Source organism: Amphibalanus amphitrite, unplaced genomic scaffold (genome assembly GCF_019059575.1).
Source record: "Amphibalanus amphitrite isolate SeventyFive unplaced genomic scaffold, NRLGWU_Aamphi_draft 000728F_arrow, whole genome shotgun sequence".
NCBI classification, from domain to species: domain Eukaryota; kingdom Metazoa; phylum Arthropoda; class Thecostraca; order Balanomorpha; family Balanidae; genus Amphibalanus; species Amphibalanus amphitrite.
Window position 1 is genome coordinate 57,569 of NW_024882222.1, and position 288,358 is coordinate 345,926.

The 288,358-nt window shown below is 50.0% G+C and overlaps 8 protein-coding genes across 21 annotated transcripts; 5 read left to right on the forward strand and 3 right to left on the reverse strand.

Annotated features, from left to right (window-relative positions):
* The first annotated feature begins 64,661 nt into the window (after positions 1-64,661).
* On the forward strand, positions 64,662-78,224 carry LOC122365285 (tubulin alpha-3 chain). The gene is made up of 4 exons (XM_043336380.1): positions 64,662-64,889; positions 65,057-65,279; positions 76,553-76,717; positions 77,074-78,224. The coding sequence occupies exons 1-4, from the start codon at positions 64,887-64,889 to the stop codon at positions 78,033-78,035; spliced, it is 1,353 nt and encodes a 450-aa protein (XP_043192315.1). The 5' UTR covers positions 64,662-64,886; the 3' UTR covers positions 78,036-78,224.
* Positions 78,211-107,709, reverse strand: LOC122365284. The gene is made up of 10 exons (XM_043336379.1): positions 107,564-107,709; positions 98,581-99,779; positions 94,360-94,584; positions 91,883-91,971; positions 91,403-91,488; positions 90,808-90,966; positions 90,339-90,454; positions 88,104-88,261; positions 87,581-87,680; positions 78,211-78,910 (listed from the first exon to the last, which is right to left on the reverse strand). Exons 2-10 carry the CDS (start codon positions 99,758-99,760, stop codon positions 78,852-78,854), a joined length of 2,172 nt encoding a protein of 723 aa, XP_043192314.1. The 5' UTR covers positions 99,761-99,779; positions 107,564-107,709; the 3' UTR covers positions 78,211-78,851.
* Positions 107,710-128,555: 20,846 nt separating this feature from the next.
* LOC122365286 (very-long-chain (3R)-3-hydroxyacyl-CoA dehydratase-like) lies at positions 128,556-140,981 on the forward strand. Of its 2 annotated transcripts, XM_043336382.1 has the most exons (11): positions 128,556-128,602; positions 128,715-128,832; positions 135,191-135,307; positions 135,621-135,731; positions 136,761-136,884; positions 137,580-137,687; positions 137,932-138,059; positions 138,440-138,552; positions 138,754-138,876; positions 139,197-139,315; positions 139,589-140,981. In XM_043336382.1, exons 2-11 carry the CDS (start codon positions 128,749-128,751, stop codon positions 139,663-139,665), a joined length of 1,104 nt encoding a protein of 367 aa, XP_043192317.1. In that variant the 5' UTR covers positions 128,556-128,602; positions 128,715-128,748; the 3' UTR covers positions 139,666-140,981. The 2 variants fall into 2 exon arrangements, with proteins under 2 accessions (XP_043192317.1, XP_043192316.1); XM_043336381.1 differs by having other exon boundaries at positions 128,573-128,832.
* A 1,718-nt stretch (positions 140,982-142,699) lies between these two features.
* On the forward strand, positions 142,700-154,230 carry LOC122365289. The gene is made up of 4 exons (XM_043336393.1): positions 142,700-142,874; positions 144,125-144,245; positions 147,845-148,040; positions 153,273-154,230. Coding segments are annotated over exons 1-4 (483 nt in total). The 5' UTR covers positions 142,700-142,872; the 3' UTR covers positions 153,437-154,230.
* Positions 154,231-154,942: 712 nt separating this feature from the next.
* Positions 154,943-163,586, reverse strand: LOC122365288 (putative acyl-CoA-binding protein). Of its 9 annotated transcripts, none has more exons than XM_043336383.1 (6): positions 163,464-163,586; positions 162,802-162,893; positions 162,464-162,549; positions 162,006-162,202; positions 161,166-161,364; positions 154,943-155,218 (listed from the first exon to the last, which is right to left on the reverse strand). In XM_043336383.1, exons 2-6 carry the CDS (start codon positions 162,888-162,890, stop codon positions 155,031-155,033), a joined length of 759 nt encoding a protein of 252 aa, XP_043192318.1. In that variant the 5' UTR covers positions 162,891-162,893; positions 163,464-163,586; the 3' UTR covers positions 154,943-155,030. The 9 variants fall into 9 exon arrangements, with proteins under 9 accessions (XP_043192318.1, XP_043192321.1, XP_043192320.1 ...); XM_043336386.1 differs by having other exon boundaries at positions 163,543-163,568; XM_043336385.1 differs by having other exon boundaries at positions 163,452-163,530.
* Positions 163,587-163,856: 270 nt separating this feature from the next.
* On the forward strand, positions 163,857-174,401 carry LOC122365290 (5'-AMP-activated protein kinase subunit beta-1-like). 3 transcript variants are annotated; one of them, XM_043336394.1, is made up of 3 exons: positions 163,857-163,909; positions 166,365-166,509; positions 172,282-174,401. In XM_043336394.1, exons 2-3 carry the CDS (start codon positions 166,421-166,423, stop codon positions 173,093-173,095), a joined length of 903 nt encoding a protein of 300 aa, XP_043192329.1. In that variant the 5' UTR covers positions 163,857-163,909; positions 166,365-166,420; the 3' UTR covers positions 173,096-174,401. The 3 variants fall into 3 exon arrangements, with proteins under 3 accessions (XP_043192329.1, XP_043192331.1, XP_043192330.1); XM_043336396.1 differs by having other exon boundaries at positions 163,907-163,943; XM_043336395.1 differs by lacking the exon at positions 163,857-163,909 and adding an exon at positions 164,045-164,061.
* Positions 174,402-175,822: 1,421 nt separating this feature from the next.
* On the reverse strand, positions 175,823-193,434 carry LOC122365283 (clavesin-2-like). Its single transcript, XM_043336378.1, has 6 exons — positions 193,308-193,434; positions 189,676-189,915; positions 188,663-188,918; positions 185,155-185,329; positions 184,778-184,888; positions 175,823-179,229 (listed from the first exon to the last, which is right to left on the reverse strand). Exons 2-6 carry the CDS (start codon positions 189,818-189,820, stop codon positions 179,092-179,094), a joined length of 825 nt encoding a protein of 274 aa, XP_043192313.1. The 5' UTR covers positions 189,821-189,915; positions 193,308-193,434; the 3' UTR covers positions 175,823-179,091.
* A 55,211-nt stretch (positions 193,435-248,645) lies between these two features.
* Positions 248,646-259,928, forward strand: LOC122365291 (protein drumstick-like). 3 transcript variants are annotated; one of them, XR_006253716.1, is made up of 6 exons: positions 248,862-248,934; positions 251,799-251,841; positions 252,786-252,903; positions 254,406-254,516; positions 256,605-256,655; positions 258,580-259,928. XR_006253716.1 is itself a non-coding variant. In XM_043336398.1 (5 exons), exons 3-5 carry the CDS (start codon positions 252,794-252,796, stop codon positions 258,638-258,640), a joined length of 282 nt encoding a protein of 93 aa, XP_043192333.1. In that variant the 5' UTR covers positions 248,876-248,934; positions 251,799-251,841; positions 252,786-252,793; the 3' UTR covers positions 258,641-259,928. The 3 variants fall into 3 exon arrangements, 2 of the variants coding, with proteins under 2 accessions (XP_043192334.1, XP_043192333.1); XM_043336398.1 differs by lacking the exon at positions 256,605-256,655 and having other exon boundaries at positions 248,876-248,934; XM_043336399.1 differs by lacking the exons at positions 251,799-251,841; positions 256,605-256,655 and having other exon boundaries at positions 248,646-248,934.
* Positions 259,929-288,358: the final 28,430 nt, after the last annotated feature.

Genomic DNA, 288,358 nt, shown 5'->3' on the forward strand with positions numbered 1-288,358 from the left:
GATAAGTTGATGAAACACCTGACGACGACTCTCTGGTAGCCTGCTCAGGGTCAATGGTCATCCATGGCCGAAGCGATTCCGAAGGTTAGGGGCCCAGATGGAAGCCAATCGGAAGTTTTGCGTTATTTAACGGTCCGCCCGATCGAGAATGGATTAGCGGTGATCACAGATCGGGACCGAACCCTGACACACCGGACCCGAGGCTATTAAAACTTTGAAATTGTTAAATCACCACGTAAGGCAAATTCGCCATTATTTACATAGCACACTAAAGACCTACTGAACACCGCTTAAAGCCATCGCGCTCAGCGAAATTGTTATAGTTAGCAAATTTACATCCCATCGAGATGGGCTTATTCAAACAAAGTACATTTCCAAGGCAAGTGCATATTTCCCAACTTGTTCGGATGCATTATAATCAATGCAAATGACTAGCTGCTACGACGTTTTTGTTAGTCGAATCCTGCGCTGATATGCATCAGATTCATGCCAACCGGATGAATCGCTCGACAGTGGACAGACGCATCCGCGCCGAGTGCCCCGCTAGGCGCACACGCTGCACCAACTGTGCCGTGTTAGTAGATGCTCATTTTGTTTCTGATTTTCGTTTTCTTCATAAGAAAAACATCGCCGTAGCAGCTAACCAAGCATTTCCCAAGTATGTTGGTTTGGTATCACTCATTAGCTTCCCAGCATTGTTCAGTATTGTTACAATGCTGAACAAATCCAAAAAGATTTAGATTTTATTTTAATTTTGGTTTACAACTCTTGGTCATCAGATTTCGTAAATTCCCAGCATTATTATTATTACTATCATTTTCTATTTTAACCTTTTTCAACTTTATTACTCAGATTTGTTGTTGTGGAAGGATTGGCTAATCTTCACATACGGCCGTGGAGCTGGAGCCCTCACATCCACTCCAATAATGTCCCCCATCGGCCATATTAGGCCTCTTGCCAGGTGAGCCCCAAGGAGTTTTCGATGGGCCTCAGCCGAGGGATTTTCAGTGATGTTACTATGGACGCCTCTACCCCAGGAAGCTAATTCGCTTTGGCTTGGGCGCATTGCTAGTCGCGCCCAAGTGCCCTCCCCCCCCCCCCCCGACGCTGACAGGCCCAGCAGCGCCGAACTCTGCACGTGGCACGTCGTGGGCCAGCGCCCATCAGTCGAGGCCGAGACCGAGCCCGTGGAGCAACAAAAACGCTGACCATCGCGGAAACGCACATTCAATTTAAGCTGTTCGCCTCCGGTCTGAAATTGGAGGACGACCTTGACCACTGAACGATGCTCACTCATCGGAAACCATTTGGCCAAACGACTGTGGCCAGCAGAAAACAGAGCTGCAAATGGCGCATGCCAAGTTTTTCGACTGACAGTTCATCAGGCCCACCTTAGGAGCGTAGAACTAAACATACAAGGTGGAGCAGCCGGCATGATCCGCTATGATCCGCGAGGGAGCTCGCGCCAGCCAAATCCAACAAACAGCGAGCCTCCCAGAGAGCGTGTCTCCCTCCTCCTCGTCCAGAAGCCCCTTCCATTACCCCGCCACGCGCTGTGAGGTGGTAAAAACACCGCAGCGTGTAACAGTCGCCGGCTCCAGTTCCATTTCAACCCTCATCCCCGGCGCCGTCCCCGGCTACAGTCCCAGCAGACTGCGTCTCCGTCTCCGTGCCCGTCTCGTCTCTGTCCCCGTCTTCATCCCCGGCACCCGTCTCAGTCCCAGCAGCCTTCTCCAGGTCAGCGGCGGTGGCAGCGGTCTCCGTCTCCGTCTGTGCGTCGGTCTCCCTCCCCGTCTCCGTCTCCGTCTGTACGTCAGTCTCCGTCTCCGTCTCCGTCTGTGCGTCAGTCTCCGTCTCCGTCTGTGAGTCAGTCTCCGTCTCCGTCTGTGCGTCAGTCTCCGTCTCCGTCTCGGCGTCGGTCTTCGGACGCCCGGCGGCTGACCGTGGCCGTGCCGCGCGGCGCGCCGGGAGACCGGTCGGGGCCGGCCGGGGCCCAGCCGACCGCCTGGTATCGACCGGCCGCCCGGCCAGCCGACCTGGGCCGGCGGCCGAGCCGCGTCGCGCGCAGCCGCCGCGCCGCTCCGCGCCGCACCGGCAGGCCAGGTCACACGGCGCCACCGGCGGCCGCACAGCCAGACCAGAGGCCGGCGGCGACAATACAGTGAAACGGGGGAGAGCCGATCACAACAGTATGTGGATACAGCGGCGGTAACAGCCGATATCAGCAATATGTGGGTGCCGGTAACAACAGTATGTGGAGACGATTAGAGCCCCGGGGATAACAGCCGGCTACGGCTGTGTATGGAGGGGTCGGTAACTACAGTATGTGGAGACTCCCGTAACAGTCGCGCGGCAAAACACGTAGAACCGGTAACGGACGCATGCGGCAAGGTGGGGAGAGCCGGAGAACAAAAATGTGTGAAGACGGAGAGAGCCGGCCATAGTCCACCATACAGAGACTGATGCACTGTGCAGAGACAGATAGGTCGGCTAAAGGTCGGGTATCAGCAGAGCGTAATGACGGCCGCCCCGGGCCGCGGACGGCCGGCGCAGTAACGGACTACGGTGACAAATGGAGCGGGGCGGCGACGGATAGAAACATATCATCACGAGAGCGGATGGACGAGTGCGGGCGGCAATAGTACGCCAGCATCTGGGCGGGATCATCAGACGGTGAGAGATGGCCGCCGAGGGTCGCACATCACCGCCAGAGCACGGCGCCAATGGACACTACATCAGCAAACGAATGTTGTTTACGACATAGCAGGGCTGGAACCAGAGGAGCTGAGGAATTTTCTTCCGTAACCAGAAAAAAATCGTGAATCACCCCAAAGGGGTCTGTGGAAATACCTACGTAATGTCGAGATCTTCAGAAAGCACCTATGAACATAGAACAAAGTAGTTCACGGAAAATCGCAATCCAAAAATGGCCACTAGACTGTGCCGACTCCGCCAGCTGACATGGCGGTTCAGCGTCGGTACGAGCCGGCACGGACCGCCCGGCACCGGTACGGAGCGCCGGGTAGGTACGGACCGCCGGGTAGGTACGGACCGCCCGGCACCGGTACGGACCGCCCGACACCGGTACGGACCGCCGGGTAGGTACAGACCGCCCGGCACCGGTGCGAACCGCCGGGTACGGACCGCCCGGCTCCGGTGCAGACCACGGGGTACAGACCACACCGCACCGGTGCAGACCACGGGGTACAGACCAAACCGCACCGGTGCACACCACGGGGTACAGACCACACCGGCGCGGTGCAGACCGCCGGGTTCGGACCACACCGCGCCGGACGTGTCCTGTGGAGCCCAGCTGCCTCCGGTCAGCCATACACCTCCCAGAACCGCCGTCGGGTCAGGTCCCACCGGCTCCGAGCGAGACCGACAATACGGCTCCGCCGCGGCCCGGCAGGTCAGCGACTTCACCCAGAAGCTCTCATAAGAGCCCCAGGAATGAGTGCATCAATGGTCCGAAATTCACAGACGGCAGCAGGAAAATTACAGAGGAATTCACAGCTAAATGTTCGCGGAGAGATAAAGGCGCATGCAGAATTAATGAAATAGCGCAGTGGAACAGAATTCAGAGCGTCTCCGGGCTGTTTGAAGACATTTAAGACAAAGGCAGAGCAGCGCGGGGGTGGGGAAAGGCCACGGCCAAATATTTGGGAACAAAGCATTAGGAAGACGACGTTTTGCATAATACATTTCATTGGGGAGGATCCCGCGGCGCATTCTAGATCACAAGACACTGAACACTTCGGGTCGTATTATAAGACGACGTGGATCTGCACGGAGTTTTCATTGGTGAGTTAGAGTTGTTCGAGGTTGTCAGGTGCAGCTTCGTACGTTGACAGCGGAACCGTTTCTCACGCCTTTGATGAGTCCCGCTAGATATCCTGTCTCAGCCAAATGATGCACTCCACCTCTGCCAGGGCCGATTCGAGGCGGTTGAGACCAGCGGTACAGTCTAGCTTCCAGGCGCCGGCAACTAGTGCCATCTATGGGCAGGAATTGGTACAACAGACCGTCGAGCCGCGGTGCGCGAGCCGAGCGGTACAGTCTAGATTTCAGGCGCCCAACACTAGTGCCATCTATGGGCAGGGATCGAAACAGCAGCCGGTTGGACGGCGGCGTGCGAGCCCAGCGGTACAGCCTACTTTTCAGGCGCCGACCACTAACGTCATCTATTGGCGGTAGCGAGAGCTACGGAGCTCCGCCGCCGCGCTACTCCAGCCTCGGCTGCTGTTACTGACACTCGCGGGAGCTAGGCCTGGCCCATCCCGACAATCCGCTACCGACCAAGATGGTTCGGCGACCACTATCACGGGTCACAAACCAGTGGCAGCGGTCGCCGAACGAACGGATGTCATTGGTGACAACGGCGGCCTGTGTGGACAATGGCGGCCCCTTGAAGAGTCCTGGTGACTGGCTATGGTGGGGACGGGGTGCACACTGCACAAATTATGCACCGATCCATAAATTTCCGATCGGGCGGTAGGCTACAGAAACTGGGCAACAAACTCGATCGGACTTGGATTCAATATCTAGTGATAGCTACACCAACCCTGACTTTGGTCAAGCAAAACCACAGAGAATCACAAACATTGCAGTTACTTTTAATTTTGATGACTCAGTGTTTTGTGGGTAACATGAAGGCAAGCGGCAAGCGGTAGAAACCAGCATGAAATAGCAGGACAAACGTCTGGAACATACTGACTCGGTGCCAGGTGGGCTGGTCTTGAGACGCTGAGGTGGGCTTTGGGCTGTGATGGACCGAGGCTGGAATGAGCTGAGGCCCTTTCAACTCTAGGGCGATGGCGGTTACTGAAATGAGCCAGCTATCGTGTTCAGTCCCACCACACCAGAGCAGAAATTACGACCAAAACAACAACCCCAACCAGAGCGATGCGGTCATCAATTTTCCCACCATCTTCGAGCTAACTGCTCCTTCGAACAAATTCTAGACGAACAGTTGAAGACAATTTTTCAAACTTTGGTAGAAACTTTGACAATTTTCTGAAAATTGCAGCACCCGTCTCGGCCCTGATCACCATTAAAAATGGCCGATAGTTGTGTTATATCTTTATGTGTCAAAACTAACGCGGACCTCGCGTTAGCCCCTAATAATTAAATCTGACGCCATACGGGATGGCCAAGATTATCTAAATCATCAAGCGAAGCCATTCTTTAACTGGGGGTCTAAAAGTCAGGCATGTCTTCACCACTTTTCCATTACCCATTACCGCGTCGCCCCTTTGCCAAGTACCTATCTCGCGCCACCGCACCATCAGACTCTCGTAGCTCTCCCAGTCCCCACCGCACCATGAGGCTCTCGCAGCTCTCCTAGTCGCTACCGCACCATCAGGCTTTCCTATCTCTCTCCCCGCCGCACCCACCAGGCGCCCTGCACCCAGCAAGGCGCCGCCTGAATCACGGCCGGGGCGCGGGCGGATTCGACTCGGCCCTTGCGCCGAGCGCGGCCGGTCGATGCAGTTTACAGTTGACACGACCGGAACTAATCGGGCGGCATAACGGCGCGCCGCTAACGGGCTCTAATTCCGCCGGCCGGCCGGCCGGGCGGGCGGAGAGGTGGGCCGTGTTTGCTCGGTCCGACGGCCCACTGCCCGACTGAACTGCGCCGCTCGCACCGGACGCCGCCGCGTCGTCTGAACGCACAACAGGTGCAGAACGCCTACCAAACGAACCACTCACTGCGAGGAAAGGTGCATGGCGCTGCATCAACTTGGTATCCCAACAAATCGTTAAGAAGATTTGATAAAATGTCACGAAGACTGGTCTTAAAGTGCAAAACTATCAGCCGTACACAATGTACACCGCTTCCAAGCGAACTCCTGCGCCTCAGCATGTGACCAGGGTAGTATGTAGAAACTACAGTACAGCTAGCGTCACCGATGGGTGTGACGTCACTGTCATTCCAGTCCCAGCCGCCCTGGGTGTGACGTCACCGTCGGTACAGTCCATCCATCTGTCGTGACTGCCGTAACAGTCCGACCCTCTGACGTCACGCCAGTACAGTCTGTCCCGCTGGCGTCACGCCGGTACAGCCCGTCCCTCTGCGGCCGACTCTGCCGCCTGCGGTGGACAACTGACCCGCACAGCAGCCCCTGACAGCAGCGCAACCCCGAACGCAGCGCAGCCCTAGTCACCGGGCCCGAACAGCTTTTTTGTCATCTTGACAACAATTCTTCCTACCAGCCTTTTTTTGCCTGGCAGGTGACATTTCATTCTAAAAGTCTCAGCTTAGCATCCACAGCTTTTGCTAGAATATAGACAAGCATTATATTGAGAGCACATAAATATCCACGATTAAAAACCCAAATTTAAAACCCAACAATGCCACTGATTTAATTTTTACTCGTAGATGGACATGTACGCTCAACATCCGCAACAATAGGGAGGGCATTTGAATGGCTGAACAGGATCCTTTTTTATCATCTCTTGCATTAATATCCATGCATGAATTGTGGAGAAAATGTTCATCATGCCAGCGTGCTTGATATCTGGATATTTTGTTAAGATATGCAGATTGGTACGAAACTGAACTTCTTTTCTTTGGGGTTTGTTCCATTTTGCGAAGATGCTTTTGGAAGTGAAGCTAGCTTGTCTAGTGTTTGACAGCCTAATTTTCCACCGGCCCTGGCTTGAATTCCCAATTGTACACTCCCTGGCCGAGTCCCAGACTAATTAGATGGCCAAATTAATTACTAGCTAAGATGTCTGGAACGGAGCCGCCTCCAGACAGAACGGCACCGATACGGAGAGACAACACAACTTTGATAACAAAACCACGTGAAGCGAAGACTGGAATACAGGAGTGATCAGCGGCACCCGCTACCGGAGGCTCGGTCCAATGGCCTCAGTAAAAGCCAGCGCCGCCAGCAGAACTTAGAGGCGCTCTGGAACCACAAGCCAGCGGAGCCCGGCGCCCGGGAGCCCCGGCAGGGTGACAGAGGAGCCCCGGGAGCCCCGGCAGGGTAACAGCGGAACCCCTGGAGCCTCTGCCGGTGACAGCGGCGCTGCGGAGCCCCGGCCCGCTGACAGCGGCGCTCCAGCCGGCCGGCCGGTGACAGCGGTGACGAGGTAGCAGTGCCGCGCACGTGCAGCCCGGCCATTGCGATCAATGTGGCGACCCGGCTCCCGGGCCCCAGGACTGAGGACTCGACTCGGACGGCTCGCAGCGACACGGAGGGGGGGGGGGAGCGGAGACAGATGGAGCGCAGCAATATGGTACAAGGGAGGAAGAAAGAGTGAATGGAAGATAAAGAGTGAGAAAAGAGATAGCAAGAAGAGAGAGAGAGAGAGAGAGAGAGAGAGAGAGAGAGAGAGAGAGAGAGAGAGAGAGAGAGAGAGAGAGAGAGAGAGAGAGAGAGAGAGAGAGAGAGAGAGAGAGGAAATAAGCGGAGAGATGAAAAGATGTGATGACGGAAAGAAGACAACACGAATTGGGACCCATTGTGGAGGGATATGGAGATATTGAGAGAGACAGAAAGTTTGAGCAGACGGCGATAGAGCAGCACGGTGTGACAGCCATATCATCCAGTGGGTAGGAAGCGGATGGGGAGAGGATATGGCAAAAAGCGACGTCAAAGTATGGAGAAGACCTGGCCTGAGACCGTGACGTAATATGACGTGCATCCCTAACATTGGTTCCAAAACCACATAGTGAAGTGCTGGTCAAATAGGCGTCAAGCCGCAGCTGAGTGCTGCGCCCCTCACAGCGGGTGATGACCAGTGAGCCCAACACCGGGAGCTGGTTAGAGCTGCGGCGCCGCGGTATGGGTGAGCTGAGGCGAGGTGACGCGAGCTGTGGCGAGACGAGACAGGGCTGGAGTGGACTGGCGTGCGCCGCCACCGGTTTGAACTGACCCCAGTGCCGCCGCTGGTTTAAACCAGTGCCGCCGCTTGTCGCTGTTCTACCAGTGCCTTCGTTCCGACAGTAGGTACTACAGTCCGGTATACTGCCCCAGGCAGCTACCGGCGGTACTGCGGTACTGCGGTACTGCGCCGGAAAGCTGCCAGTCCGGTACCACAACGAACAGCTACCGGCGGTACTGCGGTACTGCGACAAACTTGTACAATTCTCTTGATTCCGGCCTCGACTTTACTGCAGTTTACTTAGACATTTCAAAATGTTTCGATAAAATCTGGCACAAAGGACTATTGTTTAAATGTCAACATGAATTTGGAATCTCTGGTAAACTTCTTCAATTGTTGACCTCTTACCTGAACAGCAGAACGCAACAAGTAAAAATTCAAAATGCCGCTTCTCATTCTCGCAAAATCAACGCAGGCTGTCCTCAGGGATCAGTTATAGGACCTTTACTTGCGCTTATTTACCTGAACGACCTTTCTGACCGCACTGACAATGACATACTATTTTTGCGGACGACACATCACTATAATCACTATACGCATCTCACTCAGCAGCAACATAACAACAAACACAACTCTCGTTACAACGCGACCTGGACAAAATCTACAAATACGGAGAAACATGGGCAATCACGTCGAAACTTAAACCATACAACAGACATTTTCCCGCAGCAACAAAAGTAAACCACCTAAGCTATCCTTCGGTGCCCATCCAATTCCCACCAACGAGTCGCACAAACACCTTGGCATGACCTTTTCGAAAGATCTACGATTTCACGAACACGTGGACGAAATTTTAACAAAATCAACAAGACGCTCAGCCCTCTATATTCCATTGCAAAATATCTACCTCGACATACTTTAGACCAGATCCACAAAACGTACCTTCTCCCTCATTTTGACCATTGTGACACGATATTTGATGGACATATCACTGCAAGAGACGCAACACGACTAGAGACACTGCAAAACAGAGTTGCCAGACTGATCACCGGGACGCTTTTTAGAGCACCATCTGATAAACTGCGGAAAGAGCTCGGCTGGGATAGACTATCCAAAAGAAGACACCTACACCGTCTAAAGCTTTATCACAAATTATATATATATATATATATCAGAAAATCAAACTACAACTACATAATATCAAAGCTCTCATACCACATACACGAGCACACGACACGGGTATGACACTCAGAAACGCCACCCACCACACACTTGTCAAAACACGAACAACCACACACCAACGCTCCTTTTTCACACTTACCAGCAAACAATGGAATCAATTACCCGAAACAGCAAGACATCTACCTTACGTAGACTTCAAGAAATGGCTCAACCGCCTCAAGCAACACTTCAGGACATCAAAACCTCCGTCATACTACTCCTATGGTACCAAATCACTCAACACACTCCACACCAGGCTGAGAACCGACATGTCACAACTAAACTCACACATGTTCCTAACACAAAAGACAACATCCCCTGCATGCCCTTGTGGATACACACAAGAAAACACGGCCCACTTTATACTCGATTGTCCAAAGCACATACAAATCAGGGACATACTTTTCCGAGACGTGTCACTCCTTTTAACCCTATTCCTAGCGGGCTCCGCCGGGACAAGAAACTGGCGGGGGGGCCGATTCGGCCCCCCCTGAGATCTCGAGAACGAAGCAAGATAGCGACAAACGGTAAACGGCATCGGATACGCACGGCCAAGATCTACAATTTTTAATAAGGTCATTTTCAGGTCAGGTCAAAGATGACGTCACAGGGGTCGAAAAAGTCAAAATGGCGGCGCTAGATATGGAGAGAGTTTTTCTCGAATAACTTTCGAATTAGTCAAGATAGGAACAAACTAAGGGCATCATCGTGATCCTCTCGTCAATCCGCATCGAATGATATATATGTTGACCTCGCAAGGTCAAGGTCAAAGGTTGACCTCAGGTCACGTGACCTCGAGGTCATCATGTATATCATTCGATGCGTCTTGACGAGCTGAACACAATGAGACCATCTATGCGTCTGTATCTTGTTCCTGTACGGAGTTATTGGCCAAAAACCTTTGGTGACCTTTGATGACGTCACATGACCTCACAGCTGCCCAACAGCAAAACAGACCTCAAGGTAGTGAAGGTTGATCGTATATGAAGTCATGTATGGTATATGGGGCCATTCCGACCCGTTTTAGTGGTAAAAACAGGGAGTTGATTTTTCCCCCATTCTGCCGTCCAAAGGCAAAAACGCATATGTCGGTTCATGACCTGACCCGACATATGCGTTTTTGCCTTTGGACGGCAGCATTGACTTATAATGGGGAGGTCGCGAAACTGACCTGACCTTAGGTCACCCAGTGGCGCGGGAACTTCTTCCAGCCTGGGGGGGCTGAATCATAATAGAAATCAACCTAGGGTACCCCCAAATCTAGTTTTCTCACCGGTTTTAGACCACTTATTTTTCAGACCTTGGCCTTTTCAACATAAAAAAAAAAACAAAACACGAAAATATTTTCAAAAAGTGAGGTATTCCGTCTCAGCTGAGTGAAGAAACTACCGTTTTGGCAGCCTGGGGCCGTATTCACGTCGATCATTTTCGTAAGAATTTTCTTAAGTTTGACCTACTTCTTAAGTAACTTTTTTTAACCACGTGAACTCCATCGATAAAAACTTAAGTGTCGACGTGAATACCAAATTATACTTACGAAAGAAAATCGACTTACGAAGTGGACGTGAATACGGCCCCTGGAGTAAAGGTTTTAATCTGCCAAATGAGTTGCCGAGCCAGTGAAATAGGTGGATTTTTCACTTACATGCTTTCTTCCTTTGCGACCCACAACCCCTAATTTGGGGAGGACAAGCTGCCCAACGGTTCCTGGCCTCATGAAACGTTGTGGGGCACCGCCCCCACGGCCGCAGAGTTGTAGGGGCAAGCTTCCCCCACTGCCCCCTCCCCCAGTTCCCGCGTCATGTATGAATCTATGAAATTATGTTGGTAGATTTCCGATTTCGATTCCTCCAGCTGGGGGGGGGGCTCAAATACATTACGAGCCCCCCAGCCGAAAAGCTGGGGGGGCTCAGCCCCCACTAGCCCCCCCGGTACCCGCGCCACTGAGGTCACCGATATCAAAATTCCGAGATATACAAATTGCACATACTGGTACCCTAACTAAAGCCTGAAGAGAAGAAATTGATCGGTCAAAAACTCTAGCTCTGGCGTGATTGCAAACTTTTCTGAGGTAGGGTCACCAAACCGCCTCTGGTGACCTGACCTGAGGTCAGATCAACTCAAAATTTTCAGACATGTTGCGTAGAAGCCTTTTAGGAAAAGTCAGAAAATTTGAGCTTCCTAGCTCAACGCGTTTGGGAGAAATAACCAAAAAACCTCAGGGGGGGCTCCTGAGGCCCCCCCCCCCCCCCCGCCAGGAATAGGGTTAAAGCGCAGCTTCACCACAGAACCCAGATCCAATCAGCTCCAAATCCTCTTGCATGGCAGTGGTCTCAGCGGTGGCGTTGGTCGAGAGGTGGCCCGCTGCTTCCAAAATTTCTTGCATAACTCTCACAGGTTTCCTACCAACCGTTAAGCTCAGCTCTCGGGCGGACCTGGTCGGACCTGGTCCGTCAGTATAGGCATTTGTTGGCGAGGTGGGCGGGGGTGGGTGGCTGCGGGAGGTGACCAGCGACGTGGCGGCGGTTGAACCCAGCTGAGGTGACGCGATTGTGCGAAGTGTGTGTGTATGGGGGGGGTGTAGTGTAGGTGTGTGTGTGTTTGTGCGCGCGCACGCGCGCGCGCGTGTGTGTGTGCTTGCATGTTGTGAGAGTTGGCACCTTGAACTAAGCAGTAAGCTTTTGTGCCAACTCTCCACCAAATTTGCTTGATTTAATCCGAGTTTGTGCCAATAAACATGATGATGATGATGATGACAGCTGCTAGACCGGTACCACAACGAACAGCTACCGACGGTACTGCGGTACTGCGCCGGACAGCTGCTAGACCGGTAGTACCACAACGGACAGTTACCGGCGGTACTGCGGTACTGCGCCGGACAACTGCCAGTCCGGTACCAGAACGGACAGTTACCGGCGGTACTGCGGTACTGCGCCGGACAGCTGCCAGTCCGGTACCACAACGGACAGCTGCCGGCGGTACTGCGCCGGACCGGCCGGACAGCTGCTGCCGGGCCTACAGCTGCTGACAGGCCGACAGGTCAGCCGGAATGGCCGCCCACAGGTGCAGAGGAAACGGCTCCGAATAATCGCCCGGCATAGCACAGCCCGCACAGAGAAACTTATCAACAATCGCCAGGACAAACTGCAGATGTGACTAACAAGACTGTGAACAATGGAGGACAGCATATCTGTCAAGTAGGTGGAACAAAATCAAGCAAACTATATCTGCGTGGAGACACCTTTCACGAAGGTACCGAAGCCAGTGGTAGCCGCTTCGACTCCCAGCACGGTCTTGAAGGACAAACCAATCAATGCTTAGGAAAATCTGCGTAGACCCTTCAGTAGGTAATCAGAATATTATCAGAAACTAGTCAGAGCCGCTATCCCAAAACTGACTTGAAAATCGACCAACGCAAAAAAAAAAAATACAATGACCTGCGCCGGAAGAGGCACATCTCATCCATTGAGTTTCGTAACACACGGTGTATTTCAGCGAGGAACACGGGTGGAAAACAGCCGAAAACAGTGCCACCTACATACGTCGGCGTACGACCGGCATCCGTCGGCTACCGACAATGCAGGTGGCGCCACTTACAAAGGTGGGCTCCGGAACGAGGCCGATCATCTGCGCACCGGCAGCTATATCGGCGGAAAATGCACCTGTGCCACGCAGCCCACATGGGCCGGAGCCGCTTCCCAGTAATGGGACGCCCACCGCGGGGTGCTCGCAAACACCCGACTGACGTGCAGCCTGCAGACTTGACAGGGGAGCTTCAGCACGAACCACTGAACAGACTAGGGGCGACAGCGCCGACAGCGCGGACCAGGGAAGTGCACTACAAAACCACCTAGTGCAGATTATTATTCAGAGCTGGTTCACTTAATATTATGTGAATCTGGAGCTGAACATCTTCAGAAAGCTAATTCTTCCCACATTAGCATATGAATTAACCAGCGCGGGCGGGCGGCACTGGCTAATCTGAACCTCTTCTGGTTTTCGTTCTCGAATTCGGCGACCTTTTCAGCGCCGGTACGGTAGTTCGGAGCGACACAGCGCCGCATGAGAATGAGAGTGGCCGGCCAGAGTTGGCAGCACGGCGGCCAGTGGCGGCCTCCCGCGGGACCGAGCGGTCCGAACTCGAGCCGGCGGGCGGGGCCGCGGGGAGCCCCTCCCCACACGGCGGCGGGGAGCCCCTCCCCACCCTGCCAGCAGTCCCAGCCGGATCTAGGGAAAGCACCGAATTGATGGTCGAGTGCTCATTTCTGGCCATGAGCTACCATAGGCCCAAAGTTAAGAAACGGCTTCAAAGGAGGCCTGGCCTCCACAATGCACCGCTATCCCTGCAGCCGCCAGTGCCTCACTCACAGCTAAAATTCCAGGTACGTATGTACACATAGCTCACAGTCATCATCTCACCCCTCAGCCGTTAGCCCGCAGCCCACATCCTGCAGCCTCACGAATAGATCAGCGGATCCAGAGCTCCATTGCGGTTTGTTTTAGACGCCAAGTCCTAAACGTCGCCAGCGCGTACTTAATCTCATCGACTCAGGAGTTGTCGGTCATCCACAACAAATGAATTTATAAATAAAAATTTCATGTTTCATTAAACGCTAGTTAAAACTATTGTGCTTACAATTTCAACTAACCAGCGACATTTTCAATGGTTTATTATAAAAAGTATATAGTGAGATTTGTCAATGGGCCCCATAGGATAAGGAGGCGTTTGGAGAGAAGTGAGGGTCGTCACTAGTGATGTCAATTACGGAAAATTTTGATAGCGATACCAAATCAAATACCAACAATAACCACGGAAGAATACCGAAACCGAACCAACTTGGTAAACTCAGGAAAATACCAACTTTTTACCAAATTCACAGCCTCTTTTACATTACGGATGATTCACAATACCAACAAAATACCAAATGCATTAGCCTTGAAATACCAAATACCAAGTTGGTATCGGTTTGGTATCGGTATACCAAAAACTTGGTATCTGATTGACATCTCTAGTCGTCACTCGTCTGCTTTCATTCGGTAGCTAATCATGGCGGTATCATTATCGCCAACACGCCGCTGTCCCACCAGGCCCGGAGTGAGGCCCGCCGGTGTGAGTGTCGGTGCCAGCTGTGAGTCGTCAGCCGGTCACGAGGTCGTCCGTGACACACTCACACGGAGAGCGGGAGGTCGGGTCGGGTGCACAGGCGGCCGGGTACCCGACCGGTGCGTCACAGCGCGCAGCTGCTCCGGCCGACACATACACACACAGACAGACAGAGCCGGGGGCCAGTGGGCTGCACAGTGCGCAGCCGGCGACAGCCGACACGGACAGACAGACATATACCTACACACATAGCGACGCAGCCACATGCAGCACACAGACACACAGACGGACGGGCACAGCCACAGCGATACGCAACACATAACAGGCATAGGGACGTATCAGCCGAATGGGCAGCACGACCGTGCCGACAGGTCAGCAGGAATGGCCGCCGGCCGGGCATACTTCAACTGGCCTCAGTGATGTTCAAATGTTTACTTCAACTGGCCTCAGTGATGTTCAACTGTTTACTTCAACTGGCCTCAGTGATGTCGGTCTCAGTAAATGGTTGCGAAAATGTCAGTCCAACAATTATTACATGTGGCAGCCTATCGATAACGCTATTCTGTTATTATTACAGTCAAGCCATTGGAAAAGCAAGTGATTGCGTTTGATCTATTACGTGAAAATCGGCACAGCCCAGGCGATACATTTGGTGACCTACGTTTGGCCATTAGTGACCTTAAAGATCGGGTCAAATGTCAGTTTGTGCCGATCTCAGTTGTAAGCATCCCACAGAAAAACCGAGAGATTTATCAGCGCGAAACTTTCACAGATGCTTTTCTCGTTCATTTCTTGAAAACGCTGCGCTGATGCCGTTCAGCGGACGAGTTATTCTCTTTATGGAACGTTATCCCCTAACAGGCCGGGATCAGCGTACTCCTCAGTCGCGCGACAGCAAAAACTGTTTTATCGCTCGTACTGGTACATCATAAACGGTGTTTGCACTAGAGGATTCGTCATACCAACAACGAATTCTTTATCGGATGGTAAATAAACCCCCATAAACATATATCGCATCCAGGGCTGCGGAGTCCGAGTCTGAGTCGGAGTCGGTCGGAGTCGGCAGTTTTGCCCGGAGTCGGAGTAATGGCAAATAAACCTCAACTAGAAAGAAAGGAAGTAACTGGACGGGTAGGCGAGCCTGGCTCACCTGCCCGTCAGACATTTTTATGACATGTTTATTAAGACATGTTTGTTAAGACATGTTTATTACTGTGAGATAACCAGTTGGAATTAGTTACTAAAAAATTTATTGTTTCGAATCTGCATCACATGTATTTCGAACATTTACAAACATCTATATATCATTAACCTTCCAGGCGGTGGGGGGCATTTTTTGCCCCCTTTAGTTTTTTCGATATATCTCGAGAACCGCTGCGCCGATCGTCACCAAACTTTCAGTACCCTTCCGTGAGTAGCTAACGCACATGGTGACCAAAAATTTTTCCAAAGGCTATGATAGGTTGGCCGCTAATGACGTTAGAGTGACGTCATTTTTGCCATTTTCGACCCAAAAAAAGGTTTCGCGGGAAGAGCTGTCAGGCCTACAGCTTTAGAGATACAGAAAAATGTTCCAGACATAAAAGGTGTAGAATCAAGAGGGCTACAAAACTGCTATTTCGGTTTTTCGATTTTTTTTTTGGATTTTGACCCCAAAAAATCAAAAAATACATTTTTTGAAAATAATAGCCGAAAAATCCAAAAAGTTTTTTGAATTTCGAAAAAACGGAATATATGTGATAGTCCCTACCGCCTTCTATCTACATACCAAATTTGAGATCAATACCTCTTTTTTTGGCCAAGTTATAGCGAAAAAACTGTTCAAAATTGATGACGTCAAATTTTCAAACTCAAATTTTAGCAATTCTAGACCTCGTAGCGCAAAACAAAGACCATCATTAGACTCCCCGTGACGAGCAGCATCGAATCGATACCCATTTTATGCAAAAATATCAACTTTGAAATTTGACCTTTTTTGACCTGACCTTGACCTGACCTCCACCAGAAAGTGACCTAAACCGTACCTGATGGTCTTATAACCAATACCATTGAGCTGGAAATGAAAAACTGGCCATAAAACATGCATCGCACAACCTTAGAAAAGTTGGGTTCATGTGGTGACCCTTTGTGACCTTTGGTGACCTGACCTGTGACCTGACCTGGTATGACCAGTGACCTCTAATAGCAACATATGTACTAGACAACTGACGCCTTATCGCTGATTTTCGACAAAATGCGTTTTACTCGGTGTTATAGCGCTTTCCCTAGAAGCCCCGTGAACGGTGAAACATTTTATCTTTGACCTGACCTGTGACGTCATCGGTGACCCCGAGGTCAATGAAATTTGGTTTCTCTCGACAAATTTGACAGGGCTATCGAACGCCGTTTGAATTTTCCGGATCCGTCCACTAGTTTCGGAGATACGAGGGGGGGCAAAAAAATGCCCCCCCCCCCCCACCGCCTGCCGGGTTAACACTTAAAATATTTTAAATTCAGAGCAGTCTGGACCATTACGACAGCTCGAGTGTTGACCCCAGCTCTTAGGTTCCGCTCCCGCTATCGTGCTAAGTCGACCTCGGCTCTAATCCACGGTCGCCTGAACTGGGTATCACGGCCGTGATACCGTCCTGCAGGACTCACAGATGATAGCAATCGGATGTCTGATATATAATCACAGGCCTCCGTACGGAGCAGCCTACGAGTGGACACGTTCATTACTGTGAAATAACCAGTTGGGACTACTTACTACAAAAGTTATTGTTTCGAATCTGCATCACATGTATTTCGAACATTGTTCAAGTCATGCCTAGTCACAACTACATCGGACATTTCAATTTCTTACTATTTGAGTTATGGTTTGAAAAAGACATTTATAAGAAATACAGGGCCCCGCAGTGGCCTTGACCACGGTCTGCAGGCAGGACGGGGGGGGGGGGGGTGCAGGCAGACTGCGACATACAACGGATCGGGCGCGCAATGCGGTAAACGTGTAGTGGCTCCTATTGCACAGCGTGAGTCGATGGATTTGGGTACGAGACTGAGCTCGTTAGTGCAGTATGTAAGGCATGTCATGCGATAGGCCGCGTTCGGAAAAATGAGACCGCGGTCGGGTCTGTTGGTAACTCATACCACGGATCAATGTCATTCTCGTAATACGTAGGCATGATCGTGTTTTAGTTACGTCAGTGTTTCTCTCAGAAAGACAAGAAAAGTGAATCAGCAATTAGCAATAATAAATACCTACGGGAAAGATGACCTCAAAAGTCAACTTGGAAACATCATGTACATGTACAGTAAATAGCACTACTTAGAGACCCTCGGTTAACACTAAGTTGCGTAAAAAGAAAGCTGGGGTAATGCCTCTAAGTCAATATAAGGGCCGGTACAAATAAGGCACACCTACATTTAATTGCATTTGACTAATTAGGGAATAATGAAGACAGATGGCCTCTAATCGGGACATCACAAAATTGACCTGGATATCGATAACAGCTGGGTCACCGATATCGAAACTCTGGTTGTTCATCCTGTCATCACTGAAACTTTCTTGGGAATAAATCATGCTTGTTTTCGGTGTTTGGGGGTGTTTAGAATGACGTTCGTCCAAAAGAGGCTTGTCGCTATCTTGCTTTGTTCTCGAGATCTCGCTGTCGCTCCCGCTCGTAATACCCAGCCAGCAATTCGTCCGGGATGCGGTTGGGGACGGTCGGGATAGGCTCCGGATGTCCCGACTTGTCCCTACCGGGTTGGGTAGGCTTGGGTTGTCCCAATCGATACCGGACCTCGATGGCCGGCGGTAGGGGCGACTCGGGATTTCCGGACCGCATGCTTAATCGGTTGGGACGCGGTACGGATAGCCCAATCGAATCCCATGTTTAGACAGGCTTGTGATTTACGTTGTTATCCCAACCGATCGGAGAGGGCGCTTCGGGCACCATATCCGGTGGCCCAGAAAGCCTGGAAAAGCAATCAGATGGGCCGCGTGCAGGCAGACGCGTCCTCTGAGCGCAGCGGCCAGTCTAGCTGCCGCGTTGGTCAAGTGTCGATCCCTCCTTTGAGCTGCTGCCTTAGGATATTGCTTTTGAACTGGCTCTAGCAAGCGGTCGGTTCAACTGTTGTCGTTGCAGGGAAATCAGTCCGTCTTTGAGAACAGGGTGAGTATAGTGCACACTTCATCCGTGATGTAGGGAGCGGGAAAGCTATAGGTAATATAAATTTTTATGTTCGTTGTGGTTGTACGGCATGTGAATTACACTCGTGCTGTCGCATGTTTGATCAGTTATCATGGACAAAAGATGTTTGGTCTCATTGTCAAGTGTCGTTGGTTGCATTGTAGGCTATAAACCTGAATTACCAGGCATACCATGTGAAATGTCAGATGTGGGTTATTTCTTAGTGATTTTTAGTGTGTCCCAGACTTTGATTAATTACCTCTTGGTCATTTTCAGATGCTCTCTTCGCACAGTGGTGAGCCGCCCGACCAGATGCCAGCCGTCTACATAGTTTCGCGGTGGCTCTCTGAAGCCCGTGACGGCACACGGACACACTGTCCGCAGAGGAGCCGACACGAACAAGGCGCAGGCCTGCTATAATGACTGTGAACACCGGAAGTGAGTCCGCTGTGCCAGCGCCTTGCAGCGGCGCTAAGATGTTGGCCGACGCCACGAATGTGCTGGCCAGGCTGTGAATTTGTAAAAAATTGACCTGTGTGCAACCAGTAAATTTGTGAATATATTTCAGTGTCCAATGTAATTAATTTTGTCGTGCAGGCATTATAAAGGTTGAATTGGAGAATAATGAAGAGGCGAGGGGGTTGCGGTGGCGCAAGCAAAGTGGTCGCATCTGCATAACAGCAATCTGCGGTTATAAGACTGCGGTTAATATGTCAGATACCTGCGGTATTCCCGAACCGGCCGTGCGGGCCGAGTTGGGACATCCCGATCGGGATCGGAGTTCATCGCTTGTTAAAATGCCATAAGGCGGTTCGGATGCGTGCGGGATTTCCGAACCGGTTGTGCGGGGATATTTGGGGAATCCGGATCGGGATCGGAGTTAAGCGCTTGTTAAAATGTCATAAGGCGGTCCGGATACGTGCGGGATCTCCCAACCGACCGTGCGGGGTAGGTTGGGATATCCGGACCGTTCCAGCCCGTACAAAGTGTCTCATTTCCCAATCCTGTCCCACTCCGGTCCCGATCGGGGTGGTGCGGGCTGAGTCCGAAAATCCCGATCGGGAACGGAGTGGGATTGCTGGCTGGGTAATGGGAAGGTCATTAAAATGATCTGACCTGAGGTCAACGCAGGCCGAAAGCCACTTTTTTATTATCGCATATCAATGACAATTGATAAGGCTTTAATCGTCATCAGACAAAATTGCGACTTTCAGTTGGGATAATATCAAGGTCACTCTTCGAAAAAAAGGTCAAGATGTCACGTGATCAAAATTTCAAAAATCGAAAATCCGAGATAGCCAAAACGTTTGTTGGTTGATTGCGAGTTGAACCATATAAAGTTTTTACCATAGAAAACCAATAATTTCTGAGTTATAAGCCGCCAAACATAGGGTTGCAGTGTGACCTCCAGGAACTGCCCGAGGCTATATCTCGGAAACCGTTGTTCGAAGAAAAAAATCCTTGCCACAGCTGGGTTCCCCGCCCATCACAACCCATTAGACCAATTTTAAGCAAAAAATAAAATATGAGGGTGTAAATTTTATTTATTTTTGGTCGATCTATCGTGGAATGCCCCAGGCGCTTTTTAATCCTCTCACACTGACCTTTAAAGGAAAAGGGCCACCTTCGTGAAATATGAAGATATCGTTGTTTTTCATTTTGACATTATGATTTTTCATTTTCATTTTAAAACTGGTGCCAGAAGTGCACAATTCGCGAAAAAGTATTTAAAACTATTTAACATATTGGTACTATGTTGATACTACCTACGGCACCTACTGTATGATGACATAGCGATGACGTCACACTCAAGCCAATCAGCGTTCAGAAGACAGACTCGTCGGATTGTGTCAGATAAGCTGATTGGTTAAAGCTGAGCTGGTTGGAGCTGATTGGTAAAAAACCAAAGCCTCGCCGCGGGTGGCTGTATTGTCGGATAAGAACGCATTCCTGGGATAAAGACGCATTCCTGGCGTATTTTCTTTTAAAATTGCGGATAACTACGAATGGAGGCCGAAATCGGCCATAAGGAGGTAGACAGCCAGGTTTTCGGACACGGGCTACAAGATGGCTATCTCAGTTTCAATCCCCATGTTAAAGGTGGCCCTTTTCCTTTAATGGAGAGGTCGCAAAATTGAACCGAACTTAGGTCACCGATATCAGAATTCCGAGATACATATTTTGTACAAACTGTTTCTCTTATCATTCGCTGAAAGTTTCACAGCGATCGATCCCCGGTGTAGCTATGGCACACATTGAAACTTTTTATTAACCCGCGCCGGGCCGGGGGGGGGGGTGTTTGACCCCCCCCCCCCCGCCCCCCCCCCCCTACGAATTTTCGAAGATATCTCAAAAACGCGCCGCCGTTTTTGGCACATTTGTTCATGCATCTTTTCCACACATGTTGTGAAAATTTCAGACCCAGGGCTCTCAAGGTCAGGTCACCAGGTCAGGTCAAGTGACCTCACCTCAGAAAAAGTTTCAATCCTCGTCATAGCTACACCGACTGAACGATCACCTTGAAACTTTCATCGATTAATAAGAGTAACAGTATGTACAAAATGTTTACCTGGGAATTTTGATATCGGTGACCTAAGGTCAGGCCAATTTTGCGACCTATCCATTATATATGTCAAGGGCAGAAAATTGAAATGCGCCTCTTTTGGACGAATGATGTTCAAAACCCTCACAAACATCAGTTCATAGGTAAACATGACACACTGAATCGTAAAATGCACCTGTGACCCCTCTGTGTGCCCCTGAGGTCATCTCAGGTCATGAACGGTGACGGTCACAACAGTTTTTTGGCTGTAACTTTTGATAAAGACGTGCTAGAGCGATGAAAACACGTCAATGTATTCAGCTCGACGATACGGATCAACTGATATGATATGCAACATGACCCGTTCTGGTCAGGTCATGACGTTGACCTGAGGTCAAATTTTCAAAATGACCTTTCAAGGTCAACAAATAGTTCATTCGACGCGTCTCGACAAGATGAACACGACGCTGTCAAAAGCAATGTCATGGCTCTCTTGAGTCAAAAGTTATTGGCGAAATTCCATTTTCGTGAAAACTGCTATTTTTACAGTTTTTGTTCTCTGGAGGCTAAACCGTTGACCTGAGGTCAAATCTGAGAACATTACTTACTTAGAAAGGTCTGTAAAAGGGCTATCGAATGAGCTTTTCCGCGGCGCTGTAGCGCTATTGGTTCCCGAGTTAGCCGTTGGCAGTTTCCAAAATTGTTGAGATGGACTACATTTGACCTTTGATGACCTCTGGCGACCTGACCTTTGACCTGACCTGGAAAATGACCGAAGTGTTTTCGTCCTTATTTTTGACGCACTTTCGAATGCCGCTTACTGCGTGTCGCTGCGTGGCCCAGGAGCCGAGTTAGATGGGGGGAGTGTTCAGACCCCCCCCCCCCCGGCGCGGAAGTCGCGGAGCACCGGCCCGGCGCGGGTTAAGTGAGGTCATTTGTTTGTTTATTTGTTTATTTATTTCATAACAACCACAGGCCGAGGCCCACATTAAGGCTGCAGTCGCAATAAAATTTCCCATCCCACCCCCTCAGGCATTCAACCCGCTCTGCCCTCCCCCTACACACATACAATCCCCTCCCAGCATACATACACATACATACACCAGACGCGATCACAGAAAGTAAGTAGCAGAGTGCTGGCTGACAGTCGACATCACTCATTAAAAGTGCCCTGACTACTCGCAAAGCGGAGCAGTAGTGCTCTCCAATGACATGACGGCTGGAAGAAGTCGGCCTCCGAATGCTCGTGTAAGAATTTGTTTAGTTGGTTGGGTAGTCGAATAAACAAGCCACACTTCACAGCATTAACTCTACCAAATGGGACATGAAAAAGGCCTGTGTGCCGAGAACGCCTAACCTGAGTGACAAGGCTGAATTTCGCCACCAGCTCGTGGCAGTCAATCCGGCCGCTAAAGATAGAACGCATAAAAGTTATATCAGCCTGTGTCATGCGTGCCTTAATTGACTGACATCTAAAGTGATTTAAAAGGGATTGGTAGTCCAGAGAAGGACACCTACCCTGTGTTTTTGCAGCTAGCCACATAAGAAAGCGGTGATTGAGACGCTCTAGGCGAGCCATGTGGGTTACAGCAGCCCCTGACCATATGACGCTGGCATACTCAATCACCGACCGGACGTGGGCGATATAGGCAGTCATCACGGGGCGATGGTCGAACCTAGTTCCGCGCATACATGGCGCGGTCTGCATGCTCCGAATGAGCAAGCCAAGCATGCGGTTCGCCTTCCTGGTCACCTCGTCAACGTGCTGGGCAAAGGTGAGCTTACTGTCTAAAATCACTCCAAGGTCACGGATATGCTCACAACGCTCAAGTTGGTGACTGTCCAGAGTATACGAGTGTATGAATGGAGACTTTCGTAGAGTAAACGTGATGACCTTGCATTTGGATGGATTGAGTTTCAAGCGCCAGAATTTTGACCACTCGCAAAGGCGGTCCAAATCAGCCTGAAGAGAATCAATGTCTTTGTGATTTTTGACGCGGTGAAAAATCTTGACGTCATCAGCGTAGGCAAGACAACCTTGACGTGACCTGGCGACCCGACCTTGAGTGACCTTAGTCTGAAAATTTCACGACATGTGCGGAAAAGATGTATGATGAGGTGTACAAAAACGGCGATGGGGAGTTCACCCCCTCCCCCCTCCTCCAGGGCGCGGTTAAAAAGTTCTAGCAAGTCCCGCTTTTCCGACTTTTGGGTCATTGACCTGACCTGGAAGGTCAACAAATGACCTAGGAACTTAACACTGGGTATTTTTTTTTATAAATTTAGTCCGAACCTTTTGATGGGAAGGATTCACAAGGACAGAGCCACCGCTAAGCGAAGCTTGTTGCGATGTCCCTGCCCTCTACCCTCCGATCGCGCAATTCCAGTTCTATGGCAGAATTTAGAGTCCAAAGTTTAACGTGCGCACAAAGCCGCGCACGGCCGGTCCCCTCGCTGACTTCGCCTGGCTACGGCCTGCCACCAACCGCAACCATACCTGTCAGGAGGCCCATAAATGTCGAGCGCCCGTCGCGCTTCGAACCCGGACTGTCATAACCGGGAACGCGTGCTCTCACCACGCGGAGTCCAACGCTCTAACCAACTGAGCTACGGGACCGGTATCATGGACTTCCTCTCGTCACGGGCAGCACGCACGCTTTCTGCACGAAGCTCTACCTCGATCAGGGCCAAACAGTTGGGTGGGGTGGGGACTGTGGGGGACTCTTGGTGGGGACTTTAGGGAGTCCAACAGACCCTCCCCCATGCGTTCCCAGCTGGCTAAATGTCAATAGGCGAGGGTTAAGATAGGTATGCGAGACTAAAAAAGGAGGTAAGGTGTCAGCAGGAGCGAGTTAGCCCGGCAAACACAGCCAGAACGGAGCGAGGAGCAGGCTACCAGTGACCCATAGAGTTCCTAGATACTGACCATTGCCTGTTGTAAAAAGGGAGGGGTAATTCAGCCCTCATCTTCCAGAACTCTGAGCACTAGGTACTCGCTGATTTTCCAGATAGAAATGACATTTGAAAGCTGTGTAGGTACATGAACTTGACAGCAGAACCCTAAATGAACTATTAATTCTGGTTCACTAGTGTGTGATCCCATCACTGCAGAGATGACACGATAAAAATAGAGCCCTTGATTATTTTAGTCATGTGAAGTACCTATGCAGCTGAAAGCTGAAGAAACAACCATGATCCAATATTCCTGTGCACCAAACAATCATAAAATGCACTGCATAAGTAACCATTAGTTCAATGATTAAACCATATCAACTTGATGATGTCTGCCACACATTCTTCAATGTTGATTATTGAAAGAATTATTAAGAATTATTATTGAAATATTGTAGCGCACCTAACTGTGGGGCTAAAAGCTCTATGTTAGTAAAAGGCCTGCCATTGTGCATTAACCCTCGCCGGCCGAGGGGGGGGGCGGGTGCCACCCCCCCCCCCATAGGGTTTTTTCGCGATAGCTCCGAGCACGCTGGCGATAGAGAGCTGAAACTTGGCATACCTGACCTTTAATCCAAGCCGGATCTTTTGACACCAACCGCATTTTTGGGTCAGGTCAGGTCACTGACCTATGACGTCATAAGTGAACCTCTGCACGGTCTTCAGATGTCGCAACTTCGCAACGCCCTCACTGCCAGAGGAGATGTCACAGGGAAATGAAACTTGCAGGATCTAGTATCCATTATGAGTCCCACAACTTGTATATCTCGGATTTTTCCTAAAGGTCATATGAGGTCAGGTCATTTTCGTGACCTCACCATTATAAGTCAATGGGGAAAAATGAAAACTGCTATTCTGGCGCCGGGAACGATCTCCAACTATCTCAAGCACACAGAATCGTGATTTGATGCACTTCTTGCAAGGTTAGATGCGTCACTTTTGCAATGTTGACCTTGCGTGACGTCATTTATGACGTCATCAAGGTCATATTAGTTTTTCGTCAATAACTCTTGATCAAATTGAGCTAGCGAGTCGGGAAAGCCACCAATGGACTCAGAAAGACCTGCCGAATCGAATGATATGCGACATGACCTCTTTTGACCAACTTCGCAACCTGGGGGTGCTGACCTGACCTTGACCTGAGGTCAACACCTCAAGTTGACCTGACCCGGACAAAAAGTATATCATTCGACGCGCCTGAGCGAGACGAACACGATGCTGCCAAAATCGGCGCTCTGCGGCCGTTTTTTGCGAAGTTATTCACCAAAAATTGAACCGTACCTTGGGGCACTTGACCTGACCTCAGAGGTCACCGGTTGACCTAGGACCTTAAAATCGGGTACCAATCTCTGCGTCTCGTAACGGCGCACAGGCTCGTTTTTTCCGCGACGCGCTAGCTCCACCAGGGGCGAAACGGCGAGGGGGGGTCGTACCCCCCCCCCCCTCGGCCGGCGCGTATGTAGAAAACCAATAGGTCCGGCGAGGGTTAACACCATCCAAGTTGGGTCATTGGAACTCTAATTTTGATTTTTTTCTTATCTAATCACTTACTATTTGTGATCAACAAAATCTGAAATGTGCCCAAAAAAGTTAAAGGAAAATAAAGTGGTTTTTAGCGCTATTATCATATAATTAGACTAATAAATTGCTTTCTATAGCAATAACAAATATGAACACTTTTTGCTCATTTGGTTGCAAGCAAGGCAATCATGATGAATAACAACAGCAATACAAACATAGAATGTATGATTTTACTTGGCTCAGCACCAATCACACCCATTCCTTGTTAAAGACACTGGAGCAATTCACGATGACTTGTCTGACCACTTCCCAATTTATGCTACCCTAAAAACATATAAACAAAGAAACGTGAGACCGAAAAAGCAAATCACATCATTCAATTATAACAAAATCACTGATTTGCGAATACATTTGCAAACTGATTTACAGGGCCTCACAGATGTAATTGATCCTAACATAGCTTGTGAAAAAATAATTCGGTCTTACTCTGATGGTATACAAAAATTCAGCGCTACTTTTGTACCATCGCGGAAAAACACACCAATTAAACCCTGGATCACGCCTGGCATACTGGCGTCAATAGGCAGAAAAAATGAACTGTTTTTATCAAAAAATAAAGATCCGGTGCATGAAAATGCAGCAAAGTATCGCAGATATCGCAATGTACTTGTGATGATAATAAGAGAAGCAAAGAAATCATATATCCAAGCAAAACTTAAAACATCAGATTCTAAGAATACTTGGAAAATCATCAAGGAAATGTCCACAGGCTCCTCCGAAAACACAAAACTGCCTGATGCGTTCAAAACCAACAGCGGCTTATTGCATGACACTAAGGACATAGTTAATGAATTTAACACATTCTTCACCAACATTGGAAAAGAGCTTAAAAGTAAGATCAGAGACACTGAAAGCAATCCAACTGATTATCTTCCTAACTTTGTAGGAACACCACTTCAACAATTATCTGCCACAAATGAAAATGAAGTGAAAAATATTGTGGATAGTATGCGCAATGTTGGAAGTGGTCATGACAAAATAAATACAAAGATATTTAAATCAACATACACATCAATAATTACTGTGATTGTTCATCTCATGAATCTCTGTCTTCTCCAAGGTGTGTTTCCCACCTCATTAAAAAGAGCTGTTATAAAGCCAATTTATAAGACTGGGGATAAACAGTTATTCAATAACTATCGCCCAATATCTTTACTCCCGGTCATTTCGAAATTACTAGAAAAACTTATTTATGCTCGATTAAGTGAACACTTAACTCAAAATAACATAATTTGCGATCATCAATTTGGTTTTAGACAAGGTATGAGTACCTACATGCCTATCGTAATTCTCCAAGAAAAAATCTTAAGTGCTCTGGAAAACAACCTAAGCACATGTGGAATTTACCTTGACCTCCGCAAGGCATTCGATACAGTTGATATCGAGATACTGCTCTGCAAACTGCATAAATATGGCATATGTGATGAAGCATACTTGATGCTAAAATCATACTTGAATGAACGCACTCAATGCGTTCAAATCGATGATACGCAATCATCTATTCTTCCGGTAAACATAGGAGTACCTCAGGGGTCTATTCTGGGTCCACTCCTTTTTATATTATACATAAATGATTTTATATCCATATGTGATGAACACATATCTGTACTTTTATATGCTGATGATACTGCCATTTTCATAGAAGGTGAAAACAGAAATGCACTTCAAGCCAGACTAAATACATTAATGCCTAAAATTGCTGAATGGTTTGCTTCTAACCAGTTGTCCCTCAATGCTGATAAAACGTACTATCAGCTATATGGTAATCAACCAACAAACTGTGAACTAACAATTCAAATTGATGGTGCTAAAATTACTCGTGCAAACACTGTTAAGTACCTTGGTGTATTTATTGATGATGACCTTAAGTGGAAAACACACATAGCCAAACTCCAAATAATATTATCGAGAAATATCGGAATAATGAATAGGCTCAAATACCTTTTGGGCACAAAACACCTTTTGCTACTGTATCATTCTCTTTTCCTTAGTTATATTAACTACTGCTGCTTCATTTACACAAATACATACCCAACTAGTTTAAATGAATTAGACAAACTTCAGAAACGTGCTATAAGAATAATTGATGGACAGCCAAGACTGGCACATACTGCACCAATATTCAAGAAGTTCAAACTTCTTAAACTTAGGGATATTGGGCAACAGCAAATGTTGCTATTACTGCACAGAAAACTTAGTGGAAACCTACCAATGGCTATTGCAGAGCTTTTTGTAACATCTGAACCTACTAGAATAAATCGTTCCATTAAACATTTCTATGAATCATTTACATACAAAGTATACAAAACGCATACTTTATCGTGGGCTGGGCCCAGAGTCTGGAACAAAATTATGGTGCCTTTATTTCCCAGACTTTCTACAGTACCAGCTTCGAAATCAGTTATTAAAAAGCTCTCCAAAAGTTTCTTTCTTAAAGGGACCCTCCCACCTTCAAAAAGTTAATGAATTGGCATGAAAGTGATGTCGCTCGGTTCAGAAAGAGCAAAAACGAATATCTACCTAATTTCATCGAAAAATATTCACCGGTTTTCAAGATATTAGACTTTTACTTTTGTTTACTTTTTGGGATCTCCGCTGTTCCTAGCGACTTTATTTGAAAGTGCGGCATTTGTTGCGCGCAAAGCAGCATATACCACCGCGTGCTACAAAACGTTATAGTCAAACATTTGACGGACGTTCGAAAGCCTGATGACGTCATCAGATTCCCGTAATGGTTAAGAGATAGGGACCACGCTGGTCCCACCCTGCAAGTAAAGGGAAGGAATTTCTTGAACACCATAAAGCTGCGGGGGTTGCGACCAGGATAAATGGTGGTTTCTGAGCCTGGCCGCAAACTTGGCTATCTCAACTCAAAACTAATGTTAAGGTGGGAGGGTCCCTTTAACCAGTATCATTGATTCATTCAATTCAGTTTGCATGATGATATGCCTCGTGTGATAATGTAATTAAAAATCATCTTGGTTATTGGGTAGTTCTATTACCCGTTACCTCCTATTTCTGATTTCTTTCTTTCTTTCCTTCTTTCTTTCTTTCTTTTTGATTTGATTTAAACTTAATTTGATTTTGATTAAATTTATCTTATTTTTATTTTTATTTTACATTTTGTCTTTCGTTCTTGGCGTTTCTTGACATTACCTCCCGATTGTGTTCTGTTGACTTATTTATTACTTATTTATTTTAATTAAATTTTATTTCTACACTTGTCACCTCGGAACTGGCCTCTGTGGGCTGTCTGACAACAAGCCTTGCTTAGTTGGACGGCCCTGCAGGGGTTCAGTAACTGATCCTGCTCGAATTTGACCAGAAAGATCACCTTCAACCATCCACTTTATTTGTATGACTGCTCCCCCTCTATCACCTTCCTCCCACTAACATTACCCTGTATGAGTGTATATCTGTGGGCGTTTCAGGGGTGTAGGAGGGCAGTCATTAACTGTTTGCAGTTGTGACCACTTTGCTTCTCTTATGTTAACATACCAGCATCTGCGATGCTGGGCTCCGCATCGCGGGACCGCAGGTCGTTTGAGCAAGCACCTCTGTAAACCCAGCAAAAACGCCCGCCGCCAAACGAGAGGATGAGCCTTGCACGTGCAGACTGGAGTCGGTGTGCTACGGACTGACGTGCACGGCACCCTATTCGCCGGTCTATAGCGGTGTGCCAAATTTGAGTGCAATCGACCCGGCCGTTTTCGAGATCTGGGAGCGACACCCTGCACGTGCGCACGTGCAACCTGGGTCCCAGTTGACTTGTGCACGGCACTCTATTCGCCGGTCTCTAGCGGTGTACCGAATTTAATCTAAACGGCCCAGCCGTTTCCAAGATCTGGAAGCGACCCCTGCACGTGCGCACGTGCAGCTGCACCCCAACCGCGGCACATGAAAATACATACTTACTGACTTGTGCACGGCACACTACTAACTAGTCTCTAGTGTTATGCCAAATTTGAGCACACTCGGTCCAGCCGTTCTTGAGATATGGAAGCGTCAGCCTGCACGTGCGCACGTGCAAACTGGGTCCCATCTGACTTGTGCACGGCACCCTACTCGCCGAGCCCTAACGGTGTGCCAACTTTGATCACAATCGGCCCAGCCGTTCTCGAGATCTGGAAGCGTCACCCTGCCCGTGCGCACGTGCAGCGGCACCCCAACCGTGACACATGGAAATGCATTGCGGGGCGGGTGCCTACATCCATGCCAAGGATCAGCGCAATCGGCAAAATAACTACAGAGTTATTACACTTGCTGCCGAACTGACACCTCTTCGTTTTGCACGTGGCACGTGCATTAGGGGTCACCCATACGCATCGAGAGTAGCACACTACGTGTGAGAAAGGAAGAAGCTATCTCACTCAAAAGACCGCGAGTGAATCGGTCTAGTGGTTGCAGAGATATAAGGTTTGTAAAGGCGCCCCCACGGCGGCCGACTGCTAATATTTAGCAATCAGTGTCGCATCCGCACACGGGAGGTATTACCGTCACCTGTTCGTATAGTCTAATGTGGTTGGGTTCAAATCACAGTCGAGCCCTGCTTTTTTACAAGTTTTCTGGAAAACGGCACACCGTGCAGTAACGTTCTATACATCAATGGAAAGAGCATCAAAAGTTGTATATTATATTAACTTTTCACCTATATATATTACTAACGATAAAAGTTATAGAGGAATAAAGACGCTCTCATTGACTTTCCATGTTAAAAATTTCCATTTTCAAACGAACTTTATTAGAAAAAACGATTTTGCACAGCTTAACGAAGCAAAACAGCATATACTATGTTCCTTTCTCAACATCTCTCGAAAGTTTGAACGAAATCGTGACACATAATTTTGTACCATGCGCGAATGAAAATATCGCTGCAAAACTGTCCATTGACTTTACATGGGACACAGCAAAATTCCAACTTTGACCTTGCGCATAGAGGTGTTCCGAGATTCTGGCGGGTGTACGGCGCACACTGGTGTGTACCGGAACGTGTTTTCCATTAAATGCCTGGAAGAAAACCACCCCTTTCTTGGCTCGTTTTTCCACCATTCGCGATGGCGCAAAAAGTGCCCCAAACCCCCATTGACTTAACATGGGGAAAATGAAAACGCACGTGCCACGCGCAAAAGATTTCTGAGCGAGTAGCGACCGGTGCCATCAGGTAGATCTCCTTTGAAAGTCTATACCCTGAAATTTTTACGAACATCGATGGATTAGTCTAGGCTGGAATCAATGTGCCCCAATTCGCGGCCAGACATGCAAAACATAGCCCGGTGAACGACTGCTCCGGTTGTTTTTCAATAGAAAAACACAATTCTAACGAATAGTGTTTGTCTTTTCAAACAACCTGCGGTTAACTGCTCCGGTTGTTTTTCAATAGAAAAACACAATTCTAACGAATAGTGTTTGTCTTTTCAAACAACCTGCGGTTACCAGCATCTGCGATGCTGGGCTCCGCATCGCGGGACCGCAGGTTGTTTGAGCAAGCACCTCTGTAACGCCGCTAAAGGTGTGCCGAATTTGAATGCAATCAGCCCAGCCGTTTCTGAGATCTGAAAGCCTCACCCTGCACGTGCGCACGTGCAAGCTGGGTCCCAAATGACTTGTGGACGGCACCCTAGTTGCCGGTCTCTAGCGGTGTACCGAATTTAAGCTCAATCGGCCCAGCCGTTTTCAAGATCTGGAAGCGACCCCTACACGTGCGCACGTGCAGTTGCACCCCAACCGAGACACATGAGTATACATACTAACTGACTTGTGCACAGCACCCTACTAACCGGTCTCTAAAGGTGTGCCGAATTTGAATGCAATCGGCCCAGCCGTTCCTGAGATCTGGAAGCGTCACCCTGCACGTGCGCACGTGCAACCTGGGGCCCAGCAGACCTGTGCAAGACATCCTACTACGCGATCTCTAGCGGTGTGCCAAATCTGAGCACAATTGGCCCGGCCGTTCTCGAGATCTGGAAGCGTCACCCTGCACGTGCGCACGTGCAGTTGCACCCCAATCGTGGCACATGGAAATGCATACTAAATGACTGCAACCTACTGATCGGTATCAAGCGTTATGCCAAATTTGAACACAATCGGTCCAGCCGTTCTCGAGATCTGGAAGCGTCACCCTGCACGTGCGCACGTGCAGTTGCACCCCTACCAAGACACATGGAAATGCATCGCCTGGAAAGTGTCTACCTCCATGCCAAGTTTTAGCGCAATCGGCCCAGTAATTACCGCGAGCTATTGCGCTTATTACAAAACAGGCACCTCTTGGCTTTGCACGTGGAACGTGCGTTAGGGGTCACCCATATGCATCGAGAGTAGCACACTATGTGAAAGAAGGGAAAAAGCTACCCCACACAAAAAACCGCATGTGTATCAGCCCAGTGGTTGCCGAGATATAAGTCGTACAAAAACGTCCCCACGGCGGCCGGCCGCTATTTAGCAGTAAAATCGTGTCGCATCCTTCTATGGGAGGTATCCCCGTCACCTGTTCGTATACTGTCTGAGCAAAGGCCATACGTTACGGTCCAAACTCCATAGTGAGGCGGACATACGAATTTACGAGAGTTTAGCGACGAAATGATTCACTTAATTGTTAAGTAATGGGTACCATTAGGTAGACCATAAATTTTATCTAGCATCTCACCGTAGATGCAGTAAAAAGTGCTTTACTTTTCAATGTATATAAAGACTTGCTCAGCTCAATCAGTTCACTCTGTATTGGCTCAAGCCGTATCATGCGAACGCAATACAAACTAGAGCACCGACAGCGCAGCGCTCCCCAACTCACTGCTTGCCCAGTCCACCCGGGCCGCCGCCACGACGGCCCCCCGCAAGTAGGCATCCCGCACTGCACCGACAGCCGCGGGCGACCAGCTGACCGGCCAGCTGACCGGCCAGCAGCCGGCGGGCGGCAAGCCGCGGATGGCCGACCCGCCGGCGCGGCGAGGGAGGGGAGGGACGCAGCTGAAAGACCCGACTACATATATATCAAAATTAACATTATATGTAATCATCGATGACGCGACATAAATCTGCTTTATTGGGGTTAGCGGTGTAGTCTGTGATGCCATCACAATGAAAATAGCCTAGTTTTGTAGAGCATCAAATTCTGATTCCATAACGACTCTCGCTAGTCCATTTTCAATTGTAAATAAGCCTTTTATTGCGATACAAAGTCCCGAAATGGTGCCGACGGCGGCCGGTCCCCCGATGGTACCATACCATAGATGGTAAACAGGTTAGTTCACATTCCCGCCGCTATGCGGGCGGCGGCGGCGCCACCTGTCCTCGTGTCCGCCTGACACCGTAACGACATAGGTCTGAGCTCAAATCTCGGTAATGTCGTGCTTTTTTACTATATTTCTCAAAAACGGTACAACGTGCAATAACGTTCTATATATCATTGGAAAGAGCATCAAAAGTTATATAACCTATCAACTTTTCACTTAAATATATCTATAACGTAAAAAGTTATAAAGCAGCAAAGACGCTCCCATTGACTTTCCATGTTAAAATTTTTCATTTTTAAACGAGCTTCAAAAGAGCAAACGAATTCTGACAGCTTAACGAAGCATAACAACATGTTCTATGGTCTTTTCTCAACAAGTCCTGAAAGTTTAAACAAAATCGTATCATATAATTTTGTACAATGAGCGAATGAAAATGCCTCTGCAAAAACGCCCATTGACTTAACATGGGGAGCGAAAAAAGTTCAACTTCAAACTCGTGCAACTCAAGTTAACGAATTCTGACGGGTATACGGCGCACACTGGCGTGTACCAGAACGTGTTTGCCATAAAATGCTGGGAAGAAAACCACCTCCTTCTTGGCTCGTTTTCCCGCCATTGGCGATCGCGCAAAAAGTGTCCAAAACCCCGTTGACTTAACATGGGGAAAATGCAATTGCACGTGGCACGCGCAATGATTTTTGTTGCGAGTAGCGACCGGTACCATCAGGTAGATCACCTGCAAAAGTCTATACCCTGAAATTTTTACGATCCTAAACGCAAAACTCTAGGCTGCGACCAAGTTGCCCCAATTCGCTGCCAGACTTGCAAAACATAGCCCGGAGAAGGACCGCTCCGGTTGTTTTTCAATAGAAAAACACAATTCTAACGAATAGTGTTTGTCTTTTCAAACAACCTGCGGTTACGCAGCAAAAACGCCCGCCGCCAAACGAGAGGATGAGCCTTGCACGTGCAGACCGGAGTCGGTGTGCTACGGACTGACGTGCACGGCACCCTATTCGCCGGTCTATAGCGGTGTGCCAAATTTGAGTGCAATCGACCCGGCTGTTTTCGAGATCTGGAAGCGACACCCTGCACGTGCGCACGTGCAGCCTGGGCCCCAAGTGACTTGTGCACGGCACTCTATTCGCCGGTTTCTAGCGATGTACCAAATTTAATCTGAATCGGCCAAGCCGTTTCCAAGATCGGGAAACGACCCCTACACGTGCGCACGTGCAGCTGCACCCCAACCGTGGCACATGAAAATACATACTTACTGACTTGTGCACGGCACCCTACTAACCAGTCTCTAGGGGTATGCCAAATTTGAGCACAGTCGGCCCAGCCGTTCTTGAGATCTGGAAGCGTCAGCCTGCACGTGCGCACGTGCCAAATGGGTCCCATCTGAGTTGTGCACGGCACCCTACTCGCCGATCCCTAACGGTGTGCCAACTTTGATTGCAATCGGCCCGGCCGTTCTCGAGATCTGGAAGCGTCACCCTGCCCGTGCGCACGTGCAGCGGCACCCCAACCGTGACACATGGAAATGCATTGCGGGGTGGGTGCCTACACCCATGCCAAGGATCAGCGCAATCGGCAAAATAACTAGAGTTATTACACTTGCTACCGAAATGACACCTCTTCGTTTTGCACGTGGCACGTGCATTAGGGGTCACCCATACGCATCGAGAACAGCACACTACGTGTAAGAAAGGAAGAAGCTATCCCACACAAAAGACCGCGAGTGAATCGGTCAAGCGGTTGTGGAGATATAACCTTTGCAAAGGCGCCCCCACAACGGCCGACTGCTAATATTCAGCAATAATCAGTGTCGCGTCCGCACATGGGAGGTGTCCCCTTCACCTGTTCGTATATTCTAATATGGTTGGGTTCAAATCACAGTCGAGCCCTGCTTTTTTACAACTTTTCTTGAAAACGGCACACCGTGCAGTGACGTTCTATACATCAATGGAAAGAGCATCGAAAGTCGTATATTATATCAACTTTTCACCTATATATATTACTAACGATAAAAGTTATAGAGGAATAAAGACGCACCCATTGACTTTCCATGTTAAAAATTTTCATTTTCAAACGAACTTTATTAGAAAAAACGATTTCTGCCAGCTTAACGAAGCATACCAGCATGTACTATGCTCCTTTCTCTACAAGATATAAGAGTTTGGGCGAAATCTATCTCTAAAATTTTGTACAAAGATCGAATGAAAATGTCTCTGCAAAGTCTCGACATCGCCGTCCATTGACTTAACATGGGACACAGCAAAATTCCAACTTTGATCTCGTGCAAAGACACGTTCCGAGATTCTGAGGGGTATACAGCGCACACTGGCGTGTACCCAAACGTGTTTGCCATAAAATGCTGGGAAGAAAACCACCTCCTTCTTGGCTCGTTTTCCCGCCATTGGCGATCGCGCAAAAAGTGTCCAAAACCCCGTTGACTTAACATGGGGAAAATGGAATCGCACGTGCCACGTGCCACGAGGTTTTAAGCGAGTAGCGACCGGTGCCATAAGGTAGATCGCCTCCGGGAGCCCAAACACTGAACTTTTTACGAAGATTGTACATTTCGTCTAGGCCCCAATCAAGATGTCTCGATTCGCTGCCAGACTTGCAAAACATAGCCCGGAGAACGACCGCTCCGGTTGTTTTTCAATAGAAAAACACAATTCTAACGAATAGTGTTTGTCTTTTCAAACAACCTGCGGTTACCAGCATCTGCGATGCTGGGCTCCGCATCGCGGGACCGCAGGTTGTTTGAGCAAGCACCTCTGTAACGCCGCTAAAGGTGTGCCGAATTTGAATGCAATCAGCCCAGCCGTTTCTGAGATCTGAAAGCCTCACCCTGCACGTGCGCACGTGCAAGCTGGGTCCCAAATGACTTGTGGACGGCACCCTAGTTGCCGGTCTCTAGCGGTGTACCGAATTTAAGCTCAATCGGCCCAGCCGTTTTCAAGATCTGGAAGCGACCCCTACACGTGCGCACGTGCAGTTGCACCCCAACCGAGACACATGAGTATACATACTAACTGACTTGTGCACAGCACCCTACTAACCGGTCTCTAAAGGTGTGCCGAATTTGAATGCAATCGGCCCAGCCGTTCCTGAGATCTGGAAGCGTCACCCTGCACGTGCGCACGTGCAACCTGGGGCCCAGCAGACCTGTGCAAGACATCCTACTACGCGATCTCTAGCGGTGTGCCAAATCTGAGCACAATTGGCCCGGCCGTTCTCGAGATCTGGAAGCGTCACCCTGCACGTGCGCACGTGCAGTTGCACCCCAATCGTGGCACATGGAAATGCATACTAAATGACTGCAACCTACTGATCGGTATCAAGCGTTATGCCAAATTTGAACACAATCGGTCCAGCCGTTCTCGAGATCTGGAAGCGTCACCCTGCACGTGCGCACGTGCAGTTGCACCCCTACCAAGACACATGGAAATGCATCGCCTGGAAAGTGTCTACCTCCATGCCAAGTTTTAGCGCAATCGGCCCAGTAATTACCGCGAGCTATTGCGCTTATTACAAAACAGGCACCTCTTGGCTTTGCACGTGGAACGTGCGTTAGGGGTCACCCATATGCATCGAGAGTAGCACACTATGTGAAAGAAGGGAAAAAGCTACCCCACACAAAAAACCGCATGTGTATCAGCCCAGTGGTTGCCGAGATATAAGTCGTACAAAAACGTCCCCACGGCGGCCGGCCGCTATTTAGCAGTAAAATCGTGTCGCATCCTTCTATGGGAGGTATCCCCGTCACCTGTTCGTATACTGTCTGAGCAAAGGCCATACGTTACGGTCCAAACTCCATAGTGAGGCGGACATACGAATTTACGAGAGTTTAGCGACGAAATGATTCACTTAATTGTTAAGTAATGGGTACCATTAGGTAGACCATAAATTTTATCTAGCATCTCACCGTAGATGCAGTAAAAAGTGCTTTACTTTTCAATGTATATAAAGACTTGCTCAGCTCAATCAGTTCACTCTGTATTGGCTCAAGCCGTATCATGCGAACGCAATACAAACTAGAGCACCGACAGCGCAGCGCTCCCCAACTCACTGCTTGCCCAGTCCACCCGGGCCGCCGCCACGACGGCCCCCCGCAAGTAGGCATCCCGCACTGCACCGACAGCCGCGGGCGACCAGCTGACCGGCCAGCTGACCGGCCAGCAGCCGGCGGGCGGCAAGCCGCGGATGGCCGACCCGCCGGCGCGGCGAGGGAGGGGAGGGACGCAGCTGAAAGACCCGACTACATATATATCAAAATTAACATTATATGTAATCATCGATGACGCGACATAAATCTGCTTTATTGGGGTTAGCGGTGTAGTCTGTGATGCCATCACAATGAAAATAGCCTAGTTTTGTAGAGCATCAAATTCTGATTCCATAACGACTCTCGCTAGTCCATTTTCAATTGTAAATAAGCCTTTTATTGCGATACAAAGTCCCGAAATGGTGCCGACGGCGGCCGGTCCCCCGATGGTACCATACCATAGATGGTAAACAGGTTAGTTCACATTCCCGCCGCTATGCGGGCGGCGGCGGCGCCACCTGTCCTCGTGTCCGCCTGACACCGTAACGACATAGGTCTGAGCTCAAATCTCGGTAATGTCGTGCTTTTTTACTATATTTCTCAAAAACGGTACAACGTGCAATAACGTTCTATATATCATTGGAAAGAGCATCAAAAGTTATATAACCTATCAACTTTTCACTTAAATATATCTATAACGTAAAAAGTTATAAAGCAGCAAAGACGCTCCCATTGACTTTCCATGTTAAAATTTTTCATTTTTAAACGAGCTTCAAAAGAGCAAACGAATTCTGACAGCTTAACGAAGCATAACAACATGTTCTATGGTCTTTTCTCAACAAGTCCTGAAAGTTTAAACAAAATCGTATCATATAATTTTGTACAATGAGCGAATGAAAATGCCTCTGCAAAAACGCCCATTGACTTAACATGGGGAGCGAAAAAAGTTCAACTTCAAACTCGTGCAACTCAAGTTAACGAATTCTGACGGGTATACGGCGCACACTGGCGTGTACCAGAACGTGTTTGCCATAAAATGCTGGGAAGAAAACCACCTCCTTCTTGGCTCGTTTTCCCGCCATTGGCGATCGCGCAAAAAGTGTCCAAAACCCCGTTGACTTAACATGGGGAAAATGCAATTGCACGTGGCACGCGCAATGATTTTTGTTGCGAGTAGCGACCGGTACCATCAGGTAGATCACCTGCAAAAGTCTATACCCTGAAATTTTTACGATCCTAAACGCAAAACTCTAGGCTGCGACCAAGTTGCCCCAATTCGCTGCCAGACTTGCAAAACATAGCCCGGAGAAGGACCGCTCCGGTTGTTTTTCAATAGAAAAACACAATTCTAACGAATAGTGTTTGTCTTTTCAAACAACCTGCGGTTACGCAGCAAAAACGCCCGCCGCCAAACGAGAGGATGAGCCTTGCACGTGCAGACCGGAGTCGGTGTGCTACGGACTGACGTGCACGGCACCCTATTCGCCGGTCTATAGCGGTGTGCCAAATTTGAGTGCAATCGACCCGGCTGTTTTCGAGATCTGGAAGCGACACCCTGCACGTGCGCACGTGCAGCCTGGGCCCCAAGTGACTTGTGCACGGCACTCTATTCGCCGGTTTCTAGCGATGTACCAAATTTAATCTGAATCGGCCAAGCCGTTTCCAAGATCGGGAAACGACCCCTACACGTGCGCACGTGCAGCTGCACCCCAACCGTGGCACATGAAAATACATACTTACTGACTTGTGCACGGCACCCTACTAACCAGTCTCTAGGGGTATGCCAAATTTGAGCACAGTCGGCCCAGCCGTTCTTGAGATCTGGAAGCGTCAGCCTGCACGTGCGCACGTGCCAAATGGGTCCCATCTGAGTTGTGCACGGCACCCTACTCGCCGATCCCTAACGGTGTGCCAACTTTGATTGCAATCGGCCCGGCCGTTCTCGAGATCTGGAAGCGTCACCCTGCCCGTGCGCACGTGCAGCGGCACCCCAACCGTGACACATGGAAATGCATTGCGGGGTGGGTGCCTACACCCATGCCAAGGATCAGCGCAATCGGCAAAATAACTAGAGTTATTACACTTGCTACCGAAATGACACCTCTTCGTTTTGCACGTGGCACGTGCATTAGGGGTCACCCATACGCATCGAGAACAGCACACTACGTGTAAGAAAGGAAGAAGCTATCCCACACAAAAGACCGCGAGTGAATCGGTCAAGCGGTTGTGGAGATATAACCTTTGCAAAGGCGCCCCCACAACGGCCGACTGCTAATATTCAGCAATAATCAGTGTCGCGTCCGCACATGGGAGGTGTCCCCTTCACCTGTTCGTATATTCTAATATGGTTGGGTTCAAATCACAGTCGAGCCCTGCTTTTTTACAACTTTTCTTGAAAACGGCACACCGTGCAGTGACGTTCTATACATCAATGGAAAGAGCATCGAAAGTCGTATATTATATCAACTTTTCACCTATATATATTACTAACGATAAAAGTTATAGAGGAATAAAGACGCACCCATTGACTTTCCATGTTAAAAATTTTCATTTTCAAACGAACTTTATTAGAAAAAACGATTTCTGCCAGCTTAACGAAGCATACCAGCATGTACTATGCTCCTTTCTCTACAAGATATAAGAGTTTGGGCGAAATCTATCTCTAAAATTTTGTACAAAGATCGAATGAAAATGTCTCTGCAAAGTCTCGACATCGCCGTCCATTGACTTAACATGGGACACAGCAAAATTCCAACTTTGATCTCGTGCAAAGACACGTTCCGAGATTCTGAGGGGTATACAGCGCACACTGGCGTGTACCCAAACGTGTTTGCCATAAAATGCTGGGAAGAAAACCACCTCCTTCTTGGCTCGTTTTCCCGCCATTGGCGATCGCGCAAAAAGTGTCCAAAACCCCGTTGACTTAACATGGGGAAAATGGAATCGCACGTGCCACGTGCCACGAGGTTTTAAGCGAGTAGCGACCGGTGCCATAAGGTAGATCGCCTCCGGGAGCCCAAACACTGAACTTTTTACGAAGATTGTACATTTCGTCTAGGCCCCAATCAAGATGTCTCGATTCGCTGCCAGACTTGCAAAACATAGCCCGGAGAACGACCGCTCCGGTTGTTTTTCAATAGAAAAACACAATTCTAACGAATAGTGTTTGTCTTTTCAAACAACCTGCGGTTACCCAGCATCTGCGATGCTGGGCTCCGCATCGCGGGACCGCAGGTTGTTTGAGCAAGCACCTTTGTAAACGCAGCAAAAACGCCCGCCGCCAAACGAGAGGATGAGCCTTGCACGTGCAGACCGGAGTCGGTGTGCTACGGACTGACGTGCACGGCACCCTATTCGCCGGTCTATAGCGGTGTGCCAAATTTGAGTGCAATCGACCCGGCCGTTTTCGAGATCTGGAAGCGACACCCTGCACGTGCGCACGTGCAGCCTGGGCCCCAATTGACTTGTGCACGGCACCCTATTCGCCGGTTTCTAGCGATGTACCAAATATAATATGAATCGGCCCAGCCGTTTCCAAGATCGGGAAACGACCCCTACACGTGCGAACGTGCAGCTGCACCCCAACCGCGGCACATGAAAATACATACTTACTGACTTGTGCACGGCACCCTACTAACCAGTCTCTAGTGGTATGCCAAATTTGAGCACAGTCTGTCCAGCCGTTCTTGAGATCTGGAAGCGTCAGCCTGCACGTGCGCACGTGCATAACGGGTCCCATCTGACTTGTGCACGGCACCCTACTAACCAGCCTCTAGCGGTGTGCCAAGTTTGATCACAATCGGCCCAGCCGTTCTCGAGATCTGGAAGCGTCACCCTGCCCGTGCGCACGTGCAGCGGCACCCCAACCGTGGCACATGGAAATGCATTGCGGGGCGGGTGCCTACATCCATGCCAAGGATCAGCGCAATCGGCAAAATAACTACAGAGTTATTAGACTTGTTACCGAACTGACTTCTCTTCGTTTTGCACGTGGCACGTGCATTAGGGGGTCACCCATACGCATCGAGAGTAGCACACTACGTTTGGGAAAGGAAGAAGCTATCCCACACAAAAGACCGCGAGTGAATCGGTCCAGTGGTTGCAGAGATATAAGGTTTGTAAAGGCGCCCCCACGGCGGCCGAATGCTAATATTTAGCAATAATTAGTGTCGCATCCGCACACGGGAGGTATCCCCGTCACCTGTTCGTATACTCTAATGTGGTTGGGTTCAAGTCACAGTCGAGCCCTGATTTTTTACAGCTTTTCTTAAAAACGGCACATCGTGCAGTGACGTCCTATGCATCAGTGGAAAGAGCATCAAAAGTTGTATATTATATTAACTTTTCACCTATATATCTTACTAAAGCTAAAAGTTATAGAGGAATAAAGACGCTCCCATTGACTTTCCATGTTAAAAAGTTTAAATTTCAAATTAACTTTAAAAGAAAAAATGAGTTTTGCCACCTTAACGAAGCATACCAGCAAGTACTATGCTCTTTCCTCTACAAGATATAAGAGTTTGGGCGAAATCTATCTCTAAAATTTTGTACAATGAACGAATGAAAATGTCTCTGCAAAGTCTCGACATCGCCGTCCATTGACTTAACATGGGACACAGGAAAATTCCAACTTTGACCTCGTGCAAAGACACGTTCCGAGATTCTGAGGGGTATACAGCGCACACTGGCGTGTACCCAAACGTGTTTGCCATAAAATGCTGGGAAGAAAACCACCTCTTCCTTGGCTCGTTTTCCCGCCATTCGCGATCGCGCAAAAAGTGTCCAAAACCCCGTTGACTTAACATGGGAAAAATGGAATCGCACGTGCCACGTGCCACGAGGTTTTAAGCGAGTAGCGACCGTTGCCATCAGGTAGATCGCCTCCGGGAGCCCATACACTGAACTTTTTGCGACGATTGTACATTTAGTCTAGGCCCCTACCAAGTTGCCCCAATTCGCTGCCAGACTTGCAAAACATAGCCCGGACAACGACCGCTCCGGTTGTTTTTCAATAGAAAAACACAATTCTAACGAATAGTGTTTGTCTTTTCAAACAACCTGCGGTTACCAGCATCTGCGATGCTGGGCTCCGCATCGCGGGACCGCAGGTTGTTTGAGCAAACACCTCTGTAACGCCGCAAAAACGCCCGCCGCCAAACGAGAGGATGAGCCTTGCACGTGCAGCCCGGAGCGGGTGTGTCACGAACTGACGTGCACTGCACTCTACTAACCGGTCTCTAGCGGTTTGCCAAATTTGAGTGCAATCGACCCGGCCGTTTTCGACATCTGGAAGTAACACCCTGCACGTGCGCACGTGCAACCTGGGTCCCAATTGACTTGTGCAAGGCACTCTATTCGCCGGTTTCTAGCGATGTACCAAATTTAATCTGAATCGGCCCAGCCGTTTCCAAGATCGGGAAACGACCCCTACCCGTGCGCACGTGCAGCTGCACCCCAACCGTGGCACATGAAAATACATACTAACTGACTTGTGCACGGCACACTACTAACCAGTCTCTAGCGGTATGCCAATTTTGAGCACAGTCGGCCCAGCCGTTCTTGAGATCTGGAAGCGTCAGCCTGCACGTGCGCACGTGCATAACGGGTCCCATCTGACTTGTGCACGGCACCCTACTAACCAGCCTCTAGCGGTGTGCCAAGTTTGATCACAATCGGCCCAGCCGTTCTCGAGATCTGGAAGCGTCACCCTGCCCGTGCGCACGTGCAGCGGCACCCCAACCGTGACACATGGAAATGCATTGCCGGGTGCGTGCCAACATCCATGCAAAGTACCAGCGCAATCGGCAAACTAACTACAGAGTTATTAGACTTGTTACTGAACTGACTTCTCATCGTTTTGCACGTGGCACGTGCATTAGGGGTCACCCATACGCATCGAGAATAGCACACTACGTGTAAGAAAGGAAGAAGCTATCCCACACAAAAGACCGCGAGTGAATTGGTCAAGTAGTTGTGGAGATAGAAGCTTTGCAAGGCGCCCCCAAGGCGGCCGAATGCTAATATTTAGCAATAATCAGTGTCGCATCCGCACACGGGAGGTATCCCCGTCACCTGTTCGTATACTCTAATGTTGGGTTCAAGTCACAGTCGAGCCCTGATTTTTTACAGCTTTTCTTAAAAACGCCACATCGTGCAGTGACGTCCTATGCATCAGTGGAAAGAGCATCAAAAGTTGTATATTATATTAACTTTTCACCTATATATCTTACTAAAGATAAAAGTTATAGAGGAATGAAGACGCTCCCATTGACTTTCCATGTTAAAAATTTTAAATTTCAAATTAACTTTAAAAGAAAAAATGAGTTTTGCCACCTTAACGAAGCATACCAGCAAGTACTATGCTCTTTCCTCTACAAGATATAAGAGTTTGGGCGAAATCTATCTCTAAAATTTTGTACAAAGATCGAATGAAAATGTCTCTGCAAAGTCTCGACATCGCCGTCCATTGACTTAACATGGGACACAGCAAGATTCCAACTTTGACCTCGAGCAAAGACACGTTACGAACTTCTGAGGGGTATACGGCGCACACTGGCGTGTACCGGAACGTGTTTGCCATAAAATGCTGGGAAGAAAACCACCTCTTTCTTGGCTCGTTTTTCCGCCATTCCCGATGGCGCAAAAAGTGTCCAAAACCCCATTGACTTAACATGGGGAAAATGGAATCGCACGTGCCACGTGCCACGAGGTTTTAAGCGAGTAGCGACCGGTGCCATAAGGTAGATCGCCTCCGGGAGCCCATACACTGAACTTTTTACGAAGATTGTACATTTCGTCTAGGCCCCGCTCAAGTTGCCCCAATCTCAGGCCAACTTTGCAAAACATAGCCCGGTGAACGACTGCTCCGGTTGTTTTTCAATAGAAAAACACAATTCTAACGAATAGTGTTTGTCTTTTCAAACAACCTGCGGTTAGTCCAGCCTAGGCCCCAATTGACTTGTGCACGGCACTCTATTCGCCGGTTTCTAGCGGTGTACCAAATTGGAGCTCAATCGGCCCCGTCAATTTCAAGATCTGGAAGCGACCCCTACACGTGCGCTCGTGGAGCTGCACCCCAACCGTGGCACATGAAAATACATACTAACTGACTTGTGAACGGCACCCTACTAACCAGTCTCTAGTGGTATGCCAAATTTGAGTGCAATCGACCCGGCCGTTTTCGAGATCTGGAAGCGTCAGCCTGCACGTGCGCACGTGCAAACTGGGTCCCATCTGACTTGTGCACGGCACCCTACTCGCCGATCCCTAACGGTGTGCCAACTTTGATCACAATCGGCCCAGCCGTTCTCGAGATCTGGAAGCGTCACCCTGCACGTGTGCACGTGCAGCGGCACCCCAACCGTGACGCATGGAAATGCACTGCGCGGCAGGTGCCTACAACCATGCCAAGTATCAGCGCAATCGGCAAACTAACTACAGAGTTATTAGACTTGTTACCTAACTGACACCTCTTCGTTTTGCACGTGGCACGTGCATTAGGGGTCACCCATACGCATCAAGAACAGCACACTACGTGTAAGAAAGGAAGAAGCTATCCCACACAAAAGACCGCGAGTGAATCGGTCCAGTGGTTGCAGAGATATAAGGTTTGTAAAGGCATCCCACAGGCGGCCTACTGCTAATATTTAGCAAATAATCAGTGTCGCATCCGCACACGGGAGGTATCGCCGTCACCTGTTCGTATCCTCTAATGTGGTTGGGTTCAAGTCACAGTCGAGCCCTGATTTTTTACAGCTTTTCTTAAAAACGGCACATCGTGCAGTGACGTTCTATACATTGTTGGAAAGAGCATCGAAAGTTGTATATTTTATTAACTTTTCACTTTGATATATCTGCAACGTAAAAAGTTATTAAGCAACAAAGACGCTCCCATTGACTTTCCATGTTAAAAATTTTAAATTTCAAATTAACTTTATAAGAAAAAATGAGTTCTGCCAGCTTAACGAAGCATAACGGCATGTACTATGCTCTTTCCTCTACAAGATATAAGAGTTTGGGCGAAATCTATCTCTAAAATTTTGTACAAAGATCGAATGAAAATGTCTCTGCAAAGTCTCGACATCGCCGTCCATTGACTTAACATGGGACACAGCAAAATTCCAACTTTGACCTCGTGCAAAGACACGTTCCGAGATTCTGAGGGGTATACAGCGCACACTAGCGTGTACCTGAACGTGTTTGCCATAAAATGCTGGGAAGAAAACCACCTCTTCCTTGGCTAGTTTTCCCGCCATTGGCGATCGCGCAAAATGTGTCCAAAACCCCATTGACTTAACACGGGGAAAATGGAATCGCACGTGCCACGTGCCACGAGGTTTTAAGCGAGTAGCGACCGGTGCCATAAGGTAGATCGCCTCCGGGAGCCCATACACTGAACTTTTTACGAAGATTGTACATTTCGTCTAGGCCCCTACCAAGTTGCCCCAATTCGCTGCCAGACTTGCAAAACATAGCCCGGAGAACGACCGCTCCGGTTGTTTTTCAATAGAAAAACACAATTCTAACGAATAGTGTTTGTCTTTTCAAACAACCTGCGGTTACCAGCATCTGCGATGCTGGGCTCCGCATCGCGGGACCGCAGGTTGTTTGAGCAAGCACCTTTGTAAACGCAGCAAAAACGCCCGCCGCCAAACGAGAGGATGAGCCTTGCACGTGTAGACCGGAGTCGGTGTGCTACAAACTGACGTGCACGGCACCCTACTCGCTGATCTATAGCGGTGTGCCAAATTTGAGTGTAATCGGCTCGGCCATTTTCGAGATCTGGAAGCGTCACCCTGCACGTGCGCACGTGCAAGCTGTGTCCAATTGCATTGTGCATGGGACCCTATTCGCCGGTCTCTAGCGGTGTACCAAATTCGAGCTCAATCGGCCCAGCCGTTTTCAAGATCTTGAAACGACCCCTCCACGTGCGCACGTGCAGTTGCATCTCAACCGTGACACATGGAAATACATACTAACTGACTTGTGCACGGCACCCTACTGATCGATCTCTAGATGTTTGCCGAATTTGAGTGCAATCGGTCCAGCCGTTCTTGAGATCTGGAAGCGTCACCCTGCACGTGCGCACGTGCAAGATGGGTCCAAACTGACTTGCGCACGGCAGTCGGCACCCTACTAATCGGTCTCTAGCGGTGTACCAAATTTGAACTCAATCGGCCCGGCCGTTCTCGAGATCTGGAAGCGTCACCCTGCACGTGCGCACGTGCAGTTGCACCCCAATCGTGGCACATGGAAATACATACTAAATGACTGCAACCTACTGATCGGTATCAAGCGTTATGCCAAATTTGAACACAATCGGTCCAGCCGTTCTCGAGATCTGGAAGCGTCACCCTGCACGTGCGCACGTGCAGTTGCACCCCTACCAAGACACATGGAAATGCATCGCCTGGAAAGTGTCTACCTCCATGCCAAGTTTTAGCGCAATCGGCCCAGTAATTACCGCGAGCTATTGCGCTTATTACAAAACAGGCACCTCTTGGCTTTGCACGTGGAACGTGCGTTAGGGGTCACCCATATGCATCGAGAGTAGCACACTATGTGAAAGAAGGGAAAAAGCTACCCCACACAAAAAACCGCACGTGTATCAGCCCAGTGGTTGCCGAGATATAAGTCGTACAAAAACGTCCCCACGGCGGCCGGCCGCTATTTAGCAGTAAAATCGTGTCGCATCCTTCTATGGGAGGTATCCCCGTCACCTGTTCGTATACTGTCTGAGCAAAGGCCATACGTTACGGTCCAAACTCCATAGTGAGGCGGACATACGAATTTACGAGAGTTTAGCGACGAAATGATTCACTTAATTGTTAAGTAATGGGCACCATTAGACCATAAATTTTATCTAGCATCTCACCGTAGATGCAGTAAAAAGTGCTTTACTTTTCAATGTATATAAAGACTTGCTCAGCTCAATCAGTTCACTCTGTATTGGCTCAAGCCGTATCATGCGAACGCAATACAAACTAGAGCACCGACAGCGCAGCGCTCCCCAACTCACTGCTCGCCCAGTCCACCCGGGCCGCCGCCACGACGGCCCCCCGCAAGTAGGCATCCCGCACTGCACCGACAGCCGCGGGCGACCAGCTGACCGGCCAGCTGACCGGCCAGCAGCCGGCGGGCGGCAAGCCGCGGATGGCCGACCCGCCGGCGCGGCGAGGGAGGGGAGGGACGCAGCTGAAAGACCCGACTACATATATATCAAAGAAACATTATATGTAATCATCGATGACGCGACATAAATCTGCTTTATTGGGTTTAGCGGTGTAGTCTGTGATGCCATCACAATGAAAATAGCCTAGTTTTGTAGAGCATCAAATTCTGATTCCATAACGACTCTCGCTAGTCCATTTTCAATTGTAAATAAGCCTTTTATTGCGATGCAAAGTCCCGAAATGGTGCCGACGGCGGCCGGTCCCCCGATGGTACCATACCATAGATCAGAGGGCTGTTCACGGGCCCTGTGTGCGGTCGGACCGCACATAGCCTCCAAGCTCCGCCCACTGCGTCCCTACGTCAGCCTTCCGTCACCGCACACAGCGATCGCTGTGGCCGGTCGGGACTGGCCACAGCGGACCGTCCACCGCACGCAGCCGTGACGTCAGAACCGCCTACCCATCCCCTACCCCCACGCCTGCTGGACGCACCGCACACAGCGCACGCAGCAGTGTGCGGTGCCCGTGAACACCCCTCTGGTAAACAGGTTAGTTCACATTCCCGCCGCTATGCGGGCGGCGGCGGCGCCACCTGTCCTCGTGTCCGCCTGACACCGTAACGATATAGGTCTGAGCTCAAATCTCGGTAATGTCGTGCTTTTTTACTATATTTCTCAAAAACGGCACCACGTGCAATAAAGTTGTATATATCATTGGAAAGAGCATCAAAAGTTGTATAACCTATCAACTTTTCACTTAAATATATCTCAACTGTAAAAAGTTATTAAGCAGCAAAGACGCTCCCATTCACTTTCCATGTTAAAATTTTTCATTTTTAAACGAGCCTAAAAAGAACAAACGAATTTGCACAGCTTAAAGAAGCATAACAACATGTTCTATGGTCTTTTCTCAACAAGTCCTGAAAGTTTAAACAAAATCGTATCATATAATTTTGTACAATGAGCGAATGAAAAAGTCTCTGCAAAAACGCCCATTGACTTAACATGGGGAGCGAAAAAAGTTCAACTTTGACCTCGTGCAAAGACACGTTACGAAGTTCTGAGGGGTATACGGCGCACACCAGCGTGTACCCAAACGTGTTTGCCATAAAATGCTGGGATGAAAACCACCCCTTCCTTGGCTCGTTTTCCCGCTATTCGCGATTGCGCAAAAAGTGTCCAAAACCCCGTTGACTTAACATGGGGAAAATGGAATCGCACGTGCCACGTGCCACGAGGTTTTAAGCGAGTAGCGACCGGTGCCAACAGGTAGATCGCCTGCGGGAGCCCATACACTGAAATTTTTAAGAAAATCGAGCCACAAGTTTAGGCCTGACCCAAGTTGCCCCAATTCGCGGCCAGACATGCAAAACATAGCCCGGAGAAGGACCGCTCCGGTTGTTTTTCAATAGAAAAACACAATTCTAACGAATAGTGTTTGTCTTTTCAAACAACCTGCGGTTAAAATAGCCTAGTTTTGTAGAGCATCAAATTCTGATTCCATAACGACTCTCGCTAGTCCATTTTCAATTGTAAATAAGCCTTTTATTGCGATGCAAAGTCCCGAAATGGTGCCGACGGCGGCCGGTCCCCCGATGGTACCATACCATAGTTGGTAAACAGGTTAGTTCACATTCCCTCCGCTATGCGGGCGGCGGCGGCGCCACCTGTCCTCGTGTCCGCCTGACACCGTAACGATATAGGTCTGAGCTCAAATCTCGGTAAGGTCGTGCTTTTTTGCTATATTTCTCAAAAACGGCACCACGTGCAATAAAGTTGTATATATCATTGGAAAGAGCATCAAAAGTTGTATAAAATATCAACTTTTGACTTAAACATATCTTTAACGTAAAAAGTTATAAAGCAGCAAAGACGCTCCCATTGACTTTGCATGTTAAAAAATTTCTTCTTTAAACGAGCTCAAAAAGAACAAACGAATTCTGACAGCTTAACGAAGCATAACAACATATTCTATGGTCTTTTCTCAACAAGTCCTGAAAGTTTAAACAAAATCGTATCATATAATTTTGTACAATGAGCGAATGAAAATGCCTCTGCAAAAACGCCCATTGACTTAACATGGGGAGCGAAAAAAGTTCAACTTCAAAGTCGTACTACAAAAAGTATCGACTTCTTACGGGTATATGACGCACAGGGGCGTGTACCTGAACGTGTCGGCCATAAAATGGTGTGCAGCAAACCATACCTTGACCTGCGATTTTTCCCGCTATTCGCGATCGCGCAAAAAGTGTCCAAAACCCCGTTGACTTAACATGGGGAAAATGGAATCGCACGTGCCACGTGCCACGAGGTTTTAAGCGAGTAGCGACCGGTGCCATCAGGTAGATCGCCCCCGAGAGCCCATACGCTGAACTTTTTACGAAAATCGCAATGCACGTTTAGGCCCCACCCAAAATGTCTCGATTCGCTGCCAGACTTGCAAAACATAGCCCGGAGAACGACCGCTCCGGTTGTTTTTCAATAGAAAAACACAATTCTAACGAATAGTGTTTGTCTTTTCAAACAACCTGCGGTTACTAACTAGTCTCTAGTGGTATGCCAAATTTGAGCACAGTCGGTCCAGCCGTTCTTGAGATACCAGCATCTGCGATGCTGGGCTCCGCATCGCGGGACCGCAGGTTGTTTGAGCAAGCACCTTTGTAAACGCAGCAAAAACGCCCGCCGCCAAACGAGAGGATGAGCCTTGCACGTGTAGACCGGAGTCGGTGTGCTACAAACTGACGTGCACGGCACCCTACTCGCTGATCTATAGCGGTGTGCCAAATTTGAGTGTAATCGGCTCGGCCATTTTCGAGATCTGGAAGCGTCACCCTGCACGTGCGCACGTGCAAGCTGTGTCCAATTGCATTGTGCATGGGACCCTATTCGCCGGTCTCTAGCGGTGTACCAAATTCGAGCTCAATCGGCCCAGCCGTTTTCAAGATCTTGAAACGACCCCTCCACGTGCGCACGTGCAGTTGCATCTCAACCGTGACACATGGAAATACATACTAACTGACTTGTGCACGGCACCCTACTGATCGATCTCTAGATGTTTGCCGAATTTGAGTGCAATCGGTCCAGCCGTTCTTGAGATCTGGAAGCGTCACCCTGCACGTGCGCACGTGCAAGATGGGTCCAAACTGACTTGCGCACGGCAGTCGGCACCCTACTAATCGGTCTCTAGCGGTGTACCAAATTTGAACTCAATCGGCCCGGCCGTTCTCGAGATCTGGAAGCGTCACCCTGCACGTGCGCACGTGCAGTTGCACCCCAATCGTGGCACATGGAAATACATACTAAATGACTGCAACCTACTGATCGGTATCAAGCGTTATGCCAAATTTGAACACAATCGGTCCAGCCGTTCTCGAGATCTGGAAGCGTCACCCTGCACGTGCGCACGTGCAGTTGCACCCCTACCAAGACACATGGAAATGCATCGCCTGGAAAGTGTCTACCTCCATGCCAAGTTTTAGCGCAATCGGCCCAGTAATTACCGCGAGCTATTGCGCTTATTACAAAACAGGCACCTCTTGGCTTTGCACGTGGAACGTGCGTTAGGGGTCACCCATATGCATCGAGAGTAGCACACTATGTGAAAGAAGGGAAAAAGCTACCCCACACAAAAAACCGCACGTGTATCAGCCCAGTGGTTGCCGAGATATAAGTCGTACAAAAACGTCCCCACGGCGGCCGGCCGCTATTTAGCAGTAAAATCGTGTCGCATCCTTCTATGGGAGGTATCCCCGTCACCTGTTCGTATACTGTCTGAGCAAAGGCCATACGTTACGGTCCAAACTCCATAGTGAGGCGGACATACGAATTTACGAGAGTTTAGCGACGAAATGATTCACTTAATTGTTAAGTAATGGGTACCATTAGACCATAAATTTTATCTAGCATCTCACCGTAGATGCAGTAAAAAGTGCTTTACTTTTCAATGTATATAAAGACTTGCTCAGCTCAATCAGTTCACTCTGTATTGGCTCAAGCCGTATCATGCGAACGCAATACAAACTAGAGCACCGACAGCGCAGCGCTCCCCAACTCACTGCTCGCCCAGTCCACCCGGGCCGCCGCCACGACGGCCCCCCGCAAGTAGGCATCCCGCACTGCACCGACAGCCGCGGGCGACCAGCTGACCGGCCAGCTGACCGGCCAGCAGCCGGCGGGCGGCAAGCCGCGGATGGCCGACCCGCCGGCGCGGCGAGGGAGGGGAGGGACGCAGCTGAAAGACCCGACTACATATATATCAAAGAAACATTATATGTAATCATCGATGACGCGACATAAATCTGCTTTATTGGGTTTAGCGGTGTAGTCTGTGATGCCATCACAATGAAAATAGCCTAGTTTTGTAGAGCATCAAATTCTGATTCCATAACGACTCTCGCTAGTCCATTTTCAATTGTAAATAAGCCTTTTATTGCGATGCAAAGTCCCGAAATGGTGCCGACGGCGGCCGGTCCCCCGATGGTACCATACCATAGATGGTAAACAGGTTAGTTCACATTCCCGCCGCTATGCGGGCGGCGGCGGCGCCACCTGTCCTCGTGTCCGCCTGACACCGTAACGATATAGGTCTGAGCTCAAATCTCGGTAATGTCGTGCTTTTTTACTATATTTCTCAAAAACGGCACCACGTGCAATAAAGTTGTATATATCATTGGAAAGAGCATCAAAAGTTGTATAAAATATCAACTTTTCACTTGAATATGTCTTCAAGGTACAAAGTTATTAAGCACCAAAGACGCTCCCATTGACTTTCCATGTTAAAATTTTTCATTTTTAAAGAAGCCTAAAGACAACAAACGAATTTGCACAGCTTAAAGAAGCATAACAACATGTTCTATGGTCTTTTCTCAACAAGTCCTGAAAGTTTAAACAAAATCGTATCATATAATTTTGTACAATGAGCGAATGAAAAAGTCTCTGCAAAAACGCCCATTGACTTAACATGGGGAGCGAAAAAAGTTCAACTTTGACCTCGTGCAAAGACACGTTACGAAGTTCTGAGGGGTATACGGAGCACACTAGCGTGTACCTGAACGTGTTTGCCATAAAATGCTGGGAAGAAAACCACCTCCTTCTTGGCTCGTTTTCCCGCTATTCGCGATCGCGCAAAAAAGTGTTCAAAACCCCATTGACTTAACATGGGGAAAATGGAATCGCACGTGCCACGTGCCACGAGGTTTTAAGCGAGTAGCGACCGGTGCCATCAGGTAGATCGCCTCCGGGAGCCCATACACTGAACTTTTTACGAAAATCGCAATGCACGTTTAGGCCCCGGTCAAGTTGCCCCAATTCGCGGCCAGACTTGCTAAACATAGCCCGGAGACGGACCGCTCCGGTTGTTTTTCAATAGAAAAACACAATTCTAACGAATAGTGTTTGTCTTTTCAAACAACCTGCGGTTATGGAAGCGTCAGCCTGCACGTGCGCACGTGCAAACTGGGTACACCCTACTAACTAGTCTCTAGTGGTATGCCAAATTTGAGCACAGTCGGTCCAGCCGTTCTTGAGATATGGAAGCGTCAGCCTGCACGTGCGCACGTGCAAACTGGGACCCATCTGACTTGTGCACGGCACCCTACTCGCCGAGCCCTAGCGGTGTGCCAACTTTGATCACAATCGGCCCAGCCGTTCTCCAGATCTGGAAGCGTCACCCTGCCCGTGCGCACGTGCAGCGGCACCCCAACCGTGACACATGGAAATGCATTGCGGGGCGGGTGCCTACATCCATGCTAAGGATCAGCGTATTCGGCAAAATAACTAGAGTTATTACACTTGCTACCGAACTGACACCTCTTCGTTTTGCACGTGGCACGTGCATTAGGGGTCACCCATACGCATCGAGAGTAGCACACTACGTTTGGGAAAGGAAGAAATTATCCCACACAAAAGAGCGCGAGTGAATCGGTCCAGTGGTTGCAGAGATATAAGGTTTGTAAAGGCGCCCCCACGGCGGCCGACTGCTAATATTTAGCAATAATCAGTGTCGCATCCGCACACGGGAGGTATCCCCGTCACCTGTTCGTATATTTTAATGTGGTTGGGTTCAAGTCACAGTCGAGCCCTGCTTTTTTACAACTTTTCTTAGAAACGGCGCATCGTGCAGTGACGTTCTATACATTGTTGGAAAGAGCATCGAAAGTTGTATATTTTATTAACTTTTCACTTTGATACATCTGCAACGTAAAAAGTTATTAAGCAACAAAGACGCTCCCATTGACTTTCCATGTTAAAAAATTTAAATTTCAAATAAACTTTATAAGAAAAAACGATTTCTGCCAGCTTAACGAAGCATACCAGCATGTACTACGCTCTTTCCTCTACAAGATATCAGAGTTTGGGCGAAATCTATCTCTAAAATTTTGTACAAAGATCGAATGAAAATGTCTCTGCAAAGTCTCGACATCGCCGTCCATTGACTTAACATGGGACACAGCAAAATTCCAACTTTGATCTCGTGCAAAGACACGTTCCGAGATTCTGAGGGGTATACAGCGCACACTGGCGTGTACCCAAACGTGTTTGCCATAAAATGCTGGGAAGAAAACCACCTCCTTCTTGGCTCGTTTTCCCGCCATTGGCGATCGCGCAAAAAGTGTCCAAAACCCCGTTGACTTAACATGGGGAAAATGGAATCGCACGTGCCACGTGCCACGAGGTTTTAAGCGAGTAGCGACCGGTGCCATAAGGTAGATCGCCTCCGGGAGCCCATACACTGAACTTTTTACGAAGATTGTACATTTCGTCTAGGCCCCAATCAAGATGTCTCGATTCGCTGCCAGACTTGCAAAACATAGCCCGGAGAAGGACCGCTCCGGTTGTTTTTCAATAGAAAAACACAATTCTAACGAATAGTGTTTGTCTTTTCAAACAACCTGCGGTTACCAGCATCTGCGATGCTGGGCTCCGCATCGCGGGACCGCAGGTTGTTTGAGCAAGCACCTCTGTAACGCCGCAAAAACGCCCGCCGCCAAACGATAGGATGAGTCTTGCACGTGCAGACCGGAGTGGGTGTGCTACGAACTGACGTGCACTGCACTCTAATAACCGGTCTCTAGCGGTGTGCCAAATTTGAGTGCAATCGACCCGGCCGTTTTTGAGATCTGGAAGCGACACCCTGCACGTGCGCACGTGCTATCTGGGTCCCAATTGACTTGTGCACGGCACTCTATTCGACGGTTTCTAGCGATGTACCAAATTTAATCTGATTCGGCCCAGCCGTTCCCAAGATCGGGAAACGACCCCTACACGTGCGCACGTGCAGCTGCACCCCAACCGCGGCACATGAAAATACATACTTACTGACTTGTGCACGGCACCCTATTAACCAGTCTCTAGTGGTATGCCAAATTTGAGCACAGCCGGTCCAGCCGTTCTTGAGATATGGAAGCGTCAGCTTGCACGTGCGCACGTGCAAACTGGGTCCCATCTGACTTGTGCACGGCACCCTACTCGCTGAGCCCTAACGGTGTGCCAACTTTGATCACAATCGGCCCAGGCGTTCTCGAGATCTGGAAGCGTCACCCTGCCCGTGCGCACGTGCAGCGGCACCCCAACCGTGACACATGGAAATGCATTGCGGGGCGGGTGCCTACATCCATGCCAAGGATCAGCGCAATCGGCAAAATAACTACAAAGTTATTACACTTGCTACCGAACTGACACCTCTTCGTTTTGCACGTGGCACGTGCATTAGGGGTCACCCATACGCATCGAGAGTAGCACACTACGTTTGGGAAAGGAAGAAGCTAACCCACACAAAAGACCGCGAGTGAATCGGTCCAGTGGTTGCAGAGATATAAGGTTTGTAAAGGCACCCACAGGCGGCCGACTGCTAATATTTAGCAATAATCAGTGTCGCATCCGCACACGGGAGGTATCGCCGTCACCTGTTCGTATACTCTAATGTGATTGGGTTCAAGTCACAGTCGAGTCCTGCTTTTTTACAGCTTTTCTTAAAAACGGCACATCGTGCAGTGACGTCCTATGCATCAGTGGAAAGAGCATCAAAAGTTGTATATTATATTAACTTTTCACCTATATATCTTACTAAAGCTAAAAGTTATAGAGGAATAAAGACGCTCCCATTGACTTTCCATGTTAAAAAATTTAAATTTCAAATAAACTTTATAAGAAAAAACGATTTCTGCCAGCTTAACAAAGCATACCAGCATGTACTACGCTCTTTCCTCTACAAGATATCAGAGTTTGGGCGAAATCTATCTCTAAAATTTTGTACAAAGATCGAATGAAAATGTCTCTGCAAAGTCTCGACATCGCCGTCCATTGACTTAACATGGGACACAGCAAAATTCCAACTTTGATCTCGTGCAAAGACACGTTCCGAGATTCTGAGGGGTATACAGCGCACACTGGCGTGTACCCAAACGTGTTTGCCATAAAATGCTGGGAAGAAAACCACCTCCTTCTTGGCTCGTTTTCCCGCCATTGGCGATCGCGCAAAAAGTGTCCAAAACCCCGTTGACTTAACATGGGGAAAATGGAATCGCACGTGCCACGTGCCACGAGGTTTTAAGCGAGTAGCGACCGGTGCCATAAGGTAGATCGCCTCCGGGAGCCCATACACTGAACTTTTTACGAAGATTGTACATTTCGTCTAGGCCCCAATCAAGATGTCTCGATTCGCTGCCAGACTTGCAAAACATAGCCCGGAGAAGGACCGCTCCGGTTGTTTTTCAATAGAAAAACACAATTCTAACGAATAGTGTTTGTCTTTTCAAACAACCTGCGGTTACTAACTAGTCTCTAGTGGTATGCCAAATTTGAGCACAGTCGGTCCAGCCGTTCTTGAGATATGGAAGCGTCAGCCTGCACGTGCGCACGTGCAAACTGGGTACACCCTACTAACTAGTCTCTAGTGGTATGCCAAATTTGAGCACAGTCGGTCCAGCCGTTCTTGAGATATGGAAGCGTCAGCCTGCACGTGCGCACGTGCAAACTGGGACCCATCTGACTTGTGCACGGCACCCTACTCGCCGAGCCCTAGCGGTGTGCCAACTTTGATCACAATCGGCCCAGCCGTTCTCCAGATCTGGAAGCGTCACCCTGCCCGTGCGCACGTGCAGCGGCACCCCAACCGTGACACATGGAAATGCATTGCGGGGCGGGTGCCTACATCCATGCTAAGGATCAGCGTATTCGGCAAAATAACTAGAGTTATTACACTTGCTACCGAACTGACACCTCTTCGTTTTGCACGTGGCACGTGCATTAGGGGTCACCCATACGCATCGAGAGTAGCACACTACGTTTGGGAAAGGAAGAAATTATCCCACACAAAAGAGCGCGAGTGAATCGGTCCAGTGGTTGCAGAGATATAAGGTTTGTAAAGGCGCCCCCACGGCGGCCGACTGCTAATATTTAGCAATAATCAGTGTCGCATCCGCACACGGGAGGTATCCCCGTCACCTGTTCGTATATTTTAATGTGGTTGGGTTCAAGTCACAGTCGAGCCCTGCTTTTTTACAACTTTTCTTAGAAACGGCGCATCGTGCAGTGACGTTCTATACATTGTTGGAAAGAGCATCGAAAGTTGTATATTTTATTAACTTTTCACTTTGATACATCTGCAACGTAAAAAGTTATTAAGCAACAAAGACGCTCCCATTGACTTTCCATGTTAAAAAATTTAAATTTCAAATAAACTTTATAAGAAAAAACGATTTCTGCCAGCTTAACGAAGCATACCAGCATGTACTACGCTCTTTCCTCTACAAGATATCAGAGTTTGGGCGAAATCTATCTCTAAAATTTTGTACAAAGATCGAATGAAAATGTCTCTGCAAAGTCTCGACATCGCCGTCCATTGACTTAACATGGGACACAGCAAAATTCCAACTTTGATCTCGTGCAAAGACACGTTCCGAGATTCTGAGGGGTATACAGCGCACACTGGCGTGTACCCAAACGTGTTTGCCATAAAATGCTGGGAAGAAAACCACCTCCTTCTTGGCTCGTTTTCCCGCCATTGGCGATCGCGCAAAAAGTGTCCAAAACCCCGTTGACTTAACATGGGGAAAATGGAATCGCACGTGCCACGTGCCACGAGGTTTTAAGCGAGTAGCGACCGGTGCCATAAGGTAGATCGCCTCCGGGAGCCCATACACTGAACTTTTTACGAAGATTGTACATTTCGTCTAGGCCCCAATCAAGATGTCTCGATTCGCTGCCAGACTTGCAAAACATAGCCCGGAGAAGGACCGCTCCGGTTGTTTTTCAATAGAAAAACACAATTCTAACGAATAGTGTTTGTCTTTTCAAACAACCTGCGGTTATTTAACAGCATGCTCACTCCACAGCTATTTGCTTTCTTTTGTTTTTTCCTTACTCTTAGCAGGGAGTGCCGCGACTTGTCATATTAAGTTTGGTCTGGTGTTAACGTAAGGTTCTGTGTGTCGCTGGGATAGAGGGAGGGCGCACTCCTGGTCACCTATTCATGGGTGGCGGCGTAGAAAAAAAAAATGCTTATCAGACACGGGCACCTCGATGCGGTGGATATTTTTTCCACAAACCAAAAAAAAAAAATGCCATTATTTTGCGTCAAGTAATGAGCTTGAGCAATGAGCATAATGAGCACCCAACTATTTGTCTCCCGGTGAGATCAGATTCCTATCCCAACAATAGTAGGTAGCACTGAAGTTGAACTATTTTACTCACATTCATGGCCTGGAAATCCTTGACATCCAGTTTCTCCGGAAACTGCTGCTGCAGCTGGGCTGGGGCTGGCGTAGAACCCAGCAGGCCATCCAGCATTTCCTTAAAGCTGAACTTCTTCATGTCTTCACTGGTGGCTAATTTAGGGTGCTACCAGTCTCCTGTCCTAGTGCTTCAGCTGCACAGATGGAAACTATGGCTCAATGGGCATCTGAAAACAAATTAAAAGTGAGTAAGTAGGTAGACAATGTTGAGGCTGGACTCTGACAATGCTGGCAATTTCATTTTCCCATGCACCCAACACCCTAATCCATTTGTTTCTCAATTTGCAGTGAAACCCTGAATTGAAATAATTGAAATATGATTCAGAATAGCAAGGAATATGTCAGGATACCAATACCAATGCTATTAAGAATTTATACCTACATACTTACACTGGCACTTAGACTTAGCTATCATAACCTCCCTCCACAGGTTGTCATACATAAATGACATCAATTCACTTGCCCCCAGCGCGTTGCGCGTGCCCAACGAACTGACAGATCCAATCAATCAGACACACCAACCGCACCAACCCAACACCACCCACACGCCATTCTGATTCGCATCACAACAAATGTGAAATGTTTGTCGCGCTCCAAGGCTGCTTTATACATATCGTCAAATATGTCCAACAGCACATAAATCGGTCCAGTGACGTCAGACAGAAAGTAGCTGCCCGAAGAGTGCGGAAGCCGGAAGGATATGGTATCTTGGATATTACGGATATTACCACCAGGGTATATATAGAACAACCATGTTTATTAAAGCACTGATATAACCCTGGGATCGATTGTGGCGTGACTGGCAATATTACAATGACGTTCGAGCAAGATTTCTGCAGTAATTTTTGCATTATTTTCTAGTAACTAAACAACAGTTTTCAAAACATGTGATGCATCCGCATATTTACGTCTGGACAACGAGTTGCGTTGGAGAGGCCGGAAATAGTGGCGATTTCAGGACCGCAAGAATGGACCGTCATTGGAATGATTCTTTTTAAACCGTGCACTGTTTTCGGCCGGAATTTAATAGTTACTACAAAATATTTTGTAATTACGTTTCTTACAAGAATGAATGCCATCAGGGCTAAATTTCTAATACTATTGCATTTTGTCAAGAAGCATATAGTGCTGTTATATTGCAGTTTTAGCGCGTTTGTTACAAAATATGAAGCGAATAAGCGTCAGTGTAATTCATCAACAGAGTGCCCGAAGTTACCTAACTTGAGGGAAAGCTATGCTAATTGCTCTTGTCCATCCACTAAAATTTATTAAATATTTTGCTTTGTGTATTCCAAAAGGAGAGGGAACTATTCCATTTGTGCCTTCATGTCAGAATTGAAGGTGGATCATTAAATTTTCAACGCAGTTTACAAACAAGCATTTGGTCTTTCTCGTTTATAAGCAGTGGCTAAGAAAAGGTTGATCAATCCTGAAGTTCAGTCATCGTACCTCAACTTGGCAGCAAGATCCCCCAAGGACAGAGGATTTATTGTATACATGTCCTGTAAATCAAAACAAACAAGCATTTGGTCTTTCTCGTATATAAGCAGTGGCTAACAAAAGATTGATCAATCCTGAAGTTCAGTCATCATAGCTCAACTTGGCAGCAAGATCCCCCAAGGACAGAGGATATATTGTAAACCTGTCCTGTTAATCAAAACATTTTTGTGCCTTCAAAGGCTTAAGTTATCTGTGGTGTGTTCGGAGTTAGGCTATATGGCTGTTTTTGTTGTACATATGTTTATGTGGAGATTGAATATAACTGTGACCCTGTGCTTGTTTGTATACTTACGGTCAAACAGGGAACAGCACATTCACATAACATACTCACCTAGCACCTAACTCATAGCTGTACCCTGCAGGATCTGTACTTGTTCATGTCTCGAGCATTAACAAAGCACTAAAGTAGCTTAGTAATCATTCCCCACATTTTCTGAGCATCTAACATGACATACAGCAGTGCAGAGCAGCTTCAGAGAAGAAACACTTTAAATGCACAGACTCACACCAGCCACCCAATGAGCCAGTTCCTCAGTTGACTGTTTCCCTGGACACAGCTTGGCAATGTGAGCTAACTTTTGGCAAGTTGAAGGTTAGCAGGTAAGATTGAGTTAGGGTGAGTAGTGAGTACCTACCTATAACTGGGTGCTACTGCCATGCAGGTCTTGGGTAGGCTGCAAATATGTGTGATGATTGAGGTTAGGTCAGCTGTCATGTTAGTCAGGTTCAGGTATGCTCATTGCTCAGGTCACATTTTTATGGACATTTGGCAAATTAAAAAACTAACAATCTGATCTAAGCTAACCCGACTAAACATACACAACTACTGACTATAGGAACTGAGCACCTACCTACTTGTGCCTACATCTCATACCATGTCAAAGTAGAGTTCCTTGGTGGAAGATTACCCTCAGTACTTTTTATCCCAGCCCTGTGAAGAAAACTAATACTTCTAAGCTCTGAGTCACTGCTGGCCATCCACAGGAAGAAACACTGAGACTGAGAGCTTTGCCATTGTATATTGGACCAATAATGACTATCACGAATGACTATGAACACATAATATGATCACATCGTTGCATGGATTGTCACATTAACAATTTTACTACAATCCTTTTTTCAAGAAATACAGTGATGATGATTAACATCAAAATCAACATAAAGTGGATTTAGTGATCCAAGCTTTCTCCTCCAGTAGCAATGGAATGATCACATGTTTCATTTGCCAGACACTGAGTACCTGATGCACATTACAATCTGCATAGCATCTAAGCATAGTAAAACTGCCCAAGTCCATTCATTCTAGATTTTAACTTGATAGTTAGCACTAATTTATCTTGCTGTTGTAAGTTATCATTCAATATTCATACCAATACATCAATATGCACTCATCGATTCAACATTTTCTGGCATGATCCTGCTCAGCGTGCTCTTCAGTATTGCTCCAAGGTCTGCAATATTATAGCTTGTTTTTGGACAATAAGCTCTTATAATTTTATTTTTTCTTGCTGATATATGAGCCCGATCAACTTGCGTTTATCAACCAAAATTTCATAACTTGTTCAACTTGATATTGATATTGCTCAGTAATCAGGACCTCTGTCAGCCTCCTGGATACTTCAGATTGTTTTCAGTCAACATGCTTCTTAAATATGATATAAGTCAATCTTAAGGGGTTCAAAACATCCAACAAAACGACGTACAAGAGCAAGAAAACCGCCAGATAAACTAAAAAATGGCCTTGGAACAGAGCCAAGTGGTGCTCCATTTGTTTGTTTACAATGATTGTAGTGCTGATGCATTTTTAGGACTCTGAACGTCGGCTTATAAAAAAAATGAAACGTTTTCACAAAAGTTGTAAGGCAAGTAATATTTATCTGAAAGAACTAAAATATTCAAAAGCCAAACACTATGAAATACATGAATCGGAACGAAAAAGTAACCCAAAAATCCAGCCTAATCACCGGCTCCTAAAACTGCAACACAATCAGCACTTTTCCCCGCAACTCGTTGTCCAGACGTAAATATGCGATGCATCCGGCATTTGCGGTGATATGCGGCGCAAAAGCCGCATTGCTAATAAGCTTTGACCACTAAATACAAGAAGGTATATTGTAAGGAAGTCAAGCGCATCTGATGAAGCCTCAGTGGCGTAGGAACGACTTTCAAGTCGAGTGTGGGGGGGGACATAGGCGGTGGAACGGGGAGGGCACTGGGGCACCGTGCCCCCTTTGATTTGGGAATTTTAACCTTCGCCCCAGGGGGGGGGCATATGTTACCACCCTGTCGCGTTTTTTGCGTGTGAATAAAAAACCGCGGCGCGTAGCGCCGCGCCGCTTGGGGTAGCTTTTGGTACATCAATTTTGGACAACGTGTGAAATTTTTGACCCCAGGTCATGTCAGGTCAGGTCACCAGGTCAAGTTAACTGACCAAGCCTAAAAAAGTTTGCAATCATGTCCAGCCTGCACTGTGTTTGTCAGAAAGGTTTTAAACTTGGTGGATTGCATGATGTTATGGGCGCCTACAATTTGTATATCTCGGATTTTTATATCCGTGACCTAAGGTCAGGTCAGTGGCGTGACCTTTCCATTACAAGTCAATGGAGAAAAATGAAAATGCCTCTAGATCCGTGTGTACGCATAGGAACAGTCCAAATATTTCAGAAACACAATGATTTGGACCACTCGTGATGACCACGGTGTCACCACGGTGTCATTTTTGCTGATAGCCTCTAGAAAGGTCATCCGAGGTCATTTGAGGCAACAAACAGCTTTTTGACAATAACTCGCGATTGGAAAGAGATAGAACGCTGGGGACGGTCTCATTGTGTTTGTCTTGCCGAGACGCATCGACTGATATGCAATGTGACCTTTTCCGGTCAGGTCATGACCTTAACCTGAGGTCAAATTTTCAAGTTGACCTTTCAAGGTCAAATTATAGTTCATTCGACGCGTCTCGGCGAGAGGAGCACGATTCTGGCAATAGAAAGGTTGTGGCTTTTTGAAGTCGAAAGTTATTGTCGAAAAACACTTTTCGTAAAAACAGCTAATTTTGGAGTTTTTGCCCTCTGGAGGCTAAACCGTTGACCTGAGGTCAATTTTGATAAGGACCTTATCAAAAGAAGAATAAGAGCTATCGATTGCTTTTCCATTCGTTTTTCTAGCTACCTATAGTTCCTGAGATAACGGCATGTTTTCTGAAAAATATAATGACCATTGGCAAATTTTGACCTTTGATGACCTCTGGTGACCCCAATATTGCTCTAAGATGAAAAATGACCGAAATACTTTCAAACGTACGTACGCAGTGAGAGCTATCGACTGCTTTTTACCGCGTCTTTCTATCACTCTTAGTTTTTGAGTTAGAGGTGGGTGGTAACATATGCCCCCCCCCCCCCCCCCCACTAGGGCGAAGTTGGCTGAGACCGCCACTGGGGCGCGGGTTAACATTAGCTCTGTGGGCGTTGCATGGAAGGAATGGGACCAAAAGTCGGCAGTGCCCACTGCCCCCCCATAGGCGGCGGAACGGGGAGGGCACCTGGGCACCGTGCCCCCCTTTGCTTTTGGCATTTTAACATTAGCCCTATGGGCGTTGCATGGAAAGAATGGGACCTGAAGTCGACAGTGCCCCCCCCCCCTTCTTCATCAGGCTTCATCAGATGAAGGTGTTCCGCCGCTACTGGTGCCCCCCCCCCTAATTGAATGTGTTCCGCCGCTTCTGGGGGGGGGGGTTGGGCCATGCGTTATCAAGTCTGACCGTACACGTCATTTGGACCATTTCTGACACTTCATTGCCAAATGTTAATGCAGTTTTGAGTTTACTCTTCATATTGCAATGTGACCACGGTAAACTTCTGTTCTACTCGTAAATTCTTCCAACAATAAAGAGTAAAAAGAGCGTTAAATCGCGCACCAACGTGGGATCGGATATCTGCCCCCTGAGATTTTTCGTGAATAACGGAAAAACCGCGGTGCGTAGCGCCCCGAAATTTTTGCGTGACTATTCCCACATCAATTTTACACATGGTGTGCAACTCACTGGTAGGTAGGGAGATGTCTTTGGTCAAGTTATAAGCGAGCGCCAATATCAGGACTAGTTAGTATCTAATCGAGGGGTATCATCAAATGGAACGCTTACAGCAATCGACTGTCTGTAAGTGGCAAGCGCTGAGATTTAGGCTGTATTTACTTAGTTAGCGTACAATGCAAGAATCTGACAAAAGCCGAGGCTGTGTTTGTGTCATCACTGGAGTTCATTTTTGCCGTGGTAGGATTGAAGGATTCTAAGATTGCCATTCTAGCAATTGAAGCAACAGTTGTTGTAGGTCACACCACGACCAGCCTGATGCAGATGATGCAAGAGTCGCTGCTAGAGGGTCTGACACAGACAGACAGGGACTGGATTAATCTCTAGCGACTCTGGAAATGTATGGTGCGTCTGACCATCGACACTTTGGACAATGTGAAGACAGACCCGCGACTGCAGTTATGACCGTGACCATAGGCGCGGGAGCCGGCTGGGGGGGGAGGGCAGTGGGGGCAGCTTGCCCCCCCCCAACTCTGGGGCCGTGGGGGCGGTGCCCCCACAGCTTTGAGACGGAATGCCACACTTTTTTTGCAAATGTTTTCTTGTTTGTTGAAAAAGCCGAGGGATGAAAAATAAGTGGCCTAAAACCGGTGAGAAAACTAGATTTGGGGGTAGACCCTAGGTTGATGTACTGTCTTGCCGTGTATTGGCAGAACACACGAAGTCAAGACGGTTATTAATAAAACGACATAACGCACAACAACACCGCAGCCGAGCGTCCACCGCGAGCTCCGCACCAAGACTGCCCTCGTCCCTGACCCTGGCCGCTCGGCCCTCCAAGGTCACCCGCCAGACGGCAGCACTGACGGGTGACATAAGGCCACTAAATACTACAGTTGATCTCTATTATGGTGTGCCCCCCTCCCCCCAGTCGGAAAGTAGTTCCCGCGCCCCTGACCGTGACGATATTTAGGGTCATGCAGAGAAGTGCAGTAAAACGCAGCGCCGCTGTCTGGACTCTGGAGCAGTTCGACACTGTGAGCTTCACCTGCATTGGCTGGCCAATCCTCTACGAGTGCATGTGTATTATGTATACTATACGTGGGTCATCTAATCTCATATCCGGCCCGCACCCAAAAAAGGTTGCCGACCCCTGATATAGGTATAGCCACAGTGTGGTATAGCCACCTGCCACAGTGTATATAAATAGGTATAGCGAAACTACAGGTCCTACAGGTGTAGGGGAAGTAAATCCTTTAATGAGGTTAGTGCTTGTGCGAGGAACATGTTCATAAATAGTAGAAAATGTAAAAACATGACCTTATTTCCTCGATAATTGCCAAAACTAATGCTGTACAAATATATACTTTATTTGAAAAATGTAATATTTCGACCACAGGTCTTTTTCAAACAGTTTCAAATTAGAAAAGATAAGTATATATAATATACTTATATAGTATATTATATAATAAAGTATATATTTGTACAGCATTAGTTTTGGCGAGTTTTGGCAATTATCGGGGAAGTAAATCCTTCACATTTGATGCTCCCGACAGCGCGCGAAATTTCCACCAATTACACCATGCAATTGCTAGTGACCGTTTGTTACCATAGCAACAGAGCAATGCACGCGGCGTCTGAAATTCGATTCCGGATCATTCCAGATCATTCGCCGCGCTCGTAGCTCATCGTGGTGACTGTGGCGTCCGCCTGTGGTTTTTTGGTGATTATCTTGTGATTTCGTATTCTTTCTACTGAAATATGGTAAGTTATATAGTTCTGCCACAGACCTTTTTCGCTTTTACGATGCCTGTGTCAATGTGCCGATTATAGGCGATAGTATGGCGATTGCTTTTTGCTCATGCTTCACCTTGTATGCTTGTTTTGGTGAATAACTCCTGAGCTAATATTTTGTCCCATTTGCATTGCAGCGTGAATGCATTTCCATCCACGTGGGACAGGCCGGTGTGCAGATCGGCAACGCCTGTTGGGAGCTGTACTGCCTGGAGCATGGCATCCAGCCGGACGGGCAGATGCCCTCGGATAAAACAGTCGGCGGAGGAGATGACAGCTTCAACACTTTCTTCAGCGAGACTGGCGCTGGAAAACACGTTCCACGCGCGGTGTTTGTCGACCTCGAGCCAACTGTAGTAGGTAAGTTCAGAAGGGCCAGATTGCAATTTGCAAACAATGCAATTGCGACAAAACCTCGTCTGTGCGCACTTCGCGAACCGGCACATGTAGGTAGGATAAATCTGGGATATCATTTCTGTGTAAGTCAAATTGGATAAGCTTAACCCGCGCCGGGCCGGTGCTCCGCGACTTCCGCGCCCGGCCGGGTGGGGGGTGTCGACTCTGAACAACCCCCCCCTCCCTGTCTAACTCGGCTCCTGGGCCACGTATCGACACGCGGTAAGCGGCATTCGAAAAAGCGTCAAAAATAATAACGGAAACACTTCGGTCACTTTTTTGGGTCAGGTCGCCAGAGGTCATCAGAGCCCAGAGGTCAAATTTAGTCCATTTCAACCATTTTGGAAACCGCCAACGGCGAACTCGGGAACCAATAGGGCTACAGCGCCGCGGAAATGTGCATTCGATAGCCCTTTTACACACCTTTCCGAGTTTTTTTTTTTTTACATATTTGACCCAAGATCAACGGTTAAGCCTCCAGAGGGCAAGATCTCCCAAAATAGCAGCTTTTTATGAAAAACGCTTATCGGTAATAACTTTTGACTCAAGATAGTGACGACGTTCATTTTGCCAGCATCGTGTTCCTTTCGTGGAGACGCGTCGAATGAACTATAATTAATTTGACGGTCATTTATACCTTAGGTCTAGGTCATGACCTGACCGGAAAAGGTCATGTTGCATATCAGTCGATTCGTATCGTAGAGCTGGACCGTTGGACACCAGGGCTGCGGAGTCGGAGTCGGTCGGAGTCGACAGTTGTGACCGGGGTCGGAGTCGGAGTCGATTTTAGAAACCCGAGCCGGAGTCGGAGTCGGAGTCGCCGAAAATCTGTCGACTCCGCAGCCCTGCTAGGTCTGCGGAGTTGGAGTCGGGAGTTGGAGTCGGTCGGAGTCGACAATTCTGCCCGGAGTCGGAGCTGGTTTTTGAAAGCCGGAGTCGGAGTCGCCGAAAATCCATCGACTCCGCAGCCCTGCTGGACACGTCTGACGTGTTCTCATCACTTTAGCATGTCTCTATGAGCTATTGTCAAAAAAAAAAAAACTGCTGGGGATCTTTCATGACGTGATATGACCTCAGCGGACAGCGACATAAAGGGGACATCCGACATTCCACGCTAAGTGGGACAAAAATTATAGTTTTGAATCTCACCTCCTCCGATTTTTCCGAAACTTGTGAAACTGTTCATTCATCTACAATTCAAGGTACATGTGAAAAGAAGGGAGACAAGTTTTGTAAGATATGACGTCACGTTTCCGAGATACAGTTCATCAAATATTGACTTAGGCGAGGCACATTATCATTTTTAAAGTGTCATAACTTTGAAAGTTTTAGACATATCGCATTGTATTAAAGTTTGAAATGAAGGAAATGGACCAGGCTTTAATTTGAGGATGAAGGTGATGACGTCATAAACTAATTAGTGAACTTAATTAAAAATCAAATACCAAATTTTGAATTTGAGAAAAATGGATACCCCTCGATATTGCGGATTTTTACACATTTTATTCTCCTTTACATAAGCTATATCACAAAAAAAATCCAGAATGGGCGGGTTTGCATAGCTGTCTTCCGGACTTCGTAATATCCGGAATTCGCTTGCTTCGTTTTAGCAACCAAGGAGAGGCGCTACCAGGAGTTGCTTCTTTCTGACCTAACTTATCCAAAGCAGACCTAACCTGACCTAATCAAACACTCGTAAATATGTATAGCCCTCACACAGTTGGAGGCTAGCCAAATACTATTTAGAAACGAACATAAGCCCTCACGACAGTTGCCAGCTGGCCAGATGCTACTGGAAACGAATGCGTGCTAAAACACTTTAGGCTGACCGGCCGCGAGCCCGCGACCCATAGATTACGAGTAGAGTACACTCGGCACACTACTCTACTAAGCCATGAAGATAGCTGGGGCATTCCACGATAGATCGTACCACTTTTTTCCAATTTGACACCCTCATCTCTCGGAATTTGACGAGAATTGGTCTCAGGGGTAATCAGGGGCTCTGAATCCACTTTTAACAATTTCAGGCTTATCAGATAAGTATTTTTTGAGTTATGGTGTATAACATTTTTTGGATCTTGCTTTGCAGCGCTAAGTTTGGCGGGCTGTACCTAACTCTAAGACGGATAATTCAAATGCCAGATGTTATATAACATTGAACTTGCAATGAAACAGAGATTAATATGTATTTTTGAGATTTCGAAAAATACACTATTTTTGATATATGACGTATCGAGTTTTCTTTCATTTGTATTTTTTGGACTTTGGGAGCAATTTTTTTTTGAATTTTTATTTCTTTAAAACAATATTTGGCTCATTGTTAAGAAGTATGCAAAAAATTTGGAAGGTGTTCTTTCTATAAATCAGGGGTCGGCAAATGGTGGGGCATGCCCCCTTTGGGGGTAATGGAGCCCTTTCGGTGGGGGTAATGAGGGATTCTGAGAAAGCCTATCTTTTTAGAGCTTGTAGCTCCAGTGATGGAGCCATCGTGACTGTTGCATCCCAGGGTTCAAAGATTAGCCCAGGCCAAAGGCACAGCACACATTGATTAGATACCAATTTTCACGTACCTGCTCGCCTCACCATCTCACCCCTCCGTACAGTCGTTCAAAAGCAGCTGCAACTTTTAACCGTCGCCCGTCTGTTGGCGTTTCAACAGCCGCTAACGTAAGGGGGAGGAGTCGATCGGACCCCCGCGGCCTCTCGGACTCTGATATGGAGCTGTGTATAAAAAAGACGAGCGTGCTACCCGTGACCATAGGAAGCCGCTGCTGCCCATTTTTAAGGTCCTTGGTCAGTTCGTTAGTTAACGTGCTTGGTCAACGAACTTGGTCATTCCGTCTCATTCAAGAGGGCAATGATAAGTGTCGAGAAAATCGGGACCCGCTATAACTTCTTGAAGTGAGATTTTATGGCTCAAGATGATCTCCAGAAAAAGCTCATAAGCCAACGGTCATTATGGGTCCAGAGGCCAGTTTTACCAACAGAAAAATAGCCGCCTGCCGGAATTTTTGCCTAAAGATCGTTTCACATATGGAGCGTAAACGGTAAAGCTTACGGTATCCGGTATCCGCTTACGAGCCCATCGCGTTTACGCTCCGTATGTGAAGCGGTCTTGAGGCAAAAATTCTGGCAGGAGGTTATTTTTCTGTTGGTAAAACAGGTCTCAGGTCATGATATTTTCCGGGCTGGTGAGAAAAAAAAAATGATGGGCTCGAGGGTACAATTTGGTCGTGATCCAATGCCTTTTACGTGAGCTTTTAACGAAAAACCACCCGCCGCCCCTATACGTACAAGGGTTAAATGGGATATAGCATAGGCGGCGGAACGGGGAGGGCTCCGGGGCACCGTGCACCCTTTGATTTTTGCATTTTAACATTAGCCCAGCCCTATGGGCGTTGCATGGAAAGAATGGGACCAAAAGTCGGCAGTGCTACTGCTCCCCCTCCCCCTTAATTGAAGGTGTTCCGCCGCTACTGGGATATAGGCAATAGGCATTAAATGTTTTGTGGAGGAAGTGTCATGTTTTAAATTTGATGCATTGGAAATGCACAAATACCCAAAGAGTTCCAGGACGGTATGGAATTTCAGTAAACTTAGTTGTGTCAGCAATGGGGTCTGGTAGGTGGGGGTAATGGCCCTGCCTGGCGCCCAAAAAGGGGGCACGACCCCGAATGACCTGCCGACCACTGACCTACACGCTACCAAAACGTATATAATTAAGTACTCGTACCTACAACACACTGCTCAGTCATTTTGTAAAATGGCTAGATATTTTGTAAAATGCCTAGGCATTTTGCAAAATGACTGGAGAGTCAGTCATTTTGTAAAATGCCTAGGCTTTTTGCAAAAAGCCTGGAAAATCAGGCATTTTACAAAATGCCTAGGCATTTTACAAAATGACTGATTTTCTAAAGTGCCTGCAACATATACACGGCAGTGGTACGAATCGTTTTCGGCACCCGCTACGCGGGACAGCCTTGACCGCACGCTTCCTGTCACGCACCCCAGACCGACACCGCACTGGTGCGCACGCTGGGGCTATCCCGATTTCTCGGGCCCGGCAGGTCAGAGGGCTGCTCCGGGACATGAAGCGAGGCCGTGCCCTCGGGACATGTCACCGGACCGAAGGATCTGTTTAGAGGCGGATCAGGCCCGTGTACCTGCGGCCGGGGGCGCTGGCTGGCACAGCGGTAATCCCCACGACCGAGCGAACACTCCCCAGTTGGGGCATTCCACGTCAAATCGAACAAAAATCGGCTGTTTTGCACCTTACCATCAGCGATTTCATTATAAATTTGTGAGCGAGTTCCTGTGTCGCCCCGAACATTACATTGATGTTTTTTTGCACATTCTGACCACAGGTCTTCTAAATATAGGGCATCGAATTTTTACAAAATGTTGCATCTTTATATTTTTGAACGACCATAACTTTGCAATCAAATGACGAAGCACTCTGGTGAACAGCATTATATGTAATATATTTAATGGAATAACCTTCTGTTCAAAATTCTAAAAATTGCCAAAAGTTACCAAAAACACTTGAATATATTTCGGAGGCGTTCCTTCATCGGTTCAAGTGATAAACATTTATAGCGCCACATTTGCCGTTAACATATCTGATCCATGTTTTTTAAATATAAATCTCGCGTCTAGGTTGAGATGTGTCTTCTAATTTACATCGACATAATTACCTTTACAGCGTACGAACAAAATTAGCTCCTACACTTAACAGGTTAATAGGTCATAATGTTGAAACTATTCACACTTACAATGTTAATAGGTTACAATATAGGGGGAGAGAAAGCGGGCAGGGATGAGGGGGGGGGGAGAATTCTAGGCAGGTCACATCAGTACTATGCCTACCAAAAGTAAACACCGCTGCCTGACAGGATAAATAAGTATGCAAACGAATGAATGACTTGAATGAATGCACGAATGAATGAAGTATGAAAGAGAGGGGCATAAGCATATTATAGGTGAGCAGTCGAATAAGAGAGAGAGAGAGAGAGAGAGAGAGAGAGAGAGAGAGAGAGAGAGAGAGAGAGAGAGAGAGAGAGAGAGAGAGAGAGAGAGAGAGAGCGGGAGAGAGAGAGCGGGAGAGAGAGAGAGAGAGAGAGAGAGAGAGAGAGAGAGAGAGAGAGAGAGAGAGAGAGAGAGAGAGAGAGAGAGAGAGAGAGAGAGAGAGAGAGAGAGAAATACACACAATAATAATCGCTTCACATAAGAAGTGTGTCTGTGTGGGAGGGGGGGGGGGGTCGTTCAACAAATCGAAACACGTCTTATACCAGAGCCTATGATCAATAACCGTGTGGTATTCTAGCTCCTACCGGGGACCCGTAACGGACACCACTACTTGACGGTTTACACGATCGTCCATGATGCCACGTTTGTGTTGAGTGCTGGTCGCTCGTCTCTAATATGAAGAGATTCAGCAATCTTTCTCTCGCGCTCAGTCTTGCACACTTGTATTATTGCAGCTGTCACGTGTGATGGGCTCGGTTGTATGCCACGGTGATCTTCCCGGAAATGGTCCCCGAGAGGTGAATCTCTGCGACGTGCTCTTAAACTCTCAAGCAGCGAAGACGCACGGCAGCGTAGCATCGCACGGATCACACACCTTTTCACCGACAATGGATACAAGCTCAAGACAATCAACAGAGCCATTGAGGACTGTATGAAATCCACAGACCAAAGGAAAAGGAACAGAACATCAATCACCCGACTAGTTCTCCCCTTCATCGACGACCAGCTGACAAGATCCGTACAGGCGGTGGTGAGGGGCAGCGGCCAGCAGGATCTGGGAGTGGCCTGGACGAACGATAACACCATCAAACAACATCTGGTACGGTCAGCCCTCAAACCCCCACCCTGCCCGGGAGGAGCTCGCTGTCATGCGTGCGCGGCGGGTCTTCGAGGACGATGTCACACATCCGGAGTCATCTACCAACTGACGTGTACCCTCTGTCAGAAGACATACATCGGGGAAACCGGCAGAATGGTGCGACTCCGGTACAATGAACATTGAACATTTACGAGACGCGAAAAACCAACGCAGAGATTCACATCTCGGGGACCATTTCCGGGAAGATCACCGTGGCATACAACCGAGCCCATCACACGTGACAGCTGCAATAATACAAGTGTGCAAGACTGAGCGCGAGAGAAAGATTGCTGAATCTCTTCATATTAGAGACGAGCGACCAGCACTCAACACAAACGTGGCATCATGGACGATCGTGTAAACCGTCAAGTAGTGGTGTCCGTTACGGGTCCCCGGTAGGAGCTAGAATACCACACGGTTATTGATCATAGGCTCTGGTATAAGACGTGTTTCGATTTGTTGAACGACCCCCCCCCCCTCCCACACAGACACACTTCTTATGTGAAGCGATTATTATTGTGTGTATTTCTCTCTCTCTCTCTCTCTCTCTCTCTCTCTCTCTCTCTCTCTCTCTCTCTCTCTCTCTCTCTCTCTCTCTCTCTCTCTCTCTCTCTCTCTCTCTCTCTCTCTCTCTCTCTCTCTCTTATTCGACTGCTCACCTATAATATGCTTATGCCCCTCTCTTTCATACTTCATTCATTCGTGCATTCATTCAAGTCATTCATTCGTTTGCATACTTATTTATCCTGTCAGGCAGCGGTGTTTACTTTTGGTAGGCATAGTACTGATGTGACCTGCCTAGAATTCTCCCCCCCCCCTCATCCCTGCCCGCTTTCTCTCCCCCTATATTGTAACCTATTAACATTGTAAGTGTGAATAGTTTCAACATTATGACCTATTAACCTGTTAAGTGTAGGAGCTAATTTTGTTCGTACGCTGTAAAGGTAATTCTGTCGATGTAAATTAGAAGACACATCTCAACCTAGACGCGAGATTTATATTTAAAAAACATGGATCAGATATGTTAACGGCAAATGTGGCGCTATAAATGTTTATCACTTGAACCGATGAAGGAACGCCTCCGAAATATATTCAAGTGTTTTTGGTAACTTTTGGCAATTTTTAGAATTTTGAACAGAAGGTTATTCCATTAAATAGACCATAACTTTGGTTGTACTTGTTTGATTTGAATGAAATAAACCTTACTGTTTAGGTAATTTCTTAAGCATTTGTTTAGAATTGCACCTACTTAAATATATGACCTTGAAATTTGCTTAACTCTGTTCTTAAGCACAAAAATTGAAATAGCAAAAAAACACGTCACCTTCGATTTGGCTAATTTTCATATATTTTATTGTCTACTATATTCTTAACAACCTATGAAAAAATTAGAGTGGGCCATTCATAAGTTTTGAAGAAAATGGCACATATGCAAACGAATGTTAGCACGCGCAGTGGAGGGGGAAGAGTGAATTTCGCCCCACCCCTCCTGTTTTTCGCCAATATCTCATAGTATTAATGCGAAATTATTTATAGCTACCTGTCCAAAATGGAATTTCACATCTCATCGTGCAAGCAAGAAGAAAATCGGTTCACAACTGGTCTAGTAATAGCGGTGTAAAGTGAACATCCTGTCGCCGCGGCGACGCGGCGACTCGGCAGCCGGCGCCGACCGCTAGCCGCCGCCTGATTGTAGACTGTGCCGGGACGGAACGGAACGGTTCCGTCTTTACATCGCGCTCCTTACCGCTGATAACGTTCGATTCGCGTCAAATTTTGTGAGAAGACTAAAAATTGTACAGGCAATCTTATGGTGTAAGAATTGTGAAAATCGGTTGGTAAACAATTGAAATATGAACGTGTAAACACAAAATTGTGATTGCTGCCTTTCCCGCGTTGGCCGATCCCGCCTCAGCCGGCGACATGTTACTCTTAGCAGGTCTCTAACTGCCATATTTATTATTGGACTAGGTGCCGAGCATTACGCGCAGCGTAATGAATCAATTTTCATTAAAATCGGCCCAGTAGCGGCCGAGTTATGACCAGAATAAATTTGGCGTCTCCTTCTGGCCGGCGGTGCCTTGTTCCGGTATTCATTGCCAAAGGTCAGTGACCTTCCAGCTCTGATTTCACCCAGTTTTGCAAGCGAAGAAACTGAGCCTAAGGCGCGTGCCGTCTGCTCGGCGCCGGCCGCGGCCCAAAATCCCGCAAAGATGCGCCCGCCACGTGCAAACCGCCGAGCGCACCCCCTCCAAAGTTTAATACAACAAACAGATGCACGCGTCCGACTTACGTCGAAAATTTCACCCCCGTAGCCCGCACCGTTCCGGAGCAATAGCCCGCCAAGCGTGACTGACGCGTTTCATACGGACATTTTGATTTTTATATATGTAAACTAGAGGGACAGCATTACGCGCAGCGTAATAAATCAATTTTTATTAAAATCGGCCCAGTAGCGGCCGAGTTATTACCAGAATAAATTTGGCGTCTCCTCCTGGCCGGCGGTGCTCTGTTCCGGTATTCATTGCCAAAGGTCAGTGACCTTCCGGCTCTGATTTCGCTCAGTTTGGCAAGCGAAGAAACTGAGGCTAATGCGCGTGCTCTCTGCTCGGCGCCGGCCGCGGCCCAACATGCGGCAAAGATGCGCCCGCCACGTGCAAACCACCGAACCCACCCCTTCCAAAATTTAATACAACAAACAGATGCACGCGTCCGACTTACGTCGAAAATTTCACCCCCGTAGCCCGCACCGTTCCAGAGCAATAGCCCGCCAAGCGTGACTGACGCGTTACATACATACATACATACATACATACGTACAGACGTTTTGATTTTTATATATGTGAACTAGAGGGACAGCATTACGCGCAGCGTAATGAATAAATTTTCATTAAAATCGGCCCAGTAGCGGCCGAGTTATGTGTAGAATAAATTTGGCGTCTCCTCTTGGCCGGCGGTGCTCTGTTCCGGTATTCATTGCCAAAGGTCAGTGACCTTCCGGCTCTGGTTTCGCTCAGTTTGGCAAGCGAAGAAACTGAGGATAATGCGCGTGCTCTCTGATCGGCGACGGCCGCGGCCCAAAATCCCGCAAAGATGCGCCCGCCACGTGCAAACCACCGAGCGCACCCCCACCAAAATTTAATACGACAAACAGATGCACGCGTCCGACTTGCGTAGAAAATTTCACCCCCGTAGCCCGCACCGTTCCGGAGCAATAGCCCGCCAAGCGTGACTGACGCGTTACATACATACATACATACGTACAGACATTTCGATTTTTATATATGTAAACTAGAGGGACAGCATTACGCGCAGCGTAAAGAGGGACAGCATTACGCACAGCGTAATGAATCAATTTTTAATAAAATCGGCCCAGTAGCGGCCGAGTTATGGCCAGAATAAATTTGGCTTCTCCTCTTGGCCGGCGGTGCCCTGTTCCGGTATTCATTGCCAAAGGTCAACGACCTGCCGGCTCTGATTTCGCTCAGTTTGGCAAGCGAAGAAACTGAGGATAATGCGCGTGCTCTCTGATCGGCGCCGGCCGCGGCCCAAAATGCGGCAAAGATGCGCCCGCCACGTGCAAACTACCGAGCGCAACCCCACCAAAATTTAATACAACAAACAGATGCACGCGTCCGACTTAAGTCCAAAATTTCACCCCCGTAGCCCGCACCGTTCCGGAGCAATAGCCCGCCAAGCGTGACTGACGCGTTACATACATACATACATACATACGTACAGACGTTTTGATTTTTATATATGTAAACTAGAGGGACAGCATTACGCGCAGCGTAAAGAGGGACAGCATTACGTGCAGCGTAATAAATCAATTTTCAATAAAATCGGCCCAGTAGCGGCCGAGTAATGGCCAGAATAAAGTTGGCGTCTCCTCTGGCCGGCGGTGCTCTGTTCCGGTATTCATTGCCAAAGGTCAGTGACCTGCCGGCTCTGATTTCCCTCAGTTTTGCAGCGAAGAAACTGAGCCTAAGGCGCGTGCCGTCTGCTCGGCGCCGGCCGCGGCCCAAAATTCCGCAAAGATGCGCCCGCCACGTGCAAACCACGGCACCCACCTCTTTCAAAATTTAATACAACAAACAGATGCACGCGTCTGACTTGCGCCCAAAATTTCACCCCCGTAGCCCGCACCGTTCCTGAGCAATAACCCGCCAAGCGTGACTGACGCGTTACATACATACATACATACATACATACATACGTACAGACATTTTGATTTTTATATATGTAAATTAACAAGAAATTCCCCATACATACTCAAAAATGTATATTCTTTCGTATAGTGAAGATAAAAAGACGTGAAGATATCGTTGCGTGATAATGTTTTCGTTGAATTTTTGGCTTCATGATGCATTTCCACACGGCTCAAAATTCACCGCAAAATACCGTTTGCCTGAGACACTTTTACTATGGAACTTGAATGCTTGACTACGATGACTATGTATTTCCATTCTCGCAGAGTTTGGGATATCACTAATCAGCAATCATTCATTTCAGAAGCATGTCTTGACTCTGTCTTTCAAGGTCACGCGCGGTTGCGTGATGTTGATGCATGAAAACGGCGTTTGCCGCGAGAGTTATGAATGGCCCACTCCAATTTTTTCACTGATGGTTAGGAACATTGTGACGGACATATGTAAAAATTACCCGAATCGAAGGTGACGTGTTTTTTGCTATTTAAATTTTTATGTTTTAATTCAAGGTCAAATGCATTTCAAGGTCACTTCAATTTAATTTTATAATTAAAGATCAAAGCCTTATCAATTGCCTACAAGACCCTGTTAATATCATTTTGATAGCAGAAAAGGAATCAGAGCTATAGACATTTAAAAAATTGATGTGTGGCATTTTTGGCTATATTCGATGACCTATATCTCAGCGATACTTAATCAAATTTCGAAAATATTATACGTAACTCAGTTTTGAACCATGCCCAGTCTGCCTATAAATTTTCAGAAAAATCGAAGGGGATGACAGATTTCGGTGTTTGATTTGACGTGGAATGCCCCAGTTACTGCCATCTCCTGGGTAGGAGCCGGCCGAGGAAAACGCTGCCAGAGGTCAGCTTTGTTCCAAGGACCTCCCACACTAAACGTGAACGCACTTGCCAACTGCGCCACAAGGGTGGTAGATTGTGGACCGATTTACCTTGCACGGGAAGATTTGCAATTGATGATTTCGTGCAAATTTTCAGCGAACATGTCAAATTGATGTATGATAATATAGCGAAAGTTTGTTGTTGCTTATGTAACGCGTGTAGAAGCTATTTGTGAAAAACGTGAGGGGACAGGTTCTTAGGGCGCGGTTTAACAGTCAACGTCCGTCCATCCGCTCTCAGATGAGGTTCGGACAGGCACGTACCGCCAGCTGTTCCACCCGGAGCAGCTCATCACCGGAAAGGAGGATGCTGCCAACAACTACGCGCGCGGCCACTACACCATCGGCAAGGAGCTGGTGGACCTCGTGTTGGACCGCATCAGGAAGCTTGCCGACCAGTGCACAGGTAACTAAAGATTCTGCCGCCTTTTCCCGAATAATGACCTGGCATGAATATTTGGTGCATGGTGGTAATAACTGGTAATTGAATAATTGATTGCTTACGTGTAATTTTTCTAGGGTGTACTTACGAGTATTGAAGATTAAATAAGTGAGTATTTTACTCAACCATTCTGTTCGCGTGTACCAGTTTCGAAGTTCTTGCGTGTTACGAAGAGACGGGACCAATTCCCAGTGTAAAGTTTGTTAAACCACACAGCTATATGCCAGAATAGGTTGGAAACCGTGCGATTTCACGTACTCAATCCAGATCCGAATTCATTTGTGCACCCATACTGCCACTAACGGTTGCAATTTTTACAGGTCTGCAGGGTTTCCTGATCTTCCACTCTTTCGGCGGCGGCACCGGCTCCGGCTTCACCTCGCTGCTGATGGAGCGTCTCAGCGTCGACTACGGCAAGAAGTCGAAGCTGGAGTTCGCCATCTACCCGGCTCCGCAGGTGGCCACAGCCGTGGTGGAGCCGTACAACTCCATCCTGACCACCCACACCACCCTGGAGCACTCCGACTGCGCCTTCATGGTCGACAACGAGGCCATCTACGACATCTGCCGCCGCAACCTGGACATCGAGCGCCCGACGTACACCAACCTGAACCGCCTGATCGGCCAGATCGTCTCCTCCATCACGGCCTCGCTGCGCTTCGACGGCGCCCTGAACGTGGACCTGACCGAGTTCCAGACCAACCTGGTGCCGTACCCACGCATTCACTTCCCGCTGGCCACCTACGCTCCGGTCATCTCGGCTGAGAAGGCCTACCACGAGCAGCTCTCGGTCGCTGAGATCACCAACGCCTGCTTCGAGCCGGCCAACCAGATGGTCAAGTGCGACCCGCGTCACGGCAAGTACATGGCCTGCTGCATGCTGTACCGTGGCGACGTCGTCCCTAAGGATGTGAACGCCGCCATCGCCACCATCAAAACCAAGCGAACCATCCAGTTTGTCGACTGGTGTCCGACTGGCTTCAAGGTGGGCATCAACTACCAGCCGCCGACCGTGGTGCCCGGCGGCGACCTGGCCAAGGTGCAGCGCGCTGTCTGCATGCTGTCCAACACCACCGCCATCGCTGAGGCCTGGGCGCGCCTGGACCACAAGTTCGATCTGATGTACGCCAAGCGCGCCTTCGTGCACTGGTACGTCGGCGAGGGCATGGAGGAGGGCGAGTTCTCAGAGGCCCGCGAGGACCTGGCCGCGCTGGAGAAGGATTACGAGGAGGTGGGTATCGACTCGGTGGAAGGAGAGGGTGAGGAGAACGAGGAGTACTAGGCGCTGGCGCAGGCCGCGCTGACAGTCCGGTGTTGGTCCCGTTTGTGAGCTGTGATGATACGGTTGGCCGGCGCGTGGCCGCCCTGTGAGCGGCTGGCAAACAGCACCCGGTGGTTGTACCCGTAGCTCGTGTGATCGCGGAGGAGTGTCCGTTTCGGTTGGCGGAAAATAAACGTTTCTGGTTGTTCACGATTGGTATTACAAACACAAGCACAATACAAAACGCGTAACACATGGTGGCTCCATTGTCGAATGGATTGATATTGGTTGTACGAGCAAAGCGCACTTTGAGAATGGCCAGTCATTCCGATAACGTAATGGGCATTACACTGCAAGTCAAACGTCACATGTAACAAAAGTTCATACTTATGCCATCAGCTAGTGAACAGCTAGTGACACCGCGATCGGCCGATCGCTGCTGATTGCTTGAGCGTGTAGCAGCGAGCACTAGATGTTTGACCAGTGCGGTATCCGGCTACGAATGGTAAATAAACGTGTGAACATGGTCTAAAATGAACTCAGGTTTCAAACGGACTTCTCATAAACCTAGTCTCAGAGCGTAAAGAAAAATAACGAGTAACATCCTGAGGCTAGTCTGCTAAGGACCATGTCAATAACAAAACACACTACACATCTTGGGAGACGCTCTCGCACAACTGGCACGGTCACCGGGGCTCTGCGGTGGAGTCCTCACTCGGTATCACATGATCGCACCCTGCGCGGTCCTCTCCTCTCTCTCAGTCGCACTTGTGAAAGAACTCAGCACTGCTGTACATAAACGGACGCCCCGGGGGCGCGGCGGTCGGGAGGTAGCGCTCAGTTGCCCGCCACGTACGAGATCCAGTCGGACGTCATCGACACGCGGTGGTAGATACCTGGAACGGCGCGACCGTCAGAATATGCCCCAGGCAAGGGCGGATCCAGGGGGGGGCCAACGGGGCCATGGCCCCCCCTTTGACGCTGAAAGGGGGGGCCAACATATCTTTTGGCCCCCCCTTTCATCCGTGTTCTTTTTCAGAGCCGACTCATGTATTCACGATCATTTTCACTTTCTTATCTACGCCAAGGCCAAACATCTCTATTTTTGTCCAAATATGACAATGGCCCGGCCGTGTTGTACCATCTTAAAACCCCAAATCGGAATTATTGAAGGAAAACTTCATGAGCCATGGATATGCCTGAGCTACTATGGTATCATGATGCTACCATACTTCATTCCCATTATAACCAAAACCTTGAAATGCACGTTTGTTTACACGCCGTATCGCCGCGATCGCCGCACTTTTTCGCTCTAATATCGTATACACTGCCGCGTTGGGGGGACCATCAAAGCGTCCAAAACCGCAGCATCCAAGGTACGCAACATCCAAAACCGCAGCGTCCAAAGTACGCAACGTCCAAAATACGTCCAAAATCGGGTACATAGGGAGCATTCACAACATCCAAAACCGAAACATCCAAAACCGCAACATCCAAAACGTATCATCCAAAAACGCAACATCCAAGGACGCATCATCCAAAGTACGCAACATCCAAAGTACGCAACATCCAAAGTACGCAACATCCAAAACCGTTAGGTTAGGTTAGGTTAGGCTAGGTTAGGTTAGGTTAGGTTTCCTTATCCCCGGTATGCATAAATCAGTAGGTTAGGTTAGGTTAGGTTAGGTTAGGTTAGGTTAGGTTAGGTTTCCTTATCCCCGGTAGGCAAAAATCAGTAGGTTAGGTTAGGTTAGGTTAGGTTTGGTTAGGGATAGGCAAAAATCAGTAGGTTAGGTTCGGTTAGGTTAGGTTAGGTTAGGTTCGGTTATGTTAGATTAGGTTAGGTTAGGTTAGGTTGGTTTTGGATGTTGCTTGCCTTGGATGTCGTGGTCTTGGACGTTGTGGTTTTGGAGGTTACGAACTTTGGATGTTGCGTTTTTTGGATGATACGTTTTTGGACGTTGCGGTTTTGGATGTTTCGGTTTTGGACTTTGTGAATGCCCCCTATAAACCCGATTTTGGACGTATTTTGGACGTTGCGTACTTTGGACGCTGCGGTTTTGGATGTTGCGTACTTTGGGTGCTGCGGTTTTGGACGCTTTGATACGGACCCGCCGCGTTGTTGTGTGCAAAGTCCTATATACCATATATACCGGTTGTGCTTGGAGTCGGTTGGGTAATCACTAATCGAGGTGTGGTAGGTTTGCAACTCATATTTTAGCCCATGCCTTCTTGGCTTAAACTTTCCACACTCACATTGGATTTTAAGATCCAATTTTGCTCTGTTGACATTTATGCTGAAGCCAATTTTGGGACACCACCAAGGCTGTTGTGCGCATATATTTTCCAATGTTTCTCTGGGTTTTAGGAGTATTAGTGCAAATTTTCTCAAATAGCAATGAGAATTACCTACAGTGCAAAGTCAGTGCCTGCAAAGGAGTGAAAAGTTATCTGCAACTTAACCTAGAAGAAAGATGAAAAGATAGACCAGAAAATAAGTAAATAACAACTTGCTTTAGGCACATTTTAAGGACCCACCAAACCATTTTCCAGGATAAGCCATCCATGATGAAAAGACGAGGACCACCTGTGCAAAAGTCCATGATGGACTTTTTCTCAAAGAAAAGTAAAAACAGAAACAGGCAAGTAAAAAAGTATTTGAAAATGTAATGGAAGCCATTCTGGATGCATATATTTGACATGTGTGGTAATTTACAACAATGTTTAATTGGAATTGTATTGTATAATACATTTTGGTCAGTGTTTTAGTCTCAGCCTCTTAGATAGGTGTCTAATTTTGGTGCTGCTTTATTTAAATGAGCATTTTAAAGCAATTAAATCCACCTTTGTGTTAGTATCAACTAATACTACCTTGGCTGCTGAGTGCTGGCATATATGGATAATGGATCACTACATCTGCATTGTTCTGAATTCCACACACCGACTTTTTCAGCCTGGATCCACAGCCATCTGTCCCAGCCTGTGATCCTCCGAGCACCCCTTCTCCTACTCCTGGACCAGAGATGCCCACAGCAACAGCAGGAGCCTATGCAGGTACAGTAGCTTATGTTGCAGTTCATTCAGGCATATTGTGTTCAGTTATAGTTTAATGAATTCTTGTATTAAAAATGTGAGTATTACATGTATATCCCTCTGCTATGTGAATAGTGTAATGACAGCTATTGTTCTACCTCTAAACCGCCTTTTGCACCTGTGCTGTTGTATTATTGTGCCTGAATCTGAAAGCAAACAAGATTTAATCAATATATACTGCCAGAGCATGCAGTAATATCATCAGAAAAAAATTATACCTTTTCCCAACACTTATATCACTTTCATTTATTTCTAAAACACGCATGATTTTAAGGGCACCGGCAGCCACTTACCTATCGACATCCCAAGTCAGGGGCGAATGGGCCGCGCACACAGAAGGACACGGCCAGAGGTCACGGGGTCGCCTGGCCACGCCGCCGCCCGAATCGAGCTACCCATTGCCACATTCTTATGGTTTGCTTGATTTGTTTTGTTCGGTCGGTCCCTTTGCCACAGTCATAGCACAGTCAAGACTTTTCGATCGGTCTATAACGTGTCGGTGCATTGTAGTCTGCGCACCGACCGCTACCGCCACCTATCCTACCCACTGGTCGACGAGGCTCGCAGCGCTCGCGGCGACCTCTACAGCGACGAGTGCTGACACGGCTCAGCGGCACAACGCGCACCGCTCGCCGGCAGTCACAAATAGTATCTAAAAATAGAATAGTTATACTAGCTTTGTGAATTCTGGCTAAGATTGGTTTGAACTATCAATGGCGCATGCTAGAGCAGAAGCTAATATGAGCGTCATTTGACCATTGTAGTCGGCGCGCCCCTAAGCCCCAATTATCATATTATCATAGAGCGTAAGCTGATTGTACGGGCGTCACCGTCGTGTTACCTATGCCGTCTTCTTAACCTTCTGTCGGTAACCTTGCTTTAGTCTAAACAGACTACTACATATACCTAGATTGTTTTTACTTTTTTATCGGACATTAGCTGGCGGTCCGAAACACCCACTGGTTGTAATGGTAACATGACTTTGACAAACGGTTTTTGAGTGAATGAACTAGAAACGTTGCATTTTCTTGTTTTATTTTTATGCAAATAACATTTTTTTAATATTTTGCAAACGAGCTTGGTGGTATTCCGACTTCTTAGGTACCTACCAAAGATGCCAGCGCCGACAATCGGCAGCTTTTTTCCTAATATGCTTGCCTAATTGATAAAGTAATTTTCAGAGTCCAACCAGCAGAGTCCAACCTGACCGTTTAGCGACCGGATAGTAATCCTATATCCCCTTGCTTGTCTCTTCAGAGGAGGATCGCCCCTTGGCCCTGGAGTCTCCTGTGACGGGTCCTGGCCCTGGAACCTCATCCTTCACGCCATCTGAAAATCAGTCAGCAGGCTCTCCAGACCAGAGTGGTGGCGATTCAGAGGACATTGTTGGAATCCCAGATGATAGGCCTGTTCTGCCTCCGAATGACTTCGGTTTTTTTATCGCAAAGAAAACCAGCGATGAAGAAAAGCTAGAAGGACTGACCAAACGATGGTGTCCCTCCGAGAAAAGTCAGTTCCCTGTTTCGTATCACACAAAGAATGGGGTGTCCCGGCCGAGGTATCTTCTCCGGCATCACTTGGATACATACAAGTGGCTGGCTGTATCCAGAAAGGGGAACTTATCTGGTGCATGGTGTAGTGTTTGTGTGCTTTTTGGCGAAACTCTTGATGAAGGCGAAGGTGCACGTGGAGGTAAAGGCAGGTCGAAAGGCAAGCTGGTGAGCCGCCCCCTTGTCGACTTTTCTGACTTGACCGGCAAGAATGGTGCTCTGGATTCGCATGCCCAGTCAGCATCCCACCAGGCCAATGCTGCAAAGGCTGCCAGCTTTACGATCGCAATGAAGGATCCAAAGAAAAGCATCGATGCAGTGATGGACACAGCGAGCGAGCGCGAGGTCAGGCGTAACAGGGCAGTACTGACGTCAATCATCGAAACGCTCAAGTTTGCTGTGACGCAAAACATATCACTGCGAGGCCACCGTGACGATGGGCGAATTGATGGGAGTGGTACTCAGCCAGCCGAAAACGATGGAAACTTTAAAGGGCTGCTCCGATTTAGGCTTCAGGGTGGCGACGAAGTACTGAAAAGGCACCTGCAAGATGGTTCTGGTAACGCGCTTTACACGAGCAAAACAGTCCAGAATGAGCTCCTCGACGTCCTCAGGACTTTGGTGCAGGAACGTGTGACAAACAAGGTGCAAAAGGCTCAAGTATGGGCGTTGATGGCTGATGACACTACAGACATTTCAAACAGAGAGCAGATGGCTGTGGTGGCTCGATATGTAGACGAAAATGAGAGTGGCCAACTCGTAATTCGGGAAGACCCTGTCGCTCTTCTGGATGTGATGGACGTCATTCGGCGGTCCGCGAACGGCCCAGAGCTGAAGATGTCGGGGAAGAACCTCGCAGAAGCGCTGCTAGGCAGTATCCGCAAGCTGGGCCTGGACACTTCTCGCCTTGTAGCCCAATGCTACGACGGCGCGGCTGCTATGTCGAGTGAGCGGGTGGGCGTGGTGGCACAAGTGAAGGAAGCCGCACCACTGGCAGAGTATTTCCACTGTGCGTCTCATGCATTGAATCTATCGACGTCACTCATCAACAAAGTGGATTTGGTAAGAAATGCCTTGGGGACAATGGAGACTGTCGTCGTTTTTCTAACAGATGGTGCAAAGCGGGGCGAAATCCTGCGCTACGCACAGTCATCAAAGATGGACGGCGATAAGAGGCTCAAGCTGATCAAACTGTGCCAAACACGGTTTGTCGAAAGGCATCTCGCTGTGGAGCGTTTCTTGGAACAGCTCAGCGCTATCCACCTGGCACTGGAGCAGATCGCCACGTGGCAAGATCGGCGCTCCAGTTCGAAGGCCACGGCGCTTCTGAGTGCCATCTCGAGGACCGAATTCCTGGTAGGTCTGGTCGTAGTTGAACGGTTGGCCGGCATCCTTCGGCCATTGGCTCTGGCACTTCAGGATAAGCAGCTGGACCTCACTAAAGCCCTACAGTTGGTAGATGCGGTGAAGTCCGTGCTGACGGAGCAGAGAGCCTCCAGTGAAAAGGAATTCGCTGTGTTGATGCGGACGGTGGAATGCGCTGCAGAGAAGCTGAGTGTAGAGGTGAGGAAGCCGCGTCTGCCAGAAAAGTCCGTCTACCGGGGAAATGCAGGCAGGGATCTCTCCACAGAAGCCTACTACCAGATCACGGTCTTCAATCCTGCCGTGGATCTCGTCCTGCAAGACATCAACCTGCGCTTCGGCAAGCACACGCAGCTGACCGCGAGCCTCAGCAAACTCCTGCCAAAGAAAACAGTTTCTACGGAGTGGTCTGACGTGGAGCCAGCCTACGAGCAGTTTAAAGGTCTCCTAGGATCAGTAACTGACTCGCAGGTGAAAGCCGAGTTCAGCGTGTGGAAAGCCATGTGGCGTGATAAACCCAAGGAAGAAGTTCCGACGACTGCTATCAGTTCCCTCAACGCGTGCCCGGCTGAAATCTTTCCAAACGTACATATGCTTCTAAAGGTACTCAGCGTGCTACCAGTAACAACCGCAGAAGCCGAGCGCGTGTTTTCCAAGGTAGCTAGGACACTGACAGCGCTCAAAACGACCATGACCGAGGGTCGGCTCGAGGCGCTCGTTCTGCTTCAGGTACATCGGGACCACATGCCGGCGACCAGCGAGGTCATCAACCGCTTCGCTGCGTCTGCCTGTCGCCGTCGGGAGTTCCGATTGCGCCTGTAGCGCGACGCGATCCTGATCCTGCGCGATGTGGCCCTGACCCTGCGCGATGTGATCCTCGACTGCTCAATGTTATCCTCATCCTGTGCGATGTGATATTGAAAGGCTGACCATATATGTATGTACATACATAATATACATTCGGTTCTGCGCCAGACGTGTCAACTGTCATCACTATCAGATGTCTGACAGATAGGATGACCGCGTATTAACTGATAGGCTGATTGTGCTGATCTCTGTGAACAGGACAGCTAGCATAAACGCGATGAAATCACCTGATTTCAGGAAACACATGTGATATAAATCATACGCGTATTGCACAAAAACAGCTTGGCTTGAATAACAAGTTCTTCATCATGCATCATTTTGTGAGCTTACTTGTGAGCCATTTGTGCCCTAAACCGCTAATGTCATTATGTCAAATGCCATTCCGGGTTGAAAATCCAACCATAAGACCGATTCATAGATTCATATCTGGCTAAACATATCCTGTGCTGAGGGATTCATGCTATCAACATTTTACCACAATTACATGTTTATTACCAAAGTTATTTTTGTCCCATAGGCACCCAAGCTTCTACTAATAAATACACGCTATCACTTTAACCCGCGCCCCACTGGGGGGGGGGGGCTATTTATAGCCCCCCCCTCCCGTTTTTCTGCAATAACTTCCAAACCGCTTGACGTATCGACGCCAAACTTGCAGTACCTTCGGCTGCATCAATTTGACACCTTGTGTCAAAATTTGAACTTCGTAGCTACCATAGGTCGGCCGGAAATGACGTCAGAGTGACGTCATGTTCGTCCGATTTCGACGCAAAACATTGAACCACGGCAATCGCTCCCAAGAGCTCAGTTTTTAAGCTAGATCCAATTTCTTTGCATGAAAGGACTCAGGATTGACCGCGCTATCAAACTGCTATCTCGGATTTTCAAAATTTTGAAAATTTCGAAAATTTTATATAATAATATTCAAAATTTATATTTTTATATTTTTTTCAAAAAGTTTTTGACTTTTCGAAAAAACCGGAATATATGTGACAGAACGCATGATTATGACTAACTCTAGTAAGTTTTAGCTAAATATCTTAAAAAATGGCCAAGTTATACGCATTATTGCAAAAAATTCACAATTATTAATTTTTCAAATCACTTTTTCAGTACGTATTTGACATCGTACACCAATATAAATGGCACCATCGTGTTCCTGAGCTCAAACTGCATCCAATAGACACCTTTTTTGTTGAAAAATGTTAACTTCAAAATTTGACCTTTTTTGACCTGAAAGTGACCTGACCTAAGCTAAATTTGACTCAAAATGACCTCAAATGACACAGACGACATCAAATTCGAAATCTATGGCCTAAATGGACCATAAAACATGTGTCACGTGACCGACGCATGATATAATATTTTCGTGACCTGTGATGACCTGACCCTGACCTGAAAATCAAAGTACAAGTTTGGTACCCTCAAGGTATCTAGAGCATCTGTTCACGAGTGTGGAAACCAAAAATGAGCCTGATCTGACTTGTAAGACGGCGGCCAGAGCCCAAAATGTGAACAAGCCAAAGTGCTAATAATTTTTACTTTGACCTGACCTGTGACGTCATCGGTGACCTCGAGGTCAATGAAATTAGGTTTCGCTCGACAGTTTTTCCGGGGCTATCAGACGCCGTTTGAATTTTGACGATCGGCCCAGTAGTTTCGGAGTTAGGAGGGGGGGCTATGAATAGCCCCCCCCCCCCCCCCAGTAGGGCGTGTTATACACAGACCCCAGTGGGGCGCGGGTTAAGCATCATTCACGTCCATCTGCTTTTGCATGCAGAGCAGGATGCGGAAAATGTACCCCATCACGGCCGGCTTTCTCAATGACATTTTGACTACTCCCAAGTAATAATTTAGGTTTTCTGCCTCCTTATTTGTTGTTCGGATATCGCTGCATGTATAAGCCCACCTTGCAGTTCCCCTTCAATTGGCCTAGGCCTAGCAAAAAATAGTCAGGCGTTAACCCCTCTCCTTAGAAAGGCGCTTTAGCAGGGTATAGGTTGCCACTACGGATTGCCATTTGCAAGGGCGCAGCCAAATTGGGGCCTATTAACCCCCCCCCCCCCCTACCGCCGAAGTACGTGATTTTTTTTTTGATTTTTTATTTTATTTGATTTTTTTTTTTGGCAAAATTGCAACCTTACAAAATAAAGTGGCCGAAATCCGGGGAGAAAATAGGATTTGGGGGTAGGTTAGGTTCTGCGGGCCCTATCCTAGCGAAAAACATGATGGGCATTTGGCCCCCCCTTTGAGATGCCCCTGGATCCGCCCTTGGCCCCAGGCAGCACAAAGAACACACTCGTGTGAAATGGACGGTTTGACGACTCCCCTACTTGAGAATGCCCTGCTTAGCTCATGCATTAGAACATTACTAGGCGTCGGTGTAGAGGTAAAAATGATCTTATTTGGGTGATCAATGATAATCATTACTCCGGAACATATTTTCGAATTCCCCCGTCCAGATAAGTGTATTTTTTAGCTACCTACTTTTTCATTAATTAACGAAAAAACGATGGACTGATCCTTCCACAAGCCACATTTTCCTTGCTCATAAGTTTACTCGTAGGTTTTTCTGTTGTCTTATCGAGAAGAGAACCTTCAGCAGCTTATGAGGCGAACTCAAATAGAAAGTGGTTTGGGTGGATGATACATCAGTCGCACAGAGTTGCCGATGGGCGCCGTGCGGCCACTGACCTGGCTGCTTGCCCTGGGCGCAGGAGTAGCCGGCAGACACGATGCCCATGAGATACCACCGGCCGTCGCTCTCGATCATCAGAGGTCCGCCGCTGTCACCCTGTCGGTGGGGTGACAGGTCAGACACCGTGTGACATACGAACGTCAGCCGCTGTCACCACCGGTCAGACACTGACATACGGAGGTCCACCGCTGTTACCTTGTCACCGGTCGGGTAACATTACGAATGCCGCTTTTATCACATAACGTATAGTACATACATGCGCAAGCGCAGCACGAGCGTTTTCGCCGCCCCGTTCCTGTTATTTACACTAGTCTGTCACCCCGTTTCTGTTTATTACCTGGCACTCGTCTGCAAGTGCTAGCCCATTCCTGTTATTAGCCCGACACTCGTCTGCCACCTCGTTCCTCTTTATTACCTGGCACTCGTCTGCCGGTGCCACCGTTCCTGTTACACACCTGCCAGCCCGTCCCGTCCCCGTTTATTACCTGGCACTCGTCTGCCGGTGCTACTGTTTATTACCTGGCACGAGTCCTTGCCGCCGTTGATGTAGCCAGCGCACATCATCTCCTCGTGGATGATGACGTTGATGCCCTTCTGGCGGTGCCACTGCTCACACATGTGCCGGTTGATGACGGGAACGTCGACCACCTGCAGCTCCTTGGGGCGCACTCGAGAGCCTGTGTGCGGAGCGGACGGCGCGGTCAGTGAGGCACACAGACACTGCGACAGCCCGCCACATGGCACACAGGTCCCGCTACACGGCATACGGATCCCCGCCACACGGTACCACACAGATCGGGCCGTAACACGGTGCACCACCATTAGCGCCGCGCTGTACGAGAAACGATACTGCTGCCGCTAGATGGCAGCAGGGGTTAGCGCCTGAATGTAGACTGTGCCGCCGAACCGGACAGCCGAGTGTTGCAGTAAAACCGATTACCGAAACACCGACAACCGACACTAAAAGCTGGATTTATTTGGACAAACAGCACCGTTCCGTGCTTCTATCCTCAGGATACTGAAATCCTTCTCCTCCACGCCGCAACCCTCCTCCGGGCTGGACAGGCAACTTTATCTCATGCGGGCTGCTCCCTTGGAGCGGCACCACTGCTCCCGAGGGAGCGCACCCCGTAGCCGGGTGCAGTGAGTGCCTTGGGGCTGGGTGGCCTGTCCTTGGACGGGCTCAGCCCCGGCGACTCACTAGGGTGCCTGCCCAGACCAATGTCTCCCCCTATATCCTATCATCCTCCCGGCTCTGAAATGGTCACAATAGAGATTGCAATCCCGGAACGTTTTGCCAATCCCGGGATCCCGAAAGTTTTTATTTCGGGATCCCGGGATCCCGGTCTTGTCACTAAATGTCGTAAGAGTGATTTCCTACGGACATATTTTGCGTCTTTTAGCTTACCACAAAAAAGAGGCAACCAAAAGCCATCCTTAGATCATGTCATTTGCATTAAAAACGATTGAATTTGCAAGGAAAACGTTTCGATTTGATTAGCATGAGTATTTATTCCCAATTGGCCTTTATAAAACTGTGCGTCGACCAGTACGTTTACTAGACGGGTTCCAGCACATCCACGCCTCACTCACTCTTCGTCTGCGCTACTCGTAGTTAGCGCGACAGTTTTAAGCCATTGCAGGTCTGTCTGCCTACTTAAAAACTCGCAACCAGTGTACGCTAAATTTGGCAGCTCCCTATTTCACAATGTTTTCAAGACGTCGCTTGGTCACTTCACCTCCTTCCGGTTCCGCTTTCATCACTAATGTCTCTCATAATTTGCTCGAAAGTCGCTTTGAGAGCAGAGTCACTGACTGGGAGAGCTCCAAGTCCACTCTACTGTCTTCAACGTCTGAATCAGTGAGCTCTGCCGTCACTTGCGTGACATCTGTGACATTTTTCTGCGACACGAGCTCAAAGACTTGTCTTGATGACCTCTTTTGTTCCGGCCACGGACAGGCAAGTCAGAATCGCTGAACGATCTGTGATCCTGCCTAAAGATGTTGCAGCGCTGATACTGCATTTTTTTTTTTGGCGTTCGGGATCCTTTTTCGTACGTATTTAAGCGGCTTTACCGCTGTGGGTGATACCCGGGAGCTACAACACGGTCGATTGTGGACGACCAATACGGGGTGCCAGCTAAATAGTTTATCTGCTTTATGTCACGCAGCACCATGCAGAGTGCAAACAAGACTCGTGCAGCGGCTGCATTCTGTTTATGGTGAAAAATTGTTTTTTCGGGATCCCGGGATTGGCGGAATTTCGGGATCGGGATCGGGATTAAAATCCCGCCGAGATCCCGGGATCCCGATCCCGGGATTGCAATCTCTAGTCACAATTGACCGAAAGGGCCTAACCCAACAAAACAATAAAAAAGGACAAACAGCACTGAGTGCTCTCTAACATGCATTGTTGGCAGTTTAAATATGAATATTATTTCATCCTAACTACGTAAAGGTGACTTCATAAGCGATTGGGTCGAGGGCAATGACCAACACGGGTTACATTTACTCGTTCAGAGCAAGAGAACTGGGATACATTTGTGAAAATTTTCTTAAGGTATTTCTACCTGCAAGGCACATAGGTAGCCGGCTAGTCAAATTGTACCACTGCGCCTCTTGTGGCCCAGCCCTAAGCGACGCTAAGCCCGGCCCCGGCGCCCCCCGGCGTCCCGCTGTCACCTGGCCTCCCCAGTGTTCCCGCCGTGACTCACCCGGCCTCCCAGTGTTCCCCTGTAACCCACGGTGACTCACCGGGCCTCAGCGCTCCCCAGCCGGCCGCCCAGCCGTAGAAGCCCTCAAACTCCTCCCCCTTCTCGGGCAGGCAGATGGGCTGGATGTGCGGCGCGTACGGCACCGGCCGGTCCAATCTGCAGCGGAGGGCAGCACACGGGTCACAGCACTGTACCTGGGCGGGCAGCGCTGGACATCGGGACACGACGGGGGTAAGCCAGCAACGGACACTCCGCCCTTAGAAAACTGAAATCATAACCTCATAACCGAAGGTTTGTCGGCAATAGTTAAAACACTATTCGTTAGAATTGTGTTTTTCTATTGAAAAACAAATCTGAGTTCCCTGACAATTTGGCAAAAGCTGCCCGAGATCAGTAGTCTGTGCTTGTAAATATTTGAATGAAATGAATCAAGATAAAATAACGATAAATGCCGCTAAGCGTCTTGAGTATGGCGTTGCCGAGTAACCAGCGCCAATAATGCCACTCACGTGAGCACGGCCACGTCGTATCGGTCGGCCTGCGGTGTGAACTGGAAGCGCGGATGCACCTGGATGGCGCGCACTTTGAACTTGTAGGCCGGCAGGGGCTCGCGGTTCGAGTTGAGCACGTAGTCGCCCAGGGTGATGGTGATCTGTCCCGGCCGGGCCCTGCGGCGACACCGTGACGTCAGCAATTATAGCACGTCACATCCCAGCACCGCCGTCAGCGTATTTCTACATTGACCTGACCTGTGACGTCATCGGCGACCTCGACGTGTCAATAAAATTCGGCTTCGCTGGACATCTTTTTCAGGGCTATCAATGCCGGTTAACTTCAAAAATCGGACCAGTAGTTTCGGAGATATGGGGGGGGGGAGGCGCTCTGTAAAGGAATAGTAAATCCCACTACCCCAGTCATGCGCGGGTTAAACTGAAGTGACCACGCAGTGACCCTGTCAGTCTGACCTGGCCACGCGGTGACCTCGGTAAGCTGCCGTTAGCACGCAGTGACCCTGCTTATCTGACCTGGCCCCGTCAGTCTGACCTGGCCACTCAGTGCCCTCGATAGTTTGACTTTATCACGCAGTGACCCTGTCAAACTGACCTGGCCACGCAGTGTCCGGCAGTGATGACGTGCTGTCGGTTGATGAGCGATCCTCCGCATCGGCTAGTGCCGATCAAAATGTACGCCTGCGGGTGACACGAACACAACAGTGGGTCAAACATGAATCCGATGCTAAAGCGTTCCATTGTCTATTTGCGAAATACTTCTTTTCAAAAATCAAAAGTTTGTTCTGTGAATTTCGAAAAGAATGTGTGAATTTCGTAAATGCTTGTTAAAAAAATAGGGATATTTACCATTTTAATGACTCACATTTCCTTATGACAGCCTTATGCGGCACCGTTCACGGTCTATCCTTATCACGACTTCTAACGTTCGACAGGTCTTCCAACCGTATGTCCGTATTTTCATCACGGTCGCAAAAAGCACTATCAGCGCCACTATTCGTTGTGTCGTTTTCGTACGATGGCGTCTCGTGCACTCTACAGTGTGGTGTGTCAGCAGTCGGCCCTCGGTCCTCACCTGCCAGGGGAAGGTGCCGAAGCCGGCCTGGTTTCCGCCCACGATCCGCCGGGTGATGCCGATCCGAGACGTGTCCGAGAGGCCACATCCTGACGGCGGCGGCCGGGCGCGGACGGGGCGCGTCAGTGCACCGTCAGGAGGGACCCGGGTCTCGAGAACGGGGGATATAACAAATAAACACGGCAAGCTGAATTAGGTAATGACTAACGAATGAAACTTTCCGGCAGAATATTATATTACTTAAAAATGAAACACTGACAGACATGTAGTTAAAAAAAAACACGCAAATCTATCACATGAAGCGGCCCTTTCCCGGTCATCTCAGTAAGCGCTCAGTCGTTGAAAGTCTGGGTGTTGTGGCGTCTGCCTGCCGCAGCCGCTGTCTGCCCGCAGCAGCAGCCGTCGGTGCCAGTCTGAGCGGCCGTCTGGGTCACCGCGCAGTCTCAGCCGTCGGTCGCTGTCACCGCGGCCAGTCTCAGCCGTCGTCTGTCGGCCTCCACCGCGTGCGGTGCTGTCAGTCGGTGGTGGTCGGTGCGCGCGCGGCTAGACTACAGACCTGCTGAGTGGCGGACGCTGGGGGTGTCAGGTGCGGCCAGTCCACTGGGTCAGCGGTCAGCGGTCCGGTCAGCGGCACAGGTGAAAACAACACCGGTAGAGAAACAGAGAAAGAGCCTCATGCAAGAAAAGATACCTTATTTAGTGAAAGAATCTTCAAACTTGATTTTGATGTTAAGTATAACGAAATTTATCATATTTTGACGAGGTTTGAGAATTGAGAGAGTTGCAAAATTCTATTTAATGAATCATTGTTTCCACCTTGAGCCAGATGTTTCGTCAAAACAGTAAGGTCCTTGGTCGGTATTGATATTGCTGCTGTATTGAAAAGGCGCTGTTAGTTATTTGCAGTTGAACAACATGTCGCACAGGCATCAGTTTTTTAAAAGTATTATTTACAAGCCGTGGATGTGACCAGATAATTGGTAGTTAAGCGGAAATCCTATATTTTGTTCAATCAAAGTAATCTGATGAATGAAGTAAAGTAACTATCCTGTCAGTTTTACTTTACCTATATATCGTTAGTGCACAACAAACAACAACAACCAAGTTCATCTCTAACCGTGTAGTCTAAAATACACTGCCTAACTCACTAGTCTATTCTGATCGCTTGATTTCGCGTGGCTGCTCAAGTTTCTATGGCTAATGCCATGCTGGCGCTAAACTGTGCTAAACTGCATCAGCGTGGAAGACTTATAGTGACCCCCTCCCCGTGCAGGCTCGAGGTCGGTGCGTGACTGTGCTGCGGTGCTACTTACAGTTGGTGGCAAGCAGTGATTCCTCCCCGGTGGGGGAGAGCATCAGAGGTGATGCATTGGCCGTGGCATGTTGGCCCTGTACAGGTCTAATAAATAGTCGCATTTGAGAAATTTGTCAGATCTGCACCATACAATATGTGCTCTTTGTAAGGTCGAGAAACACTTAAAGGGACCCTCCCACCTTCAAAAAAGTTTATGAATTGGCATGAAAGTGATGTCGCTCGGTTCAGAAAGAGCGACGACGAATATCTACCAAATTTCACCGAAAAATATTCACCCGTTTTCAAGATATTAGACTTTTACTTTTGTTTACATTTTAGGGATCTCCGCTGTTTCTAGCGACTTTATTTTAGAAGTGCGGCGTTTGCGTCAGATGCTGCGCGCAAATAGCATATACCACCGCGTGCTACAAAACGTTTTAGTCAAACATTTAAAAATCGTTAGATATCTGCGCTGACGTCACACATTCAGAGGGGTATTCCTAAGCATTAGCCCCTCTGAATCAAAATGCTGCAATTTTGAAATTCAATATTTCCGATTTAAGGCATTTCTCGATGTTAGGAGTGCCGAAACCGGTAATTGTGAGCCAGGGACCCCATTTTGGCTATCTCAACTCAAATCTAATGTTAAGGTGGGAGGGTCCCTTTAAACGCACTAAACTGATAGCTGTGTAACGCGGATGACGATGCACCCGCATCCGTCGCGCCGAATGCTTGTTTCGAGTGTTTTGGCGTAGCTATGCTCGCTGGGTGTGACGATAACTATTAAAAGCCCTAATGATGGTGGCAGGGACATTAAAAGCGACTTTCATTCCGGGCGGCACATGGGTGCCCTTATGACGCGCCTGTGTTCCGGAAGGCGAACATTGAAATGCTAAAATATCTACTCTGGTCATTACTCTTATTGCGAAAAGTATCACTGGTGGCCGGGCCTGTGCTAATTTGCCGCCATGGCTTCGTGAACCGTGACTGAGAGGACCTGTCAGTGGTCTATCCTGGCGTAGTTGTCTGTCCGCGGCTGGTCTCTGTCCCTCCGACTCCCTCCGGCCCGTCTCTGTCCCTCCGGGTCTCTGTCCCTCCGAGGCCCTCCGGCCCGTCTCTCTTTGTTCGGTCCTCGGAAGTCCTCTGCGGTCCTCGGCGGTCGCCCCGGACCGGCGCCACTCACCAGGGTCGTTCCGGACCGGGCCGTAGTCGACGTTGGGCGGCGGCGGCGGGTTGAACGACTTGGCCGACCGGCCGCCGTGGTCGCAGCAGACGAACATGAAGCCGCCGCAGCCGCCGCGCGCCACGCCGCCAGACATCCAGCACATGAGCGTGAACTGGCACGAGCCGCACGACGCCCGGTCGCCCAGGAACCGCTCGTCCACCTGAGGCCGGAACCGGTGCACCACTGCGGGAGACAGGGGGGGGGGGGGAGTCAGGGACCGGGGGACACACCGCTGCGGGAGTCGAGGGCAGTCAGGGACCAGGGGACACACCACTTTGGGAGTCGGGGGCAGTCAGGGACCGGGGGACACACCACTTCGGGAGTCGGGGGTAGTCGGGGACCGGGGCTGAAACATTGCGGGACACACGGGGGACTTCACGGGTCTGCCAACTGTACTGACACTTCTGTAAGAAACGAGCAACCTCAGGGCAGGAGGTTGCTGTGCTTATACGAAAGACTAAAGTAACGTAAATGTCCCTTGTGATGGCGACAGTACGATACTAAACCCTGACAACCATCGTGTCGACCATCGACGGCCTGCTGACCATCGACGGCTGCCCATCAAGTTTTCTCACGGAATTTAGTACATTCGAGAATAATGGGACTCGACACGGATCCCGGCCAAATGATGTAAGTGCGGCGTCTCCGATGTCCGTGTTCCCGTGCCGTGTCAGCCTGCCGTTCATGCTGGCACCGCTTCGCTCGGGGACGCGTCAGCCCGTGGACGGGGTGACGCCACGCGGTCAGCGGCGGCCGCAATCGACCCAGTTCCGGCGCTGTCCGGACGACCGCAGCCGGTGCCGCCGGCAAGGCTGTCCGATTGCGTCACAACGGTCGGCTGTGTCAACCGACACGGACGTCTTGGCCAATGGAGCGGCTGCGACCGGCAGTGACTGGTGCGGGAGGCTCTGTGTCGCCGAGCGGCCCGCACGGCCATCGTGAGACGTGGTCACCGGACGGCTTCGGCACTAGGCAGTGAGGCTGTCAGGGACCGTGGGACGCTGATTGGTGCCTGTAGTGAGGTAGTGGGGCTGTGAACTGCAGTGGGACGCTGCTTGGTGCCTGTAGTGAGGTAGTGGGGCTGTGAACTGCAGTGGGACGCTGCTTGGTGCCTGTAGTGAGGTAGTGGGGCTGTGAACTGCAGTGGGACGCTGCTTGGTGCCTGTAGTGAGGTAGTGGGGCTGTGAACTGCAGTGGGACGCTGCTTGGTGCCTGTAGTGAGGTAGTGGGGCTGTGAACTGCAGTGGGACGCTGCTTAGTGGGGCCGTGTGCTGGCCGCTGCCGGTGCCAGTAGACGGGCTGTGTGCTGGCTGCTGTCCGCCAGAAGTGAGGCTATGAGCTGCAGTGGAACGCTGCAGGTGCCGGTCGACGGGCAGTGCGGGCAGTGCCAGCACACTGCACTGTGCTGGCTGCCGGCTGACAGTAGTGTGACTGTGAGCAGCCGTGGGTCGTGGATGCTACTGGGTGCTGGTAGTGAGGCTGCCAGCGATTGTGGCACACTGCCGGCCGTGGAGGTCGCCCGTCGTCAGGCACTCACCGTTCCGCGGCCGGCGGCGACAGACACGTGCGTTACCCAACCGGTGCGGCACGGTGAAAGGACGCGGCAGGGTCAGTGCGGCCGATGACTGCGCTGTGCCGCCTACCACCGCCGCTGGGGCCGCGCCGCTTTGTCATGCGCAGTTTACCGGGTATCGTCTGATGGGCCGGCGTCTTTGTCTTCCTTGGCGAGTGGAATTGCAGTCAACAGTGTGGTCCATTCAATGTCCAACCAAGTGGTTCAACGCCAAATCTCCTCACTTAGCCAGGAAGAGCGTCGAGGATGCATGCCAGATGCAAAATAAACTCTATGGCTTATATATGTTCAGTTCATAATATGGCGTTAGCCGCGAATGTGCACGCCACATGTTCTCATAACACGGTTCCGTGAGATGAAACACTAGTAGGCTCGTTTCGGGTGGGTAGCTGCGGCAGCGGGGCGCGTCCCACACGGTCGTGGCAGCGCGGCGCATGGCAGCAGGCCGCTGCACCGTGACTGGCCGCTCGGCGCCTTGCCTCACCGCCGGCCGGCGCTGGCGCGTGCTACACCGGTCCGCCAGCGGCGCTGATGCAATAAAGTGTGTAACAGAGCCGATCGACGGCTGTCGGCCGGGCCGGACTGTGACTCTGCTGGCTGGTCCAGCTGTGGCACTGTCGCATGAGCTGGCTGTGGCACTGTCGGCCGTAGTCGGAGCCGATGTACCCCACGCGGGGCCCGCGGACCGCAGCTGGTTCCGCGGGGGTCTCCGTCGCCCGCGGCGCGGCCGATCTGACCAGTCATCGCCGCGACGCGCCGGCAGTTGCCCAACGCAGCCAGGAAGACGCGATTGGAAATCGTTGGGCAACGCGGCACCGGTCTGCCGACGTCTTGTTGGAAGTCCTTATCTTTGCGCGCTATGGTCACCGGTTGCCACACGCCATGACATGGTCTCGGGATTTGCATTGTTTGCGGATACTGGTGCTCGGTTGCGACAGATCGAGAGTGACTTCAAGGCCAGCCGTGCCTCCTCGTGGAATAGGCGCCTTCGAAACATATAGAAGCTGTTTTCTCATTAAAAAAGAACTAGTGGTAGCTCTTATTGGAAGCTCTTGTACAGTAAACTTCCTTAGCACAAGCCACCCCCACAGTGATGCGTAAAACGACTGTCACATTCGTCAGCAGCCCTCATTCGATACGCATAGTCGGCGGCTTTCAGAGTAACCGAACTGATGGGGCAGATAGCTACCAGGAAGCTTTGAAGTCTGATACAAGACTACCGAATCGCGATCTTGCAATGCAGTGAACGGTCACCCCCGCTGGTTAGAATGCTACATTTCAGACGTGATTCCAGGAAGTGATGGAATGGATCTCAGTGCTTGTCTTCATGCCTCGAATATCAACAATTTACAAACATTTATATAACGAAAGGGGACATTTATTGGGAATATTCATTGAGATGAAAGGACGTTGAAGCTGACTCCAATTAAGCTTAATTGAACAGTCAAATCTATTGGTGATTGATTTCGATGGAAGCTGCACCAGGCATGGTTAATTGAACAGTCAAATCTATTGGTGATTGATTTGGATGGAAGCTGCACCAGGCATGGCACTGGCTGCATACATCGGTATATGTCAACATAAACTAAAATGAAGCTGAATATGACAATCAAGCGGAAAAATCACTTCTGGCGGTGCCCACATGAGTAGTAAATAACCCGGCGGCACCGCTGGGGTAGCTTATGGGATAGCTTGTGGGAAGCAAAACAAAAAACAAACAAACAGCTCATCGACGGGGCAGGTTCTCCACCTACGGCTAAATCCCATTGCGATATCCAGGAGCCATTGAGCCGGCTTCTAGTCGTCGGTCAATGGGCTGGAATCTGAAGACGATTGAAGAGTTGCAAAGCTTTGTTACAATGAGCTGTCCTTCTTGCTTTACCGGTTTGTTTCAGATATCTGACGAGATCATTTGTTATATAACAAGGCACATACAGCTCATAGCTCTCTAAATTTCCTCTCTTTCACGCCACGCTCAGTTGCTGCCTGGCTTGAGTTGCCTCAAGCCGCAGTGCAATTTGCAAGGCAACTATTGCACTCGGAGTATTTGCAACACCCGGAACGGCCGGCGAGCCCGGCGCGGCGCGGGTTGGGCAACGGGCGACGGCGGCCCGGCGCCGGCTGACACCGTTGTGAAACGAGCGCGCTCGTTCCGCGTCCGAGCGGCGGTGTGCCCCGAGCGGCCGCCAGGGCCGGCGCCCCGGCCTTGGGTCAGAGCGAGCGGCCGGCTCACACATTTGTCAGCGGTTGCAGCAAGACAGGAACGGGAGGCGGTGCGGGCCGGGGCGGGAGATGAGGGTCGTAGAAAGGACTCGGGTGCATGGGGCGGTGCACGAAATTCCCTCGACGTGACCGACTGGCTCGGCGCGGATGTCGGCGCGGATGTTGGCATCAATGCGCGGTTGCATCATGGACTGCGCCCGTCCTGGTTCTACGACAGGTCACGGCGCTTCATTTGTGTTTCGAGATGGCGTTAAGTCGCGGATTACTGTTGGATAGATACTAATGAAGCAATGGGTGGCATTCACAAAGAACTAAAATCACTGAAGTGTGCGGTAGTTGGTATCACCCGCGGGCCCTCCCTTCCTCATTCCCATCTGGCTCACCTGGTCTGGCGCGCCGGTAGGGCCGGCCGGCGCCGTCGGCCCAGGTGCGGCGCACGGGCCGCGCGTTGAACCCAGTAGTGGCCGGCAGGCCGTAGCGCTCCAGTACCGAGTCCTGGTCGCCCAGGCGCGCCTGCAGCGCCGTGAACAGCGCGTTCATGACGGCGATCGAGCGGGTCATGTTTGCGTCGTCGGCCTTCCACTGGGTGACCTCTGGCAGCAGGGCGGTCAGGTTGGTGGCGTCGTCCAGCAGGTAGTCCATGGCCGCGTCGAACAGCGTCACGTTGTAGGCGGCCAGCTCGTACTCGAGCGCCGACAGCGAGTCGTCGGCCGGCTCCTGCGGCGGGTCGGTCGGCGGTGCGCCCAGGTCCCAGGCGTCAGAGTACAGCTGCAGCGAGCTGTCCACCGACGACCGGTGGCCCGGGTGGTCCTCGGACTGCCTGTGGCGGTGGCCCTCGGACTGCCGACCGGGCTGGTTCTCGGACTGCCTGTGGTCCTCGATCAGCCGGTCAGGGCGCTCATTGGAAGGCCGACGGTGGTGTTCCTCCGTCGCCCGATGTTCAGAGAGATGTTCAGAGCGCTCCTCAGATAGATGTTCCGGCCGCTCCTCGACTACCCGCTGAGGGCGCCCCTCGGTCGGGTGCTCGTTGCGGCGCCCCTCGGACGGGTGCCCGGTGCGCTCCTCCCCGGCCCTGCGGCCGTCACCGGTCGGCGGTCGCTCGCTGTGGTCGGCCGGACCGCTGGCCGTGGTGAAGCTGGCCCGGAGCGGACGCCGAGTGTCCGTCTCCTCTGGCAGCTCAGTCGGCCGGGGCGTGTGCTGCCGCTCGGCCGGCCGGCGGCTGTCAGGGGTGACCCGCCCGGCCGGCCGTGGCCCGCGCTGAGCAGGCCGCCGCCGCTGGGGCTCGTCATGACGTTCAGCGGGCCCCTGGAGCGGCTCCAGCGGCGTGCTCAGGTCGATGGTCTCCTCCACATAGCGCGGGAACTGCGCCGGCGCCGGCCGTCCGGTGGCGGCGGCCGCCTCCCGGACACCGACCACCCTGGGCAGGACGCGCGGCTGGTGCGCCGGCCGGCCGTCGGGCAGCGGTCCGCCGCCGGAGGAGCGCAGCTGGTGCAGCTCCTGCTGCAGCTGCAGCTGCTGGCAGCCGACCAGCGGCAGTAGCGCCGTCAGCAGCAGCGCCAGCATCGTGGGGCGCCGGCGCTCTCTGCCGGCACACGGAAACGGTCCACGGTCAGCATCGCCGACAGCGACAGTCACGGTCAGAACACTGCACACACACACAAACAGAATACGAGGACATTAAGCGTGCATCGGTGGACGACATTCGACAGCAAAGACAAATTGCTTCAATCGTGCCTAGCGCACATCAAAACTGGAATGCGACATTGTCACCAGCCAACACCAGTGACAGCGACTTTTGGTGCCTAATTCGGTAACGCTTTGATTCTGCTGCTCTTGTAGCCTGAGCAGTACGGCATGTCATTTGTGAAAGTGTCCTAGGCGACAGGCAGTCAAGTTGCGCAGATCGACCTTTCTGCGGCACACATTGCTTAAACGGCCGTGGCGCAACATAAGCACAGCTCGAGCCGCTGAAATGCGGTGTAATGACGGGAGAACACGAACATTAGGTGACAGACATATTCCTACCGATAATATTTATACTGGAGAAGGCTGTGCAGGCGCACAAGTGCTGCAGAAGTATTCGCACGTGCACGGATACGGGTGCACTCGGGGGTCAGATGAGACATCTACACGATGCGTTCTGCTGTGCTGATGATACCATGACTGCCCTTGTGATTACTGTCACCTTGATGAGCTAATCGGCCTGTTGTTTTGTCTGTTCCCCTCTGTGGACCCGTCGATTCACCGCTGTATCCGGTCCTCCCGTAATGAATGCAGCTCTGGACCGGCGCCCGATGCCCCTGTCCCTCATTAGCCCGCGCCTGCCACCCCTGGCCTGGCCGCACACCAGGGTAGTCCCCGAGCGGCACCTTTTAGTCGAGAGCTTATTGCCAGTCCCTCAGCGGCCGCCGACAATCACACTTCATTTATCAGGGCTGTCGGCAGGTGGGACGACCCGCTCCCCTCCCCTCCGCGCCGGGGTGACCCTCCCCTCCCCTCCGCTGGGCTGAGGTCGTCGCGAGGCCAGCATCCGGACACCGGCCTTGGAACTCGGAGGCGCGGGTCGTTGGACGTAAACACCGCCGGCGACCTAGAGGTAACTTGTGGGTTATTGACCTAGAGGGGACTGGTTGGTACTGATTCGGAGCCGACTTTTAAGTCACTGACCCTGAGAGTGAGCCATTGGGTGCAGACTGCTGACGGCCAGAAAGAGCCAATTATTACCGAGCCAGAGGGAGCTGTGGGTACTGACCCAGTCACTACCGCCACGAGCCGGAGTGCTCGCAATGATTACATCCATACGCTCGGTGTCAGGGGCCATTAAGCACGGCCCATCAGCGGGTGGTGTGGCTCAGAGCGGCCGGGTGGTGGTGGGCGGCGCCCGGGCGTGGCGCCTACTTTCACTGCGCTGCGAGCGTCGCGGGGCGCCGGACCGGCACACGCGGTCAGCGCGCCGCCGCGGCCTTGGCAAGGTCGGACGGCGGGCGACGCTCCCGCCCGCCGCTCAGCTGACCGACCGACCGACCGGGCGGGCGGGGAGGAGGGGCACAAACAAACAAAGGCAGAGCTGATTAACACCCTCAGCCGCCCAGCTGACCAAACAGGTGGTGGTAGGGGGGGGGGGGGCAAACAAAGGGAGCGGCGATTAAAGTGCTTATGCGCAGCTCCGTAGAGCTCCCGTCTCTCGCTCAAGATGGGTGAGCGGACATTCCATGCGTCATTATAGCTCGGGTGTTCAAATGAAAATGGTTAAAATATACACCTTCGTTTTTACAGCACATTCCCAAGTGACAACCAGAGCAGCGTTTTGAAGTAGTTTGGATTGTTAAGCCAGTCTACTTGATAGGCATTTGGATGGGATGCGCAGCTGTCTTGGGTCAAAATCGCTATTCCGGTCACATAAGAGATGTGTTGTGATGAGCCACAGCCTCCATAATTCGTTTGCATCTGTCCTGAGGACTCCTGAGCCATGATCTCCGTGGAACGTTACCTATTTAGCTGAGTTACAGTGTCCCTTATACGCTAGGCTTTTGTGCTGAGTCGCAGTCCCGCGTATACGAAAGTTATTTGTACTGAGTTGCAATCTCCTGAAAACGTTATCTAATTATGCTGAATCGCAGACTCCAGTGAATGATATCTATTTGTACTGAGCCGCAGTCTCCCGCAAATGCTAGCTTTCTGTGCTGAGTCGCAGTCTCCCGCAAATGCTAGCTTTCTGTGCTGAGTCGCAGTCTCTCGTTTGCGCTAGCTTTTTGTGCTGAGTCGCAGTCTCTCGTTTGCGCTAGCTTTCTGTGCTGAGCCACAGTCTCCACGTACGTTAGCTGCTTGTGCTGAGTCGCAGTCTCTACCTTCGTTAGCTGTTTGTGCTGAGTCGCAGTCTCTACGTAGTGTCAGCTTTCTGTGCTGAGTCGCAGTCTCCCGAATACGTTATCTATCTGTGCTGAGTCGCAGTCTCCTGGCTGCGCTAGTCATTTAGGTATCCGAAGGTTGGGACTTTTCAATTAAGAACAATCACTATTCTTTAGAATTGTGATTTTCTATTGAAAATCCCAACCTGAGCTACCTCTCTAGGGGGGTGTTTAGCGTTTCGGCCGCGATTTTGGTCATTTTGACTCCCGCAAAAACGGCACGGTCAACTTTCTTGCCATTTTCATCGTTTAGTCCCCTATGGGGGAGCTACCTTGTGGCAAAGTTGCATAAAATATAATGGGCCCGTTTTGGGGTAATCGGCACGTGCATTTTCCCATAGGGTTAACATGGGGAAAAATTTAAAATTCGATTTGCGAAAAATTTCGTCAATTATATTTGCTGATATTTTTAGGGTCGGATCTAGGGCTGGCACCTCAACATTTGGGGTTAATTATTTAAAAATCATAGGATACAATTTCGGGTAATCGTGACGGACAGTTACCCCATGTTGAGCCTATGGCGAGTTCGAAAAATTATTTTCAACTCGATTTGGCCAAAAATTTCCACGTTAGATTTTGAAAATGTTCCAATATGTTGTGCCCCGGGGTGTCGGCTACCACGTGGTATGGGTCAGATATGGGGCGATTGAAAAGCACGTGCCACGTGCAAACGTGTTTGATGGGGTAACCTCCGGGAAAATCCGACATTGGCCAACTGGGGGTCCTATGGCGCGGAAATGACTTTATCTAGCGACACCAAATCAGTGCAGCCGGTGAGCAGATGAGTCCAGCTTGTAGCACTGGTGGTCATGTGGCGCACGTGCTATTGCACGTGCCGTGGCACGGGGTCAATTTTGGTTCTTAAATACACCAACATTGTGAAATGCAAGGAATGGGGGAAATAGCCGTCAGGCCGTCAGTTTTTATGATAGGGTCAATCTGAAAACGGGTATAGACACAGAATGATAGGGGCTAAAAAACTGCTATCTCGGATTTTTTGTAAAATGAAGAATTTAAAATTCTTGGGAAATTATATATTCGAAAGGTGAAATTTCCCTAGATTTTCCCGTTTTTCAAGTTTAGCCGTCCACTGTTCAGAGACGGTGACACCGGCCGGGATCATCTTTTACATGCTGATGGCCACGTCGATGGGTCATCACGTGGCGTGAACGGTGAAGCTATCAAAGGTCCGGCACGTGCCACGTGGCCACGTTTTGAGTCGCGTGCCTCCCAGATTATCGTGTGTTTGCCGATATAACACCAAAACAGCACAAGCCAGGAACACTGAAATGGTGCAATCAGTGAGGGGACAAGTCTTGCTTGCACCACCGGTGGTCACGTGGCACACGTGCAAATCTGGGCACCTCCGTTGCGGAGATATTTTATAGTGAAATATTCAAATGTACATAACTTTTTCAGTTTAAGTCCGATTGGGCTAGAATTTGGTGGGTGGATGAATTGTTAAGCGACATGAACGAATGCGCCATGTTTGTTGCAGTGCGCCACGTTTGTCTCAAAGCGCCATTTTTGCCGCAAAGCGCAGAATGTGCGTAACTTTGTCGAACATTGGACGATTAGGATGCGCTGTAATTAAGGAATGGCTGCTTAAACGGCAGATATGAATGCACCTCACTTGCCGCAGGGCGCCATATTTGTCTTAATGCGTCAGTGTTAGCGTTTTTCTTACGGCGGGCGTTTTTTGCGGCGGTGTTTGCGTTTTTTCGGGGTTTGCGTTTGACGGCGGGCGGCCGTTTTTGCGTTTTTGGCGGTGTTTGCGTTTGGCGGCGGGCGGCTGTTTTTTTGCGGCGTTTTGCGGTTGGCGGCGGGCGTGCGTGCGTTGCGGGCGTTTTTTTGCGGCGGTGTTTGCGTTTTTTACGGTTTTTGTGTTTGGCGGCGGGCGGGCGGACGATGCGGTTGTTTTTGCTGTTTGCGTTTGGCGGCGGGCGGCCGTTTTAGCGGCGGCTTGCGGCCGTTTTTTGCGGCTTTTTGCGGTTTGCGGCGGGCGGCCGTTTTTTGCGGCGTTTTGTGGTTTGCGGCGGGCGGCCGTTTTTTACGGCGTTTTGCGGTTGCCGGCGGCCGGCCTTTATTTGCGGTTAGCGGCGGGCGGTCGTTTTTTTTGCGGCGTTTAGCGGTTTGCGGCGGGTGGCCGTTTTTGCGGCGTTTTGCGGTTCGCGGCGTGCGGCCGTTTTTTGCGGCGTTACGCGGTTGGCGGCGGGCGATGCGGGCGTTTTTTGCGGCGGCGGTGTTTGCGTTTTTTGCGGTGTTTGTGTTTTGCGGCGGACGCGCGTTTTTTTTTGCGGCATTTTGTGCGTTTTTTCTGCGGTTTTCGGCGGGCGGGCGATTGTTTTTTTGCGAAGTTTGCGTTGGCGTTTTAGGCGTGCGTTTTGCGCGTTTTGTGGTGTTTGCGTTTGGCGGCGGGCGGGCGGGCGGTTTTTCACAATTAAAGTCCCAACCTTCGGATCCGCAGTGCTGTTCGACAAGCGCTGCCCGGGCCTATGCCTAACTACAGTTTCCAAAAATCGTTAGCTGGTTGTGTGGAGTTACGTTCCTCGCAGTCTACTTGCTATGGGACAGGCTCGTGCAATCTCACGGCCGCTTGCTTACTCGTATTAGGCTAGGCACTTTTTGCTCTCATGTGACAAAGTGAGAAGAAGAAAGGAAGAGCAAGAGAAATAGAAAAGAAAGGAACGAGACGGAGAGAGGGAGAGAGAGAGAGAGAGAGAGAGAGAGAGAGAGAGAGAGAGAGAGAGAGAGAGAGAGAGAGAGAGAGAGAGAGACGAGAGAGAGGTGGAGATGGAAAGAGCTTTTCAGAGAGTTCACGAGTGCGTTTTTTTGGGGGGGGGGAGGGGACTAGAGATTATGAATACATGTGAATTGCTGGCCCAAGGCTCTTTAATAATAACTGTGTTAAACAAAGCCACCATTAGCTGCAGTTTCACAAGGCCATCGTTGCTCCATTTTCTAAGATGACAGGGGTGTTACACACGATAATGTTGTGACACTGTGTTGTAACTTGTGTGCCATCTGTCTTTTTTTTTCTAGGCTTGGACAAACACATTCAACCCCTGATCACTCATTTACCCACCCCTGTTTAGGACTGGCGGCCATCCCACAGGCAGCAATTTAATTCATCACTAAAAACAATACCTAATTATAACCTATGCTTGTGAAGACAAAGGGCAGGTGGATAGGTATTCAGCAGGACCCAAGAGTGCCCAGGATGTTTAATGTGTACGTTATCTTTAATGACATTTTAGCATTCACGATTCAACTACGTTTCTGGCTTATTAGCTATTGTAACATTTGTCTACATTTACAACTGATAATTACCTCATTTTGAAAGCGCTACAATAAGTCTTTGAGACATTCTGAGAGCTAAATATGAGCTGACCTTGACTTCGGAAAACATTGCGACCACCATTCATGTCCGCTGATGCGAGATGACCTCGTGCTCGGCAGACTGGGCCACCTCGGGCGGCTGGAGGATAGAAAACAATGCGTGTTTGTACGCCACCAGCCGCCGCGGTGTACGGGCCTCGTGTGACGTAAGAAAGGCGGCGGTGACGTCACTCATACGAGGGTCACGCACTATAGAAGAGCAGCAGATGGTGTTTTGGTCGCCGGATACCAAAGGGCTCTCCGATGTTCAGCGGCGGTGTCAAGGCCGCCGCCCGTACAGAAAACACGCTGCAAGACGCGTGATGAAGTGGATGACACCGTGTTTGGTCAGGCCAGTTTTTGGTTTTTATTTGAATGCTGTGTATGTGCCTGACATCGCATATGCGTGCAATCATCCCTCGGCTGTCCTTGTTAAGCATGCTTCATTCTGATAAGCTTTTCTTTAACCCTATTACTGACAGGCTCCTGGTTAAAATGTGAGTTTCTTTTGGGAAAGTAAGGGTTCAGTTATATTGGTTTAAACAAGTTGCGGTTACATTTAAATGTCGGAAACTGTCATTGAATTGACGTATAAACAACAGCATAGTTGCGACAGCAGCGATATATGCATTATTCTCAGGAAACCGAAGGCCAAGGCACATTATTTTTTTTAACCGCGCTTGAGGCTTTAAGGACAGGAGCAAGTCATTTGTGTGTCGCCTCGTGCAACGTGCAAGGTGTTTAGGGCATATTTACCCAAAGTGCTACGCCTAACTGAAATGAATAAATCGTATGTTATAAGAATAAATGATGCATTTACGCATTCGCGTAGATATTCAGTATAGTTTTACAGGTACTCTTATTAGCCAATGGAAGCACAATTAAAGTTCAGTTTTAACCATGTTATCGACGTAAAAGATGCTTTTGATAATCAACAGCAAAGCCACATATGTACCTACATTACACAAGACTGTAGGCGCATATCAATTTTATCAGAGGCATACCTTTTGCTCTGCTACGATAGATGTAAGCCTTAGCATGATAATGATTAATTTTACCTCACATTACTCTTGTAGTTACTGGCACATTACGATGCCTAAATACAAGACGACTAGTTAGACCATTAAATGGTTTGTAAATCTGATAACAGAAATTGATATAAACTGCTACCAATGATACGGAACTGGTCCAGTCCAGTAAAAGCGCGATCAAACAAAAACCGGTTGCACATGAAGCCGTTTGACTGCACATTGGTCTCTTCCTTTTCTTTGCGTCAGAAATCGCCACAGAGCATATGGCAGAGCAATAATGAAGGTAGTTCTGCAGATAACTTCCCATGTGTTACATGGAGCTCCTGATAACTCACCGGCCATGCGCGGCACGGCGCAGACGGCTGGATATTGCAGCCGTCAGCCACAGAACGGCTTGATAACGCAGCCGTCAACACAGAATGGTCACCACGCTCTCACTCGCCGCCAACTCTGCACTGAGACGATCCGACGCCGCCGACGCCGCCGCCTTCGCGGCCGAGTTTTCAGAGTGTGACGGCGGAGAAAAGCGTTCAGCACACCGGCAGAGAGTGATGTCGAGTCATCCCCGGCGACTCGGCGCCGCAGGGACTCCGAGTCGTGACTCTGACCTGACACGACTCGGCAGTTTGTCCAGTCACTTTCGACAGGTTTATAGTGGCAACGCGTCATTCGATAGCGCACACTCGCATTTGCATAACAGTTAGGAGTGATAACTGATAACGTCGGGTGCGAATCGAACATTTGGTTTAATAAAACTTTCGGCTTCTATAATATAGATAGGCATATGCATATGGATGGGCAAGTGCCCAGTGCCAGTAACAAAGTGTGCGCTCTTGCAGATCAGTGTGAAAGGTGGCGGCAAAGCTGGCTCAATGCAGGAGGTGCAGTACTGTGAAACAGAGAGTGCCTGAGCGAAAATGAAAGTAATGTCCCAGCCGACTGCTCATCTGCCGTAGAACCGTGAATGATGACACGAGTCTCGAACAGACAGGAGCCGATGTAGGTGAGCGCATACCGACACCCACGGCGCTGCTGAGCGGGTCACCTACCGGGAGGTGATGGTGCGGGCCGTGCTGTCCGTGGTCGGAGCTCCGGGGCGCGGCGGGGCGGCTGGCGACCGTCGCTGGGGTCGGCGGCAGCTCGGTGGGACACGCGCACGGGACGGAGCGCCGCTGGACTCGACTGGCGCCGTGGCCGGACTGCCGTCGACCGGCCGCGCCGCGCGCCTGGCCGGCGTGTGCCCTCTCACCGGCAGCGCCGGCGGCAAGGTCGGCGTGCGTCGGTCGGCCACCGTCGGTCAGCCGTGTCACCGAGCCGTGTCACCGAGCCGTGTCACCGAGCCGTGTCACCGAGCCGACCGCCGAGCGCCGGCCGATCGGCGCAGCTGCCGCGGAGCCGTCCTCATGGCACGGCAGGAATCCGAGTCAAAGGTGTGCTTCAGATGTATGTATGTATCAGTACACATGGACAGGTCGGTTCGTTGCCCCACATGGTAGGCCTGAGGCTTCTGTAAACTGACGGATAAACAATAACAAGTCGGTACCTGCCGTAGAATGAACAGATGCCCACTCCGATTAGAGACTGGCCATGACTGGAGCTATGAGTGGGCTCTGTCGCTCCATGGTGCTAGTTAAAGGTACAGCGCGAGGGTCGATGACACTGAGTGTGAGCAGGTGATCATTCATTACGGGTAATCCATCAAGTGAGTCTGATCTGGGTTTGTTATTTATAGGATATCGAGGCTCCTGAGCATATCAAACAAGATTTCTCTCCTGAATAAAACAACCGTCATATACCATGGAAACAGGCTCAATGCTTAAAATTTGTAATAAAATGTATAAAGAAAGCATTAACGTAGGTACCTATCATAATTATTCCACACCCGACCGAATTAACCGAAGGTTTGTTGTCAATAGTTAAACACTATTCGTTAATAAAAATTGTGTTTCTATTTAAAACAAATCTGAGTTCTCTGACAATTTTGCAAAAGCTGTCTGAGATATATCCGAATGTCGTATTTCTTACATCGCGACTGAATGAAAAAACAACTTTCCCCCTTTTTACGGTAAAAAGGCTCAACTGTTCTTTCTAATCTTTGTGGTACGAATTGACTTTTTGCTCCGTCCCGTCCCGTCCACTGCCGCGAAGGCTGACGTCCCGTCACGTCCCGTGTCGCTGCCGTGTCTCCTGACGTTCCGACTCCCGTTCCGCGTAGCTCCCGTACATTCTGACTTCCCGCTCCGTGTTGTTGCTATGTAAACTAACGTTTCGTCTCGTCCCACCGTCCCCGTATATGTATAACTAGTGTACTGTATGTAGTATGTATATCCCTGCTGACTTGATGCCTCTCTCGTGAAGCTGACGTCTCGTTCCTTCTATACCTATTTCCTACCTCTGTTGACATCCCGGTCCGTCTGTACTCTGTACCCGTGTTGACGTCCCGTTTCGTCTATACCCCTGTTGGCGTCCCGTTCCTCTGGTGTGTCAGTTGCTGTCCCTTCCCGTGCATACCTACCTCTACCGAGTTCGTTGACGTGTGCCTCTACCGTGTCCGTTGACGTCCTGTCCCGTCTATACCTCTACGATGTCCTCTGGCGCGGCCGTGGCCTGTTTCCTATTGAGAAGGGCCAAAGTAGGCCAGCCCGGGGGTCTGCTGTGCGTCACCTCCGCGTCCCCGCGGCCCGCGCGGCCGTCCGGCGGTATCTCTCAGCACAGCAGCGCCCACGCCGGCGGCCTTGCGACACTCTGCCTCGTCTGTGTGTGTTTTGTTGGTGGCTGGTGCCGCGACCTGACACGCAACCGTGCCCTAGGGCTGAGTGACCTCTGCGCCGCTATTATGGCCGCCGGATGACCTCTCGGTCACGTCTTCTGGTGCACGTTCGCCGCCCGTGTTATCAGCAGTACGAGCGTGTTGCCCGCCATTCAGAGGGGTGAGTGGAGTCCCAGGCGGAGTTGGCATCCGCTCCGTCCGGCCCGACACCGCAGAGCCGCTCTGACACCGGCACCCGCGGACTGGTGCGAGGATCAGAGGGTGGTGCATTGTCCAACGCAGCACTGCTTTGAGGCACTGCGGTTAAAAAATGACACAAATTAATGGGTTGTATACTGCATAGGATGAGTGGCCTCGAGAGAATGAATAGAATAGACAGACAGGTGATTAAAGCCAGATACAGAGAAGAGAGGAGAGAGAAAGAGGTGGAAGAGAAAGAAAGATGCGTCCCCTGGATGGCAGCAGTGCTCCGACCTCCGAGACAAAGTTTGCTCTACGGCAGAGTCACGTCGGACACCACTACATATTGCAATGAGTCGTGCCCGTATTGGCCGGCCTTCCCTGACCAGTTGGACGGCAGGCGCAGTCCGACGCAAGACCACTTTCTCTCCACATAGTGAGCCTATGGCCGTAGTGTGTGATAAGCTCGGTTACCCCATCGAACGGATGGCACCGGTCGCCAATCGCGGAAATCTGCGGAACCCGCCGGCGGACAGTCTTTGGGGGGCTTGTTACGCCGGCTTTTTGTATCTACCTATTGATGGCACAGCCGAGAACAATTTAGGCATCGGATGTGTATATCTCCAAATGCTGGTATGCAACCAGGTCATAAAGCCAATCCTTATGCAGTCGGCATTACGTGCTGCGGGTTTTCATGTTCGACTACTTATGAGAAGTAGCTCTGTACCCCTTCCTAAAAAACTTAGACCAGCATTTATGTACCCAGCACGACTGAAGGACACATTATTTTGTCTGTGTCATGAGGTGATAAAGCTGGATGGGAAAATAGGAAGCTTTACGGATGTGAAGCGCTCGTTTGACGTTTTCATCGGTTCGACGGTTCGGTGCCAATTTTTTATTGCGACAAGGCAAGTTCTGGGAACCCCTGGCGCTGCTCCTGCCGGCTGTTGATCCATCTTTATTTCTGTCCATTTATGTTGGTAATAAAATTCGTTGTGTGTGTGTACACTGAAAACAATTTAACCCGCGCGGGGCTGGGGTCTTCAGCCGAACGCGCGGGGCTGGGGGGGGGGGTAAATTTTACCCCCCCCCCCCTGTTATCTCCCGAACTAATGCATATTTACGTCTGGACAACGAGTTGCGTTGGAGAGGCCGGAAATAGTGGCGATTTCAGGACCGCAAGAATGGACCGTCATTGGAATGATTCTTTTTTAAACCGTGCACTGTTTTCGGCCGGAATTCAATAGTTACTACAAAATATTTTGTAATTACGTTGACACCAAGAATGAATGCCATCAGGGCTAAGTTTTTAATACTATTGTATTTTGTCAAGAAGAATATAGTGCTGTTATATTGCAGTTTTAGCGCGTTTGTTACAAAATATGAAGCGAATAAGCGTCAGTGTAGTTCATCACAACAGTGCCAGAAGTTAACTTGAGGGAAAGCTATGCTAATTGCTCTTGTCCATCCACTAAAATTTATTAAATATTTTGCTTTGTGTATTCCAAAAGGAGAGGGAACTATTTCATTTGTGCCTTCATGTCAGAATTGAAGGTGGATCATTAAATTTTCAACGCAGTTTACAAACAAGCATTTGGTCTTTCTCGTTTATAAGCAGTGGCTAAGAAAAGGTTGATCAATCCTGAAGTTCAGTCATCGTACCTCAACTTGGCAGCAAGATCCCCCAAGGACAGAGGATATATTGTATACATGTCCTGTAAATCAAAACAAACAAGCATTTGGTCTTTCTCGTATATAAGCAGTGGCTAAGAAAAGGTTGATCAATCCTGAAGTTCAGTCATCATACCTCAACTTGGCAGCAAGATCCCCCAAGGACAGAGGATATATTGTAAACCTGTCCTGTTAATCAAAACATTTTTGTGCCTTCAAGGGCTTAAGTTATCTGTGGTGTGTTCGGAGTTATGCTATATGACCGTTTTTGTTGTATGTTTATGTGGAGATTGAATATAACTGTGACCCTGTGCTTGTTTGTATACTTATGGTCAAACAGGGAACAGCACATTCACATAACATACTCACCTAGCACCTAACTCATATAGCTGTACCCTGCAGGATCTGTACTTGTTCATGTCTCGAGCATTAACAAAGCACTAAAGTAGCTTAGTAATCATTTCCCACATTTTCTGAGCATCTAACATGACATACAGCAGTGCAGAGCAGCTTCAGAGAAGAAACACTTTAAATGCACAGACTCACACCAGCCACCCAATGAGCCAGTTCCTCAGTTGACTGTTTCCCTGGACACAGCTTGGCAATGTGAGCTTCAGCTAACTTTTGGCAAGTTGAAGGTTAGCAGGTAAGATTGAGTTAGGGTGAGTACCTACCTATAACTGGGTGCTGCTGCCATGCAGGTCTTGGGTAGGCTGCAAATATGTGTGATGATTGAGGTTAGGTCAGCTGTCAGGTTAGTCAGGTTCAGGTATGCTCATTGCTCAGGTCACATTTTTATGGACATTTGGCAAATTGAAAAACTAACAATCTGATCTAAGCTAACCCGACTAAACATACACAACTACTGACTATAGGAACTGAGCACCTACCTACTTGTGCCTACATCTCATACCATGTCAAAGTAGAGTTCCTTGGTGGAAGATTACCCTCAGTACTTTTTATCCCAGCCCTGTGAAGAAAACTAATACTTCTACGCTCTGAGTCACTGCTGGCCATCCACAGGAAGAAACGCTGAGACTGAGAGCTTTGCCATTGTATATTGGACCAATAATGACTATCACGAATGACTATGAACACATAATATGATCACATCATTGCATGGATTGTCACATTGACTATTTTACTACAATCCTTTTTTCAAGAAATACAGTGATGATGATTAACATCAAAATCAACATAAAGTGGATTTAGTGATCCAAGCTTTCTCCTCCAGTAGCAATGGAATGATCGCATGTTTCATTTGCCAGACACTGAGTACCTGATGCACATTACAATCTGCATAGCATCTAACAAACTGCCCAAGTCCATTCATTCTAGATTTTAACTTGATAGTTAGCACTAATTTATCTTGCTGTTGTAAGTTTTAGTTATCATTCAATATTCATACCAATACATCAATATGCGCTCATCAGTCAACATTTTCTGGCATGATCCTGCTCAGCGTGCTCTTCAGTATTGCTCCAAGGTCTACAATATTATACATAGCTTGTTTTTGGACAATAAGCTCTTTTAATTTTACTTTTTCTTGCTGATATATGAGCCCGATCAACTTGCGTTTATCAACCAAAATTTCATAACTTGTTCAACTTGATATTGATATTGCTCAGTAGTCAGGACCTCTGTCAGCCTCCTGGATACTTCAGATTGTTTTCAGTCAACATGCTTCTTAAATATGATATAAGTCAATCTTAAGGGATTCAAAACATCCAACAAAACGACATACAAGAGCAAGAAAACCACCAGATAAACTAAAAAATGGCCTTGGAACAGAGCCAAGACGTGGTGCTCCATTTGTTTGTTTACAATGATTGTAGTGCTGATGTATTTTTAGGACTCTGAACGTCGGCTTATAAAAAATGAAACGTTTTTACAAAAGTTGTAAGGCAAGTAATATTTATCTGAGAGAACTAAAATATTCAAAAGCCAAACACTATGAAATACATGAATCGGAACGAAAAAGTAACCCAAAAATCCAGCCTAATCACCGGCTCCTAAAACTGCAACACAATCAGCACTTTTCCCCGCAACTCGTTGTCCAGACGTAAATATGCCGAACTAATGGTCCGAATTGGAAAATTCAAACGCCAATCGAAAGCTCTCATCACGAACTACTAAAAACATGTACTTAATTTAAAGTTTGAGGTCAAGGTCAAGGTCAGGTCAAGGGTACAAATTGCAAGTTTCTACAGTATCGGCCTTGCACCGTAGTTGCCGAAGAATGGAGTCATGGACTGAGACTGATCGCCCAAAACGTGTTCTTAGGCTACCAAGACAATATTCGTTGCATACAATATCATTCAGAGGTCAAGGTCAAGGTCAGGTCAGGTCAGGTCAGGTCACCAAAAACCAAATATAGAAAAGGGCATGTGCGACACATGTTTTATGGGTCATTTTACTCATAGAATTCAATAGGCACACTCAATAAGTGATATGGACCACTTCTGGATGAATTTCAGGTCGAGGTTAGGTCAAGGTCAGGTCAAGTGAGGTCAAATTTTGAAGTTGGTTGTTAAGGCCTAAAAAGGTGTCTATCTGATGCAGTTTTTCACGGCGAATCGAATGGTGCTATTTTTGTTTCCGTACGAGGTCTAGAACTTCCAAAAAAGTCATTTTTCAAAAATTTTGTGTGTCGTGACGTCATAAAATTTTGAATAACTCCCACATTTTTGAACCGATTCTTCTAAAATTTGGTATGTAGGTGCACATAGACCACTCCTCTGACATATATTCCGGTTTTTTCGATAGAATCAAAATTTTGGATTTTATAATGATTTTCCCAAAAAAAGTCAGTTTTTTAAAAAAATCTAGGCCAAAATCAAAAATTTTCAAAAAACCGAGATAGCCATTTGATAGACAAAGTAAAATTACGTATAACCTTTTTTGTTACGTCTTGATTCCTTTAAAAATGAAGATGTTAGCGGCGTTTGAACTTTTGCCGTTTTTGAGGCGAAAATGGCGAACATGACGTCACTAAAACGTCAATTTCTCAAAAATTTTCCGACGGATTTCGCTCAAATTTTCAGGGAACGTGTCAAATTGATGTAAGAAAAGGTACTGAAAGTTTGGCGGCGCTGCGCGCCGCCGTTTTTGAGATATCGCAAAAATTCGCGAGGGGGGGTAAAATTTACCCCCCCAGCCCCGCGCGGGTTAACCCAAGGCTGGCGAGTAAACCGGTGTTTTACGGGTACCCCTATCCGCAACCATTTTTAACCACCCTCCCAGGAGTAGTGCTAGGTCCCATTGCGGTGTAGTCGTACTTGCTCTGAGCGGATATAACCGCTGTCAGCGAACAAGTCCGCTGAGAGCAGGGACGACTACACTGCAATGGGACCTTACTGTACTCCTGGGAGGGTGGTCAAAAATGGTTGCGGATAGGGGTACCCGCAAAACACCGGTTTACTCGCGGGCCTTGGGTTAAATTGTTTTCAGTGTATGTGTGTGTGTGGCAAAGCAAAGGTAAACTTACGAATCCATATTTTTGGCTTTCTTTTTGTGAATATCTTTTTCACTATAAGGAACAGAAGCATTGGGCAAACATAAAACAACAAAATAAAGATTACACTATCAAGACTCATCAACCGATGTGCAATATCATGAACAGATGTGGCAACGGGACCGACTAACGGTTTCGGTGATATATGGAAACGTCTTCATGATTCGTGAGTCATGACTCATGAGTAATGTCCAGGTCACACCCTGCTGATATTCAATTTGGAGCTGTATTGGTATAGCCCACTTCATCTGCCTTCACTGGGTCTGCTGCGAGTGTTGGCTCTCCTGCTGAGAGTCGGCATTGCGCCACCGGCCGCCCCCGAGCGGTGCCGGTGACGGTGACGGCCAAGGTGCAGTGGTGACTGGTGAGCGGTGACCTACACCAGTGGATTGGTACTGGTGATGGTGGCGGCCAAGCTGCGGTAACTGGTGACCTACTCGAGCGAGCGGTTGGTGCTGGTGGTGGTGCGGCCCTGGGTGGCGAGATAGGTGTTTGTGTCCGTGAAAGCCAATGCCGGCTTGTTTGACGCCTCAATAATTGTGTAGTATAGGTATCTACCTTCCAAAGGATGAGAGCGATCTACCGTTGGTATTGTCCTGTCAGAGGAGTGAGGCCACTCACTGATATCGTGATGGTTGCAGCACCTTTCATCTGATTACAACGGCACGTCCTTGCAGTGCACAAAAGAAAGCCTCAGGTAATAAGTGTCAAAATGATCACTTTGTTTTTCTACGTCAGGCCATTATTACAGGGTGACACAAAAAACGGTCATCACCAAATTTCGAATAACTTCGGAAGTTTTATTCAGATCATCACCAAACTTCGGCCACTTAAGGTCACACCTATGTAGCATACATCCACGTTTCAAGTCTTCACTACGAATACTTTTAGTACAGTGTGTGTTTTACTGACGCTCCACAATGTGCTCCAGGTGAGCGCCACGGCGCTGCAGGGCGTAGGCACACTTGCATCCGGCGGGCAAAGTTGTCGATAACCCGATGGCTGTGCACTTTACAGAGTGCAATGGCCAGGTACAGCCATGTGTACATTTGAACGTCGGGAGTTATTCAATTAGCTCTCTAGCTTACAGTACCTATACGATAAGTAGACTTAATTTTGTAAATATCCCACCCAGATCGTTGGATTCTACCTGACACTGCAGTTTCTACGAAATTGTCACACTACACTAGCTTTCATAATTCACACTACCAACTTTCGCACGGTTTCAATAAGCCAAGTTACAAAGTTAGGGTACGCGAAACAAAGCGCAGCGGAGCGGCAGTGCAGTCGGGCTGCACATAAGACCCGGAAAGCGAGTGCACCAATATATCGGCGGCGTTTCGCGTTTCGCTCGGTCGCGAGCCGTGAACCTTTGTCCTGTTGGCCAATCAGTAGTCGTATGGTCGTGGCGCGGGCGTGGACCGGGGCCGGTCGCACCCATTGGCGGCCTCTGGCTGCGGTCCGTGATCACGGGTGGATGTTGGGAACTGAACATGGCGAGCCGCTCCAGCCAGCGGCGCCTCACGCGCGGCCTACGAACCACAGATGGTAACACTTGACGAGTGAACACCTACATCGCAAACATGAGACGGTGGGTAACGATGAACGGCGGGCAAAGACAGGCGCCCCATTCCCCACGGCAAGACACCGGTCAATGCGGAAATTAAAAACTGTCAGACATGCCTTTTCAACAAGAACCTACGCTAGTAAAACTTCAACAGAACAGCGTGTTACGTGCTTGAAAATGGAAGGAAATTGTTAGCTTTGAAAAAAAAACCAAGTGACCACCGGTATCAAATACTTGCAGCGTGCATAATCACTAAAAGCTGCTGCAGCCTACAGGATTACCAAACCGTTTAAAAGCTGTGTTCTAATGGCTTTAAGCCGGTTGACCGGAAGAAGCGGCCTTGCACTGTACAGTGGGTCTATTTAAGATCTCCAGAGCCACCACGTGGCGCTACGGTCGGGGTAGGGCGAGTCCAAATCCCGAGGGAAGTGAGGTCACCGGTCATTGTGGGGGAAGGAGGGAGGGGGAGTGACGCGGTATCGCGGCACATGGGGCGTGCGTAGCGCCGGGAGTGGGCCGCCCAGGGCCGCCCGCCACTGCGCCGAGGCTGAGGGGAGGGGATGATGGTTGCGGGTGCGTTCACTCCGGTATGGTGGTATCCTGTTCATGTGGAACCAGCAAGAATGCGACTGAAGGGAGTCATTATCTCAAACAAACGGGCAAGCCAGAGGCAGCGTCAGTTCCAGCCAAAATGTTGAACAATTACATATAATTGAAATCTAGGACGTATTCATAGCAAATTTTCAGTCGATAGTTGCATGATGCTTTTCATGATGCATGATGAGGCTTTTCTAAACTGTTATTTGAGTTAGATATTTTACAATTGGCAGGTTCAGTTTTGGTGGGTTTTATCGGGTCCGAAAGAAGCAGAAAAGAAAAAAGAGTTGAAATGGCTCCAGACAAATGACCAAAAACATTTTCTTAAAAGATGAAACTTAGCTTAACATTTAAAAGCGATAATTTTGACTTTTGGAGAGTATATTGGGAAAAGATATTGGGGAAAGATGTCATCGTGCTTTTCTGTATTGCAGTAGAAGGAAAGGTTTTGGTTTGTGTCTAGATAAAACCAGACCCGGGAGTGGGGCTCAAACTCACGACAGCGCATTCAGCTCACAGGTTACTCAACCTCAACGCTACGAGCACCTATCGCCCTGCGCAGCTTGCTCAGTGTTTCGGCTAAAGTTCGGCCAAAGTGTCTGACGTCTGTCAATGTCACGAGGCGAAACCCCAAGGTAAATGTCCGTCCCGGTAGCTCGGTCGGTAGAGCGTTGGACTCCATGTGCCATGTGGTGAGAGCGCACGTCCCGGTTGCAGAAGTCCGGGTTCGAAACGCGACGTGTGCTTGACGTTTTTGAACGGCTCCTGACGGGTATGATTGTGATTGGTGGCAGGCCGCTGCCAGGGGAAGTCAGTGAGGGGACCGGCCGTGCGCGTTATGTGCACACGTTAAAATTTGGACTCTAAATTCTGCCATAGACCAGGGATTGCTTGATCGGAGGGTAGAGAGCAGGGTCAACGCAACAAGCTCAGCTTATCGGGGACTTGTCCTTGTGATTCCTTTCTTTCAAAAGGTTCGGGCCAAATTTATATTAAAAAGGGGGAGCCGAACCAGGTTGGGCCGGGTTGAACCCGGTTGGACCGATGTCTTACACGCAATCATGGTCAGACAAAACAGAGGCTAATTTCGGGTCAAATATTTTCATAAACTGATCTTATTGTTTTTAGCTTACACGTATAATAACTTTTCGCTTTTTTAACTCCAGATTTCATGCAAAAAAAATGTGGCATTCGTCCACTTTTCCGCATCTTCTCTTAGCGACTATATAGATTTGACCTTAAAGGCCCATCTTACCAGCAGAAAAATCACCTGCGTGATAATTATTTGCCCAAGGCGCTCCACGCAAGAAACGCCAGCCGGTTAAAAAAAAAAACTGGCGAACGATACGATCTTTCTAGAGCTTGAATTATATTCAATGAAAATTTCAGAGATAATCTTAATCCTTATAGCTAATGGGCGCTCGGAGCATTCGCTAGCTTTCCATTGCCAGCTGCATTACCAACACCACATTTGCATTATTTTGGGTTCATCATAGTTGACAGACGACAGTAGATGAACCGGCCACAGCAAACCCATGCCTCATTATCCTCTCCTTCCAAGCAGCAAAGCTAACCGGCCGCCCGGCCCACCACCACGATATGGAACAACGCTGGAGTGCGCCATTTGCCTGCGGCAGTGCCCCACCGCGCCGGGGCTGTTTGACAGGTCACCCGCACCGTGACCTCGCCACCGCCCCCCCCCCGCCCACCTCCCCATCGGGCCCAGCTCGGTAGTGACCTCTCCTTGAATTTCACATGGACTCGACTGAGGCTCAACGCCATCTAGTTGCGTCTGGAGATCCTTACTAGATCCACCGTACGTACAGTGAGCAGGTGTGACCGACCGACCCGGTCGTCCGGTCGTCCGATCGCGGGGCGTCGCCCGCGGGGCGCGGACGGGGTGTCCCCTGCCGCTCTCCGCAGCGCCGGCGACCCTGGACAGCCGGCGCCGAGCGCGGGGACGGACGGGGTGTCCCCTGCCGCTCTCCGCCGCGCCGGCGACCCTGGACAGCCGGCGCCGAGCGCGCCTGTCGAAAACCGCCCGGCCAGCCGCGGCGCTCTGTAGAAAGGAGAGCCCACTTTCACTGGTCGCGGGCCGAGTGCGCGGGGCGCCGGCCGCCGCGTGACCCTGACCCTGCCCCTCTGCTGAGACCGAGAGGATGGCCGGTCGGCGCGGCGGCACTGCAGTGGACACGCACCCTTCCACACTCATGGATGGTTTAGTTGCATTATGAAACCTGGGCCTGCCGTGAGAGGTGGCTCCTTGCTGATTTCAATTAATAGTATTGCTCAAAGCTATGTACAGTACAGTACAGACAGTGGCAAGTCAAAGTAAAATATGTCCCGTCCCTAGACCTGTTAACGTTCTATGGTGACAGTTCATATAGGTATGACAGACAGTTCTATGGTGACTATGGTCCTTCGACCGATCCACCCGGTCATCCGGATGGGTCGGTCATCGAGATTGGCGTCTGTGGCGACTCCCCATTTTTAGAAATAGAGTAGGCAATAGACATAGGTACTTTAGTTGTTTGCAAAGGCTGATCTCAGCCCTCAAACGATGTTGATAAATGACACGTTAAATTGTTGGATGCATCGATCACACACTTGGGTACTGTCGAAGAACCGTATAAAACAATTAAACCATAAGTGCGCACATGACCTAGCCTATAAAGGTATAGGTAATCCGCGCCATATGCGCCGTTCGTTCAGCGGCCGGCTGCACGGGCTGCGCTCCGGTACGTCCCGTGAAACCCGTCTTCACGAGCTGACCGGGGGGCTGCCGATCGACTCCGTCAGGGGTCCAGGGCAGAGCGTATTTTAAGGGATTTTCACTGGGTCGGCAATCACAATTAGGGGCGGCATTTTGCACTCATAGGGGCGGCACTTGGCATCTGAGGGGGCGGCATACCTACTGATATTTAATGACCAAAAAAGACACGTTCGTCGGTTCTTTTATAACTCTTCCTAAGTAATGATTTCAGATTCAACCTAAGCTCAGCGGTATTACGTTTATTTTTCCGGGATATAGTATTTCTCTCATCATAATGCGATAAATGAACTATAATTTGACCTAACAAAAAGTAATTTTAAAATTTTACCCGAGGTAAACATGTTACATACCAGTCGATTCGTATCGTCAAGCTTAAAATATTCACGGCGTTTTATGGCTCTATGAGTCTATCTAGAACAGTGGTCGGCAGGTCGCACGAGTGTGCCCACTTTATGGGCGCTGGACGGGGCCATTACCCCCACTTGTCATACCCCATTGCTTACACAGCAAGGGTCGCTGATATTCGGCCATATCCTTTGACGCCTCTATTTTTCTGCATATAGATAAAATGCAACACAATTAACTCTCTTTTTTATGGAGAGGGAGAGCGTGTGGAGTAAGGATTAACTCATACATTTTTTATTTATTAGTTACTCGCGTAATGAACAGCGTATTGCAACGATACGTTCATCCCTCCCCCCCCAGGTTAATGAATGTTATACCTACCTACTCAAACATTTTCGTGACCCCAGTGACATTGTCATTGAGTTTTTGAACTTTGAATGACCTTCACTCGGTAACTTTCTCTCCGGCTCGGCCGGCGGACAAAACGCAAGCGAAGACAATGCGGGGAGTCCGGTGCTCTACCAACTGAGCCACGGAACAGGCAAATGCTCACCATAGATATACCGACTGAACGATCCCTTTATAACTTCAGCGATTGATAAGACAAACAGTGTGTAACTGTATATATAACCCTCGCCGGCACAGGCCATTTTGAGTCCTTCGACGGCACAAGGTTGGTTGGTACGACCCCCCCTCGTTTGGCCCCTGATGGAGCTAGAGCTTCGCAGAAAAAAACGAGCGTGTTGCCCGTCACGAGAGGAAGCCAATAATACCCAATTTCAAGGTCCTAGGTCATCGGTTGACCTTCCAGGTCAGGTCAATGACCCAAAAATCGGGAATATCGGGACCTGTTTGAAAGTCGTAAATTGTGGCTGCTAAGGGGTTTTCCGTGGTGCTGATCACAAATATCGTGTTAGTTTTGATCACAGATGATGTCGTTAAGCGTTTAGACCAGGTCGGGTCAGGTCAGGTCAGGTCAGGTCAGGTCAGGTCAACCGGTAGGGGTCGTACCGGGTATTCGTAGTACCTGTCATCCGCCTCTGACAGCTTCGTAACATGTTACGAAGGCACCAAAACTACTTCGGAAATATTTAAATGGTTGCTAAATTCGAATTCAGCTCCAAAAACTAGCCTAGAAACATGTAAAACTCGAAAAAGTGAACCGAGGTCACCAAAGGTCAATGACCTGACCTGACCTTCAGGTGACCTTGACACCCACCCTAATGCATGGGAGCAACATCAAATCACATGTTTGAACGTTTGAAACCACGAAAAGCTTGCAAACGCGCGGTTAATGCGAGCCGACATACGCCGAATCTTGATTTCGGCCAAACATGGTCACGGAAAAGAGGTCACAGGTGAAAGGTCATTGAAGTCAGGGTCATCAATTTGCAGGGTAGGTGTAAAATTGATCAATTCGAGGGTACTGAAAGTTTCGTTGCGATCGGCCGCTTTTTACGCGAGTTATTCGCGATAAACCTTAGGGGGGTTGCATCAACCGGCGAGGGTTAAATGTAAGTCTCGAAATTGCGATGTCTCTGACCAAATGTAAGGACAATTTTGCGACCCTTCCATTAGGTAAAAGGAAATGGGAGAAAATCAGGGCATGTGCCTCTTTTTATAGGTAGACAAATGTCAAAATTAACGAATTTAAACATCAGAAAACAATTAAAAATGACACACTTAATCGGAAAATTGCCACCCACGACCCCTCGTTATGTCCTTGAGGTCATGTCAGGTCATGGTAGGCCTCCAGCAGTTTTTCCAATAACTTCTGATAGAGACATGCGACATGCCTGAGCGATGAAAACACCTTACATAGATGATTTCAGTTTGACGATACAAATCGACTGATATGCAACATGACCTTTACCAGCCAGGTCATGACCTGGACCTGAGCTCAAATTTCCCAAATGACGTTTGAATGTCAAATTATAGTTCATTCGACGCATCTCGACGAGAGGAGCACAGTACTGAAAAAAACAATGTCATAACTTTCGTGAGTCAATAATTATTACAGTAAAAGGTTCTTCATTAAAACAGCTCAGTAGAGGGGCGCAGGGGGTCCACTGTCCCCTCCAACCCTCCCCGGCCCGGCACGGGTTAAACAAGTTGTGCTCTGTAGGTTAAGCCGTTGATGTTAGGTCAAGTCTGAAGACTTCATAGGAACGTTGAAGAGCTATCGAATGCGCTTTTTCGCGGTGCTGTAGTTCTATTCTTCCCCGAGTTATGCGCCAGTTTGTCAATAAATGTTGAAACAGACAACATTTCACCCACATTTCACCTTTGATGACCTCTGGTCACCTGATATTTGACATTTGACTTGCCCTAACCAAAGCACGGTTAACCAACTAACCCAAGCAGTTTTTGACACTCTTTCGAATACCGCTTACCGCGTGTCGCTACGTGGCCTAAGTAGCCAAGTTATAGGGGTCGGGAGGGGGGTTTAAACAAACTCAGCCCGGCGCCGGTTAAGGGAAGGCACTATCATTTTGGGGGCGCTGCAGATATGCTAAGGGACGACAGCATCATTTTGTTTTTTGAGGCGCGCCACCAATTTTTTTTTAGGGCCACCGACACTGTGAGGAGCGCAATTATGTCTTTGAGCGTTGCGGGGTGGCACCATTACATTGAAGGGCGCCATGTGAGCAGTGATGTGGGGCAAAATGACAATGAGGAGCGCCTCCGATACTTAAAAAGAAGAAAGAGACGCCAACATTACTCGGGGGGGGGGGGGGGCAACATCACTTTTATTTTGAGGACGCCACCCACATTGTAAGGGGCGGCACTGTAACTTTAAGGACCGCCATGGATACTTTAAGGGGCGGCTCCATCATATGGAGGGGTGCTACAGATCGTTAATGGGCGGCAATAGGTATGATATTTAGGGACTCCGATACTTCGAAGGGCGCCACCGTTTGTTTGAGGGTGACATCATCACTTTGAGGGCCACCACCGATACTGTTCGGGGCGCCACCGACACTATAAGGGGCGCCACCGACACTGCCAGGAGCACTTTGACCGGCGTTACTATCACATATGGGCGCCGTGAGCACATTGGGGGGGGGGGGGGGCGGCACCATGACGTGGAGGGGCGTTACGGAAGGTTTGAGGGGCGGCAACATGACATTGAGGAGCGCCTCCGACACTTCGAGGGACACCAGCATTTCTTTGAGAGGCGGCACCTTGACTTTTGAGGAGACACCACCGACACTGTAAGGGGCGGCACCATCACTTTGAGGGGCGCCACGGATGGTTTGAGAAGCGGCACCATTATGTATATGGAGGGGCGCTACAGAAAGTTAGAGGGCGGCAACATTGTATTGATGAGTTCCTCCAAAACTTTGAAGGGCGCCACTGACACTGTAAGGGGCGGCACCAGCACTTTTAGGGGCGGCAGCATCATTTTGAGGGGTGCCACCGACTCGTTGACAGGAGACACCATCACATTTAGGGGCGCCACTGGCACTTTGAGGGAGGCACCATCACATTGAGGGGCGCCACCGATACTGAAAGGGGCGGCATCATCTTCTTGAGGGGCGGCATTATCTGCTTGAGGGGCAGCTCCATCACAATGAGGGGCTATGTGGATACCTAGAGGGGCGGCACCATTATATTGGTGGGTTCCTCTGACACTTCGAAGGGCGTCACTGACACTATAAGGGGCGGCACTAACACTTTAAGGGGCGGCAGCATCATTTTGAGGGGCGCCACCAACTCGTTGGCGGGCAGCACCATCACATTCAGGGGCGGCATCATCTGCTTGAGGGCGGCTCCATCACAATGAGGGGCTATGTGGATATCTAGAGGGGCGGCACCATTATATTAGTGGGTTCCTCCGACACTTCGAAGGGCGTCACTGACACTATAAGGGGCGGCGCCAACACTTTAAGGGGCGGCAGCATCATTTTGAGGGGCGCCATCGACTCGTTGGCGGGCAGCACCATCACATTCAGGGGCGCCACCGGCCCTTTGAGGGCGGCACCATCACATTGAGGGGCGCCACCGATACTGAAAGGGGCGGCATCATCTTCTTGAGGGGCGGTATCATCACATTGAGGGGCTCCACAGATGCTTAGAAGGGCGGCACCATTACATTGAGTGGGACTACTAACAGATTTAGGGGCGGCACTGTCACATTGAGTTGTGGGATCATCACTTTCTATAGACGGCTGCTTCACTTTAAGAGGCGGCATTATCATTTCGGAGGGCAGCAGCCTCACTATGAATGACGGCACCTAGCCTGCATGTGCGTGCTGCATCCTAGAGGGGGCGGCAACTGGGTCGGCAAACGGCTGTCACTGGGTCGGCATTCTCCGTGACTGGGTCGGCAATTGCCGACCCAGTTAACATGTTAAAATACGCCCTGGTCCAGGGCCAGCCGCTGTGTCCGCCGCACAGAGTCGCTAATCCGCGGATCACACACCGGCCGGCCGGAGGTTGCAACAGCTGACAGTTCCGCCTCTCAGACCGGTGCCAGCTGTATATGGCCGCCGCCGAACTGAAAATCTCCGTGTTGTATTAGTGCTGGGCACTGACCTATTTTATCTGTTAGATCCGGCAAAATATCTACAGACCAGATTATCGCAATGCTTTGTGAAATGGGGCTAATGCCTGCGCGGTAAACTTTCACTCTCGTTTTAAGGGTAACATTAGGATAGCATTTCTTGCGAAATATAGTGACGACAACGGCATCACAAACGATCGCATTACCTATAGGTCAACATGAATCATTCAGGAGTGAGTAAGATGCGTCAAACTTTATGTATTATACAGGCAATGCTCCTTTCAGCTCCAGTCTTCGCCAACCTTTATATTGTTAACGCGCACGTAGGTAGGTATAACAGCTAATAAGTTCAAATTTGATAAGAATTCTTAACAAGGTCGAGCGCAACTGAGCCAAATTCTAACAAGAGCTTGAAGTGTGCGGTTCTTTTAGTTTGTGACAATTTTTTTATGCAAGAAAGGATTATCATGGATTCATGGGGATTCATGGATTCATGGACAACAATACCAAGAAGCGCTAGTTGCAAGACTATGCGCAAGTGCTCTCAGCTGTGCACACTGCACGGTTATCTGCAATTCTGCAAAGGTGCTAGAGTGTGATATTTACGTTTTCAAGTGAGCTTTGAAGCCATTTAGCCAGAGAGGAAGGTGTCATTAGGTGGTTCAATTCGAACGGTTGTCGAATATCGTCAACATATCGTCGATATAGCCACACCAGCCCGAGTCGCAATCGACGTTCGGCGGCCATACTCTATACCCAGTCCGCTTCGAGCTGGGGCTTTCACCGGCGGGGCCGCTCGCGCAGCGCCGATGCCGGCGCGCCCGCGCAGCGAAAGTGCGCCCATGCAGCGGATGGTGGCGCGGCCTGGCACCGAGTGGCGTCACTGCAGCGCCCGTCCGATGACGCCGGTCGGCGCCGACGGCCGGTGACGTAACGCGCCGGCCGGCCAGCTGACCGACGCGACGGCGAGCCTTTCTTGCCCGCCGGCGGCGCGTGAATGTTTTGCTGCCGGCGCCGAAGGTCACTGGGCCAGTTGGTCGCGCGCGCGGCGAGCGGCACCGAGAGGGGCCACATCTCGGCGGCCAGCTTCCCTTTCACGACGGCGCCGGCAGTGCCGTCAGCGCCCGTCACGAGGCCGCGTGTCACAATCGACGGGCAAGGCCGGCCGAGAGGCGCCGGCGAGTGTAGTTACACGGCGGAGGGCCGCGGCGACCGGCATCTGCGCCCGGGCGTGGCTCCACTCCACGCTCGATTGGGAAACCAGCTCTCCGACGCCAGGGGCGACAGGAAGGAGCGGGAGGACGCCTGATGCCGTGTCATGGGCAGCACAGCATCCATCCGAGATGCATTGCTGGGACGTCATATAATAAGTGAACCTCCGCACGGTCCAAAATGTCGCAACTTTGTAACACTAACACCCTCACTGCGAGATAATGTTTTGCAGGGACATGGAACTTACAGTGAGTGGTAAGCTCCCGAGTTCTCACCGCTTGTGTGCATAACTATCTCAGCTCAAATATTCATAAAAGTCACCAGCAGTCAGTTTAGTTACGTGACTTCAACATTACAAGACAATTGGGGAAGGGGGGGGGGGGCAGGGTAACTGTTGTTTTGGACCGGGATGATGCTGAAAAGCGATAGGTTCGATGAGAGTGGCTATGAAAATACCCCTATCGGCAATCGGCAACCTGAAGTACGCCAAATGCCAGACCAAATACCGCGCCCTCACTATGTTTCTAGAAAAAAAAAACTCATGGCGACTATAGTGAAAAAAGATTGTCAAAATCGGGAACATGAATCAGTAAAATGTTACCTTTGTTGACCTATGGTGACCTAAGCTTTGACAAAGCCATATTAGTACCTAATTCTAAAAAAGTTAGGCATAACTAGAGAGCTGCCAGTCGCTTTATCGTGACATTCGACGTGCAGCGTAACGAAAGTAGCTCGGTCGGTGACTGTAAATCAGACCGGTGACCGGGCCAGATGCCCCGGACGGTCCTCGGCTTAGGTATTCCCTAGAGCACACCGTGATGGTAGGTATTGTTCGCCCCCAGATACACGGTGATGTATTGGAGGCGGTATTTGCCCTGGTTGCAGAGCGTCGCGTGACACCCTTCTGGGCTCTGGCCAAGGAACTCGCTGTCATTTGTGCCGCTTCGCTTCAGCACCGTGACAGGTTGGAGAAACACGGACAAGATTTTGTGGCAGCTTCTCCCGCAGACATCTGCCGTGGAAGCCCTCTCTAGTTCTACGGGCTACATATACCTACTTCTGACTTCGCGTGTCAGAGTTGCACTTCCGACTTCCGAGGTCGGCTGCAATGATAAGGAGCGGGACGGCCGGTTTCACTGCAGTGCATCCGCGGCGTACCGCGTGTACGTGAATTAGGGTAAGGTGCCTAATTAGCGACCCACTTAATTTGAGCCGTCATTGCTCACGCTCTGTGGGTGCCACTGTATTACTGGCTTGATTTTCGGAGAGACCGTTCATTTTTCTATTAAAATATAGTCATTTTCTGCCCCAATATTCACTAACTTATTTGTAGTGAACATTTTGGCAAACCATTGCAAAAAACGCTAATAGGGAACTCTTCCCGATTAGCGACCGGGGAGGGTCGCTAATAAGTCTATGGGTTTCCCCATATTAAAAATGGCAAAAAATGCGACGCCTGAAAAGATGAAATATGATCTCAAAAAGGTAACCCATACGCAAAGCACTCAATCACTCGAACAGGAACGTTTATCCAACACATTTACGGAAGTAAAAACTGATCACGTGATGCACCGAAAGGCGAAAAGAAGGCGGAAACCCAAATTTTGCGGGCTATCTCGTATGATATTCGAGGTCCGCGCTGAATTCGGCACCCCTGCAGTCGGTGACGACATTTGGCATCCCCTGCCACACATTGCAAGCTTCAGCAACACCTCATTTTCATTTATCTCTTTTCCCCTTTCTTTCCCATCTTGAGCTATTTGCGACCATGTCAGGCGCAAATAGGAAATATGAGTTTCGACACATTTTTAACCGCCATGCTGTGCACAGTTGAGCGATTCACTATGGGAAAACGGCAATCAATTGAAGAAGGAACGTAGATTCAGAATAAAAAAGGTGCATCATCCTAATGTGCATTGCTTTTCATCAGAGAGGGCACAAACATACACGTTTTGGATAAGAAACTCGTCATTTTTATTTAAACTCACCTGAAACGCCCCACCAGAAATATCGACGACCGGAAAATAATTTAATTTGATAACCAAAGTATGGCTGACCTTTTGACGATATTTTTACCCCGTTTTCTCCTGCCAGTTTTTCTGTAGGGAGATAGGTCGCAAATCGGAAAGGGTCGCTAATTAGGCACCTTACCCTAAGTGACGGCTCGATCATCGACAACGTCACCAGCGGGGCGCGGGGCGAGCTGCTCTCATCGTCTGGCGGAACATGGAGAAGCACGAGAACCCAAGCAGGTCATCTAGGGCCCAACTTTAAGCAATGGGCCGAGAAGTTCGCCCCCAGACGCTCCCGTTTCCCACCGATTGCTCCTGCGCCTTCTTTTGCAGTGGGGATTGCAGACTCAACCGCTTATACGAAATTTACTTTGCACGTGAGGAGGTCCGGTACAATGACATGACGTCGTGGCGACCAAGGCCATATAAGGTGGCGACCCCGAACGCGGGGCCGCCCTAGGGCCCACCCACACGGCACACGACCTTCGACCGGTAGGTAGTGGCGGAACACCTTCTGAGTTGGGGGGGGGGGGGGGGCACTGCGACTTTTGGTCCCATTCTTTCCATGCCAACGCCCATAGGGCTAATGTTAAGACTCCCAAATCAAAGGGGGGCACGGTGCCCCGGTGCCCTCCCCGTTCCGCCGCCTATGCCTTCGAGAGCCGCTCAGTTTCAAGTCGCTAAGAAGTGGATAAAATAATACAGCAGCTGTAGCTCGGGCCTTGAGTCCGGATAATTCGACGCTCTCTCAACTGAGCTTAGAGCTACGAGATAGAGTATAAGACCAACGATCAGCAGGAGGACGTTTCGATTTTGCCTGATGACGTCATTTTCTTGAAAAATGTTTTAACACAATTCCACCTTATTTAGGACATCCTTGAAAAGCTGACTACATACATTTCTGGCGCACGAGTTTCATACCGGTGACGTGCCGATTGGGGTAAGGCTGGGGAGATTTTATTTTTAATTATTGTATTTCATCACTTTTAGCTTGTCTGTTTCTGTCCCAGTTACCATTAACTTGTTGCATTGCGATCTGTTATACTTTTCAGAATCCAGAAGCTTTGTACTCATCATTCTTCACCGATGGAAGATGCTGTGTGCCCGTTTGTCTACTGGTCCCAGACCAAAACAAAAGTTCACCTAAAAATTGATCTCAGGGAGGTGAAGGTAAGTAGGAAATGCATTTTCATTCTTGTGATGCATCAGCTCTTTTCTTGAGACAGCATGGGCATGACATTGCTTCAAACTCATGAAATTCGACACCTGCGCCCGACTAGAAAAAATGCCTCCACTACGCTGAAGTTCTCGGCGGAGGTGATGCTCCGAAATTTCGGCGCAAGGGTTTATGCGCCGAAATTATTTTACCAAGCCATGCTTCATGCGCCAAAAATTTTCAAGGCTTACTGATGGCTGCAGGCTGTAGCCACACACTTTTCGTCGAGGGGGGGGGGCTGGCATGTGTGTGTGGCTCAGGGCGTATTTTAAGGGATTTTCACTGGGTCGGCAATCACAATTAGGGGCGGCATTTTGCACTCATAGGGGCGGCACTTGGCATCTGAGGGGGCGGCATACCTACTGATATTTAATGACCAAAAAAGACACGTTCGTCGGTTCTTTTATAACTCTTCCTAAGTAATGATTTCAGATTCAACCTAAGCTCAGCGGTATTACGTTTATTTTTCCGGGATATAGTATTTCTCTCATCATAATGCGATAAATGAACTATAATTTGACCTAACAAAAAGTAATTTTAAAATTTTACCCGAGGTAAACATGTTACATACCAGTCGATTCGTATCGTCAAGCTTAAAATATTCACGGCGTTTTATGGCTCTATGAGTCTATCTAGAACAGTGGTCGGCAGGTCGCACGAGTGTGCCCACTTTATGGGCGCTGGACGGGGCCATTACCCCCACTTGTCATACCCCATTGCTTACACAGCAAGGGTCGCTGATATTCGGCCATATCCTTTGACGCCTCTATTTTTCTGCATATAGATAAAATGCAACACAATTAACTCTCTTTTTTATGGAGAGGGAGAGCGTGTGGAGTAAGGATTAACTCATACATTTTTTATTTATTAGTTACTCGCGTAATGAACAGCGTATTGCAACGATACGTTCATCCCTCCCCCCCCCCCCAGGTTAATGAATGTTATACCTACCTACTCAAACATTTTCGTGACCCCAGTGACATTGTCATTGAGTTTTTGAACTTTGAATGACCTTCACTCGGTAACTTTCTCTCCGGCTCGGCCGGCGGACAAAACGCAAGCGAAGACAATGCGGGGAGTCCGGTGCTCTACCAACTGAGCCACGGAACAGGCAAATGCTCACCATAGATATACCGACTGAACGATCCCTTTATAACTTCAGCGATTGATAAGACAAACAGTGTGTAACTGTATATATAACCCTCGCCGGCACAGGCCATTTTGAGTCCTTCGACGGCACAAGGTTGGTTGGTACGACCCCCCCTCGTTTGGCCCCTGATGGAGCTAGAGCTTCGCAGAAAAAAACGAGCGTGTTGCCCGTCACGAGAGGAAGCCAATGATACCCAATTTCAAGGTCCTAGGTCATCGGTTGACCTTCCAGGTCAGGTCAATGACCCAAAAATCGGGAATATCGGGACCTGTTTGAAAGTCGTAAATTGTGGCTGCTAAGGGGTTTTCCGTGGTGCTGATCACAAATATCGTGTTAGTTTTGATCACAGATGATGTCGTTAAGCGTTTAGACCAGGTCGGGTCAGGTCAGGTCAGGTCAGGTCAGGTCAGGTCAACCGGTAGGGGTCGTACCGGGTATTCGTAGTACCTGTCATCCGCCTCTGACAGCTTCGTAACATGTTACGAAGGCACCAAAACTACTTCGGAAATATTTAAATGGTTGCTAAATTCGAATTCAGCTCCAAAAACTAGCCTAGAAACATGTAAAACTCGAAAAAGTGAACCGAGGTCACCAAAGGTCAATGACCTGACCTGACCTTCAGGTGACCTTGACACCCACCCTAATGCATGGGAGCAACATCAAATCACATGTTTGAACGTTTGAAACCACGAAAAGCTTGCAAACGCGCGGTTAATGCGAGCCGACATACGCCGAATCTTGATTTCGGCCAAACATGGTCACGGAAAAGAGGTCACAGGTGAAAGGTCATTGAAGTCAGGGTCATCAATTTGCAGGGTAGGTGTAAAATTGATCAATTCGAGGGTACTGAAAGTTTCGTTGCGATCGGCCGCTTTTTACGCGAGTTATTCGCGATAAACCTTAGGGGGGTTGCATCAACCGGCGAGGGTTAAATGTAAGTCTCGAAATTGCGATGTCTCTGACCAAATGTAAGGACAATTTTGCGACCCTTCCATTAGGTAAAAGGAAATGGGAGAAAATCAGGGCATGTGCCTCTTTTTATAGGTAGACAAATGTCAAAATTAACGAATTTAAACATCAGAAAACAATTAAAAATGACACACTTAATCGGAAAATTGCCACCCACGACCCCTCGTTATGTCCTTGAGGTCATGTCAGGTCATGGTAGGCCTCCAGCAGTTTTTCCAATAACTTCTGATAGAGACATGCGACATGCCTGAGCGATGAAAACACCTTACATAGATGATTTCAGTTTGACGATACAAATCGACTGATATGCAACATGACCTTTACCAGCCAGGTCATGACCTGGACCTGAGCTCAAATTTCCCAAATGACGTTTGAATGTCAAATTATAGTTCATTCGACGCATCTCGACGAGAGGAGCACAGTACTGAAAAAAACAATGTCATAACTTTCGTGAGTCAATAATTATTACAGTAAAAGGTTCTTCATTAAAACAGCTCAGTAGAGGGGCGCAGGGGGTCCACTGTCCCCTCCAACCCTCCCCGGCCCGGCACGGGTTAAACAAGTTGTGCTCTGTAGGTTAAGCCGTTGATGTTAGGTCAAGTCTGAAGACTTCATAGGAACGTTGAAGAGCTATCGAATGCGCTTTTTCGCGGTGCTGTAGTTCTATTCTTCCCCGAGTTATGCGCCAGTTTGTCAATAAATGTTGAAACAGACAACATTTCACCCACATTTCACCTTTGATGACCTCTGGTCACCTGATATTTGACATTTGACTTGCCCTAACCAAAGCACGGTTAACCAACTAACCCAAGCAGTTTTTGACACTCTTTCGAATACCGCTTACCGCGTGTCGCTACGTGGCCTAAGTAGCCAAGTTATAGGGGTCGGGAGGGGGGTTTAAACAAACTCAGCCCGGCGCCGGTTAAGGGAAGGCACTATCATTTTGGGGGCGCTGCAGATATGCTAAGGGACGACAGCATCATTTTGTTTTTTGAGGCGCGCCACCAATTTTTTTTTAGGGCCACCGACACTGTGAGGAGCGCAATTATGTCTTTGAGCGTTGCGGGGTGGCACCATTACATTGAAGGGCGCCATGTGAGCAGTGATGTGGGGCAAAATGACAATGAGGAGCGCCTCCGATACTTAAAAAGAAGAAAGAGACGCCAACATTACTCGGGGGGGGGGGGGGGCAACATCACTTTTATTTTGAGGACGCCACCCACATTGTAAGGGGCGGCACTGTAACTTTAAGGACCGCCATGGATACTTTAAGGGGCGGCTCCATCATATGGAGGGGTGCTACAGATCGTTAATGGGCGGCAATAGGTATGATATTTAGGGACTCCGATACTTCGAAGGGCGCCACCGTTTGTTTGAGGGTGACATCATCACTTTGAGGGCCACCACCGATACTGTTCGGGGCGCCACCGACACTATAAGGGGCGCCACCGACACTGCCAGGAGCACTTTGACCGGCGTTACTATCACATATGGGCGCCGTGAGCACATTGGGGGGGGGGGGGGGGGGGCGGCACCATGACGTGGAGGGGCGTTACGGAAGGTTTGAGGGGCGGCAACATGACATTGAGGAGCGCCTCCGACACTTCGAGGGACACCAGCATTTCTTTGAGAGGCGGCACCTTGACTTTTGAGGAGACACCACCGACACTGTAAGGGGCGGCACCATCACTTTGAGGGGCGCCACGGATGGTTTGAGAAGCGGCACCATTATGTATATGGAGGGGCGCTACAGAAAGTTAGAGGGCGGCAACATTGTATTGATGAGTTCCTCCAAAACTTTGAAGGGCGCCACTGACACTGTAAGGGGCGGCACCAGCACTTTTAGGGGCGGCAGCATCATTTTGAGGGGTGCCACCGACTCGTTGACAGGAGACACCATCACATTTAGGGGCGCCACTGGCACTTTGAGGGAGGCACCATCACATTGAGGGGCGCCACCGATACTGAAAGGGGCGGCATCATCTTCTTGAGGGGCGGCATTATCTGCTTGAGGGGCAGCTCCATCACAATGAGGGGCTATGTGGATACCTAGAGGGGCGGCACCATTATATTGGTGGGTTCCTCTGACACTTCGAAGGGCGTCACTGACACTATAAGGGGCGGCACTAACACTTTAAGGGGCGGCAGCATCATTTTGAGGGGCGCCACCAACTCGTTGGCGGGCAGCACCATCACATTCAGGGGCGGCATCATCTGCTTGAGGGCGGCTCCATCACAATGAGGGGCTATGTGGATATCTAGAGGGGCGGCACCATTATATTAGTGGGTTCCTCCGACACTTCGAAGGGCGTCACTGACACTATAAGGGGCGGCGCCAACACTTTAAGGGGCGGCAGCATCATTTTGAGGGGCGCCATCGACTCGTTGGCGGGCAGCACCATCACATTCAGGGGCGCCACCGGCCCTTTGAGGGCGGCACCATCACATTGAGGGGCGCCACCGATACTGAAAGGGGCGGCATCATCTTCTTGAGGGGCGGTATCATCACATTGAGGGGCTCCACAGATGCTTAGAAGGGCGGCACCATTACATTGAGTGGGACTACTAACAGATTTAGGGGCGGCACTGTCACATTGAGTTGTGGGATCATCACTTTCTATAGACGGCTGCTTCACTTTAAGAGGCGGCATTATCATTTCGGAGGGCAGCAGCCTCACTATGAATGACGGCACCTAGCCTGCATGTGCGTGCTGCATCCTAGAGGGGGCGGCAACTGGGTCGGCAAACGGCTGTCACTGGGTCGGCATTCTCCGTGACTGGGTCGGCAATTGCCGACCCAGTTAACATGTTAAAATACGCCCTGGTGTGGCTGTCTTCCAGTGACTACTGTACAGACGGTTGTTGGCACGGTCGACGGGATCGGGCAGACAATAGACATCAGCAGGCCATGCGGGACCGAGCACCAGCGTTCGCTATCACAAAATCTCCTGACTCACAAACTCACTGGCATGTTCCATAATGTAGCCTTTATTTTGTTGCCCGGCTCTGATCAGCAGTAGTGCCCAACCGGTGACTGAAGCCTGACGGGGCCCTCAACAGGCATGGTGCAAGCACGGCCGATGGGATCGGGCAGATACCAGGCCACGCGGGACCGATTGCCAGCGTCCGCTCGCAAACCACACGCCGGAAATACAGGAATCACAACGGTCAATACGCACACGATAGCATACATTATCTGAACTAGGGAATCCGACAATCCATAACCTCACTCTCGACCGGTGAACTGTTCCCGCCGTGGGAGAGTCACAATCAGGTTCACTGAACATGACTTAAATACCCTGAGACGAACACGAGACAAGATAAGTGATATTTAAGATGTTTAACTCCCGAAGACATTTAATCCTCGCCGGCCGAGGGGGGGGGGGGTTGGTGCCACCCCTGACGGTTTTTTTCGCGATTTACGCCGAAGTACGCCGAAAATTTCGGCGCAAGCCGTCGATTTACGCCGAAATACGCCGAAAATTTTCGGCGCAAACGCCCAACTACGCTCGAGTTCTCGACGAAAGCGTGCATTTTTTCCAGTCGGGACCTGCGTAGTGTCCCAAAATTAGTGAATTTGGTGATTTTTAAGACCTTTGCCTATCAGAATTTGGGTTGGAAATGACTACAAATGAAAAATCCTATTTTTACTTCCAATTTTACCAAAAGAACATTTTTCTGGATGGTCTTTTTATCCTTCACTCTACTACACCTGTATTGGTATATAAAGTCATGCTTTCCCCACCTTTTATGGGCCCTATCTAACCCTCAATTTTCCACTCATCCTCTTTTGGCTGAGAAATTATTCAGTCTGATGCCCAAGTGAAAATACATTTTTTTGGACACTACATATTGCAAACTCTGCTAGAAAGGAGGTAATTACCTGCTGGCAGTCAAGGTCAGCAGTCTGATTTCAAGTTACCTTGGATAGGTATATGACCTTTAGATGTGCTTGTTTTAGTTTATCAAATCGTCACAATAGTATTAATAAGTCTCATCCTACTGTAACTTGCCTGTGTAGGTAGGTGTGGTATTTGATTTGCCTATACCCGCACAGAACAATCTCGTAATCATCAATAAGATTTGACAATTCTTATGTGGATATTCCTGTTAATTCATTAACAACACTATCATGGTGCTACTATAACAAGCTTATGTGTATAGCAGCTGAAGGGCTGTTTCCATGTGTACAGAAGCCGGATGTGGATTTACTTCCCGAGCAGCTGGTGTTCAGGGCTGAAGGTCTGGGCAACTCTGGCAACCAGCTGTATTCCTTCACCCTGGATTTGTTCCAACAAGTCATACCAGAGGTGAGCAGAGCTCTGTGAATTTTATAATGATCAGCTGGGTGTGAATGCAATATGTATTAAATTGTTTGACCATTTATTCTATTATTATTAAAGCTTTGCTATTTGGTTATAGGTACTGGTTCACAGGCATAGTTATAGTTACACACCACAATAGGCAGGAAGGGAAGGAGCTGCCATTTGTAAATGGTTGACAGCACCATAACTGCAGTAGCCTGCTGTATTTCCTGTCTCAGTAGGCGCAGCACCTGGTGTAACATGCTTATTCCCCACCGCCAGGAGACCCTTGTAACACGCTGATCTTCCCCACCGCCAGGAGACCCAGTACCAGGTGTCAGACCGCAATGTTCAGGTCACGCTGACCAAGGAGGACGAGGAATGGTGGCCCCACTTGACTCGCCAGAAGACCAAACTCCCCTGGCTGAGGGTAAGATTGTACCAATGGGCAACAATGAATTATAGCCAGTGACCATTTGTTTGCATAGTCATTAACTCATTATTTTTCTTATGTGCTCTATTTTAAAAAGTGACTATGCTACTAGGAGACCCATCCTTTGCTCAATTTTGTTATTTTATTAGAAACTGGCTAACGTTGCCGATCCTTAGCAGGACTGTCCGAACGGTGCCGATCATTAGCAGGAGGACTGTCTGTGCCGCCTGCGACTCTCCCACGCAGAGAGCGCTGTGCTGACCGGGCAGCCGGCCGCTCCCCGCCCGTATTTACCGCCTCAGCAGATAGTGAGATGACTGACAGATTGCTGTCTGGGCAAAACACCGATAACTCGGGCGGTCTGGAGCGGCAGATACTGCTGACGGCGGAAACATTGACACGCCCACACGGGCCGGCCGGGCCGCGGTGTCACCCTCCGACTGTCGCTATGTGCGGTCGGGCCACTAACTGGACCCGCTTCACCGTCCAGACGAAGGGTCACAGCGGCTGGGGAACGGCCGATTTGGTTTTCGATTCGATACGTTTACTTAGTTTTGAATATCTGCCGACTGAAGTGCAAGAAATTTTATCGTGCTGGCTAACACAACACCGCCATACTCAAAACCAACAAGGAACGTTGATGATTGATCGCAATATGACTCATCGCTGGCATAATACAATGAAGCCCTACCACATGAAATCGACCTTCTTTACCAGAAGTAGTTGCAAACTGCACAGCTGCAGGACACTATGCGTGTTTAGTTGCTCCATCCTGACCGTGTCACGCGGTCAAGCTCCAGAGAAATTACTTGAGTGATCAGTTGAGTTCAGAAACATGATTCGTGTTTTTCAAGTTGCCTACATTCAGTGTATGATCCTCAGTATTCTGGATCCATTGTGTGCGCAACTGTTCACTGCTCATTGCTCACAGAAGTAGGTGATCTACGAATCGTAAATAAAGAACTTCCGCTCCTCATGCCGCTGGTAGCCGCCGACTGCAGCGCCCTCTATAACTCTGGCCGCCAGGTGGACTTTGACAGGTGGCGCTCGGAGAGCGAGGACGAGGCCGAGGGCCGGGACGTGATGAGCGACTACCCGGACGTCTACGACCGGCTCCTGCAGGAGGAGACGGCGCCCAGAGACAACAGGCGTGAGTGGGGGGGGGGGGAGACGGCGTCCCGGGACAACAGGCGTGAGTGAGGGGAGGGGAGACCGCGCCCCGGGACAACAGGCGTCAAGGGGGGGGGGGGGGGGAGACCGCGCCCAGAGACAACAGGCGTGAGTAGGGGAGGGGAGACGGCGGCCCGGGACAATTATAGGCGTGAGTGAAATGGTGGAGACGCTCCCCGGAGGGGGAGGCAGCAACCGGCTCCTGCAGGAGACCGCGCCCAGAGACAACAGGAAGAGGCGTGAGTGGAGAGGGTGGGGAAAGAGGATAGTGTAGCGGACTCTACCGGACGGGCTGGTAGGAGATGACCATTGACCATTCGCTACTTTTGGCCGGGCCCTGTACTTCTACCAGTTGACCTATGCAATATTCTGAAACATAATTGTTCACATCTTCCCCAGTGACATTACAAACATGCCTTTTAGAGCTCTCAGCTCTGCAAAAAAAGTTAGCTGAATGTTCTCACAACAAGCCAGCGCCTTCAGTGCGAATAATTGTTCAGAAGGCCTAAGTTCCCTCGGAGGACTCACCGCCGCCCGCCGGCCACCGTTTCCAGTGAATAACTTATGTGAGAGCTAACTACTTCATCGTGTGTACAACCTTTTCGCCCCCGTTTTCACTGAACAACTTCTGCGAGAGCTACCTGATCATTTACAATCTGTCGCCACTGTTTTCAGTGAACAACTTCCGCGAGAGCTACCTGATCATGTACAACCTATGGCAGCTGTTGGGATTCGCCGTCATCCTCGGCAAACTGGCGTTCCGCTATAGACTCGAGGGAGAGGGTGCGTACAGTACTTCTGCTGAGGTGGCGCTCTCTACCTGCGCCTCGCTGGAATTGCAATTCCTGGATTTGTGGCGGCTGCCTATGCTGCGACCAATTGAAATGAGGATGATACATTACACTGCTTTCTGTTAGCTGTAATAGGGAATGTAACGATTTTGCGCTGGCGATCATGCAGAACATAGTTAGACATAGGAGCCTTTGCCCGCTGCCCGCTGATCTAACCGGCCGTCCGCCGCCGCCAGACTCGATGCTGAAGGCCTACGACACGGCGGGCGTCAACATGAAGCTGGCGCAGGGCCTGCAGGTGCTGGAGATCCTGCACCCGCTCTTCGGCATGACCAGGGGCGGCGTGCTCGAGCCGCTGATGCAGGTACGGTGACTGTCGGGGACTGACAGATTCATTGCAGGGACTGTCGGGGTGCGCTACTCTGGGAGGGTGGTTCAGTGGGAGGGATGCGTCTACGGAACTGACTGGCTGAAAGCTGTGTCGGACCAGCTTGGTTTATCGGATTTCGCGCCATCTTATTTTACCAATGTATTCAAGAGTCTGATGGTGTGTCATCAGACTGGCAGGAACCTGATGTTGTTCATATTGCGGTATTTGATGTCATATCTCTGTCTCAGGAGCCTGATATTGTTCGTGGTGCTGTATTTGATGTCATATATCCCTGGTGTCCTCAGGTGACTGGCAGGAACCCGATGTTGTTCGCGGTGCCGTATTTGATGTTATCTCCCTGTGTCTGTCGTCAGGTGACGGGCAGGAACCTGATGTTGTTCGTGGTGCTGGAGGGCGAGCCGAGGATGCAGACCAAGCCGGCCGTATTCTACCTGTTCGTCGTCTGGAGTCTGGTCGAGCTGGTCAGGTCAGTCAGATACTCAGACTGAAGTCTGTGGCCAGTTGGATTGGAGTCTGTGGTCAGACTAGAGTCTGTGGTGTCAGGCCAACCCGTACTCTCATATCAGCAGATTAGTCTTACCTTTGCCGCGGTTTTGCTCTAGTTATCCGTGCCGTACTACACGCTCCGTATCACCAAATGAACCATGCCCATGCCGTTTTGTTCCAGGTACCCGTACTACACGCTGCGTATCATCCGGCGGGAGTTATCGTTCGTCACCTGGCTGAGGTACACCATCTGGATCCCGCTCTACCCGCTGGGCTTCATCACAGAGGGCGTCCTCTACCTCAGGTGAGAACGTACCTACCTCTCTACTACGAAGGGCTCCTCTACCTCAGGTGATACTATCTTTCCAGGCTGGATAGCTCTATACCATCTGCACGCTTCCGGTGCGATTCTGTTTTAACTCTGGCAAGACAGCACAGCTCTAGCTCCGATGATTTACCCATCGTCTTACTCCTTTTGCGCCTAAGTGTATCTGGTGCGCGCAATTAATGTGCACATTGTGTTGTAGTTAAGTCCTCAACGTTAACGATGAACTGCACTCACCACTGAGTTGACCAACTGACCTGTCCCGACGCCCTCTGACTGCGCCTCGTCCACCCGGCCAGGGCGCTGCCGTACTTTGAGGAGACGGGTCGGTTCTCGCTGGCCATGCCGAACGCCGCCAACATGGCCTTCCACTTCCCCACCGTGCTGAAGGCGCTGCTGCTCTGCGCCTTCATGCCAGGTAGGCCCGGTGGCGGGGGAGCTCTCGGAGCACTGTGAGACAGTAACGATTATCGGTATCACATCGAGCAGCATATTCTGTGCTTGGCTTGTTTGGCAGTTGAATGGCAGCTTTCACAACATTGGAAAAATAATTATAATTTATTTGGTCTTCCCACTGTGCAGCTGAAGCAGCCCGGTGAAATGCTCACTCAGTCGTCCGTTTTGCCCCAGCTACCGGCTGCACCTCTCTGGCCCGCCCTGACCTCGGGCTCCCTCTGCTGCCGTGTTGCAGGCATACTTGTGGTGATGCGGCACATGTACCGGCAGCGACGCAAGGTCATCGGACCGGCAAAGGTTAAACAGCAGTAGGAACCGGGACGCGCCTGGGCAGAGGAGGGATCTCCGGTCAGTCAGTGGCGGAAGGGAAACACGAAAACATTACGCGTGAAAAGAACGTTTATCGAAACAAGTGCGGGGTGACTGAATCACTGATGTAGAGGGGTGTTTCCGGATCGATTCGTCAACGATTTTTGTCTTCTGAACTAGTGTTTCTCATCTGTTCTTTTTTACTTTTCAAACATTTCTCAGTACTTATTGATAGACTCGGCTCTGATCAGTGTCAGCTAGTCCGCCGGTACATACCAGCTGTTTCGCAGGCTGTCCTCTGGATGGCAGCACTGCCGGGTCGCTCGCAGACCGCAGGAGTAGGTCGCCGTGGTGACATCAGGTGGTAGTGGGTCGTGTCTAATCCCGGGACGGTCGTTGGTTCGTCTACTGTCCTCCCATATCACCAGCCGACCGACAGGCGCCCCGCCCAACGGCGGCAGAAGGGAGCGGGCGCAGCGAGCTAGCTACCGTTCACATTGTCCGGCCGGTGGTAGGGGGCTTTGTCCCCTACCGCAGGACTCTCCCTCCTGGACCGCTGACCGGCTGCAGAGGCAGACGTAGTTCGGGTCTCGGGCCGGCCACTTGGGAGGCAGGTGGGGACTGATGAGATGCCTCCGCCGCCCCTCCCTCCCTCCCGCCTCTGTGTGATCGGTGTAGGGGGCTCTGGGTCGTCAGCTGCCTGATCAGATGCCGCCGGCGTGGTGCTACCCCCTGCTCAGAGTGTTGTGAGGTGGGGTTGGCTGGTCCCGCCCTGGTGCCGACTGGTGTGACTGCCACGGGTGTGACTTGTACAGAGTGGGATACGTTAAAGACTAGTCGGGCACCGTCGAATCGCCAGCGTACTTACAGTGCAGACTGAAGGTGGGCGATGGCATTCAGTTAAGATCAGCTGTCCGGTCGCCACTGCATTAGCACTTAGTTGCCGGAAGCTAGCACTCGCCCGTTAGAGGGCCACTAATGGGTACAACGAATCAGAGGAGACGCCGGGTGCCGTGGTCACTGCCCTGCCGGTCCCTGCCAAATCAACGACTCAGTGTGCAGTACTGCACAGTACGACAGCAATGACTGTCGGCGAGACTAGCCCGAGGCGGGTTCTAGGCTACATATTGTAAATGCCAGTGATGACATAAATCGAATAATTGTGACGATTGCTAGTGACATTCCAGTGGCCTGCGATTACCGGCGCGGCAGCCACGTAGTCAGTTGGTGCAGCCGGTGCACCCTAATTGTGATGTGCACTCTTGTCACCGGGATCGCGGGCATTACTGTCGGTCGACAATATATTTGTGTGTGACTAAGACTGTGTGTGGGGTGGGTCTGAGGGTTTTCCTATCCTCATGTGCGTCTGGGGAGCCACAAGGCTTAATTTGAAGTCATTCATGGGGTTTTAGTGCGTATGAGGTTTTAGCCCTCATACGCACAGGCGGATCCAAAAGGCGATCTCGGACGCTGCGGGAGGATATACCTACCCTCGAAAAACTTTCTCCAATTTAAAAGACTTCGGATTCCGATTCCATATGATGCGCAGTTTTAAGCGAGTTTTTCCTGATAATAAATTATTTAGAAAAATGACAAATTTTCATCGATTTCGGGCGCTGCGAGGGGGGCGGGCCGGGGCATTTGCCCATTGGATCTGCCAGTAATCACGTCACTTTTGTAATTGGTAAAAAACGCACCCCATTTTTATTGGTCAACCTTTTACATAGGTGCTTGTGCAAATCCCATTTAGAAAAAAATTTACTTATATTTTATTGGCCCGGGGCGAGTGCGCGAAAGCATTCAGAGTAGCTCAGTAAAAGTTTAAAAGCCAATATGTTTCTGAATTCAGACATCATCATAAAACAAAGTTTACAGTTCTATCTCAAGCTTTTGAACATGCGAAGGACAGTATCAACATTACATTTGTTTTAAGTAAAGCTGCGTTCGAGCCCGAGCGCACGGCTTTCAAGATTTCAATTCAAAACGAACAAATGATTTCACAACTTTGAGTACGATGTTGCTGCGCAATGGCAGTGATCCAGTTACATAGAACCGAATTTCAACGAATCTGTCGAGCAAAGCAGACCATGTATTGTATTTTCTAAATGCAGAGTTATTCAACATGTTTTTTGTGACCTCATAAGAAGTACGACCTTTGAAGACGTAGCCGAGAGTCGGTAAACCTCTAAATCGGCTTACTTTAGCCGTACTCCCAAGGCCCTATATACCCGTACTCCTAAATGCTTTCCGTGCATGAGGTTCTTCTATGCTATGTCGAAGCATATCTTAATTTTCTTTGGAATTCCTATTTCGTGGACATTAGGTGCGATTTTCATATGCAGGTGTGATGAAACGCGAAAAGCCCGCAGCGGCCAGACGCTCGGCAGTTCGCGTGTGCGGACGGATTTGACACGGTTGAATGGAGCCTCAGGCTGTGCAGCGGCAATCACTGAACTGGCCATCGTGTGAGACTGCGGCCAGATTTTCACACATGTGGGAGCGCTTTACCGATCAGATTGTAGGGCGAAGGTCCAGCGAAGGCCGAATTGCTGCTGTCATGTTTGTTCAATGTGTCCAATGCGTCCGTTGGCCAACCAGTATGTTCCGGCGCTTTGTGTTCCCTCTTCCCCTTCCATTACTGCTGTTGACCCGTTTGTTTTTCCTCTCCCATCCCCTCACTGTTGCTCGCCCGTTATTTACCATTACCCCTTTTCTCTCCCTCCCTTTCATCCCTCTTTCACTCCGCTGTCTCCTCCGTCCTCCTTCCCTGTGTGCATGACTTCTGTTACAGCCAGTCCATCCCACACCCCCAGTCTCTGAGCCCGGTCCGGCCTGCAGTAGCTCTACAGTTCCGTATCCGGTGGAGTGGTCTCTGTTCGATCCCCTCTGTATGTATCCCTAACACATGTTGCAGCCAGTCCATCCCACAGCCCAGTCTCTGAGCCCAGTCTGCAGTAGCCCTGCAGTTCCGTACCCGGCGGGGACGGTCGGTGCCGCTCCGTCACCGAGGCCGACATGCTTGGGCGGCTCTTCGGTGGTCGTCCTCCCCGGCGGCTCAGGCCCGGGCCGCGCCCTGCCGCTGCCGCTCTCCCTCGCCCTCTACCTCTACCTCTCTCAGGAGCCCGTCGAGCGGCGGCACCGGCAGTCCAGTCTGCAGCCGGCTGTGGCACCTGGAACGTCTGTGCCGCGCCCCCTGGACCACGCTGAGCCATGTGAGTGGAGCCGGGGTGCCAGCGCCGGGTTGGAGCGGTGCAGTGGGTCCTCCAGTGCCGTGGAGGGGGTAAAGGTGGACATTAGACAATGGGTGGGAGGATCGTCCAGGTGCTGCTCGAGTGTTGGCAACCTCTTGTGCTGTTTTTCATACTTTCGCTTGTAAATCTTTCATTCCGTATCCGCCGATTCCACCATCTTTCCGATATCCGACATGCTTTTCCAGACATTTTTAGGATTGCTGTTTAGCCGTAACGTTTAAAAAATTAAAGGCAAGATCATTTGTAAGTTAATTTCAGTTTGTACTTTGAAGGCCTTGATTGCGAATGCAGCCAGCCACGCATTGTTTCAGTATTTTTCAGACTTTGATTCTCATTTTCGTTTCATACTTACTTGCCTTCCATTGGCCTGAGGAATCAAAGACTATACATAAAATGTGCAAGTGAAAAGTGGTGTTATAAAACAATTACCTCACAGTAAACCGCTGCCTTGAGGATATAATGGGATTGAGACCAATGAAGCAAGCGGTCACCAATGACATACACGTTGCATAAATCAACGTATCATCGTCTATAATTGGTTGTAAAGAAGTAGTAACACTTATCGGATCTATGATGCCATATTTATCCAAGGAGGAAAATCAGTCAGAGGAGTCACGTGAAAGCGATGAATATCGCGCGGTCATACGTGGAAAGTATGACGTCTGATAGCGAGCTGAATGGTCGTGTTTTTATGTCATTTGCCTTGCCGTTTGGTCCGATCTTTAATGCCTTTTTGAAAGTTTCGAGCATATTGATATCCTTCATTGTTTTTTTTTGCCCTGCAGCCTGTCCCACGTTGCTGCTTGTCCAGATTTTGCTTGTTTTATAATTTTTTGAATAATCGATAATCCCGTTTTAAAAACGAATGAACCGATGAAAGCTAAAAGATAAAAGCATTTCTGAAAAATGCTTAGGATGTAGAACAAAACAAAGTCGACCAGCCATGTGAAGAGTGTATGGCCTTCTGCGGCAGCTCCCGCCAGCTATCACTCGCCTGTCGGGCAGCCCCCAGCGGCCCCCACGGCCCCTGTGCCTTCCCGCTTTGTTATCCGTCTCCATCGGCAGCCTCTACTGGCACATCTTGTATCCCTCCTCCATCCCACTAGCCCTCACCGTCCCCACAGCTCTGCCACCGTCCAGCCTCCTCACCGTCCCCACAGCTCTGCCACCACCCACTCCAGCCTCCTCACCGCCGCGGGCGCGTGTTGCAGGTCGTCGCTGTGGATGTCCGCCCTCTGTCTGGTCCTCGCCGCCAGTCACGTCCGCTGTGACGACAACGGAGAGTACGGCCTCAAAGTCGAGTACGACCCGACGCTCTTCAACGGCACAGACGTGAGTACTGAGTACGGCCACAAAGTCGAGTACGACCCGACGCTCGTTAACGGCACGGACGTGAGTACTTAGTACGACTTAGATGGGAGTAGTGAGTACGCACAGTACTGAGTACGGCACGGTGCGGCACAGACGGGAGTACGGCACAGGCGTGAGTATGGCGGGAGTATGGCCTAGACGGGCGTACGGTACAGGCATGAGTACGACACAGACGTGTCACGTCAAGCATACAGGTTTATTCATAAACCCGCTGTAAGCTAATACGTTTGACGTTTCTCGCATTCCAAAGGCTGCTGATCAACCCAATATCGTCTTTGGATAGCTCATTTCGTATTCTCGATGACTGACGGTGCGATACAAGTAGCTGTCCTTTTGGTACATCACAGTCCACAGACACGACCAAAATGACAACGTTCAATTCTTCTAACAAACAGCTGTGCCTACACACTGCCGAAAGTAGGTATATGTAAGTACATAGCAGTACAGCAAAATCGTATAATCATATAGCCTTGGTCTGCACTGTATTTGTACAAGCGGTTTCATAATCGGCCCGGGCGAATTTATGCAAATGTCTCGTTTTGTACCCGTATTATCTCGTCAGTTGTTTCCACACATTCCACAAATCCGCGGTCGAAAGATCTACCGTCGATGATGGACGACCGCCGATAATGTGAAATTAATCACAGGCTGATCGCGGCTCGTAAGCGGAGGCGGACCGCTCACACGGGTGCCGGTCTGCGTCTGCGCTCAGTAGGTCCGTTTGGTGATGGCTCAATCCAGCGCCATTGCCGCGGGCCAGGCGGGCCGATCACAGACGGCGGCTCCTGACCCTAAACCGCGCGGGGCGGGGCGCGCGGGGCACCATCCCTCTGTGGACGCGTGACTGTGGTCTCCGACTGGCTGTTTGTGGGTGTCTGCGGCTGTTGTGTTGCGTCTGGGTGAGTGGGTGACAGCGCCGCCCGCGCAGCTGTCTGTGGACGGAACACTGAGCCGTTACCGGCCGCCCCGGGAGCCGGCGACGGCCAGTCTCTCCTCGGCTTTCTCCGGGAGATCGTGCAGTGCACGCGCCACGCGCCGGTGCGGCACCTGGCGTCACCAAACACGAGAGTGACGCGGCGCGAGATGGGCACGGATGACGTCACTTTCCTCTGTCATGACGTCATCGGCGCATCGCGCCATCAGACCCGTGTCTCGGTGTCGCACGGGGGATTGTTAGGAGAATGGAGATGGGCCGGTAACAGGAGCGGCAGCCGGCGGTTTTTAGAGCACATCGGACATAACAAGCATTTCCAACGGCTGGAGAGCGGGCGAGAACGCTGAAGCATCGTGAAGCTCCAAGGAGTCGTGTTGGATAGTCGTTGACCAACATAAGCAGAATCAATTTCGTGAGCCCTGAACCACTGCATTCCCAGCGGAGCCGATGTATCAATCTCACGCCAGCTACCGGCGCGGCGCTGCTGCTGCGCCGTTTTGACGAACAATAAGACCTTTCTCCGTGCGTTTCGTGCCGTCCATGCTTCTCCACCACCTGACGAAGGAATTGTTCCCGCCGTCGGAAGAGAAACTCGCCGAGACCATCTGTGTCAACGGTTGCAAAGGCAATGCATGAGTGTCATCGACACATCCTGCTGAGCCGTCTGATGCCCTCTAATGCCGATGTAGGTTTCCAGTTTCGTTACGCATGACTGATAATGATATTCACAGTGATGCGATTCAGCGTCTGTTCGGACTCGACTGGGCGTTCCTGTTCAGTTGCTTGAAGTTCACAGAACCGGCTGGGCACTGGGCAGTGGGCAGTTTTATATTCGTAGAACAGTCCGGGGGAAATAATTATTTCTCGGTCGCTCCATTGGACTAAGGTGGCATCATGTTCGGATACTTTCTCCTGGTCAAAATCAAGAAAACAGATGGCTATGTTCTCTGGTCATCGCTTCATTTACGTATGTATCGCACTGATCATCATGATATTATGTTTTTAAAGGTGGATAATGATAACATTGGCTCAGTGATAATGCATTTTTCGTGAAATGAAATTAGAGGCCAAACTAGTTTGCACCTGTCGTTCCGCGCCTGGGAGTACACTGATAGTTCTGCACCTCGCCTTTATCCCGCCTCTGTGCATTGCTGAAGGCCTTTCGCACGGCCTTTTTACTGCCTGTTATCATTGTGGATACATACGTGCAACTGGCCTTGTTTGAATCACTCTTGCAGTGAAATGATTTGCAATCCGTGACACGACCATTTAAACACCATTGTCCGCACGTCTCTTTACACGCTCCAGATGCCACACAACAGCACAACTCGCCCCATCTCCTTCCTGAGGACCCATACAGACCCCGGTGACGGGACCCCGCGTCCCCCAGTCCTTCCCGTTTGGTGCAGGCCCCGCCCGGCCCTGGCCTCGGCGGCAGGTCCGCCCGGCGCCGTGCTCCCATCGTTAGCCTTCGGAGCCGTGTGCCGTGGGGACCCCGCGGTCCGCCGGCCTCGGCCGCCCGTGGGGCCGCGGTGGCACAAAGTGGCGGACGGGTGTCGGCTTCCGGCCGGGCGGCGCCAGCCCCGCGGCGCCGCGGAGCCCCTGAGGCTTGTGGTCGGACTGGGCGGTGACGACGGGAGAAACTGCAATACGGCGGCTTCTGACATAGACGGATTTGTGTGCGTCTTTTTGACGCGCTGCCGATAATGGGCAGCCGGGCAGGCTCGTCCATTGGATAGATGTTGGTATTTGTTTTACAAATTAGTAAATGTTCTCATTTGTTCTCATTTGTTCTGTTATCTTTGGGCATCGTCATTCTTGAGCAGCGCAGTTGAAACACAAATGATCGACACTTGACGACCCACACACCCGATTATCAGCTCGGTTTATCGCGTATCAAGTTGACACACTAAATACACTTGATGCCGTTGATGTCCCATCAACCTCAAACTATCATCGTTTAGGCCAGTAACCGCGCTTTTATGCTGTTCCAACGCTGCATTTTATTGCACCATCTACTGTTGTTATTGCTTTACCACCGTCCCACACTGCGATCCACACATCCGTACCGCCTGCCGACCTGTGACACCTGACTTACATAGTGCGACCGAACCCTATGACACCTGACACCTGTGCTCCCTATGTTCAGGACCACCCCATCATCATTATGACGCTTTCCTGTCCCGGGCTGGCGGTCAGCAGTCAACACACCCAGAAAACGTGAGAGCGCACTTCCAGTAAGAGCATATCCCTCCTGAGTGACCATTTGTACGGCTGCGGGCTGGGTGGCCGTCACTGGCCTGTCCCACCAAGACGCTTCCGTACCAAGGGGCTGGGCTCTGCCGCTGCGGCACTCCAATCAGTGGTCGGACTCAGTCCAGGGTCTCCCTTTATTCACTGGTCCCACGGCATCGAAATAGCGTCAATAGACCGAAGCAACTAAAACATCAAAACAAACAAACACGCACAAACACAACACATCAGGCTTGCTTTTCAGATTTTCGCTGAGTCTTTTGACTCGTGGACTGGACGGCAGGTGTTGATGGAAGACCGCACTTGGCTGATCTAATATGACCTAATATGACTCCTCTCGCTGACCTAGTATGACCGTTTGTCCGGCCGACAGGTGCTGATGGAGGACCGCAACATCGCCTCGGACTGGATCCTGCGGGAGCTGCTGCCGCCCGAGCTGGACGCCGAGGACCTGGAGCTGGAGCTGCAGCTGCAGGAGGAGAACATTGCCGACGCGTGCCCGCCCGGACCCAAGGGCCTGCTCTGCCGGCGCCGGTTCGCGCTGCGCGGCGCCGACGAGTGCGCCGGAGGTGAGCGACGCGGGTGGCGGGGTGGCCAGCTGGGTGGGTATTTCCGGTAATTCAGTAGTGCGCTGGCCGGTTTGACCGGTTTGTGTGCCTATTTTAACTGTTTCTTTTGTATATGTTGGTGTGTTTTCGTGTGTGCCTTTCTGTTAGGATGACTTGCTTGTTTTTTTTCGCAGTATTTTGTTATTGATGCTATGCAGGTAGAATGTTTACCGCCTTGTTTTCGGTATGGGATGCCAATGATTGCGTCGGCACGGACTTATTAGCGCCCCATACCGGCGATCTTTTACGCAATTATCTTTGAGCCGGGTCTGCGGCTGTCACACCCATATTCTATTTCAGAGCGCTTCGTTTTCTAAAAAAGCGATATTCTCGCCACTTCGTATTTACCGCCATAGGTTTCATGCACCTCTGAATGATTTCGCGATGGGATCAGCACATGATTATGTATCGGAGGATATCACCCTACCTACCTACAAATTATATAAAAAAAAATATTTATAAAAAGTTTTCTATAACTTGTCAATCGGCCAGTTTCGGTATAGGACGGGAATTTGATAGATCGAGCAGACAAGTTGGGAGATGGGTTAGAGTCTCGGTGAAGTGCGTCGAGCATAAATCTTGTCGAAGAATAAACATTTCTGAAGTGTTGACTGGTCTAGGAGCAAATTATCGGACGCCATTTCTTGGCTGATGGTGAAATTCACATGATTAAAGCCATTTCAGTTTCAAAGCGTTCGCAATCCTCGATGAAAACGGTCGTGTTCATACCGTTGGTTTATCGTACCTGTGGCTGTGACCCGATCTGATTTGGGTTGATGGTAACTTTACTGAGGCCATCGCATGACCTAGCTGGTCATTGGTATCGTTCAGTACTGATGAAGGAGCTGTCGAGCGGGGCTACCACTCTGTAATCTTTATCTACCAGTTGCCACTTTTGAGCAGCTGGAAGGAAGGGGCAAGTCTTCCCGGAGCATAGCTAGGCCCTGGATAGACGGGGCCCACAGGTTGGGTTTCCCTGAGACAGAAGGGTAGGATGGTCCCGGACAGACACGGGCCGGTCCTCTCCACATGGTCCCCTCTGGGCAGGGCGGGACAGGGAGGCCCTGGACAGAAGGAGCCTACTCCACGGGCGGGCGGGTCCTCTCTGGGCAGGGCGGCCCTGGACAGACCGGGCGCTGGTCCAGCTTCCCTCTGCTTCCTGTTCCTGGTCAGAACTGGACCGGCCAGCGCCCGCTGCTGGCGGCGTCCCGTCAGCGCGATGGCCGCCAACAAACACTGTGTGATGAGCTGGTCTGACGGGCTATCCGATCAAGATGTACCCGGAAATGGGCAGTCGCTCCAAGGCCACCCACTGTGGGCTCTCGAAATGTGGCTGTACTGGGTATGTGGCCACGCCCAAGCGGTACAACGTCCTACACTGAGGCGTCACCCGAAGGCCTCAGCTGGGATCACGGCCCTGGTTGTGACGACGTGACAGCCACTGTCGACGCTCTGCTGCGCCAACTGCCGTCCGCGGGCTACCGAGCGCCGCCGCTGTGCCAGTCTGCAGTTAACCTTGCCACCGTGTCACCCGCTCCGACCCGGACCCGGCGAGCCGCGGTCGGGGTGGAGCGGGCCGACATTGACCTGTGACCCGAGCGTATCACTCCGACCGCTCCAGCTCACCGTGGCGCAACCCGCGCCGAGCCGAGGCCGGCGCGTGGCCCGGCGAGCTGCAGCGTCTAATGACGGCACTGATTGCCGCCGGGACCGTCCCGGCGCGGCCGCTCCACGAGACCCCGAGTCATTAACTGGCCACACGGGCCGCTAATCGGTCTCTCAGCTGGCTTCTTTATGACACGACTAAATGTCGGTGTCGCCTTGCGCCATGGGAGGGATGTCATGTGATATTGTACGGTTAATCACTTTCTCTGGTTTTGTTTCTGCCTTTGTTTCGCGCTTTCATTCTTCCATTCGATGTCTCTGTGAGCAGTTTCCCTGAGCCCTTTCGCTCTCACCCGGACAGTTTGTGGGATGAGCGCTCCGATCGGTCTCACGCCCGCGCTCAATTTCGGCCCGCTGCTGCGCTGGCGAGCCCGCCTGAATGCCTGCAATCTGACCAACTAGGGCAAAGCTGGCTGAAGGAACACCCTGGCAGCGTGTTCCAGTTAGATGTTGGCGCTCCTACCCATTGTGGGCAAGCCCAATGTGCCGCCAACACGCTTGTAAATCGAATGGGCGTCCGCCGTCCGCCACTGAGGAGCCCAGCGCGCCCTCGTAAACTTATTACCTCTACCTGATTTACGTGGTCATCACGCTCGTAAACCTATATTAGCGCTTTCGACAAGATGCTGCTGCTAACGTAACCGCGTGCCGGGATAAACGTCCGTCCGACCTTCGCCCGTTGCGGACGGTCTACAGTGAAGGTCCGCGCCCATTACACCCGGTCCGCTCCGCTAGACGTCTGCTCCCGTTCCGGCGCGTTCGGCCGCTTTCCCGTCGGATCTCGCCGGCGGCCGTTCCCTGTATCATCCCGTGACCTGTCGTCCGCTCTCCGGAGCGGCACACGCCCCGACCGAGCCGTGGCGCAACCGCCGCCCGCCGGTGACCCGCCGGTGACCCGGGCTGAGCGGCCGCTCCCAATCCCCGCGTCTCCGGTGCCCCCGGGCGTGTATCTCAGACCCCGCCCGAGCCGCCGCGCGGGGACGAGCACGGAGCGGCGCCGGCTCGGGACGGCCACCGGAGCGAACCGCTGCGCACCGCGGGGTACAGCGGCAGATGGGAGCGCTCCGCGCGTTGGCCAACTGTGGCCGAGTTGCGTCATGTTTTGTGTCGCTGGGATGGTATTTGTAGGTAATAAACCGCCGCGGGATGGGCCAGAGATCACCTGGTGAACGATTGATCACCGTAAAGTGACTTTTTGATGAGAGCACACGGTGGGATGTTTCATAAATAAGACCATGAGGTAGGGAGGTAGACGTTGCCATGGGCCCTATCGCGCACTCAGAGTATATTATCGCACCGACTATATGTGGACATGACACTCGAGCGCACCGCGCGGGATTTGCCGGTATCCAAGTGGGCCGATATGATACCTTCCGGGCTTACCGACACCGGGAGCACCGATTGCCCGTCGGTCCCGTTCCTATGCCATCCACTCCACAGCTGCTTCTTGTGAGACTTGAGAGGGAGAGATCAGGAGCAATCTCCCTGTGTACCGTGCACAGGGTCACTGTCATTCCTCTATCAGCCTGTATGCATCATGACTCGGGTGCTTAATATCTATCAGTTTATCGTGTAACGTGCATGCACTGTGTGACCAGTGTGTTGACTTTGCACTAACAGGCAAACAAGCCTCGAAGGCTCGAGTTCTGCTACCGACCATACACACCGATTAGCTGAGCGGAAGCAGCGCTCACCGCCGCTGCTTTGTTCGCCCTGGAGCGGTCGCTATTTGTGGTCGCCGTTATCCCGTGGTGCGCGTGGAAGGACGCAGGGACAGCCGCCGGGCGCTGGCGCCCAGTACCTTGACGGATAATTGCTCAATCGACGAACGGTATAATGGAAAATGCCCGTCTCGTCTCCGTCAAGTCCATGCCGGCGTCGGTGCGTCTTATGATGGCATTGAGGACGGAATTTAGAATTATGAAATATTTTCTGACGATAATGTGTTCACCTGATACTTTCTCTACATCATTATTCAAAGGCAACCGATGACCTGCTGTGATATAATGAAACTCAAACAATGAATGGTTATGCAAATCGGAGCGCAATGTTAGACAGACAACTTTTCCGTCACAAAACGCGACACACGCTGTAAATCTGATCACCGTTCAGCGCCATGAGCAGGTTGTGTCAGGCCCCGGTTGGTCTGACCGGCCGAGCCCGTCGCCCGCACAGTGCCGAGCCCCGGGCGGCGGCGGGCCGGGCGTATATCTCACAAGGCCGGCCGATCTCGGGGCGGCGCGGGGTCAGGGGTCAGAGCTGCGCGGGGTCAGGGGTCAGAGCGGCGGGCGCGGCCGGTCCGGGTCGCCCTGACGTAACGCTCGGCACGGGTCACAGGTCAGAGCAGGCGGCGGACGGGGTGGCGCCGGCTGCGCGGGCGTGGTTACCGTCAGAACGGGGGGGGGGGGGGGGAGGCACGCGGCCTTGTAATCTGGTCTGTATAAATGATCAAAGGCGAGGATTTCATCTCATGCGGTTACAGTTCCATTTCCATTTCTTTTTATACAATTAAACGTCAGGGTCACGTCAGGCGTCAAGTTCATATGTCACTTCCCGGCGCTTCTCATTTGCTCGCAGTCCCGGTAATTATCATCAGAGCTGTGCGACCCAAATATCGCCGACCACCCGAGCGCTGATGTGCCACTCCCGCTGAGGGCCGGACAGAGTGATTTCCCCACCGGTGGTGCCGCGGCGCCGGCGGCGGGGCCAGTACCGGTCCGGCCGGCCCGCGGCGGGGCCAGCCGGTTCCCAGCCGTCTGGGGAAGGGCGCGGTCTCCCGCCGGGCGTGGCCGGACGGGGAGGGGAGCGTGTGACCCCTGCGGGGAGGGCGGTCCGCTGGAGATCACACGGGAGACAGTCCTGTGGTAAATCCCGCCGCTGACCTCGCCGGTCCCGTCGCCGCCGTCATTTGGTAGTGCCCGCCGCCCGGGTCACCCGTTTCTCCAGTACCAGCCTTTCTCCAGGGCGAGGTGAACGGCACCATGAGCCGACGGGCGGACGGAAATGAGACCGGCCCCCGTCCGGTACACCGTTCAAACATTCACATCATGGTCACATGAGAAGCTTAATTAACCGGGTTTTGTGATATGGCCATACCAAGACTAGTCATCCTTCGTAACGCAAATCAATAAAGCAGAAGAGATGTGGTTAATACGGACATAAAGTGAGCCCCTGGCAAAGGGCGATGACCGCCAATACACACTCCGTCGTTTGGTGCGCAGCCTGATAGGATGTAGATTATAGACGTCTCTGACCTGTTGTGACCCACTGTGACCTGTCCCTCTTTTCCACAGGTCGGTGTGTGATGTGCCGCCGCTGTGACCTGCTGTGACCCGCTGTGACCACTGACCCGACCCTCCCCCATAGGTCGATGCGTCATGTGCCGCCACTGCGACCTACTGTGACCTGCTGAGACCCCTGTGACCTAACCCCTCCCTCCCCCACAGGTCGGTGTGTCATGTGCCGCCGCTGCGACCTGCTGTGACCTGCTGAGACCCCTGTGACCTGACCCCTCCCTCCCCCCCACAGGTCGGTGTGTGATGTGCCGCCGCTGCGACCTTCTGACGCCCGTCAGCTGGCCCATCTGCTGCAAGAACCACTTCCTGTGCTGTCGGCCCATCGCGCGCGCCTGCCAGTCCTGCAACGTCACGGAGCTCGTCTCGTTCTGCCAGGACAAGTTCGGACGCTGCTAGGCCCGGCGGCACGCCCCGCGCATACAGCGAGCTACAGGGGCTCGTAACGAGCTCACACCTCTGTCCGAGCTGGCAGAGCGCCGACGGTGGGTCCGCTGCTGTGGTCGAGCTCCACCTGAAGTCGGCGTGATTATGTGAGATATTCTCATCTCCAGCCGGCTTCAGTCACGACGCATATTCTCCGACTTAACTATAGACGGTTACGGTTGTCAAAATGCGCTTGAGGCGCAGACTTGAGTCGCCGATGAGAAAGTACTTCAGCCGCCCGTATCTTGAGTGCCCCTTGTCCGCTGCTGATCGCTAGCTGATAATTGGCATTTGCAATCTGATACGCACATATAGCTGAACCGGGCCCAGCTCAGCGGCGGTTCAGCTGATCGTGGGAGGACAGAAGGCCAAAATTCGAGGTGCCAAGTGACGTGCCGCTTTTGGCTGACCTGAGTTAGCTATCGTTTCAATTTCTTTTCAGCCCTTCGTGTAACAATCATTTGAGCTTATTGGCAATCAAATTTCTACTTGCACCAAGTTCATTCGAAGTGCCTAAAGTCGCATACAACATGTCGAACAACTAAAACTAGGCCCGTAACTCTGATGATGTTTAGCTGTAAGACGATGTAGATCTGTCGTGATATTTATTGTCTGTGTGCTCGTGCCGTCTCTGAGAGTGAACTCCGTCGGCCTCTAAGGCACGAGTTCCGTCCAGTGACCTGTCGTGGATCGCAGAGTGCGTGTCCTGTGCGTTACATGGTTCAGTAGTCAGTGCGGCACAGCACAATACACATGTGACAGGAGAACGGTGGTGTGTTGCTGCTCCGGCCAACGTTCAGAGTCGAACACGGATCCCATTGTTCGATACCGACCCTTCATAGACGCGCCGCACACTGAACTGATAAGTTTCTCCCGCCGTATGGGAAGTCTCAACAGCCGTTTACACAATGAAACTGGCGGAGCGCGCTGCCAGACGCACCACTGCCCGAGCCACCAGCGTCCAGCCGTGGCTGGTGGCTGGTCCGACGGCACGGCTGGTGCCCGAGTCACCAGCCGTGGCGTGGGATGCGGCCCATCCCGACGGCAGGGCCCCACCCACCTACCCGCTAAAGCCACCCTTCCCCTGCCATCCCCGGCCCGGGTCGGAGCTCAGTGGCCACGGGCGCTGCACGCACGCACCACCTGTGTTTGAGGCGGTGACGGACCGCCCGCGACCCGACCGAGGTCACGGACCATCAGCCGATAACCGTGACCAAATGTCACGTGACGGTGCTGATGGTGAGGCGTTAGTCACGTGACTGGAGGGAATAGGTCCGCAGGCGTGCCGCGTGATGCCTCTTGGGGCCGGCCACGGCCGTGTCGAATATCCCGATTTCACTGTGACCTATCGCGTGTGATTGGTGTTCCGTCCCCTAAATGATGCACCGTTTGTTGGGCTGAGCCACTACAACTCACGCCTCTTCTTTCCTCCGCGCTCTTCCCCTCTCCATGCACCTCTCCATACCTCAAACAATGCGATCACATTTCGTACAGCCTGTATTACATGTCTCCCTCCCCTCCCACCCACAGTGAGTCCCCTCCCCCGTCCCCCCGCGGTACCCCTCCCTCACATGTAGATGTGCGGCGCGTCGGCCGGGGGCCGGGTCGGCCGCGGCCTCAGGTCACCCACTGCCGGCACCACGGCCGACAGGGCGCCGTGCAGGGCGGCAGCCGTCTCGGCGTCCGGCCGCAGCGCAGACGTGTAGAGCATCAGCAGACAGGCGGCGCGGCGGGCCAGGCAGCACCGACTCAACACTGTGGAGAGGAGAGGAAGCTGTCAGTGGGAGGAGGCAATCAGCAGACAGGCGGCGCGGCGGGCCACAGCAGCACCGGCTCAACACTGCGGAGAGGAGGGAAACTGTCAGTGGGAGGGGGCAGTCAGCAGACAGGCGGCGCGGGCAGCACCGACTCAACACTGTGGAAAAAGGGACAGTCTGAGGGAGGCAGACAGGCAGCACCGACTCAACACTGCGGAGAGGAGAGGGAGAGGCAGTCAGCAGATAGGCGGCGCGGCGGGCCAGGCAGCAGCGGCTCAACACTGTGGCGGAGATATGGGACGGTCAGTGGACGGGGAGCGGGCAATCAGTTCATTGGGAGGGTGACGGTCGGTGGGAGGGGTGTCAGTGTCTGCGCAAAACGGCCGAACTCGCCACAATAGCAAACTCGACAACTCTGCTGCCACGGCGCGGTGGGCGGTACGAGCGACCATCCTCAGAGAGTGGCTGAATGGATACAGTAGACATAAATAAACCACGAGAGAAGACAGGGGCATTTGTGATACAAAAGGAACGCGTGAAACGCTGACCGCTGCTAAACGGACCGACTCGCTGGTGTCAAAGAACAGAACACAGACGACGGGGTCCGCACAACCCGACCCCCCCCCCCCCCCGCCGCCAGTCAGCAATAGCCGGCAGTCAGCGACTGTCGACGGTTGTCTGTCTGTTGGAGAGTCGTGGCCAGACCACACGCCGCTATCGATGTGTCTGGGTGAATATCACGCCACATAAGTCACGCCGCGAAAGGTCACGAGGCAGCCCACCGGTCTTCAGATCGACACTGGGCGTGAAGTACAGGGTGCGGCGGCACGCCATAAACTGTCTGCGTGCCGCTCGAGAGCGCAGTCGTGCATCCGCCCGCGGCGAGCACCGCTGTGGCAACTCGGGCGCGACCGGGCCAGTTCTGGTTCACATGCATATTCAGCGGCGGCGGCACCGGGATCAGGGCCGACCAAACGCGTTACTCCTGCGCCAAACGACCACGATCTGGCCCAGACTCGGGCCGGGGCTCCAATCGCCGCCGGGCCCGAGATAGGACCCGGCCTCGGCCAAGGTCGGCGCCCGGCCGGCCGGCCCGTCCTCCCGGCCTGGGAACCGCCGCCGCCGCCCCCGCCGGGTTCCAGGGCGGCAGCCGCCGGCCGCCGTCACCGGCCCACCACCGCGGTACTTTACTGACGCCGTCCACGGGCCCGCCCACGAACACAAATAACTCGCGGCTCGAATATGATCGATCATAGTCGCGCCGGGCCCGTCAGAGACGACCGTGGCGTAACCTGCCGGCCCGCGGCGCTCGGCGTATCAGTTTGTTCCAGCTGACCTCTGGGGCACCGCCGCCGGGTAGTCGCATCAAATGATCGATAGCTGTCAGCCGGTGGCTTTACCAACAGACTGCCAGCAACAAAACTGTCACCGTGCGCCTTGGCCGGTGTATTTGCCAATTCCTCGGGTTCAAACGGTACCTATCCGAAATATTTTGCTCATTGGCGATTGCCAATTATTAATGCCAAAGAAAATGAATTAATTAATGGATGCTGGAATGAATGGAGCCAAGTTTCCGTAATATTCCGCTGGACTGCAGCACAAGCGTACGAAGACGCATACCTACATACATAGATGAGCTCAAAGTTTAATTACCTATAGGTACTGCTGGTTACTATAACCGCATGAATGTGGGTATGATCAATCTACAGAGCCGAGTGGGCAAATACGAGATAAATAAAACAAATGACTGATATAATTCGGAAGCACTGAAGGATATCCCCTGGCGGCGACGTTTTAAGTTTTTTTTTTTTGTCGATCGGTCTGTCCCATCGCGTTCTAGCACACTGTATCCCAGATGTCACAGCACGCTAGCTCGAGAGCGAGACATTCACATGAGGAGCCCAGCCTGCATGCACTCTAAGCAGCCTCAGGCCATATCGCGCCGCGGATCCCCTGACGTGACCAGATTGGCAGCTTTGCTGGCGGATGCACCCATCCCAGACCGGTTATCCCGCCTCCATTCGATGGCCCTGTGGCCCGACATCTGTTCAGAGCGCGAGGCGGCGCCGGGGCTCAGCACGCGCCCGGACTGACAGATGAGCGTCACAAATCGGGCTGGCTGCGGGCCAGCGGAGCCGGACGGGCGGCGACAGGGGCGAGTGGAGGATGGGAGGCCCAGCCCCAGACACCCGGCTCCGGCAACCGACAGATAATGGAAGAGTTCAGTGGGACGGGCCCGGACGTATCAGCTGATATATAATTGAACTGACAATGTTATCATGAATGATGGGAAATGTGATGAGATGGTGCGAATGCAAGGCACATTGAGATAACAGCAAATGCGCCTACGAAAGTGTATGACGAGAGAAAAATATTTGTCTTATCTACAGCGTCTCATTGGGCATATAGGGCCTTGATTGGGCCCACGGCCGCGTGTCGAGCTTAGTGGCTGAGTCATTCGTCTCCTGCGGCCCCGTCCTGCAGTTCCATGAAGTGTTGGCAGGCATCCCAACCAGTTGCCATGGTGACCAAGTGTTATGACTCCGTCTGCGGCTGTGTTTCCATGACGACAACATTCGCAGTGAGCAAACAGTGAATCACAGACACTGACACCCGAGGATATTCATCGCCTAAACTTGACCTAAACCTCGGAGCAACATACTGCCACGTATCATCGTGGTTACGATGAGATCGGGTTGAATTGGGGCAAATGGGTAACCAAGCATCATATTACTTTGTCATACATTGGGAAGGCACTGATGATCCTGCTGCAACGGCCAAAAGTAGACCGACCCCGAACTCCACCGCAGTGCTGCCAGATTTGGAGGATTTCCGCAAATCTGGAGGATTTTGAACTCTATTTGCGGACAAATTTCGCTTTTGGAGGATTTTTTATTCTGGAGGAAAATCTGGAGGATTTGTCGCCCGATTATTATATTCAATTTCATGGAAAAATATAACACATTCAAGACTAAAAAGGCATTTTCCTGCCCAGCGTCACCCTACCCGTTAAGATATATCACGTCCTTAATCCTTTATCACCGTGAGACTGCAGAATGTCTCAGTCTGCTATATTTACGAGGGTACCAAACTACTGGCGGATTTAAGGGGGACATTTGGGGCAAATGCCCCCGGCCCCCCTGCAGCACCCGAAATCGACGAAAATTTTCGTTTTTTTTTTTTAGATAAAACGGAAACTCAACAACTTTTATAAGAAAAAGTATCTTTTAAACTGCACAGCAGTGCGAAAGGATTCGAAATCCGATGAGTTTTTAGAATTTGGTGAAACTTTTTTGGGGGTATAGCCCCCCGCAGCGTCCAAGACCGCCTTTCTATATCTACCAATAGGATTTGGAGGAATCTGGAGGATTTTTGTAACTGATATGGAGGATTACAGCCTTCCCCATCTGGCAGCACTGCTCCACCGTCCCAAAACTGCTCCGTTTCAACTCCACCCCCCCCCCCCACACGATTCCGCTCCGGCCAAGTTCTTTTCTATGTCCAACGAAGCCTACCGAAGGCTGTCAGCAGCGGAAACCAGGGCGATGCCAAAAACTTGGATATCATACTGTCTTCGAAATGATTCAGATTCAGCGAGCGGAAGGAAATGAATAAGACATTGGCCGGCGTTCGGAAGTGGTGATTCACTTTCCGCTAATCCTTTTCAAACGTGTTTAACGACACAAACGACTCCGTCCTGTACCATTTCACTCGGCTACGACAGCCGCAAAGTACCGACACCGGCTCACCACCAGTCACACCGGACGACCGAATATCTGCCCCGCCCCGCCCCGTCACTGAGCCCCCGGGTCACTACCCCCGGCTCAGCGCGCCGGCCAGCGGCCACGGCCCGCGGCCCGCACCCACCTCAACTGTCGGCAGCGATCAGCTCGCTGGCCTTTTTGACGTACGCCTCCATGGCGGCCTCCTTGGTCATGCCCTTCTTGCCGCTCCAGGCGTCCCACTTGGCCTTGCCCTTGAAGTCGAGCATGCCGGGTCGGTCCGTGTTGACGTCGCCCACGGTGCCCTGCTTGAAGAGAGCGTAGATCTCCAGCATGTCCGCGTCGGACGGCCGCGTCTTCAGCTTGGTCACGTCCTCGGACGCCTTCTTGAAGTCATCCTCGAGGCCCATGGCGGCGGCGGCGGCGGGTCTCGGACCGGGACACGGACGGGTGACGCGCTATCGAGCGGCACTGGCCAACTGACGGCGCGGCGGCGGCCACTGACGCCGATCGATGGCGGCTGACACACGCGAGCTCCGCCGGCGGCCCGGACCCTGTTTATTTATACACGGCAGATACGACACGGCAGTGACACGCGCGTGGGGAGGGGACACTGGGGAGCGGAGGCCGACGGACGACGGACGGGGCACGGAGGGCGGCACCCGGCACGGCAGCAGTGGCGTGAGGCACGCCGCGTGACGTCACTGACCGGTCCCCGGCGCATGCGCAGCACGGTAAACACCACGTGGTCAGACGGCGGCTCTAGCCGTCCAGACACGTGAATGGATGGGCCTGCTGGACCGGTGCCGCAGGGGCGCCGCCAGCACAACATATCGCGGAGAACTGGTGACGGAAAGACAGATGATTTCATTCTTTCTTCAGGCCGGGAAAACGCACTTTTAGCCTATTTTCATCATCCACCGCTTCGTCACGGGTTTGCTCCGCCAACTGGCCCCCTCAATGACGAGTAAAAACTCCGCACCCGGGTCGCTGACCGGCCGCCCCGGCAAAAAGCGTCACTATTCGAATCTGAGGCTGCATGTGTAGACGGCAGGCCGAGCGTCCCCCGCCGACTCCGACTTCCGCTGGGGTAGGACAGTAGCAGCGACACAAGCAGTGTGCATCGAGTCATGGACAGAGATCGCGCAACACGCCCGTGGACGTCCACCTTTCGGCGTATTTCATGGGCGATAAAGCAACGCGCAGTCGCACGGTCGGTAGGGGCCATGCCGTCGCGTCGTCATTAGAGTTGCGCACGATGAATAACCTTCAGAAGTCGTTTTCAATTTAATTGACCTTTTTTCTATTCAAGTAGCGAAGTAATCTTGGCCGTTGCCCCATACCCACGCTCCACCCCGCATAATGCATCCTGTAGAAAACGTTGTGACATCTTCGCTATCATATTCCATATTTCATCTGCAGTCTTCATAATCAATCATAAATCGGTAAGTCAACAGGTCACATACATTTTGGGTCAGGTCGAAGGTCAGGTCATCAAGGGTCATTCTCTCGATTTTCATCTTGGACGAATCGGTTCATAGCTCGTAATTTAGCCAACGCGCCGGGTAGAACTAGAGCTAGAGCAAAAAAAAAAAAAAAACAAAAAAAAACACTAGACGGCTTTTTGTAGTTCGCTTGCTAAAGAGCACTCATATTTCACCCGGGGTCAAAAGTTAAGTATCCATATGTAGGTTTGCAATCCACGACCACATTTTCGTTGAAAACATCAGCAGTTACGTTCCACACTAAGCTTCATTAACTATGTTGATTTAACTGACACCGCGTTTCTCTTGTCAAGACGCGACCAGCGAGCTAGTTTGATTTGACCTTAAAAATGTCACCTCGAAAATTTGCCCAAAGGGCAAGATCATGACCTGACCGTAAAGTTTGCTGCATATCAGTCGAACCATATCGTCGTACTGAATATATTCAATGTGTTTTCATCGCTTCAGCATGTCTGTATCAAAAGTTGTTGCATCCCTCTCCAAGAAAAAAGGACTTCTTGTGTACCTTCCTAGCGCCCGATGAGCTCTGAGTAATAGGGTAGGGTAGGGTCATCGGATCAATTTTCCGTTTAAACTGTCGATATTGATCTGCTTTACGATGTTTGGGTGCAAGAATATTTTGATAGATTTCACATAACGAGGAGGCGGTTGATGATGACACATATCGATGGTAGACTTTTGTACTGAGTTGTCAGCGTGAAGATCCGTATCGACTGACCTGCGGCCGGCGTGCCTTTGACCACGTTGGGAGGCTCCAAAGATGTGAGCAAGGGCGGCAGCTTACACTGGCTGGTGGCCAAACAGCGAACCAGCAGTGACGGCCGCTCCTCATAGGGGGCAGCACTGCTCAGGTACTCTGCCAGCGGCGCCGAGCCGAGCGCCACCACTCTGGTAGCACCCTCGAACTGGCTCAGAACCTGAAACACGCACACGTTGCCTGACAAATGGGATACAGACCAGACTATATTAAGGTTCATGAAATCATGAACAGTCACCATAACTATATAACAATTTGACGGCCGTGTGGGCCCGTCCCTGTCGCCACCCGCCGTCTCTGGGCCCGTCCCCCGCAGCCATCTCCTGTCTCTTCCGCCACCCACCGTTCCTGTGCCTGTCCCCCGCCGTCTCTGTGGCTGCTGTGGCTGTCTTCACCCCCCCCCCCTCACCACCACCACCACCCACCGTCTCTGAACTCGTTCTCCCGCCATCCACCGTCTCTGAGCCCGTCCCCCACCGCCACCCACCGTCTCTGAGCCCGTCCCCCCCGCCAACCACCGTCTCTGAGCCCGTCCCCTCCCCAACCGGCAACCAACGTCTCTGAGCCCGTCCCCTCCCCAACCACCGTCTCTGAGCCCGTCCCCTCCCCAACCACCGTCTCTGAGCCCGTCCCCTCCCCACCCACCCTCTCGAACCATCCCCTGCCGCCACCCACCGCCTCTGAGCCCGTCCCCCACCGCCACCCACCGTCTCTGAGCCCGTCCCCACCGCCACCCATCGTCTCTGAGCCCGTCCCCCACCGCCACCCACCGTCTCTGAGCCCGTCCCCCCCGCGACCCACCGTCTCAGCCAGCCAGTAGTGGTGGTCGTCGGCCAGGACGGAGTCGCAGCGCGCCACACAGGTCCGCGGACCGAGCCGGTACAGCCGGGCGGCCGGCGCCGGTCGGCGGAGCGCGTCACCGTCCGGCTCGGAACGCCGGGCGAGCTCCACAGTGGCCAGCAGAGGGCAGTCGGCCGGCAGCAGACAGTCCACGTACGCTGTGGGAGCGACGGGGTTGGTGTCAGCAGTTGGTGACAGGGGCAAAGAGTGGGCCGAGCTCTGGAAAATTAAGTACCTCAAGTGTTTTATCCCCTATTCAACTAAAAAAGCCATGTGGTAAAATGCTTTAATCTGCAGCTTATTCTATGAAATTGAGTACATAGCTCTATTATCACAGCTCACCAGGAATGCTGGAACTAAATACTACCAGCAGGCTTCTCCATCTGACTTTGAAATAATACAAATGGCTAGCCCCTTACCTGTTGCAAAATGACCACAAGCAAGGATCACAGTGTCAGCAGACAGATTCCCTTCCTCACTTGAGAAGGTAATTGTAAAGGGATTGCTGAAAAAGAGCAGAATGACACCAATTATTAGCTGACAGCATAATTATCAGGGAATAATTTCATGTCAACTGAACCAGTGAACACCAAACCAGGATAACTGAGCCACAGGAAATTCAGCCAGGCACCAGCCCATTGCCTCTGCTGCAATTCCTTGCAGTCTGACTATTAGGGTAGGGTGGACCATCATGACTGATGTTTCTCCATGTCATCGGGCTCATCATGGTCATTGGTCATGTTCACCGCTCACCTACCTGAAGTCATGTGTTGCTTCTTCATCATCCTCTGCATCATTGTAGGCTCTATTTGTAACTGGCAAAACTTCACCAAAGAATGTCGCCATCTCCTGATAATGACAGACTGTTACATACATTGCCGACACAACAGACAACACAAACAATGGTTGCTTATTGATACTGAGTCAAGGACGGTGTTTCACGGGAGCTGCTAGCACGATGCCAGCACACTGGAGAATTTGGTTTCCATTGGGAACATTAGCAAAATCAGATGCTCCAATTTTGAGACTATACCACAACCAGGCCAGACTGGAAAATCAACAAACTACGCTGGGACGCCTCATGGAGCTAAGGCCTAAGGTGCCAAATTCAGCACTAAAGATTTTACGGCAAAATTTTAGCACAGCTTGCACTGAAAGTTGAAGTTTTTTTAGCCAAATTTGAATGTTTATACTTAATACCATTTAAGCTAGGCACATGAAAAATGCACATGCAGCCGTATCGATGCCAGAAATGTGAAAAGTTCGATAAAAAATAAGAAGCTGGTTAAAAAAGGCAAGTTGATCTAGAATGCTTTTAAATAATTGTATCAGTATTAACGTGGCGAAGTAAAAAAAAATGAGCAGCATGAATGAATACCGTACATAAATCTTGCTAAAAAGTAATACCCCTATACCTACACCCTGAAACGGACGATGATTTTGTTGGGCCTTGAAACGATTGTTTTCCAAATTATTTTCGATGACAATGAAACAAAACAAGCTGTTTCGTTGTTTGCGCCAGGAAGGTATGAAGCGCGGCAGAATCACAACTTAATAAGTGTAACAAAAACGCAGCAACTCTTATACTATTATAATATTTGGTAAGTTTTAGTCTTACAAGGACTGAAGCCTAATCTTACCTTTTTAACCCCATTTAGTGACCTAAAATCTACTAACCTTCAGCTTTACTGCCTAAAAAATAAATTATATGAACCTTACACCTACGGATTTAAAGCTATCTACCTGAAAACTTCTGTCTAAATTTAGCTGCGTTTTTAAGTTATTCCTATATGATACATAACTGGCGCATGGTGAGATATGTTGCCGATTGCGCCAAAAAGCGCTAACCAACGTAACCAACCGAGGTTTCTAAAAAAAAGCTTTCTTAACATTTAATGAGTACAATAAAAAGGAGCAAAAATAGATTTATGTATTTGCCCGTTCATCGGTGACCTTGATTATTCAAGTCATAACTCCCAAAGTCTAATCTCCACATGTGCTGGCCAGTTCGCAATCTGTAGGATCAGGGTTGTCGATTTCTCAAAATGGTTGGGGGTGCTCAACCCCTGCACCGGGTGAAAGATTGCAGCTTTGCCATGGGGCACAACCGTACAAGGCATGGTTGGGTAATGGGTATCCCCATAAGGTACTAATAATCCCGGGATTTCCACTAATATTTCCCAAAGGTTGAACGTTCTTCAAAATCATTCTGTTCGCCCTAGTACTTGGCTACCTCATTACATAAACATCTTTCCGAAAAAAGTCGTACATTTGCCGGCAGCTCGGCAGCAGCCCCAGCACCTCTGTAATAAGGTGACAGAAACCGATGACCGCGGTTAGCACCGGTGCAGCAGCCCCTGCGGTCCACAGGGGCGGACATTGCGCGGGAGGCAACGGTATAGCTAGGAGGCTCTGGCGTTAATCAGACGATCACAATAATCGCAAAAACATGACAGGTGATCGCTTTTCGATATTTATGGGTTTACGATTTTCCTCAGTGGCGTAGCCAGGTGGGCCCGTGAGGCACATGCCCCCCCCCCATCAGGTTCAGGGGCCCATCAGGTTATTCGGGCCTGAGGGGCACTGCGGCGCCAATTGGCCGCTGAGGGTCCAGGTTGGCTATATTTGGACTCAGAAGGGCCCCACAGGGCTCGTAAGAACACCTCATGGGCCCACAAGTACCAACATTAAGATCTCCATAAGGGCCCAAGCCAGCCTCTGAGGGCCACTTGCCGGCTTCTGGGGGTCTTAACCGGCCTATAGGGGCCAGCTCTAGGAGCTGCACACCCGCCTGTAATGGCCCCACACCCATTTCTCTGAGGGCCCCTATAACGGCGACTGTGAGGGCCCTCACCGGCACCCCTGAGCGCCACACCGGCGTCTCTGAGGGCCCCACACCCCTAACTCTGAGGCCCTACACCAATGCCTTTAAAAACCCTACATGGGCGGTTCTGAGGGCCCTTGACAGTTACCAGCGACCCTGACGGCCCCACACAGGTGACTCGGAGGATCCCAGCGGCGTCTGAGCGCACCATGCCAGTCTCTGAGAACCACACAAGGCTCCTGAAGGCACCGGTGACCTCTTGATATCTTCTTGTCGGCCTTTGAAGGGCCCGTTCCGTAATAGCAGTTCTGAGGGCCCCACGCGCGCCTGTGATGGCCCTAAACCAGTGTCTCTGAGAGCCACCACAACGGCGCCTGTGAGGGCCGTCACCGGCGACTGTGAAGCCCCCACACCGGCGCCTCCAGTCCGAGGGCCCCACATTGTCATATCTGAGGGCCCCACACTAGTGCCTCTTAAGGCCCTATATCGGCGGCTCTGAGGGCCCAACATCGTAGCTTCTGAAGGCCCCACAAGTGCGCATGTGACGGCCACTCTGTCACCGGTGACATTTGAAGGCCCCACACCGGCGACTGAGGGCTCCATCGGCGTCTAAGTCCGTTCCGGTCTCTAAAGACGACCCCACAGGGTTTCTGAAGGTACCACCGGCCTCTGATGGCCCTTTGCCGGCCTCTGAGGGCCCGTCGCCGGTCTCTGGAGCCCCTTGCCGGCTTGTAAAGGGTACGCGCCAGCAACTCTAAGGGTCCGACACCCGTGTACGACGGACCCACACTGCAGTGTCTCAACAACTTAACGTCTTTTTTCGCTCTTCTTCTTAAAACTAACTTTTCTGGCTTTACATCTTTATTTCATGCCTTGTAAATTGCGTAATTGTTTTATTTTTATTAGTGAAAGACTGCAGAACAATTATTTTCCTCAAGCAGAGTTAGTGGGAGTTATTGAGGGACAAAATCATTGGGGGTGCCCGGAAAACCATTGGGGGTGCTCATTTGAGCATTAGGGGTGCTGCAGCACCCCCAAAGGTATACAAATCGACACCCATGTGTAGGATCGAGTTTTGTCTGTCACTCATGACTCAACAACAAAAAAATCGTGATTATGAGCAGTTCTTCGATGGTTATGGGGGGTTTGAATGAGGACGTGTTGGAAACATAATCCAAATATTGATTATCGCTCCTTGTTGTTGTATGGTCATGGCTCCGCCCAATTTGGTGACATAATCTTAAATCTGACATAATCTTGTTTTCTGCCTCAGCTCTGGAACATGGTGAACACATTGCAAAGTGCAGACATATCAATCGGCCTTGATATCAATCAATAACAAAGTTATGTTTTTACTGCCATATTGTCTTCTGAGCCTGGTCCTGGTTGCTGGCACAGCTTTTTGTACATTACAATTCTGTTTTTTAAGGTCTATTGAAAGCAAATGTTGACATTGTTCATAACTCCAAACAAGTTGAAGTGGATTTCTCTTTCAGGCACAGGAATAACTTACTAGTGAACAAACTGCAAGGCTGCAACCCACCAGCCTGTCATGGGTAATGCTCAGAACCGAGAGCGTGGCCAGTCGGCGAGCTCAGCGTCGCCAGTCACCAGGGCGACGGTGGCAGAGTCAGCCTTCAGGTCAGCTATCAGTGGGTGCTAGATCTGTATGAGGGGGAGGGGCTAAGGTTTGACTGGCCTCCAGGTATTGGTAGATATTTTGATTACCTACCATCTTAGCAGTTAGCAGTACTGTGTGATAACTGATAACTAACTGTGATAACTGTGTGACAACTGGACAAGTCTCAAGTTTAAGTGATACCTATGTGTACCTAGGAGCAATGATGTGTGGCTTCAGTGTGAGAGTCCATCATGCAAGTGTAACTGAATCTATGACCATGTGGTGGCATGCAATGTTTAACATGGATCGTGTGCATACATTTGATAGGCACTGCTGTAGAATGAGAGCTACACTTTTTTATAAGTGGTTCAGGTTGCATATAAATCCATTTTACATCATTTATTTAAGGGTCATTGTGATCAGCTGCTGTCATTGCCAGTCATTGTAAGTAGTGATCTGATTACTCATTGATGAGTATGTGAAGTTTGTTTTTGGTAAACTGTTCTTATGTTCAACATCACAAGACATAAGCCCTGCCTAGATCCAGATCCAACTTGCTCATTGGTTGGCATTCAAATGAGGAGTTACTGTAACCAGTAAAACGCCTTTTGGGCGACCAACGGAGCGAGCGAGAGGATGGGCCTTGCACGTGCGAAATTGCGAGGGGGTACCCCCAACTAACTTGTGCACTGCACCCTACTAACCGGTCTTTAGCGATGTGCCAAATTTCAGCGCAATCGGCCTAGCCGTTCTCGAGATCTGGAAGCGGCACACTGCACGTGCGCACGTGCAAGCGGGGTCCAAACTGACTTTTGCACGGCACCCTACTAACTGGTCCCCAACCGTGTACCAAATTTGAGCGCAATCGGCCCAGCCGTTCTCGAGATCTGGGAGCGCCCCCTGCACGTGCGCACGTGCTGTAGCACCCCAACCTGGTGTCCTTGGGGCACTTGACCTGACCTCAGAGGTCACCGGTTGACGTAGGACCTTAAAATCGGGTATCAATCTCTGCGTCTCGTAACGGCGCACACGCTCGTTTTTTTCCGCGACGCGCCAGCTCCATCAGGGGCGAAACGACTAATAAGCATTTCGGCAAATGGCATTTCGACTTTTTTGACAGGTCGGCAAAAAGCACATCGGCAAAATGACATTCGGCGAAATGCATTCGGCAAATCGCCTTTCAGCAATTACCACCTCGGCCGGCGCGTATGTAGAAAACCAATAGGTCCGGTGAGGGTTAAATTGTTGTGTATCTGGCCGCTGTTTTATCTTACCTTGCTAATTTATATCGAGTCTTACTTTCTAGTCTTAATATTTAGAAGGTTCTTTCTTGTAGCACACTTGTTTTATTAGTACGACGTTATGGGCGCAAAATGACCTTAGCAGTCGGCGCGCCCTAAAGCCCCAATCAACAAACAAACGGCTTCAGGCCGAAGGCCTGAAGCCTGATGCACAACCACTTAACCTAAAAATAATTGACTTATCATTGTCTGCAATCTATTAATGTATCTTCTTCCTTATCCACGGGAAGGCAAAAATCAGTAGGTCAGGTAAGGTAAGGTTTAGTTATGTTTTTCTTATACTTTGGTGACATGTAAGTGGGTTTCTAGCTTTGAAAAGCGAGTCGGTCCTTAAGTTAACCCTCGCCCTGGCAGGGGGGGTCGATGCGACCCCCCTAAGGTTTTTCGAAGATAGCGTAAAAACGGCGGTGCGCAGCGCCGCCAAATTTAACACAGCCTATGGGGCAACCTTTTTACATATTACCTGAAAATTTCAGGTCCGGGTGACCTTGGGTCAGGTCACCAGGTCAGAAAAACCGGTACAAGGTCATGGTCAAATTTCAATTTTCTTTTTGCACCTGTCCAACTCACAGTTTTCGACTGATTGCCTTCAAACTCTCAGGATGTGCTAAGTTCACCGAGTTGTATAACATATATTCCGGCTTTTTTGAGGTCACTGACCTGAGGTCAGTTAGAGGTCATTACGTCGTAATGTTAAGCCTACGGGAAAATACTAAATTCGGAAAATACTGGAGATATCCGTTTTGTTCTATCACTTTTGTGCTTTGAAACCACGGTACTTAACAGCAGGTCACTTGGTGCTTCTTTGTTTGGTGTACTAATCCATGGGTCAGGTCAAATGAGGTCAACTGAGGTCAAATGACGTTTTTGCCAATAACTTGGCACATAATGACGCTAGAGCTTAAAAAATGGTACCATTGTGTTTCTGGTGATCAGCCGAATCGAATGATATGCAATATGATGCAATTTGGTTAACTTGAACTTAATTTATTAAGCTAAGTTTACTTAAAATTTAAGAAAAACTTTAAGTACACTTAAGCAAGCTAAAAAGTATATCATTCGACGCGCCTTGACGTGCTGAGTTCACTGGTGCTTTTCTTTTTTTTTCTCTATCTTAATTAGATCAAAAGTTATAAGCGAAAAACTTTTGACCTGTTTTTAGCGAAATTTTTACATTTATACCCTCCCAAAACCCCCCTAAATATTGACCTAGAGCAACCAAATTTGCACAGGGGCGAAAACTCCAGGGGGCCCACCTACTTACCAAATTTGGTGTTTCTAGGTGCCATAGGAGCCAATCGCGAGGGGGGGGGGGGTCGCATCGACCCCCCCTGCCAGGCCGTGTTATGAAAAATGCCCTGCCAGGGCGAGGGTTAATACTTACGGGTCAAGTTAGGTTAGGTTAGGTTAATTTCGACTAATTGGCATTTCGGCAAATTGACATTTCGACTTATTGACTTTTCGGTAAATTGACATTTCGACTAATTGACACTTCGGCAAATTTACATTTCGACTAATTAGCATTTCGGCAAATTAGCATTTCGAGGAATTGACATTTCGACTAATTGACATTTCGGCAAATTGACATTTCGGCAAATTTACATTTCGACTAATTAGCATTTCGGCAAATTAGCATTTCGGCGAATTGACATTTCGACTAATTGACTTTTCGGCAAATTGACATTTCGGCAAATTGACATTTTCGGCTTATTGCACGTCGGCAAGAAGGTATGTCGGCAAATTGCATTTCGACTTTTAGCACTTCGCCCTTTTGACACGTCGGCAAAAAGACACGTCGGCAAAACGCATTCGACATATTGACATTCGGCGAATAAGCATTCGGCAAAATGCAGTTCGGCAAATTGTCCTGTAACCCCCCAACCTTAACCCTCGCCCCGTTGGGGGGGGGGCCATTTTGGCCCCCCCTGTGGTTTTTCCTGAATAGCAAGAAAACGGCGGCGCGCAGCGCCGCCAAATTTTCAGTACCTTTCCGGGCATCAATTTGACACCTTCACACCAAATTTCAAGTCTTAGGTCACCTTAGGTCAGGAGTTATTGAGGTCAAACTGAGGTCATGTTCGAGCAAAAATGAGCAAAAAACATGCAATCTTGAAACGCTCACCAAATCTACAGTTATCAAGCAATTTCAAAGTTCTTTATATGGTCTAATAGACAAAAAGCGGCGCTACAAAACTGCTATCTCGGATTTTCAAAATTTTGGGTTTTTGACCCAAAAAATTTCAAAAAATTGATTTTTTTAGCAAAACTAAAAAAAATCCAAAATTTTTCCGAATTTCGAAAAAAACCGGAATATATGTGATAGTCCCTGCGCTCTTCTATATACATACCAAATTTCAGATCGATATCTCGTTTTTTGGCCAAGTTATAGCGAAAAAACTTCAAAAATGATGACGTCAAATTTTTTAACTCAATTTTTAGCGATTCTAGACCTCGTACAGCAAAACAAAGACCACCATTGAACTCCCCGTGACGAGCTGCATCGATTCGATACCCATTTTATGCAAAAATATCAACTTTGAAATTTGACCTTATTTGACCTGACCTTGACCTGACCTTGACCTGACCTTGACCAAAACGTGACCTAAGCTGGCCCCAAAGGCTGCCTGACCCACATAATCGCATTTGTCATGTAAAATGGACCATAAAACACGTATCACACGACACTTTCATATTGTGACCCCCCAGTGACCTGACCTCAGTGACCTGACCTGGTATCAGTGACCTCAACTAGCAAAATATGTGTTTGAAGAACATTTCCCCATCGATGATTTTCAATGAAATGCATTTTACTCGATTTTACAACGCATTTCTTGAAATGCCTGTAAACGGTGAAAATTGGACCTTTTACCTGACCTGTGACGTCATCGGTTTGACCTAGGTCAATAAAATTGGGTCGCAAGGTAGTTCCCTGATAGGGCTATCCAACACCGTTTGCCGCTTGTCGCTACGTTGCGTGGTTCTCGAGATCTTAGGGGGGGGGGGCAAAATGGCCCCCCCCCAACGGGGCGCGTTGCTCGGCAGAGCCCAACGGGGCGCGGGTTAACACATGCAGATGAATTATCTGATGGAGACCTAACTGTGTACCGAGTTTCAATTCAATCGGCCCAACCGTTGTGCCGTTATTGAGGTTGCAATTTTGGGGGTTCTTGAAAAATGTCCAACTTTACCACGCGCCACGTGCGGTGGTTGGCAAGAACGCATGGTGGCCATCACACCACAGAACTTTTACGTCCAAGTGACATTCAGTAAAGAAGACCGCTTGTCAATCGGATGTCCCGTTCCTAAGATATTAGCTTTTGAAGAGCGTCCCCACGGCCGGCCGGCCGGCCGGCCGCTCATACTCAGGATTTTCCCTTAATTCAGTATGAGACTCCGCTCGCTTCGCTCGCTCCGTAACAATTTAATTGAAATTAGTTGAAATGGTTATATTAGTCAATTTAAATTTTGATCAAACTGTAGTTAAAATGCTTAGTGAATTGTGCCATTGAGTGAATCTGTCCTGTGAATATAATCACATCACTTCACACATCCCAAATCTGTGTCCTTCCCTCATTGTTCCCCCCAGTCCAGTCACACAGACACCAGTCCCCCGAGCTGCCCGGCCACACAGACACCAGTCCCCCGAGCTGCCCGGCCACACAGACACCAGTCCCCCAGCTGCCCGGCCACACAGACACCAGTCCCCAGAGCTGCCCGGCCACACAGACACCAGTCCCCCGAGCTGCCCGGCCACACAGACACCAGTCCCCCAGCTGCCCGGCCACACAGACACCAGTCCCCCGAGCTGCCCGGCCACACAGACACCAGTCCCCCGAGCTGCCCGGCCACACAGACACCAGTCCCCCGAGCTGCCCGGCCACACAGACACCAGTCCCCAGAGCTGACCGGCCACACAGACACCAGTCCCCCGAGCTGCCCGGCCACACAGACACCAGTCCCCCAGCTGCCCGGCCACACAGACACCAGTCCCCAGAGCTGACCGGCCACACAGACACCAGTCCCCAGAGCTGCCCGGCCACACAGACACCAGTCCCCAGAGCTGCCCGGCCACACAGACACCAGTCCCCCGAGCTGCCCGGCCACACAGACACCAGTCCCCAGAGCTGCCCGGCCACACAGACACCAGTCCCCCGAGCTGCCCGGCCACACAGACACCAGTCCCCAGAGCTGCCCGGCCACACAGACACCAGTCCCCCGAGCTGCCCGGCCACACAGACACCAGTCCCCCAGCTGCCCGGCCACACAGACACCAGTCCCCCGAGCTGCCCGGCCACACAGACACCAGTCCCCGAGCTGCCCGGCCACACAGACACCAGTCCCCAGAGCTGCCCGGCCACACAGACACCAGTCCCCCGAGCTGCCCGGCCACACAGACACCAGTCCCCCGAGCTGCCCGGCCACACACAGTCCCCCAGCTGCCCGGCCACACAGACCGCCGACTGACGGTCCCTGTGTCTCTGTGTGCGCCAGTTTCGACCAGCAGCAGCAGCGGCGGCGCGGCTCGCTGGCGCTGCAGGACGAGGACCCGCTGACGCTGCCGTCGCTGTCGCGGCGCCGCGTCAGCGACGGCGTGGAGCCGACGGCGCCGCCCGTGCCGCCGGCCTCGCCCGCCTCGCTGCCGCACCAGCACTCTGCGCCCAGCGAGGTGCCGGCGCCGTCCGCCGAGCGGCCCCAGCAGCCCCTGCTGCCCGTAGTCATCCAGTGGAAAAAGGGCGGCCAGGACGTGCAGCTGTGCGGCAGCTTCACCGGCTGGAAGCCCATCCCGATGGCCCGCAGCGAGAGCAACATCAACTCGGAGCACATGAGCATCGTCAACCTGCCCGAGGGCCGGCACGAGTACAAGTTCCGCATCGACGGCCAGTGGGTGGTGGACACCAGCGAGCCCACCGCCGACACCGACGACGGCGACAAGACCAACTACATCGACGTCAAGGGCTCCGACTTCGCCGCCTGCGAGGCGCTGAACCTGGAGACGGCGCCGGCGGCCGGCGACCTGTCGGGCTCGCCGCCGGGCAGCTACGGCCGCGAGCCGCCGCCCAGCCGCGCCGCCGCCTGGGAGAGCCGGGCCGCCAGCCAGCCGCCGGCGCTGCCGCCCCACCTGCTCCAGGTGATCCTCAACAAGGACACGCCCGTGTCGTGCGAGCCCACCCTGCTGCCGGCGCCCAACCACGTGATGCTCAACCACCTGTACGCGCTGAGCATCAAGGACGGTGTCATGGTGCTCAGCGCCACCCACCGCTACCGCAAAAAGTACGTCACCACGCTGCTCTACAAGCCCATCTAGGCTGGTCGGCCGGCCGCGGGGACGAGACGGGGCAGACGGGCCGGCGTCAGGCGGGAGCAGACGCTCGGGTGACCAGATCACCGCTGAGGCCGGACCAGGAATCTCGGCGCCAGCCGCCCACCAGTTTGACCAGATTCACGACACTGATGAGCTTTTGAGGGCCAGTGGCCGACGATACCACTTTGTTTTAGGTATTCAGAAACGTATGATATTATTACTAGTTTTAGAACATTTTGCCGTTATGGGAATGTTTTTGTTTGCTAGAGGATTGTTTTGCGTTTCGACACAGTTCGAAAATGTGTACTCATTTACGTCGCCGGCTAGATGCGCGGCGTGTACCCTCTTGCAAAAGTGCCAAATCTCGGTTCACGTAGTTGAGTGCAGCGTCTGGTGTGTTTTCGTCTCCGAATTCCGATTATCATTGTAGTTACAGTAGACCCGTAACCCGTTCGGCTGCGTGTCAGTTCGTGATCGGAATGCTCGCTCCCTGTGTTCGCTGTTCCCCGGAGACGAGTCACATCTGTGCAATACGCGGTGCGGTTCTGCCGTCGGCCGCCAGAGGGCAGGCCGCCCGCCGCAGCTCGCAGCCCGGAGCCGGCGCTGAACCCACGCTGACCGTACACGCACGCAGCTGTGTCCCTGCACCACGCGCTGTGCCAGTAATCTCTTAGGGAGGCCGCCCCATGACATGCTTAGTGGTTATGTTTATCGTGTGTTTATGCTATCTCATGACTTGTTTATGATCTGGTTCGAAATTAGGCTAGCCTGCTCAATCTTGCCAGGAAGGTCTTCTAGTCTGTATCGCTATGTCGGTGACTCTTGGAGCTTATGATACCCACCTGTTTATAAAGCGTCGTATTTTGTATCGTATCACACAGCAATCTCGCCAATTTCGCACGCGGACTGCCCTTAAGTCTCTTACCGCAGATGTGCAGCCCGCGGTCCCACAGTCTTTCGGTCTGGACACTGCTTCGTCACAGGGCCCGCTCGATCCCCCACTGCCGACTCGGCGTCCGACCCCGTGTAACAAACCTGCCGTTCATGAGCTGTCGTACTACCCGGGGTAGATCAGCAGGGCCGGGGGAGGCTCATGTATTGCCCCCCCCCCCCGCGCGGCGTTCCGGTCAGTCTGATTCCCCCACGCCCAGCCCAGCGCACTACGTCGATCTGAACAGGCGCTGTGCGAATCAATCAACATCGCGACAAATCAACATTCAGGCTCGTGCATACTCGCTTTGCGCATTGCTTACATGTGTTTGCGCCGTGATGATTGTTGGATGTATTCGTAAATGCATTACATTGGACTCGGCGATTTATTTCCCGCTGTGGTGAAGATAGTGTTATTGAGACAAATTGGAAGGTGCTCGTTAGAGATTGCAATCCCGGGATCGGGATCCCGGGATCCCGGCGGGATTTTAATCCCGATCCCGATCCCGAAATTCCGCCAATCCCGGGATCCCGAAAAGAATCGGTTTTTCAAAAAGAATGCAGCCGCTGCACGAGTCTTGTTTACACTGTTTATGGTGCTGCGTGACATAAAGCAGATAAACTATTTAGCTGGCAGCCCGTATTGGCCGTCGACAATCGACCGTGTTGGTAGCTCTCGGGTATCACCCACAGCGGTTAAGCCGCTTAAATACGTACGAAAAAAGGGTCCCGAACGCCAAAAAAAAATTGCAGCATCAGCGCTGCAACATCTTTATCAGGATCACAGATCGTTCAGCGATTCTGACTTGCCCGTCCGTGGCCGGAACAAAGGAGGTCATCAAGACAGTCTTTGAGCTCGTGTCGCAGAAACATGTCACAGATGTCACGCAAGTGACGGCATAGCTCACTGATTCAGACGTTGAAGACGGTAGAGTGGAGCTCTCCCAGTCAGTGACTCTGCTCTCAAAGCGACTTTCGAGCAAATTCTGAGAGACATTAATGATGAAATCGGAACCGGAAGGAGGTAAAGTGACCAAGCGACGTTTTGAAAACATTGTGAAATAGGGAGCTGCCAAAGTTGGGGTACACTGGTTGCGAGTTTTTAAGCAGACAGACCTACCAGCATGGCAATGGCTTAAAACTGTCGCGCTAACTACGAGTAGCGTAGAGGAAGAGTGAGTGAGGCGTGGATGTGCTGGAACCCGTCTAGTAAACGTACTGGTCGACGCACAGTTTTATGAAGGCCAATTGGGAATAAATGCTAATGCTAATCAAATCGAAACGTTTTATTCGCAAATTCAATCGTTTTTAATGCAAATGACATGGTCTAAGGATGGCTTTTGGTTGCCTCTTTGTTTGTGGTAAGCTAAAAGACGCAAAATATGTCAGTAGGAAATCACTCTTACGACATTTAGTGACAAGACCGGGATCCCGGGATCCCGAAATAAAAACTTTCGGGATCCCGGGATTGGTAAAACGTTCCGGGATTGCAATCTCTAGTGCTCGTCTCATGAATAGTTGTCGTGGGGACTGAGAACGCTTCCCATCACTCAGATTCAAAACCAGCGCTCAATGACTGCCTTTATGCAAGGATCGTACTCGTTTCTGCGAAAATAAGCGTGGAGCATCGGGCTGACCTCGCATGAAAGGCCGACTCGGCTGACCGGCGCTCTCCTTCTCCGCTTCTAGAGGGGGTATGGAAAGGGGGCGTGCTGGATTACGGACCGCGCTGCCTTCACTCTTACCACAAACAACCACTAATAACCACTATCGTGGAGGAAACACAAATTAAACAATTCGTCAATCGGTATGGTAAAATATATTTGGTCAGCAGTCGCATTGACGGTGTGCGATGAACAACATCCGTACACGTGAAACACACGTCGCCACCAGCCCGCCTGGTCCGGCGTCTGGGCGGTGGCCTGAGCTGCGACACGGGTACAGGTCGCGACGGTGCAGCCACGCGCGACTAGCGGCCCTACTAGGCTGCAACTAGCGTGTGACTAGCGGCCCTACCAGGCGGAAACTACCTGCGTGTGACTAGTGGTGACGCTATGAACGTCACGGCTAAAGCTGGGTATACTGCCACCACCCTACGTAAGCCTCTAAAATCACTTTCGCTGGGTACAGCCCTCAGCAGACTGCGTGGTAGGTATTCTTTTTTCGACAAAACCGGTAATAACTCAAAGACTATGTTATCAGTCGATCGTAACTCATTGCACATAGATGCGCCATGCTTCACTCCTTCGATTTGGTTTATCACTAAACAAAGTATATGCCTTGTGTGGCAACAAAATGCAAAAGTTTGTTTTGGGGGCAAATATAAACTTTTGGGTTTTGTTGCCAAACTGGATGGAAAATGAATATGATTGTCATGCCAATCTAAGGTGCGGAGCCTTGCGCGTCTTGCTGTTACGATTTCCGAGTGACCGATAGCATAGTATCCGTGTTATTGACGGTTTTGTCGAAAAAAGAATACCTACCACGCAGTTTGCAGAGGGCTGTACGTGCCATTTTGCATTGGTGTACGCACTACATACACACTAGCACCGCAAGGTGAAATACGGATTGTGCAATAGCCAATACACCGCAGATTCCATCCACGCGACACAGAAATCACTGGGAAGGTATCACGGGTATGTCGCGGCCCATCACACGGGCGAGCATTGGCGAGCTGTCATGGTAAGATATATTCGCACATCTGCCGCCAAAGAATCGCAGTGGTAACACGTCTCCTCCCACAGAATCGCCGTGGATATAGTCCGAGCGCGCTACATAAGCTCACTCTCACCCTGATTCTCCCGGTACAAGCTTGCCTCAGATGCAACATGAGGTACATACTTCCGTGAAACGTAACATGCCGTAACCCAGCACCACTGACGCATGCCGCATACATTCTATGTGTATCACCTGCAATCAAACAAGCACAACCTAATACCGATACCAGTAGGTGACCGTAAACATCACAAAATAAAGCCATTTTTCCACCAGTGCCACCCGGACGGTACATACAATAGCGCTGCGGTCTACCGTGTGTTCGTGCGCCACACATCACAAACAGCCAGTGCATGGAATGTTTGAGCTTTGTCAAAATGACATGAGCAAGTGCAGCCACGATTCCCCGTAACACTCAGCACCCAGTGACAGCCGTTCCCATTCTCCGACACATCGCTTCCACTCCGCTGAGAACAGCCTTCACATCAGGCCCTGCCCAGGCTGCGATTTGGAGCATAATGAGCGCTAGACGAGCAACGCGGTAGCAAAACTACACTGCTAAAGCGCGACGCTTATCAACGTAAAGCGTAGCCAGCCTCTGATTACATAGGTTCATATCCGGACCTATATACCACAAGCGTCTATCTCCAGGGCCAAACATCGCGGATTATCGACAGTCTGTTGTTGAATGTCGACAGTATTGTATAAATATCAGTCATATCAGAATGCACATTGATTGGCATAGGTACTTTGATTGTTGATGGGTCCATACTCTAGACTCGGCCTAGATTTGACACAGAGTTTTCACAAGGCGTGCTGTTTGGCAAGTTGACTGTGTGAAAAACAGCGAAATTGTCGACGATCTATCGACAGATACGTGAGCAATGACTGTCGCAAGATTGTTACATACAGTGCCATCAGCTTTAGCAGTTAGCATGTGCTGAGCGGTGAACAGCCTAACCAGCATTGATAGACGGAAGACATTTGAGAGGAAAGGCCGCGTACACAGTGAAAAAGCGCAGTTGTGAATTGTACTATGTTAAACTCACAATAAAATCCACCGAATTTTAAAACAACATAAATACTAAAAACGCATGCAATATAAAAAAGGAAAAATTCACTCAAAAAGGAATGAGAACTTATAGTTTATAACGCAAAAGTCGCCAAATATAACTTACATTAAGCACTCAATAAACATCGTCATGTACACTAACGTCATGATTTGAAATGATGAATTTATAATGCTGGGCCCAGTCGGAATGAGCAGGACCAATGTTCCCCCGGAAATGTCTTAGATTTCAGATGTCTCTCTAATAAAACACTGCCACGAATCACAAATACAGGTCAAGTAAGGAATGCCAGCAAGCAAGCACAAAATTGGCTAGTTAAAAAAAAGTAAAAAAGCTAAGCAAACAAGCATAAACGGGTAGTAAAAAAGGAAGCAAACTGAAAGCGCAACAAACAGAGGAGATTACTAAGTCATCACAAAGCTACCGAAGCTGCCAAGGTCCGTCACAAATAACACAACCGCCGTGCCCTCGCCTCCACCAGTGGAGCGGTGAGAGGCGGGACGGAAGGACGGGGCCCGGCCGGACGCCGGAGCACCGGTCAGAGGACGGGGCCGCGGCACCTCACTGAGGGCGGCAGCCCAGCCGCCTCTGACAGCCGCTCAGGTAGGCCCGGGTCAGGTCGAGGAGCGACCACTCCACAGAGGGAGCAGGCCGGACGCCGGAGCACCGGTCAGAGGACGGGGCCGCGGCACCATACTGACGGCGACAGCCCGGCCGCATCTGACGGCCGCTCAGGCAGGCCCAGGTCGGGAGGCGAAGCGGCCCCGGCACCACACTGAGAGCGGCAGCCCAGCCGCCTCTGACAGCCGCTCAGGCAGGCCCAGGTCGGGAGGGGAAGCGGCCCCGGCACCACACTGAGAGCGGCAGCCCAGCCACCTCTGACGGCCGCTCAGACAGGCCCGGGTCGGAAAGAGGAGCGACCACTCCACAGAGGGGGCAGGGCGGACCGGTAAGACAAGCTCACCGCGCAGGTACGTGACGTCGGTTGGTCGCCGTATGTGTCTCCAAAGGATCACAGAAGAACGGCCTGCACAGCGACTCCAGAGTCACCGCCGCTAAACCGTCCGTAGAGGGACGGCACACGCTACCCATACTGGAATCAATATCGTTTGTTGTAGTGCGAGACGGGCAAGTCCCGTAGAGAGCGGACAAGGCCGGATTGACACTCCTAGTACCGTCCAAACCACGAACACTTGCGGGCGCCGCCGACTGGCCGCGCCAGCCGAGTCGCCCGTTCCGCCTCTGAGCGTCGATTGGCGCGGGGTCACGTCGATCGGCGCCGGGTCACGACGGGCCGCGGATCATGAGGTCGGCCCAGCGCTGAGTGTCGTGCGCCGGCCCGTCTCCGCCCAGCTCCGCCGGCAAGATGCGCCGACTGACGTGGTGGTACAGCGCCGATAGGTTGTTACCGTGGGTGTATATCTGACGGAGGGAAACAGACAGGTTGTTACCGTGGGTGTATATCTGACGGACACAGACAGGTTGTTACCGTGGGTGTATATCTGACGGACACAGACAGGTTGTTACCGTGGGTGTATATCTGACGGACACAGACAGGTTGTTACCGTGGGTGTATATCTGACGGAGGGAACAGACAGGTTGTTACTGTGGGTGTATATCTGACGGAGACAGAGACAGGGTGTTACTGTGGGTGTATATCTGACGGAGGGACAAAGACAGGTTGTTACCGTGGGTGTGTATCTGACGGACACAGACAGGTTGTTACCGTGGGTGTATATCTGACGGAGGCAGACAGGGTGTTACCGTGGGTGTATATCTGACGGACAGGCAGGTTGTTACCGTGGGTGTATATCTGACGGACACAGGCAGGTTGTTACCGTGGGTGTATATCTGACGGACACAGACAGGTTGTTACCGTGGGTGTATATCTGACGGACACAGGCAGGTTGTTACCGTGGGTGTATATCTGACGGACACAGACAGGTTGTTACCGTGGGTGTATATCTGACGGACACAGACAGGTTGTTACCGTGGGTGTATATCTGACGGAGACAGACATGTTGTTGCCGTGGGTGTATATCTGACGGACACAGACAGATTGTTACCGTGGGTGTATATCTGGCGGACACAGACAGGGTGTTACCGTGGGTGTATATCTGACGGAGGGAAACAGACAGGTTGTTACCGTGGGTGTATATCTGACGGAGACAGACAGGTTGTTACCGTGGGTGTATATCTGACGGAGGGAAACAGTCAGGTTGTTACCATGGGTGTGTACTGTGTATCTGACGGAGACAGACAGGTTGTTACCGTGGGTGTGTATCTGACGGACACAGACAGGTTGTTACCGTGGGTGTGTATCTGGCGGAGACAGGCAGGGTGTTACCGCGGGTGTATATCTGACGGACACAGACAGGTTGTTACCGTGGGTGTATATCTGACGGAGGGACATAGACAGGTTGTTACCGTGGGTGTATATCTGACGGACACAGACAGGTTGTTACCGTGGGTGTATATCTGACGGAGGGACAAAGACAGGTTGTTACCGTGGGTGTATATCTGACGGACACAGACAGAGTGTTACCGTGGGTGTATATCTGACGGAGGGACAAAGACAGGTTGTTACCGTGGGTGTATATCTGACGGACACAGACAGGTTGTTACCGTGGGTGTATATCTGACGGAGGGACAAAGACAGGTTGTTACCGTGGGTGTATATCTGACGGACACAGGCAGACAGGTTGTTACCGTGGGTGTAAATCTGACGGAGACAGACAGGTTGTTACCGTGGGTGTATATCTGACGGACACAGGCAGGTTGTTACCGTGGGTGTATATCTGACGGAGACAGACAGGTTGTTACCGTGGGTGTATATCTGACGGACAGGCAGGTTGTTACCGTGGGTGTATATCTGACGGACACAGACAGGTTGTTACCGTGGGTGTATATCTGACGGACACAGACAGGTTGTTACCGTGGGTGTATATCTGACGGACACAGGCAGGTTGTTACCGTGGGTGTATATCTGACGGACACAGACAGGTTGTTACCGTGGGTGTATATCTGACGGACACAGACAGGTTGTTACCGTGGGTGTATATCTGACGGAGGGACAAAGACAGGTTGTTACCGTGGGTGTATATCTGACGGACACAGGCAGACAGGTTGTTACCGTGGGTGTAAATCTGACGGAGACAGACAGGTTGTTACCGTGGGTGTATATCTGACGGACACAGGCAGGTTGTTACCGTGGGTGTATATCTGACGGAGACAGACAGGTTGTTACCGTGGGTGTATATCTGACGGACAGGCAGGTTGCTACCGTGGGTGTATATCTGACGGACACAGACAGGTTGTTACCGTGGGTGTATATCTGACGGACACAGACAGGTTGTTACCGTGGGTGTATATCTGACGGACACAGGCAGGTTGTTACCGTGGGTGTATATCTGACGGACACAGACAGGTTGTTACCGTGGGTGTATATCTGACGGACACAGACAGGTTGTTACCGTGGGTGTATATCTGACGGACACAGACAGGTTGTTACCGTGGGTGTATATCTGACGGAGACAGACATGTTGTTGCCGTGGGTGTATATCTGACGGAGACAGACAGCTTGTTACCGTGGGTGTATATCTGACGGAGACGGACAGGTTGTTACCGCGGGTGTGTATCTGACGGACACAGACAGGTTGTTACCGTGGGTGTATATCTGACGGAGACAGACATGTTGTTGCCGTGGGTGTATATCTGACGGACACAGACAGATTGTTACCGTGGGTGTATATCTGGCGGACACAGACAGGTTGTTACCGTGGGTGTATATCTGACGGACACAGACAGGTTGTTACCGTGGGTGTATATCTGACGGAGGGAACAGACAGGTTGTTACTGTGGGTGTATATCTGACGGAGACAGAGACAGGGTGTTACTGTGGGTGTATATCTGACGGAGGGACAAAGACAGGTTGTTACCGTGGGTGTGTATCTGACGGACACAGACAGGTTGTTACCGTGGGTGTATATCTGACGGAGGCAGACAGGGTGTTACCGTGGGTGTATATCTGACGGACAGGCAGGTTGTTACCGTGGGTGTATATCTGACGGACACAGGCAGGTTGTTACCGTGGGTGTATATCTGACGGACACAGACAGGTTGTTACCGTGGGTGTATATCTGACGGACACAGGCAGGTTGTTACCGTGGGTGTATATCTGACGGACACAGACAGGTTGTTACCGTGGGTGTATATCTGACGGACACAGACAGGTTGTTACCGTGGGTGTATATCTGACGGAGACAGACATGTTGTTGCCGTGGGTGTATATCTGACGGACACAGACAGATTGTTACCGTGGGTGTATATCTGGCGGACACAGACAGGGTGTTACCGTGGGTGTATATCTGACGGAGGGAAACAGACAGGTTGTTACCGTGGGTGTATATCTGACGGAGACAGACAGGTTGTTACCGTGGGTGTATATCTGACGGAGGGAAACAGTCAGGTTGTTACCATGGGTGTGTACTGTGTATCTGACGGAGACAGACAGGTTGTTACCGTGGGTGTGTATCTGACGGACACAGACAGGTTGTTACCGTGGGTGTGTATCTGGCGGAGACAGGCAGGGTGTTACCGCGGGTGTATATCTGACGGACACAGACAGGTTGTTACCGTGGGTGTATATCTGACGGAGGGACATAGACAGGTTGTTACCGTGGGTGTATATCTGACGGACACAGACAGGTTGTTACCGTGGGTGTATATCTGACGGAGGGACAAAGACAGGTTGTTACCGTGGGTGTATATCTGACGGACACAGACAGAGTGTTACCGTGGGTGTATATCTGACGGAGGGACAAAGACAGGTTGTTACCGTGGGTGTATATCTGACGGACACAGACAGGTTGTTACCGTGGGTGTATATCTGACGGAGGGACAAAGACAGGTTGTTACCGTGGGTGTATATCTGACGGACACAGGCAGACAGGTTGTTACCGTGGGTGTAAATCTGACGGAGACAGACAGGTTGTTACCGTGGGTGTATATCTGACGGACACAGGCAGGTTGTTACCGTGGGTGTATATCTGACGGAGACAGACAGGTTGTTACCGTGGGTGTATATCTGACGGACAGGCAGGTTGTTACCGTGGGTGTATATCTGACGGACACAGACAGGTTGTTACCGTGGGTGTATATCTGACGGACACAGACAGGTTGTTACCGTGGGTGTATATCTGACGGACACAGGCAGGTTGTTACCGTGGGTGTATATCTGACGGACACAGACAGGTTGTTACCGTGGGTGTATATCTGACGGACACAGACAGGTTGTTACCGTGGGTGTATATCTGACGGAGGGACAAAGACAGGTTGTTACCGTGGGTGTATATCTGACGGACACAGGCAGACAGGTTGTTACCGTGGGTGTAAATCTGACGGAGACAGACAGGTTGTTACCGTGGGTGTATATCTGACGGACACAGGCAGGTTGTTACCGTGGGTGTATATCTGACGGAGACAGACAGGTTGTTACCGTGGGTGTATATCTGACGGACAGGCAGGTTGCTACCGTGGGTGTATATCTGACGGACACAGACAGGTTGTTACCGTGGGTGTATATCTGACGGACACAGACAGGTTGTTACCGTGGGTGTATATCTGACGGACACAGGCAGGTTGTTACCGTGGGTGTATATCTGACGGACACAGACAGGTTGTTACCGTGGGTGTATATCTGACGGACACAGACAGGTTGTTACCGTGGGTGTATATCTGACGGACACAGACAGGTTGTTACCGTGGGTGTATATCTGACGGAGACAGACATGTTGTTGCCGTGGGTGTATATCTGACGGAGACAGACAGCTTGTTACCGTGGGTGTATATCTGACGGAGACGGACAGGTTGTTACCGCGGGTGTGTATCTGACGGACACAGACAGGTTGTTACCGTGGGTGTATATCTGACGGAGACAGACATGTTGTTGCCGTGGGTGTATATCTGACGGACACAGACAGATTGTTACCGTGGGTGTATATCTGGCGGACACAGACAGGGTGTTACCGTGGGTGTATATCTGACGGAGGGAAACAGACAGGTTGTTACCGTGGGTGTATATCTGACGGAGACAGACAGGTTGTTACCGTGGGTGTATATCTGACGGAGGGAAACAGTCAGGTTGTTACCATGGGTGTGTACTGTGTATCTGACGGAGACAGACAGGTTGTTACCGTGGGTGTGTATCTGACGGACACAGACAGGTTGTTACCGTGGGTGTGTATCTGGCGGAGACAGGCAGGGTGTTACCGCGGGTGTATATCTGACGGACACAGACAGGTTGTTACCGTGGGTGTATATCTGACGGAGGGACATAGACAGGTTGTTACCGTGGGGGTATATCTGACGGACACAGACAGGTTGTTACCGTGGGTGTATATCTGACGGAGGGACAAAGACAGGTTGTTACCGTGGGTGTATATCTGACGGACACAGACAGAGTGTTACCGTGGGTGTATATCTGACGGAGGGACAAAGACAGGTTGTTACCGTGGGTGTATATCTGACGGACGGATACGAACAGGAGGGAAGGGGAGTCCCTGCCAGAATGGGAGATAAAATCGGTGTCTGGATGGTAGGAGTGATCCATTTCGAACTCAGCACCGGCAGGAAGGAAAGAGACTGTTGGAACGGTAGGGAGCGACACTGACCGTCGGGGCACAAGGGAGACAGTACCGGGAGGGAAATCACACACCGGTTACGAACTGCGTGATACGATTGAGCTGGCTGTGCGTCAAGCATTGAATCACACTCTTATATGTGGACATTGCAATAGCACTTATCAAATTACTTTCATTGCTTGATTCCATTGATGGTTCTCGCTTCAGCATTAATCCTTACGACTGATCCCCGTTTGCAAATACCGAATACAGTGAGCTAACTCCCAGACTCTTTCAGAACTAGCAAGTGCAGCGCACGAAAAATTTATTCTGCAGCACCCTGCACCCACCTTGTCCTTGACCTTCTCCTTGAGGAAGGGCCTGATGACGGAGAGCATCGCCTCGACGTACCACGGCTGGCTGACAAAGTGAACGCCGCCGAACCGCGCCGGGTAACAGTCCTGGCGGCAACAGGCGAGGGGTATAAGTACACTGGGTCAGATGGAGGGATACACAGGGGTCAGGTGGAGGGTACGTACACTGGGTAGATTGGGTCAGGAGGTTCAGGCTGGGTCTGGTCAACCCATCCTGACTGACATGTACGACATCTCGGCCCCCTGCTGACCTTTTGCCGTCACACTCTAACCCTTCTGAAGCGGCAGTCCTTCCCTGCCCTCCCCGTCATCACCCTCATCCCCCACCCTACGAGAGTCGTCCGGCGGCCCACCTGCAGTCCGTTGACCATCAGCCGCAGCATCTTGGGACTGACGCTCTTGCTCTGGCGCAGCGAGAACTGGCTGAAGTCGACCACCATGACGAAGCCGCTGATCTGGTTCTCGACGTCCTCGATCAGCCGGTCCAGGGTCAGGAGGATCGCCCGGTAGATGGCCGTCAGCGGGTACCTACGGGAGGAGCACAGCTGTCAACAGGATCGCCCGGTAGATGGCCGCCAGCGGGTACCTACGGGAGGAGCACAGCTGTCAACAGGATCGCCCGGTAGATGGCCGCCAGCGGGTACCTGCGGGGGCGGTACTGCTGTCAGGGTGTATCTGGGAGGAGGGGGTACTGCTGTCAGTGGGTATCTGGACTGGGGAGGGGTGCTCAGCTGCTGTCAGGATACCTCCGAGAGGAGCACAGCTGTCAGGGTGTATCTGGGACGAGAGGGATGCAGCCAGTGAGGGGTCACTGGGAGGGGAAGCGTTACTGAGAAGGGTAACTGTAGGGGTGTTTCCCAAAACACTGATGCTAGTGATAGTGCACGGCTGGAGTCACCAAGTGGTATTGATTTGTGACGGATTGCAGGTTCTATGTCCATGATTGGTTTCACTCCACACCTGTCCAGTTCGCCTGTCGTGCCACTCACTCTCGGCACCTGTCCGATCCCATTCATCTCACACTCCCGTCCCTCCCAGTCCCGTACTTGTCCGGTTCCGTCCCGCCGGTCACTTCTTCTTCTTCTACACGTCACGCCGTGGCCGCCGGGGCGGCCACGGCCGTGGCCGCGTCGACCGGGGGGTCGACACGGCCCACCCGCCGCAGGTACTCGAAGATGAGAGTCGCTGATCCGCCCAGCACATGCCCCAGGCTCGGCAGAGGTCCGCCCCACAGGCGGGACCTCATGTGGGCGTACGCTGGGCATTCGGTCAGCAAGTGTGCTACCGAGTCTTCCTCCTCGCAGTTCGGGCAGTCGGGGTTTGTCGCAAGACCGATCTCGTGGAGAGTCTTCCTTGTGAGCACTGATCTTCCCACTCTCAGTTGAGACAGTGTCACCTGCTCCCACCTGGTCAGGTCCTCGTGTCCGGGCGTGGGTGGTAGGTGAGGATGAGCTTTGGCTCGGGCTGCGGTCCACTCGGCGGATCTGTGGCGTATCGCCGCTCGGGCGCCGGCCATGTCCAGCGGGACCGCTGCCTGGCTTAGCTCTGCCGCGGCTCGGTTGGCTAGCCTGTCGGCGTCCTCATTATCAGGGATGCCAGCGTGCCCCGGTACCCACTGGAGGGTGACGTGCTTCCCGGAACACGTGAGGTCATGGAGAGAGGCCCAGATGCTCGCCAGTAGCTCCTCCTGTTGGGCTGCCTGCCCGCGCTGGAGCGTCTGTAGACACGCCCTGGAGTCGGTGCAAAGGCGGATCTCCTTGATGGCGTCTAGGGAGTCGGCCGGCAGGCTCGCCAGGGACTTCAGTGCCTCCCGGACTGCCACCAGCTCCGCCCTGGTGCTGCTGCAGTGGGTGCCTGCAGCTGCCAGACACTCGATCCTGCGGTCGTTCTCCCGGTGTAGGATGATGGCCGCTCCTCCTCCTCCGTTGGACGTGCCTCCGGCCGCCGAGCCGTCACTCCATATGGAGCAGTCTGGCGCGGGCAGGGCGGCCAGGGCGCGCTCTGCCGCCTCTCTCCTCTTGTCAGGTGGGTCTGTCCGCCGCGTGGTGGTTGGTAGGTCCACGATGAAGGTCACTGACCCCTGATGGGTCGACCACGGCGGCTCCGGTGACACCCTCAGGAACGGCTCCGCTGGGCAGTCCGACACTCCCGCCTTCCTCAGAGTCCACCGGCCCACTCTGCGTATGCATGGCTTGTGGGGCAGCAGGGCGTCTTCATCCGGCAGGGCTGGCTCCGGTCGTCCCTCCTCGGCAGCTTGTGCGCAGGCCCGTTTCCAGGCCTCGTGCGCGCGGTACTTGAGGCGAGGTCGGGGGTCTCGTTCCAGCAGCTGCTTGGCTCGGTCTTCCGCTGGCAGGCGAGCGATGCGGCTGGCTTCGGTAGCTGCCAGTTCCTTGGCCCGTACTGTCAGGGCGGGGAGGTCCGCCTCCGCCAGCAGAGCCGCTCTGTTAGTCGGGAGGATGCATCCGGTGATTATGCGGGCACACCTGTTCTGTTCAGTTTCGATCTTGGCGCGCAGGGCGGGGGAGGCGTGAGTGAAGTACACCGCCGCACCGTACTCGAAGACCGATCTGATGTAGGTGATGTAGGCCGTTCGGAGAGTCCTGCGGTGCGCTCCGTAGGTCTTCCCCGCGAGTGCTTGCAGGCACTGTCTGCGCTTCGCCATCCTGTCCTTGAGGGAGGAGATGTGGCTGCTGAAGGTTAGCTGGTCGTCGAAGGTGATGCCCAGGAAGGTCGGGTTCGGGTCGTACCTCAGAGGTTCTCCTGAGAACTTCAGCGTCGGTACCACCTTGCCTCCGCACTCCTTTGGGTCGAGGGTGAAGGTGGTGAAGCAGCACTTGGATGCGCTCGCCTGCACCTTCCAGTCCCGGGCCCACGTCGCGACTGTGTCCAGCGCTGGTTGCATCTTCGCCGCACATGACTCCAGGGACGGTCCCGTGGCCAGGATGGCGACGTCATCGGCGAACAGAGACCAGGTAGAGTCGTTTGGGGCGTTCTTGTCGACATCGTTGATATACACCAGCCATAGTATGGGCGCGAGCACCGAGCCTTGCGGTAGGCCCTCTGGAAAGACCCTCCAGTCTGATGTGCTGTTGCCCCACCTGACCCTGGCTCTCCGATCGCTCAAGAAGTTGCGGAGCCACTTGACCGCGTGTGCAGGCACTCCCAGGCGGCCCAGCTTGGCGAGGAGGGCGTCTCTCCACACCCTATCGTAGGCCTTCTGGAAATCCAGCAGGGCAAGGACCGCACGCTCCGGCTTCGGCTTCTCGAAGGCGTCGAAGACGGACTGAGTGACTCTGATGATCTGGTCCATAGTCGAGTGGAGGCGCCGGAATCCCGCTTGGTTGGTGTTTATCAGTTGTCGGTCCTCGAGCCAGTACTGCAGCCTGTTCTGGACCATTCTCTCGAAGAGCTTGCTGGTGCAGCTGAGCAGCGAGATGGGCCGGTACGAGTTCGGGTCTGCTGGATCTTTTCCTTTCTTCGGGATGGCGATGATTTCGGCTCTGCGCCAGGCAGCCGGGACCTCCGCTGACTCCGCCGCCGGTCACTCCCGGTGCTCCCGCACCTGTCCCCTCCCTGCAGTTCGTCCACACGTACCCAGGTACCTCCCTTACCCCACCTACCCTGTCCTGCCCCGTTCCATTCCTCCCGGTTCAAGACCAGTTTCCCGTCACCTCACTCCTTCTCCGCACTGTCGGGGTCCTCTGTCCCCCCCCCCATCCTAACCACCCGTCGGAGTCCTCGAACCTCCCTACCTAACCACCTGTCGAGGTCCCCGTCACCTCCCTACCCACTTGTCAGGGGCCCCGTCCCATCTCTCTCGCCCTCCAGGCCAGTTGCCCCGTCCCCTCCGTCCCCACCTACCTGTCAGGGTCCCATCCGGCGGCGAACACGAGCAGCACGGTCCTCCCGCGGCCGTCGCGCTGCTCCAGCACTCCCGGGAAGCCGTCCCGCAGCGCGGCGCGCACCGGCGGACTGTGTGCGTTGAACGAGCCGAACAGCAGCGGGTTGTCGCGGCGGTACACCGTGCAGCCCGTCAGCAGCTCGAACGCGGCCGACACGCGCATCTTGCGCGCGCGCAGAAACCGGAGCAGGTACTCGTCAGAGGTGTCCAGGTACACTGGGGGTGGAGGGGGGGGGGGTCAGAATCGGGGGGCGGGGGACTGGGGGCGGGGAGGAGGGTCAGAACCAGAGCAGGTACTCGTCAGAGGTGTCCAGGCAGGTACACTGGGGGCGGAGGGGGGGATTAGAAACCGGAGCAGGTACTCGTCAGAGGTGTCCAGGTACACTGGGGGCGGAGGGGGGGGGGTCAGAAACCGGAGCAGGTACTCGTCAGAGGTGTCCAGGTACACTGGGGGCGGAGGAGGGGGGGGGGGGGTCAGAAACCGGAGCAGGTACTCGTCAGAGGTATCCAGGTACACTGGGGGCGGAGGGGGGATTAGAAACCGGAGCATGTACTCGTCAGAGGTGTCCAGGTACACTGGGGGCGGAGGGGGGGGGGATTAGAAACCGGAGCAGGTACTCGTCAGAGGTATCCAGGTACACTGGGGGCGGAGGGGGGGGGGGCACGCACAAACCAGGCACAGGGTGCAAATCGGAGGAACGAACGTCAAAGCATCAAGCACCACAGCAGCTCAAACCGTGGACCATGTGCTGAAATAGGCATTAGTTATATGCTAGTTTTATAGGACACTATTGCGTGCTTCAATTGACCAGTTGACCAATTGACTTTAACTGACCACAAGTAAATGGTTACATAAAAAGCGACGAAACACGTCCCAGCAGTAGGTTATATACAGAGGAACAAGTCAGCAACCATCGTCCTATCACCCACCAACTGCACAGTTACGTCATCCAGACATGGTGACTTCACTCACCGACGTCGTGCCGGGTGTGTGTGAGCGCGCGCAGTCTGCGCACGGCCTCCTCGGCTCCGGTGACCGGGTCCGGGTCGGGCTCGCCCTCCGCCGGCGGCCGGCCGGCCTGTCGCCACAGGTCGGCGTACTCGGCGTACTCTGACATCGGTCCGGTCCGGTGAGAGGGCACTGGTCAGACCCGGCGGCCGGCGCTCATAGCGGCAGAGGCGCCCAGCGCTCCCCGTCAGCGACTGGCTCGGTCTGTCAGAGAGCAAGGCGTCGCGGTCAGTGGCAGGTAGCGGTTACTGCCAGGTGATACCGATCAGCACACTTTCGCCACACAGACTGTATCAATCACAATTTTGTGCCATTGCACCTAGGTAAGGTATGCACTGACATATTTCACAGTAAAAATAATTGGTATAAATGCACTTAGTCTAGGGTTTTGATTACAGATTTCTTGGCAATCCAATCCTTGCTCACATATCAGCATTCTCTGTTAACAGGTAATTGACTGTGCTTTGAGCTAAAAACCACAGACTGAAGGAAGGCGTTTGAAGCACCAACATAATCACTAAAACTAAGCATCATAGCGAGAAAAAGTGAAATGTATCATTTAGAAGCAACTAAAGCATCCTGAGGTTTGAATTTGTGAAAGTCTCCTTAGTATGCATACGAGGCTTTTCATCGATGATTTCTGTTCTTGGCACACATCCTGTCACTTAACACTTGGGGTATGTTGGTAACTTAAGCTTTCCCACATCAGTTCAGGACATTGGACAAAAATAATCCAAGTCAGGGCATTGAATCAATAATTTTGGCTCAGGGCAGACGAGAAAGTTGAAATTATCCATTATCCAATGTCCAAGTGAGCTTATTGCTTAAATCGTACCTAGGTAACCCGCGCCGTGCTGGCCGAGGTTGACCCCCTCTAGTTTTTTTTTGCGAATATCTCTAAAACGGCGGCGACCTCATTATACATCTTTCCGCACTTCATATTGGACCAGAAAATCGCACCCGTGACCCCTCGTTATGCCCCTGAGGTGACCTCAGGTCACAAAGGGTCTCAACAGTTTTTCGCTAATAACTTCTGATCGAGACACATTCTAGAGCGATGAAAACACCATAGATGTGTTCGGCTCGACGATACGGAGCGACTGATATGCAGCATGTCCTTTTTCGGTCAGGCTCATGGCCATTGGCCATGACATGAGGTTACATTTTCAAGTTGACCTTTCAAGGTCAACTTATAGTTCATTCGACGCGTCTCGAAGAGAGGAACGTGGCGCTGGCAAAAGTAATGTCGTGACTCTTTTAAGTCAAAAGCTATTAAAGAAAACATTTTTGTAAAAACCGTCATTTTTACTTGTTGCCCTCTGGAGGCTAAACCGTTGATCTGAGGTCATATCTGAGGACACACCCCAGAAAGAGGGTTAAAGGGGCTATCAAATGCGCATATCCGCGACGCTGAAACTCTTTTGGGATCCGAGTTATGCGCCGCTGTTTCCAAAAATGTTGAAAAAGGCAACATTTTACCTTTGATGACCTCTGGTGACCTGGCCTAAAAAAATGACAAAGTGTTTTCGTCCCTATTTTCGACGTTCTTTCGATTGCCGCTTACCGCGTGTCGCTACATGGCCGAGGAGCCGAGTTAGAGGGGGTAATCTGGGTAATACCCCACCCTCCACCCTACCCCCCAGCGAGGCGTAGAAATCTGGGATCCCAAGCGGGGCGCAGTTTAATACACATTACACATGGTTATATCCGCAATCCCTTTCTGAAACTGTTTGGCCGTAAAATGCAGCAAAATGGGCGGAAAACTGTATCGGCCACATTTTCCGCCCTTTTATGACATTGGCCGCCAGTGTGGTGGTCAGAAGTCAGAACGTACCCTGCAAGGGAGGGAGGAGACACAGATTCTACCTGATGTCCAACTTCCAAACAGATGGTCATATAAAGACTGTAAAACCAGCAAACAAAATCTCTCACTGGATCTTAGGAGCACACTGTTTTGCCTCGCGTCGTCGCAGAAGTCAACTGCAAATTCCTTCATTATTGGCTATAGAGCACTGTTCAAGTTGTCAAAGAATACAGTGAGATCCATCACCCAGATTATGCTCTTAGGCTGCCAAGACAAGATCCAGTACACACAATGCCATGCAAAGTACAAAGTTCAGAAAACAATAGGTACAAAGCATTCATTCACCTTCATTACTATGAGCAGCAACACATTATCAACAAAGTGATCCAACAGAAGAAAAAGTATTCCGGACATTCCTCATGAATCATGCCCCCAGACATGATTAATTCCAATTTCCAGACAAATTTAACCAGCTACCAGCTAAGAACATTTCAGTTCAAACTGTATTCGAGTTTCAGGGCTACACAATAAGCACCCTCTAAAACATACAGGAATTCTCAAAACAGAAAAGTAAACGGAAAGAACACATCCCTCTAAGCTTGAAAAGTGACCGGTAACACATCAATAGACAATACTTACAATATTCTTATTACACAAAATATTTATAAGTTACACTCAAACACCATGGAGTCATGCAATGGTAGGTTACATTAGGTTAGGTTAGGTTTTGGCATTTGTGATTATGCCTATGGCAAACCTGTTTTAAAAAAGGGAAATAAATAAAATATGCACAATTTTTGGTAAATATGTAGAAAATCAGACCTATTGTATATAAATGCCAAACTTTCTAGGACGAAAGTTGATAAATGTTTTGTGACAACGGTGTGGTTTTAACTCCATTTTGAGCCTAGGGTGTAAAAGTCAAATTTCATCAGTTTCAGTGTTAACAAAATGACAATTTTTATGATAGACAACACACAGAAAACAAATACAACAGCAAAGAGAGGTGACATAGGTACTTATTGACTGAGAATATTTGGTAGTAGTAAAGCAGGTGTCATACTTGTTTTTTTTTTTTGCAACCAAGGAAACCAAGTGCTGTAGATTATTTGGTTATAGGTTTAAGGTGGTATATTTTAGGTTGAAGGTTGTACGTAAGGTTTAAAGGTTAGGTCAGGTTTGATTAGGTTTGGTTTGGTTTGGTTTGATTAGAAAGCATCTCTGGGTATAGTAGGTGATAGGTACCTCTCCTTGGTTGCAAAAACAAGTGTGAAGCCTGCTCCACAAGTGCCGACAATTTCTGTGAACAACAGTGACAACATATTGACAGGTTACCAAACTCAATGTTCAACTTAGGGTACTCTCTTAGCAGACATCACCCGAGCTGCCATATCTACATCTCACGTGCGCCACAATTGTCTTTTCATGGTTAAATATATAACAAAACATAATCTAACCTGACCTAACCTTACCTAAAACCTACAACCTAACCTACCAACCTACAACCTACAACCTACCTTTTTGGATGTGGCAGCTCGGGTGACGTCTGCTAAGATAATACCCAACTTAGTAGACCGAACAATTTACCAATTACCAAAAAAAACTTGAGATCTTAAGTGACATGGTCATAGATACTGTTGAGTGTTAATTGATAACACTAATTGCATTGAATTAACAGAATAACGCATTACTGACATTTGTGGCGCAGCGCGAGGCGTGCACAAACATCCGAGACCTTTCATCTGAAAGCACAGAAACACAAGCCAAACTTGAATCACAATAAGCTACTTACTATAAGAAACATGTTTTCGTAATATCATCAAAGAACATTTACGAAATAATTCCGAATAAGTCAACAAACACAACCTCCTGCACAACGCACATATGAAATCGCGTGGAAATTCAAGGTTGATCAATTTCACCAATGCCATATACGAGGCAGTAAGGCATAACATGCCCATAAGGCCCAAGCAAGAATTATCGTGACGTCATTGGAAGAAAGCGTCAATCAGCTGCATACTATCTGCAGACGACCACAGACGACAATCGGCTGCAGGCAGAGTGCATGCGCCAGGCTGCAGACTTATGGAAAATGACTTACTTACTTACTTACGATGTACGAGAATTTTGAAGGCCGTTAGGCCTGTGGGACTCTGACATATCGAGCTCCGAGTCCAGGGGCGTAGGCAGGGGGGGGGGCCACTGGGCCATGCCCCCCCCCTTGGGCGCCGAAGGCGCCCTTTGCGATTGGAGGGCACCGAAGGCGCCCTCCAAACGCAAATGCAATTGTGATATAATCGAATCGAAAAACAATCGCGACTGGAGGCACTGGCGGTCGCAGCCGCTAGCAAAAGGGGGGGCCAAAGTCACACTCGCGGGACATAACATTTATCCGTCACCGGCATAGGCGGTGGAACGGGGAGGGCACCGGGGCACCGTGCCCCCCTTTGATTTTGGCATTTTAACATTAGCCCTATGGGCGTTGCATGGAAAGAATGGGACCAAAAGTCGGCAGTGCCCCCCCCTTAATTGAAGGTGTTCCGCCGCTACTGGTCACCGGGAGGGGGGGGGGGGGTGATCGGCTAATTTTTTACGTCCACGAGGCGCCGCACAGTTGGCATTACTTATGCTTCATCCATCTCATTCTTGCGTGAAATCATTGAGCTCAATTTAAGGCAAAATCACCAGTTCCATTTACCGTCTCACGGTGTGCCCACCGGTCGGGCCGCTGCACCATGACGACGGATCGGTGTAGCATAGGTATACTGGAAGGTCAGGCACGCGGATTCATGACCTTACCACTATAAAACAATTCGGAAAAGTACAGATAGGTAGGTACCTCTTGCTAAAAAGTACAGATACCTCTTGCTTTGAAAAAGCATGTGAAACCCAGAGAGCATTTTTAGACTATGACATTTACCCATATAGGTACCTAGTTGTGTGGCGGCGGGAGAGAGTAGGTACTGGTACACCGACCTCTGGAGACCCCCACAGGTTCCGAGCTTTCAGAATTGGCATCTGAGGGCCACGCGCGACTCCTGCGGGGCTTCGCAGCGGCTCTGTTGGGGCTCACTCAACCTGCGTAGTCCTACTGCTAAAAAGACTGGCCCTGAGCCCTAAGGACTTCATCAGTCTCTGCCAGCCCCAGGACCCACACCGGCTCATGGGGTCCCGACGTCGAAATATGAGGGAATCAGCGCGGGACCATCAGGACGTAAAGCAATCTCGATCAGGACCAACGTAAGGCTGTGCCGGGGACTGCGTGAGCCCTCTGATCTTCAGAAACCCACCATGTATGTTTTCATGTAGAGGCCAGTTTAGGGCCCTCAGAGACCAGTACAGGGCCTGCAAACTACAAAGGCCAGTAGTTTGAGACCATCAGAGACCAAGTTGGGCTCTCAGAGTCTAATGTGGGTCCTTACTCATTACAGGCCAACATGGGCCCTTAGAGGTCAGCGTGGGGCCCTAAAAGACCGGCATGAGCCGTCGTTTGACCCCAGAGGCCAGCAGAGGGCCCTCAAAGGCCAAGATGGGCCCTCCTCAGAGGACAATGCAGACCCTTAGAGGCCGGCATCGGGTCTTCAGCAGCCAGTGCGGGGCCCTTATTGGCACCTAAAGGTTCATCTTGGGACACCAGAGACAGAAATAAGGCCACCAGAGACCTGTGTGAGACCCTCAGACGCCGGTTGGGACCCCTGAGGCCGGTTAGGGGCCCTCATAGGCCAGATGTGGGGCCTCAGAGGTTGATGTAGGCTCTTAGCGGTCAACGTGGGCGCTTGACCGCCACTGAAGTTCCCTCAGAGGTCAGTGTAGGACGCTCAAAGACCGGTGTGGGAGCTATATTAATAGCTTGGCGTGGATTTTTTTAGCCTCGTGACGATCGAATAATTGCCAGGGCCCCATACACCTATATGGGGGCCCATTGGTTGTTTGAGGGGGGGGGTCAAATGATATGATGGCCCCCTTTATTGACCTTTGGGGGCATGGCCCTGATGCCCCCCCCCGGCCCCCCCGACCGCCACTGTGTACACATTACACACATGCCTCTGAGATTACATACTAGCTCATGCAAACTCTATGCAGGCCCCGAAGGTCCCACGCTAATCCTTAAGAAACCAAGCCGGCATACGGCATCACCACCGGGCTTCTGAGGTGCACAGCACCAACCCTTGAGGTCTTACTTTAGTGTCTTGGAGCCAATCTCCTTTAGCAGGGCCCACCCGCCACTGCCGAAGAGGGTCTCATGCCAGCCATTGCTGAATGCTGGGCCTACGAGAGCCTTAAGTAAACCCACGCTGATATTCCATATAAGATCCGGCCATACTCGTGAACCGGTGCCAGCGACGCTGACCGCCAAAATGACAGAATGCGAAACTGAGCCCACTCATGAGTGAAATTTACGTCCTTTGATGGCGCAAGAAAGAAAATGAAACATACGAAAAGCTTTTCTAGGACTTTTGTTCGATCTGAAAGGTGGGGCCAAAAGATAGTATGGCCCCACCTTTCAGCACCAAAGGGGGGGCCATGGCCCCCGTGGCCCCCCCCTGCGACCGCCAGTGACTGGAGGGCGCCCTCCAATCGCGAATGTGTTTACAGGGAAAATACGGATGGAGGGCGCCCTCGGAGGACGCCCATTCCAAATACGCCCTCCAAATACGGTTGGAGGGCTCCCTCGGGCGCCCTCCAACCACATTTGTAGGCTGTAGCTCTCTAAGCGTAACGGTGGTCGCCTATGTAAGCCGCTGTCCTGTAAATAAGCGCCCTCTCACCCGAAGGCGCCCTCCTGTAGGTCGCCACCCTGCTACACATTGCCGCCCTTCTGCTGATCGGCGTCCTCATAATTATTGGCGCTCTCCTACCTATTGAGCCCTCATGTGAAATTTTGAAGGCCGCCTTTCTCCCTTTTGGCACCCTCTTGTTCAGTGCCGCCCTCCTACCTATTGGTTCCCTAGTCCTTCCTGTTGAATGTTAATCGGGGCCCTTCTCCTATTGGCGCCCTCGTGTAGATCGCCGCCCTCCTAACCACTGGCACCCTCCTGTTGATCACCGCCCTCCTATCCACTGGCACCTTCCTGTTGACCAGCGCCCTCCGCACAGACGCCCTCCTGTTCGTGTCATCCTCTTGAGCAAAGGCGCCCTCCTCACCATTGCCACCCCCATTTTAATCGTCACCCTTCCGCTCATTGGCGACTTCCAGTTGATGACCGCCCTCCCACCTATTGGCGACCTCTTGTTGATCGCCACCCTCCTATTGGTGCTCTCCTGTTCCTCGCCACCCTCTTACCTGGTGGCGCCCTCCTGTTGATTGTTGATCGGCGCCCTCCTACCTATTGGTGCCCTCCTGTTGATCGCTGCCCTTCTATCCATTGGCGCCCTCCTGCTGCTCGCCAACTTCCTACCTATCGGTGCCCTACTGTCGAAACTCGGGATGTTGATCGGGGCTCTTCTACCTATTAGTGCCCTCCTGTGGATCGCAGCCCTTCTACCTATTGGCAACATCCGTTGATCGCTGCCCTCCTATCATTTATTTACTCCTTTGGCATGTTGTTCAACTTAGTCGTTCTATTGCACATAGTTGATGTCTTGCCTGTGAAAACTGCCACAAATGAACGTGCATTCAGCACAATGAATGAAGTATCTATACCTACCAAAACTATCTACGCTCTACGATGCATAAAACACGTCTTTGGTCTTAACGGATTGATCCTACTTTACGTGCATCATGGCATCTATATGGATTACGATTAAGTATTGTCAACAGGTTCGGGCGCAACAGCAGGCATCTGAAGTTTCGGTGATTGAAACTGGTTATGTGGGTACACTGTATGCATCTGTGAGAAGGCTATGAAGGCTGGTCTGAGGTAATTTGTATGATGTTTACGCATCTCGCGCTCCGGTATCAATCCGATACGGTGATCTGGTGCGTAGATATGCCACCGCCAATAAACTTTTATACATCGACACCCATGAGCCAAGCTTTCTGTACAGTTTGTGTGGCAGCGGCCCGACCAAACCTTAGGTATTTTTTACACCTTCAAATTTGGTAAAAGAGCGAGAGGAGCTTTGAACAGTGATCGTATAAAAGGCGTGCCTAAAAAGCGGAGGAAAAGGTTGTTTTCAAAAATTTCGCGCGCCTTCGGCGCAGCATTTCAAGAACACTTGACCTTTTGTGACCTGGAGTATAAAGAATACACACGATGCAAAATCAATGCAGCACGACCTATACGAGGTTACGCAAAAAAAAAACTGGTGGCATGGTAAAAAACGCCTCCCAACCCCCCAACCCCCACTGAGCGATTTCTTATCTCGCGACCGTATGGCGCCCTCCTTGGGTGAGGTGGCGCCCTCCAAACCCTTGGCCCCCCCCTTCGCGATTTTCTAAATACGCCGCTGTCCGAGTCGATATCACTGCATCAGTCGACGACTCGACAGTCGTTAGAGTGGATGGTATAGAGGAGGTGCAGGGCGCAGGCCCAGTGGCGGTCGAGCCTGGATTTGAATTCATTCAAGGATCTCGCTTCAACTACGTGAGCAGGGAGGCCATTCGGCATTCCAGTTATTGACGACCCGGACGCTGTACGTGTTTCGCCTCGATCGGGAAGACGCTCTCGGCTTCAATAGCTTCCAGGAGTGTCCTCTCGTAGTAGATTTAGCCAACTCAAATATAACGACCCAGGATCGAGGTCGACACCAGTGGCGCGGGAACTTCTCCCAGACTGGGGGGGGGGGGGGGGGCTGAACCATAATAGAAATCAACCTAGGGTATCCCCAAATCTAGTTTTTTCACCGGTTTTAGGCCATTTATTTTTCAGACTTTGGCCTTTTCAACAACAACAATAACAACAAAAAAAAAAAACAAAACAAAAAAACAAAAAAGTGAGGTATTCGGGTGAGACTAAATGCTTACTTCGAAATCTAAGCTGCGTTGCGGCATTGGCGGTTATGTGCGGCGTGTATGCCGCATGATTAGTAAGCGGCGACCACTAAATTAAAAATTCAATAGCTTTGACCTGTTTTCAATGGATAACACTGCATACCAAAAATGTCCATCGCTCTCGTCATAGGATATTTAGATTTAAATAACTACTTTTCTACATCATTGTTTTGAACCAAATTAATACTCAGCCGCGAACGTATAAGGTATAACCCCTTGCCGTTTCGCTCCTGATTAAGCTAGAGCTTCGCGGAAAAAACGAGCGTGTTGCCCGTGACGAGAGAAAGCCGATGATACCCAATTTTAAGGTCCTAGGTCATCGGTTGACCTTCCAGGTCAGGTCAATGACCCAAAAGGCGGGAAAACACAATTACACAATTAGAACGTCGTAGTGTGGCTGCTATGGGGTTTTTCGGGGTGCTGATCACGAATATCATGCTAGTTTTGATCACAGATGATGTCTTCGTTCATTTAGGCCAGGTCGGGTTAGGTCAGGTCAGGTCAACCAGTAGAGGTCCTGCCAGGTATTTGTAGTAGGTGTCAACCGCCTCTGACAGCCTCGTAACATGTTACGAAGGCACCAAAACTACTTTGTAAACGTTCATGTGGTTGCTTAATTCGAATTCAGCTAGAAAAAAACTGACCTAGAAACATGTCAAACTCGAAAAAGTGAACCGAGGTCACCAAAGGTCAATGACCTGACCTGACCTTCAGGTGACCTTGACACCCACCCTAATGCATGGGGGCAACATCATATCACATGTTTGAACGCTTGAAACCACGAAAAGACTGCAAACGCGCTGCTAATGCGAGCCGACATACGCTGAATCGCGGTTCCGGCCAAACATGGTCTCGAAAAGTAGGTCACAGGTCAAAGGTCATTTGGGTCAGGGTCATGAAATTTTCAGGATGGGTGTTAAATTGATCAATGCGAGGGTACTGAAAGTTTCGTCGCGATCAGCCGCTTTTTAAGCGAGTTATTCGCGAAAAACCTTAGGGGGGTTGCATCAACCCCCCCCCTGTGCGGGCGAGGTCATGTTTTGATAGCAAGACTGAAACAGACTTTTTTGGGTAGCCAGGAAATCGCATGCCAGAGCCTATTCAAATTCTTTTATCGGCCTTTATATGCACCAGTCGCATACAGGTACGGGATTTAGCATACGATTTCCAGACAATCGAAAGACTGTTTGGAGACAACAAAGGAAGGAATGAGTGAGTTAAGTTGAAAGTATTAATTTGGTTCAAAATGATGATGTAGATAACCTAGTTATTTAAAGCTGAATATCTTATGACGAGAGCGGTTGGCATTTTTGGTATGCAGTGTTATTCATTGAGAACCGGTCGGAGCGTTTGAGTCTTTAATTTAGTGGTCGCCGCTTACTAATCATGCGGCATACACGCCGCACATAACCACCAATGCCGCAACGTAGCTTAGATTTCGAAGTAAGCATTTAGTCCCACCCAGGTATTCCGTCTCAGCTGAGTGAAGAAACTACCGTTTTGGCAACCTGGAGTAGGTAAAGGTTTTAATCTGCCAAATGAGTTGCCGAACCAGTGGAAGAGGTGGATTTTTCACCCTACCTACATGCTTTCTTCCTTTGTGACCCACAACCCCTATTTTGGGGAGGACAAGCTGCCCAACGGTTCCTGGCCTCATGAAAAGTTGTAGGGGAGACCGGGGAGAAGTGGGACATTATTTTGACGTCAACTTCGAAAAATTGTAAAAAATAGAATATTTAAGATTTAAGTAAATTGATTGCATTTACTGGTAAACGGTTCATTTCTACTTCATTCTTTACTGTTTTTATGCGTGTTTGTTCACGTGTTACTTCTCAAATTTAAATTTTAGGAAAGGTTGACAATGGGGTGAACTAGGACACGTCCAGGAGAAGTGGGACAAATGATGGGGAGAACTGGGACTGATTGAGAAATGTGATTTAAATGGAATACAATTAAAATTTGATGACCCATCACGAAGAAAAAGGTGTTTTAAAAATTGACACTAAAAGAAATCACCTCGATTGCCTTTTTTGAACTGCACTGACAGCACTGAGTATCCTGGAAAATTGTCCCATGCATTTGCATGCGGGAGAACTGGGACAAGGTTTAGGCACGTTGTCCCAGTTCTCCCCAAGTCGTCATTTTTATTTCAACTGCTCTCCCACACAAAAAGTATAACAGATACATAAAAAAATGTTTCTGCATAATTAAAATGACTTCCCTGATATTCGAAGGTAAACGGCCTGAACATTTCACATCGCTGAATAAACGGCAAATTGAATTAGAGTACAATGCCAAAAATACGTATTTTAGACCCCAACTCAATATATCAGAGACAGGCAACCGGAAAAGTAAACCGCTTGGTTGTGACGTGCCCCGACTAAATTCATGAGAAAATATGCAAAAACAAAATTGTTTGTCCAATCGGTCACCCAGATATTGAAGGTGTCCCACTTCTCCCGCGTCCCAGTTATCCCCACTCTCCCCTACGGGGCACCGCCCCCACGGCCGCAGAGTTGTGGGGGCAAGCTTCCCCCACTGCCCCCTCCCCCGGTTCCCGCGCCTATGTATGAATTTCTATGAAATTATGTTGGTAGATTTCCGATTTCGATTCCTCCAGCTGGGGGGGGGGGGGCTCTCTACGTTACGAGCCCCCCATCCGAAAAGCTCGGCTGGGGGGGGGGGGGGCTCAGCCCCCGCTAGCCCCCCCCCCCGGTTCCCGCGCCACTGGTCGACACCGCCGTGAAAAAGCTGGTAGGTCATAACCAGTCGCCACGACGCCTTCGGTAGTAGAGAGATGGGAGTTTCAGCGAGCGTAGTCGTTGGTCGTACGGTAGGCTCCTCAGAGACGGAATTATCTTAGTTGCTCGTCTTTGGACACGTTCCACCTTCTGCTGGTCAGCGCGATTGAAAGAGCCCCATACTATATTACAGTACTGGAGCCTCGAGGTGCGGTCGTACCAGGGTCTTGTACAGAAGAGGTAGTGTGATGACGCCGATGCATTCGAAGGACTTGTGAATCACCGCGAGCATCTGGGAGGCTCTGGATAGTGCTGCAGCGGCTTGTTCACGAAACTTGCGCCCCGATCGATCTGGACGCCTAGGTCACGCTCGACTTCAACTTCAGCAGCAATGACCCATTTTTTAGGTTTCCTCAGCTAGCTACGATATGCAGTAATACCTAACATAAAGCTTATATTCTGTATGAAATCAAAGCAAGAGCCAAGAACACAAGAGTTAGGTACCTGTTAGGGGAAAGTGGGGTAAGACGGTCAGGGTAGGTAAGACGGGCACCCCTTCTGCAGACCAAACCAATAGCGCTACGAGCGAGAAAAATTAGGACCAGAATTGCCTTTCCCTCTATAGGTAGGTACACACCACCATTGAAGTCTGGTGAATTTGTGTTCAGTCGATAATCTTTTATTTTGATTTCTTTAAAACACTCATTTCATTGAAAACATCCATAATGTATTGTGCAAGCTTTTGTGTGCAGCATTATAGAGTTAAAAACTCGCAATCACTTGTGTTTCACTCATATGCCACCAGTGTTCATTTACCGCGGATTTGCTTTGTCTGCATCAAATTGTCCCAGAGAAAAATCGTACTGAGCTTCTGACATTGAGTTTGGGGTAAAGACGGGCAACTATGAGTCCAATGGGCAATGGGTCTGTAATGGTGAAAATATTTTTGTTGCTGTAGGAAAAAAGAAGCATTTCTAATAAGAATATGTTCGATTCCGATACTCACAGACATGTTTAGCAATATTCCTTCGGCACAGTTTATTCTCGAATAATGAATGTGAAAAACGGTTCTACATGGCTTCTGAACTAGGGCCTATATACGAGCATACGCCTTCTGCACGAATCTCGTATACTGCCATTTCCGAAGCACTTGAGACCAACGAGCGACTGTATATCAATGCGGCTAATCTCGGGCATTTGTTGCGAGCTGTGCTGGTCGGTGAAAGAAGCTGGCCGTCTTGCCCTACCCATGTGACCGTCTTACCCCATGGGGTGGGGTAAGACGGGCTTTTGCAAGGCTTTGCAAAAATAGCTGCAGTTTATTTGTTGAATCAGGTCTAAGTCTCATCTTCTGGCAAATGGAAGTAAAATGTCTAAAAAAGGTTTTCACTCAGTTTCCCCGTTTCTATGATGTTTCTAACCGGTCGGAAAATGGTTCCAAAGTTAAGGTGCCCGTCTTACCCCACTTTCCCCTATAGGTATAAATTCGTACCGTTGCGTGGAGCCGCTTGAAATCCTCATTTTTTAAGATTATTTTCATTTATAGGTAGGTATCACGTGGATGACTTCGGACAAAATTTCGGAAAAAGCTCTTCCAATATACCTGCCCAAAACTTTAACCCGCTTCGTGCTGGTGGCCTGTGATTTCAGTGTCGTGCTTGGGGAAAGGGGGCGTGGGATGTTTTCATGCCCCCCCCCCCCGACCCCGTCTAACTCGGCTCCTGGGCCACGTAGCGACACCGGTAAGCGGTAATCGAAAGAGCGTCAAAATCATGAAGGAAATAGGTACTTCGGTCATTCTCAAGGTCGGGTCGCCAAAGGTCGTCGAAGGTCAAATTTCAACAATTTTTGAAACACCGGTGCATAGCTCGAGAACCACCTAAGCTACAGCGTCGCTCAATGCGCATTCGATAGCTCTTTTAACTCTTTCTGGGCTTATCCTCAGATTTGACCTCCGGTCAACGGTTTAGCCTCCAGAAGGTAAAAACTCCAAAATGCCCTTTTCACGAAAAAAGGTTTTTCTGTAATAACTTTTGATTTAAGCAAGCCACGACATTACTTTTGCCAGCATTGTGCCCCTCTCGTCGAGTCGCGCCGAATGAACTATTCGTTGATCTTGAAATGTCATTTTGAAGATTTGACCTTAGGTCAAGGTCATGACCTGACCGGAAAGGGTTATGCTGCATATCAGTCGATCCGTATTGTCGAGCTGATTACATCTTACGCGTTTTCATCGCTCTAGCACGTCTCTATCAAAAGTTATAGCAATAAAAAACTGCTGCCTGCTGGTGACCGTTAATGACCTGAGATGACCTCAGGGGCATACAGACGGGTCATAGGTGCATTTTTTTGATTCAGTGTGCCATGTTTAATGAACCGATGTTTGAGAAGGTTTTGAACACCATTCGTCCAAAAGAGGCGCATTTCAATTTTCTCCCCCAAAAATTGACCTGACCTTTGGTCACCGACATCAAAATTCCGAGATATACATTTTGTACATACTGTTACTCTTATCAATCGCTAAAAGTTTCAAGGCGATCGTTCAGTCGGTGTAGCTATGACGAGGATAGAAGCTTTTTTTCTGAGGTGAGGTCACTTGATATGAACTGGTGACCTGGCCTTGAGAGCCCTGGGTCTGAATTTTTTTCCATGTGCGGAAAAGATGCATGAACAGGTGTGCCAAAAACGGCGGCGTGGAGCGCCGCCGTTGTGAAAACCGCAGGTGTTTAAACAAGGCGCGGGTTAACAATTTTGATATTTGTCGTCTTTTTTCAATATCTTGGGCATTTTTCATTGGCTCAGTGTGACTGTTTTTTTTTTGCCGTCTCACCAGCACCACGCTATTGGATAATCCTGAGATTGGCGCTGCTGTTATGTGTTCTTTTGTAGTTTCCAATTCCGCCCGTGCCATGCTATTGGACTCTCCTGACGCCGACTACTGCTACTGCTGTGTTCTTTTTTGCAGTCTCCGCCCGCTGTTATGACAGATTGGTGCTATTGTTCTGTGTTTTTTGCAGTCTCCATACACAGCTCTGGATTCTCTCGAGATCGGTGTTACTGTTGTATGCTTTTTTGCAGTCTCCGCCCGCTGTAGGTTTTGGATTCTCCTGAGCTCGGTGCTACTGGTGATTGATTCCGTATATATATATATATATATATATATATATATATATATATATATATATATATATATATATATATATATATATATATATATATATAATATATATGTTACAAGCAAAGTGAAAACTCGGGCATTTTGCAAAATGCCTAGGCAATTTGCAAAATGCCTGACCCGTCAGGCATTTTGCAAAATGCCCAGGCAGTTTGCAAACTGCCTGACCCACCAGGCATTTTGCTAACTGCCTAGGCATTTCACAAAATGCCTGACCCGCCAGGCATTTTGCAAAATGCCTGGGAGTGGGTTTTCATATATTCCACCGTTTTTGTTGACTACAGGCGTTGATCATAAACGTTCCACTGTGACTGACCCCACAACACATTTCACATGTGTTGTGGGCACATGTGACACATTCCACGGTCACAAATACAGGGTGTCACGAAATTATTGCGAGATGTTGTACTTGTGTCCCGAAATGTATTGCATCGTAGTTGCGTTAGTGTTCTCCAGTCCAGCACCTCGCTGACAAGTTATCAGCGGCCACATGGTCTGTCCCCGCGGCACCTGGTGAAGCTCAAATAGGCCTCTGTAGCCCATCATGCCCCAAACGAGAATCCCCAGTGCCCAGTGAGTGCTTCACCGTCTCGACGGTGCAGCGCCTAGCTGAGCTGCTGTTGGCCCAGCACTGCTTGTCGGGACGGTTAGTGACTAAGAAGAGCTCTAATAGCCGTTTTCACGACGGGCTATCCGGCGAGTGCACCTAATTTGACCAAATCTGCACCTAATCTCTTTTACAGCAAATATCTTTATTTTATGAATTTATTTCAGTGTTTTAACCCTATTCCTGGCGGGGGGGGGGGGGCCTCAGGAGCCCCCCTGAGGTTTTTTGGTTATTTCTCCCAAACGCGTTGAGCTAGGAAGCTCAAATTTTCTGACTTTTCCTAAAAGGCTTCTACGCAACATGTCTGAAAATTTTGAGTTGATCTGATCTCAGATCAGGTCACCAGAGGTGGTTTGGTGACCCTACCTCAGAAAAGTTTGCAATCACGCCAGAGCTAGAGTTTTTGACCGATCAATTTCTTCTCTTCAGGCTTTAGTTAGGGTACCAGTATGTGCAATTTGTATATCTCGGAATTTTGATATCGGTGACCTAAGGTCAGGTCAGTTTCGCGACCTCCCCATTATAAGTCAATGGGGGAAAAATCAACTCCCTGTTTTTACCACTAAAACGGGTCGGAATGGCCCCATATACCATACATGACTTCATATACGATCAACCTTCACTACCTTGAGGTCTGTTTTGCTGTTGGGCAGCTGTGAGGTCATGTGACGTCATCAAAGGTCACCAAAGGTTTTTGGCCAATAACTCCGTACAGGAACAAGATACAGACGCGTGGATGGTCTCATTGTGTTCAGCTCGTCAAGACGCATCGAATGATATACATGATGACCTCGAAGTCACGTGACCTGAGGTCAACCTTTGACCTTGACCTTTCGAGGTCAACATGTATATCATTCGATGCGGATTGACAAGAGGATCACGATGATGCCCTTAGTTTGTTCCTATCTTGACTAATTCGAAAGTTATTCGAGAAAAACTCTCTCCATATCTAGCGCCGCCATTTTGACTTTTTCGACCCCTGTGACGTCATCTTTGACCTGACCTGAAAAGGACCTTTGTAAAAATTGTAGATCTTGACCGTGCGTATCCAATGCCTTTTAGGGGAAGTTGGGGCAATGCCGGAGTTGGGGCAAAGCCGAAATTCGAGATAGTTCGAAAACCGTAAGACATGGATGCCACCTGTCAGTGATGCTCTGAAGCTTAAGTGACTACAATTATCGCATGTTTGTTACGAGTCGTCATTCGGAATACTTCGGCTGTGAGGGCGCCAAGAGCGTTTTCAAGGTACGCGTTCCTTGTACTACATGCGCCTTTGAAGCTGCATTTCTTGCTCATTATGCTACCGTTTGTCTGGCCAATTCGGTCAAGTAATCTTCAGCATGTCTTTGCATAAAGGCTGAAACAGACTCTTTCCGCGTTCAGGAAATCGCATGCGAGAGCCTATTCAAATGCATTGTAATTCTTCTCCATCAATCGCTTGCGGGAGGTGCGTGCGATTGATGCGAGCGTGCTTCCATGTATTTGAATAGGCTCTCGCATGCGATTTCCTGGCTGCGGAAAGAGTCTGTTTCAGGCTTAAGTGTGCTGCCTATTTGATTTTTTTTTTTTTACGGCACGTTGAAAGTTATGGGCCTGCAAATGAAAGTATGGCTGGCTGGGGTAATGCCGAAAACGTGCAATTACGCACGCTAAAGCACGCTACGTGGACTTTACTGCTGTAGAATAGCACCGCGAATTTTTAGTCACACAAATTACACTTTCAACCGACACAACGGCCTGTTACCAATAAGGAATTATTTACCTGACATTTTCTTATTATATCACACAATTATAACTTCCAGTGTGCACCAAGCGTCCTCAAGCTCTTAACCCTATTAGTGGCAGGCTCCTGGCTACCCCATATTAGTGGCAGGGGGGGGGGGCTGTTTATGACCCCCCCTTGATATCTCGAGATCTAACCGACCGATTTTCAAAATTCAAACGGCATTCGATTTGGCTCAACGAGATCTACATTTCTAAAAAAAAATTAAAAAATGTCAATAGGGGGGTAGAGGGGGGTAAAAACGGGCAAATTGCAGATACATTTTAGACTGTTTATCACGGCCAGGTTTCTGAACCAATCTTAACGCAACTTTTGCCGATCGATAGAGAATGAACCAGGAATTCACATGGATCCTAAAAATATGCATTTTCAAAAATCATAGGCGGATACAGATCATTGAGATTGGGGGTACACAAAAAGTATAGTAAATAAGGTTTTTGTTGGTACTGTTTCTAAAAAGGGTGGCAATGGTCTTGTTATGTTACAATTTTCTTATGAGAGAACGACTAAAATTGTATTGGTCATGCATAGGCGGTGTCAGGGCACCTATGTTGGGAGGTAAAAAATAACCCCCCTTTTTGGACGCCTGGATCCGCCTATTATAGCAAAAAGTGTCAAAAGAGGATGCACAATAACTTTGTATATGTTATCACATGATACCTTTCATTCACTGTTCGTAAAACTGGTGCAGCATCGTGATCTTCGCCCAAATGACTCGCTTCACGAATAGGACCCCCAATTCCCAGTGCTCTGGAGCCGCCCCTGGTAAAGTTATGAACTTGAAATTTTCAGGGAATGTGCCCAATTTAGTTTTAGGAAAAGTCAGAAAATTTCAGCATCGTAGCTTTAGCGGTTTCGGAGATATTCCCGAAAAACCTGAGGGGTGGATAAAAACAACCCCCCTGCCACTAATAGGGTTAAAACGCGTGTCAGCTTTGATAAATTCTGGATAAAGTTTGAGATAAAGTGGCAAAATATCAATGTCGGCATTCCCCGTAGATCATTTCTCCCATTTTCGGCTTTCCCCGCAGTCCGGGGCAACGCCGAAGAAGTCACCTCTTTGATATTTTTAGTTTGTGCGCTTAACGGTATGCGAATTCATCAAATACGCCTGGTATGTTTGAAAGGCAAAAGACTGGCCTCTCGAATGACGCCAACAAGAATAGCTTATGTTGTCTACCTTGCGTGCTACGGGCGTCAAAAAAAAAGTATTCGGCGTTCCCCCAACTTCCCCTACCGTTTGTCGCTGCGATGTGTAGTTTTTGAGATCTGAAGGGGGGGGGCCGAATCGGCCCCCCCGCCAGTTTCTTGTCCCGGCGGAGCCCGCCAGGAATAGGGTTAACCGATGATGCTCTCTGATAATATGACAAAGGAGGCATATAAGCAATTAGTACCTACAACCCTAGCTGATAGCTACTAAGAGACACACTGAACCTCATTTGAACAAATATGCACTTAATCTGCACCAGATGTTAACCAAATGTGTACCAGATGGCCGTCGTAAAAACGGCTAATATCGCCTCACGGCCTCATCATTAAAAAGTCTGAATCTCTAGTCCTGAATGGTCCTGATTTGGTGGGTTTTGTCGAAATCCAGCTGCACCACTAATCAGTGGCGGCGAAAGCAGGGGGGCAAGGGGGGCAGCTGCACCCTAAAGCTATGGAAAGGGGCGCCTCGAAAATCTGTAGAGGAGGCAGGAAGTTAAGAGGTGCGGCAGCCATAAAGCTGAGCAGTGCGACACCGCAACTGATAAAGGCACTTGTGACACGAAGAGGGTGGCAATGACGTGGGAAAAGTATCTTTTGATATGCTGAAGAGTGGAGGGCATCCTTATCTGAAACAAAGGCAGATGCTGCCGACCCTGTCGAATATAATCCTGCCAGGCGATAAAGGCTAGGAGGGCGCAGCTACTCGAGAAGCGCGCCATGCGGAAGAGGGGCGCCTGCATGCGAAAGAGGGGCGCCTGTGTGTGGGACGAAAAAGAAACATTTATGGAGACGTCTTTGAAGGCGATAGCCTCCGAACGCCAACACGAACATATGAGGGCTTATAGCGTTGCAGGCTCCATGCGACAAAAAGGGGCGCCTGATGGCCGATATGCGAGAGAAAATTAGTTTGTGTAACATTTATCGGGGGCGGTTTGCCGTTTACAACATATGAATGTTAAGGGAGGTCCGAGATTGGGGCCTGTAAAATTGCACTGTCCGTATGGGCGGTTACACCCCTAGTGCTAGGGCGTATTTTGCGTTTTTTTTTTTTACTGGGGAGATGATTATGACCAGGAATAGCACTCTGCAAACTTCTATGGGCGCCTGTATAGGGGCGAAACTGATTTTCCAGTGCAGGGACGGCCATCGGCATGGTAAGGGGCGCCCAGCGGGAAGGGGCGCTTCAATATCGTTTGCACCCCTATCCTAGAATACCTTCCGCCGCCACTGCCACTAATGGATGACGATAAGTCAGGGTTGCAGCCTGATGTTGAGCGGCTTCAGCTTCAGGGTAAAATCTTCAGATACCGGGGGATGGCAGATTTAGATGCCGAGTGCCATGGTCCAGATGCCCTGGTGCCGGACCCGTTCAAATTACATCCATTCAGCACTCAGGAGGGGCATGGAGGGACAAAACCACGCCAACCGCGTATCAAGTTCGTGACACTCTGAATAACTACGTCTTGCGTCAATTCTGTCGAGATGGAGCCAACGCTGAATGGACTTGAGCCACCGTCTCCGTACCTTTCGTATAGGTATACGGAGTTGTAGCCGTGTGTATAAAAGCTGCGATGTCCAGTATTCTGCCCTCGTGGGCAGCTGTTCCGGCAGAGACGATTGATAATGTACGTAAACGTGTAACAATCAAATTTTCGCAAATTGGAAGAGTATTCTTTTCTGATCAATATCCACCCATAGTATTTTCAAAAAGTCACCAAGAGCTCTTAGAAACAGTACAATCATTGTACCGAGCGCATGTTTACCCACGAAACCACGCCCGGTGCTCGTGACGGCCGCTGGGGCTCAGTGACCTGAACTCGGCGGCGCTACCCGTAGAACGCAGTGTCCCCTCACTTGGTCCGCATTGACAGCAATGAACTTTTGTAAGCGGCAGTTACAAATGATGCTTACCTATACATCGTCGCTAGAGCGAGTTTGATGCCAGGCATTTTGCAAAATGCCTGGGAAAATATTTCAGGCAGTTTGCAAAATGCCTGGTGGGTCAGGCAGTTTGCAAACTGCCTGGGCATTTTGCAAAATGCCTGGCCGGTCAGGCATTTTGCAAATTGCCTAGGCATTTTGCAAAATGCCCGAGTTTTCACTTTGCCTGTAACATATATATGTACATATATGGACAATGGACATACATCATTCCATTAATTTACAAAAAAGATGAGTCACTTTAACATCTTAAAACTGACTTGACGTCATCACTGGTAAGTGAGTTCTTATCGATATGACCTCGTCAGAACCGATGTGCAAAGTGCAAAGTGTGGAAACGACACAAACAAGTCAATTTATATTGCGGCGCTGTGGTGGCATATGCACCCTGCCCTCATGTAAGCGGCATTGTGATAAGTTCAGCCATGAATACAATGAATACATTCCATATTTACCAGTAAAACGCCTTTTGGGCGAAGAACGAGCGAGCGAGATAGTGAGCCCTGCACGTGCGGAAGGGCGAGAGGGTACTTCCAACGGGCTTGCGCAAAGCACCCTTCTAACCGGTCGCTAGCGGTGTACCAAATTTGAGCGCAATCGGCCCAGCCGTTCCTGAGATCTGGAAGCGGCATTCTGCACGTGCGCACGTGCAAACGTGGTCCAAACTGACTTTAGCACGGCACCCTACTAACTGGTCTCCAACCGTGTACCAAATTTGAGCGCAATCGGCCCAGCCGTTCTCGAGATCTGGAAGCGCCCCCTGCACGTGCGCACGTGCAGTAGCACCTTAACCGCAACACATGGGAATGCATTGTCTGGTGGGCGCCTACCTATATGCCAAGTTTCAGCGAAATCGCCCCAGTAATTACCTATCGTTATTAAAATGGGAACAAATTTGACACCTGGGGCATTCCACGATAGATCGTACCAGGCCCGTCACCCTCATCTCTCAGATTTTAATGAAAATCGGTCCTAGGGGTAATCATAGGCCCCAAAGACGCCTGGCAAAATATCAGACTTCTCAGATCAAAACTTTTTGAGTTATATTGCATTACATTTTTTTAACTTCGGTATGTAACGGTGAGTTTGATGGCCTATAACTCAAAAACGGGTTAAGCAACCAACAAAAAGTAAACAACACTAAGCTTGCGATGAATCTAAAATTAATATTACTATTTAAAAATTCCAAAGAAAAAATTTCATTGTTGAGCAAAAACCTTAATCTTTTTTCATTTGCCTCTAATGACTTTTGGGACCAAAATTTTTCACATTTTTATTATTTCAAAATAAACTTCATGTCATTGCAAATCGACATGCAAAAAATTAGAAAGGTGTTCTTTCTATCAGTTCCTCATTTTCCCGCAAACAAAATGGGTTTCGGAGGGGTTGATACGACCCCAGCACGCCGTTTCGCTTCTAATAGAGCTAGAGCCTCGCGGAAAAAAACGAGCGTGTATGCCGTTACAAGTCGCAGCGATTGGTACCCGATTTTAAGGTCTCAGATTAACCGGTAGCGTCTGAGGTCAGGTCACGTGACTTAAGTTACGGGTTCGGTTTTTAGTAAATAAATTCGCAAAAAATGTCCGCAGAGCCGCGATTTTGGCATCATTGTGTTCGCCTAGCTCAGGTGCATCGAATGGTATACTTTTTGCTAGGGTGTGGTCAACTTAAGTAGTTGACCTCGGGTCAAGGTCAGGTCAGAGCCCCTCAGGTCACGAAGCTGAGCAAAGGGTATCATATGGCATATCATTCGCTTCGGAAGGTCTTCCCGAGTCCATTGGTGGCTTTCCCGACTCTCTAGCTCCATTTGATCAGGAGTTATTAACGAAAAACTCGTACGACCCTAGTGACGTCATAAATGACGTCACGCAAGGTTAACAATGCAAAAGTAAAGCATTGGACTTTGCGAGGAGTGCATGAAATCACGATACCATGTACGTGGGATAGTTTTAGATCATTCTCGGCGCCAAAATAACAGTTTTTATATTTCCCCGTTGATTTATAACAGTGATGTCACGTGACCGACCTGAACTCATGTAACCTTGAAAAATTCCGATATCCAAGTTGTGAGACCTCTGGAGGACACCATGTATGCGTCCTGTAACTTTTATCTCGGACAGCTATGGTCATTGGCGTCCAAAACAATGTCAGAACCAAACAGCCTTTTTCACCCTCGCGCTTATAGGAAAGAGGGTTGGATGAACCCTCTTTTCACTTTTTTCAGACGACTCAGACTTAAATTGAAATTTCAGTAACCCGTGATGTCACTAGGCAGCTTAACCACGCCATTTGTAAGCTCCCCTCCCGAAATCACTATTCGAAACCGTTATCGTGACGTAAAATAAATACATTTGTAGAAAGAACACCTTCCTAATTTTTTGCATACTTCTTAACCCGCGCCCCGCTGGGGGGGGGGGGGCAGAATCTGCCCCCCCTCCAGTTTTTCGCCAATAACTTCTAAACGCGTTACGCTAGCGACGTCAAACTTTCAGTACCTTATCATACATCAATTTGACACGTTCCCTGAAAATTTGAGCGAAATCCGTCGGAAAATTTTTGAGAAATTGACGTTTTAGTGACGTCATGTTCGCCATTTTCGCCTCAAAAACGGCAAAATTTCAAACGCCGCTAACATCTTCATTTTTAAAGGAATCAAGACGTAACAAAAAAGGTTATACGTGATTCTACTTTGTCTATCAAATGGCTATCTCGGTTTTTTGAAAATTTTGGATTTTGGCCAAAAATTTTCCAAAAAACTGACTTTTTTGGGAAAATATTTATAAAATCCAAAATTTTGAGTTTATCGAAAAAACCGGAATATATGTCAAAGAAGTGGTCTATGTGCACCTACATACCAATTTTTAGAAGAATCGGTTCAAAAATGTGGGAGTTATTCAAAATTTTATGACGTCACGACACACAAAAATTTTGAAAAATGATTTTTTTTGGAAGTTCTAGACCTCGTACGGAAACAAAAAATACCACCATTCGATTCGCCGTGAAAAACTGCATCGAATAGACACCTTTTTAGGCCTTAACAACCAACTTCAAAATTTGACCTCACTTGACCTGACCTTGACCTGACCTCGACCTGAAATTCATCCAGAGGTGGTCCATATCACTTATTGAGTGTGCTTATTGAATTCCATGAGTAAAATGACCCATAAAACATGTGTCGCACATGCCCTTTTCTATATTTTGTTTTTGGTGACCTGACCTGACCTGACCTGACCTTGACCTTGACCTTTGAATGACATTGTGTGCAACGAATATTGTCTTGGTAGTCTAAGAACACGTTTTGGGCAATCAGTCTCAGTCCATTCTTCGGCAACTACGGTGCAAGGCCGATACTGTAGAAACTTGTATTTTGTACCCTTGACCTGACCTTGACCTGACCTCTGACCTACTTAAGCAAAAAAATTTGGGCTCTTAAGATCCGCCTTGTTGAGAGCTTTCGATTGCCGTTTTCCCCGTCTTTCTACGACCATCGGTTCGGAAGTTAGACAGGGGGGGCAGAATCTGCCCCCCCCCCCCCAGCAGGGCGCGTATGGCTGAATAGCCCAGCGGGGCGCGGGTTAACAATGAGCCAAATATTTTTTTCAAAGAAATAAAAATTCAAAAAAATTTGGTCCCCAAGTCCAAAAAATACAAATGAAAGAAAACTCGATATGTCATATATCAAAAACAGCGTATTTTTCGAGATTTCAAAAATACATATTAATCTCTGTTTCATTGCAAGTTCAATGTTATATAGCATTTGGCATTTGAATAATCCGTCTTAGAGTTACAGCCCGCCAAACTTAGCGCTACAAAGCAAGATCCAAAAAATGTTATACACCATAACTCAAAAAATACTTATCTGATAAGCCTGAAATTGTTACAGGTGGATTCAGAGCCCCTGATTACCCCTGAGACCAATTCTCGTCAAATTCCGAGAGATGAGGGTGTCAAATTGGAAAAAAGTGGTACGATCTATCGTGGAATGCCCCACCTCTTATTGTTGTATTTTGCACGTGCACTGGGGGTGACCCACATGCATCGAGAGTATCCTTTTTTTGGTAGAAGGGATGCTGCTACCCTACAAAAATTACCGCAAGCCGATCGCCCAAGCGGCTGCTGAGAAATGAGCATCTCAAAATCACTACTTTTGCAAAACAGCTTGAACACCCTTGACTTTTCACGTGGCACGTGCCACGACGGTCACTGAGATGTATCAAAAGTAGTCAATTACGGGGTAGAAGGGATGGGGCTACCCAGCAAAAAAGACCGCAGGCCAATCGGTCCAGCGGTTGCTGAGATATAAGCCTCTCAAAAGCGTTACAGGCCGGGCCGGGCCCGGCCGCTCATACTGAGATTTTTCCGTTATATTGAAAAGACTCACTTCGCTCGCTGCGCTCGCTCGCTCGTAACCAAGAAAGAATTACAAACACACTCGATGGCCCAGAGGCTTCTCTGCCCATCTAGCAGACCCAGTACCCACGCTGCGCAGTGCTCCGCCAGCCCGGAGGCGGTTGGCGAGGCAGACCCCACTGACCTCGCTCCGCGACCCGACTCTCGGTCACGCCACAACCGAGAGACGCTAGCCTCGAGTCAGGTGATACAAACAAAGGAAAATGTTTGAAGAGTGCATTAGAAATTATCGGTAAAATCAAAATAAACGATGTCGGTATTCTATGAGGCTCCAACTCTCCCTGTTTTTCTCAACATCGTTGTATTATTTGTACCCAATGTCTGTCCAATGTAGCACGTAATGGAACACTACTTCTTAATTTAATCTTCTTTGTGTGACGGATAATGTTGATCGGTCTCGCCTTGCTAAAAGCTTGTTCAAATCTGATCAATTATGATGTTCTCGCGTGCAGACAGGCCCGAGCCATCAAAGGTGCTAATAACAAGCCGTCAGTGAAATAATTGCCCCGGTGATAAATGACAGCCGATAAGATCGTGTCACTAAGCACGTCTTATTTCAGTGTAAGGCCGCGCCGACGGCCGACCGGCCGGCCGCCGCGAAACGCGATACCGCTGCGGCGCGGCGGCGCAAAAACCGGCGCGGCCGCCGCGCCGCGTCTGTCACAACTGGGCCAAAGGCGCCGCCGCGCGCCGACAGCGCCAGATTGGTCGCGCCGAGAGCCCGGCCACCGGGATCGGCACATCGCTCCCCGTCCGGCACCCAGCAGGCACAGCAATAACGCTGCAGATTGGCAATAATCGAGGCAATCGCAGTGCACCCTCACATCAGCCCCATCCATTCTCCCTCCCCATCCACTCCCTCCCTCCTCTCTCTCTCTCTCTCTCTCTCTCTCTCTCTCTCTCTCTCTCTCTCTCTCTCTCTCTCTCTCTCTCTCTCTCTCTCTCTCTCTCTCTCTCCACTGCATCACTTTTGAACACCTCACATTTTCTAACTCGACTCTTGGGCCATGTAGAGACATATAGTAGGGGCATTCGAAAGAGCGTGGAAAATCATGACGAAACTACTCTGCTCATTTTTATGGTCCGCTGACCTGTGGTCATCAGAGGTCAAATTTCGCCACTTCCGACAATTTTCGCCATATCTATCAGCGCGTGACTCGGGAGCGAATACGGAGCTACAGCACCGCGGCTAATAAGCGTATTCGATAGCTCTTTCAACGCTCGTTCTGAATAATGTTATCAAATTTGATACAAGTTCAACGTTTTAGTCTGCAACTACATAGAAAAATGTCAAAACTGATCTTTTTGCGGGAATCGTTTTTTCTTCAAAAGCTTTGACTCGAAGCACGGCATATTTTTTACCGGTATCGTATTCCTCTGGCCAAGCCGCGTCGAGTTAATTATAACTTGACCTTAAAAGGTCAGCTTCAAAATTTGACCAAAGGTAAAGGGCTCATACTCATTCACCACTGGAAAAAGTTGTGTTCGGCGTATCAGTCGATCCGTATCGTGGAACTGAGCATATCCAAAATGTTGTCATCGCTCTAGCGTGTCTCTATTTAACTGGTCGGCCCGAAGATTGACTGGCCCTCCGGTCAGTATCAAAACGAATCGGCCAGTTTTATTACTGGTCGGTCTTTGAAACGGGACGCTAGCATAGTTATATACAAGTATTGTTCTTTTGTTGAGGGCTTTATCAATCTCTCAACAACACGTGTTGGTGCGGAATGCCCGCTTCGAATGTTGCGAATGCGATGGCGAGATGTGAGCTGCTGTAAGTTATGTTTCTGTTTTAGACGAGCAATCTGTCGAGCCTCGATGATGCTGTCGCTGGTGGATATTGATACGAAGTATAGAGACTGTCGGAGCGGCCCCACTGCAGGGCGTCAGGTCGACCCCAGCAGGCCTGACGGCACGCTACAGCCTGCGCCATTGCCCCGTCAGTTTTAACAATTCTGATTGCCGCTCTCAGTACGGCTCGCCTGCCGCAGCTCCGGCTGTACACGAAATGGCTGTCGGCAGTCGGTACTGAGGGCCCGGCCTGCGCCTGGCCGGCGGCCTCGAGTTCCCACAGCAGCCAGAGGCGCGACGTGGGCCGTATTTTGGTGGAACGCTATTCCAGTCACTGTCTCAGCAGTCACGTTCTGTTGAGATTTGCTTACATTTTCCCTTATCAGTTTTTTTTTCGCATCGTGTGTCAGATGTGTCTCCGTATCAGAATGTTTCCATCTCAGCACGATATCAAAGCAGATCCCTGGGGCCCACCCAGCAGATCAGCCAATCGTATATGCGATTAGATATGTAAAAACTGGACAGGGTGCGGACAAACCTGTCCATTCGGAGGTCACGACAGCTCCGGCTTTTCAGCATCTGGTGGACGGGTCATGATGGAGGGCATTATTTGGCAATTTAATCAGCACCTACATATCATGATCCTATAAAAAGAAGAGTATTTGGGCTAATGCTGCTGTAACTAGTGTTGTAAATGTCACTTCCCTGTCTGAATTTGATGAAAAAAAATGTCGCGCCAATGTCAAGAACTGTCAGAATGAATCGCGAGGTACACTTTGTTCAATAAAGCCATAGTACACGCAAGAAGACATCACCTAAGCATCATTGTATGTTCAAATTTGAGCAATGTTTTAGTATGACTAATACCGACAGATAGTTTTAGGTGCCTACACGATTTTAGCATCAAGCATGCTACACATCGATTGTCTTGACATTACGCGGTAAAAAGCAGTCGATAGCTCTCAATGCGTACGTACGTTTGAAAGTATTTCTGTCATTTTTATCTTAGAGCAATATTGGGGTCACTGGAGGTCATCGAAGGTCAGAATTTGCCAAATGTCATTATATTTTTCAGAAAACATGCATTTATCTCAAGAACTATGATATCTAAAACAAAAACGCATGGAAAAGCAATCGACAGATTTTGAACTCTTCTTTTGATAACTTCATCATCAAAATTGACCTCAGGTCAACGGTTTAGCATCCAGAGGGCAAAAACTAAAAAATAGCTGTTTTTACGGAAAGTGTTTTTCGACAATAACTTTTGACTAAAAAAAGCCACGACATTTCTATTGCTAGAATCATGTTCTTCTCACCGAGACGCGTCGAATGAACTATAATTTGACTTTGAAAGGTCAACTTGAAAATTTGACCTCAGGTCAAGGTCATGACCTGACCGGAAAAAGTCATGTTGCATATCAGTCGATGCGTCTCAACAAGACAAACACAATGAGGCCATCCCCAGCGTCCTATCTCTTTCCAATCGAGAGTTATTGGCAAAAATATGTTTGTAAACTCAAATGACCTCGGATGACCTTTCTAGAGGCTATCAGCAAAAAAGACACCTTGGTCGTCACGGGTGGTCCAAATCATTGTGATTCTGTAATAGTTGGACTGTTCCTATGCGTACACAAGGATCTAAAGGCATTTTCCTTTTTCTCCATTGACTACTTATAATGGTAAAGTCACGCCACTGGCCTGACCTTAGGTCACGGATATAAAAAAATCCGAGATATACAAATTATAGGCGCCCATAACATCATGCAATCCACCAAGTTTACAACCTTTCTGACAAACACTGCAGGCTGAACATGATTGCAAACTTTTTTAGGCATGGTCAGTTAACTTGACCTGGTGACCTGACCTGACATGACCTGGGGTCAAGAATTTCACACATGGTCCAAAATTGATGTACAGAAAGCTACTCCAAGCAGAGCGGCGCTACGCGCCGCGGTTTTTTATTTACACGCAAGAAAAAAACGCGACAGGGTGGTAGCATATGCCCCCCCTCCCCACTGGGGTGAAAGTTAAAATAATTTTTAAGAAAGGAAGGTTTTATATCAAACTTTCTGCTTTTCTGATTATATATATGTTCTACTGTAAGTATAAGGGCTAAATTAAGAATGTTTTATTTGCGAATTTGTCAAAAGATATGTGTATTGAGCGGAGTTGAAAAGTTGTGTCAATTTCGGTCCCAGTCGGCGTGTGGTGACACTACATAATTGATGTTTGATGATAATGATTTTTTCGGGGGGGGGGGGGAAAACAATTGACATTTTTACTGACAATTTAAGATTAATATAAGACAAAGAACATCAAGATTCCAGGCAAGCGCGTTATTCGTGCCCGAGTTACTGTGAATAGTCGGCAAGTGGCATTAAACGACCCCTTCAGTCAAAGGCGGGCTAACTCGCCTTACCCTTTTCACCTGAAAGGCCCTACAGGTGTGTCTGCATTTTGGCTATGTGCTTACCTATTTCTAACATGGCTAGTAAAAACACAGAAACGGGTTTGTGAAGAAAATAGTACAACGGCATTTCAACTCTTTCGCCGATCCATGTAAAATTGTTATCTCGACGTCGTTGAAATGAATGAAGGAGCGGCACATGGATGACATTTTCTCAGAAACGGCAGGTTTTCATAACCCTGCTGCTAATCCTTTGTCCCAAGAACACCGTAAAGAATCACGAGTTCATGCCGAGCATTTCCGAAAAGTTTTCGGTGGGTTTTGTCGATGGTCAGTGCACGACGGAGCACGGAGTTCAATTCGAGCTCGGCTCTTGTTTGGGTGTTTCAGACCAAAGTGATCCATGCATAGTATATGTCTATTGCCTACACTGTTTTAAATGGCAATGATAGCCTAATACATTGTCTAACGTTGGGAAACAACAGCTTTCACAAGTCGATAGATTATCCAAGTGACGGGCTTCCTGAAACAACACTCGTATAGACTGTAAATGCTGTATATTTTTGACATAAAACATTATTGTAGAGATAGGTATTGAACAAATATCATCATATGGATGGCTGTTTTTCGGATTCATCTCTATGTAGAACTAAAAATAAAGGTATAACCTGAATTTTACATATGACATATTTCGGTTGATATTAGCCGTTTTTACGGCGGGATATCTGGCAAATGCACCTAATTTGACCAAAGCTGCACCAAATCTCTTTTACAATAAATATCTTCATATCATAGCTTTATTTCAGTGTTTTAATCGAAAATAACTAATGTCTGATCATTTGAAAAAATGAGGTATATTAGGATCTGTGCAATCCATACCGATAACTTTTAAGAAACACATGAACCTATTTAGACCAAATCTGCACCATATCTGTACCTAATCTGCACCAAATGTGTACCACACACAGAAAAATATTAACACCGTTAGCGGTGTAATTGCACAGTACATATCTGAGCACTTGAGGAAAGTTAATTTAGTCCCTTCCCCGCTTAAATTACTCGCGCTTCCAAATGAACACCAGGAAGAAGGTAATAGAACACTGTTAGGAGGGTTGGGTGTTTTGCTACATGTAGTAAAACACCCAACCCTCCTAACAGTGTTCTATTACCTTCTTCCTGGTGTTCATTTGGAAGCGCGAGTAATTTAAGCGGGGAAGGGACTAAATTAACTTTCCTCAAGTGCTCAGATATGTACTGTGCAATTACACCGCTAACGGTGTCAATATTTTTCTGTGTGCAGATGGTCGTCGTGAGAACGGCTATTGCTCGATGCTGTTTACTGGACAAAAAAGGCAGTTGGCAAACAGGCAGTGAAATCATTAGTGCTATCAATTGTGCTATTTTGTTTTGTGCAGTAAGCAAGCTTGAGCAATATCAACCGAAATGCATGGACTTCAGTTTGCATGCTTCCTATCCAAGGAGTAGGCATATAAAAAGCAGCCATATTAATGACTATACTCTGTTCCGTTTCAAGTTTGCAGCCGAAGTGCCCTGCTGAAAGCAGTGCGTGATTTCTGTATATACATACAGCTCTTACATTTTAACCCTCGCCCTGGCAGGGGGGGGGGGGGGTCGATGCGACCCCCCCTAAGGTTTTTCGAAGATAGCGTAAAAACGGCGGCGACAGCCTATGAGGCAACCTTTTTACATATGACCTGAAAATTTCAGGTCCGGGTGACCTTGGGTCAGGTCACCAGTTCAGAAAAACCGGTACAAGGTCATGGTCAAATTTCAATTTTCTTTTTGCACCTGTCCAACTCACAGTTTTGGACTGATTTCCTTCAAACTTTCAGGATGTGCTAAGTTCACCGAGTTGTATAACATATAGTTCGGGTTTTTTGAGGTCACTGACCTGAGGTCAGTTAGAGGTCATTACGCCGTAATGTTAAGCCTTTGGGAAAATATTAAATTGGGAAAATACGCTTCGATATCCGCTTCGTTCTATCACTTTTGTGCTTTGAAACCACAGTACTTATCAGCAGGTCACTTGGTGCTTCTTTGTTTGGTGTATTTATCCATGGGTCAGGTCAAATGAGGTCAACTGAGGTCAAATGACGTTTTTGCCAATAACTTGGCATATAATGAGGCTAGAGCTTAAAAATGGTATCATTGTGTTCCTGGTGATCAGCCGAATCGAATGATATGCAATATGATGCAATTTGATAAACTTGAACTTAATTTATTAATTTAAGTTTACTTAAAATTTAAGAAAAACTTTAAGTACACTTAAGCAAGCTAAAAAGTATATCATTCGACGCGCCTTGACGTGCTGAGTTCACTGGTGCTTTTCTTTTTGCTCTATCTTAATTAGATCAAAAGCTATAAGCGAAAAACTTTTGACCTGTTTTTAGCGAAATTTTTACATTTATACTCCCCAAAGCCCCCCTAAATATTGACCTAGAGCAACCAAATTTGCACAGGGGCGAGAACTCCAGGGGGCCCACCTACCTACCAAATTTGGTGTTTCTAGGTGCCATAGGAGCCAATCGCGAGGGGGGGGTCGCATCGACCCCCCCCCCCCTGCCAGGCCGTGTTATGAAAAATGCCATGCCAGGGCGAGGGTTAAGACGCAAATTCTTGACTCTTGAGCGGAGGAGCGATCTGCCGAAGAAACTCCGGCTGCAAGCTTGATATGGAACAGACTATATCCATATCTAAATTCTGGGAGAGAAACCACTTTAGAACAACACTTCTCATCTAAGCTACGTTTATCAGGAAATTATCGCCAGACATACAGATCATTGCATTCAGGAAAGCCTAATCATTCGGTATCGGAACAAAAGCGGCTTAGATACCGAGTGTCGTTTTACATCTTTGATTTTCCCACATCGTGTCTTTGAATGGCGGCATCTATACACTGATCTCTGGCCCGGTGTTGGTGGCGGACGCTAAAAATGATGTCGCTCTTGAGGCGTGCAGTCCCACACCTTTCCATGTCGACCGCTCTCGCCGACATAGGCGGCGGAACGGGGAAGGCACCGGGGCACCGTGCCCCCCTTTGATTTTGGCATTTTAACATTAGCCCTAGGGTCGTTGCATGGAAAGAATGGGACCAAAAGTCGGCAGTTCCCCCCCCCCCCCCCCCCACCTTAACTGAGGGTGTTCCGCCGCTACTGCTCGCCGATGCAACGTGACGTGGCGCCGGGGACTATACACACATCACAGTGTCAGCTGGCACAACCGTCAGGTAACGCACAGTCAGGTATGCTGTGTCCTGACACCGTTCTCAGGTGACAAACAGTGCTGTGTCCTGACACCCCCAACAGGTAACGCACAATGCTGTCTCCTGACACCACCAACAGGTAACACAGCGCTGTGTTAGCTGACACCGGTGTCAGGTGACACACAGTGCTGTGTACTGACACCGGCGGCAGACTGATACGTCACACTGTCAGGTGACATCGGTGTCAGGTGACACACAGTGCTGTGTACTGACACCGGCGGAAGGTGACACACAGTGCTGTGTACTGACACCGGCGGCAGACTGACACGTCACACTCTCAGGTGACACTCGCCGAGAGGTGTCATAGCTGCGAGTTATGACCACCAATATGCTACATGTAATGGAATGTCGGGAATCATCTGAATCGTGTTATCTTACAAAGAACGGCAATTTCGCCAGCAAGTAGCACGAATGCACGATCGGATGCACGAACCGACACGGCATTATAACGTGAGTGGTAGCACTTTATCCGGCAGCTAGTCAACGCTGTTTTTCACGGCGGATCACGAAATAATTTGGCGGCTTTACGTGTGCATAAGCATATCTCACATCGCACGAGCATCACGCCATACTAGTGGTTGGTGCACAAACGCTCCTGAGCAGGCAGATGCAGACGTTTAAAACAGATTTGGTGGGTTTGGCTCCGTACGGCGGAGTTAAGTGGATGTTTTACGCAGCGGTGCACCTGCTAGCCTGATGGGTATCGGGCACTGAGTAGCCGCTGTTCACAGCGGCTGGGCTGCCGGGCAGCGGTGGCCCGGCCGGCCGCCGGATGCAGTGCCCCGCACGGAATTAGGAGCGCGCTCCCGGGCAGTCTGCGCGGGTGTCAGCAGACATGGAGTGGCCTCATGTGGAGGTGTCACCGGCTGGAACTGGCGGAGGCCCTCAGATGGCCAGCAGAAGATTGCTACATCCAAAGCAGTCCCTTTTCATCCCAGCATGCACTGGCGATCCATCAACAATCGAGTCATGCATGACGTATAGTTTTTTTCCCGTTCCGTTCCGTTTATTGAATATAATTTGGGATCACACATTGAACAATTTTAATTTATGGCACTGTCAAACGGGATTGGTCGGATAAGGATTCACGTGTCAGTTTTGTTAGAATACGGACAGTTAGTGTTAAAGGTTATATTGGGGAGTTTGACAGTGCCACTGCCTAACCAGACGGTAACGCAAAGGCGAGAATTTTTCGTGTGATTTATAAAACGAAGCACGGTCGCTGATTTAATGTAACAAAGTGTAGCCCATGGTGGAACGAGAATTTTAAAATATTCAACAAAAAAGAAATGTTCAAGATAAACGTTTGCGACCGAGTCGTGAACTAAGCACAAACGTAGGTAAAACCGTCGTGGACTCGTTGGGTCGATGCGGAAGGATGCGCGCCAATGCGTGACAGTGCGCGCCATGTCACAACTGTAACGAATTGCCACCAATAGGTCAAGAACATCTCACGTTGAATTCACGAATGGTTCACGAACTGTCCACGAAATGGTGGGGATCACAGTGTGGCCGTACCTTCCCAATGACACGGTCACGTGTACTTCACGCATTGATGTCTGACGAATAGTTCACGACTAGTTTATGCACGTGACGAATAGTTTGCGCATGGTGCGAGCAGTTCACGACAAGTTCACGAGCAGTTCACGACTTATGCCTGACAGCGGCGCTCGCGTCGGTGTGAGGTCTTCTTGGACACTGCTACTGGGCTGTCATACTGCATTTCTGGACAGCAATATCACCAAGCTCGTGACTTCTGGTCAAAGTTTTCCCTACTCAATACTTTTTTAGTCTTTCTTCGGGAAGAGGCTGCCATTTTTGCTCTTCCGTCCCTTCCAACCTTTTCTGTTCCTCTTGAATAATGAGAGAGCAATAGTCGTGTCTTTGGCATTCAGTACGTTGTCTCCGCGGGAAAATAAAAATGCTAGCTTTGAATAACTGTGACTAAGCATAAAATGACTGCGAATAAAAAAGAAGATCTCATTTTTGGCGTGCCGAAGTCTTCGCGAATTGCACAATGTGCAAACTCGTCGTGCCAGCATGCGGGAAGTGTGTATTGTTATGCAAAAAAACTATGCGAAAACTATGCATGGACTTAAGGCCTGGCTACACTATGCGTTTTCTGCGTGCGTTTTTGCAGGTTTGCGTGTTTTGCGTAATATCGTTCTAGGAAAAAAGTTATAAACAATATAATTTTTACTTTGGTTATATACAAAAGCTTATATAACTCTTATGTAACTAAAATTTAAGGTGAGAAACATCACAAAAACGTAATATCGTTCCTTTTTCTAGAACGATATCACGCAAAACACGCAAACACGCAAAAAACGCACGAAGAAAACGCATAGTGTAGCCAGGCCTTTATAGCGCCAGTTGGTGCAATGTTGACATTAATGCGTGCTCATTCGTGAAATTTCGTCAAAGCGACGTGAACTCGACGTGAACTCGTCGTGAACTTGTCGTGAACAGTGCGGGAGCCTCTGTGCAGTTCTCGTCGAAAAATGGCGCGACTTGCCATGGCAAAATCGTGGCCAAAAGTCCTGCAAGTGTCGACGCTTTATCTGCGCCGTGTTAAGGTGCCCTGACACTTGCACGACTTTCGGTCACGATTTTGTCGTGGCAAGCCGTGCCATTTTCGTGCACGAACTGTGATGGCTCCCGCACTGTTCATGACTAGTGCACGACCAGTTCACGACGATTTCACGAATAATTCACGAATGCGTGCCCATCAGTGTCCTCATTGACACGGACTGATACGACGAGCTCACACATAGTTTCCGCATAGTTTGCGCATAGTTTACGCACTTCCCGCATTGGCACGACAAGTTTGCGCAATTTGTGCCGACTTGGGCATGCCATATAAAAATGTGACCTCCCATTTACCTATTTCTCCGTGTCCTGGCCTGACCCATCGTGAGCTCCAGTGACGCAAATGTCCTGACCGTACCTAATGTGACCAGTTTGACCTGGACTGACCTATCGTGACTTTGGCTGACCTCTGTGACCTGGCGTGACCCATCGTGACCTCTGTGACCTAACCTGACACCGTGTGACCTAATTTGACCTCTGTGACCTAACCTGAGCCCGTGTGACCTAGTTGGACCCCTTTGACCTGAAATGACCCATTAAATACATTTTCGGTCATAACTTCCCATCTAGGCGTCCAATCGACTCGGGAAAAACACCAAACAATCCCAAATTTCGCGCTACGAAGCAAGCCGAGATCCACACATTGGCAAGGGCTGGTACGACGAGTACACGAATACTTTTCGCATAGTTTGCGCATAGTTTACGCACTTCCCGCACCGTCCCGACAAGTTCACGACGAGTTCACGAACAGTTTGCGCATAGTTCACGATCCGGTCACGAAATTTTGTCGTGACCAAAACTTTGAACATTTCAAAGTTCTCACCCCGACATGGCACGAAGTCACGACGAGCTAACGCACACTTCACGTCAGTTTACGACTAGTATGCGCACGGGCACGATTCGATTCGTGCCAATGCGTGCCACAAAGTCGTGCAAGTGTCAGGGCCCCTTTAGACGACAGATTCATTGTAACATCCTGGCTGTACTTTGGTAGGACGACAGAAATGCAAATAACGATTAATGGATTCTTTATCTCTGGACTCTGGTTTTAATCATTACCGAATTATAACCTCAGGCATCAGATTTTTGAACTACGAAGAAGAGTCCCCGTTTCATGTGTGATGTGGTATACCTAATGCGTCACTGTACGTAGGTTATGTTATGCAATCACTTTGTAGATGTTCGCATTTTCCAGTTTCCTGCATGCCTATAACATCTATGTATTCCCACAAGATAACCAATCATGGGCAATCATGATAACCCATCAGGATAACCAATCAACATGTGCTGCATGGTCGATGGCAGTTTACCTTTTAGTGAATGAACACAAACTGGCAGAGGAAAAGGAAGGATAAATCTCAAGGATCAAAAACTGTAAAACTCTTATCTTCACAACAAACACTTGGTAGCTTCCGCGTCACTTGACCACCAAAAATCTGTGTACGACATCGTCTGTTACCTATATAGTAAAGATGTAATTAGCTGGCCCTGGACGTTGTTCTTCCTTTCCACGGTCGTACATTTTCAAACATTCCTTTGAAATGTGATGAAATAAACAAAGTGGCATACATCTGATAAGAGAGTGTCACTTCGAAATTTCTTGACAGTTGAATGCAAGGTAAATATATCCGTCCTAGTGAACGATGCATGAATCATACCCGCTTCTAAGACACAGTCTAAATGCGCAGGTAAGTTAAAATTCCAAAAAGTCCGTTTCCGTGTGCGAATTATGCCGTACTACGAATGTCGGTCTCATCCACGGCGGACCGGCGGGACGGGACGCCGACCGGAAGTGACGTCACCGGCGGGCGGCCGTGTCGGTCGGCTCATCTCCGGGGGGCGTCTGCCGACCGCGGCGGCGCGTGGGAAATTGGCGCCGGCCGGCTGCGGTCCGCGGCTGCTCGATCACAGAGCACGCACGGCTCGTCCGTCACATTGCCCCAACAGACGGTAAATAACTTTTGAAAATACCAATTTCCAATTTTAGTGTTTTCTGGACCAAAATTTTGCGAGGAATCCGATGGTGTGGTCCCCGAAATCTGAAAAATTTCCATTTTGGAGATAGCACCTATTTTTTGAAAATAAATATTCGTCAGGCTTAATAGTCAAATAAATTGGAAATATAATGAGTTATTTTTTGTAACAACACTAGAATGTGTCGAACATGAATTAGAGATATATTTTAGCTGAGATGATACTATATCTGCGCATACATGTACATGAACTAGTACATTAACCCTCGCCGGCCGAGAAGGGGTGGGGCGGGTGCCGCCTAATAGGGCTTTTCGCGATAGCTTAAAACTCGCTTAGGGTAGACAGCTGAGACTTGGCATACCTAATCTTTTATTCAAGCTGGATCTTTTGACCTCAACTGCGTTTTCAGGTCAGGTCAGGTCACTGACCTATGACGTCATAAATGAGCCTCTGCGAGGTCCTCAGATGTTGCAACTTTGCAACGCCCTCAGTGCCAGAGGAACTTTCACAGGAAGATGAAACTTACAGGACTTAGTATCCTTCAGAGGTCTCACAACTTGTATATCTCGGATTTAACCTAAATGTCACATGAGGTCAGGTCGGTCACGTGACCTCACATTATAAGCCAATGGGGTAAATATGAAAACTGTTATTTTGGCGCCGGAAATGATCTAAAACTGTCCCAAGCACATGAAATCGTGGTTTCATGTACTCTTTGTAAGGTCCGATCATGAAACCACGATTTCATGTGCTTGGGATAGTTTTAGATCATTACGGCGCCAAAATAACAGTTTTCGTATTTCCCCCATTGACTTAAAATGGTGAGGTCACGTGACCGACCTGACCTCATGTGACATTTAGGTTAAATCCGAGATATACAAGTTGTGAGACCTCTGAAGGATACTACGTCCTGTAAGTTTTATCTTCCTGTGAAAGTTCCTCTGGCACCGAGGGCGTTGCAAAGTTGCAACATCTGAGGACCTCGCAGAGGCTCATTTATGACGTCATAGGTCAGTGACCTGACCTGACCTGAAAACGCAGTTGAGGTCAAAAGATCCAGCTTGAATAAAAGATTAGGTATGCCAAGTTTCAGCTGTCTACCCTAAGCGAGTTTTAAGCTATCGCGAAAAGCCCTATTAGGCGGCACCCGCCCCACCCCTTCTGGGCCGACGAGGGTTAATGTACTAGTTCATGTACATGTATGCGCAGATATATTATCATCTCAGCTAAAATATATCTCTGATTAATGTTCGACACATTCTAGTGTTGTTACAAAAATTAACTCATTATATTTCCAATTTATTTGACTATTAAGCCTGACGAATATTTATTTTTCAAAAAATAGGTGCTATCTCCAAAATGGAAATTTTTCAGATTTCGGGGACCACACCATCGGATTCCTCGCAAAATTTTGGTCCAGAAAACACTAAAATTGGAAATTGGTATTTTCAAAAGTTATTTACCGTCTGTTGGGGCAATGTGCCGTGGCGGTCCGGCCGGCGAGCGGGCGGCGACCGGCAGCTCGCGCTGTATCGGTAACCGGGGCCAGTTAGTGGTGTGGCGTGCACCGGTCGTCGGCCCGGACAGGTGCCGGTCGGGACCCCCACCCTCCCGCCGAGATCGACTGGTGCGTTGAGCGGCCCGCCACCGACCTACCACCGCAGTCGGCTGCCGAACCGTCCATCCACCCCGATCTACCCGGGCCGACACCCCGTGGGGAGCAGCGGCCGCCCGCCCGAACGGCCACCACTCGACCGGGCTCACCCGGAAAGCAGCGCCACACAGGCTGATTGGGCTTACTTTGAGAGATCTTCCGCGGTAGCAGCGACGGCCGTGGCCGCGCTCTTTTGGCATCCGGGGAGGCGCGAGGAGGGCGCTCTGAGCACTGAGCAGCTCTGACAACTGAGTAGGCTCCGAACATCCCGAATAACTTTGGTCGCCACCTGGGCTGGCCGGTTTCCTGCGGTGGTCTGTGCCACTAAATCAGAACGGCCGCCGCGCCGACCGACCAAAGGCATGTGCCGGCGACGCTCAGCTTTATGACGGAGCGTGATTTGCGCGCGCTCGTAAAAAGGCGCGTGGCAGGGTGCGAGCGCGGCGCCGCTCGGGGTGGCCGGCTCGCCCGCCGAGCGGCGCTCATTTGCGGTGATTTTTCTCGCCGCGCCGGTGGAATGCTGTCGCGCCGGCCGTGCACGCGGCAACACGCGGTCTCACGGCTGAGTGTCGGCGAGCGCCGGCCGGACGGGCGCTTTGATCACCGCCGCGACTGGAGGTGCCCGCCCGCCGCCGCGATCGGCCGATGGTAGTGTGTCCGAGGGAATACAGCGGTGTCCGAGGGGATACAGCGGTGTGTGCGGGATGAACAATGAACGGATACGAATGGATCCGGAGTCGGCCTTCCTACTGCCTGCAGTCGGCAAGTTCTGTCTATCCGAGGGAGCTCGGAGGGTTCAGGCCACGGAGGTCGGTCGGCCGCGGTGAGGTCAACGTGGTCTCAGTTTGGAGACGGGGCATGCCAGGCACTCGAGCCAGCCAGCCAGCCAGCTACCGGCGCGGGTGACGGCAGCTCAGTCTCCTGACGGCGAGGACTCGGCGCGGCTCAACAGAGGGCGCGAGCGGCGCGGCGGGCGCGGCGGGACCCGATTTGGGCGGCCGGCCGCGGCGACAGCGGCTCACAACTGGTTTGGTGGCCGACTGTCGGTGAAGCAGCGCCAGCACTTCTCCCACTGCCTGGGAGCGGATGCAGTGTACCGCCCTCACTGACTTTGGTCTCATTTTAGCGGCACATCATAGTCTCACGGCGTTTTATATTAGGTATGCAATTAAAGTTAAAAAAGAAAACTGCCACCAGGAGCATTACCCAAAACTGGAGGGAATGATTCCCTCCACTCCGTAAGCTGGGAGATGAGATTCTCTCCATCCCCAGCTCTGTGGCGCCTCCCATTGCACAGGGCTAAATTTGCCGTGGTATCAAGACGCCTAAATCATCCACAGCTTGGCTGCATCTGCATTGTCATGTTCAACTGTGCCGTTAAATTTCAACAGTCCATCAAATGACCCCATGAGCAAGACGTAGGCTCAGGAAATTCCATCTGGATTCCGACCTCACCGATCCCATCTCCGCCCGCTGGATAAGAGGAGATCATCAGCGGCTTACAGTCGCCGTGCGGTACCCAAGTACAAGGGTGACTTCAAACGCGCCCCGCGCTGGGGAGAAACTGATTCCGTATCATCATTAATACCTCCGTGATAATGCATGAACCATTGTAGATACGGACATCAAAATTAATGCCGTTTGTGTACCAATCCGGTATCGCTAACTAAACGCTACACTGTCAGCAGCAACCCACACCACTGTCAGCTGCAGCCCACAGCACGGCCCACAGCTCTGTCAGCTGCTGCGGCCACACCACTGTCAGCTGGGGTTGGCAGCTGTCAGCTGCGGCCCTGGCTCTGCCAGCTGCAGCCCACTCCGCTGTCAGCTGCTGCGGCCACAGCTCTGTCAGCAACTGCGGCCACACCACTGTCAGCTGCAGCCCACAGCACGGCCCACACCACTGTCAGCTGCAGCCCACACCGCTGTCAGCTGCAGCCCACAGCACGGCCCACAGCTCTGTCAGCTGCTGCGGCCACACTACTGTCAGCTGGGGTTGGCAGCTATCAGCTGCGGCCCTGGCTCTGTCAGCTGCAGCCCACACCGCTTTTAGCTGCTGCAGCCCACACCACTGTCAGCTGCTGCGGTCACGCCACTGTCAGCTGTGGCCCACAGCTCTGTCAGCTGCTGCGGCCACACCGCTGTCAGCTGCAGCCCACAGCACGGCCCACAGCTCTGTCAGCTGCAGTGGCCCACACCGCTGTCAGCTGCTGCGGCCACACCGCTGTCAGCTGCTGCGGCCTGCATGTAGTTCTGTCAGTTGCAGCCCACAGCACGGCCCACACCGCTGTCAGCTGCTGCGGCCACGCCACTGTCGGCTGAGGCTGACAGAGGATTAGGGCGAGTCTGAGCTGGGAGGTGCGCTAACGCCCGCGACCGCCGACCGCCGCGTTCAGAGGTGTTGAGGTGTGAGACAAAGATGCGATCAACATCTCGGGAATAATCCGTCTGGAATACCACACATGCTGCACGATGGGCTGAACAGCGACTTACAAGACTTATGGCAGCATCCAAAGCCTGGTGCTTCCCTGAGATTGCACGTTGAAGTTATTCATAATTAGTGCTAGCATTTGAGGAAATGCCACTTTGCAGGAGATGAGCAATTCATACAGTCGCTTTTTATTGGAAATTAATGGATGTGCTCTAAAACATCACCGGCGTTGCAGAGCTTGTTCATGTTTCTTTCGGAACACCTGCAAGTACTCTTAATCTTTAGCCAATGAAGCAGCCACAGTCAGTGTGGAACTGATCTAAAATCAGGGCTTTATATCGGATATGTAACACAACGGCTTGAAGAAAGATCAAGCAACCCGTGCAACTGGCTGTTTTTCACGCGACGGAACATTGGGCATCTACCTAGGTACATGTTTGATTGAGCTTGAAAGCAAAAAAGTAAAGCAAACGGCAATCCGTTCGGAAGGTAGAAACCCGTTTAGTAAACAACTATTTATTCGGTATCAAACGGATCAAACGGACCAAATAGTTAGATACTCAGTGTTCCAATTTAAAAAAAGAGTCATTGTTCAATGACTTTTGAAATCTACCATCGACATATGATAAGTTACAATCCATATTGCCATATGGCACTGATTTATTTTCACTTATAATAATAAGATCGGTAAAACATTCTTAAGTGCTGAATTCCTAATTATTCTCATAAACATCTGAATCCCCAGTTACCTACCTACACCCATGCCTAGCATGCTCATATCAACAACATAGCTGTCTTTCTCGGAGACAATTCCTTGTATTTCAAGACGCATGCGCCTCTTGTATTACTCATTGTCTTTGTTGGACTTTTTCGAAAACTACAAACAATTACTACCTACATCATTGAGAGCGTTCACGTGAGTGACATGCTACTGGCGTGTTCAGAAGCCCAGGTGGTTTCGTGAGCAGTGGTGAGCGCGCGCTGTTTTCAGGGATTACGTGGCTCCCTGCACGCGGATGGCTCGTTTGTTCTCCGGTAGCTCAATCCAACGCCGCATTGCGCATTGCAAGTAACTGACCGCAAAACGATTCTTTCGCAGTGCATTTTCTCACTAAAAAGGGTTTTCCGACATGGGCTGCAACTGGTGGCCGAGCAGAACGGAATTCTGTGTCAACGCAGGTGACTTGTTTTACAGCTGATAGTGACACATTCATCAACGTAGGTAGATATTCATTGCGTCCGGTGACTTTGATTTAACAATAAAATGTCCGGAAAGTCAGGGCCAGTCCCTGCTTCTTTGTAAGGCTGTAAAAGTGATAATGGTAATGAAACATGCTGATTTAAGCGCTAAGACCTGTATTACATAACTAAATCTTCATAGCTGTCATGTTCAATATACCGAAATCCACGCTTTGACGCTGTTCGATTCCGCCTTCGTCTCGTCTTCCCACATCAGTCACGCTCTCTTCCTCTGACACCGAGACCGGCACACCCCACCGGGAGACCGGCACACCCCACACCCCACCGGGAGACCGGCACACCCCACCGGGAGACCGGCACACCCCACACCCCACCGGGAGACCGGCACACCCCACACCCCACCGGGAGACCGGCACACCCCACCGGGAGACCGGCACACCCCACACCCCACCGGGAGGCCGGCACACCCCACACCCCGCCGAGACCAGCACACCCCACCGGGATCGGCACACCCCACACCCCACCGGGAGACCGGCACACCCCACACCCCACCGGGAGGCCGGCACAACCCACCAGGACCGGCCAATCTCGTCCGCGTTCGGACCAGCTTCTGCCGCCTACCAGTCGGTCTGAGTCAGCTCACACCCGAGAGACAGTCCTCCGCCACACACGGCGCAACAGGCCGGCGCCTGTCGTCCTCGGTCGGCTGGAGCTCCGGCCAGAGATGGGTTCAACTTCAGACCAGAGTCCGGCAGGAATTCCGGCCGGCTCAGCCCAGCGCCCCGTCACCCGGCCCCGCACGGGCTATCTCCCACGCTCGCTGTGACCTGCGTGCCCCACAAACGCGTCCGGCTCGTGACAGGTGACCTATGACACAGCGCGGCGTACCGCGAAAACGGGCACTGGTCACACCTCGGCTCCGGAACCTTCGCACCTCGCGAAGATGGGGGAGAACTCCCGCTCTCCCCGAGACGAAAAAATAAACTACCACATGAGGTACTCTTGGTATCTGGGCTTTAAACCCTGCAATCCCTTCAGATCATGTAAAAAGGAAATGCTGAATCACTGTAACATGATTCTCAGGTATGTGATCAGGTGTAAAATCTAACTGGCAGTGGAATTGTGCAAGTGCTTATTCATCGAAAACATTGTGGCTTTATAAAAAGCTCTTTAGTCTTGGCTTTATCATGGCTTTCATCGAAGTTATCATGATTTTCATCGAAGTTCTATTTGAGTATTTAACGTCAAAACCGCCACGCCCAGTGTTACCAAATAACAACAGAAACGCTTAGCTAGACGAAGGTACATACGTAATGTCTCATTATAATGCACAGATAGTGCCGGTGCAGTGAGTCTGATGCGTCGTTTCATAGCAGTTTGTAAGAACGTGGACGATGACAATGTGCCAGGGAGTGGTTTGGGCAGGGTGACTGGTCCCTTCACCTTTAAATTCCACCTGCTACCATGAATTCCCGCACGAAGAAGGTATTGTGTCAGCAAGGAGCAGCTAAACTCCTAAATCTGCTTGGAGATCAGCTACACAAGCCATGCTTAGTGCCAGCTTAACTGGAAAACCGCCCATTCAATTCCGTTTGGCTGACTTTGAATTGAAAGAGAGCAGGCTGGTGGTGTGGAACACGGAATATACGTATTTGGCAATGCAGTTCACAGAACAAAAATAGGTGCCTAGGCATTCCCGCAAACATAATTTTTTTCTCAAAAGGAATGAGTAAGGTGAAGCCTACTCATTGTAACGACATGCAAATGCATTGTAGTGGAAATATAAAATCGCTTTATATCTATTTTTTGCATCGAATGATAATGTCCGTAGATTCAAGTCAGTGCCGAGTGGTCAATAAAGATTATTAGGCGAATTCCGATTAAAAACAAAAGGGCGCGGAGGTCTTCCCCAAAAATTGTGAAGAAGCAGGTACTATTAATTAGTGAAGACATTTTAGACAAACATAAGATTAATTGCATTGCTTTACAGGCGTGCACACAGGATTTTGAATGGAGGGGACAGGACCTGTAAACTGGGCCCCCCATGCTGAAGGACCCCAGGCTCCAGCCGCCAAAATTGCTCTTTATGAACCCATATGGGCCTGCTGGGCTGGGCCCGAGATGGGTCCTCCTGGTCTTTTCAATCATCATTTCAACTCATTTTTAGACGGTCTTCGGCGGTCTAAAAACATTAGGGGCCCCCAATTCGAATGGAGAGAATACGGCCCTGTGTGCCTCTCCTTATGTGCACCCTAGGCCTGTCTATCTTCAGGCCTATTCGTGAACTTTAGCTATTGTGATAATGCGAATTGATTTGATTTATGTAACCTCAAGGCTATTCTAAATATGTCGTTTTCATCCACAGCGATGCTTTTATCAAGCTCTCAGATCGGCTGGTAATACTCCGTTAGCCCATGATCCATAGAGCACACAGCGCCGGACGGGAAGACCACATGGCCGGCTAGGCGGACGTCCCGGCATCGAGACCCCACCGTGTGTAAGTACCGGTCAGCCCGCCCCCGTACCCGCCGAGTAACGGCCCGACCCCCGGCCCGCGGAGGGAGCCACGGCGGAAAACCGACCGACCGGCGCGGCGGTCGTCTGGAATATTCCCCCGGCGCGCCGCCGAGAGGCAGACGGAGAGTGCAGAGTGAAGGTCAGCCCTGTCCTCCGTCCGACCCGTCGGCGGACAGCGCCGACACGGCTGGGGTGGCGTGAACCGGGCCGCGCCCGCAGCCCGAACAAATGACTGACACGGCTGGCCGACGGACGCCGCACCCACCCGGCGCCGCGCTTTGATGTGGCGTTTCTCCAAACAGTCGGCAGCAAGGTCGAAATAAAGGTCGGTGGAAATGGAAGCGGCAAGGAAAGTGCACAGCAGTGATTAGCGTCGCTTTTTGCCGTGCTTCGTTTTCCCTTGCTTATAGGCATCGTGGAACGCCAAATTGCACAAATCATGCGAAGTGGTTTCTCATGCACGAAAGCCGACTACCTCACTACACCTACGTAAGCCGCGCCGTAGTTCCATGAATAAGTTGAAGACTAGGGTCTTACAGACCCTTTTTTCTTATGTTTTATAAATTTTCTTCTAATTCGTGCGTTAAGACGGCTTAGCTTCCTTAACCTCTTTTTGTGACCGCATGGTACCGTATGATTAATGACTTTCTTTCTTTCTTTCTTTCTTTCTTTCTTTCTTTCTTTCTTTCTTTCTTTCTTTCTTTCTTTCTTTCTTTCTTTCTTTCTTTCTTTCTTTCTTTCTTTCTTTCTTTCTTTCTTTCTTTCTTTCTTTCTTTCTTTCTTTCTTTCTTTCTTTCTTTCTTTCTTTCTTTCTTTCTTTCTTTCTTTCTTTCTTTCTTTCTTTCTTTCTTTCTTTCTTTCTTTCTTTCTTTCTTTCTTTCTTTCGTTCTTTCTTTCTTTCTTTCTTTCTTTCTTTCTTTCTTTCTTTCTTTCTTTCTTTCTTTCTTTCTTTCTTTCTTTCTTTCTTTCTTTCTTTCTTTCTTTCTTTCTTACTTTCTTTCTTTCTTTCTTTCTTTCTTTCTTTCTTTCTTTCTTTCTTTCTTTCTTTCTTTCTTTCTTTCTTTCTTTCTTTTTCTTTCTTTCTTTCTTTTTCTTTCTTTCTTTCTTTCTTTCTTTCTTTCTTTCTTTCTTTCTTTCTTTCTTTCTTTCTTTCTTTCTTTCTTTCTTTCTTTCTTTCTTTCTTTCTTTCTTTCTTTCTTTCTTTCTTTCTTTCTTTCTTCCTCTTTCCCTTTCTCGCTCTCTCTTTCTCTCTATCTTTCTCTTTCCATTGAAATTTTGCATGCCTTGAAACAGCTGAAGCGTCTGGCTTCTTGTAGAAATTACATTATGATACGAGTGATAAAACGTTTTTTACTCTCTCGCATTTCCTTTTTTGGAGGGGGAGGATTGCAGAGGTACTCAAGGTTGCATGCTATATGCCATGAGTGATCTGATACCATACCTACCAGGGTGTAAGTATAGATGTCGATGAAAAATAAGTCCTCATCGCAGACTGGCACTTTTAAAAGTTTCTGAACATGCAAACGAATGCAAACAGTCATCCTAGCTTTAACACAGGTGTTAGATACTAATCTTTGTTTTCAGACTCAACATTCAGATTTCAGGTGAATTTCCAGAACCTGGTAAGCTTCTCCCGAGCGTGAAATGCAGTGTCTGGCCACACCTGTCTCAAGGGCAATTCTGGGGCGACAACAGGTGTCCGAATGAGACCGTGCACTGTCTGGTGAAACTGTCTGGTGTCTGGACAAGTGTCAGACTAGACAGGACCGTCTGCTGTCTGGTGAAGCTGTCTGGTTCTGAACAGGTGGGCTGTCCGGACGGGCTCTCTGGTGGCCAGAAAGACTGGCCAGCTTCTGGAGAGAGGGTATGGTGTCTGGGCTGTTGTTGGAGACTGTTTGGGACCGTTCGTTGTCTCATGTCTGAAGAGACCTCCAGATGTCTGGACTGATAAAGGGCCTCATGGCTCTCCTCCCGGACAGAGGACACTGACGGAGCTGACCCGTCACAGTCCTAGACAGCAGGGCGAAATTCAGCATGCCCGGGGGACTCGAGATGGAACGGTAAGCTGATGAGCTGCGACCAGCATGGCTGCGGAAAGAACGCTAGGTCTACACTCTCATCTGTAGCTTTTTAGAGCATCTTAAAAAGCTCCAGATGCTGCAATGAGTAGCATTCGCTCTCAGCTGCACTATGACTAAAGCACACCGGATGTTTGAGGGCTGCAGGCCAGCCATGAGCCATGGCAGACTCGCTAGCTTCCAAACGAGCCGCGATTTTCAGCGGCTGCAGTGATTTGTTGCATAACGTATTAGATCAGAGCTCTGCATCGGGCCGTGAGGATGATTGGCGGCTCGGCCGGGGAGGAGGAGCGGAACCAGTACGCCCCCGATTGGAGCCAATCTCGGCGCATTGGCACATGCACGGCGCCGATGCGGCCGATAGGGCCGGTAATGTTCGGCTGGCAGCGGCGTGGCGCCGATCCTCCAGCTGGGGTGCGGTGGACCGGCGGCTGGCGTGCCTCACGCGACGCACCGAGCGCCGGTAGCCTCCAACGGCTGATTACAGGAGCTGAGCTCTCACGTGCTGCCGGGGTGTGAGCAGCAGCTGATGCCGATACGAGTAGCTGCTGTGCAGTGTGCAGCGTGAGGCAGGGACGCTTGAGGTGCCAGTGGGATGCGCCTACAGTCCCACCTTGGACCGGAAAGCAAAGGTGTCTGAGCAAAGACGCCTTATAACTACATATTAATTTTCATCCTCATTTCACCACCACCACATCAAAGGTAATGAAATGCTCAAATAAAAAAGGAAATGCGAATATTCATTCAATTATAGTTGAAGCTGTACTCATATGCAATTGCATGGTGCGTAGTGCGTACCTTTCTCTGCTTTAGCTGTAGTTCACATAATGTGTTTGTTGGAGATCTAAAAGAAAATGACTTTTATTGTGATGGCATCGAAATTCGAAACGTTTCAAACCACAGCCGTATCATTTCGGAAGACCTGATCACTGTGGTGACCAATCCAAGATTGGAGCGCGGAGCGCTGGTCTAAGATCCTGCGCTGCAGCCATGTTTTTTGTCTGCAGGCTGACACTGCATACGCCAGAGTGGTGGTGTTGGGGGGGGGGGGGGTCACGCGGAGGGAAGCTCTGTGATCTTGTAGACAGAGCTGCAATATGGCCGGCTGCGGAGGTGTGCTCTGTGATTCTGCAGACAAAGCTGCTGCCAGTGAGGTCGGCCGGCGCCGGAACCGCTGATTACTGCCGGTCGGGGCCCGATGCGGAGCGATCCCTCGCTCTAAGACACGCCACCCCAACTCCCACCGACGGCTCTGATAAGTGATAGCAGGGCTCGCAGAGGGGTGTGCAGCGCCACCCAGCTCCCACCGACGGCTCTGATAGCAGAGCTCGCAGAGGGGCGGGGTGCAGCGCCACCCAGCTCCCACCGACTCTGATAGCAGAGCACGCAGAGGGGCGCAGCGCCACCCAGCTCCCACCGACGGAGCTGATAGCAGAGCTCGCAGAGGGGTATGCAGCGCCACTCAGCTCCCACCGACTCTGATAGCAGAGCTCGCAGAGGGCCGGGGTGCAGCGCCACCCAGCTCCTACCGACGGCTTTGATAGCAGAGCTCACAGAGGGGCGCAGCGCCACCCAGCTCCCACAGACGGCTCTGATAGCAGAGCTCGCAGAGGGGTGCAGCGCCACCCAGCTCCCACTGACGGCTTTGATAGCAGAGCTCGTAGAGGGGCGCAGCGCTGCCTGGGTCCAGCCGGCCGCGGTCCGGAGCGGCGGCTGGTCTGCAGTGCCACCTCTAGATTCTGACGGATTCACATGAATGCTGCTCAGAGACGTGTTGTCCTAAGAATCTTTCCGACCAAAAATCGACGAACTCGACCTCAGTTTGACTTCTATAACTCATGACTTGAGGTTACCTAGAACCCATTTTTTCAGTTGTGTGAAATTGATGTTCAGATAGGTACTGAAAATGATGAGTGAAAACTCGCAGTTGCTTTTTTAGTTATCTGCGAAAAAAACACAGGGGTCTCTCCCCCCAGCGGGTGGGGGGTAAGAATGAATAATAACCTGTTGCTGATGTTTTGGATTATCAGCTTCCATTAGTTATCAGCAAAAGGTTGTTTTTCATTCTTACCACAACTATAATGATAATCATGCTAAAAAGAACGTTTCACACCATACAAACTCTCGAGTTTAGAGTGATTTAATTTCACTTGAGCCTACATACCTATAGTTACATAGGCGCGGGAGCCGGGGGGGCAGTGGGGGCAGCTTGCCCCCCCCAACTCTGGGGCCGGGGGGGCGGTGCCCCCACAGCTTTGAGACGGAATACCACACTTTGTTTTGCAAATGTTTTCTTTTTTTGTTGAAAAAGCCGAGGGGTGAAAAATAAGTGGCCTAAAACCAGTGAGAAAACTAGATTTGGGGGTACCCTAGGTTAATCTCTATCATGGCGTGCCCCCCCAGTCGGAAAGTAGTTCCCGCGCCCCTGTATAGTTAGTCAAAGAAGGCGTAGCTCTCTCTCTCTCTCTCTCTCTCTCTCTCTCTCTCTCTCTCTCTCTCTCTCTCTCTCTCTGTCTCTCTCTCTCTCTCTCTCTCTCTCTCTCTCTCTCTCTCTCTCTCTCTCTCGATTTTTGTTTTTAGGCATTTTTTTCGATCATCGGTTAGATGAGTGTCGGATAGCTCTGTAGAATAAATGAAGAAATCATACCTCTAGTTAAGTTGTCGTTTTTTGATCAACACACTCCAGGCGTACCTATATGTAATTCGGTGCAGCCAAAAGCATGTGGGACACTCGCCACCTGCAACAATTTATCATGGTTTTTCACAATAAAAAACAACTTGTCGTAGGGCTTAGCTCTAACGAACAGCTTCTGTGCTACAGGCACCGGGAATCTTTTCCCTCAAATTTGGCGCTGCCGAGGTGTATGGAGCTCTGTGCACGGTATTTGGTCCGGCGTGCTCACGAGACGTCAGCCGGAACCAGCCATTTTTACAGCTACTTGTTGTTCTCCCGTCATGCGGCCCAGAAATGTCCCCAGTAGTCCGCAAAGGTTTAACCAAGCAGCAGCAGCAGCAAAAAATGAAGCGCTTAGATTCAGCCTTCATCACGGGGAATGACCGATGAACTGATATTAGTCTGTGATGCATTGGAGATCTGTAGTTCATAAAACTGCTGGAAAGTGAAAATACCAAGCGTGCGCCGAACACGTATATGGTTTATTGGCATGATATAGCTGCCTGTTCGTGTCTGGTAATGCATGTCCGTGAATGCCAACACAGACATGAAGGACAAGTGGTCTGCCCGTGCTGGCCGCTGCCCTATAACGGCCCGTAATCCCCATGCCGATACAAAAGACGTCCGATGTACAGCACTACCGAACATCGCTGAGCGTCTGCCGTCGGCAAACACACCGATCGAGCACGCTCACCCGTCCCGCGGGGTCGGACACACGGCTCAGGGGCCGCCGCGCCGCTGAAGTCCACCGGCAGCTGAGGGCGGCTCCACCGTGCCACCGGCCGCTGGGGGCGGCTCCACCGTGCCACCGGCCGCTGAGGGTCTCCACCGCTCGACCCGCCCCGTCTATGTACATACAGCCACTGTGTAGTCCTCAGCGTCAGTCGTCCATAGCCGGCGGTCTCACCCAGTCTACCCACATTCCACAGCCACCGACTCCCATCCGTCCACATGGACTGGGTGGACGGGTGGCCGTGGACGGGTCCATCCACAGCCACCGGCTCCCACCCGTCCACATGGACTGGGTGGACGGGTGGCCGTGGACGGGTCCACCCGCAGCCACCGGCTCCCACGCGTCTACAGACGCCGGCCTGGTCCGTAGATCCCATCCGTCCACACCAGCTTGTCGTCAGTCCCACCGGCTCCCTTCCCTCCACAGCCACTCTGGCCCGACCCTTGCACTCGTTTGTAGCCACAGCGACCGGCTCGACCCGGCACGTGGCTACCGTGTTTCGAAACTAATCACCGCGACCGAGCTCTGTCACGCTATCAGCCGATCCGACCGATAAAAGGCTCGATTACCTGGTTTGTCATCGTTGCAGCCGACGCGGAAACCAGTATTGATGATTTATGGCCTGTCAAAGACGTCGATTCAACACTCGAGCCTGACATTAATGGCCGACTGGATGGCCGAAGAGTTATTGCGGTTGGTAATGCTCTTGCGGTAGCCACCTGATGTCCGATCCCATTATTTCGCAGTCTGCAGTCATCAAACAAAATGGCTTCATCGCGCAGTAAAATGGCGCAGGATCTTGTTTGTGATTGACATTGGCGATGATGTCATTGAAACAATGGTATCAAACCTAGAGGCTCAGTGTATGAGGAAAAGAGTTTGGAATGCGATTGCACAGTCAATTAAAAGACGTTTGGCAATCGATAGTGAATGGTGCGAATCATACTAGCTCGTCAATCACTCTATAACGTCAACGTTTAAGTTCGTCAATGATTATTGGAGGTTAGAGTTAATTGAATTAATGTAGTTTCTGGCCCAGGCCGTTAACATGTTGGTTGCTAACTAAGCTGTTTTTATTGCAGCTCTCCCTTTGTTGCCGACACCCTCGGTGGCTGTATCGTTAACCATGGGTGGAGAACCTGCCCCGGCCACCCCGGCCGTGGCCGGGGTAACTTTCAGCCGACCCCGGCGCGGCCGGGGTAACTTTTTCCACTTTTGTAAATCCTAAAAGCTGTCTCCATACAAAAAACTGCCATCTATAAAAGCGTCTCTCATTATTCTTATCTACCTTGAAAAGTTCTTGAAAATTTGCTTTATTTTCATTTTTGGGCTTCTATGTTTTTAAGCCTTTTCATCGCGGAGCCAGACATGTTTCATCAAACAGATTACAGAAGTAAATCATATTTAAGGGCCGTTATCGTAAGATGGCACTGTAATAACATCACAAGACAGGACGAGGGTAATATCAGTGAGATAGAAGGACGAGCTGCTGGGGCTCAAGGCTCCCCCAACTTAACCCGCGCCAGGGTGGTGGCCTTATCGTAACACGTTGAGTCGAGAGGTCTTTTCACGCTCCTTCTAACTCGGCTACTGGGATACGAGGCGAGAAGCGGAACGACGTTTGAAAGAGCGACAAACGTGATCAGAGAAATCTGGCCATGTTTTAGGCAAGCTCAATAATAAAATCACCATAGATCATCAAAAGCCAAGTTTCTCTGATTTTAGCGTTCTCCGACAACTTTTCTCACAGTTCATGAGCATAACGGAGTTTAAACACTGCAAACAAAACATTCGATTACTCGTTTAAGGCTCGGTCGCGAATAATGTTTCATGTGCGAGCTCAAACCAATAAGAGGGTCAAAACGGTTAAATTTGACGTTTTGTTTTGTGTGAAAAGGTTGCAACTTCCACGGAATAAGCTTTGCAAAGGGCATGATGGCATTTTTAGCACGATCATCCAGCAAATTTGACCTGATGACCTGACCTAGCACTAGGTGACATGCGTCTGAAATTTTAAGGCGTGTTGCAAAATTGTTGTTACAATTACGAAATCTTCCGCACCTGCGTGCAGCTGGCAGCAGTTTTCCCTAAAAACGCACAAACGGCAGACATCCATTATTCTATGCCACAGAATAGGGGTTTGTTGATAACCGTTAACAAATATTTGAGCATCATCGTCTTTCTGACTTTCGGTCGCCGGCCGGGGTAACTTTTTCAAACATTCTCCACCCGTGTCGTTAACTGCTTCCTTCTTTGTCAGCTACTGTATACTTACAGCCATTAGTGATAACAGTGTCTGTGTAATCCTCCGACTCTCTAGTCTCTGAAACCTCAGAGGGTGACGTATGCGTGAGCGCACGCGTAGGCAGCATAGCAGCGCGACTGCCTCAACCTTGCTTTTCCTCACTGTCAGTGCCGCGGCAATCCTTTCATCTAGTTCCCAGGACCCCTGGCACTCTTCGCCGGCCACAAAGCCGTCTGAGCACGCGAGAGGTGACATTTCATCACGCTCCGTGGCCTTTTCCGTGAGAGGCGGTCGGGCCGGGAAGGTTTCCCGGTCTCTTGTGACATACCCATGGCCAGGTGGTGTGACTCTTTTCTCCGTGGACGGTTTCGTGATGCAGATAGACCGCGATCGCGGTATGGTAATCCAGTCAGTCTCTCCGATCTGTCTTGAGATCGGGCTATCTCGTGTTACCTGTAAGCCGCACCGAGTCAGCCTTGGACATCAGAGACATCTTCCTGGCGGCCGCTGGACACGGGCGGTCAGGAGCGCGGCGTGACGGGTGGGTCAGCAGCGGCGTGACGGGTGGGTCAGGAGCGGCGTGACGGGCGGGTCAGGAGCGGCGACACGGGCGGCTCGGCCGCTGACGTGGCACGGGGCGGTGCGATCCCACCGTCTTAGTCGGCCGGGGAAGGCACACAACTGCACACTATGAATGAGCGAGCTCGTCATAAGCCGGGCTGGATTTCCCACCTTTTCAGGTGTGAGTGTCACACGGTGGCGGAACGCCGCATGCTCGCGCCGCCAGCTGGCGCGGACACCGGCACGCAACTGCATCGCTATGCCTCATGAATGAATTATATTTTGGCCCAACCCTCAAAAGCATGATATTACAGGACATGCTATGAGCACATTCACGTAAACATGTTTACATTATATCATCCTATGCATTACACTTAGTAAACACGAATCCCTTCAAAAAAGTTTACATTAAATCACCCATGTATAAAGAAGACATTGCATCAAATGAACACGACAGCGCAGTTGGTTTGCTTAATAGTTAATACTAAATTTTCATTTATCTAAATCTCAATCTTGATTTATCACTCAATCGCCATTACGTTTCGCTCGTAGCAAATGGGTGCCTCAGGGCTCTCCACCGTCGTCTGGTACTTAAACGTCTTTCGGTGACCTACTGGGGCCGGGATGGTGAGATTGGGGGGGGGGGGGCTCTGGACCATGCTCGTTGGCTGAGGGGGCTGCGTCGGGCCGGGTGAGGGGACTGGGAAGCTCTATCTATTTGGACTGGGTGAGGAAACTGGGAAGCTCTATTTGGACTGGTTTAGGAGCCTGGGAAGCTCTATTTGGGGACGCCGGGTGATGGGACTGGGAAGCTCTATTTGGGGACGCCGGGTGATGGGACTGGGGAGCTCTATTTGGGGACGCCGGGTGGTGGGACTGGGGAGCTCTATTTGGGGACGCCGGGCGAGGAGACTGGGAAGCTCTACATATTTGGGGACGCCGGGTGATGGGACTGGGGAGCTCTATTTGGGGACGCCGGGTGATGGGACTGGGAAGCTCTATTTGGGGACGCCGGGTGGTGGGACTGGGCAGCTCTATATGGGGACGCCGGGTGATGGGACTGGGAAGCTCTATTTGGGGACGCCGGGTGGTGGGACTGGGCAGCTCTATATGGGGACGCCGGGTGATGGGACTGGGAAGCTCTATTTGGGGACGCCGGGTGGTGGGACTGGGCAGCTCTATATGGGGACGTCGGGTGAGGAGGCTGGGGAATGAGGAGCTCTGTCAGGATGAGGGGACTGGGGGCGCCGGGTGGTGGGACTGGGCAGCTCTACCCGCGCCTGTGTTCGATGGGCCGCCGCGCCGGCCAGTTGGTGGGACCGCGGAGCTCTATGTGTTCGGTGCAGGCCGCGGCGTCGCGCCGGGTTCGTGTCGGCCGCTGAACAGAGGCAGCGCGGCCTCCGCCGGTACACGGCCGATAGAGCACGCGAGCGGTGCCATCGCGCGCTGCCGGTCCGGGCCGGGGCGGGTGTGGGCGAACAGGAGCCGATCCGATCAGTGGTGGCCGGCAGTGGGCACCGGGCCGGAGTGAACTCGCTGTCCGCCGGCCCCGGCTCCGCTGGGATGGACAGGAGACTGGAAAAGATAGGAGACGGGCCTGGTCTAGCGCCTTCAGTCTTTGCTGGGAGGGACTGGAGGGAGACAGCTCCCCCGCTGAGTCTCCGCTAGGAGGGACAGGGCCCGCCGGCCCCGGCTCCGCTCTGGGAGGGACTGGAGACAGAGCCCGTCCCAGTGTGTCTCCACTAGGAGGGACAGGAGACAGGGTCCTGAGAGACAGGAGAGTCCAGCGAGTCCCCCACTGAGTCCAACGCTGCTGGGATGGACAGGAGATAAGGCTCGCCCCACTGACTCTTCGCTGAGAGGGACAGGGCTCGCCCCATTGCGTCTCTGCTGGGAGGGCCAGCTGAGACAGGGTGCTGAGGGACAGGAGACAGGACTCGCCCCATTGCGTCTCTGCTGGGAGGGCCAGCTGAGACAGGGTGCTGAGGGACAGGAGACAGGGCTCGCCCCATTGTGTCTCCGCTGCAGGAGGGCCAGCTGAGACAGGACTCGCTCCACTGAGCCTGACTCTGCTGAAATTAGGGACAGGTACAGCCTGGCCTCTGAAGGCTATATGCCTTACATACAACAGGCATCAAATGATTTAGAATTTTAGAAAATAAAATAGGACTGATTTAGGCCACGGAAGCAGTTTTGGGTGACCACACCCACCGTGTGGTCTCTATGGAGCCCCACACAGGGGTGCTGGTGGTGAGCCCGCCTTCGCAGAAGGACCGAGCTGCCGTGCTGCACCGGTGGCTGTTAGCCATCAGTGACACGGCCGCGCGCCGCTCTATGAGGCGATGGTGTGCGCCGAACACCGTCCCGCCCGGCGCCGCTAATGCGCGCTGCAGACGACACGGTAGCGGCAGACGATTTTTGTGGCGACATTTTTCACAGGTCAGCACTCACGCGCTCACAGAGGTGTCACCAAAAGGGGACTGGCTGCGCGGGCTGGCGACTTCTGTTCTCCGCGCCGAATGGGGAATGAACACACCCATTCAGCATGCACACTACATATACATAGTGGGCGGCCACTGGTATAGGTGAAGGGCGAACAGTGTTGCGAAGCCTCAACTCCCTGACAGTTATCGAGGAGAAGGGCGGTGTCAGCCTCCATGCTAATCACTCGTGATATAGCTCATGGGACAAGAACCGATAAAACGATAACGTGAAACTTTTTGTACTTTCTTATGAATCAGTTTTACATTGTCTATTAACTTAGGTTTGATTTGTCTATAAACGAGCTTATGACCATTTTTGTGAGGTCACAGCATACAAGCTTCAAGAAACTGGGAAAAGCTATCAATTTTTTAAGAGGCGCAAATCTAATGGAGGTTGAATACAAAACAACAAAAGACAATGAAAGTAGCTCTTCATGGTGGTTCACAGTTGCCTATAAAAATGCATGTTTTTTAAGGCTGATAAGAATGTGTGATAAAATATTTATATTTATCATTTGAGTTCCGCTTATTTCATATTTTGAAGACCAAAAAGTCAAAAGATGCATATATGGACTATCACCTATCAAGCAATGTGCTAAGATTCAAGTAGGTACATTTGAGTCATATGACGTCACTTATGGCTCCATTCGTTTTTTTTCCAATTTCAAAACTTCCCATATAACCCATCCGAGTGTTACCCCTCACCCTGGCAGGGGGGGGGTCGATGCAACCCCCCCTAAGGTTTTTCGAAGATAGCGTAAAAACGGCGGCACGCAGCGCCGCCAAATTTGGCACAGCCTATGGGGCAGCCTTTTTACATATGACCTGAACATTTCAGGTCCGGGTGACCTTAGGTCAGGTCACCAGGTCAGTAAAATCGGTACAAGGTCATGGTCAAATTTCAATTTTCTTTTTGCACCTGTTAAACTCACAGTTTTTGACTGATTTCCTTCAAACTTTCAGGGTGTGCTAAGTTCACCGAGTTGTATAACATATAGTTCGGGTTTTTTGATGTCACTGACCTGAGGTCAGTTAGAGCCGAGGTCATTATGTCGTAATGTTAAGCCTATGGGAAAATACTAAATTCGGAAAATACTGGACATATCCGCTTCGTTCTATCACTTTTGCGCTTTGAAACCACAGTAATTAACAGCAGGTCACTTGATGCTTCTTTGTTTGGTGTACTTATCCATGGGTCAGGTCAAATGAGGTCAACTGAGGTCAAATGATGTTTTTGCCAATAACTTGGCAGATAATGAAGCTAGAGCTTAAAAATGGTGTCATTGTGTTCCTTGTGATCAGCCGAATCGAATGATATGCAATATAATGCAATTTGGTTAGCTTGAACTTAATTAATTAATTTAAGTTTCATTAAAATTTAAGAAAAACTTTAAGTACACTTAAGCAGGTTAAAGGGTATACCATTCGACGCGCCTTGACGTGCTGAGTTCATTGGTGCTTTCCTTTTTGCTCTATTTTAATTAGATCAAAAGTTATAAGCGAAAAACATTTGAACTGTTTTTAGCGAAATTTTTACATTTATACCCCCCAAAACCCCCTAAATATTGACCTAGAGCAACCAAATTTGCAGAGGGGCGAGAACTCCAGGGGACCCACCTACCTACCAAATTTGGTGTTTCTAGGTGCCATAGGAGCCAATCGCGAAGGGGGGTCGCATCGACCCCCCTGCCAGGCCGTGTTATGAAAAATGCCCTGCCAGGCGAGGGTTAAAATAAAAAGTTAGTTAGGCAGCTTTTTTCTTTTGTGTCAATTTTTAAATCCCTTTTTGATTGGCATTGGGACATCAAATTCTATATCTATTATATAGGTAGGCAATCATTTTTGTCACACACCCTGGTCAGCCCCAGTTCTCTCCTACATTTAGCTCCTACATTCTAAACGTGTCCCAGTGCGCCTTAATATTACCTTTCGATAAAATTCGATTGATTGAGAATCATGTTAATTATGATTGAAACTTCAAAACCTAGATGTAAAAGAAGCAAAGGACGAAAAAGCTCGTTTGCTAGAAAATTCAAGCCGTTTGGGCGAATCCTAAGCATTCGATTTTGTACGATTTTTCAGGTAGACTTTATGATACAAAAAGGTCATAACTTTATAAAAAAAAGTTTTGACCCACTTCCACCAGTCTCCCCTATACTCTTTCGTTCTACATTTACGTGTAAACAGCTCATAAAACGTTTTATGTTAAGTCAGTCGCCTTTGTAAGCCCTTCGGGGTACAGCACATGATTTTGATTTTCGTACAGCACTCATGGCAAGCTAAAATTCAACAGACAGAGGGTGACTTCTTTCTCGTATTAATGCTTGGCCTCCCGATGTGCAAAAAAAAATGTTTTGACGTACAAACGTTGGCTCATTGGCTGGTCGGTTCAGGCTGCAACTGATCGCATAAACATACCTATATGTTCACACGAATACGATTTCTGCCTATTTCAACAGAAATTGGATGATGAAAGTGGCTGTCTAACAAGTCTCCAAGGGGTCCCTTCACCTCCGCTTTCAAATGTTCGGGAAAACAAATGGGGGCCCATAATGCTGTTGATACGAGTTGACGGCCAGGACGACGCTGGGAAAAGTCCAATTTTATCTTCTAAAGACTTTTAGGCCCGCTATGTTACATCCAATGCTTTTATGACCTTGATCGGAATGCAGAGCAGTGACCGATTACTGTCAAGCGAAAATTCTACTTTTCCCTCTTCGATTTCAGCCATATAAAACATATTTTAGCGTTCCGTTCTCCTACAGGTACCGAATAGGACAAGGCTTTGTGACAGATCAGCCAAACCTGCTGTTAAATCAAAACAAGTAGCAGCCTTGTAATGCTCAGAGGTCACATATTTTTTATGACATTTGAAATGGGCGCCCAGAGACCCAGAGCGGCGCTCATCAGATATCAGTACCTACGTCTGGCTTTGGTCGGCCGACTGTGCCTGCAGACAACTGGCGCTGTTCACATCGCGTGCACTACCGTCAGTGCGCACATCGCACTTCTGCTGATGTTGCGTGTTATGCTGTGTGTAGGCTTCCGCGGCCGGTCAGCATGCGATTAAATCGTCATCCAACTATACGCTCTGCTGTGGTGGCTCAGCAGATTGTGAGACGCTCTGCTGACACAGAACGGCTCGCATTGTCTACAACTCACTTTTTGTGCAGTCTTATTCAAAGCAGTCGCTTTCGGTCCAATAAGACCATTGCATAAAACAGTAATGCACATCGATGTGCTAAGAGGATGGGGTGGAGACATTGGACTGAGAGGATCACCGACAGCGCGCCGCAGCGGCAGTGCACGTTCCCCCGGCGATACGGGGTGTCCCAGTGGGACAGACCAACCAGTTACATAATCGGCTACCCCTGTGAGGTGTAATGTGCCCGGGATTGAGTTGGCTTCACCATTTCATCTGGATGTCTTGTGGCGACCACCGCCACAGCCCTGACAAGGCAACATAAACAAGGATGGTGATGGCTAGTCTTGGGGAAATATACTTATCTTGCGTTTGTCAGGATTGTCACCTGTGTGGAATCGTGTGGAGTAACAGGACTGAGTTATAGGTATGCCAGAATTGTGGACCGTGTCGGATTGCAGTGCATGCCAGCCACGCTCCCCGCCCGCGGCGCGCACCCAGCGCCCGTATCCCAGCGCCTGTACCCCGGCCGTGCCGCCGCGCCCCGGCGCCCGTACCCCGGCCGGCCGTCTTTGTGCCGACTGGCGCTGGCCGCCGGACGGCTCCCCAACCGCGGCCGCCCCGACCCCGCCCCCTCGCGCCGCCGACCAATGACCGACGCCGCAGCGCAGCGTCACGGCGGCACCCGCCAATCACACCGCGGGGGTGGACCGGATGACGTCACCAAACTTGCCACGCATTGTGCAAAAATGTATAGAAAAAATGAAGATGGAAGACCAGGGCGTTGTGGCAGCGCCGAAGCCCCATTCTGTGATCAGAGGTGGACTCGTTTGGATCGCAGGAGCCCTCTAACTCAGGTGAGCCGGGCGGCGGGCCGTCACCGTCACCTGATACCGGGCCGACACGAGGGTGCCCTGTCGGCGGCCGTGTGTCGCCGTCCCCATCAGTCCCAGCGGGTCCCACTGGAGCGTACCCCAATCAATCACATCGCACCTGCCCGCCTGCTGCCGCCGCGGCTCGGCAAGGTGGGAACTCTGTCCGGCAATCCGCGCTCGCTGCTGCAGGGATAGACTGGCACTGGGGCTGGGATTGGGATTGGGATTGGTACTGGGACTGGGGCTGGGTCTGGGACCACTGATCCCACGCCGAGCAACACTCGCGGGCCCGCGGGCATCAAACTGCCCGCGGGGGGCAGCATCGGCCCTTCGTCGGCTGTGACGGCCCAACCTGACTCAATCACACATTCCCGTGCTCACCGGTCTCTCGACTAGTAAAAACTCCGCCGGCTCTAAATTCGAGCCCTGCGCCCTGTCCGGGTCCATATGGGCCTATCACCCACGGACGGGAACACGGCCTCACAAATGGTAGCCGCTGCCGGTAGCGAACGGAGGCCGGCACGGCAGCCCGCCACTACCGCTGATCGGAATCCTGGGCTGGCATGCATGCATATTGTCACCGAGTGTGTTCCAGCGGTTCTGGGACGTTCCACACCCGATTTGGAGACACCGCGCGGTTGTAACTAGATAAGAGCGGTGTCAGGTTGGCACATCAAACATTTTCCTCACAAATGGAAGGCACCTTCTAAGGACCGTTCCTCTTTGCCAGTTGTAAGTTTTCTTTTGCCATTTTAATCGTTGGTCGTTTCGAGAAAGAGAAGAGTGCTGCCGTCTCCTGCCGTACCTACTGGTATTGTTGTAATCACATCTAAAAGAGGTGTTTATTCAGAAAAATATGTCGATTCATCAACCTCTTGAATCTCAAAATATTTCATATTGTTAGGCCGGCCAAAATATATTTTCACCGCACGCCTATTTCTCTTAGCGGCAAAAGCTGAAAGTTTTGAATCAATTATATCCGTGGCTGAGTAAAAGAGAAATATCAGCGGGTACCGCACATTTTTTCTTTTCGATTACCGAAAATGGACGGGGCACCAGGCCATAACTCATTTTACACCGATTTTTAAATCAATACGGCTATGAAATAATGGAAGAAAATATTGCATCTGACAATGAATTTTAGGAGAACCGTTTGTGCTTCGACCGTTTTCGCTTCGTCTGAGAGTGATAAGGTCAGAGACAGCTCCACTCAGAATAAAAAAAACGTTTATTATTCATTGAACTGTAACGATTTGCTCTCGTATCTTAATTACACACCGGCATTAAAATAGAAGGACGATATAGGTATGGAGCCGACATTTCTTGGTTCTATTTACATTACAGCCCAGAATCTTCATTGCAGGCTTAATAAGAAAAAGGCACTTTTATACAAAAGGCTACCAGCCCTATCACCTATGACCACTGTGACTTTATTGGACCCCATCAAATTCATTAATTCATAATTGCTCATTGACGGTTATGTCGCATCTAAAATAATTCCGCTCATATTTGCTACCGTGTCAGTCTGTTTCCTTCCGTTGTCTAGCTCATTTGGTCCACAAATCACCCGGACAGGACACACAGATCCCGTCCTCCTGTCTCTCACATTACACCCAGTACACCTGTCAGCTGCAGTTCCCAGCTGGTCGCCCCTGTGACCGCGGGCTCGGCACGCGCCGCGCACGGGACCGCCCGGGGCGCTGGGCTGACACGGGACGGGCGCGCGTAACACGGCAGCGGCGGCCGGCGGCGGCCGGCGCTGCAAAAAGGGCCGCAGCCGGCGGCGCGCTGCCGCGCATCAATCACCTGCAGCGGGCCGTGAGCCACCGGCCAGATTAGCCGCCGCATTAGCCGCGCCGCAAACAGCGACAGGTGACGAGTCGCCGCAGCACCTGTCGGCCGCAGTTGCGTGCCGATCGCCGCGCCGGCAGTCGCTCGTGTGATGCCCGAGCTACCGGGCCGGCCGATCGGCCAACAGAGTGTGAAATTGGGAGTGGGCCGTCCGGCCGCGGCCGCCTAATCCACGGTGTCCGGTCGCTCACCTTGGGTGCGGCATTAGCTGACTATCGCCCCTCCCCAGGGTGGATCGCCAGACAAGGTGGCAAGATGCACTCATTTGAGCGTATTAGACGGTATTAGCTAGCGCTGCATGGGGCCTACGGCTCAGAGGACGTAGGCGGCGTATGGGGGATACATGTGTATTGGGCCGCGGTTGTACGGGGTTTGTAAGCACCATTTCCAGCCTGTTTGTAGCTTGACAGCTCGTCCCACCTCAACTCGATCCCGTGCTACCCTCCCGTCCCCATCCCCGCTGAGCCGGCCCGGTAGCTCGGTATGGCACGAGGAGTGAGCGGGGGTGAGCTCAGCCCCACCACATCACATGTTGCTCCAGCTCTCGCCTGGCCCGGCCGATTCCAGCTCCGGATTATGACACCTTTGGCTGGTCATGCAAAGTCACAGAGGAGCGACAATGAATGAGCCATGAGCCATCCTTTTCCTGTCTCGTGCTGTCTGTCTGTTCCCGGAGATATCTCACTCACTGTGGCCTCACCTGTCCCGGTCCCTGTCCTCTAGGACCTCACACGGTCTGGTCCAGTTCCTGTCCTCTCCGATGGCCTTACCTGAGCCTGTTTCAATCCGATATAGTGTCCTGCCGTGTGCCCGCCCCAGCAGATCTGCACGGCAGTTAGACGGTCCGCGGTTTACACAGGGGGACGGGGTAAATGCATGGTGTAGGGTGTGCGGGTGTTCGATCGATTGCATGATAAAGTCATCTGGGGACGTGTGAGCGCGAGAGACGCATCGTCTCGCCTCGCTGACCTAAATGCATGTTCTGGGTGTTTCAGATACACAATGTGTTGCATGCGAAAGTCATCTAAACGGGCGGTAGTAAGTAATGTTTTGTCTTCACATCTCGCTGTCGGCTGCAGCGGGGACGGCGCGCTGGTGCAGGGCGCGGTGGGAGGTGCTGTCGGCCTCTCACCGCCGACTCACCGCCCGCTACTCTCACCGTCTCTCGCCAGGCGCTGGCCTCTTCTCTCGCTGTCTCTCACCACCTGCTGACCTCTGCTCTCACCGTCTCTCGCCAGTCGCTGCAGCCTCTGCCAAACCTGCAGATTAGTCCCTGCCGAGTCCACCAGTCGGTCGGCTGTCTCTCCTGACCGCTACAGAAGCTAGCACTAACAAACCGAAACTTAACCTAACCATAAGTTGGGGATGAGGGTGCCCTCTCAGGTGAAGGGTCTTCAACATATCAACAGATGTTGAATGTTTTAAAAGGTGGTGGAGCACTACTAAAAACTACGTGGAGGTTACGGTCCTCTTCGTAAACACTTCTCTTCTCTTGTTCATCTAAAAGGGAAAGTTAACACCGCTTCTGCCAGACCTTGACTGATGTGGTTGGGTATAATTTTTAATTTTAACAGTTTCCAATATTGAAGCAACAGCACTTTTGCTGATAAAGTGGCAATAAATAACATTTGTCTCTTAACATGGCCTAAAATAAATTACTTTTTATCCCCATGTTAGGAAAACCTTTATAAATTTTCAACGTCCGGGACTAGACGCTTCAGTGCAAAACAATCCAAAGCCGCATCTTTTTGCCATAAACAATATGTTCCAGTACAATAATTCCATTTTTAAAGTTATAAAAAAAAACAATCCACTAATTGATTACTCCTTGGCCTTGTTGCTGTTTGTTATCCCACTTGAAATCAGTTTGTTCTGCAGTTCTGCTCCTAGCATAACATTTTTTTTTTACATCCGGATTCTCGTTTAGTTGTATCGTTGTTTCGGTGCCCACATTGTGTGACGTTGTGCCCCGCCCCGGCCAGGCCTAGCCATGCTGGACACGACCTTTGAGATGGACGACCGATCTCACTACGGCATGGGAAACCGGAACGGCTCGCCGGACCGCTACTTCACCTGCAAGTTCTGCCAGCGACTGTTCAGGTGAGTTAGCGCGGGACCGGACCTGCCGCTGCCGCTCACGGGCCAGAGCAGAACCAACACGAACCCGCGCGCGGCTAATCTCGGATTTCCATTCATGCTGCCGGCCGGCTGACCGGAGTTCCGTGGGCACCGTTAGGGGCAGGAATGAGCATGTTTCGGTGTGTCCCGAGAATGCAGCTACTTGCGGTACTCCGAAGCTTTTCATGGCACGAGCTAAGAAGCTGGCTAGTCACCGCACTGCCGCTTATTTAGAATAACATCCCATTCCATGTCGTTTACGGCTGATACTTATATCTGGCATAACAGTCGAGCATCGCCGTCAGGCCAAACAAACATGCTCAGCGCTGCTGCGTAGCCTGCGCTGACCGGGGACATGGACAGGAGCTAAAACCAGCAGGGCATGAACAATGTTCAAGTTTCCAGTCCACCCCTCGAGTCAACTGCAAAGCATCAACTTTCGATATAGCTACACCACGCGAATCAACAGTGTAAGCCCGTGGGAAATGCGGACTAACGTTTTTAGAGCTGACAGATACATGTATGTTGGACCACTTCTCAGAAACTCAGACAATTTCGTGTTTCAGCAATGTCTTGATACACCGCGGACGGCCACTATCAATTACACCTAAATATTGTGTGTATAACAGCTCCGCTCAGCCTAATAGTTGTGGGATGTTTTTAGCAGCACAAGTGGCAGACATACACGTATGTCTGCCACTAGGAAGTTCTACCAACATTATGGCCGTTCAGCAAGGAAAGTGGAATGCAAAAGTGTGGCACCAAACATTGTTTTCATTCGTGAAGGTGTTGAGCACGGAACAAATATAACGGTCCGTTTTGAGGGCGGTAGCTTTTTGTGTTCTCTACACTTGCTCCTGTCATGTTCACAGTATGTCCCATGTCTATAAACTTTTCGAGGAAGTGGACACCAAGCGTCACCCTGACTTCTAATTCTGATTGTTGTGAGAGTAAAGGGATACCATTTGATAAGCTCCGGAATGAATGGTGATCTATGTTTACTGAACTTTTTATGTTAAAATTGAGACCCAACATACTCAAAAAGAAAGATTTAGCTGAATGAAAATGAACATCTTTTGCGGTTTATACCACGAATTTTTCAGTAAATTTCTGAAATTTCAGCATGCAGTGTTTCGCGTGATTTTCAGGAACGCTGGCGGCCCCAGCAGACGCCGAAGAAGTAAAGGAAGGGGAAGTGGAGTAGGGGGTGGGGGTTGGAGTGAAAGCTGAAACGTGGCCGGGAGGTCGTTTCCTTCCATACACTACCATTGGCATAACTTCAAAATAGGGTCAGAACGGTGTACCATGAGCTTTGACCCCCGTGAGCATCCTTCCCTGCACCCGCCAAAGCGAGGCCTGTTTTCATCACCCTCATTTTTCCAACAGCACCGCTGCACCGGTGCTCACGGCCCGCTATCCGCTCGCCCCGTTGTGCCGTGGCGGACCTGCGCAGAGCGACTATTGACAAAGGTGTCCCGTTTCAGGAAAGCCTACAATCTGATGATTCACGAGAGGTCTCACGACACAGCCAAATACAGTGCCGACATCTACAAACTGCGCAACGAGCTCTCGTCGTGTAACCGGCGCGACCTCAGGTGAGCCTGCCCGGCGCGGCCGGCGCGGCGGCCCCCTCTTCTGTAGTAGATCACTCTGAAGGGCGACTGGCCTGGCATGGAGGCATGACTCGGAACTAGCTCGGTAGGCGCATGGTTTTTTGACTTTCCCGGTGTTCTCGCTCGCACCACTTGGTTCGGCTGTGTTGGTGTCTTCTTAGGCTGGCGCTGTTTCCCGAAAACGTGCTGCGAACTGGATGGACGCCTTTAATCTGTTGTGCATGCTGGAAACGCCCCACAAACATCCGTTTAGGATATTTTTAACAACGAGTGATAACGATAAGACCCAAAAGGATCCCGGAATTACGCATTAGATGTTCGAGGTAAATTGTTAAAAGAAAAAGCTTGTTGTACGTCAAAACATCATCATCGGTTTTAGCGGTATGAAGTTCTATAGAAACTGAAAACAAATCGACCTTAGCCTGTTTGGAGATCTGATTTCTTAATGGAGTTTCCACGCAAGAAAAGCGTGTCCATCCGGCCGACTCCCTTGAAGCGTGAAACCGCGATGATTTGAATATGCTCCGGCGGCTGTTCCAAGTCGTGCCGTTCGAATTGGTCCGGGTCCATTTCGTGTGAGCGCTCACTGCAGGGGGGCGGAGTGTGAACTATCGCCGGGATAGCGTGCGACCCGCCGAGAGCCCGGCGACTCGTGAGCCCGCATCCGGCACCGGTGGTCACGCGTCAACAAAAGAAACAAATTACCAGCCACTCTGTTAACGACTTCATCATGATATGTAATTGAGACGAAAACAGCCGAGTCATTCGGCAGTCATCTGTTACCGGGCGACAAGTTCCTCACGAGACATTGTTATTAACGATGTAGCAAAATTGATTACCGAAAATAAACGCATTCATTGTATTACAAATCTGTGCGGATTTCGCCTTAGCACAAGATTGATAATGAGTCGGTTATTCACTGAGCGCGGCGTGACTGCAGCGGCCGCGCTGGGCAGAGGCGCCTGCCTCACTGCAGCCGCGTCAATGGCCGGGCGGCGCGTTCAAAGGCGGGCCGTGCTGCAGAGACGGGCCGGGTCGCGCCGGGCGCTCCGCCGAGCCCCGGCAGACATCCTGTCCGGCTCCGCGACCCTGCCGTGACCTCTGACCGGCCGCTCCCCCGAGAGGTGCGCTGCCGGCTGCCAGCGACCAGCCTGCACACTGAGGTGCCGGTACTGGCTAGCCTCCCTCCGATGGCCGTTACTGCAGTGGTCGTCATCGGCAAGGAAAGGCGTCCGTCCATGACAAGAGAGATCTCCTCTCCTCTCCCTGTCCGCATACATACCTCCGTTTTCGGCTGTCCCAGAGCAGGCCGGCCGGTGGGCCTCTGTCGGCCCACACATGAGCCGGCCGGCCTGGTATCCGACGGCCCGCCCTCCCAGCGACCCTCTCCTCGGCCCGCGCCCTTTGTCGCCGGCCGGTGACATCTCTCTTTCTCTCTGACTCTCGGTCGCTGACCAATGGAGACAAACTGCCGCGCCACCCACGGCGCCGGTGCGCCGCCATCCGCCGCCGCGGCGCCGCGTCACGGACGGCCCACGTGCGGGGCGCGCGGCGCGCCGGCAGCGGCCGTAACTCAGCACTCGGGCATTGTTGGCCACGAGCTGGCCGGCCGGCCCACCCGCGCGCGCCGAGCGGCTTTACAGCGGCCGGCCGCCGCGCTGTGGGCCAATGCGGCCTGATGGACGGCCGTGCCGCGAGCGGCGCCGGCCCGCCACGAGACTAATTGGGGCGGCGGGACGGAGGTGTCACACCCATGGACGGGGCCCGTGTCCGCTGACAAAGGGAGTGTCACCCACGGGGCGGCGCCCGGCCCTCCCGACAGGGACACCCTGTCTGGACCAGACGGAGGGGCGTCACCGTTCCCAATCGACCCCGGACCACCTCCAAAGATACCAGACAACTGATAAAAGGCGCGAGGGGAAACACGTCAATGGTGACTTCATCCAACCAGCGTTCGCTATTGCACGTCGAGGGAAACAGCACCTGGCATGACTCTCAGTAGCGTAGTGTTCGGTTGCCCAATGCCTCTCGGTGTATCGTTCACTGACTCAATACGTTAACCCTTTACAGAAGGTGACTTCACCAATGCATGCATGCATCTACATATCTTCAAGCTATATAGTAAGTGCTATTTTATATTTCTCTTTTTAATCAGTAAGGTATGCAATTGCAGTACATGCCTGATAAATGCATACGTATGGGTCGAAGGGATCTTAGGGATTTTTTTCTATTTCCAAGTCGTAGAACATAAGTTTCTTGTAGGTAGATAGCTGTTCCGTGCACGTCTTCAACCGCAAAGATAGTCACTGGTGCGTAAGTAATAAACTGTACGTAATTTGATCTGACATCATTTTCGTCCTTGTTGCTTATGTTGTGATTTCTAAAGAATATACCTAAGCTCCGTGTTGACTTTTATCCAAGCACTCAGTTGTCAGAACGGGCTCTACTTAATAATAATATTAAAATTTATTTCTCAGCTGATCATCAGCGGTACATCTCTTTTATTAACGTAAATATTTCCTACGTTGCAGTGGATTGACATTTATTACGGAGCGAGCGAATCTCTATGGCGAAACGAGCGGAGTCTTTCCTTAGATTAACGGAAATTTCTGAGTATTGAGCGGCCGGCCGGCCGGCCGGCCGTGGCCACGCTTTTGCGAGGCTTATATCTCAGCAACCACTTGACCGATTTACATGCGGTAATTTTTGTAGGGTAGCTTCATTCCTTCTACCAAGTATTGGACTGTTCCCGATGCATGTGGGTGACCCCTTATGCACGTGCCACGTGCAAAACGAAGAGGTGTCAGTTTTGTAATTGTTGCAATATCTCGGTAACTACTTGGCCGATTGCGCTGAAAGTTAGCATGTAGATAGGCATCCACTAGGCACTGTATATCCATGTGCCAGAGTTGGGGTGCTGCTGCACGTGCGCACGTGCAGAGGTCGTTTCCAGATCTTGAGAACGGCTGGACCGATGACGCTCAAATTTGGTACACGGTTAGGGACCAGTTAGTAGGGTGCCGTGGACAAGTCAGTTGGGACCCATTTTGCACGTGCGCACGTGCAGGGTGCCGCTTCCAGATCTCGAGAACGGCTGGGCCGATTGTGCTCAAATTTGGCACATCGCTAGAAACCGGTTAGTAGGGTGCCGTGCACAAGTCAGTTGGACGTACCCCCTCGAAATTTCGCACGTGCAAGGCTCACCCTCTCGCTCGCTCCGTTACTCGCCCCAAAAGGCGTTATACTGTTGCATTTACCTAATACCAATAGCGTAATGCTATGTTTTCTAGAATGCCGATAAAACCAGGCTATTACGTAGCCTATAGAAATTGGTATTCAGAGGATTTGCTAAGAATTTAGAATTCCGCCAGAGCTTCGCTCGTAACGCTTGCAAGCACTGCGGCTAGTAAAACAAGCATAATTTTTCAATTATTTTGATCCGATGTAAACTAGCTAAAACAATTGATGTGTAGATGCTTCTGGTATACTTGAACTGCACCAAAACCAATGTCTGGTCATTTCTGGGAAGGTGTGCGCCGCAGCCGCTGAGACCGATTAAATCATGTGGCGATGGAATTAAAGTCGCCCCGATTGGCGCCTGCCGTCCAGTTCTTCCGTCTCCGTGCATGCGGCTCGCCAGCACACACTTTTCAGCGGGGCCGTGTAAACACTGCGAACGGCAGGTGTTTTCAGCTCTGACACTATCAACAGCATCGCTACAGATGGCCATTTAATATTTTTGAACGTCACTCACGGCATCCATCCCTGGGAGCGATGGAATACGCCGATAACACAGTCAAGGCAAACTGTCATGGTATTAGCATCAACTTTAATGATGTTATGATTAATATCAGGCAAATTTGAATCTAGCAACATACTATATCTTAAACAAAAATATGGCGTATCATAACAAGCTACATCCATGTATAAAGCTATCTGTCGTTCAAAGGAGACTACGAGCAGCCGCTGGTTTTTGTTTGTCAGAAGACCATGGTGCTGCGAAATGCCTCTCCCGCTTCTGACTGGGGTGGGCCGTCCGTTCCAGACTTCTGCTGGCCAGGGCCGTCCAGGAGGAGAGCTTCCAGGCCGTCAAGCTCAAGGTGTGATGTTCGAGCCCGAGAGAGCGCTGCTACCGACCGGGTCTGTGCCGTCTCGAGCCGCGGGACTGGGACCTTCCCGTCCCAGCCGCGGGACCGAGACTGTCCGTCACGAGCCGCGGGACCGGGTGCTTGTCCCGGGCCGGGGCGGCACCGGGACTGCGCCGTCTCGAGCCGCCGGGGCCGGGATCATCTGTCCTGTCCAGGAACGCCGAGTCATCCGTTCAGACCGTCGCGACTGTCGCCTCTCCGTCGGTTCTATTCCCCGCCACGGCTGTCTGGCCGGTCCTGCTGTCCAGCGCGCCTGCCTGGAAGCTGTCTGCTGTCCAGCGCGGCTGTCCGGCCGGCTGTCTGCTGTCCAGCGCCTCCCCGCTGCTGGCCGGTCGTGCTATCCGGCCAGGCCAGGCTGTCCAGCCATGCATAGCTGTCCGGTTTATCCCAGCTGTCCAGCCACGTTGAGCTAATTATATAGCCATGCTGTCCAGCCAAGATAAGTTGCTCAAATAGGTCACTGTATCCGGGTGTTCCATACCGTCCAAGCAGACCGTGCCATTTAACTGTGTCTTCCAGCTTATTTATTTTCAACTACATACTAAGTGTGCTGTGAAGTCAACGCTTTGTACCCAGTCCGTTCAAGTAGTTAGCGACGGACTGGTGTCGGATTGAGTCATGTTTGGTAGGCAATGGCGGACTGTTCGGTGAAGCGTTTTCAGTTAGGCGGATCTAAATTTGGAGCTGCTGTAATTAGGACTAATTTAGGGGGCGAAATTCGCTGCGCGGGCTGCAGCGCTCGGGCTGGCGACCGCTGTCCGTGTCGGTGTAATGTGCAGCCGGCGCGCGCCCCGTCCCTCCCGACTGTGATCTTGTGCTAGTTGTCGTGTGAGCTGAGAGCAGGGGCTCGGATGTGCTGTGCCAGGCGGTGAGAGCATGTTGAAATGCTTACGGAGTCGGAGCACTGAGGCGCCAGTCTCCGTCTTTTGCACCCTGTGTTGCCTGTGTATAAGTTAACGTTTGTGCGCTTAGGTTTAGAATAAGTGTATTTATTTGCCGCCCAACATTTTCAGCTTTGAGTGAGTTTCAGGTTTGAATGGTTTTCTCATTTGTGTTATTTGCATGACAAGCCTGCATAGATAGATTCCACGACACCACTGTGAGGTGTCTCTAAGTGCCAATTGTCGATCCTCCAGCTAGATAGCACAGGTTTCAGGTTGACTGCTAGCAGCAAATTAATTATGGGTGTTACGACTATCACACGCATTCACATTCGTATGTCGACGAAATATATTAATTTATAGTAGTTTTGTGTTTTTCGGTCACCAGACACGCCAGCAAATTATGTCCAGCACAAAGCGACAGTGATTTTAATATGATGGGTTAAGTTCGCATCCACAGCAAACACAATGAAATATGCTTGTTACCATTTCATTTTAAACACAATTATGCTTTAATCAGATTTTTTTTAATTCCCTTCTTGAATATATACTGTTCTAATGTTACGAACATTTACGATGAACGGCCTTCGTCTCACTGCGCATGGTATGCATTCTTTTTCGACAAGATTGAGGATAGCTCAAAGGCTAATAATAGCAGCCGCTCGGAAATCAAAGCACAGCTCCATCCTTTTGAATGGTGTCTGCGTAGTGCGTATCCACCCAGGGTGGTACCGAATAACAAGTTTGTTTCTCTTGTCTATCGCCGCTAAACTGAGTGGAGAAATTAGACAGTAATGAGCCAAATCTTAGAAGTGAAACCTTGCTTGTCTGGATTCTATATGATAACTTAGTCATCAATGGCATAGTCTTCGAGTTATTCTCGGTTTTGTCGAAATAAATACCTACCAGTCTACCACACAGTGAGACGAGCCCTAGACATACGTCACGTGTACATCCACGCATCCATGTCAAACACGAATAACGTATTGCTTTGATAGTGCTAGCGTGCTAGCCCACGTCTCATCGCGTCTAGTCATATAAATAGCACTTTCAGCAGCGTTCTAAAAACAGCTACATCTATTTAAAAGATCAGCTGGTGCCATCCAGCTTGATTTCACAAATGCCTAAATGTAAAATTAGGTACCTGTCAGGAGCACTCGCGAAATCTATACTTTTCGCGCAGTGAGAGATTCTGAGAAGACCAAATAGTAAAGAGGCTCTGCAGTAAATAAATTGGACCTGAATGCGTTTGAAGAACGTGCTCATGCAAAGACTTAAATCAAAACGGCACCGCTACATTCCACAAAGCCAATGTCCACCTCCTAAAAACGCGAAGCATGTGGAGAGCCGGGGCTGGTCGCCGGCAGGTGGGATCAGACCGGCAGTCGTTGCGTCGGTAGCAGTGTTCCATTACGTCGGTAGCAGGGCTCCATCACGTCAGCAGGTGACGTTGTGCCACGTCAGTGACGTGACGCGCTAAATATAACGCAGGCATCGGAAGTTTTGAACTACGTGGCTGCCCCATCACAGGAATCGGCCGCTGCCCGTCGTGCTGTGGGCCGACGTTTTCATGCGACATCAGCCGGCACGCAAGGACAGGCCTTTGCCGAAAGGTGACTGGCCGTCCGTGTGATGTGTTCCCCAATGACAGTGCAAAAACGGAATGCTGCTTTTTAACTCCCCCTATTAGCTTGGCTACTTTGCTCAACAACGCTGTAGATAAAACTCTGCCTAAATTTGAGTCAGCCACGAATAATCGATGGATATCTGCGTTTCTTTTGTACGCTAGCATGGACATAATTAGCTGAGGTGTCCTTTTATATGCGACTGCCGCCCTTATCAATGCCAGACATCATAGGTGTGCGGAAAACCAGCCCCTTACCGGAACGTAAGAAAACACAATGGGTTGCACTTTCTTCGGGTAGGCAACAATGAAACAGCAAAGGAAATGTGCTGCAAGTGAAATGAGTAGAGTAGGTACGCAGTATGAAATGAAGTCATTTCGTAACTATTTAGTTTATTTGTTAAAAAGACCCTTCATCTTGCAATATCTAGGCCTGCATGGTGATGACCAAAAGATCAGAGTGATACCACAAGCATACATGGGAGCCCCTGCATGGGAGCATCAAATTACAATTATCTTTGGATTCTACTTTGGGTATCTGTTCTTGTGCAGAGGTGTCAATCAAATACCGCCTTTTTAAAATACCGATACCAAGCCGATAGCAATTTGGTTTGTAGCATTTTACAGGCATTTTATCCATTATGTTTTTGGTATCATGATGGTAAAAGTATTTTTGATCCTCACTCATGCAGATGCATTAGATACTTAACCCTTTTACTAGTGGGCTTTTTTAGACTACGTTAACTGGTGGGGGGGGGGGGGGGGGAGGGGGCGATTCGGCCCCCTTGATATCTCGAAAACTAAATGTCCGATCTTAATGGGACAAACGCCATTCGAATTTCCATCGCTCTCAACGTGAACTTTCAGATTCGCTATAAAAAGTCAAAAAAGTTCAAAATTGGGGGTCCTGGAAGCAATGTTTTTCGAAAAATAGCGTTTTAAATCTCATCACTAAAAATGCTATAACTTTTTTATTTTTGACCGATTTTAATAAAACTTCAGGGGACCCTTCTTCATGAACTAGTCTGTCATATATATTCCGGCATTTTGGATGTTTCAAAAATCATATGCGGATTTAGGTAGCCTAACTTGGGATGATCTTTTGAGTTTTTGTCATGGTATGTCATGTGTCTTATGACATAATATGCCATATATCATGTAAAATGTGCAGCGTGAGCACAAAATACACGTTTTCGTTAAGCATAGGCGGATTCAGGCATGCTAAGACGGGGGGCAGTACATACATTGAGATTACCCCTCTTTCTCAGGTACCTGGGTCCGCCTATTCCAATATTTTCATTGTAGAATGACGTCACATAGTCTTTAGGTGCATACATATGACGGGGGGTGCCACTGATCACCATTACAAACCTAAGTAAGTCGCTGCTAAGCGGCAAATGTCGGAACAGTCAAAGCTAGGCCAAACCTACCCCCGAGAAACTCGTCCTGGAGACGCCTCAGCGCAAGCTAGAAACTAAAAAATTCGACACAATGTGCCCAATGAATGGCAAGGAAAAGTCACCAAATTTCAAGTCCCTATCCAAAGTGGTTTTCCGTCGAAAGCAAAAAAAAAAACTACAGGTGGGGGCCGATTTGGCCCCCCCCCCCCCACCAGTAATAGGGTTAAAGGGACCCTCCCACATTCAAAAAAGTTAATGAATTGGCATGAAAATGATGTCGCTCGGTTCAGAAAGAGCGAAAACGAATATCTACCTAATTTCATCGAAAAATAAAACCGGTTTTCAAGATATTAGACTTCTACCTTTGTTTACTTTTTGGGATCTTCGCGTTCCTAGCGACTTTATTTGAAAGTGCGGCACTTGTTGCGCGCAAAGTAGCTATATACCACCGCGTGCTACTAAACGTTTTAGTAAAATATTTAAAATCGTTAGATTTGCCCTGACGTCACACATTCAGAGGGGGCCCCTCTGAATCCAAGTGCTGCAATCTGACTCTTCTAACCTTTCTTGCAAAGATATGATGACACCAAGAACGTAGAAGCTGTTTACCAGTGTGAATGTATTTAAACCTCGAAGTCGCGTATCATCTTATACAGCACAAATTGAAATGGCTCGTTTTCCCGGCGATCGCTGCGGTTTTGAGAGATGCCCTGACTCACGCCGGTCGTCCCGGGTTGTTAGAGAGGTCCACAGACTTCCAGTGCTGCTGTGCGGGTCGTGCGGCCGTCACGACCCGCCATTCAGAGGGCTCGGGGCCGCGGCGGCTGCGGCGCTGCGCTGATCCGCGCCTCACGCTCGTGCCGGCCGGCCCGCACCTGGTGTGTGCCGACACCACCGGCGCGGCGACATCTCCATTAGGAGACGCTGATCGGCGTCCCACGTCCGCGTCGGGCGATACGGCGCTTTTTCCGTGTCCGATGACAGACGAATGACAGGGTACATTTGTCGGTGCGCCGGCGCCGGCGCGGCGGGGAGAGCGGCGGCTGGGAGAGAGGCCGGGAGCAACCACCGCCGGGAGGGAGGTGCCCGCCGGGAGAGCAGGCGGTGCGGACCGGACCGCCGTCGGGAGGCCGCCGCCGGCTATCTCCGTGCCTGATCGCACTGCACTGGTCATTGCGTGACCACGCGGCGTGTCGCCGCTATCTGCGACACGGCCCGGGTGACGCAAGCCTCTCGGGCGCCGATAGCAACTCGTCATTTATTAAGATTCACACCGATAGACGGCTGGCAGCGGGCCGGCGTCGAGTTTTGCAGCGCGCCGCCGCCGGCCGGCATCGGCATTAAAGCCGCCGCCGCGCCGCGCCGAGAACAACATGCCGGTCACAGCTGATCGCGTGACGGCGCGAGAGCCGCCCGGAGAGCTGCGCGCTGACGGACACAGGCCGCTGTCAGCAGCCGCAGAAACAGGCCCGCACACCGCCGTCGGCGCACTCCACAGCCGGGAAAAACGTGTGAGAGCGCGGCGGAATGCGCCGCCGCCGCGGCCGCGCCGGCCGGCCGCCGCTCGGACGCCCCATGGCCGCATCGAGCGCGCTAATTGCCGGCCGGACGTCGGTCAGTGACAACATCTGCATGTGGAGCGACTGACGGGGACCGGCGGCCGGCGGCGGCCACGGCGTTTTTGCGCCGCCGCCGGGCGAGACGGCGCGCGCAGCCGGTGATTTACCCGCGGTCAGGTCGCGGGGGGCGGTCGATCGTATGATGGGTGCCAGTCCGTGTCAGAGGGACAAAAACGTGGGACCGAGGAGCGCGCACCCCGGGGCCACAACCGTTTGAGGCCCGATCGACACGCGCCCCGTGAGAGAATACCGCAGCGCGCGCCCCTCAGGGAAGAATGTCAGGACGCGCACTTCTGGAGGAGAATGTTAGGAGGCGCACTCCTGAGGGAGAATGTCAGGACGCGCACTTCTTAATAATCGTCATATTACTGTATGCGGTATTCTAATTGCAAACATGTGGTGACCGCCTGACAGCAGCGTTTAAACTACTATAGTCGATTTTCGTTGTCCTCTGTTTCATATATGCCACTGTCGTCAAGGTCCGGACGGACGTTTTTACCCGAAAAGCGGCGCGATATGATGTATTCACTCGCGCGATGACAGCGTTTCAGACTGCATCGTATTCACGTGAACCTAGAAAAACGATGTTCCGTTTCTGAACAAGGTAGGCGAGCCATGGCCCCTGTGCGCCTCAGCAGAACAAAAACAGTGTCACGCCATCGAAAACTTGACGGTTTGTAAGCTTCCGCTAACATTTGCAATTCTGCTATTTTCATCAACGTTACAGCTGTATTTCTTCATAATAGGTAGCACCGCTATGATCAAACGACGAAAAACTGGGAAGGAGCTACATTAGGTGAAAACCCGTGTTCACATTTCAGCACGGGAGTGGAACTCAGGTAGGTACGTCGCTACCCCGACACAGTTGCTCAGAGCAATGTAGTTATTATGAGCAAATGCTCAGGTCTCACTCATCACCCATCTTGTTGAGCTAATCGTTAGTTGAAACATTGATACTGCTACATAATAGCCGTTTTCACGACGGGCTATCCGGCGAATGCACCTGATTTGACCAAATCTGCACCTAATTTCTTTTACAACAAATATCTTCATTTTATAAATTTATTTCAGTGTTTTAATTAATCGATGATGCTCTCTGATAATATAACAAAGCAGGCATATAAGCAATTAGTCTAGCTGATAGCTGCTAAGAGACACACTGAACCTGATTTGACGAAATCTGCACCTAATCTGTACCAGATGGGCACCAAATGTGTACCAGATGGCCGTCGTGAAAACGGCTAATACAGTACATAATGCAGCAAACAACGAATCAGTGTGCGTTGGCGGCCCAGCGGGTGCTGAAGAGAGCGGGAGGGGGCAGCGAGAGTGGTCAAACAATGGTCGGATATCCAGTACCCATTTATTTCAATGCCATCGACCACTGGCGGATGAGATCATTACTTTTATTGAAACCACATTTGAGTCAAATGCAAACTATAGCCACCTAGTTATAGCTTAGCTTTCCAAAATAAATACAATTTATAGTATGTACGCAAGTATGTTTCTGAAACATTGAGACAAAAGAGAAGAAGAATGAAAACAGAACTATCCCATTCATTGAACAGAAAACACTTAACCTGATATTAGCCGTTTTCACGACGGGCTATCTGGCGAGTGCACCTAATTTGACCAAATCTGCACCTAATCTCTTTTACAGCACATATCTTTATTTTATGAATTTATTTCAGTGTTTTAACCCTATTCCTGGCGGGGGGGGGGGGGCCTCAGGAGCCCCCCTGAGGTTTTTTGGTTATTTCTCCCAAACGCGTTGAGCTAGGAAGCTCAAATTTTCTGACTTTTCCTAAAAGGCTTCTACGCAACATGTCTGAAAATTTTGAGTTGATCTGACCTCAGGTCAGGTCACCAGAGGCGGTTTGGTGACCCTACCTCAGAAAAGTTTGCAATCACGCCAGAGCTAGAGTTTTTTTACCAATCAATTTCTTCTCTTCAGGCTTTAGTTAGGGTACCAGTATGTGCAATTTGTATATCTCGGAATTTTGATATCGGTGACCTAAGGTCAGGTCAGTTTCGCGACCTCCCCATTATAAGTCAATGGGGGAAAAATCAACTCCCTGTTTTTACCACTAAAACGGGTCGGAATGGCCCCATATACCATACATGACTTCATATACGATCAACCTTCACTACCTTGAGGTCTGTTTTGCTGTTGGGCAGCTGTGAGGTCATGTGACGTCATCAAAGGTCACCAAAGGTTTTTGGCCAATAACTCCGTACAGGAACAAGAAACAGACGCGTGGATGGTCTCATTGTGTTCAGCTCGTCAAGACGCATCGAATGATATACATGATGACCTCGAGGTCACGTGACCTGAGGTCAACCTTTGACCTTGACCTTGCGAGGTCAACATATATATCATTCGATGCGGATTGACGAGAGGATCACGATGATGCCCTTAGTTTGTTCCTATCTTGACTAATTCGAAAGTTATTCGAGAAAAACTCTCCATATCTAGCGCCGCCATTTTGACTTTTTCGACCCCTGTGACGTCATCTTTGACCTGACCTGAAAATGACCTTAGTAAAAATTGTAGATCTTGACCGTGCGTATCCGATGCCGTTTACCGTTTGTCGCTATCTTGCTTCGTTCTCGAGATCTCAGGGGGGGGGGGGCCGAATCGGCCCCCCCGCCAGTTTCTTGTCCCGGCGGAGCCCGCCAGGAATAGGGTTAATCGATGATACTCTCTGATAATATGACAAAGCAGGGATATAAGCAATAAGTGCAGCCCTAGCTGATAGCTACTAAGAGACACACTGAGCCTATTTTGACCAAATCTGCACCTAATCTGCACCAAATGTGCACCAAATGTGTACCAGATGGCCGTCGTGAGAACAGCTAATAAACCTTTATCTAAGATTTTTTTTAAAGTTTCTCAGTGCTTGTGCGAGGATCATATTAAAACATTTTAGATTAGTGACCTTATCCTCGTAGTTTGAAAAAGTAAACCCTCACATGTGTGCGGCGTTTGCCAGCTTCTAATGTGTAGGGGGGGGGGGGTCGGTTGGACCCCCCCTTGCCGTTTGGCCCCTGATCGAGCTAGAGCTTCGCGGAAAAAACGAGCGTGCTACCCGTGACGAGAGGAAGCCGATGATACCCAATTTTAAGGTCCTAGGTCATTGGTTGACCTTCCAGGTCAGGTCAATGACCCAAAGTCGGGAAAATCGGGACCTATTAGAAAGTCGTAAAGTGTGGCTGCTAAGGGGTTTTTCGGGGTGCTGATCACGAATATCGTGTTAGTTTTGATCACAGATGATGTCTTTAAGCATTTAGACCAGGTCGGGTCAGGTCAGGTCAGGTCAACCAGTAGGGGTTGTGACGGGTATTCGTAGTAGGTACGTGTCAACCGCCTCTGACAGCTTCGTAACATGTTACGAAGGCACCAAAACTACTTCGTAAATGTTCAAATGGTTGCTAAATTCGAATTCAGCTCCAAAAACTAGCCTAGAAACATGTAAAACTCGAAAAAGTGAACCGAGGTCACCCGAGGTCACCAAAGGTCAATGACCTGACCTGACCTACAGGTGACCTTGACACCCACCCTAATGCATGGGAGCAACATCAAATCACATGTTTGAACGTTTGAAACCACGAAAAGCTTGCAAACGCGCGGCTAATGCGAGCCGACATACGCCGAATCGCGATTCCGGCCAAACATGGTCTCGGAAAAGAGGTCACAGGTCAAGGTCGTTTGGGTCAGGGTCATGAAATTTTCAGGGTAGGTGTAAAATTAATCAATGCGAGGGTACTGAAAATTTCGTCGCGATCGGCCGCTTTTTACGCGAGTTATTCGCGAAAAACCATGGGGGGGGTCCATCCGATCCCCCTACACATGCGAGGGTTAACCCGCGCCCTGGTGGGGGGGGGGCTATTTTTTGCCCCCCCTCCAGACTTTTCGATATATCTCCAGAACCACTGCGCCGATCGTCACCAAACTTTCAGTACCCTCCCGGACATCAATTTTACACATTGTGACCAAAAATTTTTCCAAAGGCTATGATAGGTTGGCCGGAAATGACGTCAGAGTGACGTCATGTTCTGCCGTTTTCGACCCAAAAAAGGGTTTCGCGGGAAGAGCTGTCAGACCTATAGCTTTGCAAATACAGAAAAATGAAACAGACATAAAAGCTGTAGGATGGACAGGGCTACAAAACTGCTATCTCGGATTTTTGAAATTTTTGGATTTTGACCCCCAAAAATCAAAAAATAGATTTTTTGAATAAAATAGCCAAAAAATCCAAAAAGTTTTTTGAATTTCGAAAAAACCGGAATATATGTGATAGTCCTTACCGCCTTCTATCTACATACCAAATTTGAGATCGATACCTCTTTTTTTGGCCAAGTTATAGTGAAAAAACTGTTCAAATTGATGACGTCAAATTTTCAAACTCGATTTTCAGCAATTCTAGACCTCGTAGCGCAAAACAAAGACCACCATTAGACTCCCCGTGACGAGCTGCATCGAATCAATACCCATTTTATGCAAAAATATCAACTTTGAAATTTGACCTTTTTTGACCTGACCTTGACCTGACCTCCACCAGAAAGTGACCTAAACCGTACCTGATGGTCTTATAACCAACACCATTGAGTTGGAAATGAAAAACTGGCCATAAAACATGCATCGCATAACCTTAGTAAAGTTGGGTTCATGTGGTGACCCTTGGTGACCTTTGGTGACCTGACCTGGTATGACCAGTGACCTCTAACAGCAACATATCTACTAGGCAACTGACGCCCTATCGCTGATTCCCGACAAAATGCGTTCTCCTCGGTGTTATAGCGCATTCCCTAGAAGACCCGTGAACGGTGAAACATTTCATCTTTGACCTGACCTGTGACGTCATCGGTGACCCCGAGGTCAATAAAATTTGGTTTCCTTCGACAAATTTGACAGGCCTTTCGAACGCCGTTTGAATTTTTCGGATCCGTCCAGTAGTTTCGGAGATACGAGGGGGGGCAAAAAATAGCCCCCCCCCCCCCACCAGGTCGCGTTATAAACAGACCCCACCAGGGCGCGGGTTAAAGCACGGCTCAACACTTTTTATTTATAATTTCGAGCACAGCCCTTCATCAGAATACCAACTTAATTTTGTTTCTGAACTTGACATTCTTATGAAGAGTTGTGCTTGCTCGAAATTATCAATAAACAAGTGTTCTGCTTTAACTTTTATTAACTACGAGGATAAGGTCACATAATCTAAAATGTTTATCTAAGTGCCTCAACATCGCGTGGTTCTGTGAAAGCCAGTGAGTGAATGTGGCGCGCGGACAAAACAGCACGCCCCTTATCACTAAATGTGCGTGAATTAAGACGTGGTACCCACGATGATCATCTTTCTCTATATGAGCTCCGAGAACATCACTGAAGAGCTCTCGCTCCAAATATGGCCTTCTATCGCCGAGTCGCACTCTCGATCGTCACTTTATCTCGAACATCGAGAGATCTGAAAAATGTCCGGATTATCCGAATGTGTCGGCGGCTGTCGGCGGCTTTGAAGGCGGCGCCGTGCGACCACCCGGGGATGGCAGTGTCGGCGGCCGGCCGGCGCGCTGCCAGCGCCGGTCAGTTTCCGCGAGACTGCACCGAGCGACGCGCGGCCACCGGCGCCGCCGCTCCGCTCGGCGTCTCGTCAGAATACCCACCGGGTGCGACTGCCGGTCAGCCTGCCGACCTCTCTGCGAGGGCTCCCAGGCTCTGTCCAGCTCCAGCCACCCCTCCCGGCCGCAGATACCTACCGCCCCTTCCGTCCGTCTGTGTCCGGGCAAAGTCGACTCTGTTCAGCCGCGCTCACTGCGCCCCATAGCGCCTGCTACGCCCGACCCCCGCCCACTTCCTCTCAGCGTCGCCCGGTCGGAAATCCCGCGGGAGTTTGCAGAGCCGCCAGGGCCGCCCTCTCCCGCTGCCCGGGCCAGCATTTTCAATGGACGTCTGACGTGGTCCAACAGATCCGCCACCCTCTGCACCGTGACAACCTTAATTTCACACCCTGACTAATGAAAATCAATTGGTTTAAACCTCTGTTGGGTGTACATTTGTTAGTTGTTTTGTCTGGCTATATGCATGGCTAAGCATGAAGCGTAGGTGTTTATACTTGCAAATGCATAAAGGTGTAAATGAAAATTCGCTAATCGTCAGATCGCTCAATGTCAATTGCATTAGGGAACGATTGGATGCACAGATAATATTCAAAGCGCATGATTTTACGTAGAATGAGGAAAAAGTTCTCTCGCACCAGTCAACCGAGGTGCTCATTACATGCCTTCTCCAGACAGCAGAATATCCCCTCAGAGTGGAGTTTAGCTCTGCCGAGCTCGGCGGCCGCCGGACGGCCCGCCGCGCCGGCGGAGGCTGCGGCGGACCGGGCTGTGCTCGCCGTAACCGGTCACCAGCCTGTCTGCAGCGGGCGGCGCGGGCGGCTCCTTTCAGGTGCCGCGCCGTGGGACCCACGCCCGCCGACAACATGTGCTCTGCTGGGCGGCCGGCGGCGGCGCGATGGCTCTCGGATAAGGAGGCGGTGGCTGACCGGTCGGCCGGCGTAAAAACGACACCTCCGAGTGGTCAGAATCGCCGGGCGCGCGGCGGTTCCACCTGCGCCCGGCCCAGAGCGGCCAGCCGCAGCCGATCACACAGTAGTCCCGGCTGATAATTGCGGTGGGTTCGCGCCGAGCCGCTGCAATGCGAGACTTGCGGTTGATATCCGGACATCGCTCCATGCACCTGCGGCGGACAGCCAGTGAGCACCGGTCAGAAGTGGTCCAGCGGCCAGTTCGGGCGCCGGTTTCCACGAAGGCGGTGTGAGCGTCCTCGTCAGGCCCGCAGGATGCGCGTCATAGTGCACCGTCTCCCACCGCGGTCAGATCAGGTGGTAGCTACTGAAGCTGTGCACTGTGCAGGTGGCAGCGTACTCCCTCTCGACAGCACAGCGAGCCCAGACAGAGGCGCCTCGGGCCGCGCTCTGCCGACCTAGACTCGCGGGGAGCGGCCTCATCAGCTCAGCATGTGACGAATGGTCTCTTTTTGGGGTCCTCCGACTGCAGTATCCGTATCCGCCTACCCTGCCCAGCGTTTCATTGAGATCCCCTCCCGGCCCTGTAAGCGGTGCTGTCTGCCGACCTGGCCCGGTCGCCGGGTTCCGTCTCGGACGGACTGCTGCCGCATCATTGGCCGGTCACGGCGGCCGTGCTCACTAAATGAGCTGTGTGTTACAATTGTGTAGGTACGCAAACCTCCCGAATCGATCAGGCCTATCTATGAATTCTACTACTTAATTTTTTACTACTGCCAGATAAAGGCAATACCATCAATTGTTCTAGTCCTCTTTGTCTGGATAGCTGTCGTGGACTCTTTTGTATGACCTGTTTGTTAATTGCTTATTTCTTATCAATAACATTTCAGTCCAAGATGCTGAACGCTGCTTGTAATTATATAGGAAGGATCACTGATGAACGTTTAATAACGTAGGTATATTTACGTGCATTGAAAACGACGGCGTCTCCAACAGGCCTCTTTTCGGCTCCATTACAGGAGAGCTCATGAACAAACTACTAGCTAGCCTTTCCACCGCCACGAGCAGCAGGTGTGGACTGTATTTATAGCGCCTTTCGTGACGCAATTAACACCTGAAACTGTAACGGTTTTGATCAAACAGGAACGAGTCTAAGCGTCATGGCGCCGGAAAGCGCGAGTAGTTTATACCCGCTCATAATCTTGGAAAGCTTGCTGGTAGGTATTAGCCGTTTTCGCCAAGAGTTAGCTGGCAAATGTATAGGGGGTGAAGCCCCCCCCCGCATCTACAAATGCACCAAACTTGACCAAATCTACCCAAGTCCTTTTTACAACAAATTTCTTCATATCATGCATTTATTTCAATGTTTTATTTAAATAATGACTGGTAATTTGATAAATAGTTATGGCGCTTACAATTATAAACAACCAGAACATCTCATAAAAATAAAGAATCAACTATAAAAAGAAAACAGCAGCTCTGGGCGTCAGCTGTTATTTCGTGTAGCTACACTGAACCGGCCTGCAATTCCATCAGTCATCACAAAAGCCTTCAAGGCCTAACGTCTTCGTGCACCCGCGCCGCCTGTCGGCGCATTTTAGAAACTGGCTGTGACGGACCCGGCCTTGCCCCTGCCCGATCTGCCGTCCGACGAGCACGCACCCCGTCATTGCGATGGGCCGCAGCCATCTTGAGTGGGAGATACGTTCAAGTGCAGAGTTGCAGTCACCGTGTTCCCGAGATATGCTCTTGTGCTCTACTGCAGTTACTGCAGTGCGCGAGGGATGGACTGTGTGCTCACTGGCTAAAGTCCACTCCGTGTGGATTTATGATAATTCTAAGAAGTAAAAGGATACAAATTACCCACGAGCCGCTGGGGGAGGGCATAAAATTGCCCCCATCTTTACGTTTTGTGGAATATTTCCGAAACCTGATGAGCTACGAACTTGAAACTTGACAAAGTTTCAAATGCATAGGTAGCTAGGCAATGTTTGAGCAAAGTTTGTTTTTGGTTTTAGCACTTTTAGCACTTAAGCACTTAATATGACGTCACAGTGACGTCATAAGGTTTTGCCGTTTTTCACTATGGAACGTTTCTGATGTCGCTGAGCATGAAATTCAACTATAAACGAACTAAACAGCACCTGCTGTCATCCTGACACATCTAAGTACACTTCAAACTAGTTCCTGACCAACATAATTGGTCCTTTATATTCGGTCCCATATATCGGATATAGGTATGTATCGTAAGTAAACTAAGAGTCGCAAATTTTTTACTTCTGACGTCACTATGACGTCATTTTAAGAGGGATAGACACCAAATTGGGACACACCTTGGCTAGGTATTCAGAAAGACGTATGCAAAGTTTCGCCACTCTATTTCTTCGCGTTGCGATGATATCTTCGCAGAAGTAAGGAGGGCAACTATATGCCCCCCCCCCCAGCGGCCGGCGGGTGGCGCGGAGGCCCAGCGACCGCCGGGTTAACTTTCTGCAAACTGTAATAGATGCAGTATGAGGGGTCACTAGCGCAAGACTGGATATAACCGATACCTACCATATTGAAGTCAGAGCCAGACAAAGGGTAGAATAGAAGCAGCTCATTCCTTACGGGCCATGCTTCTACTTTCAGTTATAAATCCATTCTATAATTTAGTGCTGTCGTCTTTATAGTGACCGTTCGCAAAGCTTGTCCACATTTCTCACGCTTATTTGGACAACGAAAGGTTAAGCCCTTCCTTCACCAGGAAGCAGAGGCCCGAGGGTCCTTCGAAACGAAGCCTTTCTCCTGCCCCCGGAGCTTTTCCTGCGCCACTTATCCTCCACGTTTGTCTTCGTATCATTGTTACCTCTGCCCTGCTGCTCCTGCCCCTGGTGACCTTTCAATTACTTATTCTAATCACAGCAACTGTGCTGGAGGACTTTGGCCTTGCATCATTTCCTGCGCGCTTTTTATCACTTTGTCACATCTAATACCTACCTCGTGCTTGCGCTAGAGCACGGATCAACACTCGATCGTGAGGTGAATATGCAGAATTCTCATGAGTGTTTGGGTGTAGCATGAAAACAGCGAGGAAGAATGCCGTGACAATGGACGGTCACAATAGCCCAGCCCAGATAAAGAACACAAGGCAATAGGAAGGTCGTACATGAGTGATAACTTTTTTACAGGAAATTAAGCGAAAAGGCTAAATGAAATTAAAGACATACTTACCTGGCATTCATTTAATTGATCGTGACAGCAAAATCAGAAGCTCCTGCTACTTATGTGCCTCTTTGCTATTTTGCATTACTTTTCCTCGCTTTTTACATTAGCTTAAGTTCTCTATCATAACATCAGTTTATGGGAAGAGTCACCGCTAAGTCAGCTGTAGCAGCTCTTACGTCGGGCTATCTTGCGATTGCACTTAATTTGACCAAATCTGCACCATATCTCTTTAACGGTAAATATCTTCATATCATGAACTTATTTGTGTTTCGATGGAAAGTTATGTCTGGTAATGTGAAAGTCATAAGTAATAATTGACAAGTCATACATAATAACATAATAAATGACAAGTCATACAAAAGTAATAAGTGCGACCCTAGCTGATAGCTCTTAGAAACACCAGTCTTTTTCACCACGGGCCATCTGGCGAATCCACCTAATTTGACCAAATCTGAAACAAATCTCTTTTGGAACAAATGTCTTCATAATATTCATTTATTTCGGTGTTTTAATCGAAAACATTGTCTGATAATTTGAAAAAAAAGAGTTCTACAAGCATCTGTGCAGCCCAAACAGGCAACTTATAAGAAACACAAGGGAACTAATTTGACCAAATCTGCACCAATTCCGCACCTAATCTGCACCAAATGTGTACCAGATGGCCGTCGTGAAAACGGCTACAAAGAACTTAATTTGACCAAATCTGCACCAAATCTCCGTCAAATCTGCACCAAATGTGTACCAGATAGCCGTCATGAAAACGACTAGTGCCACTCATTATAGTACAGAATGACTCAGTGATCGGCTGGGGGACATGGACTATGTACTATGTAGGTAATGAGTGGTGGGGCGGACTCTATAAAAGGTGGCTGTGACTAAAACGAATGGCACTTGTATGCAAAGGCTTTGCGCCTCGCACACCTAGAGCTTCAATGCATCCCATGTATTGTGGATTCTAAAATGGGAGACCGATTTCTTTTCAGTCACATGGTCACACTTCCAATCGCGAGGGGTATGCTTTTGGAGCCTGAGATTTGAAAACAAAACGTTAGGGACTATGAATGAAAAACCTGTGGAAAAGTTATTGTAGATTCGAGTTATGATTAAAACCTTGATAGAAAAAGCATGTTGTTTGGATTTTGAAATAATCCTTGAGTATTGTCTCATAAGGTGCATAAATATGTAGGTACGTTCTCGTACCAATGGTTTGATCACTGGTGATAATTGCGCACAAGAGTGTCGACTGTGGAATACCCTCACATGCATTTAAATGCACCAAATGATGGCTTGCGAGTGTCGGGACCGTCATCATGAGGACGTTCCCCTCCTCTATAGAACGCTTATGTTGGTAACTTAAAAAGTATTAACTCTCTCACTTCAATGCGTAACACGTGAGCTTAGCTAGTGGAAACCAAATAATTCTTTCTCCATTTCATTCCTTTGAGTTCATTTTCTAAAACACAAGCAGCAAGCATGTACGCTATGCAAGAGCTCGTCACGGCAAGCTTCACGTAATCATTCGATGCTCTTTCAGAATTCTTTCCTATTTTGAGTAAATTCGCCCGTCTTGCGGTTTATCATAACACCAAAAAACATATAATCTTGTTAAGGAACAAAGGATATGATTGTACGAAAGCCAGAGGCCTGGATGTGCCTCACGTAAGTGCCGGCTTAGTACAGCCTCTGTCTGCCATATGGTTTGTAATTTGGGTGAGCCGGCACTCGATGTTTCTGTCCGAGTGAACACGTCAGAGACAAAAAGCCACTGGTTTAAAGGGAATCGATAAAACATGTGTGACTGTTTCCTGAAAATACTCGTACACATGGAATTCCCAACTCGGTCTGTGGTCCCATGCTGGCACTGCACGCTTCTGATGTGATGAGATGGAATCACTCTGCAACATCGTTTCGAGCTCTTTGAATAAGGTGGAACAGTATTGCAGCTAATCAGACTTGGCAAAGACACCAAGTAAGCAATCCAAAGGCTCCGTCGATTCAGCTGAAGGCACTTAGGCATGGCTCAGCTTATGTGGAAGCTACCCCAGGCACTGCCGTGCAGGGTGACGTCTGTTGAAGGCGGTTGGTATATAGCCAGAGCTGCAGAGCGGTGCAGTCGTGTGTCATCCCAGACGTGCCGCGTCCACGCCCTCGCTGACCTCACCGTGAAACGAACTCGACCTGCGCAGCGCTGTTCGCTGTCAACTTAAATATTTCACTCTGTTTATCGTTCAAAAAAGACCCAAAGGACCTTTGACCTGTGACCTACTTTCCGAGACCATGTTTGGCCGGAATCGCGATTCACCGCAAGTCGGCTCACATTATCCGCGCGTTTCCAGTCTTTTTGTGGTTATAAACGTTCAAACATGTGAACTGAGGTTAGTACCATGCATTATGATGAGTGTGGAGGTCACGTGAAGGTCAGGTCAATGTTATTAACCTGTGATGAAGTTGGTTGGTTTACTTTTGAGTTTTTCATGTTTTTAGGGTAGTTATTGGAGCTCATTTTGCTTTTCTTACCCGTTTGAACATTTACGAAGTACTTTTGGCGCCTTCGTAGCATGTTACGAAGCTGTCAGTGGTGGTTGACACCCATACTATGAATAGCCGGCAGGACGCCTATTGGCTGCCCTGACCTGACCCGACCCGACCTAGCATTAATGCCGGAAGACATCATCTGTGATCAAAACTAACATAAAATTCGTGATCAGCGCCCCGAAAAACCTATTAAAAACCTCACTTAACAAAGATCTAGCAGGTCCCGATTTTCCCGACTTTTGGGTCATTGACCTGACCTGGAAGGTCAATCAATGACCTAGTATCTTAAAATTGGGTATTGTCGACTTCATCTTGTCACGAGCAACATGCTCATGTTTTGCGAAGCTCTAGCTCGATCAGGGGCCGAACGGCAAAGGAGGAGTCCAACGAACCTCCTCCCCATACATAAGACGCTGGCAAAACACCAATACGGGTGAGGACTGAGGGATAGTTGTCTAACCTGCCTAATCCGGCTTGAGGCGAAGAAATACGTCAAGGGTTATGTGTAATAATCTTGACCTTAGAAAGGTCTAGAGAAATTACAGCGGTTTTTGCTTGACTTGAACCTACATAGTGCATTTCCAAGTTCGTGAATAAAGCTATTGCTCTATTTACGATTAGATAAATTCTGGCTCACAATAATAATCATATCTTACGTAAACATTGACCCTTTCTTCGAAGAAGTAAAAAGAAAGCCAAAAGTTATATTTAATGCGGTGAGCTTTCGGCTACAAGCCTTCGTCAAACCAACAAAATGATTTGCCATTTTGTTGTCATTTTGTTGGATTGACGAAGGCTTGTAGCCGAAAGCTCACCGCATTAAATATAACTTTTGGCTTTGTTTTTACTTCTTCGAGAAAAAGGTCAATGACTCTTCACGTATTTATACTCGCTATGTTCCTCGCCAAAGCACTTCACACCATTAATAATCATATCTTGATTGTTCCTCACTCAAAATGGTGCTGCAGTCACCTGCCTATAAAGGGCGGCGGAAGAGCACATTGCCCCAACAGACGGTAAATAACTTTTGAAAATACCAATTTCCAATTTTAGTGTTTTCTGGACCAAAATTTTGCGAGGAATCCGATGGTGTGGTCTCCGAAATCTGAAAAAATTCCATTTTGGAGATAGCACCTATTTTTTGAAAAATAAATATTCGTCAGGCTTAATAGTCAAATAATTTGGAAATATAATGAGTTAATTTTTGAAACAACACTAGAAAGTGTCGAACATGAATTAGAGATATATTTTAGCTGACATGATACTATATCTGCGCATACATGTACATGAACTAGTACATTAACCCTCGTCGGCCGAGAAGGGGTGGGGCGGGTGACGCCTAATAGGGCTTTTCGCGATAGCTTAAAACTCGCTTAGGGTAGACAGCTGAAACTTGGCATACCTAATCTTTTATTCAAGCTGGATCTTTTGACCTCAACTGCGTTTTCAGGTCAGGTCAGGTCACTGACCTATGACGTCATAAATGAGCCTCTGCGAGGTCCTCAGATGTTGCAATTTTGCAACGCCCTCAGTGCCAGAGGAACTTTCACAGGAAGATGAAACTTACAGGACGTAGTATCCTTCAGAGGTCTCACAACTTGTATATCTCGGATTTAACCTAAATGTCACATGAGGTCAGGTCGGTCACGTGACCTCACCATAATAAGTCAATGGGGGAAATATGAAAACTGCTATTTTGGCGCCGGAAATGATCTAAAACTGTCCCAAGCACATGAAATCGTGGTTTCATGTACTCTTTGTAAGGTCCGATCATGAAACCACGATTTCATGTGCTTGGGATAGTATTAGATCATTACCGGCGCCAAAATAACAGTTTTCGTATTTCCCCCATTGACTTATAATGGTGAGGTCACGTGACCGACCTGACCTCATGTGATATTTAGGTTAAATCCGAGATATACAAGTTGTGAGACCTCTGAAGGATACTACGTCCTGTAAGTTTCATCTTCCTGTGAAAGTTCCTCTGGCACTGAGGGCGTTGCAAAGTTGCAACATCTGAGGACCTCGCAGAGGCTCATTTATGACGTCATAGGTCAGTGACCTGACCAGACCTGAAAACGCAGTTGAGGTCAAAAGATCCAGCTTGAATAAAAGATTAGGTATGCCAAGTTTCAGCTGTCTACCCTAAGCGAGTTTTAAGCTATCGCGAAAAGCCCTATTAGGCGGCACCCGCCCCACCCCTCCTCGGCCGACGAGGGTTAATGTACTAGTTCATGTACATGTATGCGCAGATAGAGTATCATCTCAGCTAAACTATATCTCTAATTCATGTTCGACACATTCTAGTGTTGTTACAAAAATTAACTCATTATATTTCCAATTTATTTGACTATTGAGCCTGACGAATATTTATTTTTCAAAAAATAGGTGCTATCCCCAAAATGGAAATTTTTCAGATTTCGGGGACCACACCATCGGATTCCTCGCAAAATTTTGGTCCAGAAAACACTAAAATTGGAAATTGGTATTTTCAAAAGTTATTTACCGTCTGTTGGGGCAATGTGAGAGGGATGCGAGACCTACCTGCCCAGTTGGACCGTGTACTATGAGGACAGTCTCACCTGTTTTTTGGACGGCGCACTGAGAGAGACTGGCTGTTATTCTGAGAGTCCAGGCTGGTTTCACCTGCACCTATAGACGACGGTTTGATGCTACGATTCATCAAAGGGAAAGTACCGTACATAAACAGAGGCCTGATGCAGCATACATACTCGTATATCAGTGCTTCGGGTCCCTCGATCACGCCATGCAAGCGTGTTGGTGACAGCAACTGCTACAAGCGTTGACACGGTCCTCCAAGCTTATGAACCAGGAAAACCGTGTTTTGACTTGGTATGCTATGAATGATCTATTCGGTAGCTGAGGTACTTCTACAGCGCCATGGTGTTATCACCCCTAGGTGCTCGAGTGTAACGCGCTTTACATTTATTGAAGGTTATCAAGTGGCTGTACCAGAGCCCTAATTATAGTGATAATGGGTTATTTGTCATTGTAACAATACCATTAACAAATTCCTGTGAATTACTAAAGGATATGAATCTAAGACATGCAACAGCAAACACGCAGACATTCCATTAACTTCAATCACCGTTTCCTATAAATCATGAATGATTCATGGAGCAAAGATCTCAGAATTATTCGAGAAGATGAATGAAATGTGTTTGAAGGAAAACGTTTTTATGCAGGTCAGGCCGTGACCTTGGCCATGAACTAAGCGTCTTCATTTTCTTTGCAATGCTACAAATTAATCTGCGTAGTGCAAAACATACCAAACTGATCCAAATGCATTCACGTCTTTCAGTACTTTCGAACATCAACCAAAAGTGAACAGTAGCATGAAACGCTGTTGCTCCGTGCAGCTATTCCACACTTTAGCATGCTGATGACGAGTGTGACTAACAGGGCGTGACGTATATGAGTCAGATGGTGCAGATGTATGTACCTCGGCCGAATTTTATAATGACGTCATAGGACACGTAGCACTGATAGTACGGCGCTTCACCGCGCCTCACTGGACCCGGTAGCCTTTCAGTCGGGTGGAGCTCGGGCTACGTATGTATACAACCGAGCCAGGTGCTGTGTGAGTAGCCCAAAGATCAAATCGAGCGGTTACATGGAGTGGGGCGAACTGCCGCCCGCCGTCCGCTGGATGCAGATGACGTGAACTTAATCCGCTGGCGAAATGACTTCAGAGAATGTGCCAGCCACGGGCCACCTGGCGGCGCATTACGTGAGCGCGTGTGAAACACGCTCTAGTGGCTTCGGTGCCGTCACTTTTAGTGTTGCACCAGCATGATGTGTTTACAAGCACGTCATTGGCACGCATGGTTAGAGCCACAAAAGTATCGGTTACGCCGAAGGCTTTGCAGAAGGTGGTTGATCTGTCAGCTACTATATAGTAATACTAGGAAGCCATAACACATGAGTTTTATATCGTTGTTCGATGACGAGCGTTTAGTGCTAACATTATGTGCACAATATCAGTTGTACCTTTGATAAGACACGGTAGGATCGAGAGAGAGCGAGAGAGAGAGAGAGATAGAGAGAGAGAGAGAGAGAGAGAGAGAGAGAGAGAGAGAGAGAGAGAGAGAGAGAGAGAGAGAGAGAGAGAGAGAGAGAGAGAGAGAGAGAGAGAGAGAGAGAGAGAGAGAGAGAGAGAGAGAGAGAGAGAGAGAGAGAGAGAGAGAGAGAGAGGTCAATTTTACCATTTTTATTTATTACAATCATGCTCAAAGAAATTGTGTATCATATGAAACTACGCTTTTAATCATATTGATAAACTCCAAGAAATGATAATGCAGCTTACCTCGAAGTCATAAGTGACTGCTGCTATGAATTACCCACTTTCCGGAAACATACTAGAAAATGAGTCATTGTGTGACCGAAATGGTGTTTCGTATGATGCAAATCACAATTGCGAAGCAATCCACGCTACATATTATGGGTAACATTCAAAAACGCGGACGCGAAAAATCGTATGTCGTATCAGCAATTTTGACGACAGTAAGCCCGCCGCTAAGAAGATCAAAGTTTGCTTATCTGAAAGAGGAGCAATTCTATTGATTGGTCCACCATGCATCAGGTTTTTCGGTGCGGTATCAGGACGACAGCTACAATAATGGTGCAGCGATAGCATACGCGGGGCACCGGAATAACTCGTAGTATTGCCAATCGGAAATCGGAATTCATGGGAAATCGGACAATCAAATTTTATCGATGTTTGCTCTTGCTTCTTAGTGGAATAGTTTGATTTTTTTTCCAATGTTGTGAAAGTGGCACTGCTTCACCGGATGGGAGACACTCTTATACTGTCCACTGCTAAGTGCCTGTAACAACACTCCCGTCACATAACACGATTCGAGGAGGGCTGTCGGGGATGGTATGCCGATGGACGGCCTCTCAGCTGCGCTCCCTTTTTCCCCATCTGCCCTCTCTCCGCTCCCTCTCCCCACCTACCCTCTCTCCGCTCCCTCTCCCCACCTGCCCTCCCCCGACTCCCCGTGTGAGACTGGTCGCGCCCGCTGCCTGTCTGTCCGTCTGTATATATCGGTATGTCCCGCCAGCCTCGCCCGCAGACCGACTGACCTTCAGAGGGGCGGCGTCGACCGGCAGTACCGCGGCGAGAGGTGCGGTACGTACCCGGCGCCGGCCGGAGGAACCCCGGCGAGAGATGCGGTGCCCGGCGCCGGCCGGCGGTACATACGTACCCCGGCGAGAGGTGCGGTACTCGGCGCCGACCGGCGGTACCGCGGTGAGAGGTGCGGTGCCCGGCGCCGACCGGCGGTACCCCAGCGAGAGGTGCGGTACCCGGCGCCGACCGGCGGTACCCCGGCGAGAGGTGCGGTGCCCGGCGCCGGCCGGCGGTACCCCAGCGAGAGGTGCGGTACCCGGCGCCGACCGGCGGTACCCCGGCGAGAGGTGCGGTGCCCGGCGCCGGCCGGCGGTACCCCAGCGAGAGGTGCGGTACCCGGCGCCGGGCGGCGGTACCCCGGCGAGAGGTGCGGTACCCGGCGCCGGCCAGCGGTACACCGGCGAGAGGTGCGGTACTCGGCGCCGACCGGCAGTACCGCGGCGAGAGGTGCGGTACGTACCCGGCGCCGGCCGGCGGTACCCTGGCGAGAGGTGCGGTACCCGGTGCCGACCTCTCCGGGGTCGTATGCTAATGCGGCGTCGATAATCACAGTGTGACATCATTAACACGATAGCCAGGAAGGGTGCAAATTGGACGTCGGTGCAGCAGGCTGTTGCCAACGATGTGGAGTGCTCCATCGTGGCATAAACGTAGTTTTTGTTGTTCAACATCCAAATGGCAGTCAAATTAATCTTGAGTGTCTGAAATAACAATATTATACCATTTATTAATAAGTGCTTGTGTGCAGTCCAAGTGGCCCTTTAGCGCAGTTTGAGTTTACCATGGTTTTTATGGGAAACAATGTCGTTAAGTGCCAGTACAAGTTTCCTCGTGAATCAAAGTGAAGCGGGAACATAATGAGCCTTTAGCACGACTTATTTGCCCACTCAAAAAGTGTTACGCGCTTCTGAAAGGGCACACCATTTCTATTTGAAGCCCGGTTTGCGCATAAAAAAACAGGGTAAGATACCGGTGGCAGGACAACTTTTCCTTAATGATCCGTGTAAAAAGACGGATACCGACTGCCTCCTGATTAATTAAATATACACTCAAAAGTTTAAATGTGCCAACGGTCGCAAACGGCGCTTTGCCTGACGGCGGTAATTATCAGTACGAGTGTTTTATATTAAACAATTCACAAACAACCACCGAAAGAAGCCGTCAAGCCTTGACGTTATGGAACAGCGTATGAGAGATATTTGCAATATTGTCCAAAATCCGCAGAGCAGCAGCCGCCGTTATACATGTCGATCGTATCGCTGCTAGTGGCCATGAATATCAGCTTCCGGTGGTTTCATCATTCCGGGCAGTGCTTTGACAATCGGCCTTACAACGAAAATGAGGCAAAACGCAAGTAAAAATGCACGAGTCAAAAGTCTAAGTAGCGTGGGAAGGGCTCCATTAATCAAAGGCTAATTTACACTTCCAGTGAATTGCGCTCAAGGTGGAAGAAAATAATTGTCAAACTGTCTAGTGGACTTACGTCTTTTATCTCCATGCCTATCTGCGTATAAGATAAGGAAAAAGATAAGATATAAAGTAAGATTAGGTAATCAAAATGTCACCTTTCTTGTGATAAGAAATATCGATATTAGCAAAATAGCATGTGCAATATGCATTATGCATTATGTGCTATGCATGGAAGCAAAAGGAGACGGATTGATCTTTTATTTCATGTCATCTACCAGTATCGTAATCGCGCAATTCTAAATAGCATGCCGTTTCACTGAATAAGACACACAGGCCTCACCCACTGTCATGGTAGTCCCATTTTCGGGCTCAGAAGGTCAGTGGGGCGGGACCCGGGAGCCGGCTCCAATTAGTGACAAATTGGCCGGCGGTGGCGCGGGGCCGACCACGGTGTCACTTAGCTGACCACCAGCGGCTGCCGTGCGCGACGTACGGCTGCCCCCGACCACCACCGGGGCGGGGCGGCCCCCGGCGCGCGCGCACCGACCCATTTTCACGTGGTTTATAACCGCAGAAACGGTTATCACACAGGCCGTGGGCCTCGCTGTAATTGCGCCGAAAGCGAGAAAAAGTGCCGAATAGTTTGAGAAACAGACGTCTTTATAGCGTTGTGCCGAGCCTTTCTCTGGCTCTGCGCAGAGGCACAGCAATCAGGTGCGCGGCCGCAAAGAGCCATAGCTGTAATTATCGACGGAAAAAGAATCAAACTCGACAATTGGAGAGGTCCGTGGGGCTTTGTCGGTGAGCTGGCCAGAAGGTCGTCGGGGTAATGATGAGGCATATGCGGGATTTATTTCTATAATTGCTCACCGCGGCTGAGTGGGGTGCGTCTGGCCTGGGGCCCGGTCCGGGAGCCCTTCCCTGGCCTCCCCTGGGAACGGATGGCTATCACTGACCGTCGCTGAGGGACTGGTGGCGGTCCGTGGTGGCAGTCCGTGGTGGCGCCGTCAGCCCGCTGAGCGCTGCTGACCGGTGGCCGCTGGCGTGCTGAGGGGGGTGTCGGGCCCCCCTGTGAGGCCACCGAACAGTGTGCGGCGGCCCGTCACATCTCGGTAAAACTGGCCGGTGATTCAGCCCTTATCAGTGTGACGCTGTCACGCACGGCGGACCGTGACGAGGTGGCCATAAAAACCGAGCCGGGAGTCGCTCCGACAGTAATTGTTCCATTTTTAGATTTTTCTTAGATCGGCGATAGTTGTGTTAAACGTCACCCGTGGTCTAACAGTGGACATATTAATTATAATGTTTTAATTTGTCGTACCAGTTTTGTGAATTTTCCGATATTTTCCTTGAGCAGGAACAAAAGAAAGGCTGTTCCATTTAATGGGATCCGGTAAGACAGATCGCAAACCGTTCATTTTTTCGCAACTCCAACGGTTGCGTAGCATGAGGTTTGAAAAATGGAAATTAAGAGATAGGTCGTGTATTATATTACACATTCCCATTTACGTGAGTGGTATTGAATTAATCAAGGCTAGTTGGTCATTGTAGGCCGTAAATGAATGACTCAGCTGAACGGTTCCACACTGACATAAGGTGGACTCAAATGCTAGCTCAATTGACACGGCGCTGGAACATAGGGACGCGGTGTCCAGTTTTTCTGCTGTCTCATTTCTGTCGCCGCGCTGTTGTTGCGTGCCGTCTGTGCTGGTGTTGGTGAGCCGACACCAGTTTACGGATGAGTGTCACCGACACTGACCTCGTTCACCTGTCACCGGCTGGTGTCTGGGTGACAGGTGATGGGTGACAGGTGATGGGTGACAGGTGATGGGGGACGGGGACGGGAGACGAGTCACGGGGACGGGGACGGAGGCCAGGAGGGCGGGGGACAGGGGACGGAGACGAGGGAAGGAGACACACCGCTGTGTTCTGGTCGATGAGCCGTGTCCTGTACATACACGAAGATAAACTCTCTAATGGGGCGAGTGTTAATTGTTCGATACTCTTGTTCCTTCCCGTACAATGCTATAGCGTTTCTGGGAAGTTCACTCCCGAAAACGGCGTTTGTTCAACTGCATCGCTGGCATTATCCATTAAAAAAGGCTTGCCTGTTGCGATATATTCCAGGAGAAGCTCCTCACAATGGACGGTGCCACCTATTCCGCCGAACAAACCCGTTTATAGCGGGGCGCGTGGCGGCCCGGGGTCGGATGCATAACGGAATGATTGCTTTATCAGATGGAGGGTAAAGTAGAACTGGTGTCGCCCGAAACTCTACTGAGGAACAATCAGCTACACACATGTGTAAAATGATCAATGACATCTGTAGCCTTTGTAAAATATGCTAAATGTTAACTGTGATTGGCCGCTTATAATTTGAATATATAGCATATGCCTACAAAAAGCAACTGAGGATGCAGCATCCTGCTCACATGATGCTAAATTGTGGGTCGTGATTCATGTTTCTTTTTTTATTACATTTGCTCAATGCGTGCACTTTGACCCGCCGTCGACAACGCCATCAGCCTAGTTATGCAATTTAAAGCATTTTTTTGCAATTTTTATGAAGTCTATGTCCGAGTGGCTGGACTTGTGTAGTGTGTACTCCAGGTTTTGTTTCGGCAGATTATAATCGATAACAAATGGTGGTGAAACAAGTGTACATTTCTTGAAATGTATTTGAGATAAATACATGACAAATAGTCAACACTCAATAGAAAACAACGATATGTACACATTTCTCAGGAGGTAAGACACATTATCAATCTCTTCAGTAGGTAGTTTCGATTTGTGAGCGGAATGGGGAACGTTAGCAAATAAAATATATCTGGTTCATCGGATCAAAATACCTACCCAACCCACTCATTCTATAAATAATCCTAGCTAATTTACTCAAATGTCACACATTTCAACGTCCTTACACTTTAATATCATGCAAAGAACACATGAGAATTAGAAGCATATGGTGTGCCTTCCTATATAACATAACAGGTAAACCCACTGACATCCAAGAGTCCTAAGTCCTTGTATTTTTTTTTCCACCGAAGCACTAACAATCAAAAGTATGCATATAGTTGTGTGCATCGCTGAACTGGCATCAAATGGCAAACCTCAATAGCCAAGCTCACGCAGTATCAGTCGGACATCAGAGCCTCGATGCTGAACCTGGCCGCCTTGACCGAGGTGGGTGCCGCCGCTGCCGCCAGCTGCCTGATCTTGTCGCCGGCCATCAGCTGCTGCACGGTCACCGGCGGCTCCCGCCCAGCGCGCTCCGGCTCCCGCTTAGCGCGCCCCGGCTCCCTCGGGCTCCCGGACGCTCCCCGCTCCGGCTCCGCGCCCCGCCGAGTCTCCCTGCCGTATTGTATTGTATTACCTTCATGGACAATCCACGCGGGGCGTGGCGATTACAGTCCAGAGTCTGAGTCGGGCACAAACAAAAACATGCGGGGACAAGAAACACAGGCATACAGATTCAATCGCTTGACATTCGCTCTCTCTATATACAAACGGACGATTCAGACAGCACACCGCACACGGATGTCGCACCTCCTTCCCCTGACACGGGTCATCGTCGGGCGGTCGCCATCGCCGGACAGACTGCAGCCTTGGCCGCACGGGCGAATGGGGCGGGGCGCTGTTCGATGACACCGGGAGGCAGACTGTTTAGTAGCGCCGCGGCCCGGTAGCCGAATCGTCGCTTGCCAGTCTCGAGCCGCGAGCGTGGAAGGTGGAAAAGGTGGTCCTGCCGGGTGGACCTCTCTCGCGCGTCACTGTTATTCGTGAAGATGGCAGCTAGTGCTTCGGGCTCGCCGTTGCTTATTATTTTCTGCGCAGTTACCATGGTTTTAACATCGGCCATAGCTTTCGGAGGCATCCATCCGAGTGAATCGCGGAGGCCAGAGACGTGATCGAATTTCCGGCGGCCGAATATGACCCGTGCTGCAAAGTTTAGAATTTTTTGAAGTCGGTCGAAGTTTTTCTGGGAGCCATTTCCATATACAGTGAGGCAGTACTGGACGCGCGAGATGACGAGTGCAGTCACGATCGTTTTGAGGATACCGTCTGGGAGGCAGTGTCGTGCGTGGGAGAGGCCGATCAGTACGCCCATGCAGCGACGGCTCAGCTCGGCCACGTGTGCTTCCCAGGTGAGTGCGCCGTCGAATACAACACCCAGGTTTCCCACCTGCGCGCACGGCAGGAGCTCAGCGTCACGGAAAGAGATTTTGAAGCGAGGCAGGTTACGTAGGTTTTGTCGGCTACCGAATACCATCAGTTGAGTTTTAGAAGCGTTGACTTTCAGGGCGTGTGCGCAGAACCATGCGTTAAGTGACTCTAGCGATGTCTCCATGCGCGAGATGAGACTCCTGATGTCGTTGCGTGGGCCGCTCACCAATATCTGGGTGTCGTCTGCGTACTGATAAGCGGTGGCGTCTCCGGCAAATAGTGAGAGGTCGTTGGAGAATATAGTGAAGAGGAGGGGACCCAAAGCCGAACCCTGGAAAACTCCTACGGTGTTTGGGAGCGGTCGAGAGGTTATCTTACGGCCGGTTTTGTCTTTCAGGGATACACTCTGCGTGTGTCCCTGAAGATAAGCCGAAAACCAGGAGGTCTCAATACCGTAGATTTGGAGCTTTTTGACAAGGAGTTCATGGTCAATGACGTCAAAACATTTGCTAAGGTCTATGAGGCATAGCATTGAGATCTCACCCCTATCGGTGGCGGCAAGGATGCTATCTGTGACTGACAGCAGTGCAGTCTCAGTGGAGTGTCGGGGGCGGAATCCGTGTTGGGTAGACGAAAGAAGGTGGTTATGGGTGAGATAGTGATAGAGCTGCTGATGGATTACACGCTCGATGATTTTCATGATTACGGGAACTAGGGAGATCGGTCTGAAATTGCTGGGGTCAGATGGGTTGCCCGACTTGAAGATCGGTTGAACGATAGAGTGTTTCCAGGGGTCAGGAATGTCGGAACGGGTGATTGAGACGTTAATGATGTGTAAAATGATGTCGCCAATAGTTTGGAAGCATACTTTTAACATGCGGATGCATATACCGTCAGTGCCACGCGCGGCAGAGTTTCGCATGCTGAACACTGTGAGTCCGAGTTCCCCGAGAGTGATGGCCCTCGGCCTAAAGCTGCATGCGCCGACACGGGGTAGACGTACATTTAGATCAGTATCGTTGTTTTGGGTACTCAGTTCGGTGGCAATGCGGGGCCCGACAGAGACGAAGAAGGAGTTCAGATCGTCGGGAGATAGATCGGGCTGAATATTTGGACCATCTTTCTTTCCAGCGATCACTGATTTGATGCTTTGCCAG

Excerpts from the sequence above, each read along its gene's own strand:
- LOC122365286 (XM_043336382.1), top strand. The coding sequence starts at position 128,749 with ATGGAAGATGCTGTGTGCCCGTTTGTCTACTGGTCCCAGACCAAAACA. Across the intron at positions 128,833-135,190 it reads TTGATCTCAGGGAGGTGAAG|AAGCCGGATGTGGATTTACT; the intron begins GTAAGTAGGAAA and ends CCATGTGTACAG. Across the intron at positions 137,688-137,931 it reads CTATAGACTCGAGGGAGAGG|ACTCGATGCTGAAGGCCTAC; the intron begins GTGCGTACAGTA and ends CGCCGCCGCCAG.
- LOC122365284 (XM_043336379.1), bottom strand. The coding sequence starts at position 99,760 with ATGCTGGCGCTGCTGCTGACGGCGCTACTGCCGCTGGTCGGCTGCCAG. Across the intron at positions 91,489-91,882 it reads TCGGCACCTTCCCCTGGCAG|GCGTACATTTTGATCGGCAC; the intron begins GTGAGGACCGAG and ends TGTCACCCGCAG. Across the intron at positions 90,967-91,402 it reads GCCGGACACTGCGTGGCCAG|GGCCCGGCCGGGACAGATCA; the intron begins GTCAGTTTGACA and ends GTGTCGCCGCAG.
- LOC122365290 (XM_043336394.1), top strand. The coding sequence starts at position 166,421 with ATGGGTAATGCTCAGAACCGAGAGCGTGGCCAGTCGGCGAGCTCAGCG. Across the intron at positions 166,510-172,281 it reads GTGGCAGAGTCAGCCTTCAG|TTTCGACCAGCAGCAGCAGC; the intron begins GTCAGCTATCAG and ends TGTGTGCGCCAG.
- LOC122365285 (XM_043336380.1), top strand. Across the intron at positions 65,280-76,552 it reads CCTCGAGCCAACTGTAGTAG|ATGAGGTTCGGACAGGCACG; the intron begins GTAAGTTCAGAA and ends ATCCGCTCTCAG. Across the intron at positions 76,718-77,073 it reads GCTTGCCGACCAGTGCACAG|GTCTGCAGGGTTTCCTGATC; the intron begins GTAACTAAAGAT and ends CAATTTTTACAG.
- LOC122365283 (XM_043336378.1), bottom strand. The coding sequence starts at position 189,820 with ATGTCAGAGTACGCCGAGTACGCCGACCTGTGGCGACAGGCCGGCCGG. Across the intron at positions 184,889-185,154 it reads TGATGGTCAACGGACTGCAG|GACTGTTACCCGGCGCGGTT; the intron begins GTGGGCCGCCGG and ends TGTTGCCGCCAG. Across the intron at positions 179,230-184,777 it reads AGGAGAAGGTCAAGGACAAG|ATATACACCCACGGTAACAA; the intron begins GTGGGTGCAGGG and ends TCCCTCCGTCAG.
- LOC122365291 (XM_043336399.1), top strand. The coding sequence starts at position 252,794 with ATGCTGGACACGACCTTTGAGATGGACGACCGATCTCACTACGGCATG. Across the intron at positions 252,904-254,405 it reads TTCTGCCAGCGACTGTTCAG|GAAAGCCTACAATCTGATGA; the intron begins GTGAGTTAGCGC and ends GTCCCGTTTCAG. Across the intron at positions 254,517-258,579 it reads TGTAACCGGCGCGACCTCAG|ACTTCTGCTGGCCAGGGCCG; the intron begins GTGAGCCTGCCC and ends CGTCCGTTCCAG.
- LOC122365288 (XM_043336383.1), bottom strand. The coding sequence starts at position 162,890 with ATGGCGACATTCTTTGGTGAAGTTTTGCCAGTTACAAATAGAGCCTAC. Across the intron at positions 162,203-162,463 it reads TTGTGGTCATTTTGCAACAG|CGTACGTGGACTGTCTGCTG; the intron begins GTAAGGGGCTAG and ends TCGCTCCCACAG. Across the intron at positions 161,365-162,005 it reads ACTACTGGCTGGCTGAGACG|GTTCTGAGCCAGTTCGAGGG; the intron begins GTGGGTCGCGGG and ends TGCGTGTTTCAG.
- LOC122365289 (XM_043336393.1), top strand. Across the intron at positions 144,246-147,844 it reads CGCTCTTCAACGGCACAGAC|GTGCTGATGGAGGACCGCAA; the intron begins GTGAGTACTGAG and ends TCCGGCCGACAG. Across the intron at positions 148,041-153,272 it reads CGCCGACGAGTGCGCCGGAG|GTCGGTGTGTGATGTGCCGC; the intron begins GTGAGCGACGCG and ends TCCCCCCCACAG.